This window comes from Cupressus sempervirens, chromosome 5 (genome assembly GCF_028749045.1).
Source record: "Cupressus sempervirens isolate cs-2001-9-10 chromosome 5, ASM2874904v1, whole genome shotgun sequence".
NCBI lineage: Eukaryota > Viridiplantae > Streptophyta > Pinopsida > Cupressales > Cupressaceae > Cupressus > Cupressus sempervirens.
In genome coordinates, this window is record NC_143122.1 from 815,093,713 (window position 1) to 815,382,070 (window position 288,358).

Consider the following 288,358-nt stretch of genomic DNA (forward strand, 5'->3'; position numbering starts at 1 on the left):
CATTGCATGTTGTGGTCCCCTAGCATCGAGCTTTGTCTTCTTGTGTAGAAATTTTTTACTTTGTTTTTGCCTGTGTGAGGGACTTTTCTATTTCAAATGGAAGCTTCTATGCCATGCGTTTCCTACTTGGCATGAATCTCTCTTGCCTCTAACCATGCCATATCCTTTGCCTGCGGCTCTTCTTTCCTTGTCATTGGTACTTGCCTTTTTAAACTTGCATTAACATTTAAGCTTTCTTCTAAGCTGCGAGAGCCCCTTTTTTAATCACTTTAACAAGGCTCTAAACCAAAATTTTTGATCTTTTCCAACATTCTCCAAAATCCCTCTATTATGGCGCATTCATCCTTTCAATGCGTGGGTAGGTTGCTTCCTTTTAATGCTCCCCTATAGTAATTGAGGCTTCTCAGTTATTGGTAGCATGGACATCCATTTTCATTAGCGGCTTTGAGCTTCTTTGCTATGTGGGGCTTCCTTTTCTTAGTGCATTGACTGTCTCCAAGCTGTGGGCTATGGAATTCATTCCAACAACTCCTCCTTAAAAAAATCCTTCTTAGTGATGCGTGTGGATTTCTCCCTTGAAACTAGCTCCCTCCACATGCCATGGCTTGCTCTTTGCTAGTGCATTCCTTTATATTTAGTGTGGGGTTTTTACTATTTCAAACATCTTTCTCCATCATGGTCAGCTACTCTCTTCACATACCGTGGGTTGCCTTCTTTTATGGCATAGAGTTGCTTGCTTTGCATTTTCCTTTCACACTCCAGCTTTGATGCTATCCCTCTTTTATTTTTTACAAGCTTTTGACCAATTGGGCCCTTTCTAATTCAACATAAATCAAGATTGACCATCGTTGATGTCTAACATGACAACTTTCTTTACATTTATTAGGGGAAACATCTAGCACTTTCCCTCTTAGATAATCATAAAAAATTCTTCTTAGCTTGGATTATAACAACCTCTGACTATTATATATAAAACCTTTTAGCATATTCGTGGGCTGCCCCTGAAATTGCTTTGTTTCTTTGATGGCATCTACCTCTGCCTTTAACCACTGCCCTCTCCTTGCAAGACAACTCTCTTCCAAATCAATCAATGTTGCTCTCAATCTTCAAACATATTCATTGAATAAAGCACCTCGATCTTCTCAATTCACTACTTTGTCATTCAAAAAGTTGCTAGTTGGGTTGAGCAATAAATGAATATTTTTGATGGTGATAGAGAACTATGTGTGTAGTAAAATATGTGTTGAATTAAGATTAACTCTCCCCTTCAATAGCGAACAAAGAGCTTTTGTTAAGCATATAGAAGACATGATCTTGATATATTTTTTAATCTATCCCCTATTATCATGTTGACTCCACCCTGGCTGATTTAAACTTCTAAGGAGGAAAAAAAATATGTTGAATAGGCAATGAATCTCAAGAAGTTGTCATCAATTTCACTTGTGGCATCTAGGGTGAAATACACCATTTCAATCTAATAGAATTAGTCGAGCCGCAAAGTGGGTCCAGCTAAAAAAAAAATCATTTTCAAACAAGTGATATTTGATAGTGATTTGATGAATATCTGATATGAACTAGGATCAAAATCAAGAACTAAACAATCCTTAAAAACTCATTTATGCTCTTTAAATCCAACTATCATTTTAGTGCTAGAAGGTCCTTTGACTAGCCTTAAAAACTGATCCAAACCTCCAATTGGGCTTTGAAATCTACAACACTAAATTTCTATTCCACACACTTTTACCCCATCAAATCTCATCTCATGATGAATTTGGAGCCAAAAGATATTGACCATCAAATTTGACCTCTTAGAACTACCTACATGAAAACATGTTAGAAAATAATAAATTGAGTTCGGATTTGGCTTTGAAAACTGGGTAAGCAGACACTTGGGAGGATGAAAATTAGGATGTTTGTTCTCTATCATGAGAACAATATATATTTGGTATTTGGGCTCATGATGAATAATTGGACTCAAATGGAAAGTGGTAAAAATGGGCTACACAAAATTTGCAAACTAGAAGCACTGACATAAAATAGTTTTTGCAAATGGAATTGACCTGGGAAAGTGTGCAGATGGATTTGTCAAGATTTGAAAATTGGCACACTTGAAGTATTTTTGAAGTGCAAAATAGTGGTACAATCCATTGAATCTCACCTATCACAGATTTAAGAATATGACATCATGAATAGGGGTTCCAAAAAATCTACAAATGCTGACACCAGTAAAAAGCTAGAAACTGCATTTAGAATCACGTTTGAAAACTAATCAAATAGATTCATCATAAGCTCAAACTTGAAACATAACAAGTCTCTAACCTCTACAATGAAATGCAAAGGAATTTTATCATTTTGGTCAATTGGGTCAGAGTTATAACTCATCAAATAGGGCTTCTCAGAATTCTAAACATTTCATATCAGCATGACATTAATAACTGACCAACTTTGAGGGATTCAAAACCTAGGCACAAAAACTTGAAATGACTCAAAATATAAAACATAGGCTCTTAGGAATGGAATCTAGAGATTCCAAAAGTGTAAAGTTATGAATTATTATAGGGTGCAAGATATTCACTTGCAAACAAGGCCTCTTGTCGATGTTTGACATAGGTGAAAATGTAGATTTGACAAATGCTCAAAACGAGACTTCATGAAATGGCTCAAAATGTCAATTTAACTTCATGAAACACATAGAGGAACTAAATGAAAGGTGCTAGAAGCATTAAACACCTCATAGGGTTCAAAGGTATAGCTGGGTACACATGCATTTAAAAGCGCTTATAGGCATTGAAATCTTAATGGAAATCAAAATAAGGGCTGCAATTTTGAGCGCCAACATAATCTTTAATTGCTAAATTTAGGCACTTGATCTTCTCTCTCTAATCTTGATCCTCTAAGATCTAATATCTTTTTTGATGCTCTGGTACTTTGTTCTTGATCAACTAGATGTTGTAATGCTACTCTATACCTCCAAGTTTTTTCACACTTCCACTACAGTTTTTCCATACATTTCAGTCATCCATACATACCATAGAGTTTCATCTTCCCTTTAAAAGAGTTCAAAGGCTTAGGGTTAGGTATGAATCTATGATCCATATTCATTCATCTTTTCCTACTCAATACTTGTACTTTTCTTATTGGTTACATGCCTTCTCCATTTTCTTATTGGTTGCATGCATATTGCATAGGTAATACTAAAGGTTCAATCTTATCTCTTGGATACTTCAAGATTCATCTATGTCAGCTGCAAAAATGGTTTACATCTAAGTTATTAAAGTTACAAACTCATATGTTGATTCTGTGTTACTTGGCACTTGTTAATTCCTAATGCTCGGCACATGTATGATTCTGGATTGCTCAGCTTCTATAATGACTCGACACTTGATCTTCACTCAGCACCTGAAGATCACTTAGCATCTGTATTATGCTTGGCATACATTGTAGCTCAACATCAACTATGACTTGGCACCTATATATCACTTGGCTCATATGGTTCACTCCGTGCCTGAAGTCACTCGACATCTATATGAAAGTTAGTTAAGTGTGTTGACACTCGATTTGTCAAAACCAAGATGAAACCAACAACAAACACTCTAGATATCTCTTCTAGGTTTGTAATTTCCTTTATACTTTTTCTCTCTTTTATGACACTTAGATGCATAATGGCCATATTCATTACAAGTCCAACATTTAAAGATCTTCTTACCATCTTTTTCTCTTTTACTAGAAGGGCTACTCCTTCTTCAATTTTCCTATCTTCCTCAAATTTTTTGTTGCTAGCAAAATCTCTCAAATGTTCAAGGCATTGAAAGCTATTTCAGTTTTGGTCAATTCTCCAAACTTTCTAAGCTCATTCTCAACTACTTCAAGTCTTCCAAGCAATGTCTCCTTTGTGAAATATTTGGTACAAGATATCAATAATTGTATCATTTGAACTAGGGACTTAAATGGTGGTGTTAAACTCTTCAATATCATCTATATAACCTCATCTTCTTCTTTGGTTCATCCTTGAGATCTAATACCTGTAGTAATTTTTGATATTCTACCTACATATGTTCTTATAGATTCATCTTCTATCATCTTAGCATATTGAAATGCACAAATCCAACTTTGTAACCTCAACTTCTTAGAATGTGCATCACCTTCAAAACTAGTTTCCAAAGCTTTCCAAATCAAATGTGAAGTAGAAAGTGATTTTACCTAATTGTATTCAATTTATGAAAGTGTAGTTAATAGTGCTTCTCTAGCTCTCATGTCAAACATAAAAATATCTCTTTCATCTTCAATACAATTTTCCAAATCCTTTTCAGTAATGATTGTCCTCGCTGATTTAGTCAAGATCCAATATCCTGAACCCATACACAACAGATATGTCTTCAAAGTTTCCTTCCAACTATCATAATTTGTTCCATCAAACTTCAAACTATATTTCCTAAACATTCTTTCCATGGATCTCCCAAAGTTGTTAAAAATTTTCTTCAAGGACCTGATGCTCTAATACCAATTGTTAGAAACAATAGTCCACCAAGATAACTGAGAGGGGGGTGGGGGGGAGGTGGGGGGTTGAATCAGTTATCTAACAATTAAAACATATATCTTATTTAAATAAACTTAAACATTCAACCAAAGTAAAAAAAAAAAACTATAATAAGATGCACATAGACAATTACACTAGATATGTTAACTAGGGAAACCCTTGATCAGAGGGAAAACCCCAGTGGGAATGATGCCCACAAGATGATGTACTAATATAAATGTTTCTTGGTAGAGGATGGATCCTATTAGGATTCTATTACAAAATTTAATACAATGAGTCCCTATTAGGAGACTTTGAATCCCTATTAGGAGATTCCAACCCTATTAAGAGTTGTAGTACAATGTATGAAAGAAGAGCCCACTTCCCAAACATGCAATTTCAACTACAAGAAGAGCTCACTACTCAATCATAAAATTTAATATTATGTTCTCCTTTCCTTTTTTATATTAGTTGAACCAATCATTTTCAAACCTTGTAGACCAGGTCACAAACCTTAGATCCAAATATCAAACCTTGGATCATTTAGCAAAACCTTAGCAGTGAAGTTTCCTTCACTTCCGCACTGCTCTTCTCAACTTCGCATTCCACTCTCTCTACTTCTTAAGATTACTTCTCCATATAATCCATACACATCATGATAAAGGAAAATTTCCTTCCTTTATACTGAGTCCATAAAATAATTCCTTAATTCAGCTATTAGACCTTCTCAATTAATCATTATAGGACCACATTAAGAACACATTACACTTAGCGATAACATTAATCTTCCACCTTGTAACTTGAATAAATTTTTGTACATGCGGTATCATGATGAGAAATCTTACCCATGTCATCATTAGCATGTATTCTACACATCCTTAACCTTGATTCTTAGAATAGCAATTCTGCTAAGAGATATAACAAGTTTACCAGAACATTCCTATGTAAACTCTATCTCAGAATAGACATCACAAAAACTTACATAACCTCTTCTAGGCTTATCATTTCTTTGTCTAACATTAACTACATATACTAGATACCTAGAAGTATCTCCCATAACTTGGGATAGTTAGAATAATCAACTAGCTATCTGTATCAACTTGATCTTTCCACTATTCTTCTGTCAAATACCACAGAAAATTGACATCAATGAAAAACTCAGTCATGAATGTAACATATCATCATAGTAACATCTCAAAAATACTCCCCCAAAGGAATATCATCAACATTCATGCTTCCAAACAATATTTCAACAGTCTTGTCTAACTTGGGTTCTCACACATGCCAATTGTTTCATCTAACCTTACATTCCCTCTTAAAGAGAATTTAGATTTTTTTTTCGCTCAACCACTTCCATCCGTTTCATGGCTAGGTAGGATTTATTGAATCTACCCATCTTTTTATTTTTCTCCTTCTAGAAGATTTCTTAAGAATCCTCTTTGAATTCATCTCAAAATGGTTTACCTTGAATTCTATGCCACTAGATCATCAAGCTTATCTTCCACACAATTCACAGAATTCAAGAAATCAAGCTTGTCAGCTTAGATTCATTGAATTCATAATAAAACTCATAATGTTGTCACTCAGCATCAAATGGCATCCTAGTGCTTGACACATACTATCTTGCTCAACATCCTCTAGCAAATCACTTGGCACATACTGAAGTTTATTGGTGCTCAGAATCAACTAAACTTCACTTGACTTCCACTAAGTTTCACTTAGCTCGGCACTATCTATAGTTCAGTTGGCATACACTACAAATCTTTTATGCTCAGCTCCAACTAGTTTTTTTCTTGGCTTGCAATAACATTACTCAGTACCTACTATGTAGTTTGTCAAGCGTAGCAGACTTAATGCTTTCAACTTGTTCTTCTGTACTTAATCCATGTATCCATCTTTCGCAACCTTAAGTAGATAGTCAATCCACTATATCATCATTTTCTTTACTAATCTTTATACTTATTATACATATCATAGCTCAACCTTTCCTCTAGGTGCTATTGTTACCTCATTTGATCAAATCCTCTTCATCAATCAAACAACTGATAGTACTTTGATCATCTAAGAAATTATCTCTCCAACAAGTAGCGAGTTTGACATCAGTGACAAACTAATGATTGAAACATATTCCCATACTTTTATTAATCTTTGATCAACAATCTCCCTATTTGGAATTGATGAAAAACCATTACCATTGACAATACCAAAAAGAAAATTAATTCTTTGTATTGATTCTTTGACCTTATCAACAACTTTCAATCTTTTGTACATGTTACAAAATATCTACAACTGTCATTTTGCAAAGCTCTTTTTCTTTTTGATTTTCTTTGATCACTCCCTCTATCTCTCTTTTGGTTTACTCCCTCTTAGAGTATTTCTCCTTTTGTTTCTCCTTCTTAGTTGATATTGTTATTTCAATACAATCTTGTTTGGTACACTTCATTTCTCCCTCTTGTACATTCACTCTTTGTTGGTTGGTACCTTCAATATAATCTCCCTTTTTCCAATCTTCCTCTTACATCTTCATTCTTCACATTGTTGATTGGTAATACTTCAATATCTCCCTCTTTGACAATAATTCCAATGACTTAATCATCTTACATATGTAGATGTTTAATTCAATTTCAGGTTCTCCCTCTGTCACCTTACTTGTGACTAATTATTTGTTCCAACTCCTAATTACTTTAGGCAGCCCCTAAAGTAAAATTCCTCTACATCAATGTATTTCATGTGTATGTTCATTCTAGTTGATGCAGGGCACATCTCCTAGATTCTTAAATAGCTTTGGATAGGGGTATCACCCCTAGTTTACCTCTTAGTTAATCATGAGAATCCTTAGGTAAAGCTTTTGTGAAGATGAACAAAATATGTTCTTTTGTATTCACATATTCCATCTTCACTTCTTTGTCTTGAACCAATTCCCTCAAGTAATGATACTTGATAGCTATATGTTTTGTCTTTGTGTGCATCACATATTTCTTAGATATATTTATTGCACTCATGTTTTCATAGTAGAGTATAATAGGTTCTATAATCTCTTCCTTTATTCCTTTTAGGAACTATTTGATCCATACAATATTTGTACAATTTACTCAAGTAACAACATATTCAACTTCAACAATAGATTGAGATATGCAATTTTGCTTCTTACTAGTCCAAGTAACTAGTCTCCTTCCCAAGACAAATGCTCCACCACTTGTGCTTTTTCTGCCATCAATATTTCCATCCCAATCAACATCCATATAAGCTCTCAATTCAAATTTCTCATTTTTCTTGTATTATAGACCAAATTCCTTTGTTCCTTTCAGATATCTCATTATTCTCTTCATAGCCATTAGATGATTCTCTTTAGGATTTGTCTAAAATCTTGCAAAATTCCCAATTACCAATGCAATGTCAGCTTTTCTATGAACAACATATTGTAATTTTCCAATCATAGACCTGTACAAAGTCTGGTTCACCTCTGCAAAATCATCATTCTTGGATAATTTTTATCCTTTCACCATAGGTTTACTAACATGTTTTGAATCTTCTAATCCAAAAGTTTTCAATATCTCCTTCACATACTTAGATTGTGTGATGTAAATATCGTATTGCATTTGATACATTTGCAAGCCAACAAAGAATTTAATTTCTCCAAACATGGATATCTCAAATTCTTGTCTCATTTTGTCAGCAAATTTCTTACAAAGTACCTTTTATCCTCCAAATATGATATCATCAACAAAAATTTCAGCTAGTAAAATACCTTTACCACCTTTGGTCTTCAAGTATAAATTGTTGTTGTCATTAGTCCTCTCAAATCCAATCTTCACAAGATATGTATGAAGTCTTTCATACCATGCTCTGGGTGCTTGCTTTGATCCATATAAAGCTTTATGGAATCTACATATCATGTTTTGTTGTTAGCATGAACAAATCCTTTAGGCTATTCAATGTAAACTTCCTCCTCTAATATACCATTCAAAAATGCAGACTTCACATCCATTTGGTAAACTTTGAAACCTTTGTATGCAAAATAAGGAAGTAGAGTTCTTACTCCTTCCAGTCTTGTAACAAAGGAAAATGTTTCTCCTTAGGCTATGCCTTCTTCTTATGCATACCCTTTGCAAACTAGTCTTGCCTTATTTCTTGTGAATTCACTATTTTCATCAAATTTTTTCCTAAATACCCACTTAGTGCCAATAACATATTTATCCTCTAGTCTAGGTACTAGTAACCAAGTGTTATTCTTCTATATCTACTCAATTTCTTCTTTCATGGCTTGAGTCTAGTCATCATTTTCCAATGCATATTTGACTTATTTAGGTTCATGCATGCTTAGAAGACATGTGTCATTTCTCAATTTATTTCTTGTCATTGGTTTGGTCTCTTTATCTACAATAATCTGTGTAGTAGGGTGATGTCTTCTAACATACTTTGACAATCTAGTTCTACTATATTTTCTTCAATAGTTATTTCAAGTTTTGAATCACTGTGATTTTCTCTGTCATGTAGATTATCATTTCTTTCTTTTGTACTAATCTCATCATCAGAATGTATCTCTATCTCATTTTGCAATTTGGCTCTTGATTGCAACTTGGTTCATGAATGCAGCTCAAAATTCATATTTTGTGACTTGAAAGTCACTGAGACTTGCTATTGTTGATTTTCAACTTGGTTCATAGCAACATCATCAATCATGTCATCATAGAAGTATACAAAAGATTTGTAATCTTTAGATTCTTTTGTAGGTCCAACTTCATGTACCTCTGTATATTCATCAAATTTCACATTTGCACTTCCCACAACCCTTTTAGTGTTAGTATTTAAACACTTATAATTTTTTCTCATTATGGAATAGCCTAGGAATATACCTTCTTCACTTTTAGCATCAAGTTTTCCATTTCTATGATCTTTGAGTATATAAAATTTGCTTCCAAATACCTTAAAATATTTTACATTAGGTGAGTATCCATACCATAATTCAAAAGGTGTAGCATGAGTACCTTTCTTGACTTTTACACGGTTCAAGGTATATATAGCTATACTTAAAACATCTCTCCAGTATTTCAAAGAAATATTCTTCTCCATTAAGAGTGTTCTAGCCCAATCCATTACAAACCTATTTCTTCTCTTAGCAATCCCATTTTGTGGAGGGGTTCTAGGTTTTGATGTATGTCTTTTGATTCCTCTATCATTATAGAAAATCTCAAACTCATTTGATGTAAATTCTCCACCTCTATCTAATCTTAGACATTTCAAGCTTTTACCTATTTCCTTTTCCACTCTAGCTAAATACCACTTGAAAATTTGAAATGCATCAGATTTTTGCTTTAAGAACATAACTGTCATCATCCTAAAGTAGTCATCAAAAAATAGGATAATGTAATTGACATCTTTAGAGATTTGCACATTGATTGGTTCAAATAAATTAGTATGAACTAATTCAAGTATCCCTTTTGAAGTATAAGTCTTACTTTTAAAACTTGACTTAGTCATCTTGCCTAACTAACATTGTTTGCATATTGTATTCTTAGGCTTCTTCAATTTTGGCAAAACTCTTACTCTTTTCATCTTACTAATACTAACTAGATTTTCAAAATTAACATGACATAACCTTTTGTGCCATAGCCATACATCATCAAATTGAACAACTAGACAAGTAGAATCATTCATATCAAAATAGAATACATTACCTCTAGTCTAATCACCATTGCCAGTTAAATCTCCATTAGCATCATAGATGTTGGATTTTATATTTTCAAATTCAACCTTACATCCAATACCATTCAATTGTGACACACTCAAAAAATTGTAATTCAATCCTTCAACATAATAAGCAATATCACAAATGATCTTATCTGTCAACTTAATTGAACCTTTACCTTTGATAAGATATGGTGCATCATTCCCAAATCTAACATTATTTCCTTCATAATACACTAGGGAATTGAACTTACTTTTATCTCCTATCATGTGATTTGAACATCCACTATCAATGATCCATCTATCACTCTTGTTCACATAAGAAAAATGTGTAGTTGTCTCATCTTTATCAAATTCATCTTTCATAGAAACATAGACAACTTCATCCTCATGATTATCAGATTCTTCATTTGATTCTTCCTCAAAAACATAATAGACTCTTCTTCCTTTGTCCTTATAGTCTTTGATGTTCTCATCTCTTCTTTTGTATTTTTCATACTTGTCTCCACTCTTGTGGTTCTTCTTCTCTGGACATATAACAATCATATGACCAGTTTCATTACAATTAAAACATATGATTGGCATCTTACCTTTGTATTTTCCTTTGCCTTTATAAGATTTCCTAGCCAACAATGCTTCAAGCTGATCTATATCTTCCTCATCTATGCCACTATCTCTGGATACATACTTTACATTTTTCTTCTTTTTTACACCAAATTCTTTCAGTAATACCTTAGCTTTAAAAGAAGATTCAATACTTTTAGGTTTGAAGTTATCAAAATTAGATAGTTCAAAAGTAGTAAGCCTACCTACCAATCCTTTGAGAGTTAGATTATTTCTAGGTGTACATCTCAGCTCTTCTATACAAGAAAGTCTAATACCATAGATAGATAGAAAAGTCCTTAATACTTTACTCAATACAATATCATCATCAATCTGACCAGTAGGTCCTTTTATGGCATTGACAACTTATTTTATTTTGTTAACATATTGTGCAATATTTTCACCTCCTTGCGTTCTCATATCATAAAACTTACCTCTGAGACTTTCAGATTTAGCTCTCAAAACATTTGTGTCTCCTCCATAGATGGTCTAAAGTGCATCCCACATATTCTTTGCAGTGTTATAGCTTTTTATGTCATCAAACTTGGAATAACTTAGGGAAGATGCAATCTCCAACATTGCTTGGTTGTGCTCTTTCTTCTTTTCAAGACCTTTAGTAGTGAGGGCTCCAACTAGATCAATATGTTCCATAGTAATAGTATTTTGTGCATGATCACCAAGTCCTCCTAGCTGTAGCTTCATCAAACTTTTCCATGTAGGAAAGTTATCCTTTTTAAGGTTGGGTACCTCTCTCTTAGGCATCTTGATCTTTGACTTATAGTACCTTGAAACTATCTCTCACAAGCAACCAATACTCTAATACCAATTGTTGGAATAGTTTAGAATAACTGAGGGTTTGGGGGGTGGGGGGGTGTTGAATCAATTATTCAAGGTCCAAAAATACTCCTAATAAAACTAATCAATTCTTTAAAAAAATTATGCAGATATCATCATCTCTTAATCCTTGCATGCATCAATTAGATCATTCAAAATATAAACTTACAATTTACTGTCCTATGTCAAAATCATTTTTTAAAAATGTAAACATGAAACATAATAGAATCATTCACACATATGACACTAGGATTTTACATGGAAACCCAATTTGAAAAAAACCACCAGTAACATTCTACTAATTCTCATTGTTCTAAAGTGATGCCCTCTGAAAGGCCAACCCTATTAAAGGTTACAAAACACACTATTAAATGTGACCCGATTAAATAATTTCGTACACCCTATTAGGAGTCATCCTTGTTAGAGGACTTTAGGCCATTCCATTAGAATGCCACCAAGTTAAAATATTTACAAATGATTGTTAGGTCAACCTTAATCCAAAGGATTTTACCTAGACTGATACAATTGTAGGAGAGTAATAGTAAGGCTTGATCTAATAACAAAATAAAACTCACTTTACAAATTATAGATCACTATTCAATCCTCCATTTTGCTTGGCTTCATTCACCTCAGCTTTGATATCTTGTTCACCCTTAAAGAATTCATCCCCTTAGGCCTTCTTTCTTTGTATGCCAATTGCAAACTCTTTCCTTAGGCCACCATATGAAACAACACCCTAGACCTCTTGTTTAACTTGGGTTCTCACACATGCTAGCTATTTCATGTAGCCTTACATTCCCTCTTAAAGAGAATTTAGATATTTTGCCACTCAACCACTTACGTCTATTTCATGGTTTGGTAGGATTCATTGAATCTACCCATTTTTTTTCACCCTCTAGAACCTTCCTCAAGAATCCTCTTTGAATTCATCTCAAAATGGTTTACCTTGAATTCTATGCCACCAACTCATATTACTTATCTTCCACATAGTTCACATAATTCAAGAAATCAACCTTGTTGGCTTAGAATCATCGAATTCATGATAAAACTCATAATGTTGTCACTCAACATCAACTGCCATCCTGGTGCTCAACACACACTTTCTTGCTCGACATCCTCTAGTAAATCACTTGGCACATACTGAAGTTTACTAGTGCTCAATATCAACTAAACTTCACTTGGCTTCCACTAAGTTCCACTTAGTGCAACACTATCTATAGTTCACTTGACATACACTAAAAATCTTCTTTTCTTGACTCCAACTAGTTTTTTGCTCAGCTTGCACTAACATTACTTGACACCTACTTTGTAGTTTGTCAAGCTTAGTAGACTTAATGATTTCAACTTGTTCTTCTAAACTTAATCAATGTATCCATCTTTTGCAAAATTAAGTAGATAGTCAATCCACTATATCATCACTATCTTAGCTAATCTTTATACTTCTTTTACATATCATAACTCAACCTTTCCTCTAGGTGTTATTGTTACCTCATTTGATCAAATCCTCTTCATCAATTAGAGAAATGATAGTACTCTGACTATCTAAGCAATTGTCTCTCCAGTTAGTAGTAGGTTTGACATCAATGAAAAAAAAATGATTGAAACACATTCTCATACTTGTATCAATATTTGATGAACAAAGAATAGAGATCTAAACCCAGAGAAGAGATAAGAGTTGAGATGTCAACTCTTACCTCCAACAAAAATATGAAAAAGCATCACCCTCTAGAGAAGATAATTGGGAGCAAGGATAAATGTGTGATGACAAGGAACAAATTGATTAAGGAATTATGTCTAATTTCTCAAGTAGAACCTTAGAGCACAGATGAAGAATGCAAGGATGATCACTAAATGCAAGCAATGAAAGAAGAATTAGATTAGATTGTGAAGAATGAAACATGGGAATTAGTTCCTAGCCCTAAAGACAAGAATGTGATAGGAACCAAGTGGGTATTTAGAAACAAGATGAATGAGCAAGGAGAAATTGTGAGAAACAAGGCCAAACTTGTTTGCAAAGGTTATTCACAATAGGAAGGCATAGATTATGAAGAAACATATGCACCTATGTTAAGAATGGAAGTAGTAAGGATATTCTTGCCTTATGCAACAAGCAAAAATTTTAAGGTTTATAAAATGGATGCCAAATCAGCTTTTCTAAATGGAGATTTTGAAGAAGAAGTCTACATTGAGCAACCTGATGGTTTCCCTCTAACAAATAAAAAAGTGTTTGTATGAGGACTGAAGAAAGCACTATATTGTCTAAAGCAAGCACCTAGAACTTGGTATGCAAGATTGGACAGGTTTTTGTCTAAACTTGGATTTACTAAAGGTACAACAGATGGCAATCAATATTTAAGAAAAATTGATGATGGTTTATTCATCATTGCAATATTTTGGATGACATAGTATTTGGAGGAAATGATAAAGAAAGTGATAAGTTTTCTAAAGAAATGAAAAATGAATTTGAAATGAGCATGATAGGAGAAATGAAGTTTTTCCTAGGATTGTAGATTGTGCAGAGGAAAGATGGAATATTTATTTCACAAACCAAGTATCTGAAAGACTTGTTGAAAAGATTTGGTTTAGAAATTTGCAAACCTATTGGTACACCCATGATAACTTGTCACAAGTTATCTAATAAAGATGAGACACCTACAATTGAGCAGAAGAATTATAGATCTATGATTGGAGGACTACACTATCTAACCCACACCAGACTAGATATAGAAAATGTAGTTGGGATTATGGGAAGATTCCAAGCTAATCCAAAGGAGTATCATTATGCAATAGTAAAGAGGATTTTTAGATACTTGAAGGGAACATTTGATTATGGAATTTGGTATGACAAATTAAGTGATTTTACCTTATGCACATATACTAATGCAGATTGGGTAGGCAATATGGATGACAGAAAAAGCACTAGTGGTAGAGCATTCTTCCTTGGAGAAAGGTTGGTTTCTTGGTTGAGCAAGAAGCAAGATTTCATTTCATAGAGTAAAGCTAAGGCTGAGTATGTTGCAGTAACAAATAACTGTAATCAAGTTATGTGGATGAAATAGATGCTAAAGTATATTGGGATTGAGTTTATAGAACCTATTATCATTGACTATGATAACACAAGTATGATGAGTATGTCTAAGAATCTAGTATTGCATTCTAAGAAAAAGAACATATCCATAAAGTATCATGTTTTGAGAGAGAAGAAAACATAAAAGGATATAATGTTGGATTATGTAAGCACTAAAGATAATATTGAAGATATATTTACGAAGGCTTTGACTAAAGATACTTTTGGGTACCTAAGAGGTATGCTAGGGGTTATGCCCCTACCTACTTCAGAAGAGATGGTGCAAGGTGTGCATCAGTTCAATGGTAAAGAGAACTATGGTTGGACTAGACTAAATGATGATACTTTTAGTATGGGGGAGTATCTAAAATGTACTAAGTCATTGAGGACTCTTGGTACTTGGTATTCTATGAATAGTGTCTTTGGACACTTGAGCTAGTTAAAGAATTGGAAGAAGTATATTCTTGGTATTTTATACTTGTATTTACACCTTTGAAATTGATGTAAATGGGGGAGAGATATACATGAAAAATAGTCTCCTAAGAAATGGGGAGAGATAATGTAAGAGAAACACCTATTGAGATGTCAATGGGATTTAGAAAGATTCATGTGAGTGCATAGACAAAAGTGCAAGTGCATAGAAGGAAAAGTAAGTGGACGGACATAAATGCAAGTACGCAAAAGGATATCTCTATGGGGGAGATATACAACCAAAAAATATTGTAAGTTATTCAGTGTGAATAACAACTATCTATCCTAAGAAAAGATATGTAGCTAGAAGGGATTGAGATTTTGTCAACAAAGTATTTTGGAATGATGAAAAGGATATGATAATATATACAAAATTACGGTATAGTTGGTTGTTTATTGTGAACAATTCATGATGTCAATATTAAAGATCTTAATAGCAATAGAAGCATAGTATAATTTGATATTCTTGGAACTTAGATGTTTTTCATCTATGTTTCCATCAATGCCAAAGGGGGAGATTGTTAACATGAATACTGATGATATTATATTGGGGGAGTATCCTAAGCATTGGAGAATATTGATATGTTGTATTCATGATTGTATTTGTCATTGATGTCAACACAACAATAATTCTATAAGCATAGAAGGTGAGGAAGAGTTAGATGATGCATAGTAGAGGACATGTTCCTAAGGTTGTCCTGATGATGTGGCTCAGAGGAATAAGTTTGATTCGATGGTGTATGGAAGTTGCACTTGATTTACTAGAAGCAGTAAAAAAATAAAGAATTAAAAAACAAAGGTTAGATGATCTATTGCTATCTTTCATCTGAGATGTGATGAAGAGGATGCACAGTTACATGTGATAGATGATAGTTGTGTGGTTATGCTAGCATGTGCGCAAGATGTGATTTTAGACATGTGAAGCTTTGTATAGACTATGAGTTGACAATGCTAATGTAATTGTGAATTAATTAATTTTAATTAATTGGGAAAGCCTCAAGGCTGACTCAAGGAATTATTATGAAGATACAATATAAAGTAAAGATGTTTTATTTATTTTTAAGGTATCTTGGTGGAGAGGACCAAGTGGAATGCAAAGTATTTGTGTGCAGAGCAAGAAGGAGAAGAATGCTTACTGAATGCGTATAAGGGATCCAAGGGATCATTGGATGCACAGTACAAGATCTAGTTATAAGATCTGAAGGAGTAGAAGTCTATTTGATATGACAAAGATAGAGGAAGAAAGTACATTTTAGTTCTATTATTCTACAAGGAATAACATAGAGATCATTTGGATAGTGGGTTCATTGGACTTAAAATTAAAGTTGTTTGGGCAGTGGGTCTAGCTATCTTCCACAACTCCTAACAGGGTTGGCACAACTCCTAACAAGGTTGGAATCTCCTAATAGGGATTCAAAGTCTCATAATAGGGACTCAAATGTACTAAATGTTGTAATAGACTCCTAATAGGGTCTATCCTCTGACAAGTAATATTTATTTTAGTACATCACCTTGTGGGTACCATCCCCACCAGGGCTTTCCCTCTAATCAAGGATTTCCCTAGTTAACATATCTTGTCTTAATTGTGTATGAGTGTCTTCTTGTGGTTTTAGTTTATATTATTCACATTGTTAAAGTTTATTAAGGTTGATGATTGTGATAATAATTGGATAACTAATTCATACCCCCCTCTTAGTTATATCAGTGGACTATATATTCTAATAGATCTTGTTAAGGATATTGACCCTGTTAAGAGTCTACGAAATACATATAGTGGCTTGAGTCCTTGATAGAAGCATAAGAATTGTTAGGAGTTTCTTCAACCCTCTTATGAGTTGGTAGATAGATTAAAATGTATGCAAGAAGAGCCCACTGCCATAACATGCAATTATACAATTCAGTTCTCCATAAGAATAAATATACATACAATACTTTCTATCTTTTGTATTTCATACTTGCTCTAATCATACATTAGATGTATTTTTCATATCATCTCATCAAATTCATATCAATCATGAATATCACATAGATCATAAATATATCACACACTTATCTTTGCAAGATACGATCTTTACTTATACATTGCACATTCATAATTCACTACTCAGTTGACCTTCATGCTTTTACATTCTTGTCATGATATAAAATAACTTATGGAATAATATCCACATAGTCAGCTCATCATGACTTAGTAATTATTTAGTCACCAAAATAATTCCTCAATTCATAAAAATTAATTCTCTATTATGCTCTATTCTATACTATTGATACCTGTACTAGATTATCAAACATAATTTGTGTTGTACTATATGTACACACTTGCACATGGGTACACATCATCACAACATTATCATGGATATTTCCTCAAATATGTATAAGCTAACTCTCAATGAGTCATTCGTACCCATCACATCTTCTCTTTGTGCTACTATAAACTGTCTAACACTTAGACAATTTTCTATCTCTAAATGCATAAATGAAATGTTGAATACATGTTTCCATAAATGACAACTCTGAATAAATCTATATGCCCATATTTCTAACAATATCCCCCTTTGGCATTGATGGAAATATTTCAAAAAATTAACTAAGTCCCAAAATGATGTCATACAAAAAATAAAAGTAACTATACAAAATTTCCTTCAAAACATAACAATTTTATTCATGTTTTGATGGATCATTACATTCCTTATCACTCCTTTACATTGATACATAAGTACATAAGTGTACTCCCCCGTACATATACAATACATACAATTTTCCTTCTACATATTACTCCCCCTTGACATCAATGGAAAAGGTGTCAAAAACTATATCCAAAATTGGGTGATCTAGTGTTGATCAACTTGATATCCTAGAAAAACAATGGGCATAAAAAAGTTTTATCCTATTCACTTCCTTCTTCCAGTTCTCCTTTACAAAATTAGAAATACTAATTAGTGTACATAGTGCATAGGATTCCACTTCAACTACACTCAAATCAGTATATGCTAACTTGTTATAGAAAGTCTTTGATGCAAGACATTCCTCCAACTACCTTTGCAAAGTACTTATCTTTGGTGAATTTTTTTCTCTAAGACTAGATAATCTCTTTTCTACCTTCTCCTTCTTAGATTCCAAGCCTTTAATCACACTATGGATCTTCTCCACTTCTATTCCACACTCTTCAATGGTGGTCTTTAGGAGTTATAATTTTGTAGTGAGTGGGTCAAGTTCACTCATCTTACCCATAATTTGACTCTCAAAGTTAGTTAGGCATTTTTATGGTAGTGCACACTATCCATAAAATATCTTCACTTCATCAATGTGTTTTTTGAGTTCCTTGATGCTTCAATCAAGTGGTTACAAGTCATTTCTCACATTAGTGCATATTGTATCAAATAGTGATGCATCATGCTTTGCCTATGCTTGCGCTGAAGCTACTTCTACTAAAGTTGTGAAATATTCATCAAAGATCTTCACCAACTCCTTGGCCTTTACTTGGAAGTTTGGATTATCTATAGTTTTGTTGACTTTCTTCTGCATTCTATCCAGGACTTCATTAAGAGTCTTCTCCAAAGACTTTACAGATTTGTTCTTCTCAAACAATTTGTTCAGTGAGCTCATTAATCCTTTCTAATCAACATAATCATCTGATGGCACTGATACTACTATTGTTGCTAATTCTATGATTGGAGTCACTATAGGTATAGGTGTAACTATTTTTAATTCAGCCTTCTTCTTCTCTTCCTCAACTTTCTTCTTCTCTTCCTCATCTTTCTTCTTCTCTTCTTCCAATCTTTCTACTTCTTTCCTTTCATCTTCTTTAGCTTTATTCCTTTCCTCTTCTTCTTTATTTTTCTTTTCTTCCTCTTCTTTCTTTCTCTTCTCCTCTTCTTCTAGCATCTTTATCTCTGCTATCCTCTCTATTTCTTTCTTCTTCTTTTCTTCTTCATCTTCATTAGAGCTAGAGTATGTTGTTATATTGCTGATATTGCCAACAATATTTATCCTACAAAAGGATTCTTCTTTGAATCTATAGTTATGTGTGTACTATCCACTTGCATAGATTCCATACCCATAACAATATGTGGTGGTGAGAGTGCTTGTCGTTGCTCTTCTACTTCTCCCTCATCACTAGATGGTGTATTTTCTTCCACATAAACTAGGCTATTAGGCTTTCACTGCACACTCACCTTAGGTATTGTAATCATGAAATTAACAATTTCTTCTTCTATCTCCTTCCTGACATCCTCATAATTGCCTCCCATTAGAAGAATTTCTCTTCTTTTTTTCCTTAGCAAGGGCTCAATACCCTTCAAAATTATGTCTGAGTCCTTAAAGTCAACTTCACATAGTTTATTTATAATTGCAATCCTTAAATTCAAATCTTCTTCCAATACTCTCTTCTTCCTATTTATTAGCCTTTGGTTTCCATGCTCTCTTTCCAACTACTATTTTTCCTTCCTATGCATCTTGCACTACTAGTCTATCTCCAACTTCATCCTCAGAACATTCAGATTCACTTACTTGCATCATTTCCCTACTCTTTCCTAGTCTACTAGTGGTTTTCTTGACCCTTTTCTTGGGTGAAGGTGCATGTTCTTGCCTTACCTTTACCATTCTTTCTAATTTCCTCTACTTTTTAGTTGCTTCCACCTTTGGCTACTTCCTTGTTTGATCATTTCTTGTTCTTATAGGTTGCACCTATGCAACTACTACATATGGTGCAATAGGGGCCTGCACACATGGTTGTGCAATTGTCACATGTTTTGAAGGTCTTGCAACATTAATAGGATTTGCTACTATCACTTTAGACTATCTTCTTTCTTTCATTTCTAGCACAATACCTTTGACTTCATTAAATTCCTCTCTAGTCATGCCTAATTCCTTGAGGATGGAATGTATCACCTTTTCCACATTCTTCTTTCTTTCCTTACTGTGTAGTTCAGATTGAACTAATCTCACTTTCTCCTCATAGGTTCCCTATCTAGGGCATTCTGTGTCCTCTGATTGGAGTATGATTTGCACATACCCTTCTATGAGCTCTGTGCTCATCTCATATCCCATGGGTTCAATGAACTTAACCCTTAGTACTGCAACTTCCATGCAAGTGTTATCTATCTCAACCATGAAGCATATCTCATCCTTATATTTTTCTACCATTGAGGGAGGTATTCTATACCTCTGTTTCATTTTTGACTGGAAACTCTTCATCATCTCTGACATTCTCCAACTTAGATCTATATCACTAACTCACCATCTTCATTAAACACTTATTTCTATCCCAATTTTTTACTCTAGGAAACTTTCTTGTAGCATAGGAAAATAACCGAGTTAGTAGAGACTCAAATCTAAAAACTGTGCTCTTTGATTTCTTCACTTTGGTAATGTTATCCAATAATTGTAGTCTGATAATCTCACATAGATTAAATTTTCTCCCTTGAACTACCATTATGTTTAAGCCGCATGTAAAAATCCATCTAGTACTAAGTTAACCCTTGATCCACAGTTGAACTTGTACCCTAATATCTTTCTTAAAAGCTTTACTCCTTTGTCTTGAATGGAGTCTACCTTCATGTTTCTTCCATCAAACCTTGTATTTAGGTTTCTATCAACCATTTTTCTTACATTCTTCTTATTTACAGGATTGCATCCCTCATTACTTAGATGTGTGACCTTATGAATTAGGTCATTGTCAATAGCTATTTGCACATCACCTAGCCATAACACATCATCATGTACCCTACTTACTAAATTTAACTCACTCAGGTGTGTATACTCAGATTTCAAGGATAAATCACTATTACACATGGTTCCTAAAATCTTTGTGAATATCTTCATCTCCTATGCTTTCAATCTTATAGTGGATATAACTTCTAATATCCTTAACATGAAGCACATTCTTGAGAACTTACAAAAATGCACCCAACGAGTGATCCAGAAGAGAAATAAATGGATGTTTCTTGGACACATACCATGGACTATTACTCACATCATAGATGATCTAACTAGCCATTGAAAAACTTAGCTTCATCTCTGTAAAATTGCATAAAATCATGTTTTAGGACTTCTGCAACTTTGCGGCTTCACAAAATTCTCTTTGCACTTTACTTCGCTATCAAATCACTCTTGAATTTGCTCAAGACACTTCACATGAAAAAATGGTACACACAATCTTGTTTATGATCCTTAAATCAATTCAAATTAGACTGTGCATTAAATGTCTATCAACTACAAATTCAAATAGTGTCTCTATTTACCAGTAAGATTGTTTTCTAAATTCCTTCTCACTAAGATCATATCTAGACTTGCACACTTGACTATAAATTTCTCTTTATGTCCTTTACATTCTGTTAACTATGCAACCTCCAACTCTCTCTCTAAATTTAGATCTAACCAACTGATGTACTGCCTCTTCTAAAATAGCTTAATTTAGTTAGGATGGGTCACAAACAATCTGTGACTTTAATTTCTCATTAGGTGCATCTAAATACTGTACCTCCAAAACTATATAAGAGCTTTCTAGATCCTTAGCTATCACAAATGCTTCTTTGAATTCATCAACATGTTCTTTAATTGCTCCATTCTGACTGTTGTCACTGCCATTATCATTCCTTCTATTATTTTTGTTGTTGTTCCTCCTATAATTAGGATTCTTGTTAAAGTTCCTTTTATCCATTCTACAATATCTTGTTGTGTGTCTGAAGTTATTACATAATTGACATACAGGTGCATTTCTTCTCTGACAAGTTCCATTTTGATTCTCAGGTGCTCTACAATTCCTTGTAATATGTCTAGGATTGTTACACTTGTAACATCTAATTTTCTTCCTTTCACCATTAGGTTTCTCAACATCATTGGATCTTCTCTGTGATCTACCTCTTTATTACCTACAGGGTTAGTGTTCCTAAACATTCTACTATTTTCATTATTACCATCAAACTTAGGTTTCTTGCATTCAACTACTTTATGTCCATAACCATGACAATTATAACAATAAAAATTAGTAATAGGTTTGAAAAACTTACCTGTGCAACCTCTTTTTATATGTCCAACTTCATTACATATGAAACATCTACCTCTAAACTAACGTCTTACTTCCTTGGGTGGTTCATCTTGCTTTGGTTTATCAACTTTCTTTGTTTTCTTAGGTTCACCATGTTTTGCTAACAAATCAATTAATTCAACTTCCTTTGATACTTGAATAGATGTTCTCGATTCTACTTACTTAGATCAGATTCCTTAGGGGCCTGTTTTGTTGCTGGCATAGAAATTGAAAATTAGAATAGAAAAATGGAATAGGAATGGAAATGGGGAATGAGAATAGAAAAGAAAAATTCCAATCCTATTTGCTTCACCAGGAATTCGATTGGGAATATATCAATCCATTTTTTGGTTGTACAAAAATGGAATAACAATAAGGTTAAGTTTTGTATTTAAAAAAATATTTCCCTTAATATTTTTTGTTTAATTTTTTAATTTTTTGATTTTTTTTAATAATGGTAAAAATGTTAATTTATTTTCAGTTTCATTTTATTCATTGAAGTTAATGAGAAATATAATTTATTTCATTTTTTTAAACAATTACATATAATAAAAAAAGTTATCAAAAAAATGTTTAAAAAATATTTAATTAAAAATAAATAAAAATCATTAAACTAGTAAAATATGTTCATTTATATATGAAAAAATTTGCACATTCACAACAGATTTGAAAGAGTAATGTAATTTGACAAAATTAGATTGGGAATAGGAATGGCCTATTCCAATAACATATTTTTTTCGGCATAGTCATGTGCTCATTTTAGGGACAAAATTGGAATATGTCTTCCTATTCCTAATTTTGATTGAGTGTACCAAACAACAAATATAAAACATATTCTAAATTTCTCTTCCTATTCCATTCCTATTCGAGCAACCAAATGGGCCCTAGGGGATTCAATAACTGGATCTAGTTCTCTTCTAATTTCAACTTTCTTTGCTGATTTCTCTCCAAAAAGATATCTAGGTCATGTCTTGTCATAAGAAGGTCTCTGATGAAATATCTATTCATCTATCTTCTCACTACTAGAATAAAGTTTCTCTAACTATTGCTTAGCTTGTGCCAATTCTCCTTTCACAATGATATTGTACTTTCCTAATTCAACATGCTCAATCTTAATAGTATCTAGTTTAGATGTAACTTGACTTAACTGAGATCTAAGGTCCACAATATCAATTTTTAGTTCAGGTTCTCAACTTAAGTTCAACAATTTTCAATTAATGTTTCAAAATCACATTTTCTTTTTGGAGATTTCCTACCTCATCATTGTCACAAGTCTATGCAATTGATTCCATGTCATATTTCAGATCATCAATCTTTTCTTTCAGTTTACCAATGAAATTTTTTGGATCTTCATATCTATCTTTTAGGTTATCTCTTTCTTTAGTAAGAAGGTCAATCTTTTCAAGAACTTCTTCAAGGCTTTTCTTCAACTATTCCATATCTATAGGGATCTTACTCAAGTAGTTAAACTTCTTCACAGTGACTAGACTTTGATACCAATTGTTAAATAATACTGAGAGGGGGGATGGGGTGAATCAATATTCTACAAACTTTTGCACACAACTAAATAGTGTTCATTACTTTATAACTTTCATATGAAAATAAACCAAAAATGTTGAATAGTAAATATAACCATACATGTAGAGAACTCATAACACCATTATTTTTTAACTAGGAAAATCCCGGCCAAGGGAAAATCCTGGTGGAGATGATACCCACTAGATGATTCACTAAATAATAGGATCTTGGTAAGGATATTGACCCTATTAGGAGTCTATGAAATACATATAGTGTCTTGAGTGATTTTTATACGAATAGGCCTTGTTAGAAGCCACAACCCTATTAGGAGTTGGTAGATCAATTACAATGTATGCAAGAAGAGCCCACTGCCCTAACATGAAATTATATAATTCAGTTCTCCACAAGAGTAGATATACATACAATACTTTCTATCTATTGTATTTCACACTTTCTCTTATTGTACATTAGATGTAGTTCACATTTCATCTCATCGACTTCATATCAATCATGAATATCGCATAGATCATACATTGGTCGCACACTTATCTTCGCAAGATAAGATCTTTACTTATACCTCACACATTCATAATTCACTTCTCAGTCAACCTTCATTCTTTCACACACTTCTCATAATACAAAATAACTTATGGAATAATATCCACATAGTCAGCTCATCATGACTTAGTAATTATTTTGTCTCTAAAATATTTCTCAAGTTGTACAATCCAATGCTCTTTTATGCTCTATTTTGTACTATTTAATACTTGTACTAGTATTTCAAATATAACATATGTTGTATTGTTCGTACACACCTACACACTAGTACAAATCATCATGACACTTTTATAGAGCTTTTCTCAACTATGCATAAGCTAACTCTCAATGAGTCATCCATACATATCACATCTTCTCTTTGTGTTGCTGCAAACTATCTAATACTTAGACAATTTTCTATCTCTAAATGCATAAATTAAATATTGAATACATATTGCCATAAATAACAACTTTTAATACATCTATCTCGCCATACATACAACAATTCTTTCATATTTTATTTCTTTTCATATCTTTATCCTAGATCTATATATTGATTGGGCTAATTGTATACACATAGCATCTAGATTTACATTATTTAAGAAATTAATTCAATTTCACATTCACATTACCTAATCAAAGGCCAAAGTGTACATTTCCTTGTATTATATTTTTTGAGATAATGGGTGTTGCACACATTGCATAATATTGTTATTTTATTATTTTATTTTATCATGTAATGTTCCACCTAGATAGACATGCACCATGTAAAGATTCCCATGGAATATTCTTGATGAGTTGTATTGTAACATTGTGATAATATTTCATGTAATTATTTAATATTGAGGAAAAGAATTAAATGCCCAATATTAAATGTGGGGTCAGTGAGTTAGGTAGCACATGGTTTATGTAATACCACTTGGTGGTTTTGTGGGACTTGCTACTATATAAGCAGCCACAAGGGTAGTTGTTGTAGAGAGAGAAAGAGTGACAAGGAGAAGACAAAAGGCAAGGGTCGAGTAGGGCAAGGCTTGACAGGTTAGCCAAGGGAGCATTTGTGAAGGTTGGAAGCATGGCATGGGATGTGTGGATTCATGCTTGTTCACATAGTTTGCTCGACTGTGGCTATGGTCATGAAAGCTTCCATGGTTGTATGGAAATGGTGGTTTTTGCTGAATAATACATGGTGACAGATGCTTTTGGAGGCTGGGTTTTTCCCTTAATGAGGGTTTCCCAGGGTATATCTTGTGTCACAATTTTGTGGGTATGTTGTCTATTCTCTTCCATGTGGATTTTAATTTTGTATTTATTTTAGATCTATTATGGGTTATGTGGAAATGGCTATATTCTTTGTTGCCAAGTTTTCTTACAATATTCCCCTTTATAATTTGAACTTAGTATCAATACCCTTATTCATTTGGGTTCTATCTAATCTTATTTGGATCATTAGTGGAATTATATTAAAAAAAATTCCCTCTTTCCCTTTCATACATATTTGAATGGCTTAGTGGCCTAGAAATAGGGAGACCTATATTTCTATTTAAGAACCTTCCTTTTCCCCCTAAATATTTTGGTGAACCTAACTCCCCCACCCTTTCTTTTGGTTTTATATTGTTAACATTGGGTGTTTACTTTATTTTGGCAAACCCGACATTATACCTCTTTCTTTTGGAGTTAGACTTTTTTTTTAGGTGTTTACCTTTCATTTGGTGAACCCCTTTCTTTCTTTATCATACACTTAGATTTGTCTATCATGTGTGATGTGGTTAGATCTCTCTTTTATACTCTTTATTATGTTTTCATGGTTATATTAGGTTTTCCTTTTGCACTCTCCTCTTTTATGAGCTTAATTACACAAAGTCCAACCTATAGCATTTTTTAACTCAAAGACATAGACTCATGAGGTCCTTTGATCATGATTTCTCTTTTCTTCCTTGGACTCATGATGATATTCACATTTTTCTCATTATCTCAATCCTATAATGGAGCATAACTATTCTCACTTGTCCCATGATGAAGAGGATGGTTAAAGAGTTCCTCCTTGGAAAGTTGATAATCTCTCTAATGTAATTGATAAATCAGACACTTAGCTTTCTCAAGAAAATTAGGTCCCCATTAGTTTTGTTACTATCGAATCTCTTAAGAATATTTTTAACAATGATGATAATAATAATTCTATCTTGCATGGTATATCTAACCTTATTAATTCTCATGCAAAGTCTTTAATGTAATGTGCTCAAGTGTTAGGATGCCCTCCTCCTTCCATAACCATTGTACCTTTTATTCCAATTTGTATGTGTCTTTCTAGAATACCTACATATGTTCCTCCTCTTATAACTACTTCTAAAAAAGTGTCCACTCATTCAAGTGTTGTTCTTTCTAGACTTTCACTTCTCATGAGTGTTTCTCCTACTTCCATTTCTTCTTAATTAAATTCATATAATGTGGTTCCTTTTACTTATTCAAACCCTCTATGTATTCCTTCCAATACTCCCCCAAAACCCTTACATATTCCTTCCACTTTTTATAAATTTCCCAATCCATCCAGCATACCTATGCCTACTAGCCTTTCTTCTCATCCTACCATTTTTACATTGGTTCAAATCATCACTACTTTACAACAACAACTTTCTCAATTAACTCAATCCAAGTAAAATATTTCTACATGCGATGTTGCTAATTCCCTTTCCTTATATATCCTTCATGTTATTATTCTACAATATGTTGAGGTACCCCATCTTGAGACTTATAATTGTAAGGGAGATCCCATAATTCATGTAAAAACTTTGTAGACTATATGTAGTGATTTTTCTCACAACTTGAGGCTTATGGCTAAGTTTTTCCCATTTACTTTTAGGGATAGAGCCTTGCAATGACATTTATCTCTACCTCCTTATTCTATTGATTCTTTTAAAACTCTTTCTAAGATTTTCATTCAATAGTTTTAGAATAATATTAGTCCACAAATATCTTTAAGGAATTTAATGCATTGTAAGTAGAATGATAAAGAGAAATTACTAATTTTATTGGGAAATTTAAATATTTGTATGCTCAAATTTATTATCCTATGCCTAATCATTATATTTGACATATTTTAATTTCTAATTTACATAAAGATATTTGGGATAAAATTCTCCTTACTGAGTATACTTCCTTTTCACATATATGTGCAATACTTCACCATTACTAGTTACAAGTGAGTCAACTCAAGAGCTCTACTCTGATGGATCCTATTTCTAGTTATAAGAGTGGGACCATTAAAAATTAAAATAGGTTCTCTAAACCTAAAAATTTCATCTAAATCAAGTCTACAAATATAGTTGATGATCAAGTGGCTAGTACATCTAGAGGTACAACTACTTTTTCCTTTATATATCATCGTAATCACCAGTATACTCAATTATCTGAACTTTTATCTAAGGTGATAACTAAATTGCTTCATGCTCAAATTTTTAACCTTCCTCCTCTTTCTTCTATTGATCCTAATAATTTTTTTCCTAAATCTTTTGATTCAAATACTTTCTATCAATATCACTACCAACTAGGTCATGATACTCAAAAAATTTATGGTTTGAAGCATGCTATTTAGTACCTTATTGATTATAACGCTATATATATTGATGCTCAAGTTAATAACACAAATAAATTTATTGCACCACCTACTCAAAATTTACAATTTTACACTAATCCTTTACCATCACACTCAAAAAATGTTATTAATCAACCTTCTTCTTCCTATCACCATATTAATTATGATGATAATAAACAAGAATAAAAATAAGTGGTTAATCTTATTGAGTTAGCACTTCAACCTCCAATTTATTCTCCACCTAAACCTAAATAGACACCTATTATTAGCTTTATTTAGTATGATATGTTTAAAGCACCTAATGGTCCTCTTTACATCACTGCTAGAGTTGCTCATATTTCTTCTTATGGTACTTTGGTTGATCCTTCCTCTTCTATGAGTGTTATCATTTAAGAAAACTTGTTTAACAAAAGGTTTCATAGAAATACTTATGATTGAACCCTTGTATGGATTAAAACTTGTAATGGTTTCTTTATCATCCTCATTGTTCTATCACTTTACTTGTTACTCTTTTAGGAAAAGTTTTTAATACTAATTTTTTTTGTCATTCCTACTTTTGATCAATTTCAAGTTAGGCTTGGTATTTCATGGCTTTCTTGCATGTAAGATGTATCCTATCCTATTAATAAATGCCTTTAGTTTCCTTGCAATGGAAAACAATATTACTATTAAGTACTCTCTTTATAAAACCATTGCATCCTAGAGATCATGCTGAGAGTAATTTTTATTGGCCATCTAGTCCTAAAAAACTATTTACTCATCCTAATTATCTCTATAGAAACTGTTATAAACATAATTTAGCCAAGATCATGGAGCTTAGTCTTCATAAGGGTTATTTAATTGCACCTGTCTTGCCTACTTTATTTTCTTCTTCTATTTATGAACCTATATACTTTCTACATATATTCCCTCAACTACTATATTTGAACTCATTGGTGTTCCTTCTTTGAAACCTATAGTAATTGATCCTAATAGTCCTACCTCAAAAGACTATTTATAATGAACATACTCATCAATGCCACAAGAAGTGTCAAGGTAAAGATAAGGCTAAATCTCATTCTCTTCCTTCCTAGCCTACGTCTTCATCTCAACCTTCACCTTCCTTTGATCAAACCATGTGTGAGTCTTTGGAGGAAGCTAAACAAGGTAACAATATGCATATCGATAAACATGATGATTATGTTTGTATTTTAGATTCTATTAATCTAGATATAGAGGATACTTTAGATTATCAACATGTTAGTAGTGATGAATAATTAACTGATATCGATATTGATTTTCCTAACATGCTTTCTACATATCTTACAATCACTTCTAGGAATGAGCATAGTGACTTGCAAAGTCCTTGCTTAGAACTTGTTGTCATTAATATTGTGATGGATGTCATTACTCTCATGAATCACCATCCTTCCTCTATCATTTCAGTTTGAGATGGGGGACCACTTGATGCGCACATCATTTATCATTGTAGTCTTTGTGTTTCCATGTTTAATTTTCTCCTATATTTTTTTATATGACTTGATTTGATTTCTTTATATGATCCTACTTTCTTCATTGAGCTCAATAGAATAAATTAATCACCTTTTCATATACATTCTTCTATTTGTATCTCTTTATTCTATATATTATTACATGTTATGTTGTACTTGTGCTATTGTTTGTACCAGTGATCATGTATAGTCTTCTTGGTTGTTTATGATATGGTATACTGATTATTTTTGCTCTCTGTGTTATTGGCCCCAAAAGACTCCTCTCCATAACCTTTACATTTCATTTTCTCCATTTTGTCATAGTTATATCTCCTTCAGGGAATGATGATATTTTCATACTTGATATACTATTATATGTTATCATATGATCTTATTGATCCCAAAGTTAGTAGACCCATTCGTGCTCTATCTTTTTTTATTTTATCATTTCCCTTGATATATTTCTTTTCTAGGGGGAATGTCATAGTGAAAAATTTATTTAGCAGATGCATTTTTGCTTATGTTAAAGTTATTACTCTCATTAAGGTGTTTGAAATCTCTTTAACATGGAGGAATACATGTCACTCATCATTTGACCATAGAATAAAAATAAGAATTCTATGTATAAATTGAAGTACTCTAACCTTTAGTGATTGGTATGATTTCTAAGGTTATCCAAATCTATACATTTTTATTTTATGTTTACCCACTCTCGCTCTTTCCTTCTAGTTTCAAGGAACTATTGACAATTATTGAGGGCTTGGTCTCATTTTGGATCTCTCTCTTAACTATTGATAGTTTGGGATGCCTTATCCTTGTTTTAATGCTTCTTTGGACTACTAACTATTTGGGAAACTCACTCTTGTTTTCATCCCTTGAGGAAACACATCCTTATACCTAGGTCTCTTTTAATTATTCCTTTTGGGAAATGGGGTTTTCTTGGAGTTAAATCCCTTGATAGACTAAATAGGATGAAAAACACTCTTTCTAGACCATTTGGTTCATCTTCTATAGGTTGACTAGCATGCCACACACACTTACTAGACTATTCAACAAAATCCCCTTTTGTAGAGACCTTCCCCTTTTTCCTTTTTCTTGTGTTATTCACAATAAGTCACACAAACCTTATTGAGAAAGTAACTACAACCCTTTGTTTATAGTGCTTATCTCTCTTAATATGATTTTGGATGTAATAAAGACTCAAGTATCTTGGGGACTTGATGATTTCTTTTCCTCCTAATAATGATAAGATTTTCTCTTTTACTCGTGATCTACTTTATTATGAGATTGAGGAAACTCATACTCCCACTAAAGTAGGGGGTGAATGTACCATCTCAAAATATATGAACTTTTGTTTTTAATACCTTTTAGTTTCCTACCCATAATGCCTTCTTTGAACGATGGAAGCTCATGTCCTCAATATCCTTTTCTCTTCTCTTCTTCCTCTTTCCACCCCATTTCTCCTAGTATCTGCATCTTTTTTCTATGGCACTCCAAACCTGATCTCTAGGACTAGGTCAACTCAGGTGAACCTATTTTAGGCTAGGTTGACCTAGATTTACCTATTCCCCTATGATTTTGGGTCTTGAAGCCTAAATTGTCTTAGGGGCTTAAATAATTTTCTTTTGCACTCCTATCAGCTTGTATATAAGAGGACTTGGAGGCTTCATTTTCATATATAATTCATTCACATACTCAAGTAATCCAATATCCTACTATTAAGAGAATATTTATGCCTTTTTCATTCAAGGATTTCAACTATTCAATATTTTCAAACATTTAAGAAAAGGATTTTTCTATTGAAGGATCCTTTATGATCATTTCATCTTAAAGATCTAGCTTATTGTTGGCCATCATGGGAGGAGATCAACATTGAGGGATACATATTCTTCATTAATGCACATATTCATCTATGGTAGCATGATAGGATTTGTTGGAATTATAATAGGAAAGGTAGACTTCTGAGGGGGCGGGTGAATCAATGCTTCAAACTCTGTAAAGTGATTTAACTAATTCACCTGTTAGAATGTCTCAACATTGATCATGTGGTTAGAACTTTATTTCTTGATGAAAGATCACCTCTAAAATAATGTATACTTGATCCTTCTTGATCATATGTCTCTATGTTGCTCACTATTTCCTTCCTCTATTCTCCTTTAACCGATTTTGCAATTAAATTTTAGATTATAATACCTTTTTCACCATGAATGTCCTAGTTTTCTCATGCAAAACTCTCCCTAAGAATTCATTCCTTCCCTTTCATGCTCATAGAAAGTTTAGGGTTTGTCCTCATTAAGAAGATCTAGGTGACTAAGGGTTAGGTATGAATCAATGGTTGTGATTCATCCATATTACTACTTAAATCTTTTCTTTACTTGATTGGATGCATGTAATGAATAGGGATTCCAACTTAAGATTCATCCTTATCACAAAGATATCGTAATTCAATCTATAAGTCAACTCAAAGATGGTTTATATAGTAGTTTGTGCCAATAGAAATAACTATGACAAAACTATGTTACTCTGCACTTGAAAGACTTGGCATGCATTGCTTGCTCAGCTCTTGAATCACTCAGTATATACTACTTTCTTGGCTCCTAAATCACTTAGCATATACTACTTTCTCATCACTTGAGTGATTTGGCACATGAGTGACTTGGCACACACTATTGACTCGACATGCTCTAACTTATATGTTGTGCTCGACATATGTTACTTGTTCGGCATGAACTAAGTAAATGACTTAAGTATATAGACACTCACTTGTCAAAACCAATCTAAGATCAAAAATCTCCCCCTTTGACATGAGTTGAAAAAAAACTTGGTCATGCATTAATATTTTTATTCTTATGAGCATAACATAACATAACTATTCGGCTTCTGTACAAAATTTCAAAATATCAAAATTTTGCAAAACTTATACCTCAAAAATCTTATAACTCCCCTTGAGTTGTTTTATCTATTCTATTCTATATTCAGCAATCAAGATGTCTCCTATTGAGTAGATTTACCTCAACTAATACTCTTTGCTAGCTCTGTGTGCTCTCTCCCCCTTTGTTCTTGCATGCTTGCTCCCCCATGCTCTTACTCTTCTTATGCTCTTACTCCCCCTTTTTTGACACTGATGTTAATGGGTTATACACTGATAGTGTGTTTGTCCAAAAAATATTTATGGACCTCAAGAATAATCTTAAGAGTGGCATCCCAATTGTCACAAGATACCTACAAAGACTTAATTTGGATGGCTAGCTCAGCTGCAAGGTAGACTAGGCCATCTAATGTAGAAATATTGGGGTCTTTCTTCATTAGAGTTTCTACATTGCCTAACTCCTTATGAAAAATCTCCATGTGAGGAGTCAATGTAGTCTGGATACTTATCAGTTTGGCCTTTATGTTGGCTTCATATGTAGATAGTGTTGCTAACTGACTTTGGGTTTGCAATAGGGTATTGACGTGTTTCTCACTTTGAGCTAGAGTCATGGAAAATTTGGCTTTGGATGACTGCATTTGACTTTCCAAGCCTAGGATATGATTCCTTGTCTCTTGTGTGAAGAGTGTAGGATTACATAGGTTGGTGTATAAAGAGAAAATATTCTCAAGTACCTTCTTCACACTATCTATCTTAGTTGTCAATGCAACTTGTGTAAGTTATATATCGCTAGATATCTTCTCATTCACTTTATGTTGAAACTTCTTCTCAGACCATTCTAATAACTTGGCATTAGTATCAAGGTCTACATCACTTACCTTTTCTACTATATCAGTCAATTGTTCAATAAGTGGCTTTATTTCATTTGGAGTAGGAAGCATGAATGCATCCAAGAAGATGTCTTTAATATCAAGAAAAGCATGCTTCTATCTATGCTCCCTTCTAAGTAGCTCTTGATGTTTCTTTCTAGCTAGGGTTTGTTGGAGTATACCCATCCACTCAATTGTGATTGCTGCAAGATCAAACTTGGTCAATATAGTTTATTCATCTAGGCTAACATCTTCATAGGTTATTACCTCTTCTTCCTTATATGAACTTGGACTTGGCACTAAGAATTGCAAGGGTGTTGCATCTGTGCTCAACCTTTGAAGAGTGTGACTAGAAGGAGTGCTAGATACTAGTAGAGTTACTCATGTATGAATTGTTTCTTGCTCCTTCAGCTTGGGTGTCAACTCAGTCTCTTCAGGCTTGTCATTCTCTATCTCATTGCTTTGGATTGCACCTTGAACTTGTGCTAGAGGTGCAAATGAATCTATCTATCATGTTTGACTATGTGGTTCATTAGAGATTTGTGTTTCCATTGTATCCTTTCTAATTGTCTCAACCTTATCTAGTGCAACTTTGGGTACTTTTTCTGAAGGTTATTCAGTAGTGACTTGAGGAGTAATTATGGGGGATTCTTGTGTTTTCAACTCCTCCCTTGTAGCTTTAGTCACTGATTTATGAATTTCATCTACACTCACCAATATAGGATATCACATAATTTGGCCTATAGTGTAGATTGATCAAGTATCTTTTTCAAGTTTTCTTCTATTAAGGGATTGATGTTCTGAATAGTGAGATCAGAAACATCCTTTACTATGATAGTTTTAGTACTTACACTTATTATTTGTGGAGGGCTGACATTAGGTATTTGTGTATCTTGTACACTCTGTTCTGGTTTTTGCCCTTTCTTAGCTATTGTCTTATCATCTACATTCATTTCAGTACCTCCCTCAATTATGCCTTCATTATTATCATCATCTTCATCATCTTTAACCTCAATAGGCTCTTGTTCTCCTACTTTGACTATGGCTAGCCAATATGTAATTTTTCTCATTTGTGTGGTCTTCTTTACAACATCTTCTATATTGTGTTGTAATATGTTGAATGATCTATATTTAGGAACAAATCTAACAACATATTTCTTTATGGCTTTAGCTATCTGTGCCTTACTAAGTTTAGGCATAACTTGAGCTAGTGCAGTTTCTCTAATTCGCCTTTCTATTTCTAAACAATAGTGCCACTTTTGCTCAACTCTTTCATATAAAATTTTAGGCATGGAGTTGTCAATCTCTAGAGGAGCTTTCTTAAAAGTAGCCATCATGGCATATATTGCCTCCTCTACTTGTTTCTTTTCAACTTTTCTAATATTTTCAAAATCAATGTGAGAAAAACTAGATAAATCTACATTATTTCTAATATTCTCACATAAGTTGTCTAGATCTGAGGATGTATCATGACTCACCACTTGGAATTGGCTATTGTCATCAAATTCAGTTCTTTCCTCATTAGTTTTAGTATGTGAAATACATTTTCTCCTTGATCTTTTCTATGCTCCACCTTCTTGCTCTATAGGCTTAGCTTTCTCTTTAGCCTTTTGTGCAATGACACATGTGCTAGCTCTTGTGGTAGGTGTCATAGGTTTTGGCTAGCTAGGTTTAGCAACTTTCTTAGGCCTTGTTGCTTCTTGTGCCTTAGCCTTTCTTTCCTTGTGATTAGTAGGAATAGGTGCTTCCTTAGCTTCTTCTTCCTTGAAACTTTTTGTAGTCTCTATTTCTTCCTCTTGCTGATCCTCACCTTGACCTTGTGTTAATGCAAGTGGAGGTTGAATCTGAGTGTCTTCTTCCTCTTCATCATGTTCCTCTTCATCTCCTTCCTTGGCACCTTCACCAAATTTAGCTTTTAATTTATTTACCAATTTCTCCTTTTTATTGATAATAAAGGAAATCTTCAATTCCATAGTAATCTTTGACTTGGCCATCTCATAGTTACCAAAAGCTTTGGCATCTTTGTCTACTTCTTCTACAAGTAATGTTCTTATTGTTGTAGAGGCCTCATCAACATTAATTTCATAACCTAATGGCCTTAGCCATCTTACTCTTGGAATTGCTTCTTGAACAAATGTGTAATCAACATCAACTAGGAAACAAACATCATCATAATGTTTTTCCACTAATGACACTAGAATCCTTAATCTCTTCTTCATGGATTGATTGAAATCCTCAAAATAACTAGTCATTATTGACTCAAAATTTTCACCTAATTGTTCAATATACTCTCCTATTTGAACTACAATAGACCTATTTGTCTTCCATGTAGTAGTATCAAATGTAGAAAATGTGTTCTAAACATAAAAGAAGATACATACTAAAATAGATCTGAATTTACACTAAGCACTTTTTATTTTCTTTATTTCTCCTAGGTTTTCAATCAACTGTTATAACTGAAGCTCAGAAAATTCATATGTATGATCCTTCTTCATAGTCTTGTATCCCATATCTATTGCAATGTAGGGTACACTGTTCAATCTGCTTGATTGATAAAATTTCTGTGCAATTACCCTTACTACAAAATCTATTAGACGATATGTGATGGTGTCTTTGGTCATCCCTCTCTTGTTCCACACAACTCTCGTGTTCTTTTCAATGACTTCTTTGCACTCACTTCTCATGGTCTTTGGATTATCTAGGGTTGGATACCCTATTTCCCTATTGATTATTATTTTTATGATTTTGATTGACCCATTATCTAACCACACTACACTATCATGAATTCTACTCAAAACAATCTCGATCCATTTAGTTTTGAAAATGTTCGAGAAATCTAGGGCACAAGTTAATCATTTCCTTTCTACTATCTTGAATTCTTCCCTTAACAAATTATTTTCACATAGTTTACCATATTCTTCTTTGATTTCCATGTCACCAATACTACCAATCTTACAGTTATAAAATTTTTTGACATCCTAAATCATTAAAACTTGTGGTGGTATCATAGATAACACACCAAAGGGATCTTTTTTGTACACACTGTCTCGAATGGCCTTGAAAATAGGTTATTTAACCTCATGTCTAACCAACTAAAAAATTAAAACCTCTTTTCCCTCTACACCTTTTTCTTTTGAAGAACTAGATGCCATTATACAAAACTAGGGTTTACAAAATTTGAAACAACGTATCTCGGCACATGATAAATACCTTGTAAAATCTGATGAAATGGTGTCGGATAGCTGCTCAAATCTCTTGTAAATGATTCTGATGAAATTTCTAGTTCACCTCTAGCTCTTCATGCTCATTTAAAAATTTGAATGATGTCAAATGAATAGAAATTGATCAAATACCCATTTAAAATGCTACAATTAATGTCGAGTGCTTACATAGCTATAAGCTCAACATCAACTAATTTTTGGCTCACTCGACATCCACTTGTTTATCTATTCATTCAAAAACCATTACGAGCTTGGCTAAAACTAAACATGTTGTTAGCTTGACATCCACAGGTATTTCACTTAGTAATTATAGGAAACTTTTCATGCTCGGTAGTAACAAGAAAAACTAACAAAACTTAAATATTTTTCTTTGATTCCTAATAACACCTTGCATCTTTTTTCATGCTTATGTAATCTTTTCAAAACTAAATCTTTTGGAACTAATGTATGATATAACTTTTAAATATCAATCCCACATACCTCTTGATTGCTTAGTTTGATGAGGTGTGATCACCTAACCCATTGGGTGAAGTGATCTCTTCTCCACTTGATGTGTTGGAATCCTCCTTTCTCTTCCATGTCTTGTTCATCTCACCTCTAACATTTTCAATATTTACCTTGCCTTTTCCTTTATTAAACTCACAACTTGGTGCCTTGGACCTAGTTGGACAATATTTGCTGATGTGACCAATCTTTAAACAACTAAAACATGTGGTTTGGATCAACCACCTTTTGTAATCACTCTTGTAGTGTGTTCTAATATAGTTTGTAGGAATATGTCCATACTCTTGATAGTAGTGACAACTATACCTTGTATTATAATCCCAATTATAAGAGTTGTCATTATTCCTTACCTTTGTTTTCTTGTTTGATGACCACATTGGTTTGGATCTACACTCAAAGGCTCTATTTCCATACTTATGATAGCCATAACAATATCCTTCAAATATTTTAGTGTGTATGGTCTTGGTTCTACATTCATGTGCCTGATGACCTTGTTTGTTGCACTTATGGTGGTGACCCATGCCTTTTTGCTTAACATTATGATTTACAGTCTTGCTCCTACAAACATTAGTAGTATGTCCTTTCTTACCGCAATTATGACATGTAGGTTTGGAACTCTTACCTTTATTACTTCTTTCTTCAGCACTTTTGGATGATTCTCCTTCTTCAATACTTGTGTATCCCAATCTAGATGTATCATTGTTAGATCTAGGGGATCTTATCGATTGTTCAAGTACTTTACAACTTCACTAGGTTTATTGAAACTTTCAGCAAACTCCTTTTCCCTTTTTAGATCATTGTTCAACTGTTCATTTTGCAACTTCAGTGTTGTTATCTCAATATCCTTGGCATTCATTAGTTGACCCAAATTTTCTAAGTACATGTTAGCAATCTTGGTTACCTCTAATGATCTCTCTTCTAGTCTACTTATCAAAACTCTATTGTCTTCTTCAATCATGGCTTTGTCTTCCACTACTTTCTTTTTCTATTTGGTCACCTTACATAGTAATATGGCTTGAGATTTCAAATTTCTTCTACTTAGGCTCTATTCTTTTCCATTAGATCTACAATTGCTACATCAAATTCATTGGATTCTCCATTTGCAAATAGCTTGGTAGTGTCCATATCTCTCTATTGTATTTCATTATCCTTAATGGTGATTTCCTTCCTTCTCTTCAGTGATTTCTTTAGTTCATCTATTCCTTCATTTGGCTGATGTAGAATGAGTTATATTTCAATTCCCTAATTCTCAATGATCTTTCCCAACCTTTAAACTTCCATTTCTAAGATCTTTCCTCAAAGTTGCAAAGCTTCTCTTTTAGAGAACCACTAGCTCTAATACCAACTATTGGAATTACAATAGGAAAGGTAGACTTTTGGGGGGGTGAATCAGTGCTTCAAACTTTTAACCCATAAAATATTCACCACACATCCATCTCGCATATTCAAAAAGTAAACTGAAACACCATGTAAAGTATGTAAACAAATAAGCATTCACCCATATATGACACCAGATATAATTACCTAGGAAAACTCCAATGAGAAGGTAAAATTGGGCTGGGGATGACACCCGCAAATCTTAACTACTATAATAATAAAGTGTATCCATTGAAGGCTACAATGTTTGATCATGAACCATGATCTACCCTATAAAAGGTCTGCCCTGTTAAAGGCTTACAAAGACTATTAGGTCTTACCCTATTAAAGAATTTCAACACCCTATTAAAAGTGTGCCTTGTTAAAGGACTTCAACTCACAATTAAGTAAGCACCTTGTTAGAGGATTTCAATACAACTTGTTAGGACTACTCTATTAAGAGATTTAACTAATTCACCTATTTGAATGTCTCAGCATTGATCCTGTAGTTAGCACTTTGTTGTTTGATGATAGATCACCTCTAAACTAATGTATACTTGATCCTTCTTGATTAGGTGTCTCTATGTTGTTCATTATTTCCTTCCTCTATTCTCCTTTAACTGATTCTGCAATGCAATTTCAGATCACAATACCTTTGTCAGCATGAATGTCTTGGTTCTCTCATGCAAAACTCTCCTTAAACATTCATTCATTCCATTTCATGCTCATAAAAATTTTAGGGTTTTTCCTCATTAAGAAGGCCTAGGTGACTAAGGGTTAGGTATGAATCAGTGGCTGTGATCCATCCATATTGCTTCTCAAATCTTCCCTTTACCTAATTGGATGCATGTAATGCATAGGGATTCCAACTTAAGATTTTTCCTTATCACCAATATATTGTAATTCAATTTGTAATTTGGCTCAAAAATGGTTTACATGGTAGTTTATGCCAATACAAACAACTATGACAAAACTTTGTTACTCGACACTTGAATGACTTGGCATGCATTTCTTGCTTGGCTCCTGAATCACTCAGCATATACTACTTTCTTGACACTTGAGTGACTTGACACATAAGTGACTCAACACACACTATTGACTCGACATGCTCTAACTTATATGCTGTGCTTGACATATGTTACTTGTTCAGCATGAACTAAGTAAATGACTTAAGTGTACATAGACACTCACCTATCAAAACCAATCTAATATAAAAAAGGATTATAGTAGATCTATTGTAAAGTGTATAAATACCCTACATTCATAGTTAAATATCTACAATATATTTACATACAAAATCTTTATTGAAAAGGGTTTCATGCAAGGTGAATCCTAAAATTTATCTTGTCTTTCAATGATTTACATTTAAATCTCTCAATTATGGTTAATTCCTTAACCTAGGGCTTGACCAAGACAAGCTCTCATCAAACCCCAAAAAAAAAGCCTTCTTTTCTGTGTTAATTTGTAGGATACCATGCACTTCTATGGGTTGAGTAGCATGCTACACATACTTTCCAAATTATTCAACACCATCCCCTTTTGGAGAGACTTTCCCCCTTTTTATTTTCTTGTGTGGTTCACAATAAGGCACAAAAACCTTATTGTAAAAGTTACTACACCCCTTTATTTATAGTTCTTATCTCTCATAATATGATTTTGGATGTGATAAAAACTCAAGTCTCTTGGGGTCTTGATGATTTATTTTCCTCCTAAATCATGATAATAGTTTCTCTTGTTCTCTTGATCTACTTTACCATGAGATTGAGAAAACTCATACTCTCACTAAAGTGGGGGATCAATGTACCATTTGAAAATGGACACACTTTCCTTTCTAAGACCTTTTAGCTCCATCTCCCTAATGGCTTATTTGAACCATGGATGTACTTTTACTCAATCTCTTTTTCTCCTCTCTTCTTCCTCTTTCCACCCTATTTCCCCTACTATATGATTGTTCTTTCTGTGGTACTATAGATTTGATCTCTAGGACTAGGTAAACTTAGGTCAACTAGTTCTAGACTAGGTTGACCTAGGTTGACCTAGTCCCTAGTGATTTTGAGTCTCGAGGCTTAAATAGCCTTGGGGGCATAATTTCTTTTCTTTTCCTCTCTTGTCGACTTTTATTGTTTTCCCTCCCAAAAATTCATATATAAGAAGACTTGGAGGCTCCAGTTTCATACATCATTCATTCATGCACCTAGTAATCCAATATCCTACTCTCAAGTGAATATGTCTTCCTTTTTCATTTAAGGAGTTCAAGTATTCAATACTTTCAAGCTTTTTAGCAAGGATATTTCTATTGTAAGATCCTTTGTGAATATTTCCTCTTCAAGGTCTAGCTTATTATGTTAGAAATAGAGATTATTGTGTGTGTGTTAGGCGGGGGGGGGATATTCTAACTTACTTTAAACCATGCATAAAAAATCAATAAAGTAATGTTGAATAGTAATAATAGAAATTCACAAAGATAACTCATAACACCATATTTTGTTAACCAGGAAAACCCTGGCCAAGGGAAAACCCCAGTGGGGATGATACCCACTAGATAATATACTGATATATAAGTTCCTTGTTAGAGGATGGACCTTGTTAGGATTCAATGAGAAAATTTAGTATAAGTAGTTAATGCTAGGAGACTTTGGATCCTTGTTAGAAGATTCCAACCCTATTAGGAGTTGTAGTATAATGTATGCAAGAAGAGCCCACTACCCAAACGTGCAATTTCAACAACAAGAAGAGCTCACTGCTCAAACAAGTAATTTACTATTAGTTTCCTTGCTTTTCTAATCTCTGATCTTTAGCTTGATCTTGGATCACTAGGTAGCTCATATAAAACTTCACATATATCACTTTCACAAAAGTTTGCTCATCATAATTTGCAATTCACAATTGCATAATCTTACAAGATAGCACACTTCTTATTGCAAGAAGTCCTTTGCATAAATACCATTCCTTTACACAAATTATTACTAGGTTAGCTAAGACCACAATTCAATTTCCCAAGTTAGAGTAAACATCTAGGATGTCGGCCCTAATTGGACAAGTAATTGTTTGATAAACAAAACAATTCTTTCCTTCAATTCTGTTGTCTTGCTTCATCAAAACGCAATTATCTCTATTCTGTACATTCTATACAAAATTTTGAGGTTATACACATCATCACCAAAATGTATACTATCTCCATGTAACTTTTCTTGTCATAATATGACGTCTGCAACATGTTATAAAAAAACAATACACTATTGTAAACCAAATTCTATACTTAGACAATTTTCTGATTACCAAACACTAAGTATCTTTATTTTTGAGGTTTCTTGTGAACATGTACATCATGTGTTTCCATAAATTATAACCATTGCATATCACTATTAGCCAATTGTAAATAATCTCTCCCTTTGGCATTGATGGCAACAAAATAGGGAAAAATGGCTAAGTGACAAAAACAAACATAAATAACATATAAACATTACATCTATTACAACTTGTTCAACTTTACATATATACTCCCCCTTACAATATACTCTACACTTTTGAAATCTTCACATGAATTTGTTCCCATTGTATCTCTCCCAACAATCTCACCTTTTGTCATGTATATAATTTTCACATCTCTCCCCCTTTGACATCAATGAAAAAGGTCAAAATGTCAAGATTCTATCCAAAAACTACCAAAACTATTGTCTTTCCTTATGCTGAAATGATCTTCATGCAATCATCAAAAATAGTCTTCAAACTATCCATACCTTTCTTCCATGTCTCTTTGGTAGACTCAGTTGATGTGAGAATTTCACATAAAGCATATGATGCAATCTCAACTGCATTGATATCTAAATACAAAAAGTTTGTATATGTGTCCTTGGCCTTGAAACATTCCTCTAGCTACTTTTCAACAAAAGATAGTTTTAGAGCAATGGATTCTCTAAAATTAGATGTTCTCTTCAAAATCTACTCTTTACGAAGTTCCAATTTCCTGATGTCACTATGAATACTGGCAACATGACTCTCAAAATTATCAACTTAGTTAGATGGATGTTGGATCTAGTTGGACAAAGCCTCTAGCTCACTCATCTTCATCTCTATCTGAATATCCAAGTCTTCAATCAAATTGTATGATAAGGTACACTTAACATACAAAATTTTCCCTTCCTACTAACATTTATGAAGTTCTTTTATGCATGTATCAAGATTGACTAAGTCATTCTTGATATTCTGAAAAATGGTGCTAAACAAAGTAGCATTGATGGAAATTTGAGCCTTCACCTTTGCAACATTCAACAAGGTTTTGAACTCTTCATTGAATGACTTTAGCACTACTTGTGGTCTCTATTCAAGATCTAACTCAGTATGTTGTACTGTCAAAGTACTGTGCAATCTATTTATCACTTTCATTAATGATCTTTGTAAACTCTTCACTATTTTATTCTTTTTTATAAGTTTAGATAAAGATGAAATCAGATAAGTTTGATCATCATCATCAGTAGCTAAACTAGCAAGAGAGAGCGGAGTAGATAAACTAGATGGTTTAGTCTCATCCTCAATATGATGGAAATAGTGTTAGATTTAGTAATTATACCCCATGTCAAATCAAAGGAAAAGGCTCTATCAAACTTATAGAAAAAATTCCATGTGATAATGCATACTATGTTGAAGGGTTGAACTACAACTTGTTGAGTGTATCACAGTTAGGCAATGTAGGTTGCAAAGTTGAATTTGGAAACAAAACTACCAAGATCTATGATACTAATGGAAATGTGATAGGAAAGGGTGAACAAACTAGGAGTAATATGTTTTACCTAGATATGGAAGATGTAACATGTCTTGTTGTTGGACTTGATGATGTGTGGTTGTGGCATAAAAGGTTGTGTCATGTTAACTTTGATAATCTGATTAGCATAAGCAAGAAAAAGAAAGTTAGAGGGTTTCCCAAATTGAAGAAACCTGAAAACACAATGTGCAAACAATGTCAACTAGAGAAGATGACTAAGTCTAGTTTCAAAAGAAAAACATACACTTCCAAAGAAGTACTCGAGTTAGTTCATACAAACTTATGTGGCCCAATAGAAGTGCAAAGCTACCTAGGAGACATATACATAATGCTATTTGTAGATGACTATTACAAGATGATGACTGCTATGTTCTTAAAGGAAAAATTTGATACATTCCAAATTTTTAAGTGGTATTTGGCTAGAGATGAGAATGAAATAGGAAATAACCTAAAATTCCTAAGGTTAGATAGAGGAGGTGAGTTCACATCAAGAGAGTTTGAAATATTTTGCAATGAAAAAGGTATCAAAAGGTAAACATCAGCACCAAGAACTCCACCATAGAATGGTATTGCTGAAAGAAGGAATAGGCCAGTGATTGACTGTGCTAGAACCTTGATGATGGAGAAAAATTTTGCACTAACATACTAGAGAGAAGTTGTAAGTACTCCAGTTTACACACTAAATAGAGTTCAAGTCAAGAAAGGTACAAATGCAACACCTTTTGAATTATGGTATGGTCATTCACCTAATGTTAAATATATTAAAGTATTTGGTTATAAATGCTATATTTTGAAAGATATTAGAAATGGAAACTTTGATGCAAAAAGTGATGCAAGCATATTCCTTGGATACTCCACTAGAAGTAAGGCATACAAGTGTTTGAATACTAATGTTAACAAAGTTGTGGAGAATGCAAATGTAAATTTTGATGAGCATGCAGAAGTTCAAGTTGATGAGTCAAAGCAAACAAAGGATTATAGATCCTTTTTATATTTCTATGAAGGAATGATAGTTGAAGACAATGTTGCAAATCAAGTTGGGAATCAGCAAAAAACTTTAGTATCTACCGAGTCTCAACCAGTGAATGTCAAGCTACATTTAGAAGCTAAGCTACAGAATGTAGAAAATGAACATTCTAATTTTGAAAATAGTATGCAAGAAAGGAATGATGAAATTCTAGATAAAGAAGAACAAAATGACTTTGATGCTGAAGGATCAAACATGGAAAGAAAGGCTAAACCCACATTAGCGAAGTATGTAAGAAGAAATCACCCTGCAGATCAAATCATTGGTGACAAGGATGCCAGACCAATGACAAGGAATAGGCTTAGGAATGAATCATGTCTGCTGAACAAAGTTGAACCCAAAATAGTAAATGATGCACTACAAGATGATGACTAGTATAAAGCCATGAAAGAAGAAATAGATCAGATTGAGAAAAAAAACATGGTCTCTAGTTCCTAGACCAACTAATAAGAATGTGATTGGTACAAAATAGGTGTTTAGAAAAAAAACTTGATGAGAATGGTGAGATAACAAGAAACAAAGCTAGACTAGTTTGCAAAGGCTATGCACAAGAAGAAGGACTGGATTATGGAGAGACATTTTCCCCTATTGCAAGAATAGAAGGAGTAAGAACATTAGTTGTATATGCTACATACAAAGGTTTCAAAGTCTACCAGATGGATGTGAAGTCAAATTTTCTAAATGATATACTAGAAGATGAAGTCTACATAGAACAACTAGAGGGATTTGTTGATGAAAAGAATGAGGACATGATCTACAAGCTACACAAAGCACTTTATGGATTGAAGCAAGCACCAAGAGCATAGTTTGAGAGGTTGCACAAGTATCTTGTCAAGATAGGATTTTAAAGAATAGATGACAACAACAACTTGTACATTAAGGCTGAAGAAGGTAAACACATTTTGATATCAGAAATCTTTGTTGATGACATAATATTTGGAGGAAAAGATGTTTTATGCAAAAATTTTGTTGATCAAATGAAGCATGAATTTGAGATGTCAATGTTTTGAGAAATCAAATTCTTTCTTGTATTACAAGTACATCAGTTGAAGCATGGCATATTTGTGACCCAATCCAAATACATCAAGGAAGTACTCAAAACATTTGGGTTAGAAGACTCAAAACTAGTCAGCACACCAATGGCAATAGGCCATAAACTATCTAAGAATGATGAGTCTGTTGAAGTAAATTAGACATTGCATAGGTCAGTGATTGGAAAGCTACAATATGTTGTACATAGTTGACAAGAAATTGCATTAGTTATTGGGATAGTATAAATATTTTGTGCAAATCCAAGAAAGAATCACTTAATGGTAGTGAAGAGAATATTGAGATACCTGAAAGGAACTAATAACTTTGGTTTATACTACAAGAGAAATGAGAAGTTTGAATTGAAAGCCTAAATTGATGCAGATTGGGGAGGTAACATTGATGATAGAAAAAGTACCATTGGAGGATAACTTTTCTTAGGAAAAAGGTTGGTTACATGAACAAGCAAAAAGAAAAGTTGCACTTCACAATCTACTGTTGAAGCCGAATATGTGGCAGCTGCTATAAACTGCACCAATATTGTAAGGATCAAATATTTGCTACAAGGTATGAAGGAAGAAGTAAATGGGCCTATGATACTCTATTGTGATAACACAAGTTCTATCAACATATCAAATAATCCAATAATGCATGCTAAAACTAAGCATATTGCAATCAAGTATCACTATGTAAGAGAGTTGGTGGAAGAAAAACAAGTAAAGATGGAATATGTTAGCTCAAAGGAATAGATTTTTGATATCTTCACAAAAGAACTACCAAAAGATGCTTTTGAGTATCTTAGAGGTAAGTTAGGGGTGATACCCCTAGCTAAGGCTACTTGAATCAAAAGGTAAGTATGCCCTACATCAAATAAGATAAATGTTGAAGATTTTATACATTGATGTAGAGGATGTTTACTTTGGGATCCATGCCTAAAGTAGTAGAAGTGCTAAAATTCCAAATCAGTCACAAGCAAGGTGATAGTGGGATACATTAAATGAACTCATAAGAGCTACATATGAATATTAAGATGATAATATGTCTTTGGCATTGTTGTCAAAGAGGGAGAAGTAAAAAACTAATCAACAACTGTTGAAGATAAAGGATCAAAAAAGAAGGAGAGAAGTAGACAATTGAAATAAAGATAGAGCGAGATTTTAGAGGTTGATCAGAACAGAAAAAGATGAGCACTAGAGAGGGAGAATGATACAAATAACAAGGGGACAACAACAAAGAGGGAGAAGCTGAAATGAAGAAATCAAAATAGTAGAAGGAGATGTGATGTTACAATTTACTTTTTTGGCATTTGACTTACTATTCTAACCTAGTAAGCTTGTGGTTGAATAGTTTAGTTTGATGGTTGATCAGTTTGGTTTTCCATCAATGCCAAAGAGGGAGATTATCATAAATGAATATTTTCAATCATTATTTTATCATTGATGACAAACCTGCTATTTGTAGGGATGATATTTGCTTATAAGATCCAAGTACTATCACTTAGTTGATTGATAAAGAGGATTTGATCAACAAGATGTAACAAGAGCACCTAAGGGAAATGTTGGGTTATGATGTTGTAATGAAGTGCAAGGATCAGTTAAGACAATGGTCAAGTAATGTATTGATCACATACATAAGGATATAGAGATTGGTCACACTAAAAAGAATTGGAGGAAGTAGTTTTAACAAGGTTAATTGCAAAGCTTAAACTAAAATCATAAGTGGATGCCAAGTAATTTAGTTGAAGTTGAGAAAATTCTTAGTAGAAGCTGAGTAACAGACATTTTTAGTGTGTGTTGAGTGATCTTCATGTGCTGAGTGAAGATCAGGTGCCGAGCATCATAAAAAATTTAGTTGGTGCCAAGTGATCTTCAGGTGCTAAGCATCAAGAAAAACACAGTTGATGTTGAGTAATACAGTATGTGCCAAGCACTAGTATTTCAATAGTGCTAAGCTAGTGCACTATTTCAAAAGATGAAGATTCACCTAATCTAAGCTGACATAGTTGTTGCATTGAATTTTTTGAATGAGTTGGAAGATAAGGATGATGAGTTGTTGGCACAGAATCCTATGTAAACCATTTTTGGCCAAATTCTAAAGGATTATTCAAGAAGTTTCTAGAGGAAATAGAATATGGGTTAAATGCAATGAATCCTACCTAATCCATGCAAATTAAAATTAAAATATGGAAGAATCGAGTGGGAAAAGGTACTCCAAGACTTCTATTTAAGAAGCCATAGACCAAGAAGCAGAGAGTTGCTAATATTGTTGCTGTTGAAGTGCCAAATCTGTGAAGTAGTTAGAAGGGTTTCAAGAAGGAGACATCTAGGAGAAGGAAGAGCGCAGAGGCTCTACTTCTAGGAGTGGTCATGAAGAGATGATTGCACTAGTACATTGAGTATGAAGACTCAAGGGGACAAAGCTTTAAAGGAGGGCAAGCTATTAAGAGTTGCAGAGATTGAAGGCCAAGAAAGGGTATGAGCTGAGAAGTGATCTGAGATTTGCAAGATAAGTTGTATGTTGTTGTCAGGTCAAGATTTTCTAATCCTCTCCAGCAATTGTATTAGATCTAAAAATCCTATGGACTTAGGTTGGCCTAATAGCCATTTGTAAATCCTTTAACAGGGTGATGTTCTAAGTGAATGTTCTAAAGTCCTTTAACCAAGCCCACTTCTAATAGGGTGGTTAAATCCTCTAACAAGGTCACATTTAACAGTGTGTTGTAAGACTTTAACAGGGTAGGCCTTTCATAGGGCATCACTTTAGAAGGGTGAGAATTGAGTAGCATGTTACTGGTGGTTTTTCCCAAATTGGGTTTCCACATAAATCCTTATGTCATGTGTTGATTTCTTGTGTGTTATATTTGAATGTTGATTTACAATAACTTGCTGACTAGATAAGTTAACTCTTGGATGAATGAATGGCTGAATTGGTTCACTACATTTGGTGAAAGGTTTGAATAGGACATTTGGACCTTGAATAACTAATTCACCCCCCATCCCCCTCTCAGTTATTCTAAATTAATTCTAACATTACATCCTTAGTATTTCACTTGGATTCACTTGCTCTTTCACTATACACATTTTATATGCTGCATAAATCAACCCTGCTTAGAGTTCATCAATATTAGAACTTACAAAAACTGAATAAGCAATAATTATAATTAGAAATATCATGTCATCTTTTTTGATGGGGCTGATTACCATAGCCTTTCCATTGTATACTACCTTAGTATAGCTTTCCACTTTCTTCTTTACCAATTTCTCTCCTATAGGTACACTGCCTTGTTTTCTAAGACAAGTTACTTCATGAATAAGGTTAGCAGAAATGTCAACTACATTATCTTGCATCCATAACTTACCATCATGTATCCTACTCAATATTATTTGAGTCCATTCATCTATGTCTAACTCATGGTAGAAGTGATACTTAAACAAGTCTAATTCCCTTAGATGTTCAAATCTAGGCTTCACTATCATGTCGTGGCTGAAAACTAGTTCCATATCTTTGTTCATGAATTCACTACCAATTAACGCAAACTTGCAATTCAAATAATTTTCTACATCTTCAAGGTAAACTACATTGTTCGGAGTGATAGACATTGCTAAGTTGGGGTTTCCTTTAGTAGATTTAATGGAAACTATCTTAAACTTCGATCTGTCTTCATTCTCACCACTGTGTACTACTGACATGTCCATGATCTTTATCAAATAATATCTTTTACCAAATAAATTTGTAGAAAAATGATAAAATACCTCTTTTTCAAAAATATGGTTTGCTTCAAAATTTCTCTTACAAGTCACTTCAAATGCTCTTCTCTTTGGATGTGTTCACAATGAAGTGAAAAATCAATTATGTACTCCATTTATTCATCAACTTAAACTTGCATTAATTGTGTACTTCACAAATATGAAAAAGCTATCAATTACATTCTGTAATCAGATAACTACTCAAAATCATCTATTCAAACTTCAAATGTCACTTGAGGTTTACTCTTGCCTCCTTCTATCATGAAAAACATCCTGAAGACTTTGCATCAAAAAATTCTCTTCAAAAACATACTTTTCATCTTCTATTATAGAGTGAACCTTTACTGTAATACCAGTAACTCTAAATTTCAACATAACTTGTTTAGATGAGCTCCAAATTACAAGCAGGCTTAGGTACCATCTAAACAAAACTAGATAAGCCTTTTCCCAACTTTGCTACCTCTGATTTGGTCTCTAGTTGAAGTTCTCAAATTCTGATGTTGTGAACTAGATTAATTCAACATAATTGAATCAAATTCAACAACTGACTTCGATCTTCCTGTGTTATCATCATCTAACTTGTCTTTTGAGATATCTATTCCTTTCACAAATGCTTCATTAAGTTCTTCTCAAAGTTCACTCATAATTTTTCTTTGTTCTTCATTGTTTTTGGAGTTCCTTTCCTCATTCCTTCTATCATTTCTGACATTTCTTTCATCATTCCTTCTATTCCTAAAGCTTCTTCCATTGTTCCTTCTATCTCCAAAGTTTCTATTCATATCGGGTTGCCTTAGGAGTTTCCAATTGCTTTGTTTCATCCAAGATTTCAACTTCCTTATTTTGCTCAACTTCTTTAGGTTTCTCAAAAGATTGACTGGATTCAATCTTATCATCAGATTTGTCTTTTTCTTTTAGATCTGATCAAATATCAGGTTTCTTTGTAGACATGTTAATTAGATAACCAAGACCAGTCTTATCATACGTAGGTCTCTGTATTGACATTGAATCATCAATCTTTTCTCTGCTAGAGTAAAGTTTCTCAAGCTACTATTTGCATTTTGTAAATTCACCTTTCACAGTAGTATTGTAATTATGGAGTTCTTCATGATCTTCTTTCAATGTTTCAAACTCAAATGTTCTCTTTGCTAGACTTGCTCTCAAATCTACATTTTCAATCTTCAAATCAGATTCAACTTTGCCAGGATCATTTCTCAAATTCAACTTTAGATTTTTAATCTTCAACTCATGCTTCAACATCTTGTACTCTATCTTCAACTTTGAATAGTCATCATCACTATTGGAAAATGAAGATGGGGTAACTGAGAGGGGAGGGGTGAATCAGTTAGCACAAAAACAAATTCAATAGTCCCAAACATTCCTTAAACTTAGTTGCTGCTGCTACTCGGTAAACACATAAATTACTGCTTAAAACTTGATAGATGTTTAGTTAATTTATTAAGTATTTACTAAAATAAGCGACCATGCAAAAGAAAGTAATCATGAACACAGTAGACACCAAATTTACGTGGAAACCCAATATGAGAAAAACCACCAGCAACTAGTCACCAATTTTCACTCTTCTGAAGTAAGCCCTGTTAGGAGCCAACCCTGTTAAAGGTTACAAAACACACTGTTAGGTCTGACCCTGTTATAGGATTTAATCACCCTGTTAGGAGTGGCCTTGTAAGAGGTCTTTAGAATAATTCAACTGAATTGCCACCCTGTTAAAGGATTTATGGAATGGCTGTTAAAGCAACTCTGTTAGGAGATTTTGGAATCACTGTTACAATGGTTAGAAAGTAACAATGAATGATCTGAAAATACATGCAACTTATCTTGCTGAATACAGATCTTAGTTTAGCTCCACAAGATCCTTACTAATTAAATATATCTTTGTAGCTCCAAGATTTCCCTCTGCTCAACTCTGCTTAGGCACACACAAGTCTCTTCCTTGCACTTCCTTGCACTATTTGTATACACTCTATATTCCACACTTTTCCACATCTTGAGCACCTCTTTATATACTATACATAATACCAGGTCGACCCAACCAACTTGACAAAACATATTCCAAAGTCAGCTTGAACTAACAATCAAAACAAAATTCTTCACTGGCCGACGCTACTCAGAACAAAAAAAAACTACTTCCTGTGTTAACTGGCAGAACTCGGTAAAAACTACAATTACCGAAGAATTCGATAAACCTACCGCTTCCTTTGGAAACTGACTAGACTCGGTAAAAGTTGTTTTTGACTACTGAGTGAGCTCAGTGAAAACTAAGCTTTCCTTAGCTTACCGTGCGAACTCGGTTAACACTAACCGTTCGCTACAAAATCCTTTGATACCCGAGTGATCTCAGTAAGAACTAAACATTCCTTAGCTTACCGTGCGAACTCGGTTAACTCACCGTGTGACATACAGGAATGCTCGGTATACACTACAAAAAGCTTTACTGACCGACTGAGCTCGGTAGACTCTATCTGATAACTGATATGGCATTTGTGTAACATCAAAGACAATACACAATTACTTAATTGTATCCAACAATCTCCCTCTTTGGCATTGATGGCAACACAACATGTCATAGCAGAAATGAAATTTGAAAGCAAGTCTACAACAACACAACACAATTAACAATTCTCCCTCTAAGATAGAGAACTCTCCCTCTTACAGTAATCTCCCTCTATGAAGGAATTACATAATCAAATTTCGGAAAGATATGACAGTAAAACTCTCCCTCTTTAACAACACATGCCAAAGACAATCCAATTTCAATGAATTTCATTGTACCTTTAGTACTGATTCATATGCAATATTTCTTTGATTTGCTGCATCAACTGATGATTGTTCAATTTTGTAAGAGCTGATGCATCACTAAAACTTATTTTTAGTGAACTTTAGATAGGGGAATGACCCCTAACTTACCTCTGAGATACAAAAATGCATCCTTAGGTAAAGGCTTTGTGAATATGTCAGCAATCTGTTCCTTTGTATGGACATATTCCAATCTGATTTCCTTGTCTTGCACCAATTCTCTGACAAAGTGATACTTGATTGCAATGTGCTTAGTCTTAGAATGCATTACTGGATTCTTAGATATGTTGATTGCACTTGTATTATCACAAAACATGACAACTGGTTCCTTGATTTCCATCTTCATGCCTTGTAGCAATTGCTTGAACCAAACAATATTAGAACAGTTTACTGCTGCAGCAACATACTCTGCCTCTGCTGTTGATTGAGATGTACAATTTTTCTTTTTGCTTGTCCAAGAAACCAACCTCTTTCCAAGAAAGAATGCACCTCCACTTGTGCTTTTTCTGTCGTCAAGGTTTCCTGCCCAATCAGCATCAGTAAACACTTTTAAGTCTAGGTTTCCTCCAAATTTATACCATAATCCATAATCTTCAGTTCCTTTCAGATATCTCATTATCCTCTTGATTGCCATCATGTGATTTTCTCTTGGTTTGGCTGAAAATCTTGCCACAATTCCAACTGCAAGAGCAATATCTAGCCTAGTATGAACTACATATTGCAACTATCCAATCATAGATCTGTACAATGTCTGATCTATTTCCTTTGAATCATCTTCTTTGGTAAGTTTTAGTCCAGTACACATGGGAGTTCCAACTGGTTTACAGTCTTCCATACCAAATTTTTTCAATATCTCTTTGATGTATTTTGCTTGAGTGATGTAGATTCCATTCTTGTTCTGCTGAATTTGAAGTCCAACAAAGAATTTGATTTCACTGAACATTGACATTTCAAATTTCTTGCTCATTTGTTCTGAAAATTCTTTGCAAAGATCATCATTCCCTGTGAAAACAGTATCATCTACAAATATTTCTACCAGGACAATCTTATTTTCTAGTCCTTCCATGATATACAAACTACTGTTATCATTTTTTCTTTGAAATCCAATTTGAATAAGATAGCTATGCAATCTTTCATACCATGCTCTAGGGGCTTGTTTCAGACCATACAGTGCCTTGTGCAATTTGCAAACCATGTTCTTTTTATCTAGATCTATAAAACCTTCAGGTTGTTCAATGTAGACCTCTTCATCCAGTATACCATTTAGAAATGCTGACTTGAACATCCATATGATAAACTTTAAATCCTTTGTAAGCAGCATATGCTAATAAGGTTCTAACACCTTCCAATCTAGCAACAGGAGCAAAAGTTTCACCATAATCTATGCCTTCCTCTTGAGAATATCCTTTGCACACTAATCTAGCTTTGTTTCTTGATACTTTACCATTTTCATCTAACTTATTTCTGAAAACCCACTTTGTACCGATTACATTTTTGTCTTTAGGCCTGGGTACAAGAGTCCATGTCTTGTTTTTCTCTATCTCCTCTATTTCTTCATTCATTGCTTCAATCCAATTATCATTTTCTAATGCATCTTTGACAGTTCTAGGTTCAAAATCAGAAAGTAAACAAGTACCTTTCAACTTACTTCTTGTGATGGTTCCTTTAGATTTATTTCCAATGATCTGATCTGCTGAATGATGTCTCCTGACATACTTGGCTAGAACAGGTTCTTTTCCTTTTGGATGAATCTTGTCATTATCTTCTTGCATTTCACCTTCATGCTCGGTTTGGTCTGGCTCCGTATCAACTGGCTCGGTATGCACATGCTCGGTTACCTCTGGCTCGATAATCTCTAACTCGGTATTCTCTGACTCAGTAGACGTTGGCTCGGTAGATGTTGGCTCGGTAGATGTTTCCTGCAACTCGGTTAGTGATGACTCGGTAGAAGAAGGTTTCTGATTCTCAGATGCAGTTGATATTATATCCGGTTCACTGAAGACAAATCTTTTGTAATCTTCTGGTTCTCTTTTGCTTTCTTCTTCAGTCTTTTCTACAAACTCATCAACTTTCACATGTATACTTTCTATGACTTTGTGAGTAGATAAGTTCAAGCATCTATATGCTTTACTCTTGCATGAGTATCCAAGAAATATACCTTCATCACCTTTTACATCAAATTTACCTTTTCTAGATTCTTTCAAGATATAACATTTGCTTCCAAATACTTTCAGATAACTTACATTGGGTTTATAGCCATACCATAATTCATAGGGAGTTTTGAATGAGTCTTTTTTCAACTGTACTCGGTTTAAGGTATGAACTGCTGTACTGATAGCCTCCTTCCAGTATTTGATAGCAACATTCTTTTCTATCATCAAGGTTCTTGCACAATCCATGATGGATCTGTTCCTTCTTTTAGCTATGCCATTTTGTTCAGGAGTACTTGGTGCTGAAACCTGTCCTTTGATTCCTCTTTCAATACAAAAGTTATTGAATTCATGTGAAATAAATTCACCACCTCTGTCAGACCTTAGGCATTTCAATCTTTTCCCTGTTTCTTTTTCTACTCTTTCCAAATACCATTTGAACTTTTCAAATGCTTCTGATTTGTTCCTTAGGTACATGACGGTCATCATTCTTGAATAATCATCAACAAAAAGAATAAAATATTTTTCACTAGTATAGCTTTCAGTTCCAATAGGTCCACATAAGTCAGTATGCACAATTTCTAATAAATCTTCAGACTGATAATTTTTTCTTTTGAAACTAGACTTACCCATCTTTCCAATTTGACAATTCTTGCATAAACTAACCTCCGGTTTCTTTAAATCAGGAATGCCTCTCACTTTCTTGAATTTGCTTATCTTTACTAAATTGTCAAAATTCACATGACATAACCTTTTATGCAATAACCAACTCTCTTCTACTTGAGCAATAAAACATGAATGTTCATCAAGTTCAAGATAGAACAAGTTACCTTTAGTTTGAGTACCAGATCCAATCAGCTTTCCTTTACCGTTCAGCAGTCTTGCTTTGCCTTGGATAAATTCTACTTTGAGTCCATTGTTGAGTAACTGTGCCACACTCAACAAATTGTGCTTTAGGCCTTCTACCCAATAAGCATTATCACATACAAGTTCCTGGGTTAGAGTGATTCTTCCTTTTCCTTTGATGCAACAAGGTTCATTGTTTCCAAATCTTACACTGCCACCATCATACTCTTCAAATTGATCAAACTTTGTTTTATCTCTAGTCATATGATGTGAGCAACCACTATCAATGATCCATGTATCATTCTTACTTATGTGAGAGATGAGTGCCATTTCTTCATTGTCAGATTCATCTTTTACAACAATGTAAACAATCTCATCCTCTTCTTCATCATTAGAATCATTAGAATCTTTAGCCATAAAACATGATTTCTTACTTTTATCCTTAAATGATTTGAGATCTTTCTTACTGTTCCATTTATTATCTTTCTTTTCATCTTTATCTTTCTTGTTTGGACACCTTGCAACAATATGACTGACTTCTTCACATGAAAAGCAGATTAGGGGTACTTTATCTTTGTATTTACCTCTTCCTCTTGAATATTTCCTTGCAAGTAGAGCTTCAATTACTTCAAGGTCTCTGTCAGAACTCTGATCTGATTGATCTTCACTCTTTGACTGAGATTCCTTCTTCTTCTTGCCTTTGTCCTTGAGTGAAAGCTTGGCTTCAAATGCAGACTCAATGTTCTTTGCAACTGGAACATAATTATCAAAATTATCTAATTCAAATGCTGTCAATCTTCCAACTATTGCCTCTAGGTTTATCTTGTGATTGGACTCACACCTTCTTTCTTGAATGGCTGATACCCTAATGGCATAAACTAGAAGTAGAGTTCTAAGAAATTTACTTATGACTGTCTCTTCACTGATACTTCCTCCAGAAGCTTTGATAGCACTGACACATGCTTTAATTCTTTCAACATATTTGGCAATGTTTTCATCTTCTTTCATTTTCATCTGATCGAACTGTCCTCTTAGACTTTCAGCTTTGGCTCTTCTGACATTGTCATCTCCACCATAGATCTCTTTCAGTATTTCCCACATTTCATAGGCAGTAGTGCAGTCCTTGACATCATCAAACTCTTCATAACTCAAGGCAGATGCAATATCAATCATCATAATGTTATGAGTCTTCTTTATAGCAATGTCATTGACTGATAATGTACCTGATGGTTCTACATATTTCTCATCAAGATATTTCAGACCAGTGTCACCAATGGAAGCTAGATGAAGTCTCATTAATCCCTGCCATGCTGAGAAGTTGTTTCGGTTAAGCCTTGGGATTTCCCTCTTGTAAGACATCTTGATCTTTGGCTTAGATCTTTGAAATCTCCTCCTGCAAGCACCAAAAGCTCTGATACCAATTGTTGGAAAATGAAGATGGGGTAACTGAGAGGGGAGGGGTGAATCAGTTACCACAAGAACAAATTCAACAGTCCCAAAGATGCCTTAAACTTAGTTGTTGCTGCTACTCGGTAAACACATAAATTACTGCTTAAAACTTGATAGATGTTTAGTTAATTTATTAAGCATTTACTGAAATAAATGACCATGCAAAAGAAAGCAATCATGAACACAATAGACACCAGATTTACGGGGAAACCCAATATGAGAAAAACCACCAGCAACTAGTCACCAATTTTCACTCTTCTGAAGTGAGCCCTGTTAGGAGCCAACCATGTTAAATGTTACAAAACACACTGTTAGGTGTGACCCTATTATAGGATTTAATCACCCTGTTAGGAGTGGCCTTGTAAGAGGTCTTTAGAACAATTCAACTGAATTGCCACCCTGTTAAAGGATTTATGGAATGGCTGTTAAACCAACTCTGTTAGGAGATTTTGGAATCACTGTTACAATGGTTAGAAAGCAACAATGAATGATCTAAAAATACATGCAACTTATCTTGCTGAATACAGATCTCAGTTTAGCTCCAGAAGATCCTTATTGATTAAATATATCTTTGCAACTCCAAGATTTCTCTCTGCTCAACTCTGCTTAGGCACACACAAGTCTCTTCCTTGCACTTCCTTGCACTATCCGTATACACTCTATATTCCACACTTTTCTGCATCTTGAGCACCTCTTTATATACTATACATAATACCAGGTTGGCCCAACCAACTTGACAAAACATATTCCAAAGTCGGCTTGAACTAACAATCAAAACAAAATTCTTCACTGGCCGACACTACTCAGAACAAAAAAAAACTGCTTCCTGTGTTAACCGGCAGAACTCGGTAAAAACTACAATTACCAAGGAATTCGGTAAACCTGCCACTTCCTTTGGAAACTGACTAGACTCGGTAAAAGCTTTCTTCGACTACCAAGTGAGCTCGGTGAAAACTAAGCTTTCCTTAGCTTACCGTGCGAACTCGGTTAACACTAACCATCCGCTACAAAATCCTTTAATACCCGAGTGATCTCGGTAAGAACTAAATTTTCTTTAGCTTACCATGCAAACTCTGTTAACTCACCGTGTGACATACAGGAACGCTCGGTATACACTGCAAAAGGCTTTACTGACTGACTGAGCTCGATAGACTCTGTCTGATAACTGATATGGCATTTGCGTAACATCAAAGACAATACACAATTACTTAATTGTATCCAACAATCACTAGTTCTAGATTTAGTAGATTTAAGCTTTGATTTCAAATGATCAATCTTTTCCTTCAACTAACCAATGTATACTTTAGAGTTTTCATATACGTCCTTAAGCTTATCTCTTTCTTCAGCAAGGAGATCAATTTGTTCAAGAGATTCTTCAAGGTTCTTCATCAACTATTCCATATCAATAGGGATCTTACTTAAGATGTTAAGCCTCTTCAAAGTAGCTGTGCTCTGATACTAATTGTTAGAAATAGGGATTATTGAGAGGGGAGGGGGGGGGGGGGGGGTGTGAATCAGTAATCTACAAACTTTATTCGCCAACTGGATATTATTACTTACTTTAAACCATGCATAACAAAGTAATAAAGTAATGTTGAATAGTAACAATATAGAAATGCACAAAGATAACTCATAACACCATATTTTGTTAACTAGGGAAACCTTGGCCAAGGGAAAACCCCAGTAGGGATGATACCCACTAGATAATATATTGATATATAAGTTCCTTATTAGAGGATGGACCCTATTAGGAGTCAATGAGAAAATTAAATATAAGTAGTCCTTGTTAGGAGACTTTGGATCGCTATTAGGAGATTCCAACCCTATTAGGAGTTGTAGTATAATATATGCAAGAAGAGCCCACTGCCCAAACATGTAATTTCAACTACAAGAAGAGCTCACTACTCAAAAAAGTAATTTACTCCTATTTTTCTTCATTGTTTAACCTATAATCTTCAACTCGATCTTAGATCACCAGATGGCTCATATAAAACTTCACATATATCACTTTCACAAAAAAATTCTCATCACAATTCGTAATTCACAATTACATAATCTTACAAGATAGCACACTTCTTATCACAAGAAGTCCTTTGCATAAATAACATGCCTTCACACAAATTATTGCTAGGTTGGCTAAGATGACAATTCACTTTTCCAAGTTAGAGTAAACATCTAGGATGTTGGCCCTAATTGGACAAGTAATTGTTCTGTAAACAATTTTTTTTTCCTTTAATTCCACTATCTTTCTTCATCAAAACATGATTATCTCTATTCCATATAGTCTATACAAACTTTCAAGGTTATAGATATCATCACCAACATGTATACTATCTCCATGTAACTTCACTTATCATAATATGATGTCTGCAACATGTTATAAACAAAAAAATACACTGTTGTAAACCAAATTTTATAATTAGACAATTTTTTGATTACCAAAAACTAAGTATCTTTATTTATGAGGTTTCCTATGGACATGTACATCATGTGTTTCCATAAATGATAGCCATTACATATCACTATTATCTAATTGTCAACATATTATTGGTCATTAAGGGATGAGATCTATATTGAGACATTTATCTTTTTCATTGATGTATATTTTTATCTATGACACCATGATAGAATTATCATAGATCTATTGAAAAGTGTGGAGATATATTATATTCCTAGTTCAAGATCTACAAAGTATTTGCATACAAAATTCTTATTGACAAGGGTTTAAATAAAGGTGAATCCTAAAAATTATCTTTTCTTTCATTCATTTACATTTGTAATTCTCAATTATGGTTAATTACTTAACCTAGGGCTTGATGAAGGAAATCCCTCATCAAACCCAGCCCACAAAACCCTTATTTTCTATGTTTATTTGCAAGATACTAGTTAGAGCTTACAAATGTGGAACCTAGTTTTTAGGAGATGGTGAAGTTAGTTATAGAATCATTGGACTACATTAACCCAATTGTAGGATGTCCTTCCAAGTCAAACTATTCTTTCAATGTCCTTTTCTAACATTCATGGAAGGATATTAAAAAATAGTTCAGATCAATGAGCTTTAGAGCTAAAATACTATTAGAATAATTGAATTAGTTATCATCAAGTCCATATTTACTAATTAAAATTTTCAATATTTAAAAAAACTTATATATAATCATTAATCCACTCAGTATCTATAAAAATATATCACTAACATAAACTTATAGTCCACTATCCTGATAATAACTAACTTGCAGATTCTAAAATAACAAACATGTAAAAAGTACTAGATAACATTCACACAAGACACTAGGATTTAACATGGAAACCCAATTTGAAAAAAATCAACAATAACATGTCACTAATTTTTCACACTTCTAAAGTGACCTCTATTAGGAGTCAAATCTTTCGAAGATTACAATACACACTCTTAGGTGTGAGTTTGCTAAAGGATTTAATCACCCTATTAGGAGTGGCATTTTTAGAGGACTAAAGAAAATTCAATTTGAATGTCATCTTGATTAAAGGATTTACAAATAACTATTAGGTCAACCTTGATTAAAGGATTTTAACTGATACAATAGTTAGAAAGTAACAATAGGCTGATCTAATAAATACAACTCACTTTGCTAATACAGATCACAATGTAGCTTATTTTCTAATTACTGACTTAACTCCATTCACATCTCCATAATTGTCTCTAATCTACTTGGAAATCCTTCAAATAATCACTCTTCAAATTAGCTCTTCTCCTTCTTCATAGCCTTCTACTCAAGTTCAAAAGTCAAAAAAATTAGCAACTTTTAACCTCTCTTAGGTTAAATATTATACCCCCCTAAATATGTATGTTTGATCTTTTTCTGCTTAAACACCACCATTGATCTTAGGTTTAGGTAAGATTCATCAAATCCTTCCATCATTTTGTTTGCTCCTTCTCCTTCTAGAAAATTTTCAAAACTTCTCTTTGTATCCATGTGTAGAAATTATCAAACACTTCTCTTGGGTTAAATAATCCATCTCATCAATCCTTATCTTCAACTCGCTTTACATATTTCAAGAATTAAACTATGTTGGCCTAGAATTTCAATTCCTTCACAAAGTACTAAATCTTGACACTCATCCAAAACTATGGTCCTCAGCCTTGATCATCACTAGATAACTCAGTCAATACTATATGGCTTACTCATCTTACACTGACTTTTCTTGGTCCAACTTTTTTGATATTATATCTTTGCTAGTGCTCAGTTGAAACTATATTTTCTTAGCTTCTACTCTTTACTCATTTGACACTAGCACAACTTGACTTCAACTATAAGTTCCTTATTCTTCTTCTTTGAATCTTGTTTAAGCCTATGCATTTTATCCTTCATTGTTCGTCTCTTATAGGTTTCAACTCAACTATCTTCTCCACTTAGTGTTGTGATTAAATGACATAATATCACATCAAAGTCCAACTGATCAAGTGCCCATTGTAATTCCACATAACTCAACCTTTTCACTAGGTGCTCTTGTTATCCCATCTTCTCAAGTCATCTTCATCGATAATCTTGATATGAAAATCTATGCAGATAACAATTGTCTCACCAATAAGGTTTGACATCAATGAAAACATAACAATTGTTGCAACTGTAGTTTCCAACAATCTCCCTCTTTAGCATTAATGAAAATACCTTTAGTCACCATACAATCCAAAAAATCATTTGAGTATCCCCTTGATTTGTGTCTATCAACTCCTTGTATATTTAGTAACATAACCTTATTAATATCCTTAGTTTCATTATCATTCTCATCTTAGGCTTATGATATGCAATACATCTAGTAACAATTCCAATAACGCTCTTTGATATCCATCTTCTTAACTACTTCCAAATCTCTTTTGATAACAACATCTCACTCTTATATATTATTAAATTATCCATCTTTCTTCTTTACTTTTCATATAGCAACTATATAATCTATCTATCATGCCCAAAAGTCAGGGCAAAAATATACCAACAAATTTTAATTTTTACTAGTTTAAAACTAATTACAAAGTCATATTATGTGTTGACCACCTTGAATATAAGGTTATGTATCCAAGCTTGACAAGTTTGAATGTCCAATTCTAACACATGTTAATATTTATATTTCCCCTAAGTTTACTAGGACTTGTTATCGAATCTAGATTAGTTGGGAACCCTATACAAATCACTTGCCTAATTTTGACTTTACTTCACATATGCTAGGGTAAAAATCTCACATTCATTGCTCTACTTAAATTTTTATAATTCATCATAAGGCTAGGTTGTCTAATTAGCATGATTAGTTATCTTAATAATAGATAATTTAAATAAAATCAATATCTAGAACAAAATATACTTCATTATATAATTCATAAAATTAAACTTCAATGAATAAGGTCTAAATTAAATAGGTTTCAATAAATTCATATTTAAAGTCATTTAATCTCTAACAAGCTAAGTTAAATATACATAAAATACTTTACCTTCCATAAAATTCAATTTAAAGTACTAAATGCCAAATAAATTGAAAGCTAACTAGAACTAGAATAAGATTTAAATGAAACAACTTTAACTAACTTAAATATCAAATCAAATAGATTGAAGTAAGGTAACTTTAATTTTAATTTAACTATTAAATAATTCTTATTAACTAACTCTATTTACTATTGAAACCTATATATATTAACACACTCCCTTCCTTTAGAAATTAAACCTCTAATTTCTTTTAATGTTTAAAAACCAACTTAACGTAAAGTGACCTTTAATGAAATGACATGTATTTATCCCATTACTCTTAATGTAAAATAACTAACTCTAAAAAATTTCATAAAACTAAATATTATTTTTTTTAGAAGCTAAATTTAGAATAAAAGATTACAAGATTCTTTGTTTTGATGTGCACTTGTAGGAAAGAACAGAGTAAGAAAACCTCTAGTCTAGCTCGGGACCTATGTCCTTTATTATACATGAAATAAAACGGGCATACCCCAGTGAGATATAAGATCAAATAATTCTTGTTAAGTTTTGGATAAAAGTTATGCAACAAATAATATTTGAGGAAAAAGTCCATGAGCACTCAGAAAAATGCTACCTTTGGGTAGGAGGAGGAGACCTGCTAAAGAGTGAAAGAAACAACAACAAAGGCTAACCACAAAATAGGGTTAAGAATTAATCAAATAAAAGGATAAGAGCATAGACCAGATTAGATTCATCTTTAATGGGTAGATGTTTCCTAAATACTCAGTCTAATGAGTGAGAAGATCCAAATATTAGTGGGTTAGAGCAAAACAAAATTAAGTGATAGTAGTCCTTACACAAAAATTAAGTTTCATTTTGTGTATAGTTTATATTGAAGTTAATGAGTCTTTTATGTTCTTTATTGGTTTTGAGTAGTATTCTTATTAATGTTTTTATTGCTAATAACTATTTTGATATAATGTTTATAGAGATTCCATAAAAGCCTCTAAAATCTTTGAATATTACAAAATGATTCTCTATGATAGTACCGATTTCATCCTTGTCATCTGTAATTTTAGGATTCTTAGTGTTTGAATTACCAATGTGATAAGAAAAAATTGATATACCTATAACAGATGAGGAAAGGGCACAAATTGATTTTTAAATAATATAGATTTAAAGACTAAGAATAGGCAAAAAAGTCAAAACCAACCAAGAACCAATCCAAAGCCTGTTGAATTATGAAACGAGATTATCTAAATAATGATTATATATCAATATGAATAGAATTTACATAATAATGCTTGCCATACTATTTCAAGTACTAAGAGGGCCCTAGACTATATATAATCTATTGGCTGCATTAGTTAAATGCAACAAGACAACACCTACCATAATCCTTAACTTTATATATTCTATAAGCTACCTAGGGAAAATGTAACAGTACCAAAGCTAAAACATCTTAAACATAAAACAATAATACCAGCCCATAACTATAAAGGGGTCGGGAGAAAAACTAGAGTAGAACAAAAATGAGAGGTTATCCCAAGATCCTGACTATACTTCTTGAAGACCATAATGATATTTGAGGCTTCTTGGAATTCTTTAGCCCTAGAGCCAGGTGGGAATTCATAGGCATTCCTCATTCTGCTTGATTTTTCATAGTTGGGGAGACAAAACTCAACTGCTTCTAGGTTAGAAAGATCCACATTTGGGTGAATATACATGTCAAAATCCTGCAAATAATTTGTGAGCCATTCTCTTGCTAGGTCCTCTTTAATGCCTCTCCATTGCAACAAGAATTGCACACTAGCCTCCATCCTTGGCCATTCTTGAAAGAAGATAATGTTGTCTCTGATTACCAAGTAGGGGTGTTTAGAGCTTTTGGCAAGTTTAGGGCTACCTAATTGATGCTCCATGTAAGCTTCAAGCAATGGGATTTTATGGTTTTCGTCAATGTTAAAAACCACTTCCTCTAAACCTATCAGCCAGCTTGGGTCAAAAAGATTATAACTTAGTCTAATAATGTCCCATTTTTCTACTCCAACCCTAGCTAGGCATATGATCCATAACCCCAAGATGTCATTGTTAGTGCACCATGAGTAGTCATAGTTAAAAACCCCTTCCCCCAAAACCTTACTAACTACAACTCTACTTATGTTGTCTATGGGTCAAAATAGTGAATTTCATCTTTCAGGTTTAACTGAACCACAAAAGGCCATGGTTCTATTTTCATAGGCATGATACAAGAAGATGTTGGTATCCATTGTAGGGGGGCAACACAGAGCCAAGTTTAGGTGAAAAGGGGTGAATATGAGAAAATAGAAAACCAGCATGAATTAATATAATGGCAAAAGGGAAGGGTCTAGAATGATGGGTGGTGAGGCCATCTTCATGCATTTGAATGATTATCCTCCTCCTGAGATCATAATTAAATTCATACTTTTAGTCATGATATCCCTAAGGAGCAGATTCTAAGTTTACGGAGATATGTGAGCCAACATTTGCGTCAATATGGAAAATCATGAAGCCAAGTGTCAAAGGGGATGAAAATAGTGGATATAAACTTAGTATAATAATCTTTAGCTAGCTTTTATTAAATGTTGATATGTTTTCTCCATTTGTACCTTTGTTTTCCAAACTGTCTTCTTCGATATTGCCTTCTCTAAATATATGAGAAAATCTAACTTCTTCAAATCCTTCTAGTAGTTTTAAGGTTACTTCTAGTCAGGAATTTAATATCCAATTTGAATTTTTCCCTTTCTTGAGTGCATTTAGAACTATTTTTGAGTCTCTTTCGATTATAATTTTCTTGATTCTTAGATTGATAGAAATTTTTAGTTTGTCTACTACTTCTAGTTCTACCATGTTATTAGAGGTTACTCCCAGAGGCTTTGCTCTTTTTGCTAGCCAGTTCCTCATTTCTTGCCTGACTATGAACCCTATTCCTGCCTTTCTAGGATTACCTCTAGAGGCCCCATCAAAATTCAGTTTCTTCCAGCCTTTTGGTGGTAGTTCTCATTTTCATTCTTTTCTGGTTGCACTGTTATTCCTCTTATCTGTAAGGGGTGGATTGATTAGATGTTTCCAATGTTTTTTAATTTTAGCATCCCACTCTATGAATGATACTTCTTCTTTCAAATTTTTCCTAAGATCACAATTTATGACCTCCACAATGTTAGCCTCAATTTTTTTGTAGAGAGATAGTGTGTTTAGTTCTTCATCTTGAAAGATTCATCTATTTATATCTTTCCATATGTCCCAAACTAGAATTGTTGGAGTAATACTCTAGAGTTTTCCATAAACTTTCTTGTCTACATTCTTTGCTTGCCATTTTTCCGGTAGAGGGGCTGTCCAATTTAGTTTCAATTTGAGCTATAACCAATATTCCTTCACAAATTTGTATTGATATAGAAGATGCTTTATTGTTTCTGATTCTTCTTTACAGAGAGTACATCTATATGGGCCTTCAAATCCCAATTTTCTAATTCTGTCCACTATTAGGATTCTTTTCTGGATGGCTGCCCATAGGAAGATGCCTACTTTGGGAAGCCTTGTTGGATCCTAGCAGAGGTTCATCGAGATGTTTATTGCTTCCCATCTCTGTGAATTAATATTTTAATGTTTATATCCTTCTTTTACTTTATAACTTCTATCTTTAGATGTTGCCCAGATAAGTCTATCCTCCCTATTATTGACTTTGATTGGATGATCTTTAAGTATATTTTCTAGGATTTCCTAATTTTCCTGATTAAGACCACATTCAGCTAAGGATTTCCATTCCCAAGAATTTTCTTTGTTGGATTGGATTACTTGGATATAATCTTCAACTTTAGTACCCCACATTGTCTATAAATGTATTTAAGCATTACGGGTCACATCAGAGTGTTCAAGGGGGGGATACCCATACCAAGAGTCTTCCTAGAATAATGCTTTATCACCTTTCTCGATATACCATGTCGTATATTTGGTTATGAAAAAATGACACTTCATTAAGAAATTCCTTGATGCCAAACCTCTGGGAGGGTTCCTAGTTCTAAAAAGTGAAGTGTTGTTAGATGCATTAAGATATTTATTATATAGAATTTTGGCCCATTTGTTGTCTCTTTCTTGATCCACTCTCCATACTTTTTTTTTCCTAAAGCTTCAGTCTATCAATCTAGGTTTTTAATTCCTAGTCCTCCTGCTTCTTTAGGCCTATATATATTTTCCCATTTAATCAATACTGCTTTCTTTTTGTCTTCTAAGCCATTCCAAAAGAAATCTCTTAATTTCTTTTTAGTTTTTTGATTTATGTTCTTAGGTAGTTGTAAACATGAGAGTTGATAAGTGGGTATAGGAAATGGTATGACTTTGATTTTTGTTGCTCTCCCAACCTTAGTCAACCATTTCCCTTTCCAAGCTTCTGTCTGGTTGTCTAGTTTTTCCCAAAGTTTGTTCCCATCCTTGATTATTTTTATTTCCTTTTTCCAAATATATTCCTAGATATTTAAATGGAAAGGTGCCCTTTTTAAATCCCCATTTGTTGTATATATCTTCTTCTCTATCTATTGTTGTGTTTCAAAAAAAGATTTCAGATTTTTCTGTGTTGATTTTTTGACTAAAGGCTTTCATATAATTATTCAGACTTGTTTTGAAGTGGTTTGTCTCTTTCTTAGTACTTGCTCTGGCTAATATTGTATCGTCAATGAATTGTTGGTGTGTGGTGTTTTCCACAGTTTTGGTGACCTTTACTCCTTTAATTTTATTTTGAAGTTTTGCTATTTAATTTCTCTTCCAAAGGATTTTGCCATGATGATGAAAAGAAAAGAGGAAATTGGGTCACCTTGTCAAAGCCCCCTAGATATACTAAAGAGTCCTTCTAGGGTTCCATTGATAAGGAGTAAGATTTTTGGGGTGGATATGCATTGAAAAATGATTCCATTGTTTCGAGAATTTGAAAGCTTTAAGTGTTTTACATAGGAATCTCCAGTCTAATTTATCATAAGCTTTTTGCATATCTAATTTTAATAACATGCATGCTTCATTATTTTTGTTTTCTAAATGAATCATTTCTTGAATGATAGAAATACCATCTAGGATAGAACTCCCAGGTAAAAATCATGTTTGTTCTTCTGATATTAATTTGGGGAGGAGTTTTTTGCGATGGTTAGCTAAATCTTTCAAAAGAACTTTATAGATAGTGTTGTTGATGGGGTCAAGACAAGTAACAGAATGGAAATAACAGGAAAGGGGAAAATTTTATTAACTATGTAAATATGCTAATACATTTAGTACAGAGAAAATAGACTTCAAAACATGCCCTAAGGGCTTACAACAGTATAAGTTTGGAGATAATTTCTCCTTTTAGTACCTCCTCTCAAAACTCCACTCTGAACTGCCTTTTACAATGCCAAAAATGTTCTTAAATAGACCCTGAAGGGTTAAGGATTAAGAATACATTCTAGAAAATGCTAGTTGGCATCCACTAACCAAACAGAAGGCTCCAAAAGTTGCATTAGATGTTGGCACAAAATTAGAAGAATCCATAAACAGTAATCGAACTTTCGGGAGGCATAACTTTTGAACCGTAGCTTCAATTGACAAACCGTTTACATTTCTGGAAAGCTCTCAAAGTGCTATATAGCCCTATGGACCAGCTTTTCTCATCCCCCATTTTTTGGCCCTATTTAAGGTCATTTAATGCCCCTAACCTAACTTTGAAACATTCTTAGGATGTCTCTAGAAACTAAAAAACTACAATAACTTTCAAACCATGTGGCCTTTTGACCTGATTCTTTTTCTAGAATGCTCTAAATTATAATGACAATCATCTGACCAATTTACACCTTCTAGTTCACCAAAATGATGGCTCAATTACATACTCCTATTTTTCTAGCATTTACACTTATCTCAAGGTGATTAAAAACTCTAACCCAGAACATTAATAGTGGAACTGTGAGAATTGGAACCTTTATTTGACCCAAATGGGTATCCAAAAATGAAAACACATGAAATAGAAACTATGTCTAAGTAAATTTTTTTGAGTGACATAGGATTGCCCTTATACCTCTGGATGCTTTTGCATCAATGAGGCATCTACAACCATCACTGCTTTACTGGCAAAGGAAGTAGATAAGAATGCTACTGCATTTGGAAGTTATGATGTAACCAAGTCTAAAATCACAATGGACTTTAAGATAGCTTCTATGATGAGAAAGAAGAATAAAATTGTGAAAATGCTCAAGGAACAATTTAGTGGAGAGGAAGAAGGAGATGAAGAAGAATAAGATAATGAAGATGATGAAGAAGAAACACCTAGCCAAGCACCACTTTCTCTCACACATGGTAAAGGTGAGGACCAAGGACAAGAAGAAGAAGAATTTGATAAAGGTGTCAAGGGAGGAGAAGCCAATGAAGCACCTATTCCTACATAAAAGAAGAAGAAAAAAGAAGAGAAGCCAGAAGCAAGCAAACCCAAGAAAGTTGTGAGACCTTCACAACAAAAGCTTACAGTTCCTATCACCAAGGCTAGCACAAGAGATACTGCTAAGAAGACTCAGGAAGTTTAGAATCTTAAAGGCAAGAGAGATAGTACAACTACTAAGGAAGATGAAGCTAAGAAAAGAAAAAGGAGGAAATATGTAGCTCCAGCTGAATCATATGTGGAGAGGACTAAATTAGATGACAACAACCAATTCAAAGTGGTAAGTCATAGTCCTTCTTCTGATTTGGATAAGTTGTGTGATAATATCAAGAAGAATGTTGATTTATCAAGGTTCATAGATGTTGAATTTGATAAACTTGGGAAGATAGAAATGAATAAAGTAGAAGAAAACTCCAATTTAGGTTGCCAACTCTTTACCCAAAAGTCTATCTAACAGAGTTGAGCAATGGTAGCAATACATTCTCTTAACTGAAAGGAATATTAGAGATACTACTCTAGAAAGCGTGATGCCAGACTTGGACAAGTGTACCATGACAAAGGAAATTCATAAGTATAAGGGGAGATTTTCTCCAAAATATAGAGCCTTTAACATTTTACAGAACAATATTGAAAATTTTGTCCAAAATACCACCTAGCTATGGAAAGTGATATATGGGTTAACAACAAATGAGTCAAACAAACATACACCTGTGGAAGTATGTGAAGACAAAGTCAAACAAGAGAAACTTGAGGTAAAAAAAGATCAATCTATAAGGGAAGGACAAGAAAAAGGCACTATAAAAGAAGCAAATATAGAAGCTATAACTAAGGAAGAGCACCAACAAGATTAGAATGTACTAGAGGTCAGTAAAAGTACAAAGTTGTGTCACCTTTTAGGTTGACTTATCAAAATGACTGAATTTGAGTATTTCTATCTAAAAATCAATTTTTTTAAACATAGATAAATTCATTCTAGCTAATTTATATATGGTCTCACACTTTTCCAATTGGAAATGTCCATTAAATGCATGTTTTGTACTAGTTTGTATCCAGTTACTAAAGAAATAAAATTATTTCAGAAAAGTGGCATTTCAATAACTCTTACTATTTTTTATGATTTTTTTTTTATAACATATGAACACCATTTTAGAGAACTTAGAGTCAAGAATATTCTCATATAGATTTTATAGTGTTTTAATTAGATATAGTATATTGTAATTAAAAAATTTGACAAGCATGTATTTTAACACTCGAAAAGATGTCAGTTTTGAGAAAAAAAAAATATTAAATCATATCAAAAAATCCTAAAAATTATATGACGTTCTAGAGGAGAGAGTCCTCTTCTAAAATATATAATTTTTCTCTTAGTTTGAATAGATTTGTTTTGAAAAATGTGGTGGGAGATGAAAACTATTAATTTTAGGTGAGTTGAAATTTTAATCATTATAAAAGAAAAAATATAGGTCTAAAGCAAATTTTTATTTTTTATTATTCTAGATATATATGTTATCTATAACATAGTCTAAGATCAAAGAAAAATAAGTTTATTTCCATATAGTTTTGTGCTGGGAAATAGACGCCTATTTTTTAGCATTTTCTAGAAGGTAAAAAATTATCTATAAAAAATAGGAAAATATATTTATTCTTATTACAAATAATTATTAAAAATTATAATCGTAAACTTCATCCATTTCTATACATTTCATTATTTTACTTCATTTTCAAATTCAAAATAATAAAACCAATTTTATGTCATTGAAGGTGAACAATTATACTTTTGTTGGTCTTTTCCTTTACAAAAGGGTGACACAAGTTTGTGCTTTTACCTAGATACATATGTTGAGTGCTAGTCCACCTCATGTGGACAAAGAGGATCAAAAAATAGAAATAGTAAAGATCAAGGATGTCTATGACAACTCCACTCAGAACATCAATCCCTTAATAGAGGATGATATGAAGAAGATATTGGTTGATTCTACCACCAAGGCAAAACTATGTAGCCATCCTATATTGATGAGTGTGGATGAGATTGAGAAGGTAGAATTGGCATCTGCAGGGGAGAAAACTCAAGAATTATCTAGTGCACCCCACACCCCCCCCTCAACCTACAATAGTGCAACCTACCATGCCTATGGTAGTATATTAGAGGAAGGACACACTATCCTCACATGTTAGCACATTGGTGTAATTTTTTTTGGTACATGCAGTTTCAATAGATGAGAAAGATAGGACACCAATGCAAATAGGTTAGGAAGTTAGTGCTACACCTACAACACAACCATAGGGTGATGAAGAGGTCATAGAAGAGGAGAAGGATAGGACTAAAGATTCAATCTTGACTACAAAACCAGAGGAAGTGATAGAAATTCAGACACTGGTTACCCTACCAGATACTACCACTCCTATTCCTAGTCAAGCACTTCATAGGCCAAGTGTAGAAGCTACACCCCTGCATTCATCAAGGCCTAGTCCTTGAAAATATAAGGTTGATGAGGTCACATCTTATGGTGATATCAACTTAGATGAGGTGGTTGAACTGCCAATGTTTGATCTTGCATTAATCACCATAGAGGAAATAGGTATATTGTAGGATGCTCTAGCTAGAAAGAAACACCAAGAACTACTTAGAAGGGAGCACAGGAAGAAACAAGCACTTCATGACATCAAGGACATATTTCTTGATGCATTTAGCCTACTTACAGTCGATGAAGCCAAGAAAATCATTGAGCAGTTGGAAAATATTGTGGACAAGATCAATGATGAAGACCTAGACACAAATGTTAAATTGTTAGAATTGTCAGAGAAGAAATTTCATACCAAGGTAATGAAAAAGATAACAAGTGCCATTACACCTAGTCATGTTGAGTTTGCAACCAAAATTGTTGGTGTAAAGAAAGTGTTGGAGACCATTTTATCTCTTTACACCAAGTTGTGTGATGTACCTTTGTTCACACAAGAAGTGCAAAGAAACATTGACCACTTGGAGGGAGACTTGAAGTCAACAGGTAAAATCCTACAAAAATCTCCTAGTCAAAGTCAATCTAATTTTAGACATTGATGTTGGCACAAGGTTAGTTAACAACATTAAAAGCTCAAAATGCCAACATTTAGGCTACACTGATCAACATCCAATTCATGTTGATCCCTCACATGGAGGTGTTACACAAGAAACTAGCCTATGTAGAAACATTGATGAAGAAAGATCCCCATCTTTCTACTCATGAAGGCCTAGTTAACCTTGCTACTAAGATAGCTATTCAAATCAAATCTCTAGAGGTAGTGTGTGACAACTAGGATGCAACATTCAAGCTAACAATAAAGGTCCATAAATAATTCTTTGAAAAACACACTATTTGTGTACCACCCATGACATAAGTGTCAAAAAGGGGGAGAATGCATAAGTTTTTGGGGAGATTAAACTAAGGGAAAGTAAGTATAGAAATAGAGCACAATAGTATATTGGATCTACTCAATAGGTGTATTCAGATTCAGAAAAGAACAATCAACTCTAGAGGAGTTATAAAAATTTTGAGGTATGAATCACAAGTCACAAGTTTTGAAAAATTTCAAAGTTTTGAGATTTAGTATGTAAGCCAAATACTAAATTGAGATTATCTAAGTTATGCTCATAAGTTAAGGATATTCATACATAACCAAGTGTTTTTTCACTCATGTCAAAGAGGGAGATTATTAATCTCAAATTGGTTTTGACATATGAGTGACAATAGACATAAGTCTTTTATAAGATAGAAGTTAGTTCATGCCAAAAAAGTAATGTATGTTGAGCATAAGTTGTCAAATAGCATTTTTTGAGTGAGATATACAGTATGCATTGAGTAACTAGTAAGTACCAGGACACTCAAGTGTCAAGCAGATAGTTGATGCTAAGTGATTCAACTGCCAAGTGATCAATGGATGCTGAGTCATTTAGAGGTTGAGTTACTGCATTGAAGATATAGTGGATGTCGAGAATTATAGACTTCAAGAGTTTAGTAAAATATTTTTGGACATAGTTGTTTGTAATGGCACAAAATTTTATGTAAACCAGTTTTGAGCCAGCTTAAGGATTGGTTTGTGATTCTAAATGATAAGAATGAATCTATATTGAGGATCCCTATGTACATTTAACCAATCAGTTAAATGAATGGTTTAAGTGGAAAAATAAGTGAATCACAATTGTTGATTCATACCTAACCCTAAGTCACCTAGCTCTTCTTAAGGAAGGCAAACCCTAAACATTGTATGTGCAAAGAGAGAAGTTTGCATGCATAGACAAAGCATTCATGGTGTCTAAGGAGTTGTAAATTGAGTAATACATTATAGAATCAAGTAGAGGAGCACATATGAAAGCAGTTAGAGGATAGAAGTGACACATCTAATTTTAGAAGATCAAGTACACATCAGGAAAGAGGTGATCTATTATCTAGCAGTAGAGTTCTAACCTTAATATCATTATTGAGACATTCTAACAGGTGAATAAGTTAAATCTCTTAATGGAGTAGTCCTAATAGGCCATTGTAAATCCTTTAACAAGGTTCTTACTTTATTGTAAGTTTAATTCCTTTAACCAGGCACATTCCTAATAGGGTGTGGAAATCCTTTATCTTGTAAGCCTTTAACAGGGCAAACCTTTTACAGGGTAGATCATAGCTTATGCTCAAACATTATAACCTACATTAGATATACTTTACAATTGCAATAGTGGAGATTTGTGTGTGTCATCCCCATCTCAATTCTACCTGCTCATTGGAGGGTTTCTAGGTAACGAAATATCTTATGTTATATATGTGTGGAATGTCATTTTCTTTTATGCTATGGATGAATATGTTTAGCTAGCTATTTCAGTTTACATGCAAATTATGAGATGGATGTGTGGTGAATAATTTTATGGTTAAATTTTTGAAGGACTAATTTACCCCCCAACACCCTCCCCCCCCCTTCTTAGAGTTTACTTTGCCTATTGTATTTTGAACAAAAACATCTGATTATACTACTCACAAACTATGCTTATTTAATCCTTATTCTACAATTCATAAATACAATTTTGAATAAAATTCTTTCTTATTAGTAAGATAAATAGATTAAATTACCCTATATTGACTAATGATAGAAGCTAGATAGATTTTATTTTTAACTAGAGATTTTTCCCTCTATAATTACAAAATCTAAATGGAAACATGCAAAAAATTGTAAGAAAGATTCCTTTATAAAATTTGAAATAAAAAATCATAAAAGAAAAGTAAATATGTAAAGGTCTTAGTAAAGTTCATAAGGTAACAAAAAAGAAAAACTCCCTAAGATGAGATAGAACCTGTATAATATGCCTTCAACAACTCCACAAAAACAATTGATATTGTGTCATTTCCAACTTCTTGATCTTGTAATTATGCAAGTTCCACTAAAACCTATAGATAGATGAAAATTCCAAACTTGTCAATATATTAATTGTGTGCACTGAAAAAATTTATGGACTAAAATTGATAAGTATAAAAATATATTGAATTATAGTATTCAAATAATTTTAAAAAATTCTTCCAATACCATTGACAATATGTAATAACATAGATATTAAGAATAACAAAGGGATGATAAGAAACAACAAGAGAACAAAGGACCCAACCTCTTTGCAATTGGATCTTCCACCTCCATCATCTTCAAAATAATTTCTCTATAATTAGTCATTGTAACATCTCTAATATCATCAACTAACATTTATCATATGGAAGCCATGTTAAAGCATAAAAAATATATCATGGTCAAACCTTCTTCTTACTAAAATCATATATTATTCTACTCAAGATTTTATAGATATAAGAACTTTGAGTATAGTATAGAATAAATGATAAAATGAATGTTTGGAAGAATGGTTGTTATATTTTCCTTTTTCCTTTTTCATTTAAGGGTATTTTTTTCACCCATTAACAATTAGAATATAGTGGAACGTATGGAAGAGGTTCAAACTTTCCTAATAAATAAGTTCATCCCTATTGCAATGGTTATATATTGCTACATTCTACCCAAATCATATTATTCCCTCCACTTAGCTCATAATTTCCTTATTACAACCCCACCCCATCAATTATGTGTCAATCCCCAAACTAGCAAGGATCAAACCATTGGGATAGAGTAGGTATGTTTGAGACCTCCTGAAGTTAGTACCAATAAACGTTGTTTTCATTGATTCAAAATTAGAAAAGTGTAAGAAATAGAGTACATAATTCATAATAACATTTCCAAATAGTTTAGAGAGAAATAATGGCTACTAGTGTGGAAGAAAATTATTTGTGTTAGGATATGAAAAAGAGATTGAACAAGCTAAAAGAATAGATAATACAAAGGATGCAACAAAATAAAATAGAAGACAAGAAAAGCATACTATAAAAAATATAATTTGAATAGTAGGAATTATGGATTATATTGGAATAGTTTGGTGAAAGCAATAATAAGAAAGAAAAGAAAAAGAAAATATTTGAAGGGACAATGGAGGAGTGAGAAGATGGAAATAATAGACACAATTAATAGACACCCTATGATCAAGGGTTGTTTTCAAAGAGGAAAACCATAGAATATAAGATAAGTCAATGAATATAACTATTGATGAAAGGAAAAACTATATTACTTGATGAGCTAGTAGAATTACCAATGGATGGAAGGCCTTTAATTATGAGTTTTAAATAATTTATGTTAAAGGAAATAGATAAGTGGGATAAAGATGTTAAAGAATGTTACTTTGAAGAAGAATAAATTATTTGTAGTTATCAGAATGTAGAAAAGTTCAAAGACTGCAATGTAGAGGAATGCTCACTAAACCTTAGTGTTAGTGGGAGATGGGGAGACTTTGAGGTATCTGGTACTAGTACTGGTACTATTACTATTACTAGTATGACTATTTTTTAAATAGGAAACCAAGGTACTTTTATAGACATCATTTTTTTTTTTTTGAGAATATATTTTAAAAATTCCTAATAATTACCATATATTCAACAATAACATGGTTCTTTGAAAATAAGAATAATGAAAATTTATAAATATGAAAATACAACATAAAATGAAGAAGTTATAAATATGAACATTCAACATTAGAAGTAATAATTTTGTTAGTGTGAAGGTAATATTAAAAAATGCAAAAGAGTAAAGCCATTCAAAATTATGTTTTTTTGTTGTATATCATGTACGAGATTCATGGGAGACTTTGGATTTTAAGATTGGAGATGGGGAGACTGCACCAAAGTCTATCATGAAGTCTCCACCTATTTTTAGAGTGTTCAAAGACTCTAAAAGTCCCAGAGACATGTCTCCAACTCTGAGACATGTCTTGGACGGGGAGACACATCTCCTAGTAATAGTGTGTAAAGGTGGTTTAAAATGATGAAGTGTTAGAGAAGAAATTTACATTAGTAAATAATGTTAAGATCTTTGGGTGAGCTCAAATTTGATAAGTTCATTGTAGTTTTAGAAACATAGTAGAGAAGATGCAAGTGAAAGAATGTCTTAACAACCCTATAAGTTATGAAACAAGCTGAGAAGATGACCATCTCTTTCTTGGTGAATAAATAAGAATGATCGAGGAAAGATTTGTTTCTAATACTTTTTAGTATACTACTATTGAAAGTGTAAAGGATGTACAATAAAGGAAGTTAGTACAAAGGAAAATTTCCCTTGCAAAAAACTAAAACCTTATGAAAATTATGGAAAACTAGAAATAATTTTTTTCTAAAAGTCATGTTGGCAGTAAAGGAGTAGCCAATTGTTTTGTATGAAAATAAAAAGAAATAAATGAGAAAAAGAGAATAACATATAGATGTGGTTTAGAAGAACACATTAGCAATGGATAATGATCTATAAATTGCCAAGTAGCTAGAAATGAAAGAAGGAAAAATGTAATAAATTGCAATGCTATCTAATTTGGTGGAAGAGAGCACTATGTTTTGTATTATCACCTAACCCAATATTTTTTATAACTATAGATACAAATTCTTATATAGATAGATGATGCATTAACATTCAAAGAAAAGATGAATCCTATATCACCCAGAGACATTTTTAAAAATGTAAAAACAAAACCTTCAGGTTCTTTTCTTTCTAAAAGGTTCAGTTTAGATATTACTTACAACAATAAAAGTTATCTATGTCAAATAATTAAACTGACCTTAAAATATTGGCTCTTGCAAGTTGATAGATACACATGCTGGTCTATACAAAAATACACTTAATTTCCTCATTTAACCTTTGCTTCTACTCTGGAATTCACTTATTCCATTGATGAATTCACTTCTCAAGATTGAGAATCCTCCTTTAGACTTCAAGGCACTCACTCTTGTCACCCATATTATTATATCTCTCCAATTCAAATCCCATAAATAAATTTTTATTCCTACTTTAGGAATTTTTGTAGCATGTCTAAGCACTTCTATACAAACTTTATCAATCTCTTCAATTGCACCATCCAAGGAATTTTTGTGTGGAGAAAAAATCAAAGAAGATATAAGGTATGAAAATCAACATCCATATTACATTATTTGTTTCTCAAATGTTTAGTGTGAGAACTATTCAATAAATTGTAATTGGCTAAAGCTAAATCAGAATGGAAAGTTTATCCTTACAAGGTGCTTTCCAATGCATGTATCCAACATCTCTAATATCTTTTAGTCATAATGGATATAAAAAACTACCACTAAATTGATCCTCCATCAATCTTCTCTACTACTTGTTAGGAAACAACATATTTATACTCGGTATAGCCTAAAATTGTTTTGTTAGTAACAAAAATATATTCTAAAAATGTAGAATTGCAAACAATTCTATTATGGAAGACTATATTTTTAACAATATAAAACCTGGCTTTAGTTAATATATAATTTTTTTAATTTTTTAAAAAGATGTTTTAACTAAAAAAATGTAGAAAATTATTGAAAATCAAAAACCTTACATTAGAAAGTTTATAAAATAATGGAAAGCCTTATCAAAATAAAAATTGAGAGGTGAATTATTTAATCAGATTCTTCTAGAGCTATATACTCAAGTTTTTAATTTTTTTTTATAGTCCAAACAAGTATAATTATTTCATGAAGTTTTTCAAGAAACAAATATTTCGATTTGAATGTCTTTCAATGGTCATAGTTTGAGTTTAGGTCCCAAGGTGACAAAAATAAAAAAAACGTTGCAATTGTGTCACTCAGTAAAATTTGCAATATTACAAATGTTGGTCCTTATGGGTTGTAATTGGTCTAAGGATAGAATATGGAGGGTGAACCATTTGGTAATTGTCCATAGTATTCTAAAAAAAATTAATGATCAAATGGAAGATGGGGGCTACAATTTCAAGGGTGCATTAATAGTATGTTTACTTGCACCTTTGACTGTCACAAAATAGGTCTGAATGAATGATAGACAAGAGCTAGAAGAACAAGTCTAATAGTAGGCTCTACAATAGGAGGAAGAAATGAGTAATGGAGGTCAAAACTCATTTGTAAGAATTGCATTGTACTTTGAAATTAAAGTCAAGTAAGTGTATTTTGTTGATTTATTTAGACTATGTAGCAATTATTCATGGATTTATTGTATGCACTATTGATTGAATAGATGGATTGGTTCAAGTTTAGTTTTTATTTAAAGCATAATGTGTTAAGATCTTGAAAAAAAAAAACTCTAGATCTGGCCATGAAATTTTTACTAGATTTAAGTAGATGTGATAAAAGTTGCTTGGAGACTCTCATGAACATACTTGCATTCAAGGGTTTTACTATGTCTTCTATTTTAGCCAACTAAAATGTATGAAACCATGGTGTTTTATAGGATACTCAAGGAATCTTATAATGGTGTAAGTTTCTATTTGAAATATAATAGGAGTAACTAAGTGGTGGAAAGGCAGGGGGGGTGGGAGGGTTGAATCAGTTACTGTAAAAATAAATCTTAGATCCCTTAGATGTCAATGCAAAATAATTCTATCAAAATTTTATTTTGTTGAAGCTCGGCAAACCAAGAAATGTTGTAACTCAATAAATATTGAATATGCTTGGTAAACACTTATCATAAAAATCTTAAGATTTTATCTATGATTACTTATTACTTTAACTTATTTACAAACACATAAAATAAATAGCATGAACACATTTGACACCAATATTTAACGTGGAAACCCAATTTGGGAAAAACCACCAATTGTAACTAGTTACTATTTTTCACTCTTCTGAAGTGATCCCTATTAGGAGCCAAACCTGTTAGAGGTTACAAAACACAATGTTAGGTGTGACCCTATTAGAGGATTTAATCACCCTATTAGGAGTGGCCTTGTTAGAGGTCTTTAAACAATTCAATAGAATTGCCACCTTGTTAGAGGATTTGCAAATAGTTGTTAATCCAACTCTATTATGAGATTTAGATCACCACTACAATGGTTAGAGAGTAACAATGATATGACTTGATTTGGATGCAACTGAATTGCTTATTATAGATCTCAATTTTGGCTTGTATACTTGATCCTTCTTGATTGAATATATCTTTTCAGCTTCTCAAGGATATTTTGTTTTTCCTTCTAATTTTCTTCCTCTCAGTATCATTAGATCTTCAAAAATCTTCCATGCATTTACACATATTTCACACTTTCTCATTCTAAATTTGACCTTTTATTTATATCTTTCATATTGTGAATTTGGCTCAAATACAACTGGAATAACTAATATGCATCTTCTCATTCGATTAGAACCAAAAACTAAATCAATTAAACTCAATATACCAAAATAAGAAAATCCTTTGTTAGATGACCATGCTCAGTAGCCACTAACTCATAAATGATTTTCTTGTGTTAACTAAGTGAACTTAGTTAACACTACATACTTACACAGATCCTTTGGTAATTGAGTGAGCTCAGTTGGCACTGGTTCCATCAACATTTCCTTCATTAACTGAGTGAGCTCAGTTGGCACTAGTTCCATCAACATTTCCTTCATTAACTGAGTGAGCTCGGTTAACACTCAACCTCTACAATCTTTCCTTTGATGCTTGAGTGAAATCAGTAAACATTGCCTTCTAAACTAAATAAACTCTAGAATACTTGGTAGCCTTATAAAATTGTCCTCAATGCCTGAGTGAGCTCGACATGCACTGACTAATAATGATATGAAATTTTTTATAACATCAAAGACAATACACAATTAATCAATTGTTCCAACTATCTCCCTCTTTGGCATTGATGGCAACACAACATGTCATAACACAATGAAATTTTGGAGCAATAATAAAGTAAGGAACATATCCTTAGTTTCATTATGATTCTCATCCATGAGAACTATTGGAAATAATCAAGACTAACTAGGTTACTAAGAGGGGAGGGGTGAATCAGTAACCTTAAAAAATTTTAAAACAATTCAGCACTTAACCATATAAATTATTCACCACTAATTCATCTAATCTATTGCATGTATGAAAGATAAAACATTCATAACACATGAATATAGTGATTTGGTGACCCAAAAACCTTCCAAATATAAAGTAAAACTAGGGTGGGGATGATAGCTAGAAAAATTCACTACTGCAGTATAAAGTTGGCCTATTAGGGCTTACATTGATCACTTCTGATGATATGCCATGTTAAGAGAAATTTGGACTCCTCGATCCACCTTGTTAGAGGTTTTATAAACATACAATGAAGTATGCACTCTATTAGGAGATTTATAAAAAGACTGTTAAGTCTACCATGTTAAAGGATTTAGAAAACTAATTTTCCTATCAAAATGAAATAGTGGATCTACTTACAACTTGATTGATGATTAGATCCTTGAAGTATAGATCACCTCTTGTGATTGATATGTCTTTGTTGCTCCTTAATGATCTTGTCGTATATTCTATTCTATTTCTGATTCACATTCACTCTTCTAAAAATATTACAAGTCCATGAAATTCACATTCTCATCATACATTGAAAATGATACAATACATTACATGTATACCATTCCAATCATTACAATTGCAAGGTCAGCTAAAACACAAGTAAACAAAATATTACTGAGTTGGCCAAACAATAGAAAACTCAGGTTCTTCAAGCTAACTTGGTAACCTTCTGATACTCAACATCCACTGTATTACTCAACATCCTCATGCACTCGATAGAAGTAGAAGCTTGGTCCATACTAATCACACAATGTAGCTTGGAACTTGGTAACCATTGGAGACTCAGTAGATATAGTGTCACTTGGTAGATACTGACTCCTTCATTTAGCTTTCTTTCACTCGATAATCCATCACTCGGTAAACACTACACATCCATCACACAAACTGATGACTTGGTAGGCACTAGGAAGCTTAGTGACCACTATCTTCTTGGTAAATACTATAGGCTTAGTAGACACTACTAGATTGCACACTCACTTAGTAGCTTCAGGAATGCTTGGTGTAAACTGCTTAAGTGATGAAGTTACAAGGTAACCACTGAATGCTTGGTAAAGACTATAGACTGAGTGATGAGCTCAATAACCATTCAGAATCGAATAAGTGTTGTCACTAATGACAAATATAATATAATGCCAACAATCTCCCCCTTTGGCATTAGCGAGAAAAACACTTATGAATCAAAACTTATGTACATTGTCATACTGGATTTGATTTTTCAAAATTGATCTTTGTAAACCTACTATATATACATCTTCACATATCTCTCAAATACATATGGAATGGTATATACATAGCTTATCACTCTACATATATCAATCTATTATATTCTTCCTTATATTTTATTCCCCTTGACTTTTACTATCTCTTACTCCCATATCTCTTACTATCCTCTTACTCCCCCTTTTTGACAATAATGCCAAAGAGATATGCAAAATAGTTAAATAGAGACACCAAAATGTGAGAGAAATTTAGAGTGTACCTTGAGAATAAGAGCCAATGTCTTATCCCAATTTTATTACAAAATTTTGCATGTGGAGAGTGCCACTTGAACTTTTGCAGAAAGTTCAATCAAATGATCTGCTATGGAAAAATTGTTGTCTTGGACCAATGTTTTTGAATAGGCAACATGTTTCTATATTTGCTCCATAAATAGAAGGATCATATTCTGAATGTCAATCAATGTAGACCTGATCCTAGCTTCCTCTCTGAGTAGCTCTGCCTACTTTTTTGACAAAAATTTCACCTTCATGTGATGAAATGACCTTGAACTAGGGTCAAGCTATAGCTTTTGGGCACTGACCTTCAAATCCTTATAAATTTTATTCAATTTTACCTTTATTTCTTTTGTGTACTCAGTAACATCACTTAGCTTGGAAAAAAGTGATGTTACATTGGTGAAAGATTGTTCAAGACTACTCAAAATTGTGGATAATTCTACCTACTTTATTGCAATGTGCTAAGCAATGTGCTCAAGCACCTTATTATCAAAATTTTTCTCTGCTCTTTCTATTAGCTTCTCTTGGCCAGAAGTGTCCTCATTGAACTTATTCGCAACCTCTTCTAATTGCAACAAAATGTGTTCAGATGAGTCAATATCAACACCTATAGCCTTAGTAATTATTTTTTTAGCATTTTCAATTATAGTGAACTCTCTATCTCTCTCATCTCTAAGTTGTTTCTACCTTTCCTTTTGCTCCAAAAGTTGACTAACTAGTCTCATTTCCTCAACTGTAGTAGTATCCAGATCTATCTTAGGAATAACAATTTCTTTATCCAAGTCTATATCTTCATCAATTGTCTTACCAATAAGTAGAAGTTGTAGAGAAGTCTTTGGTTTTACTTCAGTGCTTACTTCCTTGGATTTAGAAATAGAAACAATAGTTGATGAATTTGGACTAGCAGAAAAAAACTTGAATTGGTCCAACTAGAGAAAAACTAGGAGAAGTACCAACTATATCCAAAATTGATGTGCTTCCCAAAAATGAAGTACTAATATGTAATGTACCAATCAGAATACTTACAATTGAAGAACTAAATGGAAAAAAAATTGGTGTAGTTAAAGCTATAGTTAACAAAATTGTAGACCAAACTGGCAAACTTACTGAACAAGATGATATAGGGGCAGTGGGAGCTAACTTGGTAGCTTAAGAAATTACTTGCAGCTTGGTAGATGAAGTGCTTGACACTTCCATTGAAGATACCTATAGCTGGGAGGTGACAGGTGAAGATTGATCTATTGATTTGGCTATTGTGCTCACAACCTCACTTGTAGAAGCTATCTCCATAGTATATTTGTGCTCACAATCTTACTTGCAGAAGTTATCTCCATAGTAGATGTAATAGTCTTTGGTGGAGAGTGAGGAAGGGATGCAATAACTACTGCTGCAATCTTTACTAGATTATCTTCTTCATCTCCTCCATCATTATCTTCCTCATTAGCTTCTTCCACTTTCTCTTCATCATCATCCTTTAGTGCTTGATAGTCCTCATCATCAAAAGTGACACATGGAGTGTTATCTTCTTCATCATTGTCACTATCATCATCATCATCCTTGATCTCTATAAATTCATCACTGGGCTTATGCAGATGATAGATGTTCCTCCACATGTCTATAGCATCCTTAACTATATGCTTAATATCTTTTACAAAATTAAACAAGTATGGAATCTAATTGTCATCTTGTCTTCATTCTTCTTCATTGCTTCCTTAACTTCTACATTGATAAGGTTTAGTAGCAATTGTCTCAAAGATTGTTCATATATGTCCTTAGAAGTTTGCATAGCTGATTCCCATCTAGGCTACAATCTTGCTAATAACTCATTAGAAATTTCAGAGGCAATTTGATCAGGGGAATATTTCCATTTTTCCATCTTAGAGAGTACCAATTTATCAAGTTGCATCTTTTCTACATCTATTCTGATTTAAAATTTTAATGCTCTAAAATTTACAATAGTAGCACCTTGTTCCATTTGCTTCATTCTTTCTTGGAAGGTAAGTGGGGGCTTGCTGAGCACAACTTCACCTTTGCCTTTTCCTTTTGATCTCCTAGTGAAAAAAACTATGGAGGCTTTGGGTGGCTTGGTAATGATTACCTTGCCCTTTTTCTTGACTGGTTCTACCTTCTTTTCTAATTCTTGATCTTCTCCTTCTTCACCTTCTTCTTCTTCTTCTACTTCATCCTCTTCGTTACCTTCAGTAATCATTAGAGGGCAAGTTGTAGTTTTCAATTTGGCTATCTTCCTCTTGCCTTTGGTATTTTCCTAGGGTAGCTTGATACTTAGTTCTATGCTTTTCTTTGCTTCTTCATAGGTACCAAAGGTAGGAAGCTTAGGATTAGTTTGTTCATTGACTAGTGCCTCAATGATATCTCTTGCCTTGTCAATGTTAATCTCATAAGGTAGTGGAGGGACCATGAAGCATATGTCATCCTTGTAGTCTTCTAAAAGCTTAGGAGGGATCCTAAACCTATTGTTCATTTTCTCCTTAAATGCCTCAAAATAGTTATCCATAACCTTCTCAAAGTTTTCACCCATCTTAGCAATAAACTCATTAATCTGATATAGAATTGGAGTGTCTTTTCTCCATACAACAATACCTTTAGATGGAAAGAATTTCTGAACATAGAAGAAAAAACAAGTTATCAGTGATCCAAACTTGCAAGGATTGTTTTTGGAAGTCTTTAAACTATCCATGTTTTTTTTCAGCTACTTCAGTAACAAATCTGAGAGGTTGAATTCAAGATTTTTCTTCACAATTTTGTATGCTAGATCTACTACCTCACATGGGACACTATTTAACTAACTCAAGCTATAGATTTTGTGAGCAATAATGTGGATACCAAATCTGAGCTCTACATCAGTGACATTGTTAATATTTAAACATCTACCATCCCACTCAACTAGGGTTTTGATTTATAGCTCCTCCCGTCCTAGGGTTTTGGGTTTTTTTGCTTTGCTCAATAATGGGAGACCCGTAATCTTATGTATCATTTTCTTTGTGATCAATATGGGTTGCTCCAACCACAATTTTCTATTATGAAACTGACTGAGAATATATCTAATCCATTTCACTTGAAAGTTTCATGGAAAATGAGGAATGTGTGTTAACCATTTTGTCTCTAGAGGTTTATGCTCGGGTTTCAAAGATCCATTCACACACATTTGTGCCAGGGTGTTGTCCATTCGTAGTGTTCCTATTTCTTGAATAGTGCATTTGAAATGAGTCCTAATATCATTTATCGAGAGTACCTTGGGCAAAATTTGGAATTGAGCTCCATGCAAATCAAGTGACTCTGCAATGGCCGGACAATCTTGAAATTGGGCGCTTTCCATTCCACACCCTTTACCAACATCTCCAAACCCTTCTTTGTCTTATTTTTGCTACTACTCATGGATGCCATCACTACTTGGTAGATGATAGATTCTGTGAATATTTCACTACAAAATTGCTCGAAAACACTATGAAGCTCTTTAAATCACTCTGCTCAAAGATTGTTGTTGACACAGTGAGAAATGAAATTGGAATTTTTCCCTTTTTAATGAAATTCTACCATTAATTCTTAGTACAAAAGTAGATGTGATGACATAGTGCTTGACAGGCTACTATCTACTCATTCTTTCTTGGTGAAAGCTTACAACTTGGTGATCAAACAAAAGTTTTATTTCTCCCAACCTAGCTCAGTTAAGTCTATGACCAACCTTGCTCGGTATGACCTGATTACTTGTGACCCTTTGTAACTGAAATACTGATTGGATATTTATTTTTCTTTCATTTGGAACTACTTGAGATATTACTAGAAGATATAGTTCTAGTTCTCTTCCATAAATCTAATTGGAAATGATGGAGTCACCCATTTCTTGAGTGACATGGCCATCATTTGAACTTATCTACTTGGTAGATTTAGGAATCCACTACTATCTCATCTACTTCTTGATATTACTAGCTTTAGCTTTCTTTTCATCTTCAATTCTTCCTAAATTCATTAAATTCTTGGCAATGTGACCAAGTTTAGAGCATGTATAACATCTTACTATTGTATCATTCTTTCTTAGATGATGCCTTGCACAGTGTATGCCAATGTGTCCATATTCTCCACAATAGTGACATCTACACCAAGTATTGTAGTCCTAACCAAATATTGCTTTGACAATTTGTTTAGTTTGATTGAGTGATTTAGATCTACATTCAGATGCCTTGTGACCTTGTTTCTTTCATTTGTGACATTTACCTTCAAATTTTGGTTTCTCCTTGCATTCATTTTCTTTATGACCATGCTGACTACAGTTGTAACATTTACCATTGAATTTTGCCTTTCCATCACTCCAACATTTTTTTGATGTATGACCTGTCTTGCCATAGTAATTGTAAGTAAGTCTTTGATTCCTTTGAGTTCCTTGTTTGGAGGATTCACCTTCTTCCTTGTATCCAAGACCAGCTTTACCTTTTTGCCTATGAAGATTCTACTCACTTTGTTGATTGAATTGATCCATGCCTACTTGAGATTTCATCATCCTTTCATTGACTTTCTTTTCAGTGATTAGATCATTTTCCAGAATTTCATTGATTTTTCTTTCAAATCTCAAGTCACTTTGTAATCTTTCATTGATTTGTCTTTCAGAAATTAGACTGTTTCTTATTCTTTCATTTTCAGACCTCAGACTCATGATTTCTTCATTTTCATTGGAAAGTTGATCTATAAGATCTTCATGTTGAAGGGATTGATTTTCAATTTCATTGTTCCTTCCATCTATCTCATTTTTCATTTTGTTTCTTTGCTCCAAGATTTCACATAACCTTGCTGACTAAATTTCTTGTTCTCTTCTTAGCATTCTTACTTCTTCTTGTAGGGAACCATTCTTTTTTAGGAGTTCTTTGATTGCCTCATTTTCTTCATTTGAACTACTTGAAGGGAAAAAATCTTTAATCCTTTCTTCAACATACTTAAAGTCATTCATCTAATTTACAAGTTGCTTCCTTCTTTTTAGGGATTGACAAAGATGCTCTTTTGCTTCCCTGAGTTGAGCTATGGCCATTTCTAGATCTAGATTTTCATTATCAATGGCTTTGTCAAGTCTAAATGTCTCCATTTTCCTTGATCTTTTCTCACGCTATCAAACTTTATCCTAAGAAGCAAAATGCTCTAATACCAATTGTTGGAAATAATCAAGACTAACTAGGTTACTGAGAGGGGAGGGGTGAATCAATAACCTTACAAAATTTAGAAACAATTCAGCACTTAACCATATAAATTATTCACCACTCATTCCTCTAATCTATTACATGTGTGAAAGAAAAAAACATTCATAACACATGAACATAGTGATTTGGTGACCCAGAAACCTTCCAAATAGAAAGTAAAATTGGGGTGGGGATGATACCCACAAAACTTCACTACTCCAGTATAAAGTTGGTCTGTTAGGGCTTACATTGATCACTTCTAATGATCTACCCTATTAAGAGCAATTTGGACTACTAGATCCACCTTGTTAGAGGTTTTATAAACATACAATGAAGTATGCACTTTGTTAGGAGATTTATACAAAGATTGTTAAGTCTACCCTATTAAAGGATTTTGAAAACTGATTCACCTATCAAGATGAAATAATGAATCTACTTACAACTTGATGGATGATTAGATCCTTGAAGTATAGATCACCTCTTGTGACTGATATGTCTTTGCTGCTCCTTAATGACCTTGCTGTGTATTTTGTTCTACTGCTGATTAGCATTCACTCTTCTCAAAATATTACAAGTCCATGCAATTCACATTCTCATCATACATTGCAAATGATAAAATACATTACATATATACCAGTCCAATAATTACAATTGTAAGGTCAGCTAAAACACAAGTAAACAAAATATTACTGAGTTAGCCAAATAGTAGAAAATTGAGGTTCTTTAAGCTGACTTGGTGACCTTCTAATACTCGGCATCCACTGCATTACTTGACATCATCATTCACTTGGTAGAAGTAGAAGCTTGATACATACTAATCACACAACATAGCTTGGAACTCAGTAACCATTAGAGACTAGGTAGATATAGTGTCACTCAGTAGATACTGACTCCTTCATTTACCTTGGTTTCACTCGATAAACACTACACATCCATCGCTTGATAAAAACTACACATCCATCACTCGGTAAACACTACACATCCATCACACAAACTAATGACTCACTAGACACTATGAAGCTCAGTGACCACTATCTACTTGGTGAACACTGTAGGCTTGGTAGACACTACTGGACTGGACACTCACTCGATAGCTTTAGGAATGCTTGGTGTAAACTGCTTAAGTGATGAACTTACAAGGTAACCACTGAATGCTCAATAAAGATTGTAGACTGAGTGATGAGCTTGGTAACCATTTAGAATCAAATAAGTGTTTTCACTAATAAAAAATACAATATAATGCCAACAGAGAACTCCCTTTGTCAGTGTGAAATCTATCTCTAGTTTGTCCCTCTGTTAGAAAGCTTTTGTCTATTATAATTTTTGCCAAGTTCATTCTCCCTCTTTGATAATTCTTTCTATGATAGAAAATTTCTCCCTCTTTTTAAGAAAAATTTCTTTGAGATATGATAGTAAACTTCTCCCTCTTTGAAATGTCATGCCAAAGACAATATTCAGTGAATATCAATGTACATTAAGTGTTGGTTCATTTTCAATATGCCCTTGTCAATTTTGCATCAACTGATTGATCTTCAATAATGCTTTGGTTGGTGCATCACTAAAATTCATTTAGTTAGCTTCAAATAGGGGAATGACCCCTAGCTTACCTCTTATATACATAAATGCATCCTTATGTAATGTCTTGGTGAATATGTCTACAATTTATTCTTTTGTATTTATATATTCCAATCTGACTTCTTTATGTTGCACCAACTCTCTTAAGTAGTGATATTTTATAGCAATGTGCTTTTTTTTGGTATGCATAACTAGATTCTTTGATATATTGATTAAACTGGTGTTATCACAATATATCACTGCTGGATCCTTGATCTCTATCTTCATACCTATCATCAGTTGTTTGAACCAAACAATGTTAGAACAATTAACTATTGCTGCAACATATTCTGCCTCTGCTATGGACTGAGAGATATAATTTTGTTTCTTTCTTGTCCAAGGTACTAGTCTTTTACCAAGAAATAATGCTTCACCACTAGTGCTCTTTCAATCATCGATACTTCCTACCCAATCAACATCTATAAATACTTTTAAGTGCAAATTGCCTCCTATTTTGTACCATAAATGATATTCTTAAGTACCTTTCAGATATCTCATGATTCTTTTAACTACCATCATGTGATTTTCTTTAGGATTTTCTAAGAATCTTGCCACCATACTAACTACTAATGCAATATGAGGCCTTGTGTGTACTACATACTAAAATTTTCCAATCATTGATCTGTAAGTGGTCTGATCTACCTCTTTGGAATCATCATTTTTGGAAAGCTTATGTCCAGTAGACATAGGGGTTCCAACTAATCTTGAATCTTCCATTCCAAAGTTTTTTAGAATTTCCTTGATATATTTAGATTGAGTAATGTAGATACCATCTTTCTTCTATTGAATCTGCAATCCAACAAATAATTTTATCTCACCAAACATAGACATTTCAAATTCTTTACTCATTTCTTCTAAAAATGTCTTGCATAAGTCATCATTTCCTATGAATAAAGTATCATCAACAAATATTTTTTCCAACACAATCTTCTTATCTAGTCTGTATTTGATATATAGACTACTGTTATCATTTGTTCTTTGAAAAGCAATCTGTATCAAGTAGTTATGAAGTCTTTCATAACAAGATTTGGGAGCTTTCTTGAGACCATATAATGCCTTGTGTAATTTGTAGACCATGTCCTTTTGGATAGGATCTACAAAACCTTTAGGCTATTCAATGTAGACTTCCTCATCAAGAATTCCATTCAAGAATGCAAATTTTACATCCATTTGATAAAATTTAAATTCTCTATAAGATGCATATGCTAGTAAAGTTCTAACACCTTCTAATCTTGCAATAGGAGAAATTTTTTTACCATAATCAATACATTCTTCTTGAGAATAACCTTTACATACCAACCTTGCTTTGTTTTTGGAAACTTTTCCATCTTCATTCAGCTTTTTTCTGAACACCCAGTTTGTGCCAATTACATTTTTATCCTTGCATCTAGGAACAAGAGTCAAAGTTTTGTTCTTCTCTATTTTTTCTATTTCTTCATTCATTTCTTCAATCCAACTTTCATTTTTCAAAGCATCTTTAACATTTCTAGGTTCAAATTCAACAAGTAAACATGTACCTTTCAATTTGCTTCTTGTCATTGATCCATTTGATTTGTCTCTAATGATCTAATCAGGTGCATAATGCCTTCTAACATATCTTGCTAACATAGGTTCTTTGGATTTGGAATGAGTTTCACTAATCTCATCATGAATTTATGTATTAGGATCAGGTCCCATTGTCTATGACTCAGGTCCATCAGACTCAATTTTCTCTAGCTCGGTAGCCTCTAACTCAAATCCTTCAGACTGTGACTGGGGTTGCACTATCTACAACTCGGTAGCTATTGGATATTTTGGGGCTCAAGAGGTAAAGCCTCATTTATCTTAGATAGATTTGGCAGGGTATCAGGTTCATGGAAAATAAATCTTCTGTAATCCTTAGGCTCTTTTCTACTTTCTTCTTCACTCTTTTCTGCAAACTCATCAATTCTCACATGTGAACTTTCTATGATTTTATGAGTAGACAAATTCAAACATTTGTATGCTTTACTTCTGTAGGAGTATCCTAAAAATATGGCTTTATCACCTTTGACATCAAATTTTCCTTTTCTAGATTCTTTCAAGATATAACATTTGCTACCAAATATTTTCAAGTAACTTCCATTAGGTTTGTAGCCATACCATAGTTCATAAGGAGTTTGATTTGACTCTCTCTTCAACTATACTCTATCCAAGGTATGAACTACAGTGTTGATTGCAACCTTCTAGTATTGGATTGCAACATTTTTTTCTATAGGGTGTTTTATAGTGGTGAATATTCATAATTTTGTGTATTTTAGAAATTTTTTGCTAGTAATTTGGCTAATAACTTAAGATTTAATGCAACTTAAATTGCCACATTTTTATTAAATTTAGTTCTAAAATATTTAAAATTTCTCAATAATTTATTTTATTAAAAAAATTAAACTCAAAGATTTGCCACAACATTCGTTGCATGATTTGATTTGATCCACCTAAATATTACATATTATCGAAGAAATCAAAATTAATTCGCCAATAATTATAGTTATTATCACTTACTTTAGGGATATATTACCAATATATAGTTTTCACTATTGATTTACAATATGATGTAATTATCCTCATAATTTCCATGAGATAAAACGTGTTCAGTTTTGAATTGTAATATCCCATGATGATTAGCAAACTTCCTATTATCATTGAGATTCACCAATATTTTTTACTTAAAAATTATAACTCCAAAATAATCGCCAATGTACATAATATTTAAAATAAAATAAAATCGAGAGATTCGTCAATAAAAATAATTTGGTTTTTCAAAATAATGAAATATTCGCCAATAGTTTATATCCTTTTCTCGAGGGGGGTTTCTTAAAGTTTACCCTACTTTTTTGTCATCAATGTTCTTGCACAATCCATGATGGATCTATTCCTTCTTTCAACTATACCATTTTGCTGAGGTGTACCAAGGGCTGATACTTGTCTTTTGATTCCCTTTTCAAAGGTGAATTCATTGAATTCATTAGAGATGAATTCACCACCTTTGTCTAATCTCAAACATTTTAACTTCTTTCTAGTTTCTTTTTCTACTCTTGCCAAGTACCACTTGAATTTTTGAAAAGTTTCTAATTTTTCTTTTAGATACAATATAGTCATCAACAAAATGAATGAAAAACTTTTCTCCACTATAACTCTCTATTCCAATAGATCCACATAAGTCTATATGCACAAGCTCTAATACTTCTTTAGAATGATAGTTTTTCCTTTTGAAACTAGTCTTTCCCATCTTACCAATTTGACATTTTTTGCATAGATCCATATTAGGTTTCTTCAAACTAGGAATGCCTCTTAGTCTATTATGTTTTCTTATCTTAACCAAATTATCAAATTCTACATGACATAGTCTTTTGTGCCACAACCAACTTTCTTCTACTTCAGCAATAAAACATGAAATTTCACTGAGATCAAGATAAAATAGATTACCTTTTGTTTGTTTGATAGATCCAACTAGATTTCCTTTTCCATCCATCAGTTTGGTCTTTCCATCCATTAATTCTACCTTGAACCCAATGTTATTCAACTATGCCACACTTAGTATATTATGCTTTAGTTCTTCAACCCAATAAGCATTATCACATACAAGTTCATTAGTCAAAGAGATACATCCTCTTCCTTTTATGTTACAAGGTTCATTGTTTCCAAATCTCACACTACCACCATCATAATATTGCATGTGCTCAAATTTTCTTTTGTCTTCAGTCATATGATGTGAGTAGCCATTATCACTAATCCAAGTATCATTTTTCCTGACATGAGAGATAAGTGCCATCTTATCTCCATCATCAAATTCATCTTTTACAGCAATGTATAACATTTCATCTTCATTGTTATCAAAATCTTTAGAGATAAAACAATATTTCTTACCTTTTTCCTTGTAGTTCTTGAATTCCTTCTTACCTTTGTACTTTTTTCTTTTCTTCTCATCCTTGTTTTCTTTGCTCGGACACCTAGCAGCAATGTGACCAAATTATTCATAAGAAAAGAAGATTAGAATAATCTTGCCTTTGTACTTTCCTCGACCTTTGGAGTATTTCTTTGCAAGTAGGGCTTCAACAACTTCAAGATCATTGTCAGAACTTTGTTATGATTCTTCTTCAATCCCTAATTGATTGGCCTTTGATTTCTTACTCTTTTTCTTGAGTGAGAGTTTCTCTTCAAATGCAAAATCAATACCTTTGGAACTAGGAACATAGTTATCATAGTTATCCAATTCAAAAGTTGTCAATCTTCCAACTAGAGCATCCATAGTTATATTGCTATTTTGATCACATCTCATTTCTTGAATAGTAGACACTCTAATTGCATAAATATGAAAAAGAGTTTTGAGTACCTTGCTTATAACTATTTTTTCATCAATTTCTCCTCTAGATGCTTTGATTGCACTCATGCTTTCTTTGATTCTTTCCACATATTTTGCAATGTTTTCATCTTCTCTCATTTTCATCTAGTCAAATGAACCTCTAATACTTTTTGCTTTGGCTCTTCTTACATTGTCATCTCCTCCATAGATCTTTTTAGTTTTGTTCACATTGCATGAGTTGTTTTGTAGTCTTTTACTTCATCAAATTTAGCATAACTGAGAGCATATGCAATATCAATCATCATGATATTATGATTCTTCTTTTCAACAATGTCTTCCATTGATAATCTTCCAGTAGGAGTCTTGTATTCAGAATCAATATATTTACAACCTGAACCACTGATAGTCACCATATGTAATCTCATAAGTCCTTGCCATGCTGCAAAATTGTCTCTATCCAACTTGTGAATCTCTCTTTTGTAAGACATCCTGATCTTTATCTTAAGTCTTTAAAACCTTCTCTACAAGCACCAAAAGCTCTAATACCAAATGTTAGAAATATAAAAGGAGTAACCAAGAGGGTAGGGGTGAATCAATTACTAAAAAAATAAATCCCAGATCCCTTAGATGTCAGTACAAAATAATTCTATCAAAACTTAATTATATTGAAGCTCGACAAACCAAGAAATGTTGCAACTCAGTATATAATGAATATGGTCAATAAACACTTATCATGACAATCTTAAGATGTTATCTGTGATTACTTATTACTTTAACCTAGTTGAAAACACATAAAAGAAATAGCATGAACACATTTGACACCAAGATTTAACGTGGAAACCCAATTTGGGAAAAACCACCGATTACAACTACTTACTATCTTTCACTCTTCTAAAGTTAGCCTTGTTAAAGGTTACAAAACACACTATTAGGTGTGAACCTTTTGGAGGATTTAACCACTCTATTAGAAATGGCCTTATTAGAGGTCTTTAGACAATTCAATAGAACTACCACCTTGTTAGAAGATTTACAAATAATTGTTAAGCCAACTCTATTAAGAGATTTTGATCACTACTACAATGGTTAGAGAGTAACAATGACATGACATGATTTGGATGCAACTAAATTGCTGATTATAGATCTCAATTATGTCTTGTATACTTGATCCTTCTTCATTGAATATATATTTTTGGTTTCTCAAGGATATTATGCTTATCCTTCTGACTCACATCCTTTCAACATCATTATATCTTCAAAAATCTTCATGCATTCACACATAGTTCGCACTTTCTCATTCTTAACTTCAACTTTCATTTATATCTTTCATATTGTCAAGTCATCTTTTTAGTCAGCTAGAACTGACAGATAAATAAATTAAACTCAATATGCAAAAATAAGAAAATTGTTTGTTATCCAAGCCTACTTGGTATACACTAACTTAGAAACAATTTTCCTATGTTAACCAAGTGAACTTGGTTAACACTGCATACTTACACAGATCCTTTGGTAACCGGGTGAGCTTGGTTAGCACTAGTTCCATCAACATTTCCTTCATTAACCAAGTGAGCTAGGTTAACACTCAACCCCTGTAATCTTTCCTTTAATGCTTGAGTGAATTCGGTAGATACTGCCTTCTAAACTAAACAAACTCTAGAACTCTTAGTAGCCATAGAAAACTATCTTCAATACCTGAGTGAGCTCGACATGCACTAACTGATAATGATATGACATTTTGTTTAACATCAAAGACAATACAAAATTAATCAATTGTTCCAACAAGTTTTATCATCAGAGATGGTGGCATGTATGAGAAACATGATGTCTTAGTCAAGTTTAACAAAATGGATTTCTTGAGTTTTTGTTTATTTCAAAAAAAAAATTGTCCTAATATGAGAGGTGTATAATATTATTGGACTATTGGATTTCATTAATGTTTGGATATCTTGTGACCACCCTAATTTCCCAAAACCATGCTCAAGCAATTAGAAAATTTCAATATATTTTGGAAGATATTGATGTCTTACTACAACCTATCACAACAAATAATTATGGAATTTTCTTTAATTTTTATAGTGTATAGAGTCTAAGATTGACCATAGTGTTTTTTTTAATGTAAATGTTTTTTGTTTTGATGTGAATAACTACTTTGTTAGGGTTGATAAAACCCTCTTATATCCTTGTGGTTATTGCAAATAAATTGAATGCGTGAGTTCTAATCAAAGGTTGGGTAACATTTGAAACTATCAATAAAAGGCAATCAACAGCCAAATATTTTAATATAGTATTTATATTAAATGGGATATTGATATTCTTATTTGATGTGAAATAAAATGAAATGGTTCATTATTTTTAATTTGAATTACAATAGGTTTATGGAACTATTAGAAGGAACATCTTGTGGACAACAAATATAATTTATATGGAAAATGTCTTCATGATGAAAAATGCTTATAAAGATAGTGACCTTATGTATTCAGTACACACTAATTCTTCTTGAAGGATAAGATGTGTAAGTGTAGATGGAATGATAGGTTTATGTGTGTTCAACATTGAGGGAATGTGTCATCTTAAATGCATGGGATATTGAGATGATAACTAGTTGTAATGGTTAATAAAGAATGTGACTTATTGCAAGGTTTAGGATTTGGAGATAATTGATACACATCTGATATGTGTTGAGTTCTGAGAAAATATATTGAGAACTAAATATCCCATCATGATTCCTTGTTATTATTGATCACATTGATAGAGAAATTGTTTTGAAATGTCTCAACGGGATTGAATCATGATTCTTGTTGAATGGACCCAAATTTTTTTAATGAAGATTGATGGTTGCTGAATGCTCCTCTACATGAATAGCATGTCAAGTGTATCTCCTCCATCTCTAGGATCTCTCAAGCTTAATGCATAGTTTTTAACCTAGAATATCATGATATTTAGTTTTCCAAATATTTTAGCTGACTAAAGTCTGAAGGCTACTCTGGTAATCTAGAACAACCTATCAAATCTAACTCTTTTAAATTTTTTACCTTGCCAAAAAATGAAGGTAGTGTACTTAATCTAGAACATTCCCATATTTGTAAATTTGTCAAATTTATAAGTTGTCCAAAGTTTAAGGCAATGCTCTTGAAGTAGAACATTCTCATTGTTGGAATTCTTTAGAATAACTAAGATGGGGGCTGAATCAATTATCCAAGGTCCATATGTAAAATATAAAACTTTTCAATTCTTAGTAGACTAATATCCATAAAGCTTATTATGCATGCATCCATTAGATCATACAATACTTAAAATTTGTAGGTTACATTGCTAGGTCAAAACAACTTTACAAAAATGTAAACATGAAACATAATAGATTCAATAACACATTTGGCACAAGGATTTTATGTGAAAACACAATTTTTGAAAAACCACTAGTAACATGCTACTAATTCTCTCTCTTTTGAAGTGATGACCTATAAAAGGATAACCCTGTTAAAAGTTACAATACACATTGTTAAACATGACCTGGTTAAAGGATTTCAATCACCCTATTAGGAGTTAGCCTTGTTAGAGGAGTTTAGATCATTCACTTGGAATGTCATCTGATCAAAGGATTTACAAATGAATCTTAGTCAACCTTAATCCAAAGGATTTACCCTAGACTGATACAATGGTTAGAAAGTAGTAGTAAGCCATGATCTGATAACAAATTTCAACTCACTTGAAGATTGTAAATCTAAGTTTCAGTCCTCCATTCTACTTGGCTTTCACACACTTTAGCTCTAATTGCTTGTTCACCCTTTAAGCATTAACACTCTTGAGCCTTCTTTCTTTGCATGCCAATTACAGTCTCTTGTATTTGACCACTAAATGAATCAATACCCTAGACTCCTTGTCTCCTTTAGTTTATTGCACATGAAAACCTTTTCTTCTAACCAACTCTCTCTATAAATAGAGATTTAAGATCTTTTGTCGCTTACCCACAATCATCCATTTTAGGGTTAGGTAGGATTAGGTAGGATACAATGAATCTACCCACTTTTCCATTTGGGTCATCTATAAAAAAATTCTTCAATCCTCTTTTAATTCATCAAAAAATAGTTTACCTTGAATTTTGTGCCACCCACTCATTGTAGTTATCTTCCACACACTTCACACAATTCAAGAAAACAAAATAGTCGGCTCAAATTCATCAAATCTACAGTTTAACATGAATAGTGACACTCAACATAATATGTTGTTACTCAGCTTCCATACTATATTTCTACTCGCCTTCCATACTATTTACTCGATGAACACTAAATTTTACTCTTCTTACACTATGTTCACTCAGCATACATTGAATCTTCACTTTGTTTGTCTTCATCTGAGTTTCTGTTTGGCTTGCACTAAATTTTCTTAGCACCTACTGTGCTCTCGGTCAAGCTTGGAAAACACAATTCTTCTTACTTTTTCTTCTAGACTTAATCAGTGTATCAAACATTTGCAACCTTAAGTTGATAAATAACACAATATATCATCACTGTCTTAACTAATCTTTGTACTCCTTTTTGAAACCATAACTCAACTTTTCCTCTAGGTGCTCTTGTTATCTCACTTGATGAAGTCCTCTTCATCAATCAAACAAATGATAGTATTCAAATCAACTAAGTAGTTATCTTACCAACAACTTAGTAGGTTTGACATCGGTGACAAAACAATGATTGCTCCATTATAGGTTCTTCACTTCAAAACAATCTCATATCAACAATCTCCCTCTTTAGCATTGATGGAAAGCCAATACCAACAATCAATACCAAAAGGAAAATAATTCCTTGTATTAAAATCTCTCCCTCTATTTGTATCTTTCAACTTCAGTATAGGCTACAAAATTCTGTTCTGATCAATAGACAATCAGCTCTTCCTTCTTACTCCCTTGATCTATCATCTTGTAGGGCTTCTCCTTCTAACTTTTAATGATCAATTCCTCTTTTTGATATTTAAGTATCTATCTCTGTGTCTACTCTTTTCTTATATCTCCCTTTGAGTAGATATTCATATTTCTTTATTCTTATAAAGTATTTCTCCCTCTTTCTCACATTGTTTGGTATTCATTATTTCTCCATCTTTGACAACAATGCCAAAGACTTGCCATCTCAGCATATAGATATAATCAATTTTAGATTCTCCCTCTATCACCTTTCATTTTTATTCTAAATCTTCTAATTATATCCTTCATTACTTTAGGTAGTTCCTAAAGTAATATCTACTACATCAAGTTGTAGGATACATAATTCAGCTTGCTTGAAGCAGGAAACTACCCATGCTTAGTAAGTAGCTTTGGATAAGGTTATTACCCCTAGTTTACCTCTTATATACTTATGAGAATCCTTAGGTAGAGCTTTTGTAAAGATATCAACTATCTACTCTTTTGTATTCACATATTCCATTTTCTCTTGTTTGTCTTGAACTAACTCTCTCAAGTAATGATACTTGATTGCAATGTGCTTCATCTTTGTGTGCATCAGAGGGTTATTTAATATATTTATAGCACTTGTATTATCACAATAAAGTACAATAGGCTCAATGATTTCTTCCTTCATACCATTGAGTAGCTATTTGATCCATACAATGTTTGTACAATTTTCTATAGACGCCACATATTCAGCTTCAGTAGTAGATTGAGCTATGTGATTTTGTTTCTTTTTGGTCCAAGTGACCAACCTCTTTCAAAGAAAAATGCTTCTCCTATAGTTTTTTTCTATCATCAATGTTTCCAGCCCAATCAACATCAATGTAGGCTCTCAACTCAAACTTCTCATTTTTCTTATAGTATAGACCATAGTCTTATGTTCCTTTCAGATATCTCATAATTCTCTTAACATCAATCAAATGATTCTCCTTGGGATTAGAAAAAAAATCTTGCAAAAATCCCAATAGATAATGTAATGTCAAATCTACTATGTACTACATATTGTAATTTTCCAATCATAGACCTACACAATATTTGATTCACATCAACTGAATCATCAATCTTTGACAACTTGTGTCATGTCACCATAGGTGTCCTAACTAGTTTGGAATCTTCCATTCCAAAGGTTTTCAATATTTTCTTCACATACTTAGACTGAGTGATGTATATACCATATTTCATTTGATATACTTGCAAACAAATAAAGAACTTGATCTCTCCAAATATAGACATCTCAATTTCTTTCTTCATTTCATTTGCAAATGCCTTACATAATCCATCATGAACTCCAAATATGATATCATCAAAAAAAAATTATGCTAGTAAAATACCTTTACCTCCTTCTGTCTTCAAGTATAGATTGTTGTTATCATCAGTCTTCTCAAATCCAATCTTCACAAGATAATTGTGAATCCTTTCATACCATGCTCTTGGGGATTTCTTTAAACCATATAAAGCATTGTATAGTCAACATATCATGTTCTTTTTGTTAGCATCAACAAATCCTTTTGGCTATTCTATATAGACCACATCTTCTAATATGCCATTCATAAATAATGACTTCACATCTATCTAATAAACACTCAAACTTTTGTATGCATAGTAAGAAAGCAGAGTTCTTACTGCTTCCAATCTTGCAACAAGGGAAAATATTTCTCAATAGTCTATCCTTTCTTCTTTTTCATACATCTTGCAAACTCATCTTACCTTATTTCTTGTGACTTCACAATTTTCATCTAACATGTTTCTATACACCCACTTGGTTCCTATCCCATTTTTGTCCTCTGGTCTGGGAACTAGAGTTCATGTCTAGTTCTTCTCAATCTATTCAATCTCTTCTTTTATGGCTTTAATCAAGTCCACATTTTCCAAGGCATCTTTAACTAACTCAGGCTCATGAATTCTCAAACGACACATGTATCACTTCTTAGCCTATTTCTTTTTGTTAGTATAGCATCTTTGTCTCCAATAATTTGGTCAGTAGGGTGATGTCTTTTGACATACTTTGACAATCTTGGTTCTACTCTACTTTCCTCATTAGGTCTATCAAATTTTGAATCACTATGTACTTCTCTATTAGGCAATTCAACATCACTTTTATGTATGCTAATCTCAGAATTAGAATCAGTCTCAACTTCTATCTACAACTTGTCTACTAGCTACAACTCAGTTGCTGAATGCAACTCCATATTCATTATATGTGACTTGGTAGTCACTAAATCTTTCTATTGATTTGCATCTTTGTTTACAACATCTTCATCAGTAGGGATACCTTCATAAAAGTATATAAAAGATTTTTATTCCTCTAGTTCCTTCATAGGATCAACCTCATGTACCTCTATATATTCATCAAACTTCACATTTGCACTTTCCACAACTTTGTTAGTATTAGTATTTAAACACTTATAATCTTTACTTCTTGTGGAATAGTAAAGGAATATACCTCCTTCACTTTTAGCATCTAATTTACCACTGCTAAAATCTTTAAGAATGTAGCACTTGCTTCCAAATACCTTATAATATTTTACATTGGGAGAGTATCCATACCATAATTCAAAAGGTGTTGAATGAGTAAATTTCTTAACTTGCACATGGTTCAAAGTATAGATGGCTATACTTAAAATCTCTCTGCATTATTTCAAAGAAACATTCTTCTCCATCATGAGTGTCCTAGGAAAATCCATTACAAATTTGTTCCTCCTTTCAGCAATTCCATTTTGTGGAGGGGTCCTAGGTGTAGACATCTATCTTTTGATTCCTTTGTCATTATGGAACATCTCAAATTCATTTGATGTAAATTCTCCACATCTATCAGATCTCAGTGATTCCTTTGTCATTATAGAACATATCAAATTCATTTGATGTAAATTCTCCACCTCTATCAGATCTCGGACATTTTAGGATTTTTTCTATCTCCTTCTCAACTCTTTCTAAGTACCACTTAAACATTTAGAATATTTTTCAGAAACATAATTGTCATCATCCTAGAATAATCATCAACAAATAAGATAAAGTACTTATGACCCTTCTAACTTTTCATATTAATTAGTCCACACAAGTTAGTACGAACAATCTCAAGAATTTATTTAGAGGTGTGTGTCTTACTTTTAAAACTAGATTTTGTCATCTTGCCTAACTGACATTGTTTGCAAATTATATTATCAGGTTTCTATAATTTAGGCAGACCTCTAACTTTCCTCATGTTAGTGATACTCACTAAGTTATCAAAGTTAACATGACATAATATGTTGTGCCATAACCACATATCATCAAATTCTATAACAAGACAAGTAGCATCATTCATATCAATATAAAATAGGTTACCTCTAGTTTGATCACCTTTTCCAATTAGTTTCCCACCAATGTCATATATCTTAGCTATCTTTTTCTCAAACTCAACCTTGCAACCTGAACTATTTAGTTGTGACATACTCAAAAAATTATATTTAAGTCCTTCAACATAATAAGCATTGTCACACAAAATATTTTCTATGAGTTTGATAGAACCTCTTCCTTTTATCAGACAAGGTGTATCATTACCAAACCTTACACTATTTCCATCATAATAATTCAGAGTCATAAAATTACTTTTATCTCCACTCATGCGATGTGAACATCCATTATCAATGATCCATTTATCACTCTTGTTCACATAAGATACTAGTACAATTTCCTTATCCTCATCAAATTCAACCTTCATTACAACATGCACAACTTCATCATCATGGTCATTAGATCCATCTCTGGTTTCCTCTTCTATAATGTAGCAAGACTTTTTGCCTTTGTCTTTGTAATCTTTGTTGTCCTCATCTCTTTTACTTTTGTATTTATCTCCACTTCTATTGTTCTTCTTCTCTAGATATCTAGAATCTATATGACCAACCTCATTGCAATTAAAACACATGAAAGGTAACTTACCTTTAAATTTACATTTGGCTCTATGAAATCTCCTTGTTAGCAGTGCTTAAAGATGTTCTACATCTTCCTCATTCGTATCACTATCACTAGAAACATATTTTACCTTTTTCATCTTCTCTTTAGGTTCTTTTAATGACAATTTATCTTTGAAATTAGATTCAACATTATCAAATTTAAAGTTAACAAAATTAGAGAGCTGAACGGTAGTGTGTCTACCTACCAAACCTTCTAGAGTCAAATTAGAACCTAGTATACATCTTAATTCTTGTATGGTAGAAACTCTAATAGCATAGATGGGAAAACATGTTCTCAATAATTTTATCAATACAATATCATCATCTATCTTACCAGTAGCTCCTCTTATAGCATTAACAACACCTTTTTATTCTAGAGCAATATTGAGCAACATTCTCACCTTCTTGCATCTTGATATCATCAAAATTACCTCTAATAATTTCAAATTTGGCTCTTGGAATAATTGTGTCTCCTCTATATATGGTGTGAAGAGAATCCCACATCCTCTTTGCAGAATCACAACTCTTTATTTTCATGAGCTCAGAATAACTTAGGGCAAAGGAAATCTCCAACATTGTTTGATTGTGTTCTTTCTTCTTTTTTAGATCATGAGTAGTTAGGGCTCCAACATGATTGACATGCTCAATGATAATGGTAGATTGTGCATGATCTCCAAGACCTCTTAAGTGTATCTTAATTAGGCTTTTCCATGAAGGGATGTTTTCCTTGTTAAGCTTGGGTACCTCTCTTTTTGACATATTGATCTTTTTCTTCTAGTACTTTAAAACTAGTCCTCTTAATAACTATGGCTCTGATAACAACTATTGGAATTCTTTAGAATAAATGAGATGGGAGTTAACCATTTATCCAAGGTCTACATGTACAAATAAAACTTTTCAATTTTTAGTAGACCCATATCCATAAAACCTTATTATACATGCATGCATCCATTATATCATACAATACTTAAACTTTGTAGGTTACTATCCTAGGCCAAAACAACTTTGCAAAAATGTAAACATGAAACATAACAAATTAAATAAGAAATTTGATACAAGAATTTTACATGGAAACCCAATTTGGGAAAAACCACTAGTAACATGCTACTAATTCTCAATCTTTTGAAGTGATTCCCTCTGAAAGGAAAACCCTGTTAAAAGTTACAATAGTAACTGTTAAATGTGACCTAGTTAAAGGATTTCAGTCACCATACTAGGAGTGAGCCTTGTTAGAGAACTTTATATCATTCACTTGGAATGTCACCCTATTAAAGTATTTACAAATTACTATTAGGTCAATTTTAATCCAAAGGATTTACCCTACATTAATACAATGATTAGAAAGTAGCAGCAGGGCTTGATCTGATAACAAATTACAACTCACTTGTAGATTATAGATCTTTGTTTCAATCCTCTATTCTTCATGGATTTCATACACTTTAGTTATGATAGCTTTTTCACCCTTCAAGAATTCATACTCTTAAGCCTTCTTGCTTTGAATTCCAATTGCAATCTCTTCTATTTGGGCATTGAATGAAGCAATACCCTATACTCCTTGTCTCCCTTACGTTCTTGCACAAGAAAAAATTTCCTTCTAACCAACTCTCTCTATAAATAAATATTTAAGATCTTTTGTCACTTAACCATAAGAATCCATTTTAGGCTTAGGTAGGATTAGGTAGGATACAATGAATCTAAACAATTTTTCATTTGGTTCCTCTAGAAACTTCCTCTTCAATCATCCTTGAATTTATCACAAAATGGTTTACTTTCAATTATGTGTTACCATCTCAACATAGTTATCTTCTACACACTTCACACAATTCAAGAAAACAAAATAGTCATCTCAGATTCATCAAGTCTATGATTTAACATGAATACTAACACTTAACATCAATATGTTTTTACTCGACTTCCATAATGTTCTTCCACTTGGCTTCCATATTGTTTACTCAGAGAACACTAAAGTTTACTGATGCTCGACATCAACTAAAATTTACTAAGCTTACACTATGTTCACTTGGCATACACTAAATCTTCACTTTGCTCAACTCCAACTAAGTTTCTACTTGACTTGCACTTACTTCTCTCAGCACATACTACACACTTGGTTAATCTTGATAGACACAATTCTTCTTACTTGTTCTTCTAGACTTAATCAGTGTATCCAACCTTTACAACCTTAAGTAGATAAATAATATGCTATATCATCATTGAATTAACTGATATTTGTACTCCTTTTTCATACCATAAATCAACCTTTCCTCTAGGTTCTCTTGTTATCTCATTTGATCAAATCCTCTTCATCAATAAAAAAATGGATAGTACTCAAATCAGCTACAAAGTTGTTTTAACAGTAAGTAGCAGGTTTGACATCAATGACAAAACAATGATTGCTCCATTATAGGTTCTTCACATTAAAACAATCTCATATGAACTTTCATTTACATAATGTTTTCAAGTTTCTAAGTTGCCAAAAGTTTGAAGGCATCTCTCTAATTCAATTCAATTTATTACTATCAAATATTTTAGATTTCTAAGACCTCTTTGTTGGATATTATAGAAGTAAGATAGATCTTACTTAATAATAATTTACTCATTCAACTTATGGAGGTTTTGTCCATGCCTTAAACTCTTTGACTTTGAAATTATTTGTGCAACCTCTTGTTGAGCTGCTAGAACTAAGAGCTTTGTTTATATTCTATGTTCAAATGAATTCTTAGGTCATGTTATAAAATTTTTAATCCCTAGATGGAAGGGAATATTCTTGAAGCCTAGACTGGATGTATCTCGAGACCTTCTAGCTATCACTTTGATAGAATCAACCAGACCATTTTTGTTGCATACAATTGGACCATTCCCCTTGTAGCCAAAGAATTTCATGAGTTTAAGGCCTGGACCATGCTTTTCAGGAGTAATTTCATGAGACTATTCTATGAGGTCAACTAGAGTTTCGTCTTTGTATATCCATACAATAATGACACTATTTTTGTCTTTCTCCTCTAGAGGTATAGTAGCTTTGACAAAGGTACCATTGTATTTAGTTTGAGGTGTCAACACAGAAGGTCTCTTCGCTTTAGATGGTTTCCCATAATGAGGAGGAGATTTAGGAAGAGATGTCAAAGATAGAACTAGTTCTATGTGGTATTCACCCATTCCAATTTCATGATTCTTCATAATCCCCTTCTATTAGTTTGATGATTAATATTTTATTTGTATTATAGTTTTGGTTTTTTACAAATTTGTGGCATTGTATGTGTATGTGACACTTTTTAAGTCTTCCCTTAAAGGTGTCAGTTTCCATTTTTAGGTTCAATGGTACTACTTATAATGATTAGTTTTTATCTCATGGTAGTGACTCTTATGTTGAATGACCCTACTTATAATGATCAGTTTTATCCTATGGTGGTGACTATTTTCTATATTTATTGATTCATATTATCATGTGCGACATTGAATTTTGAAACGAATTGCAATAATCTTTGTAAGTGGAAGTTTTTCAATTTTCTTTGTATGGCCTTCTCATTGTCCCATCCTTATGATTGATTCCTTCTTTTGACCTTGTATACTTCTTCATCTATAGTGATTTTGGGAAAGATAGCTCTACAAATATATAGTTCTTTGTGAAAAACTATGTGCACTTTGTGCTATATATAAGATATGATGGTTGAAGACTAGATTGATCTATGGTATTTAGTGTTTGACTTGTCACTTATGTGCATGGATCCTACTGACTCATTATTTACTATTCACTCTCTCTTTTTATTGAGAGACATTCTATGTTTTTATTGACAATGTCATATAATGGGAGGATGAGCATTTCTAGAAGTTAGCATACCATCTAGCTTGAAGGTTGCTTCTGCATGTTTATATATTTCTCAATCCATGAGCAAAGATAGAGTGAATTCTTTTGATTATGTTCACTATTTGATTATATTTCTTATATCATATTGTTATTTTTCTCATTATATATATCCTATTATTATATGATTAGTTAATGATCTTAGAATAGTTTTTGTGATGCTTGGTTGAGATATGATTAGGATCCTTGTAACACTTTTCAGCAGAAAATGTTGGAATTATATGATCTTTGTCTATTACTAGGATAGATCAAGATGATACATATTGAAATCTATATGATAAACTTATTTTGACTATTACTTAACGGATAAGAGTTAAGAGTTATAAGCTTGACATCATTGTATAGATTTGAAGAATACGATAAAGGAATCAACTTTTTTGGGGCTAGAATTTTTGCCCTCAAGTGGAGGCTTCTTCCAAAGATAAAGATTTATGTCTCTGTTCCTTGTGTACTTTGATTTTATTATTTATGATATGTTTTTTTATATTTATCTATTTTGGTTCAAAAAATCAACACTCTCAAATTTTAAGGAAGTTCCTTTAACCAATGGAAATTCTCTAAAATTAACTCCTATAACTTTGTTAGCTTTTCCACTCCATTTGGTAACCTTCACATATTTTTAAAAACATCTAACAAAAATTTAATAAGAGAAGAAGTTGAGTAGCTTTTAGAGGAATTTTCAAATATGCAATTCTCTTCTCCGAAGAATCCTCAATGGATATAATGTGCAAGCTAGGAGAAAACTACATATTTGTATAATAATTTTGAAAAAAAGTCCTCAAATGTAGGTTTTTGAAATAATAAATATGATTTAAAAAAAATAGATCTTACCCCATACAAAATTATTCCTTGTATCAATGGATCCTCATAGTAAGTGAGATACTCAAGTTTCTCGAAGTCCATTGGTAAATTAGAAATATCACCAATAATTTAAGACATATGAGTTCTTCTAACAGTTAATGTTATTTCTTCCTAAATGTTTTTTCTTTTTGAAGTAGTTGATAGCAGCAAAAAAGATGGGGGGTTGACCCCAGAGTACAAATAAGGCTGAGAACCAGCCAAATGTTACGTCCTAGAAGTCTATCCTATACCATATTTAAACATCAAAAACCATAAAACTTTAAGAGTCAAATTGTCATTAACCATAGTCCTTAAAGTACTATGCATAAGAAACTGAATAATAAACAAGAAACATTTAAAAATATCACTACTATTGGTCCACTTAATTGACATAGTCCAAAATTCCCTATGGGGTGTAAATTTTAGAGACATAATCATAAAAATAGAAATAAAACACAATAGAACTTGGGCTAGTGCCCTCTTACTTCTTTTGGTTACCATTCTTCTTCTTCTAAGAACCTTCCCCTACTGAATCCTCCTCCTCTACTTTCATTGGATTGTCCAGGATGGTTTTCACCCAATCCTCCTCCAAGAACCCATAAATGGATTGTTTTATCTCAATTCTCTTTCCCAGGTCATGTTCCTCTTTGTTAGCTTATAAGAAGTAGAGGGTTGTGGTCACAAAGTACACAACCTTGGTGTGACTATGTTTTCCTTTCTTCCCAGTAACCTTAGGGTTAGCCTTGGACTAGGAGAAGTGATTTCTTCCCCCCCACTATGAGTTGAGGTAGCATCTAGGGCATCAGAGACATGGGAAGGGCTGACAGAGTTGAGGCTAGGTTTGATGTCTTGGTGGTGTCTTTTCTTTCAAGTAGGTTTCTCCTCACTACCAAAGGAGCCAGAGCTGGATTCGTACTTCAGTGGGTCTTGAATTTCTCCATCTAGAGATGCTTGGTTTTCCTCCTAGCAAACTGCTCACCATTCTTGGAATCCATGTCCGACTCAATAATGGTAACTTTAACCTCGAAGTTAATTTTTACCTTAGTGGCATGACCTTTCTTGGGCCTCTTAAGAGTAGAGCTAGGGTTGGGATCTAGGGAGGTCTAAGGGGTGATGGAGGATAGGGGGTTGAGTAGGAGAGGGGGATTTTGAGCTAGGTGTTGGATGAAAATTTTGTTCATTAGCCCCTAGTGAATAAGGTAGAAGGGTTTTGCCTCCTCATGTTTCCTTCTAGCCTTAAAGATACTATCCTCGAGTGAATGCAGCAATAGAAATGGAAAGGAGATAAATTCAAGATTTTTGAAATGATTTAAGATAGGAAAATGATAATAATATAGTACCTAACAAAGGTCCTCCAAGGTAATCTATCTGATAATCGTGTAGCAAACAATATCCTAAGGCTTAGAGAAGGTAGGCCGCACAAACTCGCTATGCAATCTCTTTGCTTCCTCCTTTGATATGAAGAATTTATGAAAACCCACCTCCTCATTGACCTTATCTTTCCTCCATTTCTTTCCATCTAGCAAAAAATCTGTAGCCCTCACAATGTTTTCTTCAAAAATCTCAAAACTAGTGCCATTAACTGTAACTTTTCTATGTTTCTAAGTTTGATAGAACTACATCATGATGACCTCATTGTGTTTAACCATGCCCTCCATATAAGATAAAAGGCCCCCCTCCTGCAAGTAGACCAATAATGCTTCATTGCTACTAATACATTCCTCCACACCCACTAGTTCAATATGGTCGTTAGTGTCCATATTGTCACCCAGGTCCACACCCAACTCCTCTAACAACATAGCCTTGCACTAGGTTTCGGAGTTACAAAATATAAAATTCCAATGCACAATGGAGAAAATGAAAAGACATTGCATAGTTGTCATGAATCTACAATGTTTCCCAAAAAAAAATATCTCTCAAAATAGTACATGTGGGTAGATTGTTTCCATTCATAAATGGTCGTCACTAGCTATACCAATTGTGGGAATCAACCAACCTATCTTTATGATAATTATAAAATCAGTCTTTAAATCTCACCAAATACCCCCGTTATGTCCTTTTACTACATTCATCACTATTTACGATAGTTAGAGAATAAATGATAATCAATATCCAAACATGCCAAAAAATCCCTTTACTAAGCGCTAGATTCTTGTGACCAAGTGTAGAAAAGGAGACCTACCACCTAATTTGATATTTCATGTGTCATTATTGAAGGTAAACTCACTTTCCATCACCATTTAAGTTGATGATGGAAATAAATTGGTGTCATCCCATTCCACTATTTGCATGACACAATGTCTAGCTTTGGCAAGGTCATCTGCCACATTGTTTCCTTCCTATCAATATATATGTGCCACATGAATATTTTGATAATCTTCCATCATCCTTTGTATTTCATTGATAATAATTTTAATTGACCAATTGCATTTTCCCTCTCCCTTAGTGACTTTGATGATTAGCATAGAGTCCCCCTCTATGACTAGCTTAGTGACCCAAGTTCTAGCCATTCTTAGGCCCTAGAGAAGTGCAATCACCTCAGCTTTATTATTAGAACCTTGGGCTTCTTACTTATAGGCGTTCAGCAATTATTCGCTCCGCACTTGGCTACCCAGCGTCTACCGAGGGCACGATAACTAGTACACCAGAGGTGCGTCCTTCTCGGTCCTCTCGTACTAAGGAAAAGTCCTCTCAATGCTCTAACGCCTGCACCGGATATGGACCGAACTGTCTCACGATGTTCTGAACCCAGCTCACGTGGTGCTGGGTTCAGAACTGTCCTAAACTGAACTGTCCTCACCAAAGTTAGCTAAATAACCCCCATAGTGGTGCTGCCCATCTTGTCTGACCCATCAAAATTTCACTTTATACAAGATTTGAGGGGGGTGCCAAACCATCTCCTTTCTTGCTTGGATTTTGGAATTGTCAAATTGTGATAGCATCGGTCCAATGTCCCAAGCCAATGCCTAATTCCTATCAATTTCACTTGGGTGATGAGGGTGAGGGGAAGGTTTCCAACACCATATCCCACTACATTCCTTTAGGAGCCTAATAACTTGTTGAGCCACCCCCAAGCTAGTTGTGGCTTGCTCCCTAAAAATCCTACTGTTCCTCTCCTTCCATATTTTTCATGAGACATAAGGTGGTAGAATCGAGCAAAGGTTTCTGAGATAGGGGTGGGTAGTTGGGCCCTTCTAGTAGCCAAATTGCTTCAACTCATTATCCATAAACCAAATGACTCCCCATAAAGCACGAACCTCCCTCCAGACATCCATGGTAAAGGGATAGTGGATGAGTAGGTGTGGAATAGATTCGACATCTTCAAGGCATAAAATGCAATAGTTGGCAAGTTAGCAACCATGCCACTAGAAGTTTACTTTAGGTACTTTCCAAGGGTGCCAAGATTTTCTCTAATTGGCCTATGCCCCTTCCCCTACCAACCCACTAAGATAAGAAAACTTAATAGTAAACTCCCTCGACGATGTGAGTTTCCACCCCAAGGGGTCCTAAATTGGGATGAGGGGAATCCTATAGGCGTGCAAGAGATCCTATAGTTCCTAAGATAAATTCAACTCCCTTGGCTAGAGATTTTGAAAAGTGATCCATTAATTTTTAGGGGTGATGAAGTCTCAAGTTCAAGGGTCATACATTTTAGTACACATCTCACACAAAGGGAAAACTTAGTTTGCTTGAGGGGGTCCTCATGAATCCACTGATCTTCTAAGAAGTCTATTGAATTATCATTCCCCATGATCCAATACCCCTTTCTTAGGATCTTCTAGGTGTTAACAATATTATTTCAAACCTTAGAGCCATGGGGAAGAGCCTGTGCACTTATAAATTGGTGGGAAGACAATCTGCCAAAGTATTGTCCATTATGATGTTACTTTGGCTACCCTGGGAATTCAGCAACTTCTAGCCAATTTTTTTTAATAGAGCCTTATTCAATTGTCCTATTCTTCTTAGATTCAGTCCTCCTTAAGCTTTAGGTTTGAAAACTTTCTCCCAGCTAACCAGGCTCATTCTTATCATTTCTTCAATTCCAGATCATAGGAAATTACGGTGAATTTTTTTGATGATATCTTTGAATCTACCTAGGAGTTTGAAAATAGATAGGAAATAAGCTAGGATTCCTTGTAGGGAGGCTAAAATGAGTTGAATTTTCCTAGCATTACTCAATATATTCCCTTTCTAACCCATCAACTTTCTTTGCAGATGTTCCAAAAGACTATTCCATAAATGGTTTGGAATCTCCTTAATAGTGAGTGATAGACCAAGATAGGTGTCAAGGAGGACCACCTCCTAGCACCCAGGGATACCAATACACTTTTTTTGCAAACTGGCACAAGTGTTGAAAAAAAAAATGTTACTTTTTTGGTAGTTTATGCATTGGCTAGAGACTAGAGCATACATATTTAGGGTGTCTTTCCACTATCTAGCTTCATGGATGGAGGAGATTCCAAAGAGAAAAGTATCATCCAAAAACTACTAGAACACTTGGGGGAGGCATAGAGAAGTAGGCTTGATGCCCTTAATTTTGCTAGAGTTAGATAAAGAAATAAGATTTCTTCTTTAAACTTCTGCTAGAACAATAAAGAGATAAGGGGATAGGGGGTCACCTTGACATAGACCTTAAGAGGAAGAGAAGAATTTACCCGGGCCATGATTAAAAATCACTAAGAAGGTAATAGAAGTCACAAAATTCTTAATAATTCTTAGGACTCTCTCATTAAAGACAAGCTTAGTGAGAATGACAAACAAAAAGTCACGTCTAACCTTATCATAGGCTTAATAAATATCATGTTTAAGGGCCATACTTGGGATTTTTAATTTGTCGATCGAGTGTGTCACCTCATGGATAGTTATGACCATGTCAATAATCTATCTTCTAGGCACAAAGCTATTCTAATGGGGACTAATGAATTTGTCCAAAAGGGGCTCGAGAAAATTCACCATAACTTTAGCAAAGATCTTGTAGATAGTATTACAAAGGCTGATGGGTCTAAAGTTTTCCATCCTTTAGGGCTCCTCAATCTTTGGAATGAGAACAATGAAGGTTTTATTGAGTTCCTTCAATATTTTCCCCATTCAAAAAAAGTCTCCAACAGCATGAACAATGTCATACTTAACAATGTCCCAGAAAACATGAAAAAAGGTAGGGGGGACCTCGTTAGGGCCAGGGACTTTGTACTAATTCATACTAAAAACAACCACTCTAACTTCTTCCTCTTTGACCTTACATGTGATCCCTTCATTCATCTAGTCATTAATCATAGGTTGGAAAGTTTGTAGGATATCACTCTGTAAGTTACTATCTCTCTGGGTGTGTGGGGGATTATACATTTCCCTGAAATAGGTGTCAACTCTTTCTTCTATTTGATCCAAATTAGTTACCTCCTCATTATTATTATCCTCTAACAAGTTTATAGTGCTTCTCTTTTTTCTTCTTGAGGCTGATTTATGGAATAATGACATGTTTTTGTATCCCTCTTCCAACCATTGGACCCTACATCTCTATTTCCAAAAGAATTCCTCCTTATTAAGGAGCGAGTTCCATTTGTGTTAGCACTCCCTCTCTTCCTATTGCTGCAACACCTAGGCTCTACTTTGTGCAATTTGATTTTGGAGGTCAACCAGTTTCTTCTCTATATCCTTCTTTTCTTTGGCTAAACTCCCAAATGATGATTTGCACCATACCTTAACTTCCTTACAAATTCACTCTAGTTTTCAAGCAATTCAGAACATGGTTGTACCTTCCACTAGGCCCTTTAACCAGTGAGTAATACCATCTCTAAAATTATTAGGAAAGTGCCACATAATCTCAAATCTAAAGGTCATCATCTAGTTAAAATTTTTGTCTAGGAGGATAGAAGCATAGAATGATCCAAGATGATCCTAGGATAAGCCTTCAAGTTAGTATATTGACGAATGTTCCATACAACAAAGATGAAGGCCCTATCAAGCCTAACCTAGATTAGGTTTTTCCCTAGTATATTGTTACACCAGGTGAAGGTCAAGCTCTGGAGATTTATTTCAATCAAATCATTTCTTCTTAGGAAATCCTCTAGATCCTACATACTATCTGAGAAGTCCTCTAGTCCCCCCATCTTTTCCAAGGGGTACAAAGTGGTGTTGAAGTCCCCCATGCATAAGATATTTCCTGGTCTTATGGAATTAGCCATGGAGGTGGCCTCATTCCAAATAGGAAGCCTACCATTATGAGTATTAGGGGCATACAAATTGAAAATAGACCAACTATCAGACTGGTTGGTGAATTTGGTGGTAACAAAATGGGTGCTAGAAAAGATATCCACTCCCAAAAGCTTATCAAGATTTCAAATCATGGAAATCCCTCTAGAAGCACCATTAGCCTCACAATAAGTGTAGCTAGCACTTGGCCAAACATAACTAGCCACTCTCAAGAAGATCTACATAGTCATTTTAACTTCCTACAAAAGATCTTTTGTTTGATTTCATAATGTTTGCTGGGGCTATTCATCCCTCTCATATTCTAGGATAGGACCTTCATCTTTTATGACTCAATGTTTCCTTTAGGGTTCTCTATTTTCCCTGAGCATTCTCCTTTTCTATTTCCTTTTGATGAATGATCTTGGTTAGAGGTTGACCAACCCTCTCATCATATCTGACATTCACTTTCTCTCCTCCTCTATTCTTCCTCTTCTAGACCTTCCATTCAAAATCCTTGTTAAAGAGATTTGGTTCCCCTAATGTGGGTGAAAGAACTTCAATAATGCTAGGTAGGGAAACCAAAAGGGTTCAATTTTCAAATAGTGACCTAGCTCCCACATTAGGGAGTGGGCTGCAAGAATTCCCATTTCCTATCAAAGCTATATCATTTTGCAACAACTCCTCATCTAGATGTATTATCTCCAGGGTCTGGATATCCAAAATTTCCTCGCCTTCATGCATAATTATCTCCAAATCCTCAAAAAAATTACCTATTTTCTCCTCCCCTTGCCTCTCAACCTAGGCTTTTATAGGGGTACTAGTTTTCTCCACAATTTTGGGGGTTTCATTTATCTAGGCATCTCCTAAACTAAGTGGTTTTGTACTTTTTGGGGTTTCTTGGATAGCTTCCATCTCAGTAGTTTTTTAGCTTTCCACCACCTCAACACCTGGGTTCTTGAGTTTCTCACTTGTTCGATAGTCAACAAAAACATGTCCAAAGTTGTTACAGTTTAGGCATGAGGGGGTAACATTCTCATAAGCTAGCAGTTGTAACTAGGTACCCCATTTAGATCTCAGTCCCACCATGGTGGGAAGAAGTTTATTCATTCCCACATTAACATAGATCCTAGCAAATCCAAGCTTAATCTTTGAGGAAGCCATCAAGTCTACTTTTATGAACTGCCCATGGGAGTTACCAATCCACCTAAAAACACACAGATTCCAATACTCTAAGGGAAGCCTAGGGAGGCATATCCAGATTGAGGCAGATCTAAATAGATCTCATTCTAGACTGAATCCTAGTTTCGACTTAGCCATCATCAGATGGTGTTTACCAAAGCTCTAAGACCTAGCCAAGATCAAATCCTAATTCAACTAAATCATGACCCTAAATAGGAAAAGGGCACCAACCATCACAAAGATGGAAATAGAACCTGTTAGTTTCCATTTACTAGAGCACCATTTTCAAACCATGTCCACCATGGGTTAGAAAGAGACAAAATTTCCAATAAGGCTAAGGGAAAACCCAAGGAGATCGAATCCACCACTAAATCAAAGAGTGAAATCTAGGGTCCAGTGGGACTTGAGGAGAATGTGGGTTTTGTATTAGATTCCACATGCATCGTTGAACCAAAAATAGCCCTAAGCCAATTTGGTTTAGGGAACACCAATGAAGTGTCCTCATTTGAGGGGATAGTTAGGTCTTGGGACCCAAGTAGGTGTTTTTGTCAGGGATGGAGCCAAAATCTACCAGGATAGAAATATCTTCCTATAGAGGATAATGACTATTAAGGTATTTTTCCACCAGTTCCAAATTAGGTCAGTCATGGGCTAGAATTAGAGTGGGCGGGGTGGGGGGGTGGGGCGGAGGGGGGATCCAACCCTCCCAATATTTAGAGGGCATGGAAGAAAAATGAGACATGGTGACATAGTTGCAGGCGACATAGTGGGGAACATGTAGAGCGGGAAAGTTGAGTGAATTTTTAAATTTAAAAAATTTAAATCTTATTTTTTATCCTCCATAATGTATCAATTTTAACAAATTTCTCATACAATTAAGATGACGACAATTAATTTGATTAGAACCTTTTCATTCTTCATGAAAAAGAAATTTCTTTTGAAGTTTTGAGTTTCTATACAAAATAACTATAATACACCATTATGATTGTGCATTACATGTATATTTTTAAAATATTTATAAAAAACACTATACATATGGCATGCATGTTCATATTTCAAGCATTCCAATAAAGTATCAAGATCTTGGATTATGTTTCCCTCTTGCTCTAATATGTTTTTTCCATCTTGCGTGTATAATGTCATGAACAATAAGCTTGTTGTACTAATAGAAAAAATATATACAATTCAAACATAACATGTTTTTCTACTGAATGAAGAGATTATAGGAGCTTCTTGATCAAATGATCAAACTATCAAGCATCAAATTAACTGATGATGAATGAATTGAATTATCTCATTACATAAATTTCTTAACTACATCCAAAGACTTCTCTAAACTTCATTTGAAAAAATTAAATTATCAGAAAAAAAATAATTTTAATTATATACTCAAGATAAATAAAATTTAAAATATAAAATATGTAAAGATATGAAATGGGAGGAATTACTAAATAAAATTCTAATATTGACAAATAAGGCAGCTTCTAGAGCTCTGAATTCCTCCTCCAACTATCATAGCCACTTTTTTACTCTTCCAATCATAAAAATAAGATGTAGGAAGTGTGAGAAACTATTTACCAATCCCTTCAAAACCATAGCCAACCAGAATATTAGGTATGGTGTCTTGTGCATTCAAATCAAGAAGTTGAAATAGACTTTCATGTGCGTTCTCAATTCCAACTATAAATTTTGTGGAAAACTCAATCAATGTTTATGGGAAACACAATATATAATAAGAAAATATCATTGAACTTAGAAAATTTGGTACTTATCAATTGCAAAACATAGATATTTTGTCATTGTGAAGCAATTGTTGGCACTCTTTCCCCTATGTCAATTACAACTGTCAACTAGATGTCTATATGCAAGTGGTCTATTTTGAGTTGGAAAGATGAATTGACATTCAGTGTAGTGGAAAGAAAGCTTCACACAATACTTACATTAGATTAACATTAAATATGTTAATTGTATATATCTTCAATTCTAGAAAGGTTCTAACTAAAATCCAAAGTGGTTTTAAAACACCTTTATAGTAACTTCAAAGTTTTTACCACTCTGATGTCGAAATCTTTAATCTTAGTTTATCTAGTTTCTACTCAACCTATCAAATCAAACACAATTGAATTTATAGATTTAATTAAATTTGCATAGCATAGTTAAAATAAAACTATTCAATTGGTGATATAGAAAGAATTTACCATTGAATTATAGTGTATTAGCAAAGGAGAACTTAGAAGAAGTTTCATGAGTACACCTATATATATACATCATATTAGTTTGGAGGGAAAGGGATGGATTGGAGACTTTTTAGTTGCAAGTGTGACATGCTCACTTATTTTTTATAACCATATATTTTTCTACATCATATTTATATATATTGAAAGTTTGAACATAGTCGAAGATAAAATGAATTTTTGTATAAATATTTATGTTTTTTATTCTTCATTTATTGGCTAGGTTTTCAACTATTAAAAATTATAATATAATATAGCTTGTAGCAGAAAATATTGTTATCATCAATTTGATATTAGAAAAATTTAAGATATAAGGAGTAGAAAATCCATAACATGGGCTACAAATAGTTTAGAGGTTAATAGCGGGCATGGTTGTGGATGCAAAGGATGTGTGTTAGGATATGACAAAGTATAAAAAAGGTTTTAAAAATAGATAAGAAAAGAAGAGGCATAAGGAAAAAGAAGACTAGCAAAGGACACTATTTAAATTTGAATTTGAATAGTAGTAATGGTTGATATTTAAATAGTACAAAGGAATTAAAAGAAGGAGAGAATGGTTACATTGAGTACATACCTTGTGAGTAGTAGTTGATTTCAAAGATGAAAGCAATATAATCTCAACCAAAAAATAGAATTGTTGAAATAGGGAAAAACTAACTTCCTTGATGAGCTAACATACCTATCCATGGAAGGAAGGCCTAGAAATGTAATTGGAAAATAATTTGAGAGAGAGGCAGTGGATCATGATTTGAATAAAGATGTCGAGGAATTATACTTTAAAGAAGAGTAAAATATTGGCAGTTGTAATGGAAGAAAATAAAAGTTTAAAGGTCACAAAGAAGGGGAATGTAAAATATCACCAAAGATGGTTAAAGATGATGTTATGATGGAGAAGAAATATACATTAAGGAATAAGAACATGGAAAAAATTGAGATTTGGTAGTGCCTAGATTTGATGAGTACACATTAGTTTTAGAAAACATAGTAGACAAGACACAACTGAAAGAAAATTTTGATAATCCATGAGAGATGAAAGGAGAGAAGATGGCCATCTCTTCCTTGGAGAAAAAAGAAGAATGATCAAGGGAAGGTTTGTTTCTCATATTCTTAATCTAATGTTATTGCATATTTTTAATTTACTATTATTATAAGTGTAAAGTGATGTGAGACAAATGAAATTACTTTAAAGGAGAATCTTCATTGCAAGCAACTAAAGGTTTATAACTATCATGGAAAACTAAGAAGGGAAGAAATCACTAAAATAATGGTAGTACTCATGGAGTAGCTAATATTTTTCTATTAAAGAAGAAAAACAATGAGCAATGGAGGGGGAAAAAAAGAAGCGGTTTAGAAGAATACATTGGCAACCAACAAGTAGTTGGAAGTAAAGGAAGAATCAATGTAACAATATGCAATTCTATCAAACTTGGTGTTGGTGTGATTTTTCACAGTATAGAAAAACTTCTGATATTTGGGTAAAAAATCAATTAAATCTTTGATTCTTGCAGATTAGGGTTTTATCTTATGAAATCCTAAAAATTGTTAGATTACCCTAATTATGCCTTGTTCTATGGGTTGTATTTTCCATTTAAATTCTCCGGGTTTGTCTCTCAAATTATCCATGAAAAGGCCCTAAGTATGTGAAAAACCCTTATACCTTTGTTTTGTGTTGCCCTAGTTTTCAAATTTTTAAAAGGTATTATTTCAAATATTTTAGTGGGGCATTTTATCCTAAAGATTTATTTGCATCAGAATACCTTTTTATCCTTATGATAAACCTTTTATGTGCTTTAATTTTGATATATATATTTTTTTAAAAGGACCCCAAGTTGAAATGTTTTTCAACACTATTGATTTTCTCAAGATCAAGGGTTCCCACATTCTCACATTATCAAGTTGTGAGGTCTTTAAATAATGTAGGGAAACACATTTGTGACATGTAGCCCCTGATGGTTTTTGAGATTTAGTGCGTCGCAAAAGGACTTGTATGTCAGAATGCATTAGGACACTTTTTTCAGATTTGTCAGTACCTTGTGCACATTCCTGCGCTGTCATTGGTTGTTCAAATTAATGAAAACTTTACTTTATGATCAATATTCATCAACCGTGGATCTTGTTTAGATCTACAGTTACTGCATTCCCTCATTATGAAGTTGTGAGGTCTTTAAATAATGCGGGGAAATAGGCACATGACACGTGGCAATGGTGACATCATGGGCCTGCCTTTTGCAGAAAGGTAATAGTAGTGTGTCCTCTATGGTAGTTGTCAGATGGAAAAACTGCCGTAAGGAATGAATAAAGAAACATTACAAGGAAAATCCTTAGATGTAATCAACACTCAAGAAATATGAGGCAGCGATGTGATTAAAAACAGAGGTTGATGTTTAGTCCCATATTTCTTTTGTGGGAGGATCTCTTATTCTTTAAATACAAATCCATGCTAGAAGCTACATGTCACAAAGAAAGAGGCTTTTTGGAAGCCATGATGCACGCGGGTCCCAGGGAGTTTGTAAGATGACATCAGTGTGGGGTCTACACAAAATTTTGAATGAAAATGGAGAGATGATGATGTGGTGATGAGGATCAAGATTTTGACAAGTGGCAAGATCCAGCGGTGCTCACTTCCCCGCAAAAACAAAGTGCGCATGGGATAAATAAATTGGGAAAGTGGGTTGTCGTCATGTGGCGATGGGTCCCAGTGGGTGATGAGTTGGCAAAGATCAGGAGCAACTTGAGAAGATGCACCAGATCATGACACATGTCACAATCTGACAGACGACGCAATCCTGCATTATGAAGATGTGAGGGATTTAAAAAATGCAGGAAAGCAAGAAAGCGGCCACATGCCACTGGGTCCCAATAGAGATGATGTGGCATCTAATTATGTGGCAATACAAATTCTAGGGCCAATCAAACACTGCCATGTAGCAGTTGGTCAACTGAAGGTTGACCCCAGATTCAAAGGACAAGGGAATTTTAGAATGTTTAAAATATTAAAATTTTTAATTTTGAATGTCCCATGAATATTTTTAAATTGAAAAGGGGATAATTTCTAAAGTTTTAACTGTAGAAATTGTTTAATTTTTCAAAAATTTAAAAAACAATGAATTGCAAACTTGAACATTTATAACAAGGGAGTCATTTTAAAATTGACCTTCTAAGAATTTTTCGGAGGCTAGATATGCACTCCAATATACTGCCAGAATCAAAAAGATCTAATTTTTTTTGAATATGAGGTCAATTTTTGCACAAAATGCCACTAGTTTGAGCTACAGGGGGGTTTGTCCCAGGTTTCCAACTTGCAATCGATTTCAGGTATCAGAATTTAGTTTTGATTTTTAGCATGGGAATAACTTAAATGTGGTTAAAAGATAGTTAAAATGTAGTTTGGGTCAAATTCTAATAGTGTTCACTTAGTAAAATCTCAAATTTTACTGGCATTTCATGTGGCAAATCAGATATTTTAGTGAAGTAAAGGGATTTCATCATTAGCCAGAGATATTTTCAAGTTTGTTGCAAGGTAATGATGAAATCAAATCAAATCAGATGGAAGACAGAGGAAAGAGGTTTTGCAATTGAACAAGATGGAATTTTAAGTGGACAAATGGTAGTTGCATATCAAATGCGGGAATTCAATTCTTTCTATATCTTTCTATCTTTCATTCTTTGTGGGGTTTCCAATTTTTTGTTACTAAGAAACCAGTTGGTTCTAGTTCTTTGGAGAAAATTGGCACATTACTGTGATACCAAGGTTTTGGATCTAGTTCTTGATGCATTCCCATGACTGTGACCACATTTTTTAGCAAATTTCTCTCATGTGAATAGTAGTAATGCAGATAATATAGATAGTTCTTATATGTTAGCTTGTTTCATGTTTTAATTTCATGCATTTGATTTTATTTTTTCAAGGAAATGAATACATATGAGCAAGCATTTCATTAGTTTCATTCTGATTCTCATCTCCTGTCTCAGTAATCTGTAGTCTTATGTGGTCTTGGAACAAAGAGCTGAGATCCATTTGCTTCCACTTTAGGTCGTATGTTTGATATATTTTGTTGTTGGAACAAAGTGCTAAGTAAATGCTTGATGTGTTTGATAGCCTAGTTGTTGGTTATCTTGAGAAGGATATTTCATAAGAATGAGGTCTTGATGAACACCGATGTCTAAATCACAAGGTGATTAGATAGATCTGATGTCTGGGTATACAAAATATGTCTTGATGTCACATATGTATGTTTTGAATTCATGGAATTTCTTAATGGATTAGGCACTTATCAATTATAGGATCTCCTGTTATAGTAATACATTTTTCAAGATTTTTTGAAAATCAACATCAATAATCAAATTCTTTTCCCTTTCATGTTGAAGAGCTATAATATAATGCCCTCACTCAGCTTATGAGATTCCTAGATCTGCATTTAGCTACTATAGATTGATGTTATTTCATGAGTTATCAGGAGAAATAAGGGTTTTATCTGCTTCATATTAGATTCAGTGTATGCTTTGATAACTGGTACCATATAAGGAATCTATAGGCCCACTTGCCTAAGTTTTGTAGAGCCTGAAGAAGAAGAAGGGTCTAGCCTTATAGTTGGCCTAGTGTTTGAATGGGCATGTTGAAAATGGGAGTTAGGTGCTCCTAGATGTGTTTTGTTCTCATTAGGGTAATTGGAAATTGGTAACATTTTCAAACACCAACACTTGGCAAAAAGGATCACTATGGTTTATTCTATCATCTAACTCAAATTTTTGAGAACTATACTAAAATCTTATATAGATAGTTGATACACTATAATTCCAAGAAAAAATGAATCCTAAACCACCTATAGCTTGGAAAAAAATGTAAAATGAGATTCTTCAGGTTCTTTTCTTTTGTAAAAAATTCAATAGAAATATTACATGCAGCAACAAAAGTAGTCTTCTACAATAATTTAATAACCTTAATATATTGGCTCTTGCAAGTTAGGAGATGCAATGGTAATGCAGATATGCGTCCAACCACTTTTTGTCTAATGTGTTAGAGATAGAGATGCATCAGGGACTTGGGAACTTCATGCCCCCATTCCCATTTGTGCGACAAGGTTTTACCATCTCCACTAAAGATGGAGGATGTCCCAATGTTGACTATTTTGTAATTTGATTATTTATGTACAATATTTGATTTTCCAATTCAATGTAGTGTTCAAGTATTTACTCTTTTACTTCTTTATATCTTAAGACTTATATTGCAATACATCTTTTCATAACTAGGATTTTAAATACCATATGTATATTATATAGTATATACCATGGCCCACCCCACCCCTCCCTCACCCTATCCTTCTATCCTCCCTATGATGCTATCCCTAAATTAAGGCCCCTCTCTCCCCCCCCCCCTAAAAAATTGTCCCCATATTTCCTCATCCCCCCATCCCCTAGGGTAGTGTAATTATGGGAGATTTACATGCTGATTTCTATGATAATGCACTAAATTTCCTCATTTAAATTTTCCTTCTACTCTGGAATTTGCTAATTTGACCACAAAATTTTCTTCACAAGATTTTGCATCCTCCTCAAGACCTCAAGGCACTCATTCTTGTTGTCACAAATTTTCCAAAATCTTTCCATTATAGATCCTAACAAACGAAATGGCATTCCTACTTACAAGAATTTTCTCAGATCCTTTGAGCACTTCTATATGGACTTTTTCAATCTTTGAAAGTGCACCATCCCAAGAAGTTTTCATTAAATAAATAACCCATAAATATATAAGGTATGACAACCAACATGTATTAAATATATTTATTTCTATAATATCAAAGGCTAAATCCATCCAAGAATTTATAATTGGCTAGAGGTAGTTAACTTTATAGTTTTGAAATAGATGTTTTACCATTACAGGGCACTTGCTAATGCATGCATCTAGAATCTCCAAGATATTTTGGCCATAATGTATATAAGAATCTAGCGCTAAATCTAATTCAAAATCACTCTTCTCTCCTAGTTGTTAGGAAAAAACATATCTATACTTAGTATAGCTTAAATTTATTATTATCTAGCAAAATATATTCTAGAACATAGAATTCCAAAAAACTCTTATTATGAAAGACTATTTCTTAAAATATAAAACCTACTATAGATAAATTACTATGATCTTCAATATCTCTTCTTAGGCTTGAATCAAACCCTCAATATAGTTTACATCATTGATTTTCAGTAGAAAAATATTAAAATTAGTCATGCTGGTAGTGGGCTCTTGTTCAAAAGGTGGTGAAGATAAAGTAGTGAAGGTCTATTGGTGAGGAGATGGTAGGGGTGAAGAGATAGTGATGGTTTATTGTTGTGATTGAAAAAATTTTGTAGGTGAAGAGGAGAGGAATCCATATTAACAATAGAAGCATAAAGAACAACAAAAATTCATTCCAATAAGAGATAGACAAGAATGAAAACAAAGTGTTTCTTTCTTCAGTGTTAGAGAGGATCAAACTAGCTAAATAAGAAGCACTTGTCTATTTTTCATTACCCTCCATCAAATATTCTTTTGATAGGAAATTAGCCATGGAAAATTTATGCACAATAGATGGTTCCACAAGGGAGGATGAGCATGGAGGTTTCTTAGAAAGTTTGTGTGGGTCTCTTTCAAAAAGCAAGAGAGGATGATAAAAATAGGCTTTACATCAAGTTCATGGGTCCATATTCTCTCAATAATTTGTATGTAAGATGAAATCAAATAGGTTCCATGTCCTATTGGTTTTCTAACAATGTTCCATTTCCTACATATTTTTGTAGTTCATTGATAGGGGTTTTTGGTAAGCTTACTTATAAAGAAATGTTCACAACTTCTCTTTACTTGGGAGATATCAGTAATAAAAATGGAAGGACAGATCTAAGAGAAGATAAAAGACATGGTTTGTCGAGATCTTTTGGATATGTTTAGAGGATAATTAGGATTAGAGAATCTAAACATATGATTTCAAAAGGAAACAATTATGGATGTGGAGATAGTGGACTTTCCAGAAAATTGTCAGATTCTTTGGTGGATATTTGTTTGGTTCAAGAGGCAAACTAAAGGTTATAATTAGGTAAGACTCATATTCAAGCTTCTAACCAGGATCTGGATATTGAAATATCTTCTTTCAAGGAATCTTTCATAAAGGTTAAGTATATTAACCATGAATATAAACTTCAATTCCTACACAATTAAGAGGAAATACATGGTGAAAATAATCGTTCAATATTTTGTGCACCATAAAAAATGATGCAATTTTTGAAGAAAGACATTTTTTGATACCAAAAAAATATGTTTTCTTGCATCAGTGATAATAATAAGTTGGAGAAAGTTCCAAAAATTAAAGAAACTAGTGAGATTTTTATACCAATAGAATCTAGATCAAGACATATTTTCCTCTATGATATGAACTTTTGTATAGAATTAATAGATGCTAGAGATCAAGGAAATAAAGACATTGGACTAGACACGATTTCATGATATGTGGAGGGGATAGATGTGAATGAATTTTATATTGACACTGATCATGACATGGAGGATGTGCTACTTGATTCAGTTGGAAGTATTTGAATACTTCTTGATAGAGGTAATTTTTCTTAAAGTTAAGGGCACAAAGGATTCATAATTTGGGTTTGGACATTATAACAATAATCCTAAGATACTTAAAAGGTGTGCTATATTAAAAGGTAAAGCTCTTGTAATCACTAGACAATATAAAAAATTTCATTATAGAGGCAACCTGTGGAGATTTATATTTTCACAAGCCACTATCCTTGCATATCTAATAAGATTTGTAACATAGAGATAAACCAACCACAATTATATATCTTTTTATTTATATTTTACTATGCCTATATCAACTCCAAGCTCATAAAGTTTCCCTCGAAGGCTCTAATAAATCACCATTATAAGAAAAAATCTTGCTAATTACATAGTTTCAAACTAATGATTAAGCTTCTTTTCAAGCACAAATTTCACAAATGAAGTTCTAGTTTTAGTAAGTGGAATGTAGATTTAAGGAATAAAGAAATTTAAAAATTATAGTGTACTTGGAATGGCATTGATATTGAAAAGCTTCATTCAAATTCCCAACAAAATGTCTCAAAAAACCCAAATCCTATGAAATTTATGAGAAGAGAGGAGGTTGATGATCACAGGAAGAGCCTTAGGTGTTCAAAGAATGAAAAATGATAGAATGAAGTGGAGCCATAGAACCCTATCATCGATGGACTTCAAAGTTAATGAACCATAATTGAATCAGTGCTATGATATATATTTGTCACTTCATATTTTACGATAAATTCTATTTATAATATCCATGCATTATTAGTTTTGATAATATATACCATCTTTTATTTTTGTAATTTCTATTTAATAGATAATTTTTTTATCTAATGAATATAAAATATAAGTATAGTATAATATATATTATTAAATTTAATATTAATTTTATTTTTTGTATTTAATATTTAGTAAATTTTATAAATTTTATATTAAATTATTAAATTAAATTATTGACATTATATTTGATTGGTTTAATATTTAAGTAAATTCAAACATTTGAAATATAATAGAGATATTTTAAACAATTTTCAAATCTCACATTTTAAAATTGTTTTTTGATTATTCCTCCATCAAGAATTCACTCATAAGGCATCTATAATTTCCATGAAAAAAACTACCCCTTTTTTTAATAGAACTCATTGTTCAAGCATAGATTGCAACATAAAATGAAATGTCTAACATAAGAAAATAGAGCTTCTCTATTGTTGTATAATGTATTGACCAGGGTTTGCTTTCACCCTGAGAAATGAAAGTTCTTTTTTGGTTCAAAGGAATATAACCATAAAAATATCTATTTATTTGCACTATCTCATTTTTAAACTTATATCACAACCTTTGTATTACATTGTCTAAATAATTAAGAATTGAAATTACCTTACTAGCATAAATATAAAGAAAGCTCGAGAATCAACTCTTACACATTAACTTCCTTGGTTAATTAGATTTGAAGATAAAACTTTAATTATAATATTAAAATTTAGTATGATTTTTATTTTATTATTTTATTTAAAAAAATAAACATTAATGGTTGATAAATAAAAACTTAATATTTTAAAGATTTGATCTATTATGAATTTATTAAATTTGGTAAATTTAAATATTTGAATTATATTTTGAATTTGTTGATGAGGATGTCCTAGAGTTTCGCTTTGTTGTAGAGGACCCTTATGACTTCAAATTCATTGTAGAATAATTTGAATTCCTTTCCCACCATTTTACAAATTGTTAAGTCCTTGAACAAACCAATTTATTTAAAGTGGCACTACTTTGAAAAACTCCTGATATACATGATATACTTTGAAGGATGTTTTCGAACATCATCATCGCAAACTCTTACTCGATCATAACTTCACCTAGGATAAAAGCTTGGAAAATAATTGTTAACCCCTTCATTTGATGAAAGATATTTTAAAGGAGTAATAAATAACCATTTAGTCATTTTTATTTGGGTGACTAACTATTTAGTCAGTCATTTAGTTATTTTTTGTTCAAGTGGCTAATTAGTAGTGACTAATTGTTCTATCACTTATTTAGTTATTTATTTGGTAGTTTATTTAGTCAATTTTATTTTCTTTATCTTGTAATTTTATCTTATGACTAAATTAGTAATCTATTATTCACCTATGATTATAAATTAGACAGAAATGATAGAATGTGATCAATATTAGTCACGTGACTGAAATTTTTAGTGGCGTGACTAAAATTTGTAGTCACATAGTCACATATTTGCCAAAATATACTAGTGATATAGAAACCATTTTCTAGAGTTTTAAATACTTTAACATAGCCCCAATATTTATCACACCAACTTTTGACCTTTTCAATAGTAGACCATTCTCCACCCTATTTCATAAAAAAGGCATGACTTTTTCAAAAACTAATCGAATCATCCCATACCTTATTGTTTAAGTCTAAACCTACCACTGAGTCCCATACATTTTACTTTTATGTAATTTGTGTGATTATCAATATTTGAGAGCTTACAACATTGGAAATATGTAGATGATAAAACATGCATTGAATTAATTTAAGGGAATCTTAGAAGCATATTATATCAAAGGTCAAAGTCCAATACTAGCGACAATGAATTTGACATTACAAGACTACTTTAAATGGGTAGCATAATGATTATCTCAAAAGGAAACTCCACATAATTAAAAGATTTTATTTTAATCTTTCTAAATGTATTCATGTAATTTTCATATAATCCAAAAGCTTAGACAAAATTTAAGTTAGAAATATAAAATATTGATTTACTATTTATTACAAATTTGTTTCACAACTCACTTGAGAATGAAAACCTCAAGATATAAATGATCATTATGAGTTGACTCATGTTACGAAAATCAACCAAAAAAAGTGTTATTAGTTTTAGGTAGCTTGGACAATTGTTCATCCATATGTGATTAATTAGAAAATATTTGTTAATTAATTGACTTCTTCTAGGAGCAACTAGTAACCTATTCGTTAGGTTGTTTTAATCAAGAATAAACTAGAAACTTCGTGGTTAGGTTGTTATCAAGAAACAACTAGAAACTTCTTGGTTAGGTTGTCTTGATCAAGAAGCAACTAGAAACCTCTTTGTTAGGTAGTATAAAAGGGGAGTCAAGGGAGGCATTTGAGGAACATAATAGAGGAATACAAGGAGTTGTAGAAGCATTTGTAGTGTTAGTAAATCAGTTTTATAGTGATAGAAAATAGTCTTGCAATATTAGCAAGAGCATAGTGATAGCATTGGGGATAGTAGTTAGGAATATCAACAAGAGAAATTAGGATATTGCTTGAATTCTACTAGTGAGAGGCAAGGAATTTTGTATCTACTGATTTGTTGTAGTTAATTTATATTTTCCATCTGTAGAATTGGTGTTCCCTTAGGTTTTTATAGGGACAATTTGTCCAAAAATATTGTGTTCTTTGTGTTGTGAATTTATTTCCATATTTTATTGGTGAAGTTATAGTTGTGTTATTTTTTGGTATTATTTATGAATTTGTTTTCAATAGTTTAATAATTGTTTACGATAGGAGATTAATAATCAGTGACTACAATAGTGTTAATTTTCACATGGGATCAGAGCATTGTTGAGGGTAGAAGTGTTTTTCCCTAGGAAAGAAATTAAGGATTTATATAACCTAGTGTGATCTGTTCAAAATTATTGTTGCTTTAATCTCTTGATATGGCTTCTATTGGTTTGAGAGATCAAGATAGATTGGATGGTGTCTCAAATTTTGGTGTCTGTAAGGCCAAAATTTCTTTATTGTTCAAAGAGAATGGCATCAAGGATTATGTTACCAATGTTATACTTGTACAATTGGATGTGACAAAACTTACAACATATAACAAAGATGATGCCAAGACAAGTAGGATTATCCTTGATCATGTAAAGGATCATATTATTCCACATATCTTAGAGCTAGATATAGTAACGATGATGTGGGATGTCATTTTGAATCTGTAACAGAATGCTACAACCAATAGGAAGATGATTCTTAGAGAGAAGCTAAAGAACACCTAGATGAACCAAGGAGAAGATGTTAAAATTTACCTCACTAGGATTAGACTTGTCAAGGATGAGTTAGTAGCTATTGGAGATAGTCCAAGTGATGATGAGCTAGTGAGAATAGCACTAAATGGGTTTTCTAAACAGTGGAGTTTCTTTGTACAAGTTGTCAGTGGATGAGATACCTTATCAAGTTGGGATTGACTATGGATTAATTTCACTTAGGAGGACTTTAGACTAAGTCTTTTCAATGGGGCCAACAAGAGTAAAAAAAGTGAAGTGGAATAGGAGAACATTTCCCTAGTAGGGAAAGGGAAAGAAAATAAGGAATCTAGCAAAGAATCAAATTTAGAAAGTGATAGGAAGAAGAAGAACCTTTCTAAGGTCAAGTTCTTTAGATGTCACAAGTATGGTCACTATGTCAGTGATTTCCTAGAAAGGAAGAAGGTAAAGAAGTAGGTGGCAGCTTCAACAAGTGCAGAAGAACTCTCCAAAAGACAGGAAGATGAGTTTGCACTTAGCGCTTGTATGGTGAGCTCAACCTTATAGAATATCTAGTCTATAGATAGTGGGGCATCATTTCACATGATAGGAGTTGGAGAGTACTTCTCTAGTTATTACAAGGAGAACTCTAATATCCAGATTTCTATGGAAAACTTGTCCAAACTCAACCCAGTTGGGAAAGGGACTGTTTAGTTTTAGAGGGAGAATGGAATGATAATTCTAGTTCATGATGCATTCCATGTTCTAGGCTTAGGTATGAATTTTATTTATGTATCTATTCTTCAAGATATGGGGTATAATGTACTCTTTAAGGGGGAACATGTGTTGATTAAGCACAAGTATTAGAAATCACCCATAACTATTGGAGTTAGGAGTTATTTCCTTTATAGGTTGCAGTTTGATACTCCTAAGGCACTCATGAGTAGTTATAATCCTAAAGATCTTGGAGAGCTATGGCATTGGAGGATGATCCATATTCATCATGGAGTGCTTAAATTACTCCATGAGATGGTGGTAGGTGTTCTAGAGGTGAACAAAAAACATGGTGATGTATGTAAGGGATGCATGTTGGGGAAGTTTGTGAAAGCATCTTTTCCAAGGAGTGACACTAGATCTAAAGGTGATCTTGATCTAGTACATTTAGATGTATGTGAACTGATGTCAACAAAGTCTATCAAAGGATATGAGTTCTATGTTACTTTTAGTGATGATTTCTCTAGGAAGACCTGGATATACTTCTTGAAAACCAAGGATGAGGTTTTTAGTCAATTCCAATAGTTCAAGGCTTTAGTAAAGAACTCGACCAAAAAGAAGATAAGGGTTCTTCGGTTAGATAATGGAGGTGAGTAAAAAGGAAATAACTTCCAAGATTTCTATACCAAGGAAGGAATCAAGAGAGAGTGGATTGTTCCTTACAATCCATAGTAGAATGGAGTTGTTGAGAAGAAGAACCATTCTACATTGGAGATGGCAAGATCTATGCTACATGACAAGGATATACCCTGCTACTTATGGGTAGAAGTATGTAGTACAATAGTCTACACTCAGAATAGTATTCCACACAAGTTACTAGAGAGGATGACAAAAGAGGAAGCTTTCATAGGAAAGAAGCCTAAAGTTAGTCATTTTAGAATATTTGGGAGTTTGGGATATTGTTATATTCTAGGTGATACACATACCAAGTTAGATCAAACTACAAAGAGGGGGTACCTTGTTGGGTACAGTGAAACCTGAAAGGCATATAGGATTTTTATCCTCGGGATGAGAAGAATTATTGTTAGAAATGATGTTAAGTTCATGGAGGACAAGGAATTTAGAAGGTCTAGAGATTTGCCAATAGATGATTAGAGTGAGAAACCAATAGGAGCTCTAAGGCCTAGTCAAGGGAAACAAATAACAAGTACAATTACTAATACAAGTGTAGGCTCATTCATAGAGCATGGAGCAATAGGTGTAACAAGAAATGCATCTAAAAGACTTAGAGGTTGATATCTCATCCTCTACAATTTGTAGTAGGAACTGTGAGGTTCAAGAGACACTAAGGGATACTCAAGAGTTTGTGGGAGCTCCTTAACCATGTGCACAATGGGAAATTATGATTATATCAGCCTATTACCATAAAAAAGAAAATGATTCATCGAATCATAGGGCTCGTGATGTTGAATAATGCAAAAACTACCAAAACCCTAAGTTGGGTAGAACTGGAAAATAAAAATCTTGTTGAATGGGATGGAAGAGGTATGAAGATTAGTTGTATAGCTAACATGGAGCTGAAATTTTGAATTCACACAATAGCACATAAAATATATAGCTCTAGTCATCTCAAGAAAATACCATGTGAGGTAGTTGATTTGAATCTCAAAGTGGTGAAGAATAACATGTCCTTTGACCTTGCCGAGTTGATGTTGAACCAATTCAACAAAAGCATGGAAAGCATTAGAACTTCAAAGAATAACCCATGTAAGTTTGGTTCACTTTTAACATATTTATTCTTCTTTGTGAAAATTTTTTTCCCTTCCAAAGGTATAGTTGTATGGAGAAAAGATGTACCTATACTATATCAAATCAATGAGTATATAGTAGAGATGGTTGAAAATTATGTCAGTATCATGGACAATTATTTTGATTCATTCAAAGATAAGATGAATAAAAGATTCAGAATTCCAAAGAAACTTGTAGAAGATTACAACAATGATGTTTGTCTAATGGTAGATTGTGACAAAATGTACATACAAGCAGTCAAACCTAGACTGGTATGGGTTAAGCCTCTAGGATATGAGGTTAATATTGATGACACCAGGGATATCATTGAGACATTGTTGAATGAACCTATAGATCCCAAGGTGACATATTTTTGTACATATGATGAAGCCAAAACTAGAAAAGAATTAGAGATAAAGCTTCCTCAAGCTGTTAGCAAAGGAAAGAAAAGGATAGCAAAACTTAGACAAACTAGTTATACTCTCTTATTGATAGAAGGTAAAGGAGATGATGTAATTGAAGATGATGCAAAAGATGAGAAAGATGAAACAAAATTAGAAGAAGAAGAGCTAGTCAAGAAGAAAGGTAAGGTTATCATAACCAAACCTACAAGGTCATCTACTGTAGTATTTACAAGAATAACAACTAGAAAGAAATTGAAATTAGGTGAAGAAGAAGAGGATGTGATTTTCAAATGACCTCCACCTAAATTTCAAGAGAAATTGAAGGAGATCAACTCTAGAGCTATAATGGAAAATTTTAAAGCATTAAGATATTAAACCAAAAATGTAGAAGAGAAGAAGCAAGTTGAAGACATGAGAATGTCTAAGTTAGGAAAATGGAAATATTCACTTGATCAACTTGCACAATAGATTCCCAAGGAACTGATGGAAAGAATCAAGCCAAGATTGGAACATGCCAAGAAAAATATAAAGGACATATATGAGTAGACTCGAGGAAACTCATATCAAATCTTAATGACAAAGAAGTAAAAGAGTACATGAAGTAGAATGAATAAAAACTCACTTTGAAATTTAACACTTGTTTGATATTGATTAATAAAATTGAACATATGGTGAGGAATACCACTAATGCTTGGAAGAATATCTTCAATCTTCATTAGTAGATTGGTTTTGTTGTTCATGTCAAAGATGATAGTGAAGATGAAAAAGAAGAAGATGACAATGATAATGAAGAAGAAACAAATGATGATAATAAAGATGATGAGGAGAAATAATAGGAAGCCACTGAGGAGAATCTCCCTAAGATTTAGAGAATTGACAAAATAGACCTAGAAAAGATTGCAACAACAGTTATGGCCTCACTTCCTCACTCTCTAAGAAAAGCTTTAAATCCATCAAGCTTAAAGAAAGCTATGGCCAAGTTCATTGTGACAAACACTACAAATCCAAGCACTCAACCAATCTCTTCACTTGTTCAGCTCAATATTGTTGGAAATAGAGATGGAGTAACTGAGAGGGGAGGGGTGAATCAGTTACTACAAAAATAAATCCACAAATCCTTAGATGTCTTAAAATATAGCTATTTTTGACACTCGGTAATGACACAAATAAATGATGAAACTTGATATATGTTCTGATAACTTATTAAGCATTTAAAGTGATTAACATGCATGCATAAAGAAATAACATGAATACAAGAGACACCAAATTTAACATGGAAATCCAATTTGAGAAAAACAACCAAGCAACTAGTTACCAATTTTCACTCTTCTGAAGTGAGCCCTGTTAGGAGCCAACCCTATTAAAGGTTACATAAAACACTATTAGTTGTGACCCTATTAGAGGATTTGATCACCTTGTTAGAAGTGGCCTTGTCAGAGGTCTTTAAAACAATTCAACCGAATTGTCACCTTGTTAGAGGATTTACAAAATGGCTATCAAACCAACTCTGTTAAGAGATTTTGAGTCACTATTGCAATGATTAGAAAGCAATAATGAAGTGATCTAAAATATATGCAACTTATCTTTGCTTAATACAAATCTCCATTCTGCTTCATTAGATCCTCATTGATCGAATGCAACTTTGCAGCTTCATAGGGATATCTAATCCTTCCTCAACATTTGCTTATATATTTGCTTATTCATACATTTGCACTTTTATGCATCCACACTCTTTCTCTCCTTTTGAATTCGCAACTTGACCTTTCATATATACCTTAAAAATTGTCAAGTTGGCTCAATTACAAGTTACAACAACTGAAAAACATAAATTAGTCGGCTACACAAAATAATTAAACTTAATTTTTTAGAACAATAAAATTCTTCGTTGCCCGACCCAGCTCGGTGACCACTACTCAGAATGGTTTCCCCAATGTTAACCTAATGAATCTTGGTATATAGTGCAAACCTTGCAACTTCTTTCGAAGATCAAGTTAACTTGGTAATCATTGACCTTCCTTCCTTTACCAAGTGAGCTCAGTAAAAGCTAACCTTCCTTTGCTTGTCGAGTGAGCTCGGTAAAAGCTAACTTTCCTTCACTTACCAAGTGAGCTCGGTAAAAGCTAATTTTCCTTTGCTTACCGAGTGAGCTTGATAAAAGCTAACTTTCCTTCGCTTATGGAGTGAGCTCGATAAAAGCTAATTTTCCTTTGCTTACCAAGTGAGCTCGATAAAAGATGACTTTCTCTTCTTTTTTTAAACCTTGGGAGCTCGGTTAATGTTAACTTTCTGCTACAAAATCCTTTGATGCCTGAGTGAGCTTGGTAAGAGCTATCTTATTTTGTAATGTTCAGGAATGCTTGGTAGTCACTATAAATTGCTATGCTAACCATTTGAGCTCGGTAGACTCTGTCTGATGGATGATATGACATTTGTGTAACATCAAAGACAATACACAATTAACAATTGTATCCAACAATCTCCCTCCTTGGCATTGATGGCAACACAACATATCATAGTAGAAATGAAATTTGAAAACAAGTCTTTCACTTATATGGCAACACAACATGTCAATATAACAATTCTCCCTCTAATATAGAAAACTCTCCCTCTTATAGTAATCTCTTTTTGTGAAGAAATTGCATAGAAAAACTCTTTTGAAATTTTTTTAGAGAGATATGACAGTAATAAACTCTCCCTCATTGACAACACATGCCAAAGACAACTCAAACTCAAATGAATTTTAGTGTACCTTTAGTACTGATTCATATGCAATGTTTCCTAGTTATGCTACATCAACTGGTAGATCTTCAATCTGGTATGAGCTGATGCATCACTAAAACTTTATTTTAGTGAACTTCAGATAGGGGAGTGACCCCTAACTTACCTCTTAGATATAAGAATGCATCCTTAGGTAATGGTTTTGTGAATATGTCAGCAATTTTGTCCTTCGTATGAACATATACCAATCTAATCTCTTTATCTTGCACCAATTCTCTGACAAAATGATATTTTATTGCAATGTGCTTGGTTTTGGAATGCATCCCTAGATTCTTAGATATGTTGATTGCACTTGTATTATCACAGAACATAACAATTAGTTCTTTCATTTCCGTCTTCATGCCTTCCAACAACTATTTAAACCAAACAATGTTAGAACAGTTTACTGTTGCAGCAACATACTCTGCCTCTGTTGTTGATTGAGATGTACAATTCTACTTTTTGCTTGTCCAAGAAACCAACCTTTTTTCAAGAAAGAATGCACCTCCACTTGTACTTTTTTTGTCATCAAGGTTTCCTACCCAATCAGCATCAGTAAACACTTTCAAATCCAAATTTCCTCCAAACTTATACCATAAACCATACTCTTTAGTTCCTTTCAAATATCTCATTATTCTTTTGATTTTTATCATGTGATTTTCTCTTTGTTTTGCTGAAAATCTTCCTGCAATACCAACTGGAAGGGCAATATCTGATCTAGTATGAACTATATACTGCAACTTTCCAATTATAGATCTATACAATGTTTGATCTACTTCTTTTGATTCATCTTCCTTGGTAAGTTTTAATCCGATACACATAGGATTCCCAACTAGTTTACAATCTTCCATTCCAAACTTTTTCAATATCTCCTTGATGTACTTTGATTGAGTGATGTAGGTACCATTTTTATTCTATTGAATTTGAAGACCAACAAAGAATTTGATCTCACCAAACATAGACATTTCAAATTCTTTTTTCATTTATTCTGAGAATTCTTTGCACAGATCATCATTCCCTGTGAAAACAGTATCATCTACAAATATTTCTGCTAAGACAATCTTATTATCTGGTCCTTCCTTAATATACAAGCTACTATTATCATTAGTTCTTTGAAAACCAATCTAAATAAGATAGTTATGCAATCTTTCATACCATGCTCTAGGGGCTTATTTCAGATCGTACAATACCTTGTGTAATTTGCAGACCATGTTCTTCTTTTCTGGATCAACAAAACCTTCAGGTTGTTCAATGAAAACCTCTTCATCTAGTATACCATTGAGGAATGCTGATTTGACATCCATCTGATAAAATTTGAATCCCTTGTGAGTAGCATATGCTAGTAAGGTTCTGACTCCTTCCAATCTTGCAACAGGAGCAAAAGTTTGTTCATAGTCTATTCCTTCTTCTTGAGCATATCCTTTGCATACTAGTCTATCTTTGTTTCTTGATACCTTACCATCTTCATCCAACTTGTTTCTAAATACCCACTTGGTTTCAATCACATTTTTGTCTTTAGGTCTGGGTACAAGAGTCCATGTCTTGTTTTTCTCTATTTTCTCTATTTCTTCATTCATAGCTTCAATCCAACTATCATTTTCCAATGCATCTTTGATATTTCTAGGTTCAAAATTAGCAAGTAAACAAGTTCCTTTTAGCTTATTTCTTGTCATGGTTCCTTCAAATTTATCTCCAACGATCTGATTTGCTGAATGATGTCTCCTGACATACTTAGCTAATATGGGTTCTTTTCTTTTTGAATGGATTTCATTATTATCTTCTTGCATTTCAACTTCAGGCTTTGTCTGTTCTAGCTCAGTAGATATTTTCTCGGTAGATGTTTGCTCCGTAGATACTGAGTTTAACTTAGTTTACTGTGGCTTGGTTTAAACTTCCTATAACTCGATTACAAATGACTCGAGAGTAGAAGTTTCCTGATTCTTTGATGTAACTAGTACTGTATCAGGTTCACTAAAGACAAACCTTTTATTATCTTCTGATTCCCTTTTGCTTTCTTCTTCAGTGCTTTATGAAAACTCATCAACTTTCACATGTGCACTTTCTATGACTTTGTGAGCAGACAAGTTCAAACATCTATATGCCTTACTTTTGCATGAGTATCCAAAGAATATACCTTCATCACCTTTTACATCAAATTTTCCTTTTCTAGATTCTTTCAAAATGTAACATTTACTTTCCAATACTTTAAGGTAACTTACATTAGGTTTATAACCATACCATAACTCATAGGGGGTTTTGAATGAGTCTTTCTTCAGTTGTACTCGGTTCAAGGTATAGACTACAATGTTGATTGCTTCCTTCAAGTATTTGATAGCAATGCTCTTTTTAATCATTAAAGTTCTTACACAATCCATGAAGGATCTGTTTCTTCTTTCAACTATTTCATTTTGTTGGGGTGTTCCAGGGGCTGATACCTATCTTTTGATTCCTCTTTCAATGCAAAAGTTATTGAATTCATGTGAGATGAATTCTCTAGCTTTGTCTGACCCCAAGCATTTTAATCTTTTCCCTGTTTCCTTTTCTACTCTGGCCAAATACCATTTAAACTTTTCAAATGCTTCTGATTTATTTCTTAGATACATGATTGTCATCATTCTTGAGTAATCATCAACAAAAAGAATGAATAATTTTTTTCAGTATAGCTTTCAATTCCAATGGGTCCACATAAATCAGTATGCACAATTTCTAATATATCTTTAGATTGATAGTTTTTACTTTTAAAACTAGTCTTTCCCATCTTTCCAATCTGACAATTTTTGCATAGATGGACCTCAGGTTTTTTTATGTTGGGAATGCCTCTTAATTTCTTGAATTTTCTTATCTTTACCAGATTATCAAAGTTTACATGAAACAGTCTTTTATGCCATAACCAGATTTCTTCAACTTGAGCAATGAAACATGAACATTCACCTAGTTAAAGATAGAACAAGTTACCTTTAGTTTGAGTACCTGATCCAATCAGCTTTCCTTTCCCATCCAACAGTCTTGCTTTACCATGCATGAATTTTACTTTGATTCCATTTCTGAGTAGCTATGCCACACCTAAAAAATTATGCTTTAGTCCTTCTACCCAATAGGCATTATCACATATAAGTTCCTTGGTTAGAGAGATTCTTCCTCTTCCTTTTATACAACAAGGTTCATTGTTACCAAATCTTACACTGCCACCATCATAGTCTTCAAAGTATTCAAACTTAGTTTTGTCGCCAGTCATGTGATGAGAGCAACCACTATCTATGATCCATGTATCCTTTTTGTTCGAATAAGAAATGAGTGCCATTTCCTCATCCTTATCAAATTCATCTTTCACAGCTATGTAGATAATCTCATCTTCTTCTTCATCATTAGAATCATTAGAATCTTTAGCCATAAAACATGTTTTCTTACCTTTGTCCTTGAATGATTTGAAATCTTTCTTGCCATTCTATTTGTGATCTTTCTTTTCATCTTTATTCTACTTGTTTGGACATCTAGCAGCAATATGACCAACTTCTTCACATAAAAAATAGATTAGGGGTACTTTACCTTTGTATTTTCCTTTGCCTCTAGAATATTTCCTTGCTAGAAGGGCTTAACTTACTTCAAGGTCACTGTCTGAACTTTGGTTTGATTCATCTTCACTTTCTGACTGAGATTTCTTTTTGCCTTTCTCCTTGAGTGAAAGTTTGGCTTCAAATGCTGATTCAATGTTCTTGGAAGCTGGAACATAATTATCAAAGTTGTCCAGTTCAAATGCAGTCAATCTTCCAACTATAACCTCTAGATTTATATTATGATTTTCTTCACATCTTCTTTCTTGAATTGCAGAAACTCTGATTGCATAAATTGGTAGTAATGTTCTGAGAACTTTACTTATGACTGTCTCTTCACTGATATCTCCTCTAGAAGCTTTGATTGCACTGACACATGCTTTAACTCTTTCAACATATTTGGCAATGTTTTCATCCTCTCTCATTCTCATTTGATCAAATTGTCCTCTTAGACTTTCTGCTTTGGCTCTTCTAACATTATCATCTCCTCCATAGATCTCTTTCAAATTTTCCCACATTTCAAAAGAAAATTTGTAGTCCTTGATATCATCAAATTTTTCATAACTTAGAGCAGATGCTATATCTATCATCATAATGTTGTGAGTCTTCTTTTCAACAATATCATTGACAGATAGTGTACCAGTTGGTTCTGCATATTTTTCATCAAGGTACTTCAGTCCTGTATCACCAATGGATGCTAGGTGATTTCTCATCAGTCCTTGCCATGCTAAGAAGTTATTTCTATTAAGTCTTGGTATTTCTCTTTTGTAAGACATCCCGATATTTGGCTTAGATCCTTGAAATCTTATCCTGCAAGCACCAAAAGCTCTGATACCAATTGTTGGAAATAGAGATGGAGTAACTAAGAGGGAGGGGTGAATCAGTTACTACAAAAATAAATTCACAAATCCTTAGATGTCTTAAAATATAGCTGTTGCTGACGCTTGGTAATCACATAAATAAATGTTGAAACTTGATAGATGTTCTAATAACTTATTAAGCATTTAAAGTGATTAACATGCATGCATAAAAAAATAACATGAACACAAGAGACACTAGATTTAACATGGAAACCCAATTTGGTAAAAACCACCAAGTAACTAGTTACCAATTTTTACTCTTCTAAAGTGAGCCCTATCAGGAGCCAACCCTGTTAAAGGCTACATAACACACTGTTAGGTGTAACCCTATTAGAGGATTTAATTACCTTGTTAGAAGTGGCCTTGTCAGAGGTCTTTAAAACAATTTAGCTGAATTGTCACCTTGTTAGAGGATTTACAAAATGGCTGTCAAACCAACTCTGTTAAGAGATTTTGAATCACTATTACAATGATTAGAAAGCAACAATGAAGTGATTTGAAATATATGCAACTTATCTTTTCTGAATACAGATCTCTATTCTGCTTCACTAGATCCTCATTAATCGAATGCAACTTTGCGGCTTCATAGGGATATCTAATTCTTCCTCAACATTCGCTCATATATTTTCTTATTCATACATTTGCACTTTTATGCATCCACACTTTTTCTCTCCTTTTGAATTCACAACTTGACCTTTCATATATACCTTACAAATTGTCAATTTAGCTCAATTACAAGTTACAAAAACTAAAAAACATAAATCAGTTGGCTGCACAAAATAATTAAAGTTAATTCTTTAGAAAAATAAAATTCTTCGCTTCCTGACCTAGCTTGGTGACCACTACTTAGAATGGTTTCCCCAGTGTTAACATAATGAAGCTTGATAAACACTAAAAACCTTGCAACTTCTTTTGAAGATTGAGTTAACTCAGTAATCACTAACCTTCCTTCATTTACTGAGTGAGCTCAGTAAAAGCTAACCTTCATTCACTTGCTGAGTGAGCTTGGTAAAAGCTAACTTTCCTTCGCTTACCAAGTGAGCTCGGTAAAAGCTAATTTTCCTTTGCTTACCGAGTGAGCTCAATAAAATCTAACTTTCCTTCGCTTATCGAGTGAGCTCGATAAAAGCTAATTTTTCTTTTCTTACCGAGTGAGCTCGATAAAAGATGACTTTCTCTTTTTTTTTAAACCTTGGGAGCTCGGTTAACATTAACTTTCTGCTACAAAATCCTTTGATGCCTAAGTGAGCTTGGTAAGAGCTATCTTATTGTGTAATGTTCAGGAATGCTCAGTAGTCACTATAAATTACTTTTCTAACCATCTGAGCTCAGTAGACTCTGTTTGATGGCTGATATGACATTTGTGTAACATGAAAGACATTAGACAATTAACAATTGTATCCAACAAATACTTCATTGACTGAAGTGATCAGCACTTCATCTACTGAGTAGTTAGTTCTTTCTCTTCATCAATATTAGCTACTCAACAACAAGGTATTTCTTCAATTAGTACAATATCTACTTTATTTGCTAGTCCTTTCATTTCCACCATTGTTACTATTCAAAGTATCCAAATAATTAGTACTAAGATAGTTGAGAGCAAGCATCAACCGAGTACTAAAGTTTCTAACAAAGGAAAAGATAAGGAAGAAGACATTGATCTTGATGAGGATGTAGTTATCCCAAATTGGGATATCTCTTCATTAAATCCTGATCAAATGCATATAGTAGGTGAGCTTTTTCAAAAGAAATCTAAGCAACATAGGCTTAGAGAGGAGAGAAATAGAGAAAATCAAGTGCTAGAAGATGCAAAGAACATTCTTGCAGATGCACCACCAAGGTTGATATCTCTCAACCTATTTTGGATCAACTAGTAGAAGTGGTTCATAAATTTAATGAAGATTTGAATGGGTAGGAAAAATTGTTGCAAAGAGTAGAGAAGAAATTTGAAAACAATGTATTGGAGCTAGTTGCACAGAAGATTGTAATATATCAAGTAGATTTGTATAGTATTATAAGCTCATTGGAAACCTCTGCCAACAATGTCACTTCTCTATTTAGTAGACAATGTGATACATCTAACTTTACATAGGAAATCAAATATAAACTCTCCAAGATAGATGAAGATCAAAAGGCAAGTGCACACCAGTTGTCACTTTACCCAAGCTACAGTTCTACTTATTACACAAAGATCAAAATTTTGACTGATATGTAAGCATAATTACTAAGGAAAAAATCCATGATAAGGGCTACACTTGTAGATATACAAGGCATAAATCTTCCAAACATGGATGCATTACAAAAACACATTGCACATGCCAAAAATATCATCCATAATGACAACTTCTCCATAGCTGATCACATGATGGAGTTATCAATAGAAGTTTAGATTGCATTGCACACAAGAAAGTTGTTGCAATAAAATTGGGACAAGACAATGTCACTAATTTTAAAGGTAAATTTTGAATTCTTGTCAAATTTTGGAATAACCGTATACCATACACCTTTGGAATTCATGTATAAAAGGGGGAGAATATGTAAAAAGGGGAGAATATGTGACATTGCAATAAAAGTGGGAGAAGACGAGAAGATGTATATAATGTGTAAAGTATATTGAATATATATGTATGGGGAAGTATCATAATATTATACATATACATAAACATCTCTTACAAAAGAAATTTTGAAAAATTTCAAAAACAAAGTATGTTGCCGAGTTGAAGACAGAGGATGGAGACTAAAGATTGTTTTGAACTTTTTGAGAATTCAATTTTGATTGATAAGTGTTTTTCCCACTAATTCCAAAGGGGGGGATTGTTGAAATTACAATCAAGTTTGTTTATTAGTGACACACACACTTAATCAGATGGTTAGTAGCTACCAAGCTTATAGTATAGTTAATAGTGTTAACCAAGTAATTCAGGCTCTACTAAATTCTATAGTTGCTACCGAGTTCTAGGAACAATATTCAATTTTCACCAAGTAGTATCTACCAAGTTAGTGATTATTAGTGTAAATTGAGCTTCATAGTGTTTACCAAATTTCTCAGTGCAAACTAAGTTCTCCAATTTTTACCAAGTTTGTAACTTCACTATATGTGAATCTAGTATTGATTTAACTATATAGTGTCAACCAAGTGATTTAGTTTACACTGAGCTCACAATAATAGTTTTGACTAAGCTATGTAGTATCAACCAAGTAATCCACTTTATATGTTGAGTTTCATAGTGTTCACCGAGTCACTAGTTCAAACTGAGTTCAAACTACTTGGAAGTGATTAGTATGAACTAAACTTCTATGTCTACCGAGTGCATGTAGATGTTGAGCATTGACAATGGTTTTCGAGTGTCAGAACATCACCAAGTTTATCTTCAAAACCTGAGTACAAGGAGTTGGGCTGACTTTGTTTATTATGGTAAAATTTGTATTGTAGCCAACTTTGATGAATTGTAAATTGGATTGGTATATATGTAATGTATTGTATCACATCTAAAGAGAGAATATCTAATGGTATGAAGATAGAAAGATATATATAAGAGAAAAAGTGTGACGGCTACAAGTAGTATAAGGAGAAACAAAGATTTATCTATCAAAAAAAGGTGATCATTACACTCTAGAGAAATCTCATTCAACAAATAAAGGTTGCAGATTAGAGATCAGCCACTGGTTCATCCTAGCAGGTGGAATAGTTAAATCCTTTAACGAGGTAGACTTAACATTCTTTTGTAAATCTCTTTACCTAGTGCATACTTCACTATATGTGAATTATGTTTATAAATCCTTTTACAAGGTGCACCTAGCAGTCCTTATTGCTCCTAACATGGTAGATCATTAAAAGTGATCATTGCAAGCCTTAATAGGCCAACTTTATACTATAGTACTAAAGCTTGTGCGTATCATCTTCACCCCAGGTTTACTTTATCTTTGGAAGGTTTCTAGGTTACCATATTGTGTGTCAAAGTGTTATGAATGTTTTAATGATTTTAGTTTTTCATGCATGCAATTAGATCATAATACATATGAAGGATTAATTGGTAAATTAAGATTAAGTTTGATTAGTTACTAATTCACCCCTCCCCTCTTAGTAACCTGCCTATCTTATATTTCCAAAAATACTCATGTGGTTCATTGAGTAACCTAGTATGATAATTAGGAAGAACATGGATTTCATTTGTAAAAGTATTGCATGTTCCATTATGCATTTAGAAATGTGTGATTATCAAGATAATTTGGATGTGATGCATCTAAAGTTTGGTTATGTTCTTAGTGGTCCTTGGATGCAAGGTGTCATTAAACATCTACTCCCTCTTGGTGACTAATAAGAGTCATTTTCCTTTATGTGAATTGGGTCTTCATTTGATTATGTTAATTTTTCATGAACTTTGATCTAATGAGACACTAGGTTGAATTTTTTTTCTTGTGACCACCTAGCCATCAATTTCTTATGGGACATATCTACTATGAATCTTGTTCTTTTTTAATTTTTTTTGTGCCTCCTTCTTAGACTTTGATTTGAGAATTGTGAATCTTGATTTCAAGAGTTCCTTGATCTTGAGGTCGCTAGGGTGTGTACTTTTATGATGCAAGTCTTGTATTTTGAAGTGATGTCATCTATCATGGTCAGTGTGGAGAATTGATAAGATGTATAAGGGAGTAGCTTGCGAAGAAATTATCATTATTTCTATTGCATTTTTATTTTATTTTGTCCTATTTTGGAAATCTTTCCTTTTGGTGTGACTGTCAAGTGTGGATAGAGAGGGAGGGGTAGAAGTGATGCTTTCATTTTTCAATATATCTTCCAGTGTAACAATGGTACTAAAAAAAAATGCTTTGGCCAAACCTATGTGGATATGTTTATTTGATATGCTTACCCATGTTTCATCTCCTTGCCACATCCATGATTAGGGAAAATTAGACATATGTGGGAAGTATGTTTCATGATTGCACTAGATACCTCCTTTTTGCAGTATTGGGCATTGTTAGGTTGGGAATTCTACATGTTAGGTAGCATCTGAAAGAAAGTACCTATTGTATTGTGTGGGCATTGCCAAATTGGGAATTCCGCATGTTAGGTAGTATCCCAAGGAAGTGCATTTTGTATTATTTGGGCATTGCAGGGTTGGGTATTCTATGTGTTACGAAGAATCCCAAGGAAGTGTAAGGCTTCACGGTTAGGCATGAAAGTGCCTTAACCATATTTTATGTGATGATTGAATGGTGTGAAGGCCATACATCATAGCTTTTTCTTATATGTTGGTTAAGAAAACTATGGTGATGAGATGGGCTTAAGGGCCTAGGACACCAAAATTATAAAAATTGGGCTTACTAATCCTTGCAGGTGATTAGAGAGCATACCTAGATTATTTACTTAATCATGTAGATCATATGGTAGATCGTATTTTACTTGAATGATGTACTTATTGTTCCATGCCCAATGTATAGGTATACATTTTCTATGATTCTCATAGAGGTATTATTTTGTAGATTATACTTGATGTATTTATTAAATCATGATTTTTTATGGATGGATGTTGCGTAGGTCAAAAACCTTAGATAATTTCATGTGTTACATTCTTAAATAGATAATTATTTGCTAACCTTTTATTATAGTGAATGAAATAGTTTTTGACTATTCAACTAAAGTTTTGATTACTTGTTTCTATATTCTTGCAATTGATGATGTGGCAATTGCTTAGTAGGACATGGTTCTTACATACAAAGAAATAAAGTTTGACATGTTGGTCAACTTCTTGAGTATATTCATTTATGGCATATTCATGTGATGATATGTTAAGTTCAACAATTTGGTCAATAATGGCTTATGAAATGTAATTATTAATGTATCTATCATTTCAACATGTAAGATGGAAACTAGAATGAAGTTACATAACTAATTGGAAGATATTTTATCTACTTTTTGATTCAACTATGTGTAGTCAACTTTTAACTGACCTGATTAGAGTTCTGGCCTATGTGGTAAGTGTATGGAAATGCGGTCTTCTAATGAGAATACATAAGGGTATGTATTGATCCTTCTTTCATCTATTTTTAAAATATATTATATTGGGTTTATGCATATGTAATGATCCACCATGCATGTGACTTCTACTTTGTAGAAATCTGTTCACTCATTTTATTTAGTCAACTTGATCGGTACGATAATTGATGATTTTGTCATCTTGAGTTTTCTATTTTGGACTCCTAGTCAATATGTTGTTTGACATAGACTTGGTCATTATGCATTCAACTTAGACCTTTGGTCGATATGTGTGGGTGGGATTTAGTTCTATTTCCTATTGATGCAGAACTTTTGGTCAATGTTGCTTGATACATTTGAATGTGTGGCCTTGATATTGTTCATTTACTTATCATATTGATTAGATGTATATCATTAATTCTAAGCTATATGATGCATTATGATGTAATTACATTGTATGTCAACTTGTACAAGCATATTTATGGATAATGATGACCAAATTTTGATGAGTACATTGATGATTTTATATGTGGATGTCTTTATATATTTCATGATGACTTAAATGATAACAAATTATATGTAATATGATTACATTACATGATTTTGTTTCATGAATACTAACCTATTGATGCTAACACTTACTCCCTTAGCGAGCACCACATATAGATGGTACGTATGGTGGATTATTTTTTCTACCCATTTTCAAGGAGTGACTAAAGATGAGTTAAAGGAAAATATTGATTCTTAATATTTATAATTGAATACCATCTTCTTGAGCTAATGATATCAGGAATGAGCTAAAGGTACTATGAGGGTATATGTATGAGTATGGAAATAAGTGGATATGAAGTACCTAATGGCAAGGTCAAATACATGTGATGCCAAGGAATGATAAGTAAGAACATGTATGTGTGTGTGATATCATGTGATTTTAAGGTAATATAGTACTTAATTGTGAGAATCATTAAGATAAGAAAGTACTAGATTTGATATTTCATTGGATGATTGATTTGATTTATGACATATGATGGACTAATATTTGGTGTTGTTCCTATGGATGAAAAGAGGGAACAACATATCATAAGAAAGGGGGAATATTGTAGGAGAGAGGTAGTCCAACCTTGTAAATCTATAGATTTGTAATGGAATCCACACACTCACATAGAAAGTATTCTCAAAATGAGTATTTATTACATATAATTAGTTCAAGTGTGTATATATCTTTCCTTAAATATGTTTTGCATAATTCTATGCTAATACTATCCTTGAAAAGTTGTGTGTTAATCTTATTAGAATACATTTTAAATGAAACATTAGTTTCATTTAAGAAAATAAATTTTAAATCTCTTTGATCATATGATAGTATTTGAATGTAAATACATTCATTATCTTGAATATTGAATAATATTTCAACATTGTGTGATGTTATGGATATGACTATAATCTTTAACATATCTGCATCAAGATGAAGCATTTTCTAAAGGGGGGAGGATGCCACAACCCTTTTCCACTCATGGCGAATAAATAGTAGTTTTTTACCACATGGAATTTTAGTAAGGTTTTTTTTTTTTAATTAATGATTTTGATGGCAATGAAAATATATATGTATATATATATATAAACTTGATTAAATAGAGGATATCAGTTACAATTATAAAGGGAGAAGTAGACAATTAAAAAGACTAGTAACAAATCTAGTTAATAACTAACCACCATTATCAAATCATTTTGCAACACCATTTATGTTATGGTGTTATTTTGTAGAGGGAGTGGGAGGAAAAAAGGAAACCACAAATCAAAAAATGAGTCTAGAGAAGATAATAGAAGATGATGACTTAACAAGATTTCTACGTCCTAAAACTATGAAAGAAACCATGGAGTTTCTCGCTAAGTCATGGAGTATTTCCACTCTACAAGTCTCCAAAGCATTGGAAAAATAGCATCAATAGCAAGAGGTGTTAGGATTAAACCACATACAAAAATAACAATTCATGGAAATATAAACAATATCAGAAAATATTGAATCACATAGAAGAGAACATGAAACACCAAGATTTAATGTGGTTCACTAAATCCCTGGGGTATGTCCACCAAACATCAAGTCCAATATTATTAAGATATAGTGATTACAACCTGATTACAATCCTTAATTCCTTACATCTCAATACCCCCGCAAGAAATAATTTTTGCATCACACACCTTATGAAAATCCCTAACCCTAAGCACTTTTATACAAGTATTTTTGTTGCTTTAGGCTTATAATTAATTACAACATGTTAGCCAAAAATTATGAAGTATATACAGTACTTCCCTAATCAGTCACCACAAACAAACAATCTCCCACTTGGGGACTAATCGGGCTCCACACTAAACAACAATCTCCCACTTAGATATTGATCCTATAGCAATATCACTACCACTGGATCAAACCACTTTGGACTCTACTATTCTTTTATTATGTTTAGTCTAGAAGACCAACCAAAGCTGAAGAGGAGTTCAACTTCTCCCTTGTCACTACCTTAGTAAACATATCTTCTAGAATGTCATTTGTATGTATCTTGTCTAGCTTTAACTATCCATCATCCAAAACTGATGGAATGAAATTGTACTACAATTGAATGTGTTTTGTCTTTGAATACAGAGAAGAATTTTTTGCAAGATGAATGCAACTCTGGCTATCTGTAAACAAATAATTATCACTCTATGGGTGTCACAATTCTTCCATGAAGAACTGGAGCCATATTATCTCCTTGGTTGCCTTTGTAGTAGAAACATACTCTACCTCTATAGTGGATAAATCATTAAGCTTTTGCAATCAAGAAACCTAGCTCACTACTGCCCCACCAATAGTAAATGCATAACTTGTAGTACTCCACCTGGTATCAATATCCCCTGCCAAACCTGAGTTAGCATATACCTATAAATTTGTAGTAGAACCCCCAAAATGTAGACATTGATTGGATGTTCCTCTCAAATATCTAAGAATCCATTTTACTACATCCCAATGCTCACTTTCTAGATGACTCATATACCTGCTAATGACTCCCATTGCATGTGCAATATCTTCTTGTATCTTTGGACACATCTCCTTAGTCAACATCAAATGACCAAGTAAACATATGCTAACATCTTTAGCATTCTCCATAGAGAAATATTGCAACACGTTCAAAATATAATCAGCATAAGATAATGTCAATTTTCTATTTTTCCTATCTCTGCAAATCTTCATACGAAGGTTTTTTCCTATTTTCTGTGCCCATATCCTTCATAGAAAATGAATGTGCTAACTATTCTTTTAACCCCTTAATGTGATCCATGTTAGACCCACCTACAAGCACATCATAATCATATAAACATAAAATAATATAGTTGTCATCATGCAACATCTTAAAATAAACACAATGATCTGAATGGCACCTATTATATTCATGCTCATGTAGAAAAGTATTAAATTTTAGATACCATTATTGAGGTGCTTGCTTCAAACCATATAAAATTTTCTTCAATCTGCACACTAAGTTCTCCTTACCTTTGACCTTAAATCCTTGTGGTTTTTCCATATATATATATATATATATATCTTCATCCAAATTACCTTAAAGGAAGGTTGTTTTAACATAAGGCTTCTCCAAATGCAAATCTTCAATAGCCACAATACTTAAAATAGTACGAATAGAAGTCATTTTAACAATAGGAGAGAACATCTCATCAAAATCAATGCCTTTTTTTTGTGCAATTCCTTTTACAACTAACATGGCCTTAAATATTTTCTTACCTCCATCCTCTTCTTTCAACCTGTAAACCCATTTATTCTGTAAAGCCCATTTACCTGCAAGAAACTTGCATAAATTCAAAGTCTTAATTTTCAGCAAGGAGTCCATTTCATCTTCCATGGCAGACTCCCATAGAATCTTAGTATCCATCTACATAGCTTCATCATAACATTCAGGTTCACCAACATCTGTTAGTAAAATAGAGTACAAAGAAGGAGAAAATCTTTTTTGAGATCTACTTAGCCTTTTTTACTGTCTAACATTCATTGGGGTGTGTGATATTTGTTGTTGCGGTTGTTGTGGATCATGAGAAATTACCAGAACATCATATTTTGGAGTATCATCTAGCACTGCATAATCATCTTCTTTCTTCTCATGTTGCTACAATAGATCCTTGTACAACACTTTCTCATTGAATATGGCATCCCTACCTCTTACGATTTTATGATTTTCAAAATCTCAAAGCCTATAACCAAATTCATCAATACCATATCCAACAAATACACATTTCTTTGACTTAGCTTCCAGCTTGGTTCTATTTTTAGAATCTATATTAGCAAATGCTTCACAACCAAAGGTTTTGAGAAAAGAATAGCTCACCTTCTTACCAATCCATGCTTCCTTTGGAATACCACAGCCTCTACCCACATTTTTAAGGGCAACCTCATGCTCCTTTCATGTTCTATTATAGTCATGTTCATGCGTTCGACCACTCCATTTTCCTGTTGAGTCCTTGGAACATTTTTCTGTCTACGAATACCATTAGTGGAGCAATAATCTTCAAATTCATGACTACAATACTCACCACCATTATTAGATCTAAGACATTTTAATTTCTTACTAGTCTCATTTTCAACCAAACATTTTCATTTCTTAAAAGTTTGAAATACATTAGATTTTTGTCTAAGGAAATAAACCCATACTTTTTTAGTTGCATCATCAATAAATATAACATAATAATGGTAGCCACCAAGGGAAGATACCTAAGTTGATCCCTATAAATATGTATGCACAAGCTCTAATCTCTCACTTTTCTTTTCCTTCGCACTCTTCACGTAACTCATTCTCTTTTGTTTTCCATACACACAACTTTCATAGAAATAAATATTAACACATTTTAGACCTAATAATTGTGCCATAGCAATATATTAGAATCTACAACAACTATTTGTTCTCCCTATTCAATTGCAATAATTGTTCTTGAACATTCATCTTTCTCTGAAATAGTCAAAGTAGAAGGAATAGTATGACCTGTACAAAGATATAAGGTGCCTACTTTCACACCTTTTTGTACTACAAGGGAACCTTTTGAAACCTCTAATTTTTATCATTAAAAGTAACCACACAACCCTCATCACCGAGTTTCTCTACTAAAATTAAATTCCTTGTCAGCCTTCAAACATGTCTTACCTCATGTAGTAGCCAATGATTCCCTTTCTACAACTTAATCTCAACTTTTTCCTTTCCAAAAATCTAACAAGGTTCATTATCCCCCAAATAAACATGCCCAAAATCCCTTTGGACATAATCCATAAAATAACCTCTATGAGGTGTAACATGAAATGAAGCACCAGAATCTAAACCCATGAATCATTAACACTTTCTAAAGAAAGAAGCAAACCATCCTCTTTGGATTTGTTACCACATTTTCCTCCTTGTTCCCTTCTAGTTTATCTCCTTCATTGTTCTTTTGAATCCAATAATCTTTCTTCTTATGCCCTAGTTTACCATAGTACCGGCAATCTCTTGGTCCTTTAGATTTAGACATCTTTCCCTTTTTACTTTCCTCTTGATTTCCCATGGTTTCTAGAAATTTTTCCACTCTCAATTGTTCTGCCTCTTCTTTGTGTGTTTAAAGCACTTCCTAATGTAGATCAAGAGAGCCCTAATTTCTTCATTAAAATTAATACCTACAGAAGATAACTAACTAGTAACATTATTAAACTCTTTTAAATGATCCACAACAAATCCACCTTCTACCATCTTCATATTAAAAATAAGCTTCATGAGGAATACCTTATTTGAAGTGAAGGGCTTTTCATTCAATATCACTAGGGTTTCCATCAACTCTTCCATCGTCTTCAATTTTATAATGTTAAATTTCACTGATGATGTTGGGTATAACTAAATGCTTCCAAGTTCCTTTCTGTCTAAAATCTCTTAGTCCTCATCTGTCATAGTTCCTTGTTTCTTTGTTTTTCCTTCCAACAGCTTCCATAAGTCCTTCTGATAAAGATAGTCCTCCATTTGCATTTTCCATAATAGAAAGTTTTGCTCATTAAACTTCTCCACCTTGAGCTTACCCTCATTTTCTATTCCTCCCTCTCAACCATGAGACTCTCCTATAGAGGATAGCTAAAAAAAAACCTCGCTCTGATAGCACTAGTTAGGACTAAACCATAGACAAAATTAATAATTCATGCAAATTGTAAGAAATGAATAATGTTGAGCAAGGAACGAGAAACAATCCAAGTAAGTTAACTGTGAAACAATGTTACCATGAGATAAGCAACTCCAAGAGCATACACCAAGATGGTTCAACAATGGAGACAAGGATTTTATAAGGGGAAAGCAAAGAAAACCCCTTGTGAGTTATTATGAATGAAGGCAAATGCCTAAAGAAGAGAGAGAGAGAGTGTTGGAGCAAAGGTAGCTCAATACAATAACATCAAGTGCTTAGAGTGGTGTGTAGTTATGAAGAAAGAAGGAGGAGCATCTCTTATATAGAGATGAGAGAGGAGTTGCATTTGTAACTCCCATTTCTATGAATGCCACATTCATAATAGGTGTGTGCAAAGTGTCACAATCCTCTTAAGGAGGATAAACTAAATAAAGAAATAAACAAGAGTTGTCCTTACATGTGGAATAATGGACAAATAATGACATGTCCTCCACATGTGTACAAGTGGACAAATTACATGTAGGGACCCTTGGAATATCCTAATTAAAATATATCCAAGGAAAGATTAACCTTTCTAACACCCCCCCTTAAGCTTTACTTGGGGAGTGTACTTCAACGGGTTGCAAACCCAAATTTTTACAATGAAACTGAAATCTCTCTTTAGAAAGTGGTTTGGTTAAGATATCAGCCACTTGATCTTCTCCTTTACAATAAAGAAGAATAATTTGATTGTCTTCAACTTGTTCTCGAATGAAGTGATGTTGAAGTGAAATATGTTTAGTGCGAGCATGATATACTGGATTCTTTGCCAAGGCAATAGCACTTTGATTGTCACAATGTATAGGTGTAGGTGATTGTTGAAGTAGACCAAAATCATCAAGAAGTCGTTGAATCCACAAAGCTTCTTTAGCTGCATTGGTACAACCTTTGTATTCAGCTTCCGTTGAGCATAGGGAAATAGAGTGTTCCTTTTTGCTTTTCCAAGAAATTGGACCTGAACCAACAAAGAAAACATAACCACAAGTGGATTTCCCATCATTGGGATCTCCACCTAGATTGGAATCAGTATAGCCATGTAAAATGAATTTAGAGTTTGGATCATAAAATAAGCCTATATTAATAGTTCCTTTAATATACCTTAAGATGCGTTTTAGCAACTTTAAAATGAGTTTGTTGAGGTTTAGACATAAAACGAGACACTAAACCAACACTATAAGCAATATCAGGTCTAGTAAGAGTTAAATAATTTAAACTTCCTACTAATTGTCTATACAAAGTTCCATCAACAAAAGGAGTATTCATATCATTTATTAATTTAGTTCCTAATTCACATGGAATTGAAACATGGTTAGAGTCATTCATATTAAATTTTTCTAAAAGATCATAAGCATATTTGCTTTGAGAAACAAAGATACCATTAGGAGTTTGAAAAATTTGCATACCTAAGAAGTAATGTAAGATACCTAAGTCAGTCATTTGAAATTTTTGTTTAAGTTGGAATTTAATATCTGAAATCAAAATGTCTAAACTAGAAGTGAGAATTAAATCATCTACATAAACAATAATAATGATAATATCATCGGTAGTATGTTTAATAAACAAATTAGGATCATTTTTGCTTTTAGTAAAACCTTGAGAAATGAAGAAAGAATTAATTTGAGAATACCATTCTCTAGGTGATTGTTTAAGACCATAAATAGATTTGTTCAATTTGCAAACTAGATTTTCAGTACCTTTCTTAACAAATCCAGGAGGTTGAGCCATATAGATTTCTTCATGTAACTCACCATTTAAAAAGGCACTTTTAACATCCATTTGATGAATGGGCCAATTCAGTTTAGATGCTAAAGCAAGAACTAATTTGATAGTAGGCATTTTAGCAATAGGTGCAAAGGTTTCATTATAGTCTAAGCCTTCAATTTGGGAAAAGCCTCTAGCAACTAGTCTAGCTTTAAATTTACTAATTTCATTATTAGTATTCAATTTTGTTTTATATAACCATTTACATGAAACTAGATTTTTGCCAGGAGGTAATGTGACTAAGTCCCAAGTGTAATTAGCAAGTAACGAATCATATTCCTCTTGCATGGCTTTTTGCCAATGAGGTTGAGAGTTAGCTTGATCAAAAGACTTAGGATCGTTAGAATTCATAATAGTAGTCATCAAAGCATAATTACAATAATTAATCCTTCTATGTTTAATTCCACCAGATTTAGAAATATAATCATCAGCTTCATTGATGAGATTTTGAGCCCATTTAGGTTTACGTTTAGTTGTAATGGAATTATCACTAGAGGAAGAATCATGAGTAAGAATGGTATCATTAGTATCTATTGGAGTATCATGAGATGTAGGAGTAGAAATAACCTGTGGTACTTGATTAAAAGAAAGAGTAGGGTTAAGAGAGGGAGGTTGGTCCTCCACAAGCACAAGTTTAGTGCCACTGAATTCTTCATCCGTTGTAGTAGAGCAGTCATGAACTCCAGTTTCTGCAATACAGACATCTCTAGCAACTTGAACTTTGTTAGTAGTGGAATCATAAACACGATAACCCTTAGTGTGTTCATCATAGCCAACAAACATATAAGGAGATGACTTAGCATCTAATTTATGCCTTTTCTGTTTAGGCGTATGGACATAAGAAATGGAACCAAATATCCATAAATGATGTAAATTTGGTTTCCTACCAGACCAAGCCTCTTCTGGAGTGATAGCTTTGAGAGCTTTGGTAGGAGTCCGATTAAGAATATAAGTTGCACAAAACATGGCTTCAGCCCAAAATTTATAATGCAAATTCTTAGCATGTAACATGCTTCGAGCCATTTCAACAATGGTCCGATGCTTTCTTTCTGCTACACCATTTTGTTGTGGTGTATAAGGAATAGTAAGCTCGTGCTTAATTCCACATGATTTCAAATAAGAATGAAAAGCATTATTCACATATTCTTTCCCATTATCAGTTCTAAGAATTGTAAGTTTATACCTAGATTGCCTTTCAACATATAACTGAAATTCAATAAATATATCAAGAACTTGATCCTTGCTATGCAAAAAATAGATCCAAGTTCGTCTAGAAAAATCATCAACAAAGGTAAGTGCATACCGAGAACCTTGGATGGAGGTATTCTCCATGGGACCCAAAAGATCACTATGGACAAGATGCAACTTATGAGTTGCTCGCCATGATTTTCCATTTGGAAAGGGCTCCCTATGCATCTTACCACTCATACAACCTGTACAGGTAATCTTGGAAGGAATAATTTTAGGCAAGCCATCAACCATATTATGCTTTTGCATGAAAGTAATATAATCAGAATTTAAATGACCAAGTCTTTCATGCCATATATTGAAATCAATAGAAGTATGTAAAGAATATCATGAACTAGCAAATTCATGGGATTTAAACAAATTGTCATTATCCATTTTAGCATAAGCAATTACTTTAAGAGTTTGAGGATCTATAATATAACATGTATCTTTGTAGAATTCAACTTTATAGTTCTGACATAGCTGTGAAACAGAAATTAGATTAGTTTTCAAGTCAGGGACATATAGAACATTATGCAATTTACCATTAGGAATAGTAACATCACCTAGTCCTTCAACTTTACAAGTCTTATTATTAGCTAACTGAATAGGAATGTTAGCAATATTAGGTTGTAAGGAATCAAAAATTTCTTTATGAGAGGTGACATGTTGGGATGCACCACTATCAACAATCCACTCTAGAGGTTTACAAAGATTAAAGCTACAAGTAAAAGCTTGACGAGAATTAGAACTAGTTGAATTACCTTTTCTATGGTTTGAGGTTTGATGATTGGTACTATGATTCATAGGTTTTCTATCATTTTTTTTTTTAAAACAATTATTAACAAGGTGACCATCTTTGCCACAATAAGAACAATGAGGTTTGGGATTGGAATGGCTCCTCTGATTAGGATTACGAGTATTATTAGGGTGATGGGTATTATTATATTTGGGATGAAATTTATTGTTAGTGTTATTTGAATTAGATGGCTTGTAATTATGATTATTGGAACGAGAATTATTAGTTGAATTTCTAGAGACAAATGCATGTTCAGTTGATTTGAGAGTACCAAACTGGATTAGCTTAGCTTCTTCCTGTCTCAATAAAGTTTGGAAAATAACATAAGTTAACTGAGAAGATAAAGTAGGAATAGCAAGTTGTGCATGAATATTGGTTATAAACTGTTGAAACTATCTTGGAAGACATTTTTTAAGAATAAGATGGATTAAACGAATATCCTCTAATTGAATACCTAAAGCCATAATTTGACTTTTAAGAGAATCAAATTTTAAGAGGAATTCATCCATACCTTTAAAATCTGCATACCTGAGATCTTCGAGTTGATCTTGCAATTGTATTTTGCGATATTCATCGCTACTGTCATACTTGGTCTTCAAGATGGACCACGCATCATGAGCTTTAGAACAGTGAGCAATTAAGACATATAAATCTGGAATAATAGAAATACCAACTAACCCAAAAGCTTCTTCATTTTTAGCTTTCCAGGTATCTTTCTCATCTTGAGTAGCCGCTGAACCGGGCTCAAGAGAAGGGTCAGTGGCTATTTCAAAGAGATGTTTAAAACGAAAAATAAATGAGATATGAGTTTTCCAAGAATGATAATTTGAATAATTAAGTTTGATTTCTGGAATTAATGTTGACATGATTAAAAAAATTCTTCGCTTCTTTTTTTGAAAAAAAATGCCCTTAATTTTAGAATCAAATGATTTGGAGAAAAAAAAATTAAAATTTTTATGAATTGAACAAAATTGTTTTTATTTTATTTTATATTTTATGTTATTATTATTTTTTTAAGAATATTTGATTTTTTTTAAATTATTTAAATTATAATTAATAGTGATAGTGGAATTTAAAAAATAATTAAAGTTTAATTAAAATGAAAAAAGAAGGAGGGGGAAACGGTTTGTTTAAATCAAAAAATGGAGGGAAGCGAGCGGTGGCTGCCGCGTGGCAAGAGAAAGGCGGCGGTCGGTGGTTGCCGCGTGTGTGGAGCGGCAAGCCACGGGCGGTGGTTGCCGCGTGGCGGGAGCGGCCAACGTCGGTGGTCGCCACGTGGTGGGAGCGGAGGAAGCGGTTGTGGGGGGTTTTAAAAACACAGAGTGCGCGGCAAGGGTGCAGAGATGGCGGCGGCAGAATGTAACCGGCGGCGAGGATGTTGGCGCGGCAGCGCAAATGTTTGCACGGCGGTGGGATTTGTTTGCGCGGCCGAAAATGCTTCGGCGGGTCCGGGCCAAAATGTGTAACAGTGCCTTCGGCGGTGGGTGGCTGACGCACGGGGTGGTGCGCGGGTGGCGCGGCCGCCTTAAAAAAGAAGTTTTTTTTTTATTATTATTTGTTTTTATATATATAAAAACTTTGTACTATATTTTTTTTTTTTTTTTTTAAATAGTAAAATATATTATTTTTCCTAAAAAAATTTTTTTTGATAAATAAAGTAAGAGGAAAAATAAAGAGATAAAAAGCTTCACTATTATAATATGTTTTGTTTTGGCGGCATGCCGTCCAAAACAAACCAAAAAAATTACTAAGAAAACCCTTTGGCGGCAAGCCGTCCAAAGAGGGTTAGAGAAGAATATGAAGCTTTACAAGAAAACCCTTTGGCGGCAAGCCGTCCAAAGAGGGTTAGTAAAAAAAATGAAGCTTTGCAAGAAAACCCTTTGGCGGCAAGCCTTCCAAAGAGGGTTAGTAAAAAAAACTTGCATACACAAGATTAGTTAAAACGAGCTAAGATCACAACACAATCTTCTTCTCTCAATAACGTCTCCAAGTAAGGTGTGCTCCAATGAATGGCAACCTTCACCAGAAAACTTAAAACAAGGATTAGATAATCAAGCTCTGATACCATGTAAGAAATGAATAATGTTGAGCAAGGAACGAGAAACAATCCAAGTAAGTTAAGTGTGAAACAATGTTACCATGAGATAAGCAACTCCAAGAGCATACACCAAGATGGTTCAACAATGGAGACAAGGATTTTATAAGGGAAAAGCAAAGAAAACCGCTTGTGAGTTATTATGAATGAAGGCAAATGCCTAAAGAAGAGAGAGAGAGAGTGTTGGAGCAAAGGTAGCTCAATACAATAACATCAAGTGCTTAGAGTGGTGTGTAGTTATGAAGAAAGAAGGAGGAGCATCTCTTATATAGAGATGAGAGAGGAGTTGCATTTGTAACTCCCATTTCTATGAATGCCACATTCATAATAGGTGTGTGCAAAGTGTCACAATCCTCTTAAGGAGGATAAACTAAATAAAGAAATAAACAAGAGTTGTCCTTACATGTGGAATAATGGACAAATAATGACATGTCCTCCACATGTGTACAAGTGGACAAATTACATGTAGGGACCCTTGGAATATCCTAATTAAAATATATCCAAGGAAAGATTAACCTTTCTAACACAAATATAAACAATCTTAAAAAATATTGAATCATATAGAAGAGAACACAAGACACCAATGGATTGTTCTATGTTTCAACTTTATATACAAATGTTTTTGAGGAATATCAGGTACCTTGCTGGGCTAAAGCTTTGTATATAGGAATGACCCCTAAAGTTAACATTTTTTTTCTAGACTCTTTTTGAGGATAAAATTCTAGCCATTGATAATTTGATGAAGAGAGGTATGAATTTTGTTAAAATTTGCTATCTTTGCAAGGAAGTGAAAGAGTTAGTTAATCATTTGAATATTCACTTCTCTTATACTAGAAGCTTATGGGAAATGATATATAGCTCGTTGATTTTGATTTGGGTCTCCCCCCTTACTATTCAAGACTTCTTTAAAGGATGGAAGTCTCCTACTTGTAATACACTGATTATGAAGCTTTGGGATTTCATCCTCCCTTTTCTTTGTTGGGGAGTGTAGAAGGAAAGAAGTGATAGGGTGTTTGGCGGTAAGGAAACTAACTTTTTCTAGTTGTTCTATAAGATCAAACATCTGGTGATTGAGAATATTAGGACTATTGGGAAAGGGAATCAACCCCAAATATATTGGGAAGAAAAAGTAATTTAGAAATGGAATTTGGAAGGGTTAAGTGTTTCCCAAAATGCGAATAACCTTAGGAATATGGCTAGGTGGGATTGCCCTCCTCAGGGCTGGTGTAAGATTAATTTTGATGGGGCCTCAAAGGGCAACCCAGGGATGGCGGGTTGTGGTGTCATCATTAGAAACATGAATGGGGATAGTTTGGGTGTGATGGCCATCCCTATTAGGGAATTAATAAATTATGTAACAGAAGCCAACACTACTCTCTATGGTCTTTATTATGCCAAGAGTATGAATTTGGACAAGATTTTGCTAGAGAGAGACTCTCTCAATATTATTAATTCTCTTGATAAAGCTAACAATCCTTCTTGGACTATAATTCATAATATTATTTTTAGGGCCATTTTTTTATTAAGTCTTTTCAAACTTGTATCATCACTCATAACTATAGAGAAACTTATCATGTTGTCAATTGGGCTATGAATGTGGCTTGCAAAAGTGATGATAAGCTGATTTGGAATCAAGTTGATAATATCCCTTTCGAGGGAGTATCCTTGATTGAGTATGATAAGGTGAGAAGTAGTCAAAGAAGGTTTATTGATGATGAATAAGACTATAAGTATTAATTATTACTTGGGAAGATTTGAAGAGGTGCATATTATGATTAGACGAGCAAAGACCTTTTATTCATTGCCACACAGATTGGGGCCACATTTGTGTATCAATTCCCAATGCTTTAATATCGACATCAGGCTTTTCTTTCTGAATGTGTACCCTAAGATTGTGAAAATTTGCAATAAATTGAAGAAAATGAGAGGAAGGAGAAAGAGGGTCGAACCAACTAGTTGTAAACACTAGAAATAGAAGAACGATATTTGGGATATTCTAGAATAGGCGAAGTTTATGGGTTTTACAAAGAAGCTTAAAGGTAGTAACCCTTCTATTTCTTGCCAATTCATTAAAACATGGAAGGATGGGAGCATTTTGGTGGGTAATTAGAGAATGGAGGTTACTAAGGACATCATAGAGGAAGCTATGGGCCTTGACATAGATGGGATCAACCTTTATAGAGACAAGAAGATTTCAGATTAGGTAGTGAAGGAATTTGCGAAAATGACAAAGGAATGTAATAGATTGGTTAAAGTTGGTAATTCTTATTTTAGCCCTAGTTCTATATCTCACCCCTAGAGGTTTTTCATGTTTGTTGTTATTGAATATTTAACTTTGGATGGCTTCTTTACAAAGATATTTGGGTACCACTTTATTCTAGTGAACCATTTTAGGCATAGGGTTAGGCTTAATCTTCCCTTCTATCTCAGGAAATCATTGGGAACTAAAATTTTAGCTATTCAAAATGATCCTAAGGGTGACCATGCCTATCACAAGGGTTTAATGGTGCTATTTATGAACCTCCTTAAATAAAAAGAAGTGGATAGACCTCAATTTAGTAAGAAAACTATGGAATGTGAGAAGAAGGGGAGTGAATAGGATGTGGGATTTGATGAAGATATAGAGGATGAGATTTGGGAGATTGAGGTTAAGAAGAGAATAAAGTTGAAGCCTAGTAGCTCATCTAGAAAGAAAAGGAAGATTAAGGAGATTGATTCTGATGTGGATATAGATTCTGAAGAGGATTTGGAAGATGGGAATGGGAAAAGTGGTATTGCTGGTAAGGTCTCTAAAAACAAGGGGAAGAAAATGGATAGGTCCCCAAGCATACCATCTGATGATGAGCCTTTGATTAAGAGGATGGATTGAAAAGGGAAAAATGCACTTCACCAAGGGAAGATGGATACTAAACGGCATGAGGAGACTAATTATGAAAGAGATAATGTTGGTGGGGATGAGGATGACCTTACTCATAACAAGGGCAATGATGACTAAGGGTTTTTGAAAGGGATTTTTGGAAATCTGGGGTTGATGAAGAAGGATATTACTAGTTTGTAGTAGCAGATGTAGGACATTATTAGAGAATTTGACCACCTCAACAAAAATACTAGAGGGGAGAGAACTCTGGGACAACATATTGATAAACTTTCTAAGGTGATTGGTAATGCTAAAGTGGTTAAGAATTTAATAAAATGTGTTCCACCCCTTGAAGCCAAAAATAGAGCTTTGGATTAGTTGATAAAATATTTCTAGAAAAAGTTGGATGGTCTAGATAATAGAGTTGTTAACATGGAGAAGATGGTTAAGAAACTGGCAAATCAGAATTGCTCTATTCTAAAGACAGTGGCTAACAACATTAACACTCTCTTGAAAAAATTTGAACAAGGGAAAGGTCAAGGATCCAAGAAAGTGAAAGATGATCAAGGACCTAGCAAGTGCATCAAGGCTAACTCAAAGAAGATAGAGGGTGTTGAAACCAAAGAAATGGATGATCTAAAGGCCTCTACAAAAAATATGAATATCCTTGTAGATTAGGCAGCGGATCTATTGAAGACCCTATAGCTGGTTTTGTGTTGTCTTTTTTCTTTCTTTTTGCTATCTTTTCTAGCTCATTGTTTTTAGCTACTTGTTTTAGCTTGTTCTGCTCTTGGTGTTGATGCACAGTTCTTTTGGTTTCCTCAATTTTTATTTTTATGCTACTCTATAAAGTTTTTCGATCCTTTCAAACCTATTTTTACTTAATCAAAACACAAGATACCAAGATTTAATGTGGTTCACCCAATCCCTAGGCTACAAACACCAAACAAAAAGTCCAATATTATTCTGACCTAGTGATTACAACCTGATTACAATTCGTAATCCCTTACAGCTCAACACCACTGCAAGAAACAATTATCGCATCACACACCTTATGAAAATCCCTAAACCTATGAACTTTTATACAAGTATTTTTGCCTCTTTAAGGTTATACTTAATTACAACATGTCAACCCAAAATTATCAAGTATGTACATTACCTCCCTGATTAGTCACCACAAACTAACAAGAGGGAGAAACAAAATGCCAACATGGTGTTCAAGGAGAAGATCAAGCCATGCAATGACCTCATTTCACATGTGGCTCATCTCAAATAGTTGGTGATAGCATTCTTGCTATCTTTTGTGGAAAGTATGTGTTGGAGAGGAGGACGAGATTAACTAGGCTTCCTTCTTCAATCAAACCACTGACCCTTCATCTAAATCATTAGATTAAATGAAAATAAAATATCATATTCCATGATAGATCTTATTTATTGATTGGACTGCATATTACATTGGCTATGTAATATTCTTTGGACCTGTGTGTGCATTTTTTCCTTAAGTTGTGAAGAGTCTCCCTATATTATTAAAATTTGTTGCACCCTTCTTTTATCGTTAATTCTTTTATTGCACCCTCCTTTGATTTTATGCTACCAATCATTGTTCTTTTGCTAGGCACAGACCAAGATTCTTTAGCTTTTAGAAACTTTTCTACAATTTAACTCCAAAATTACAAATCGGATCATTGTCTCTCAATCTAGGCTAAGAAATTACTTGAACAAACTTCAGCTAAATAATGCTTTTTAATAAACTTTCATTGTCATGGGAAAAATAATATTATCTAGGAATGAGATGAGAAGGTAAGTTCTACCATAGTAGCCATATAGAGCTTCTATCTTCTCAATATTCAAATCACTTCCAAACTTCTATCCATGATTTCATGTTGTGTCTTATGAGCAAGAAAGGAAACCTTTCTTTGAGCACTAACCCTTTTAATTGTCTATTTAGGCTCAGATTCAGAATGTGCTCTAGAGAAAATTAATTTCGTATTCATGTATTTTAGGAATTATCAATATTTAGAATTGGCATTTATAGAAAAAAAATAGAGTATAAGTCTAGCCCAATTGATTCACAATTAACATTGTTTATCATTTGATAAATAACCAATTTCTATTATCAACAAAGGAAGATGTGATTCTTGATTGATGCATATGAATTGGTAGATTCAGCTAAGCAGGAAAGTTTAACCACCATTCCCAAGAAGACAATTTTGTCATTTAATCTTATTAGATTCTATTCAAACTAAACATGCATTCTTCTTATCCCTCTATAAAGATAAATATGGAGTACATACCTAAGATGGTTGTACACCACAACCCAAATTAATTAACTCAGAGAAATTAGGTGTAGAAACTTATATGATGTTTGTTTAAAATGCATGTAGAAGATGCTAGATCTATAATTTAATGAATTATAGCTCACTAATAGTTAGCTGACTTAATTATTCTTCTTTTCTATCTTGTAAATTGAGATCTAAGTGTAACCTTTTGAATTGGCACTATGACTTAATTGGAAGTCAATATGTGATGGTGTGTCCCTATCTTAGCTGGGGAGTAGGAATTTGAACGAACCATGATGTTTTATTTTGAAGTTTTATCTATAATATGATTTTATTATCTTGTGGAATCATAATGGAATTTCTAAAGTTTTGTACTTTTCATGTGAAATTTATGGAATTTTTGAATACATTGGTTATAGTATTGGATTCATAGTATTGTGGATTTTTCTATGTGTAGGAAGTCCATGTGTATGACATATATTTTGATTATAAAAATTAAGTTGTATCAAATAATTTATGGTCATTTTGTGACATGGTAGTCCATATTTTTATCAATTTTTTTAATTCTAAAATAGTCGAGGCAATTGATCATATGTGGATTTGAGTGACTATGTACATGTTATGAATGTGTGGATTACTTGTGATCCAATATGTACTCAATTTTCTTATGATATATATTTTGTTACACAATGGGATATTTGGTTATTTGTACAAAATAAAATGTTCAACTCTTATATATGTATATTTTTATTGAATTCATGTGTATGAGATAGCTTAGATAATGCATGGTTATTGGAACCATACTCTTTTGTTATTAACATTCTTACCTGATTAAGAAGAGTAAATGAGATTACTTCATGGTACGTTCAAAATTTAAATCTCACAACTAAAATTACTTCCTTAAACTCTTGTCATCTTAGTGACATCATATCTAATTAGATGTAGACTTTTTAGTCAATAATATTTTCATATATTCATTTATATAGTCATTTTATCCTTCATTCTACAAGTTTATCATATAAGTTAGATATATGCTTTATAGATGATATATTTTAAAGGAGTAATTTGACAAGTCTTATATTAATTGAGTTATGGTTCTATATGATATGTTCAATGATGTGACATTTTGAATTACTTATGATTCTTATCTTCCATGTTTCACTAGCATATATGATGGTTACGATGCAAATTTGAACTAAGGTTGATAAAGTTATTTAATTTTACTAAGCTTGAGACTAAATGGTTGAGAATGGTTTTAGAATATGACTTCTTTGACCACACAATTCCATTACCATTCTTGGTTTTACCTATTTAGATTTTCTCGTTGTTGGGTTGGGTATATTTCATGTCAAGAAAGATTTTGGGGAAGCTTAACAACTTTGTGGTAGGGTGGTAAAGTACTCCTACAATATTATCACCCTAATTTTCTTGAGTAGGTTCTAGAGCTTATTTCAACTTGGTCATTGTGTCTAAACCATCTCGATATTCTAAAATCTGGTCTCTAGTATCTAGTAAATGTATTTCTTTTAAATTTAACGATAATTGAGAATTAATGTTGACTGGTCAATATTCAAAGGACATTGACTCTCTTTGACCTTCCGCATTTTATAGAGAATGCTGACATGACATTGGTTTTACAGGGATAGTCTTTACAAATTTACTTTTCTTCAGGATGTGCCAAATCTCCAAGGAATTAATAAATACATTCTTGATCTGAATCACTTGAATTCATTAACACATAAAGTGAATTGTTTGACTCAAGCCACAGAGATACAAACACAAAACTCATGAGGAGATTTACAAGATGTCTTTGTGCTCATATTAATGTGGACATCTCCATGATTAAAGTGAGAGGTCACATTGTTCAATAAGAAGAGTTGTATCTTACAAGCTACACAGTATTTATGAGGTAGTTGTGTCTAAATATTGGGAGCTATTTCATAAAAATTCCTTGAATTCCACACTTTTAGAATAAATCTAATGTTGTCAAACTCATTTTTTCATTAAAATTTATTGTTTTATTATGCACCTAATGTCCCATATTTATACAACCTGCACTTTTCCCCTAGATTTAGTCCTAATTTGTTTTAGAAGAGAATTGTTGTGGTATAACTGTAATAAAACTTAATTCTGAAAAAATTCTTTACAGACTTTTAAAAATCAACAATAGACTAAGAACTAATTTAAAGAAAAACTAGTTTATAGGGTTCCTTCAGCCAGCTGTTTGGATAAAGAAGTCTACATGTAGTGTGTTTATGTGTTGAATTTATTATTAAAGACAAAAGTCTGAAGCCCACGTATCTTGAAAATATAAAAATTCAACCAGTCATTTAAATAATGCTTAATCAAACTCTTACACTTTGTTTTATAAAATACACTTCCTTTGTTGGCCTATGCCAAGTCCACGGGCAACCAATTTTTATTGAGTAAATAAATAATCCTTAAAATCTCTTATAAAAGGATATCAGAGCTAAAGGCATATCACACATTAAACATGATGGGGAGCTTTAGAAGGAAGGCATTCAAGTTATTGGGCTCTCTTAAAATGGGTGCATGAAGCAACAAATATGCCTTGCTAGGTAGTACTGAAAGTGAGCAAGATATTGAAGAAAAGAATATGATATCTAAAGACTATTTTTTAGTGTATGTTGGGAAAGAGAAAGAACATTTTTTATGCACCGACACATTATTTGAAGCATCCAATGATATTCTTTCTATTGGCCATGTCTGCAAAAGAATATATGTTTGAGCAAATGGGAGTTCTTAACATTCCCTATGACGTTGACAAATTTTAGCTTGTGCTATATGTCCTTTAGTCTTCTTAGCCCTCATTTTCACTTTGCCTAATTTCTAAAAATTTCAATGTGAAAATGTCTTTAATTATGATGTGTAATTAGGGTTTTTTAAAGATGTGTTATTAATCTTCTATTGAAAACCCTAAACCTATTAGAAATTTCCTATTCCTAGCACCTGTGATTTCCCTAAGTGCTTCATAAAAGATGTTTTTCCCTAGCAGACCCTTGTTTTAAGTCCATGATCTTTTTTTGAGATTTTCAAAATTTAATCTCTTCAAAGGATCATATCTTTCTTTAAGATTTTGGTATCTTGATGCTAGCTCATAAGATTTTCAAGTGTGTGACCAGGTGACCAAGTTAATCACATGGTTTAAACACTTCATTTGACTATAGCATCAAATGGTGTGACTCAAGGAAGAAATTTTTTTAATTTTTTGATCATTGAGTCATGAAGGTTAAGTTATTAAGCTCATTTTACATTGCAATGGAGTAAAACAGTGACTAAAACCTCAGTTGTGCAGTCACTTAAATGTGAAAGATAAGATGAAACTTCATAGGGACTTGGTGAAATGCAATGTTCGCACAGTTATGGCCTCAAAAGATAAAGATTGAAATATGTCCATGACTTCAAAAAATTGATTAAGAGTACCTCAAAAGTATTTATTTTCATATTCACAAGGGTGACCAAGTAGTTAGGAGATTTGACTATGAAGAAGCGACCAAGTTAAAACATTGGAAATCATTTTTTATCACGTGATCATGGTAGGAAAGTCATGATATGTAAGATGAACTACAACCTAGCAAAAGTAGTCATAAAATGTTTAATCACTTGGTGCCCTAATTAAGAGAAGTATTTAGTTTTCAGACCATGACTAGGCAATTGAAGGAAAAATATGTTAAATCGCAGCATAGTCACGATGTTAGCTAAGTAGTAAGAAGGATAATTTGTGTTTAGGAAAATGTAACTGCAAAGTGCACAATGTTATTTGGTCACACTGTTAACGAGGATAAGAATTATAAACTTAGTGACTTGATGAAATAGTCAATTTGAAGGAAAATTATATTTGATCACACTATTGCAGTAATAAGAGGAAAGTGGTCAAAGCTACCTGTGATATGGAAAAACTAGTTAAAGATGCTCATTTGCATGGTCGCATGGTTAAAAATTGAAAGAAGTGTCTAAACCATGACTAGGAGAACAAGTCAGAATAAAAGTAGAATATAAGAGGTCATTTAGTCATGATGTTAAGAAGATGCCAATAAGGATAAGTCATGAATAAGGAAATGGATTAAAAGAGCATAAAGAGCCTTTGCCCATACAATCGTGATGCAAATTTATTATCAATTAAGTTGAGTTCTGACCCTATAAGGTCTTAAACTAAACCCTATATGATTCCTTGATTGAATTGTTGAAGAAATAAAAATGTAGAATTAGAAAGGTGTGTGAAGCTAAGACTTCATGACTAATCAAGGCATTTGCACAGTCGTAAGCAGTAAGTGCAAATGTTAATGAGATGGAACAACTGCGTGAATGAAGTTATATAAGGGGTCAAAATACTTAAGGAAATCAATCACATGATTAATGGAAAACAACATTAGATATACCTTGAAGTGGAAAAAAGGGTATGAAGCTATGATCATCTAGTCGTTGGTGTTTAAGTGCTAAGGCAGAAAATGACTGCAAAATGATAAACAAAGGGAGTCGCTAGATCATCGGGATGAGTTGTAAAGTAGAAAACTAACTATTAAAAGCCTCATTATGATTTAAAAGTGATGTCCTATCAAAAATTACATAGAAAGATTTGAAAGGCTAGCAATACAAATAGATTTTGGCACTTTTATAGAAATTGAGATTTTTCACACATGTTGACATAAAGAAACATGAATGTTTTTTTGCTACCATTTTGTTCTATTAATAAGTTGATATAATGGTATTTCAAGCTATAATATTTTGCACAATCTAGAGATAGAAGCTTGAGAATTAAGAGATTCCTAGAGCTTGTAGAGATTTTTAGAGCTTTCAAAAATTGATATTGATAGAGTCTATTCAAAGGAATCTGGTTGCATAAATCATGGCACATGAAGAAGGCAAGATGATAGACCAGATTGATGTAGAGGAGTCTTCACAAGCTACTAAATAGGAAAAACTGAAGTTGGCAACTCTCTTTGTAGAGGAATGGGTATATTTACTTGCAGGGCCTTCTCATGTTCAAACCTTGAATGCACATGTTTTTAGAGATGCATACCCTTTCTGCAGAGATTCTATTGTACCTAATATGAATGGAAATGAGATTTTTTGGCATTTCTATCAAAATAGATTTGTAAAGTCACCAATTTACAACTCGTGGGCTAGGAACATGGAAAATTTGATAATGCCAGAAGTAATAATAGATGTTGCTCAAATGAAGGCATTGATCAAATCCTACAATCCAACAACTAAATCTTGCCATAGGAAAGATATGAGTATCCTACGTAGACTAGATAGGGACACTTCCATTGAGGTCTTTTACCAAAGAGGACCTATGAAAAAGACAATTTAAAAGGAGAAGATGAATGAAACTTTCAAAAATTCTAAGAGTTTCTTTACTGGAAGAGTCATGAAGAGGCACATTCCCAAATCAAAGCTAGAGAAGGGTGTGATGCCTAAGAAGGTAGGAGACCTAATGCCACTTGAATTCTTCTAAAAATATTTTAGGGATGCCATTTTTGGGATAAATAAGGTGATAGTAATTGATGAAACAAATAATGCTAAAATACATATATATCATTTCTTTGGATATTCAGGATGTAAATCATAATGTTCGATATGATTTTGTGGAGTATATCATCAATTGGATGCATGATGAAATTGTGGTGGCTTAGAATGGAGAACTTGCGAACTTTAAATTCTTCAATTAATCATTGCTGATACACATCATTCTATATAATAAAATATGGCATATCAGTCTAGAATTTATTGAGGCTACTGAAGAGAATGGAGAGAACTTGTCTGTGCAAATGTGGACTCACTTTTGGAAAATGTTTTATCCATATTCTAGTATTATTTCTTTTTACAGTGATTTAGTTTATCCTATTACAAACATGTTAGTGGATATAACTAAAAGAGTACTTAGAGGGGTAAGGATGCTAGTAAGACCATCTTCTTACCCAAATGTAGATAGGGTACTCAGTCATGATTGGGCTAGTTTGTGTCTCTTTAAAAGCACTTCAATTGTAATGGTTTTTGGGTGTCCACATCCCCCTCATCTATTACAAAAATATATCCCTTAAAGGCTAGGTCAATTAGAATTCTTTTGGTAAATTATTATGATGAATAAATAATATTTAGGCCCTACTATTAAGAGAGAATCTTTTATAGAAAGGCATACAAAGATAGGTGATTTTGTAATAGGAAAAGATGCTATAGAGGAAATAGATCAGTGCATGGGAGAATTCAAGCTTCCCTCACCCCATGCTAGGATCTATGATCAAAATTATTTTGTGAGGCATTCTCTAAAAAAAATAAGAAAGTATACCCTACCTAGAAACACACTGAATTGGGAAGAGGACTACATAATGAAATGTTTAAGATAGGGGTTTTTAGGGATAGAACCCAAAAATGGAGTAAGATAATGAAAATTGAAGAAGACATGAAGGCAACTAATCCATCACTTTAGGGTTTCTACCATGAGGTAGTATACCTAGATAGATATAATTGGTGCCTGGAAAATTTTGGTTAGATAATGGCACAAGTACTTACTGAAATCAGAGATAGGGCAGCACCTTAATCCTCTCAACAAGAGGATGTCATAACCATTGAGGTTGATGATGACTAGCTAGAAAGTTCCTCATGGGCACAAGGGAGGAAGAAATAGAAAATGATTGAGATCCCTAATAAGGTTAGAGGAAAGACACTACAAATTTTTCCTAAGGGATCCAAATATTTTAACACAATAAGACACAACTTCTTACTAATGCAAGCAAGAGAGAATGAGAAAATCCCTAATAAAATTGAATTGAAAATTTAGATGCTAGATGAATGAATTATTCAAGCTTAGGAGTTCATGAAGGAAGATGAATTCATCAAGTCATTCCTATACAAGGTAAAGAAAAATAAGCTTACCCTACAACTGTAACTAGGAGATTCCCTTAAGAAGAATGCAAAGTTGGTACAAAGGTTGTAGGAATATGATCCTAGTAGTGAGATCCTCACATTAGAAGAATCTAGAGAGCTTAAACAAGAAGTGGGATGCTTCTCTTCCCAAGATGGGAGCTCATCTCATCCTTAATGCTTGATCATGTCAAAAGATAGGACAAGTCATTCTCTTTTGAAGAGACTAATATTACTGGTGAGCTATAGGGATCTAGTTTTAACATTGATAGCAAGACAATGGTTTTATGGAGCATGGATCCTAAGGGAAATAAGCCAACCATAATGAAAATAAAAGAATCCCACTAGGGAAATGTAATATTTTGGAATTTCACTACTATGTTTAGTGACCAAATACATAATCTAATGAACAAATCATCATTGATGGGGATGAGAAAAAATGATATGTTAGAAGAAAAGATGCATCAAACATACAACATATCCATTGATGCTAGGAAAAAGTATGAAGAAGAAATAAAAAGGACATATGTCTCAGAATAGAGGGTGGTTGCCTTAGAATAAGAGACAAGAAGCCTTAGGAATGTTTCAAGGCCCATCACGCAGGTGAGAGACCAAAAAGCCCAAACAAAAGCTAATATAAAAAATGTGGGAGAGAGTAAGAAGATGGATATATATATATATATATATATATATATGAATGAGATGGTGCCAAGGAGGTAGAGATCAAGAAAATTCAGAGCTTGATGATGCACAAGATAGGTTCCTTATAGATTATTTCACAAAATGTGCACAGTAGCTACTTTTCTGTGCAAGGAGCTAAATCACAATGCTTAGAAGCATTTTCGTTGCTATCTCCTCTTTTTACAACTTGGGGTCTATATACACAATTTTTTGATATTCTGGTTCCTGTGTTGTCCCAAAAGAAAGGATTACCCAAGGTAGTAATTATCAATGCGAGAAAGATGATTAATAGAGCAAAGTAATTACATCAGTTTTTCTCAGGAAAAATGCAATTAATCTAGGCTAAAATGAAGACAATTGCCATGGGAATTCCAAATTTTATTCCTACTATTCTAGATGCCAATGGAGTTATAAAAGAATGGAAGGAATGGTCTTCCTCTTATGAGGATATTTTGAGGCATCCATGGTTTTTTTTCTATTGCAATAATGATACATATGTAACAACTGTCTATGCTATTATTGACTTTTTGTTTAGAACTGAGTCAGATATGAGAAAGGTCACTAGAGAATTAAAGTCCATAACTAAGACTAAATGGAATAAATGCATAGATGAATTAGATACCATCCAGTATGCCACATGTCTTGATGTGGATACTGATATTTCCATTTGTGAAGTCATTGCTGATATAAAAGCCATACCATCTATTGACAGTGACTAGGCAATTCAAGAATGTAATTAAAGGAATAAGAGACAAGAGAAAAGCAAGGAAAGTGACATGAGCTTGAAAACCAATAGAAAGATGCTCAAGATACCCAATGAAAGTAACATCTACCAATTTTTCAATTGCATCCAAAGTTTTGATTCAAATAAAACTTTAATTCATATTCATTCAAATCTCCTATAAAGGTTTTAATACAAATATTTTATATTTAAACAAGTACTTACAAGGAGGTGTCTTACATCCTCCTCCACTAGCCTTTGACTTCCTCCAAGAAGTCACACAACTAAAATGTCCATCCTATACTAGACCTTGTCTAGATTTATTCAAATATTCTCTCCTATAAAAGGAATGATTAATAATTGACATACATACTCAATGACGATAACCCATTTTCCTAATTACCATTACTAAAAGCAAATTTCAATCCATAAATTTAACATGGGTACATTTTCTAGGATCAAAACTTCTTAAAACATATAAGTCACATATAAATAACATTCTAATCTAGTATAAATATACTTATAGAGTCTCTAATAATAATAATATCATAAGGTGTTCCAAATTACACATACTCACTCATTGGGGTAACAGTATTATGAGAATCCCTCAAATGAGATCTATTATTAAGCAACTTGGCTCTTTATTCAAGGTTAATAACTTTTACTTTAGAGTTTCCATGACATATTAATTCTTTGATAGGATACTAAACAAGTCCATCACTACACATGCACCATTTTCATCTAGACATCCATTAGGTTAACTTGTAACCTTAACTAGTTTTATGTTGGGTGCAATCAATTACTCATCATAGTCCATGAATATCACTAGTCCTATTCTTGAAGTCCTAGGATAGAGTGGGGCATGAATACTCTCACTAATAACCCCATACCCTAATGTTGTACATCCACTTCATTGTTAGGCCCATCATATGTCACTTTGCCAACAAAATTTAGAACAAAGTGTCTCAAAATTTAAATACAACATCAAGAATGAAACATCCAACATAAAAGTTAAAAAAAAAGAAATAAAGAGTGGTCACAATAGTAAAATTTTAATGAATAAATAAAGACATGGCCTAGAGGAGAAATAGAATCATTAATAATAAATTCGGGTAAACAAACCCACATCACATTGTTGGCAAAAGGAAAGAACATTAAAATACCAAAATATGAAATCAAACAAATAAGGAAATAAATCCAATTACTTACAAAATTTACATTACTAACATAATGCTATCATACTAGGGTCATTAAGGGAATGGAGGAATCTTAGGCCTTCTAAATACATTGCAAGGATTTTGAACTGAAATTAGATGGTGGTCTAAAGACCATATCACTCAAAATATGATTGATCCCACATACTAACTACATAGCTCACTTTATCCACATCACCCTATGGTTAGGGTTTACTATACTAAGGGGTTTGGCCTGATTAGAACTCACTCAAAAGTGCAAATGTGAGGATACTAATATAAGTCCCCTTCCATCCTCTTGTTTTTACATTGGTTTCTTATTGAAGAATTTAAACATGTGGGGATATTAGTGTTAGTAGAGTTGTACTTTGAGTTGTAGTTACAATACCAAATCTCTTATCCTCAATTCACTATAATTACATATTAGGGCATCTACCCATAATCTTTCATAGGTCAAATTCAACACAATAGACTAGTTGATGTTGTGTTATTAATCTCACCAAGTTGGTATGATCCTCTATACATTTATATATACATCATCATCAATGAAGGTATAGGTCATCATCACTTTTCTTATCATGCCTCATGGTTTGTAATTCCCTTATTACTTAACTCTAAAACTTGAACCTTTATTTCATACAAGGTTGATAATCTCATCTCAAATTTTCTTTCTCTATATTGTAGGGTTATAATTGATCCAATAATTTAAATACTAGAGTCTATGAGTATTCACTTGATAGTTAAAATTTGGTATTACTCATGTTTTATACAATAATCCTATTAACATAAATAGAATCACATAACCCTAACTCAGAAGTTTGTATTTTCTTACATTACTAGTTTAATACTATATGCTACATACTTCTCACCATTTAAATTTTGTTCTTACCACCATATTTAGATAAATATATTTCTTGATTAGGGTTATATTCCTCATAGTAGATTGAGATGCTCTTATTTTAGTGTGTTCCTAACCAACTTTCTTGTTGAATTAGCTTCTTGCATTTATAATTCTATCGTTCAAGGTTTCCAAAGGTTACTTGAAAATTTCAATTGAGCCCTTGTTTACTTCTCAAGGATTATTGGAATAATACATTTTAACACTGTAATAGGTTAGAGGTACCCCAACAGCTTGATAACCTGGTATATCTTTTAAGTGTTACTTTCCTATTTACTCACCATTCATTTATATGTTCAATATTTCAACTCGAAGGTAAAAAATTAGATTATGAAGATTGTAGGATTCATTAACTTATGTTGTAATGTCTAAATCAATACCAATCTACTTGATCAATTCCATACTTGATATGAACTACAACTCTTCCACGAGTGATCACGTTAGACAAAATTAGACTTTTACTAAAGATGATGTGAAACAATTTGTCTCTAATCACTAGGTTATTTACTTGTTTCTACTCACATGATTGAAGGATGTTATAGGATCCTGAACTTAGTTTTCTCTCAACACTACTACATCTGAGGCCATTTTTTGACCATTATTGGTTGAAATTTTGACCCATTTTTTGACCAAAATTTCTACCAACTTTGACCAACTCATTGGTCAAAATTTTTCTAATAAAAATTTTGACCAACCTGTTGGTTGGTCAAAATTTCAACCAGTACTTTGGTCCAAAAACTTCCATAGCCATTGTGCAAGTTTTGTCAGGAATTGGTTGAAATTTTGACCAAATAAGGAAATAAAATTTGACCAATAAAGGTAGAAAATTTGACTAATGTAGGTAGAAAATATTGGCCAAGAAAGGTGGACATTTTGACCAATAAAAGTAGAAATTTTGACCAAAGAAGGTAGAAAATCTTGACCAAGAAAGGTAGAAATTTTGACCAATGAAGGTAAAAAATTTTGACCATCGAAGGTATAAATTTTGACCAATGAAGGTCAAAAATTTTGACCATTGAAGGTAGAAATTTTGACCAATGAAGGTCAAAAATTTTGACCATTAAAGGTAGAAATTTTGACCAATGAAGGTAGAAATTTCTACAATATCAGATTTCCACAATCCATTTGTAATGCAAGTTCATTTTGGATTTGATTGTGTATTTTTTAGCGTCATTGTTTCAGATCACTCTCTGTAATCCATCATCAGCCAGATGAGAGAGTGTAGGATGCATGCAAAATCTCATATCATATGCAAGGCATGTGAACTATTTTACAGAATGCCTAAAAAATATCGACAGTAACTAATATGTGTTAGAGTAAATAATTAATATCTAATTATTTATTCTATTGCTTAAGCTTACTTAGGTCATGCATTTATTTAATATTTTATATTTAATGCATGTAGTGGTTAGTTGTTGACAACACGGGAGTTTGTTCCCTTCTTGTTGTCATCCTTATCTTCTACCTCCTTCCAGCTTGTTCTACAAGCTTCCATGAGCTCTTTATATTCGGGCTCTCTCTCATTGTAATAACATCATAACAACATCATTTCTTATTGTAAATACATTTCTTATTGTGTTTGCATTCATGGTGTCTCTCATGTCCGTTTAGGGCTTTGCCCGTGCTCCATGCTCCTCCCCTTCTATGGCTTCTCTTTGACAGGTTTTGCATGCAGGTGATCTTGGCGTCTTCGGAGTTGGCTTTCCTCAACTCCAACATGGTATCAGAGCCTTCCTGCTGCAGCTTCGTTGAAGAAATTTTGAAGCTGTGATTTGAAGTCACAAACCCTAGTTTGTTTGTGCAATTTTTCTTTAAATCAGGGGATCAGCAATTTTTTGAAGCATTTTGGGACCAAACGGACATCACCATTGGATCCGGAAGGCCGTTTGCAGTTAGGATTCATATAAAACTTGTCATTTTTGGGGACAGGGCATTTTTGGCAATTTTTTGAGGCCTCCAGGAGTCTGCCGTACGGTCGTACGAACGCAGCGACGGATTTTTTTTAAAAAATATATATTTTTGATAGCGCCGCCGCCATGCAACCGTGGGGCCACCATCGTGCCACCTGCGCGTAGCCCGTAGCGGCCGTAGCAGGCAGCGCCACCCACGCTCCACCGCGGCCCGGTCGCCTCCCGGCCGCCGCCCTCCACCGGCGGCTCCTCCGTCTTCACCGCCACCTCCTCCCGGCTCTGCCGCCCTACGGTTGCCTCCGCCCGCCAGTGCCGCTCAGACAACTCTACGCCACATCTGCAGCCGAGTCAGCCACTGCGGGGGTGACACGTGGCCTGGGCGCCACGTGGCACCTTGCCACGTGGACCCACCACGTCACCCCTGCCACGTCAGTACTGCCACATGGCAATGCCATGTGGCACTCTTTTTTTGCTGCGATGGCTGACGGGCCATCAATTTAAATCTCAGGGTCTGCTGACGTCAGCATGACATCATCCCTATGTCATCATCCTTGCTTGCACTCTCCTTCAAGTTCTCTTTTGGACCTACTTGTGGTTTTTTGGCCATAACTCTTGCATACGGAGGTATTTTTCTGATCCGAAAGAAGCACTAGAAAGCTGGTTTTGAGACGGGGATTTTGGTGCAGGTATTTTTAGGTTTTGATTTTTTTATTGCTCGTTTTTTCTGTTGAAGTCTGAAGTCCTATTTTTGACTCCGGCATGCATATCTTTTACATCCCATGTCAGTTTTTTGAAAACTTTATATTTCTGGAAAGCTGGTTCTGTGTTCTTTTCAAAAAATTAGTCTTTTTTCTTTTTTTTTGGCCTCTTCTCTTTTTATCATAGTTTTGGCATTTTTGCTCTATGGTGGATATTTTGAGTATTTTAGGCCCGAGGATCATTTTCCTGGCATGGTTTGCTTTCTTTTTGGCTGTACTTTCTTTTGGTTCAGCTCTTTTTCAGTTTTGATCATTGTAGCTATCTTTTTGAAGCACTTTTTATTCTCACACTGAGATAAACTGTCACTTTTGTATTTCGGGAGTCATGAACGTTGTTTTGAGTCAGCTGTGCATGCACTATTTCATAAAGCACCATGGGGGGGATTATTTGTTTGTTATTTTAGGCATTCTCCCTTTGTCAAGTGAGTGTCCCTTCCACGACATTAGCCCCATGCAGAGTGAGTTAGACCGTGTCTTTATTGGTGTCTGTACCTCTTTCCCTCTCTCCTCGTTCTTGGTTCGTTTGCAGGAGATTTTGGCTCACCTTCTCAGTTGCCTGTCATCACACCCCATCTGCATTAAGGGGGGGTTATGTTGTGTTCTAATGCATCCATGGTTTGATGGTTCGATAGTGTGAACTATGTATTCAGTGGTTGATCCTACATACAAGGCGATTGCAGTGGCTGGCTACCTATGCATTTCAGTGAGATGGATCATCTACCATATAGACATGCTCAGTTCGTGCCTTCTTCTTCCATGGAGGTTTCTTAAGATTAGCAGTTTGACAGATTTCCGGCTCTTCATGCTTCAGTGATGTTGCTTCTTCATGATCATTCCTTGTTCCTATTTTAGGGGACAATTTCCCTAGTTGGAGACTTCTTCATCTCTTCACTGGGTTCTTACCTCTTTTTAGGGGAGGGTTTTTCCCATGTGGTTTTCTCTCTTTCCCTGCTTACAGAGGTTGCATTTTCTTGCATTGTACTTGGGTACCTAAAATGGCCTCGTTGCCGGGACCCATTATGCATTCATCTTTGTTTTGTGAGCTTAAGGCATTTCTCTAAGTTGCACTTAAGGGGGGGTGTTAGAGTAAATAATTAATATCTAATTATTTATTCTATTGCTTAAGCTTACTTAGGTCATGCATTTATTTAATATTTTATATTTAATGCATGTAGTGGTTAGTTGTTGACAACACGGGAGTTTGTTCCCTTCTTGTTGTCATCCTTATCTTCTACCCCCTTCCAGCTTGTTCTACAAGCTTCCATGAGCTCTTTATATTCAGGCTCTCTCTCATTGTAATAACATCATAACAACATCATTTCTTATTGTAAATACATTTCTTATTGTGTTTGCATTCATGGTGTCTCTCATGTCCATTTAGGGCTTTGCCCATGCTCCATGCTCCTCCCCTTCTATGGCTTCTCTTTGATAGGTTTTGCATGCAGGTGATCTTGGCGTCTTCGAAGTTGGCTTTCCTCAACTCCAACAATATGCTCCTTCATTAATATGCTTGATACAATAAGAAAACTTGGTAAATATGCACAACAAGTTATAGGCTAAAAGGAAATCATTTAGGCGATACAGAATTCGAACAATCATATGTTAAGATTCTATAATTTGTATCACTTGCCTGAGTTTGATAGTTGAGAATAAGTTCACCATCCTCCCTACAATATGTTCCAATGGCCTACACATCCACAAAAGTTCTAGCATCTTGAATTTGTAGAATATGAATTTTTTGGTAGCGAATGGACATGATTGACGATAAATCATCATATAAAAAGACTCCCATGTGAAGCATGAATAGCAAAGCAAATGAATATGGGTGATAGGGAAGAGAATTCAATAATAGAGGCTCTTAACTTTAGTTACAGTCATGATATGGGTGATGCACGAATACCTCTTGGATTAACATTCCATCCCACTGATGAAGAGCTCATAACACATTATCTCATTAGAAAGGTTTCAGACAACACTTTCATAGGAAGGGCCATTCCTGAAGTGGACCTCAACAAGTGTGAGCCTCAAGGAGGGTTCAATTCCCTCATTTATTATTCACTATGCATTCTAAATGTAACAAAAATTAGTCTAGATTAAATCACTTAAGTTCCATAGCAATGGGAATCACACTCCCTTGCTTGAAAATGGTGTTGTTCCAGCTGCTACAATCTCAGATGGCATAGGCACATCAGGGCCTGAAGGAGCCTGCAAAGTGATGTGCTCCATCTTTTCCACAACTTGACCAACTCCAGCTTCAATAATAGGTTCAGCCCCACTACCATATTCAACCAGCAAAAGGAATTGTGGAGTAAAGGACTGTACTGGTGCTGTTATAGCCTATTCCTATTGATAAGGCTATTGAGCAGCTTGGGGAAGATTGGGAAATGACCCAAAACCCCCTGTGGGAGGAAGGGGGCCACTGCCATAAGGGTCAGGGCCACCTAAACTAAACTAGGATTAACAAATTGACCGCTTATAAGCCTCCTAGGTACATTTTGACCTTATAGTGCCTTAACCTCTATTATATTGCCTTTATAATTTAGGCTTGTTACATCAAACTTGTTTGACACAGAGTGAATGCTTACCATCATGACAAGTGCTTACACACATGTGACTGCATTGGAGAAGAGCACTGCAAGGCCATGTACAAAATAGAGGATTGAAAGAAGATGCATCTTTATTGCATAGAACAAAATGAGGGTCACAAGGATGTCTTGGATAATGAAGATATATTTCAACTTAGTTGACAGAATTACAAAAAATTGGTCTAAATTAGGTTTCTTATATGTGATGATGGTTAAGAAAAATTCCCTAGCCATAACCAATCAAATTTTCTCAATCTTGACAAATAATTTTTATAGCACAACCTCGGGAAGATGTTTTGGAAGTCCCCCATATTTCCACTTGGTTTTGGAAAACATGAGCCATCTTGTAATGATGTTTATATTGTTAAAAATAGTTTGTAGGTCATAAAATCCATTAGAATCTATAATATCATGCTATGAACAAAATTTAGAGTTTTTAATGCAAGCCTAAACAATGTTTAAGTATGCATCGCACCAGGACAACTATTGTGTTCAACGGGCATGGTTAAGGCATAATAGTTTTAATATACAAGTAGTTAATATTGGGAAGTACTTACAATGTTTGGAATCATTAGAGTTATCCAAAGGGATGAACATAATAATTGAGCACTTGTTTAGATAAGTGCAAATAATGAATAACTAGCTAAGAAGTTTGGAGAAATTAGTAGATGATGTAGCTGCTTGCACTACCTTCTCAAGGCTAAGGATCTCTATAGCATACTAGTATTTTGACAATGTTTCTGTCTGCTACAGTAAATTTGTGGGTTCTTTATTAAACCAACTGCCATAAGTCCATCACTAAAAGACTTCTAGAGTGGGTTGAATATTAGTTGTCTACTATCTTTAGCTTTGCAAAAAAAATTCAATGCAGATATATTAAGATATAGTACTGGGATTATTAGTTTTTATATGGGGTATTATCCCTATTTCAATTCTGTAGTTTTCTTCTAGATTTTATACTATTAAAATATGTAAAACTTGTTATTTTTTATCTAATACCTTGATCATTAAGAGCAATGGGTTCTCTTTGTCCCATATGCATTTCAAGATTTAAGCATGGTATTATAATGTACTCATTTTTTTATTAAAAAAAATCTTCTTCTAAACCAAAATAACTTTGCTAGTATCTCAATGTTATATGATTTCCACAATCCATTTAAATTAAATTGAGAAACTTCTGGTTTAGATCATGTATGTGTTTTTAGCATTAATTATTTGGATATAGCAAAATCTAATTATGCCAAAACAATTAGCATAAGAGCTTATTTGAATGGAAGACAAAATATTGGAAGATGGATGAAACTATCTTGACATATCACAACTTAGCCATATCTAATTAGTGAAATGAAAACAAAAAGTTTACTTATCCAAGATGATATAGGTTGGAGTTCAAGAATATTCTACATAGAAAGTGTTTTCTATACGTAAAATATTGAGGTTAAAAAAATAGACCATAACCTTTTGGTAGATGCCTAATAAAGCACAAAACATACTCTATATCCCTATCTAGATTGATATTTAAGTCTTGAAATATAGGGAATCATTTGTATATTTGAGCAGAGAAGGTTTTCATAAGGTAAAATAAACACATTAAGATCCATCAAAATAGATCTACACAGTGTCACTGTGAACAACTAACAACCAATGAGACATAATCTAAACCAAAAAAGGTGACTATACAAAAGATAAGTACTTCATATCAGATGTTTTTTGGATATCATAGCCACCTTTTATCTCGATTGTGAAACCTAGGTCTATTAAATACATTTCCTAGTTAAAACACATCATTTTTTACAAATAAACAAATATCATTAATTAAACTTTTCAGGAGATAATAATTAACTTAACCTCCATACTTTCCATGAGATCACTGATTTTGTCAATTGAACATCCAAGATATTCTCTACAAGATAGAATACTAGATATTAAAACTCAAAACATCTGCTAACAAATGCAAGCTGACTCATATTTACTAATAATAATTATAATGTATGAAAAATGATAATTGCCATAGTTCAGCTTCCATTGTAATGTTCTTTGCATGGGCCATGGTTGTTATGTATTTAGTATATGAAATATTGTCACTAAAAGATAGATGTGAACCATCCACCATTATAGAGTCAACACCCTAATAAAAGATCACATACACAACAACATGCCTATGAATTTTTTTTGACATATAGAGATAATCATTCAATGTACTGTGAGGATTTATTTTTGATACCTCCAAAAGGCTTCATAAGTTATGATGGACATAATTACATTGTAAGAAAAAAATGCGGCAACTATAATGATCTCACCATGGAATAGGTGACAGCACAAGCATGATGCTATATGATTCATTTCTTTCTATAAGGTCACTGAATCATTTATTCAAATATTGAGAGATGTTTTAAATCTAAAAAAAATTGTGATACCATTGCATATAACATATCATCTCCAAAGTCTCAATCAAGTTATGCTTTTCAGTTCCATGATCAATATGTGCTGTGGAAGGGACCTATCAAAGTAACTTTTATGTTAAGCATTGTTCAGAAATGAGCCAAATTTAACTATCAAAGAATAAAATTGGGACAATTCATTATGTAATTCTATTGAAAAGACTTCACTTCACATTTAAATAGGGCAGAGAATGATCAATTTCAGTTTATGGATGCCATCCTACATAAGATCATTCATTTTTCATGAACTTCAAGCTTCAACAGTGATAAGAGATCAAACATTAGAGATACAATCCTAGAATTAATAAATTGCCTCCTAATGGAATTTAACATAATTGTGCTTCACACAGGCCCCAAAGTCTTTGATAGCTTCCAAAGAAAGCCACTAGATCTCTTTTGAAAATTCTGAGTATCAGTACAAAGCACCAAAAAATATAAAGAGTGTAACCTACAACAAATATAGCTCCTTGACAAACAAGTATATAGTAAGCAGTTTACCTCAAACATAAGCATCACTAAAATCGCAAATTAAAAGTAATGCTTAGTGGATGTTGTAAATTTCCTTAAAATTTTGCTTGCTATAAACTTTTAGATGCATTGTTTTTCAAATATTCGATATGAGAGCATTTTATCTTCCCAGTATATTGATCTTTGTCCTTGAATATTAGCCACTCTCAGAATTGAAGATGTTAGATATTAAGTTTTTAACTCTAAGTATCTAGGATTGTATCATGGTCCTTGAGTGCTGTGGAAATCTTTGTACACACATCTCATCAAGTCTCTATTACCTATATCCAGTAAAACTACACTTAAAGTGATTCAAAAATCATGATCTCAAACTTCTCATTTTTGGAAAGAAAAAATGAATTCTAGAATTTTGTAATAATGTACAAGGAAACTCACTTTGATTGACCAAAGATTTGAAGCTTTAAAAATAATTGAACAAACACTTCCATATGTACAAGGGAAAATGCGAAGCAATAATGTAAACATAATCAAATAGATGAATCAAAAGGTGTGAATTATTTTACAAATAACAAAGCATACAATGATTCATAAGGAAATAAAACACCTCGTGTTCACTTGCTTGTATTCATCAAATGAGCTACAATATATAATTAGAACAACATGCAAATATTATACCCTAGCTAAGTTCTTTTAATTAGGAGAATGGCATTGAGAAATACTAGTGACCAACACAATTAATGCCTTACACTAAACAATTCTATATATGTGGTAAACAACACTAAATTAGTAGCCAATGATATCATGATAAGAAAATAGCTTCCCACAATGGGGAGACTGATTCTCTTGAATTAAAGGGTGACTTGTATTCTTCAAGCTACAGGGAGTTCTTACATTCAATTACACCAATCATCTCATACAGTCCTATATAATTGTAAGACATGACTCTAAAACATGAGATTTATTAGTAATTATATAGAATAAATATATAGTACATGCTTCAATCTCCAAAATTAGTTTAGTGTCCTTTCTTAATCCTTTGTTTCTACAAATTGAAAAAGTACAAGCATCCATACTGCTGAAAGTAGCTGACAAAACTTTTCAACAAGGTAATTAAAGAAATGGACAATGCTACTCTTGCACCCCATACAAACTTTGAAGGCAGAAATAAACTGTTTTCTATTACTGAGAAGTGATTGGTAAAAAAATTTAATGCATCAATAGATGATCAAAACAATATCATTATAAAGAATCCAATAAGTGGGATGGATGTATTACATCTCTTTCCAATTTAATTATGAAAACCTTTGAGTGCCATAAAGACCCATTAATAATATGCCAAGATTTTATGTCAAAGTAGGGTATAGGATGGAATAGGGTGACCCTTTTTTGATAGGCTTATTTAACACAGTATTAAAAATATAAAGCAAATGTGTAAACACAAGATTATATAGAGAAAGAACTATTTCACCTTCTAAAGCACAAAATAATAATAGGTTAGACACGATACGTAGCTTAGATAATAGAAGAAAGAGTTATTTAAACTTATAGAGGACAAAATGATAATAGTTGATACATAATGCCTAAATTATAAAAAGAACTTGTCTAGAGTCATGAGATATACTTGATTGGTCACTACAAGTTTTCACTATCAAACACTTTAACCATGAACCAAGAATATTGAATATCATTGTGCATTGGAACTGTAAATCAAAACAAAGAACATTTTTAAATAGAAGAGAGACACGGGATGGAAAACTAAAATTTTACCAAATTATGGTTCGCTAACATTTACAACCATTTTCTTTCACCATTACTATGTCTCTATTGTACAGAGTTGTGAGAAAAACCAGTTGAGTCATTGTCTTTACCTTCGAACTTCCTCTCACCCATGGACTTACTTGGAGTAATGTGCACGTTTGTCAGGCTAGAAATCCTACTTCCAATGCAAGAGGACTTCTCTGAAGGTAAGTTCAACATTTTGGACATGGGCATTAGAGCTGAGATACTATGTTCCTAGCTTGACTTTTGACTATATGAAATGATTCCTAAGACAATTTGGCCCAGAATCAAAGAGAAAATTGGGACTTGAATTAGAGTTGATAGTCTTGTTTCTGGCATGCGCATCCTTGAACCTGAGGAGAAACATCTTGGCTATCTCTTTTCCCCTCAAAAGGTAGGTTTCTTCATCCTCTATAGTGTCAAAGGTGCCCAACCATAGACTGATCTTTTGAATGTTGTCTTCTATCTCTACAACCCATCTCCCTAACGGCCTTTGTCTAATACCCATTAGTTCTGGTAGAAGAACCATTTCTTGTAAGAAATATGCGTTGACACCAATAATATCATATCTGATTCTCATCGTGCTAAATATACATGGTTTAATCTTCAAAACATTTGCGAAGTTCAAGGATTGCTTCTTCTATCAGTTTAATGTTTCCTTGTTTAGCTTCTTCTTAATCAGAATACCAACAATCTATTGAAGTCAGTTTCTCAGTGGGATATTAGATGATACACATTTTATTATTCTTGTCTTTTTGGCTCCACTACCAAGAAATCTCTCTTCTAATTGTGGTAAAACTTTGTACATCCTAGGAAAGATTGACAAAGAAAGGTTTCATAGCTGTGTAGCCAGTAGATGCATTGCTCCCCTCTAGATATGTTTACAACCCTAACAACCTTGCCTGAGACATCTTTGGTCAGAGGAGCTCATATCAGTTGCATCTGCAGAAAGCTCCTAGCATATATCATGCAAAAGATGTTGCCTCCCACACAATAGTCCTTGCTAATGTTTGGCACTCACTTGGTAATTTCTTCCTTTAGATTAATCAAACTTTGCTTTGTTTACTCATAAAACCTCAAAGGCTGGTAGGATAACCTGTCTCACTTGGATATTAAGAGAAATTCTCTTCTTTTCTGTCAATTCGTTATGGTAGTTAATGGAGTTAACCTTGACTATTTATGAAACAAGCTCACAGTCAAATGAAAAAAAAAATTCATGTAATAATATATAGAGAGTCATTGAAATAAAATAACTTTTGTGTTTTTAAGTAAAAAAATCTTCATACATATTGAATCTTTAATAGTCATAGCTAAACACTTGCCTGCTAGTTCCTTTTAACACATAGTAAATAATACCAAAGACATTAATCGTAGGCCTGGATAAGGAAAAAAGAGAAGGACAAGTTCTGATGATGGAGCATGGAGTGTGATTCAAAAAGTTAATGCAAAAATCCAAACACAATCAATCCTCAAAATTCTTATAGATAATTATCATAAATTGTGGAAATCCTTTCTCATTAACATACCTTTATCTTTAGGAAGGTCGCCAGGCTGCATGTCTGTCATTACCATAGTGACAGCTTTAGTCTTTCCATTTAGGGGAAGATTCTCACTTCTACACTAAATATTTTCCTTGGGGAGACTATGAAACCTTAGGAAGGAGGGCTTCTTCTCAGGGTTATATGCCGAAAAGAAACTCTTAACAGGAGATCTAGTGACATTCCAACCTTGACAACATTACTACTCAATGAACAACCACTAGTCCCCAAATTCAGAGATACTTGATCGACATCTTCAATGGTACAAATCTTAGCCTTGCCTGATAAGGAAAGTTGAAGCCCACTTCCATGGCTATTGTTGTAAGCTTTCCATGGCTATTTTTGTAAGCTTCCTAAATATGACTAAGGCTCAAGCTTTTATCACTTTCATTTTCTGGGCCTTGTTTATTCCACTTCCTCTCCATCCCACTACTGCTACTAGCGCCACCTAATCTTGTGAAGTCCATCTCCATTCTAGGCCCAAAAGCTCTACAACCCAAAAGGCTCTGCCAAAAAAACCTCTAAACTAGTTCCAAACTCCTAAGCAAGGTATTGGGCAGGCAGCAGAAAGGTAACCGCCCTCCTTTTGCTAAAAGAGGGATTCAGCATGAGGATGCTATAGGAAAGTAGAAAAATTGAAAACACAAGCCAATCTAGCCTAAATACTGCCACTTAATCCCATGAAGCCCATCTCCATCCCAGTTTAGCTATTGGCAAATGCTAAGCACTCCCTTCAAAATTTGTGACAAAGACTTAACTACCTTTGTATATTGTCAGTAGAAAAATGAGTATTACTACCATTTTTTTCCTCTTTCACCCATAGATTTCTATCACTTTCTTGTTTGAGGTTTCATGACAATGGGTATTCGCACATCACAACACTTCCATTTGGGAAAGTAATCATTTTTTTACCCAATCCATGTGGTTAATGATTTACTCATCTTACAAGAGTTTTAATAGTCGGCACATTTTCGTTTTACTTTTATCAAAATAGAGTAGATGATGATTTAGCCCAAGAAGGCATAGGGTATCTACTATTAGAAACCCAATAGGTCTGATCATTAGACAAGAATTTAAACCCTAGTTACCAGGTCCAAGTCAAAAAGAGATGTTGCTACTATTTATACAAAGTACCTAAACCTAAAACTCCTTAAACTATCCACTTATTTTTTCTAAGATTAGCTTCAAATTATTCGAGATGGTTAGAATGGATTGCTCTCTGGCCAAGATAACTGCAACACCCTCACAAATACTAGCAGTGTACACTATAGTTTGAACTACAATTCTTTATGAACATTCAAATAGTTTTATATAGGTGTTCATTCATACGAGTAGTTAGTTCAATTATGAATGTTAAACAAAATCGAGATGTATAATATTAAGTTTTTATCATCAAGATTCAAATCTTTAAAGATTTTAATGACATCTACAAGACCAAACAGTCAATGGGGCCAAATTTGAGAGCACAATGACCTAAGAACCAACTGACCAATCCCAGAAGAAAACCAAGAGCAACAACAAGATCCTTACAAGATAGATAAGACAGAAATATTATGTGAACAATTTTTATATAACTCAGTATTGCTAGGTTCTTGACTCTCAAATAACAAGATATTTATATAAACTGATGCTTCATATCAAATAACAAAACAAATTCATAAGTAATCTAAATCCTCCATCAAAAACTATAAAACAAATTCATAAGTAATCTAAATCCTCCATCAAAAAACTATATGATTGTGAAAACAATTAATATAATATATAAACGTAACAGATGGGACAATAATCATTTCTAAGGTTGATCCCCATTTTCAGGTCTCTTTCACACATTGTTAGCACTGCCCTTTCTTACGTCACTAGCAGTTCATTTTTCCATGCCACAAGAAACAAAGGATTAAAAAAAAAATTGTTTTAAAAGCATTTTAAATGTCAAAGGTTGTAAATTTATAGCCACTGAGATCATAGAAGTCTACAAAGAATATATCCCACTGATTGCAAACTTGTGAGCCACTAAGATCTTAGAAGCTTGGCGATAAAAAAACCTAAGCTAGGTGAAACTTGTTGCTAAGTCAATGGCCTAACTTTAGCATATAAATTTTATGCCTCTCTTATGTGTGTTTCTCTCATAGTCCTTGTTGTACGAGGTGAGCATAGTTTGGTGGGCCATTTTCTACAAGGTCTCTCATCTAAGGGTATAAATAAATATAGAGGTTTCCTGTAGAGGGAGTCTGAGCATTTCTAGGCTATGAGGAAGATGATTGGATGATATGTTGCTAGTAGGAATGCTTGTTATTCTGCCTACTTATGTTTCTCACTAGAATTTATTCCAAAAAAGGGGCAAATCATTATTAATAGCTGGATATAATTAAGCATATAGAGTGCTCAGGGCACATGACCCTCATTAATATTTGGCACTTGTACTACTTTAATAATACTGCTTAAGAGTAACTAGAGTATTTTTTGTAGGTTCTCTGCTGCTTTGAGCTTATTGGTTTGCTCTGAAAGGCCTAAGGGAGTGTGGATTTTGAAAGAGGGATTAATGGGACACCATTCTTGCTGCAGCAAATAGAAGGTGAGAAGGAGATTGTGGTCTCCTAAAGAAGATGAAAAATTGGTTAAATATGTTACCACCCTTGGTCATGGCCGTTGGAGCTGAGTTCCCAAGCAAGCAGGTTTTATGTTTTCCACAACATAAATTTTTGGACCTTTTCTCATAACTTTTGAAAATATATGGTGCCCACCTTGAGTAATGGCCACCATGTAGTAATATTTTTGCTAACAAGGATGGTGTCACTAAATAGATAGTATTGGGTAAATTGGAGAAGTTTGAGGAGTATGGAATGCTTTGCTAAAATAAAGACTTTTTAATTTTTTTAAGTCTGGTTATGCTAGAACATGACAATTGTTTCTTATGTATTTTTCATATACACACACCAAATACATCACAAGTTATCATGTCAAAGGAAACATGCTATAGGCATAAGAGCATGTTAAGATGATTGTATCATGTCCAATTTTATTTTTGAATTCCTTAAAGATCCTTAGGTAATTTTAGGTCAGTTTATAGGTTTTTAGAAAAAACTTCATTCTTGATGATAGAGTAATTCATTTTGAAAAAATTAAAGGCATGAGTTGCTACATGGTAGATCAATTGAATGATTGGTCTTTTGTGGCCACTTTGCTATTGATCTTGCTAGGTGTATGCCTAAGCCTTGTGAGCACTTCCCTAGGATAGTATGCCTAATGAGGCATCAAGGGGAAATAAGGGAATGTGTGATAGGTTAAAAATGTGCTCGACTTTAATGTCTCATGATCCCCTTCATATGCAAGACAACCTATCATCCTTAATGTGGTGAGACGTCCTATAAAATCTACCATGGGGAGAGTAGGTTGGTACATGAGTGAATGCCTAGGAAGGCTTAAGTCAATGTATGGCTGAGCTGGGAAAGCCAAGGAGATTTAAAAAGGTAAGTTGGAATTTATTGCTTTTGTTTATGTTTTGCTCCTAAACAATAACTTTAGTACCGTGCAGCCTTTGCCAAAATGAGATATGCACTAGTAGTGTGGGGGAAAATTGTTTGTATTTAATATAATCTCCCTTCTTTTTTTGACCTTGCAGGCCTGCGTGAGGTATTTGGAAGAATTAAAGAGGTGTGTAGTGTGTAATATCTTCCCTCTCATGAGTCACATCTATACATCCCACTTGCGCTATGTTTAAGTGGTGATGACGATATTGGATGGGTCTATTCCCTTTTAGAATTAGTCTTACACATTTTATTATTTATGACTTTAACTATTTCATTCACATATATATATATATATATATATATATATATATATATATATATATTTGTCATGGGAAAATTTGAATTAATTCCATTTTTCATGTATTAGGTAGAACATTGTAGGTGCCTATTTTGTGCAATTTCTTTTGAAACCCCTTTTTTTAATAAGACTTTGCAAGGTGACTTTGTTCCTTTAAGTTGGTTCATGCATTGGAATATAAATTAAGGTAATACTATTACCTAGGAACTATGTTCCTAATGTTTTATATAGGCTTACAAAACTAATAGAATATTCATTAAATCTATAAAATCATTAAGGCATGACATTATGCAATTATCATATCCAATGTAGGTTAATCCAAGGACTACATTCCTGATCTAATTTTCTCTTAAACCCATATTGAGAATTAACACAAAACATACTTAATATCAAATCCTTTCTTTGTTCCATCTTTATACAAATTACAAGGGAATACAATATTTTTTTCCATAATGTAAATCAACATTTTATAACCATGTCTTTTATTTTCATTTAAAGACAAGAATTACAGTGGAAGATCTATTGAAACATTATAATAACCCAATGAAACTTTTCTCATATAAGGAACTATCATTTTATTAATAACCTAATTCAAAGACTTAATTGGGAGAGAATTAGGGAAGAAAACCTAATATCATCATCGTTATAATATAAGTTAATAATGAATTATATATCAGGATCATTTTTCATGAGGAGAAGTCTCCATGACAATGGATTCAAAAACAACAAAACTCTGAATCTAGTTTTTCTCCATATCAAGGTGTCAACTAAGCCATCTGCAAATTTACATAAAGACAACCATGGAGTACTGAAACTAATTGGCTAACAATTAGGTTTTGACACATAGGCACATTCAACAAGCTAATCCCATCTTGGGTTTGTACAATAGGTTCCATATCGAACGAAGACTAGGGAGAAGGTAGATTTTTCCAAGGTAGGAGATGTCAATCACACCACCAAAACATATACCTTTTTTGAGGCTAATAATCACAAAGAACTTCATTTCTTTCACTCCTTATCTCCCCAAACACAAAAATTTTTTATTGATAAGTAGGGGACCATAACACCCTACTTTCTCCCTCTCCTCATCATGAAAGGAGACTCTACACTAACCCAAAGTCCAACTAAGGCCCTCATCCCATACATGGCCACTTCTTCCCTATCTGAGGGTGAGTAATGCCAACACAACCCTTATAGTTTTCCCCACAAAAAAATGTAAAACATGAAAGGAAAACAAATAAGAAATCCACAATAAACCATCCCTCACATGTTTCACCACACATAAAAAATACACATACATGCAATAGATCTACTTAAGGAAATAAAAACACAACATGAAGAACAAGACCATGAAAGATCCTACCTTCACAAATGGTTATGGAAAATTGAGATTTTGAGAAGAGCCAATTCTTCTTTCTGTTTCAATCCTAGCTTGACTCTCTCTAAATTGAGAGAATGGGTGAACACCCTTCAACCCTTAAAATGTCAACTAAATATTCTTCTAAACTCACCCACCTAAAATGGCAATAACTCCAGACTTGACGCAAGCCTTCTAGTGACTTCCAACTTGATCCTACCATTAAGACAACCTTTATGGTGAAGTGTAAACTTGGTAAACTCAAAGAGATGTTCAATTTTCGTACTAAAGAGAAAATGAGATATTTAGGAGGTCATAAAAGTTTAAAAAAAGGATCTAGAAAGGTGGAAAATGTCCACAACCCATACACATACCCCCTAGGCACTTGGATTACATTAATTTTGGCCTCAAGGATCATTTTAGGACCTATTAATTGGGCTTGAAATATTTGAACTTTTAAAAAATTAAGAGTGACACTTTCCACTAAACCTTAATTAGGGTAATTAATCTAGGTTACCAACTAATTAGTCCTAGATTACTAACTTAATCAATCTTCAAGTAATGGATTTCTCTGCTAAACCTAATTAATATGTTGATACATATATACAAAATATGAGTATCAAGTAACACCATAAGATTCCCTATTACGTAACATTAAACACATTTCAATTACAAAATGGTACACACCTTTAGATTATGATACAAATAAAATATGAAACAATGAGGTTTGTGCCTCTTCATTAGACTAAACCCTTGCTTTCATAGATTGTACATAGGTTCAATTACCAATTCTCTATTAAATTCCATGGTCAATAATCCTACACACTCAATTCGCACATCAGTAGTTTAAACCAAATTGCATAATCAAAATGATCAAAATATCAAACTTTCATTTAGTAATCCTTTTTCATTTTTGCACACATTTAATCATCATTAACTGCATAATCAATATAACATAACCTATTCATCAATTTGAATTAAAATACTAGAATAATCATCATTAGGCATGCATGTACCTAAACATCATAAACATCATCAACATGGCATATTGAACTATATTAATGCATATAACCTAATCATCAAGGTGCCATAATCAACATCATCATCATAAGGTAAAACACCTCATATCATCATTAGTGCAAATCAATGTTTAAATAGTCGAGATAGTGTAGTAGTTCTCAAATCATGGAGTATTTAAAACATGAACGTATCAACTAATCTCAATTTCCATTAGGATATATAAACCATAAAATGTTAATTCATATCCATTCAAATCTCCTATAAATGTTTTAAAAAAATAATTTATATTTAAACAAGTACTTATGAGGAGGGGTCTTACAGAAATGTTTGTGAAAAACTTAGACTGCATTCTGCCTAAGTTCAAGCTTTATCCCATGATTGTCGAGGAGAAGAATCCACAAGAGGCACACTCATTTATTCTTCCCAAGGTATCTCTTATTCATGATGTAAGGTCATTTTATCATTGGTATATTCAATAATTGGCTAAATTCAAGTTGGATCAGGCATATGGTGCATTGTGTGAAAATGATGTGTTGAGACTAGAACATGAACATATGGAAGTTAAAGATTTGACCTACATCATTCATATGCCGACAAAATTTTGAATTTAGTGGATTCAATTTATATTGTCCCGAGTCCATGAAATGACATTATGGCTCGAGCAATCATTTCCCATCACTAAGAAGATGATCCATTAAATAAATGGGTACCCAATATTGGAGAAGTCCAAGGCTACGAAAACCCTAGGATGGGAAGAACTGGCAAAGCTTACCCTAGCTGAATTGGATGGCACAAGCATGAAATTGAATAATGTGATTAACATAGAAATCATGTTTTTCATCCATGTCATAGCTCACAAAATTTATTGTTCAAGCTAACCAAACAACGTGCCTTGTGAAGCAATTGACCTGGCATATAAGGTTGTGAAGAGGGTGACCGCAAGAAGTTGGGTCACAATTCCACGAAAGTCAAGTCTGTGAAATTGTACTTCTCAGAAATAGGTACCCAATTTTTCTAAAATCGGGTACCCATCTATAAATTCATGCTTTAGGCACCCGAGCCAAGATTAAAAAATTAAGTACCTAATTTTTAAAACTCGGATCGACTATCGGAGGCACTTAAAAATTGGGAACTCAATTGCATTAAAAATTGGGTACCCGATTTTAAAGACTAATATAACCCCAATTTTGGGATTTCTGGAGTCATTTTCATGACTTCAAAAATGGGAGCTCGATTAAAGACAAATATGGGAGCCCAATTTTCAGCTTTACTAACTACCCCCTATTGCTAGCTTTTGATATACCAGGTATTTTAATATGTTTTGTACTATTTTAGTTTATTTTTTTCAATTTTACATTTTATATGTACCTTAATTTATTGTTTTTTTCAGTTTTAATATATGTAAATGTCATATCCTCTTTTCAAATAATTAAAAAATAATAATATTTTCTAAGGTAGGCAGGCCCAAAAAGGTGAAGTTTCAGAAAAAGGGGATAATATTTGGAAGCTAATGGATTAATCAATGAAAATTATTATTAAAATATGTTTTATTAACCCCTCTTAGACGTGAGTTAGGGTTATGCCCTCTTTTAAGGGGTTTGGAGGCATTTTGAGCTAATTCCAAAACTTGATTTTTGAGCATTACTTTGTTGTTCTTTAGAGGCTGCCAAACTTGTGAATAAGGAGACCCAAGAATGGGAGTTTGTAGGTTTCTAGTAAGGCTAAGGATGAGAGTTTGAAGCCATTCCATGTGCATGCTCATGCAGAGTTTGCCTTTGTGCTGAACAGTGCAGATTTGTGGATTTTCGGGTGTATTTTTTTGTAAGAGTTTGGTGTTTCCAGTTGAGTATTTCATATCAATTTGGGTTGCTTCTGTATACCAGAATTTTAAATGTTAAAATAGAGCTGAATATATGTATTTGGATATGATTATACTTCTATGATAGATTATTAAGTTTTTGTGGTGATTCTGAGCTATTTTGTGCTATTTTCAAGAGCCTAATGAGCATTATTTTTGTCCTCCATTTGGGAGCTATTGTGTGCATGTTATAAAGATCTGAAAATGTCATTTTATATGCTGTTATGCTGCTCAAATTTTTGTAAAAATTTCCACTTTCAAATTTATTAATAATAGGTGAAGCTGTGAAGCTTTTGGCACTATTTCTGGCATACCCGATTTGGGGTTTATTGAGAAATTGGTGGATCTTTGAAATATTGGTTGTTTGATTTTAAAGATCTGATTTGAGGCTTGAAATATCATATAAAATTAGTAAAGGGACATTTCAGTGGTATTATATCTATGATCTTGCCAGCCTGAGGGTTTGTAGAAGTTTGCATGTTAGTTTTGAGAACTACCCAAATCTTGCATGTCTTAATTTATGGTTGCATGTTGCTTCTAATTAGCTACATGTCAAAATTTATGGTTGCATGCTACTTCTAATCATTTGCATGTTAGTTTTGGGTGAATTTGGTTTTTGCATGTTGCTTCTAATCAGTTGCATGTCAAAATCTATGGTTGCATGCTACTTCTAATAATTTGCATGTTATTTCTTGGTGTTTGAAGAAGTTATAACCTATTGGGGTTACACTCTACTTTATCCAGAATGGATAGGTATAGTATAGAGTCTTAGAGGACATGATCTTTGACAATTGATATCCAGAGTCTGAAAAATAGAAAGGATGGTTATTTAGACATTCGAGATAAACTTAGGAAAATAAGCCATGACATGTCTGAACAGTTGGTTGAGCACCACCATATGATGAATGACATGTTGTCCAACCTAGCTAAGGTGGATAAGTTGACTAGATTTCTATTTGGTAGATTTTCTCAAAGGGAAGATGACACAATTACCAAGAATTTGCATGAGGAGTTTGAGAAACTAGCTTATAGCTAGGCAGAGGTCTCAGATTCTACTCTACCATAGGAGGTAGTGGGTTTAGATGATGATTATGAGGATGTTGTTGTGCATGATGGTGCGATACCTGATAGAGATGAGCAGACATTGAGCATTCCTGACTTTGCTGAGAAAGAGTACCAGGCACAGTTAGATGCTAAGTCACATGAGGTTGAGGCTAGTAGTACTTCACATGATTTGTCCAGCTAGTCGAAAGTGAACAAAGATAGTATTGTGACTTCATTATCTCATCATGATAGGTATGTGGAGTTCGTTGGTATTGGTCATATTACTTAGGTGAGGAATTTGTTTGAGTTACTAGCTGATTCTAGTTTATGGATATGGACTCAAGATTGTTATATTGGCATTTGGGATTTAGTTGATTGGAGATATTTAACACTTTTTGGTAGCAGTGTTTGTTTGGGTGCTATCATGGTTTTGATTAGCAGATTGCACGGTGTTGTCTTTTCTTGTGCTAGAAGCTTGTCTAATGTTGGTATTAGTTTTTATACACTGATGTTGGGCTTTGTTCATATATCCAGTCGACCATACTTGCTGGAATGTGTTGATGATCTTTCATATTTGGCAGTGTTCATAGATGAATCCCAGGATCATATTGGCATTGATGACATCCAAGAGGATGCAGTGGGCAGTTTTGAAGACTTAGTTTCCTTGGTAGTTTCTTTTAGTACAAAGGAGTTAGACATCAATGCTATAGTTTTTGATACTCCATATGTTGATATGAGCTTTGGAGTTGATTCATAGGATATGGATGGTAATACTCTAGAGACTAGTAACTTTGAGGATACTCCTTTAGACAGTGCATCAAAGGAGGTTTGTAGGAGACAGTCTAGCTAGTGCCATCATGTGTCTAATCAGTTGAGAGTTAGTGAGTGAGACATTGCTATTGCTTGCTAGCATTTTGATGCTACTCGTCAGTTGTTAGTAGTTTATGGATGGGGTTCTCCTACTAGTGATGAGCAGGGAGGTAGTTATCTTTCCTTGATAGAGTTCCACTCTTTATGGGAGGCTATCCAAATTTTGAGATAGGATTATATATAGTTGGTCGTCGATAGAGATTATCTTATGGAGTGGGGCAGTACAGCATATGATGCATTGTTGACCAAGGAAGATGAGGTGAGTGAGATTACTCATCAGCTTGAGGTGACTTCTGAGATTCTTGAGAGTACACAGTTGGCTTTTAAGGAGTAACAGTTTTATTTGGCTAAGGTGACCATGGAGTTAGAGCAACTACAGTCTTTACCAGATTCTATACAGTCACAAGCTATGCTGTCTAGTGATCTAAGGATGTCCATGGTCAAGATTTTCAAAGACAGTGGAGATGCGGTTGCATCCATCCTTGATACTAACATTGGCATATCGGGTTTGTCCCCACTAGATTCAGGTTCAATTGATTTTGGTGCTACAACATATTGTTGTGATATGCCTGACATGGTGGTGACCTCTAGTACTAATGGTACAAAGACTAGAGATGATGTATCAAAGGCCATTTGTGATGTTGGTGAGCCGATAGTTGGCATGGTTCCTGCTAGTAATACTACTCCCTTGGCGATGTCTTCAGAGGTAGTAGTCAGTTCCAAATTGGTTAGTGATCAATTGTAGTTAGTTACATCTAGATTGTAGTCTAAGACACTGACTGAGATTGGTGCATTCTATCGACATTACATTGTGAGGTATGCTCATCAATTCACCTTTGATGACCATGTTGATGAGATGATGATACAAAGATGTACTTTGGTTCCTAGTGCTTATCATCAGTTATGGGATAGTTTGATGCCTCAAGATGAGAGTTGTGATGGGCACGACATGGTGATAGGTCCTGTAGTTGACAGCTTGATAATACAAGACTTAGAGTAGGATTTTTGGAGTGATGCTTTAGTGGGTGTTGTTATTGATTCTACTCCTTTGGCTATGACATCTCTTGACTTAGCTAGTGATCAGTCATAGTGGGTTGTATCACTTGTTCATGGGGTGCATGGGAGTTATGGTTATGAGACAGTGGCTGGTGATCTATAGAGTTGTGTTGACTACAGGAGTTGTACAGTGTGTGGATTCTCCATACTTGGTACAGTTTCATTCGAGAGCATTCACCATTGTTGTAGAGTTGGATTGTACATTTTGTATAGGCTAGTGGGATGCGTTGATGGTATTTACTATGTTGGTAGTTTGATTTGTCCACTTTACTTGGGTTTGGATGTTCTAAGAGTTTGTGTCTCATGGGTTTCTAATTGTTGAAGTTGTGAATTTGGAGTTTGGTTGAGCTGTAATTGTCAGTTGGATTATGGATTCCTCTTTGCTATATTGCAGAGGATATTGTAGGAGCCTATGTTAATTGACAATAGTATAGTTCATGACTACATTTGGGATCTAGGTGGATTGATTGGTTTATTGTTCAGCCATTTCTTGAGGACAAGCAATATTTGGAAGGGGAGGACCTGTCATGTCCCCTTTTCAAATAATTAAATAATAATAATATTTTCTAAGGTAGGCAAGCCCAAAAAGGTGAAGTTTCGGAAAAAGGGGATAATCTTTGGAAGCTAATGGACTAATAAATGAAAATTATTATTAAAATATGCTTTATTAACCCCTCTTGGACGTGAGTTAGGGTTATGCCCTCTTTTAAGGGGTTTGGAGGCATTTTGGGCTAATTCCATAACTTGATTTTTGCGCATTGCTTTGTTGTTCTTCAGAGGCTGCCAAACCTATGAAGAAGGAGACCAAAGAATGGGAGTTTGTAGGTTTCTAGGAAGGCTAAGGATGGGATTTTGAAGCCATTCCATGTGCATGCTCATGCAGAGTTTACCTTTATGCTGAACAATGCAGATTTGTGAGTTTTCAGGTGTATTTTTTGTAAGAGTTTGGTGTTTCCGGTTGAGTATTTCATATCAGTTTGGGTTGCTGCTATATACCATATTTTTAAATGTTAAAATAGAGCTGAATATATGTGTTTGGATATGATTATAATTTTGTGATAGATTATTAAGTTTTTGTGGTGATTCTGAGCTATTTTGTGCTAGCCTGATGAGCATTGTTTTTGTCCTCCATTTGGGAGCTATTGTGTGCATGTTATACAGATCTAAAAATGTCATTTTATAGGCTTTTATGCTGCTCAAATTTTTGTAAAAATTTCCACTTTGAGATTTATTAATAATAGGTGAAGATGTGAAGCTTTTGGCACTATTTCTGGCATACTCGATTTGGAGTTTATTGAGAAATTGTTGGATCTTTGAAATATTGGTTTTTTGATTTTAAACATCTAATTTCAGGCTTGAAATATCATATAAAATTAGTAAAGGGAAATTTCAGTAAAGTTGTAAATTTACATTGTTAATGAGTATATGTTTAGATTATTGTATCTATTAAAATAAATATATTTTCATAAATGTTCATTTAAAAAATTATTATTTTAGATGTGTTGAAATGCATTTAATTTATGTATTTATTACAATGTTGAATGATTAGATTAGATGTAAATTCATTGTTTAAACATGTAATTACAAATAAATATAACCTCGACCTAGAACCACATCACCTCGACCTAAATTCATTTTTTAAACTATAACCTTGACCTAACCATATATTGTTATGTACAATAAAACCCTAAACATATATAACTAAGTATTTAATCATGTAACACCCTGCCAAGGGATCCAAACACAAAACTTAGTATTTAATGATTTTACTTAAATTGTATTGTACTTTGTTTCATGGATCAAAAATGGATGTTGTAAACTATTTTATAATTGTATATTCTTTTAGCCTTTCATACCCTATGACATGTACAATGGATGATTGTGCATTCCGAATTAATTTTCCAAGTGGCATTCAGAACAGATGTATACTATTTAAATGGATTGAATTCAAGTAGTTATTCTTTCGTGTGGATGTGTTATTTATTTTACTTTTAGTACTTATAATTATTTAAAAATGAAATGTAAATGTGCTCATTAAGGAATGTAATCGCTTATAGTTTTATAAATGTAAATTATTGTATGTATGTTATTGCTTGCTTAGTAAAACTTTTGATTAGTTGTTTGCATCCCTTGGTTGGGCATCATTTAGGATTAAGTATAATCCCAATTTTAACCAAAACTCTAGATCATAACCCTTACTATTATCCTAATCATAATCTTAATTTGCTAAAACCTAGACCAGATAATATATATAAACAATTAAATAACTAGATCCTAAGAACAAAGTACTAATTTTATAAATGTCAAACCATAATCATAACCTTATTTATGATTAACTAAATTATCCTAGAGGAGCATCATATCTACATCTATATGTCATACATGTGAATCTAAAAACATTTATGTATCTAATTACATCATTTATTGCATAGGAAGGATTTAAAAATTTCATTATATTATCCATGCATATCTTATCAAAAGAATCATATAGAGATATGTCATTTACTACATCCATCATAGATAATCAAGAAGGGTTTTTAGGTAAATTTATATATAACACTATACATATCATAAGAAAAGAAACACACCATATAGGAGCATCTCATATATAAACTAAAAAATTTACCATGACACATGTAATGAGATCAAATAATATTTGTAAGATTCATCACATATACTATCAATGTATGGGGGTGATATAATCAAAATATCAAAAAATGAGTGATATTGAAGCATTATATCTTAATATAACACTAAAATAAACTAACCCTTGGGTAACCCTAAACTAAATTGAATATCAAACTAGATTGAAAGCTAACCCTAGCCCTTAACTAATTAATATTATACTTATAAACCAAATTAAATTAAACCATGATCATAAACCTAATTATATATCCAAACTTAATAGTAGAAACCAAATTTAACCTTGAATCCTTTCCCCAACCACTAACCAAATTGAACCCTTACCCTAAGATTGAACCAAGTTAAACATTGACCTTAAGACTAAACCAAATCACTCTAAACTTAAACCTAACTCAATAATAAATTCAACACTCTAAAAAAAAATTTAAACCTAATATTTTTAAATTAATGTTGGTTTTTAATCTAAAAGCTCTAACTATAATTCTATATCTAAAACCAAATTTAGCACTTGAAAACTTAATTCAATTTATTAACTCATGTCCTAATTAAAACCTAAGAATAAACCTAATCAAATAGTAAAACAAATTGAACCCTAATCCCAAAACTAATTAAACATTGATATAAAGGTATCAAAATGATACATCACAAAAAATTAGAAGAGAAGAATGAATCAAGCATCTAATTAAATAACCCTCCCTCACCATCAAGAGGTGGAGGTGGAACATCAATGTGAGTAGGAGGGATTACACCCTTGGATGCCTAAGAATATATCTAGAGAAGTGAATAACTTGTCTTTCCACTAGATGCCTAAACCTATTGATCAAATAAATAAGATTGACAAATAAGTGTCAACACACTTAACCATTTTTACTATACATGTTGAGTACACAATGGAAGCCGAGCTATAATTTCTTTCCATGTCGATTCACAGGTAGTGTCGAGAAAACTACAGTTGATGCCAAGTACAACACATTATAGTATATGCCAAGCTATATAGAATTCAACATGTACTGAGTAGATCAGAAGATAGTGTGTGCTGAGCATTGCGAAGTTAATAGGAGTCGAGTGATTTAGGAATCAATAGAAGCTGAGCAATGTAGGAAAACTAATAGGAGCCAAGTAACATAGGAAATATAGTGGATGTCGAGCAATCCAGAATACATGGTGCCAAGCATCAGTATTACTTCATGTGTCGAGCAACGCAGGATTAGCATAAGAGTTTGTGCCAATACAAATCAAGATGTAAAATAGTTATGCATGACTCATGATAGGATAAGGAGATAAGATCAAATCCTCCCATTTACCTATGTGATCCATATGCAACCAATTAGAAAATTGGAATTACATGTAGCCAATGGGTGAATTTCAAGGGTTTGAGCAGGAACATTTTATCTAAGGATGCATAATGAACCACTAATATTTATAAGGGAGTCTTGACACCCTTAAATGATAGTTGGAGAAAAGAAGGAACAACAGAGCCTTTTATTCAGGTTGTTGGAGAGAACTAGTGTGAAAGATTTAGTGGAAAGAACAACATATACACATGTAGTTGATTAGAATAGAACAAGGAACACAATCAGCAGATCAGATCTAGCAGAGATCAAGGATAGACAAGCAGATCAAGAGCCTGAAAGTAGCATTAGAGATTGCATTAGTTCAGCTGTATTATTATAATACTCTCTCGCGATTGTATTAGGAATTTGGAAATCCTATTGAGTTAGGTAGGTTTAACAACCTTATGTAAATCCTTTAACAGGGTGGCATTCCAAGTTGAATGTTCTTAAGTCCTCTAACAAGGCACACTCCTAACAGGGTGTAGAAATCCTTTAACAGGGTCACATTTAATAGTGTGTTGTAGCCTTTAATAGGGCAGGTCTTTAATAGGGCAAACCATCAGAAGTGGTTGAAATCAATTGCTGCAGTAATTTTGTGGGTATTATCCCCACCCTAGTTTTACCTTCTTATTCCTAGAGGGTTTCTGGGTCACCAAAATCTCAAGTGTTATGTGGTGATGCATGTATGTCTCTTATGTTTGTTTAATGTTTATATGCATGCATGATAATTTTAGTTATATGTTATTAAGGGTTTAAATGTGGATAAAAAGCTAGTACTTTTGATTCCCTTGCCCCCCCCCCCCCCCCCCCCCTCAGAAGATCTATTATCATTAAGACATTCCAACAATTGGTATTAGAGCTAAGTTCTCTCAAGAAGAAGCTTAACACCTTGGAGGAAAAGATCTGAAGATGGAAGTCTTCAAACTTGGAAAGATCATTGAGAACTAGGTGATAGATGTGCATCTTGCTCTACACAAGGTAGAGGAAGCTAGAGAGGAATTAAGAAAATCCTTAAAAAGAAGGAAGGAAATGGTTATAGTCGAAAATAAAATTCACTACAAGGAGATTGACACCACACAAGTATTTGCAAAAGGAGATTCCAAATAATTTAATCCAGTAATAGAAAAACTAATGGAGAAAAATAGAGCTCAAGTAGAAGAGATAAGAACTCTTAAAATAGAGCATGAATCATAGGCCACGATGCTTTGTGAAATCACTGAACAAAAGAAAAGAGTAGTTGAGGATAGAATCATGATGGAAGATGACAAAAGAAATTTTGCAAACAAACTTGAAGAAAAATGTATTGAATTAGCAAGGATCTCAAACATGCAAATGGATACACTTGCCCAAATGATGAACCTTCATCATGAACTCAATATGAAAGATATTGAGATTTCTACTTTGAGGATGCAAAATGAACAACTACAGAATGAATTGAACAAAGAAAAAGAAATAGCAAAAAATCTCAACAAGTCAAGTGAAGCTATTTAGTACTTTGAACAGTTGCTGAAATCTCCAAGATCAGCCCATGATACATCAGGACTTGGATACTCTAGCACTGAAGTTGGTGAATCATCAAAGAGTGCTGAGAAAAGGAGTGACAAAGGTAAGGATTCTAAACCCACTTGTCATTACTGTAATAAAAAGGGGCATATTGCTAATGTTTTTAGGAGTAGAAGGATCAATCAGCCAAACACACCCAAAAGCAAGGGTTACTGTCACAACTGCAACATGCAAGGACATATGACACAAGGTTGCAGGTCTAAAGTCACAAGGACACAAAGATTTGATGGACATTTCCATAATTGCAAGAAGTATGGACATAGAGCCTTTGAATGCAGATCAAAGCCTATGTAGACACCAAATCAGCATGTACGAAGGGACAACTATGAACACCATTACAATTGGGACTACAATACAAGGAAAAGTTGTCACTATTCTCAAGAGTATGGAGATATACCCCAGAACTGCATAAGAACACATTTCAAGGGAAACTATAAAAGATGGTTGAACCAAACTACTTGCTTTAGTTGCTTGAAAATTGGACACATTAGCAGGAATTATCTAACAAAGGCCAAGGCACCCAAGACTAAAGTAAATAAGGGCAAAGAAAAGATTGATGTGGAACACATCAAAACAGACATGAAGAAGACATGTCAAAAGAATGATGAATCAAGTACATACAATGGAAGGGTCACTTCACCCACGAGGTCAAGTGATCATTTCTCATCTAATTAATCACAAGATGAGTCTATGGGGCTGATACATATAAGGAAGTATCATACATCAGCCCTAAACCATGAAGAAGCACTACAAAATATAAATTTGCATGGGACAAGATGCCAAGATTTTTTTTTTTTTTTTGAAAGATGAGGCTGAGCTGTCTTTGGATGTCAAGTGAAACTGCAGTGGTGGCCGAGTTATTAACAAAATTAGTAGATGTCGAGTGTGAATAGCTAGCAAGTGGATGCCAAGTTGAAAAACCTTTGGAAGCTAAGTGACAAGTAAAGGTACAAAAATGCATTAAATGCAAGGTTTTTGAGTAGCTTAAAGGTGAAAATTGATTCATTTTTGAGCCATTCAAATGAAGAGCAATTACCAGGAGCATGACTCAAAAATTTTCAAGCCTTCATCTAGCGATTTATAGTGATTCAAAATCTACCCAAGTTATCTAAGAATTTAACCAGGTATTTCATTCAGGTGCCAAGTTTTACAGTTTGTGAAAGTTTGCATTAATTGTCAAACCCTGGTTCAGTTAAAAATGACATCAAGTTCAAAGAGGACCCAAGGGAAAGAAAGCCATGAGATTGAAATTTTTGACAATGAGGTTAAGAAACCTGAGTTTAGGCCCATACTAGAAGTTTCATATAAAAATGATCTCGTTGATGCCCTATCTGCCATCCCTAAAAAGGTTGTTATGGTTTAGGATGTGCGAAAGTGTTATAACTACAAAATAGGAGCCATAGGAGACTTGAAAATCTTTAATGCCTTTGACAAACTCTGTGACAATGGTATATTGAAAGATGAGTTTTCTATCATAGAGAAGAAGGGTTTTAACCAAAGCCATAATTTTTCCAATCGTATTCAAAACTGAGTGGATATGCATAATACTTAGCAAAATCCATGATGGATCATTCTACCTAGAACAAGGAGCAGTCAAGATTACCAAGAAGATGGTTCATAGGGTTATAGGATTTCCAACCCTAGATCCACCCAAGATACTGAGAAGTGAAAAGAATGAAACAATAGAGAAAAACATAGGTACAAAATGGAATAATAGGGGAATGAAAATTGACACAGTAAAAGATCATCTTCTAGACTTTGTCGTGAGGATCATACCACATAAATTTTATCAGTCTAACAAGTTGAATAGTGTACCTTGCATAGCAATGGATGTGGCATACAAGCTTGTAAAGAAAGACCACACCTATGACCTTGCAAAGCTCATGTTGCAACAGATTAATGAAAATCTTGGAGCTATTAGAAAGTCTAAGGGAACACAATGTAAATTTGGGTCAGTGCTAGTTTGTATGTTCTTCTATGTGATGAAGGAATTCCCTTCATTTGGTAAAGTCAACTGGAGTCAAAATAAAACTATTTTTGATCAAATAAATGATTTCATTGCACAAATGGGAGATAGCTTTGATGATCAAATGTCTATCTATTTTGATGATTTCAAGATTACAATGAAGAAAAGAATGAGGATACCAGTCTCACTGGTGGAAAAGCATGTAAATGACATATGCTTTCTGGTCGACATTAATTATACTTACATTCAAGCAGTCCTTCCAAGAGTAAGATGGCTTAGACCATTGGGATATGAGCTTGATGTTGACCAAGATTCTGCAGCCATCACAACATTACTTGTAGAAGAAATGGAAAAATCTGCAAAGGCATTTGGAACATATGATATTGTCAAATCAAGGGTTGTTATAGAACTCAAGACAGCCACAACAATAAAGAAAAAGGAAAAGTTAGTAAAGAAAATAAAGAAGAAGTTTGGTGTCAGAGAAAAAAGTGCAGTAGGCAAAGCAGAGGAGATTAGTGAAGGAGAAGAAGAAGGTGATGATGAGAATAATGAGGATGAACCAAAACAAGGGCCACTTGAATTGTGACAAGGACAACGTGAAAATAAAGATGAGAGTGCCAAGGAAGCAAAAACCAAGGAAACACCCATCAAAGGAAAAGTCATCAAAAGGAAGGCAAAGACACCTCCTACTTCTCAATGCTCACCAAACAAATTTTTCATGCAAACACCCAAAAAGCCAACAACCAGAGCTACAATAAGGGCCTCTACACAAAAGACCAAAGAGGAAGCTACAAAGAAGAAGAAGATAGTCAAGAAGACTCAAGAAGAGCCAAGGAAAAGAAAAAGATATGTGGCTCAACCTGATACTGATGAGGAAGATCAAACTAAAAAGGTAAGTCATCCTCCTAAGTCTTCAATTGATATATTATGTGAAAAGATTAGGAATGGAGACTTAAGTGAAATGAAAAAGATTGATTTCAATAAGTTAAGTAAAGAGGAATAGAATAGCATAGAAGAATCAATCTATGCATTAATGGCACAGTTCAAGTACACACCTCTTGAACTAGATGGACAATTGCCAAAGGAATTGTCTAAAATTGTAGAAGAAAGATCACATTTTTGTCTAATGATGGAAAAGGAGATGAGGGAATCAACCCTAGCAAGCATATTGATTGATTTGATAAAGGAACAGGTAATTCAAGTAGTCAAAAGGCATAACACTAGGTTTACACCTAAGTATAGGGCATTCTCCATTTTCAAAAACAAAATTGAAGAAGTTGTATAGAGAACCACAAGAGCGTGGAAGAACTTGTATAAGAAAACTGAAGATTTCCTTGAAGAGGAATACAAAGAAGAAGCTGTTGCTAAACTAGAGCAAAGAAGGAAGAAGAGAGAAGAGAAGACAAAAGTAGAGAAAAAGGTTGAAGAAGAGGAAAACAAGGAAGAAAGAGAGGAGGAAGGAAAAGATGAAGATATGGGTACTAATGAGCAAAAAAGTGTGCAAGACACAACTTCCATCTCCTAGTCCTCCTCACACTACTACCACACCTGTAGAAATCATAAAGATTAAGGATGTTGTTGACACCTCTTGTCAAAACATCAACCCATTAACTGTAGAGGATCTCACTAAGATCCTTGACCAAACAACTTTTTAAGCACAATTGTGTACAAGTCCCATATTGGTCAGTGTAGATGATCTCCAAAAGTCAGTAGATAAACTCAAAGAAGTCAAGATGTCACCACAAGAACCACCTCAAATTACTCAAACTACTAGACTTTCATCACCACCAAGAATAGCCATACAAGCTCATCAGGAGCCGAGTGCAATAGTAGAGGAAGTCACAAGCATAATAGTACATACATCAAGTACACCTCCAGCAAAAGTGATACAAGAAGAAGATAGGGAAGAAACACAAGATAAGGAGGAGTCTACAATACAAACCTTGGTTGAATTGCCCAAAATAGGTACTCCCACCAAACCCATTTAGAAGTTGAGTACTGAAACGATGACCTTACATGTCAGTACACCAAGCTCAAGTTCCACCAAGGTAGCTAGGACCATTCATTATGGCATTCCTGAGCTTTATGAAGAAATTAAAATACACTATTATGATTCAAGCACTTTAATTGAAGAAAAGATGAATGAGATACAAAGTGCATTGGATAAGAGAAGGAGGCAAGAGGCAATGAGGAAAGACCACAAATACAAGCAGGAAATGAATGAGATCAATGATATATTTATGGATGCCTTCAGCCTACAACCTCCAGATTCAAGCAAGCCAATCCTTGAGCAACTATCTGATATAGTTGATCAAGTGAATAATGAAGACCATGATACAAATGCAAAATTTTTGGAATGGTCAGAAAAAATGTTTGAAGGCAAGGTCAACCAGAAGATAGCTAATAACATAATTTTGGGATAGATTGACCTAGCTAAGAAATTGGATGATGTAAAGATTGTATTAGGGAATATATTTTCCCTTTATAGAAAATTGTGTGATTTTTCCAAGTTCACACAAGAAATACATCCGAAAGTTTTGAGCCTTGAGAGAAAACTTAAGCTCTCTAGCATGTAACTACCCTCAAATTTTGCATAGAGTGAAAAGCAATTTGCTCAAACACTTCACATTCAAAGGGAATTAGCTGCATGATCAGTAGAAGAGGCTACTATTAAAGAAAAGCTTATGCAAATTCAAGCCTCTATCACTCCTCACTTAGAGATATTACATAAGGAGTAAATGTATGTAGAAATAGTCCTGAAGAAAGATCCAAATATTTCTACTCATGAAGGACTTGTTGATCTAGCAGTAGAGCTTGCAATCCAAAACAACTCATTGGATATTGCATTGAATAACTAGGATGTAGCTCTCAAGATACTAGTTGAGGTAAATAAAACATTTTTGGCCAAGCATGAAATTACCATTTAGGACCCTTTGACATCAGTATCAAGAAGGGGGGGATAATATTCTAAGGGGGAGATAATATTGTAATGGATTCATAACGTATATTTTTGTTCACAATATTTTTTTGAAATTTTGAAAGTGAAGAATGTACAAATAAGATTTAGATCATGAATGATCAATTAAGTATTTTTGACACTCATGTCAAAGGGGGAGATTGTTGATCAAATAAATAAGATTAACAAATGAGTGTCAACACACTTAACCATTTTTACCATACATGCCAAGTACACAATGGAAGCCGAGCTAGAATTTCTTTACATGTCGAGTCATAGATAGTGCTGAGCAAACTACAGTTAGTGCCAAGAAAACTACAATTTATGCTGAGTAGAACACATTATAGTATATGCTGAGCTATATAGAATTCAAGATGTACTGAGTAGATTGGATGACAGTGTGTGCCAAGCATTGCAAAGTTAATAGGAGCTGAGTGATTCAGGAATCAATAGAGGTCGAGTAATGCAGGAAAACTAAAAGGAGCTGATTAATGCAAGAAACACAGTGGATGCCGAACAATCCATAATAGATGGTGTCGAGCATCAATATTACTTCATGTGCCAAGCAACGTAGGATTAGCATAAGAATTTGTGCCAATACAAGTCAAGATGTAAATGGTTATGCACGACTCATGATAGGATAAGGAGATAAGATCAAATCCTCTCATTTACCTATGTGATCCATATGCAGCCAATCAGAAAATTGGAATTGCATGAAGCCAATGGGTGAATTTCAAGGGTTTGAGTGGGAACATTTTATCCAAGGATGAATAATGAACCACTACTCTTTATAAGGGAGTCCTGACGGCATTGAATGATAGTTGGAGAAAAGAAAGAATAGCAGAGCCTTTTATTGAGGTTGTTGGAGAGCATTGGTGTCAAAGATTTAATGGAAAGGACAACATATACACATCTAGTTGATTAGAATAGAACAAAGAACATAAATAGGATCTAAACTATTATAATTTAGATTTTATAAGTATATTTAGATTTATGATTAAGGTTTATAATTAAGATTTATGATTAAGGTTTATGATTAAGGTTTATAATTAAGGTTTATATCTAGCAACTCATTAAAACACCTTAAGAAAAATGATAATTTATGAAATTTAAGTATTTATGATTAGAATTAGGATTATTATATGGTTAGGGATAGGGTTCATGTATTAGTTCAGTATTTAATGTTCAATTTGACTTAACTGTTTAACTTTATTTATTTAATTGATATGATTTTGATAAAGATTTGTGCATTTATATCTAGTTGATATTTTAGATTTAAATTTTATTAAATAGTAATTTTGTCATTTTTTATGTTGTTTAAACATATATGCAGATTATATTTGATGGACCCGCCGCCACCCCCTCCCCCTCCCAAACCCCCACCTCCACTCCCTTGATCTCCACATCCACCTCCACCTCCACCTCCACCCCCACCTCCACCACCCACCACAGATGAGCTCCATGAGAGCAGGAGGTGTAACCTTAATGACCTCATGCATGATATAGAGGTTATTCGACATGAGACCCACCCCCTCCTCACCTACTATGTATTGCAGATAGCATGCAAGGCATGATTCACTCCATACATCATTTAGATTCTAACATAGATTCATTTAGATCATGGAGGGAAAGAATGCATGTGATGCAAGAGCATCTTGCATGGGAAAATTAAATTATTAGAAAAAAAAAAAAAATATGGAGGAGAGAGAAAGTGACGGAAATGGAAGGAAAATAATAAAAAATAGGAAAAAAAAAAGGAGAAAAGAGGAATTTCTATTTTCAAGGTGCATGAGTGGCATAAATAGAAAATAATAAAAATAGTTGTCATTCCATTAATCAAGGTGTGTAGGTGGCATTTTAGAAGTTTGTGGAAAGTTCATGCATTTAATATTTGTTGGGTGCTTAGTTGTATTTGGGTGGGAATTTAATATTTATTTAAAGGTAGTTGTATTTACCTTTTATCCCACATTGCTTGTGTTTGTAATGTCTTGGGTTAGAAGTGCCTATTTAAGCAAGGATTATAATCGTTTGTAATCAAGTTCAAGAAATGGAAGCTCTTCTAATGGAAGTTGGAGAAATAGAAGCTTTTCAAGACAAGCTCTTCAAGTAGAAGCTCTTTGGATGTAATTTCTTGTAGAAGCTCTTAGCAATCTCTCTTATATTGTAAGAATTTGGAGTTTTTCTATTTGGAGAATATTCTAATGAATTTCAAGTATTAATGGAAGTTTTATGAAGCATTTTGTCATCTCTCTTATCTCCATATTATTGCATTTTTGGTTGTGAGTTGGTATGGGTGGTGTGGCCCGTCATTAGTGGTATCAGAGCAGGAGTTCCTGAGAGTGCAGACAGATCGCCGAACGTGAGGCAGTTTGCACCAGGACCTTGAGTTGGTTGAAGTTTGTCAAGAAGTTCTTGATTGTGTAGATAGATCGCCGACTGTGAGGCAGTTTGCACAAGGTTCTTGTGTTGCATGATATTTGTCTTCTAAAGACTTGATTATGGAGAAGAGAAAGAAGAAGTTGACTTTTGTGATTGGATGGATTCTAAGGATTCCTCGACTTGAGAAATTTAGAGCAAGAAATCAACAATCATTGCTAGTTGATTTGCAGAAGCAAGTGAATGAATTAGAAGTTGAGTTGCAGAAACAAAGAGCATGTCACCAGAAAAGAGATGTTGATAATTCCTTGGATGTGGAAAAGAAAGATGATTCAGTGGAAGAGCAAGCGGATGAAGAGGAAATCATTTGCGAACCTAAAGTTGATGAAGATGAATGAGAAGAGGAAGAGCATAAAGATGACAAGACTTATGAACCTGAAGTAGATCAAGATGATTTGAAGATTGTAGCAATGGAGGAGAAGTATAGTGCCTTAGTTGGAAATCAAACAAGTGGAGTAGTCACGTGCATTGTTGATGACATAAAAGAGGCAAGCAAAGATGAAGATGTCATATAAGTAAATTCTTATGAATCATGGGATTTTGTCTTTGATTTGAGTTTAAAAGATATTGATGATTTTTTGCATGAGGATCTTGTTAGTCATGTGTGGTATGCAAAGGAAGATTGGTATGGTGTTGTTGGATTTATTACAGGTGTGATTAATTCAATAATATTGAATGAGGATGAGATTTACGCTTGGATAGAGTTTGTTGCAAAGGAGAAATTTCAGCATCGGATACTTGTTCCAGCTATGTGTTGGAGGAAGAGGAAAAAAAATTATGTCAACAATGGCTACTTCATTTTGTGACTCCATACTCACAAAATTTTTCCTACCATGGGAGTCGGATGCAGAAGCATCATGCATCAGCAGAAAAAAAAAATGGGAAGATTTGCATGTTGGTTTTCTTGTCCCTATTGAGGTGGAAGCTTGTGGTGAAGATGAAGATGGTTCTATATCTCTCTTTTGACATCAAAGTGTGGGACACACTTTTCTATCTATCAAGGGAGTCTGATGCAGGAGCATCTTGCATGGGAAAATTAAATTATTAGGAAAAAAAAAAATTATGGAGGAGAGAGAAAGTGACGAAAATGGAAGGGAAATAATAAAAAATAGGAAAAAAAAAAAAAGGAGAAAAGAGGAATTTCTATTTTCAAGGTGCATGAGTGGCATAAATAGAAAATAATAAAAATAGTTGTCATTCCATTAATCGAGGTGTGTAGGTGGCATCTTAGAAGTTTGTGGAAAGTTCATGCATTTAATATTTGTTGGGTGCTTAGTTGTATTTGGGTGGGAATTTAATATTTATTTAAAGGTAGTTGTATTTACCTTTTATCCCACATTGCTTGTGTTTGTAATGTCTTGGGTTAGAAGTGCCTATAAAAGCAAGGCTTATAATCGTTTTGTAATCAAGTTCAAGAAATGGAAGCTCTTCTAATGGAAGTTGGAGAAATAGAAGCTCTTCAAGACAAGCTCTTCAAGTAGAATCTCTTCAGATGTAATTTCTTGTAGAAGCTCTTAGCAATCTCTCTTATATTGTAAGAATTTGGAGTTTTTCCATTTGGAGAATATTCTAATGAATTTCAAGTATTAATGGAAGTTTTATGAAGCATTTTGTCATCTCTCTTGTCTCCATATTATTGCATTTTTGGTTGTGAGTTGGTATGGGTGGTGTGGCCCATCATCAACAGCATGCCTTCTATTCTAACATCTTATCATACACATAGGTTCATAACCTGAATCTAGGTAGAGGGAATTTTAAAAGTTATTTTGTAAACCCTAATATGGGTGAGGAAATTAATGAGAAGAAGCCTCGTATTTCCATTAGGTGGTGTACACATCCGCATATAGCAACACATTTTTGGGAGCAGTGGTGGATGGTATTTGACCATCCACCACACACTAACCATGAGGTGCCCATGTACTTCCTTAGGAAGCTATGAGCTGAGTTTGAATTGGGTTTGAAACCCAATTATTTTGATATGAAAGCATTTTAGGGGGTTGGTGGAGGGATGCCTTAGGATAGGCCTGGGGAAAACTTGAGTGATAGAACAAGAAACTGTAAGTTAGCTTAGCCCCTTGTACCTCTTCCTACACCTATTGTGCCTACTTCTCACCATCATTGAGTAGTTTCATCTACTCTTACCCATTTGAGTGCCCTTTTGGGCAATTTAGTATAGCAGTGGATGTAGGTAACACATGCTCCTCCACTTGGACATATTTGTACTAGTTGTGAAGGCATATGCATAGGCCCCTAGAGTGATGCTAGTGCAACACATGATGACTATTATCCTAAGGGTGCTGATTTTGATGGCGATGTATACGTTGCCCATGGTGATGGCAGTGATGAGATAGATGTGTCATCATTTGTTGACCTCATGCAGCACGAAGAGCCTAGAGAGAGTCAAGAGCAGTAGGTAAAATTTTAATTTTAATATAAAGTACAAATAATTATTTACTTTCTACATACATGTGTAATTGTATTAACCATATTAATTTGTACTTTTGAAATAACAGAGGATGGATGATATTGTTCCTCCTAGGAGGCAGTATACTCTTTTTCTGAGACCTACAGACTTTGGCATCCCTTATACGGTATGCACTTTGAGTTACACTGTAAAAATGTACATTTAAACTTAAATTTAATAACATGTTCTCATATGTTCTTTTTATCTGATTTTGTAGAGATTTTTTGCAGCTACACAATTTGATGTTAGTACAAATCCTGCTCCAGTTACCACTAAGGCACAACCTCAAATACATATGGTATGAACTTTTGACTGAAAACAAATAATTTTTACTATTTTTGTGTATGTATATTGTTATTAACTTATAATCTGAACAATTTTGACTCACATGTGCATATATATTTTATGTATTTTGATTTTATGAATAGGAGCCATATCATACTCATCCATATAGGCCTTGATGTAGTCTATTTTTGACTCCATCTTATGATCATCATGCTAGCATACCTATAGACACATCTGTGACATTGGCTACTACTCATGTATCATATATATACATGTTAAATTTATAGTGTATAAAAAATGTAGTGTACAAATTATGTACTTTTTAGTTTGCATACTTTGTAATTATTCATGTATATATAATTTTTACTAAACATTTATGTAGCCATAATTTTAGGACTATGTCACCATGAGTGTTGCTGAGAGCACATGACTTAGCCAGATGGAGGTACCTACATCATCCTTTGAGGTTAGTATTGTGATTTATGTACATAATGTATAGTTCATTATGCTCTTTAAAATCAAATTTTATAAATGTATGTATTGTAAATTATAGGACCTCACCACTATTGCATTTGGTAGTTTTCACAGTGCACCTCCTCCCATTACTGAGGGATACCCATCTCATGTTGTATTTATTTTATTATTTAGTGAATATTTATTTTATTTGCAAGCTAGATTTTGAAACCCATTTCAATTAAGCATGTACATGATGAAACATGCCTCATGTTACACAGGGTGATCCATCTACCACACAGGGTGTCCCACATGATGAGATGGCTCATATTACACATGATAATCCATCTGAGTCCTCTTTGTGTAAAATTATACATTCATATACATGAAAATGAAATAATGGAAATGCCTAACAGATATGAACTATCTGTATTAACCTTCCTAATGCTCTTCGTACAAGAGAGAATCTGCTGAAAGAACGTGGGTTCACAGTAAAACACTAGAACCCTACTGTTATTACCCAGAGAAAACTGCCAACCTACTGGTTTCTTAGTGACAAACACTAGAGTCTCTACAATGAGAAAGAGAGGTAAAGATATAGTAGGAAGGAATTCTCAAATCTGCTCTAAAGACGACAAGTGTACACTCATAATTCCTTCCCAAGAAGATGAAAAAACCTCTTTCTACCCTCTCTCTTCAACTAAATATCAAATCTTTTCTTTTTGGCTCTCAAAGGCATAAAATATCTCAAAAATCTAATGATGAAAGGATGTAACTGATTTTTATGTAAAAATGAATTCACTGGTACAAGCAAAAAACCAGTTATAATAACCTCAAGAAGCCAAGAAAACATCTCAGAATTGATTTTCTTCATTTTCACATTTCACCAAGCCTTCATATTTGTCCTTTAACTAATTCTAATGACCAATGCTGAAATTTTCATATTCTGCTACCAATACCCCAGATTTCACAAAATGACCTATAGCATGAACTAATGAGTACCTGTGCACAATCTGACTTCATATTTGGAAAAGTCATCTTGTTCTAGTTCCAACGGTATATTGGAATGCCTATTTTGGTTTAAAAATGCTTCTGGTATGGCCTTCTAAAGTTCAAGGCTCTGCTCATGGCTTTCAAAGCAATAAAATTGCAAAACATTATCCCTTCTCAAAAGTCAAACTATAGAATAAATCCTGAGTTGGATTAAAAAAAAATTTCTTGACTTGCATGTAATTCTAAGAAGGAAAAATAAACTTTTAATTTAAATTCTTAAAAATTTCTTGCTTTTTTAATTTGGGTCAAACTTGGTTGATCGACCTTGCCATGTGTCACATTTTGATTGGCTCCTTCCATGTACAGTTGTTAGACACCTCCAACTAGGCACCATGTGTCATCGCCAGATTCATCCATCTCACTACCATGTTAGCACGCCACCTCATACTCACTGTGTCACTATACTAATGAGTGAGCAACTTCCTCTTAGCGACATAGCAATGACCCTCTGATCTAGCACATGGCACGATCTAGTGCATCTCTAAGATTTTCTTGCCATGTCACAACTTGCCTCAAATTCTATCCCACATGGCACCTTGTGATTTGTTAGGAACTCCATGTCATCACTAACTCACCCTATACACCCTACAAGGTGCCACTTGGTGCTACCCCATTCACCGTCAGACCTATTAGTTAGGATCAACACTAACTTCTTGCTAGATTTGAAATATTTCGGCTAGTCACTATGTCGCTAAGTAGAATTTCTACCATTTTCTGGTGGCGACATAGCGACCACCAAAAATCTTCACTTTTTTGGGACTCCATTTTCCTAGCATTTTTAGTGATGATGTCAGCATGTTTGTTTAAAACTTATCTTTAATTTCCTCCAACTGGCCAACCACGGGCCCCATCTGTGAGTGCATAGCTTCCAAAAGCCTTATCTTTGAGACATTGAACTTAACGCGTTGAATTTTATTTAAACAAAAATAGAAACCCATGCCCACTAAATGTGGGATTAAACATCTAACCTCCTCCTTGTGCACAAGTCTTCCTTTTTATCCTTTGGTGCTTTTCCATGTGCAAGAGGCTTCCTTGGGGATTTTTGTTTCTTGTGACTGATTGCACGGGTTTCCCTTCACTTGTTTCAAATGACTTCCATGATACTTCTATGCAGTGGCTACCCTTTTTGACTGGCATGGGATGGCTTTGAATAAATTTCCATTTGTGTGGGGTTTAGCAAGCTTCCCTACTCTCTTTTTAATGTGTGTGATCCCCGATATTCAATGCAACTATTCTTCCATGCATGTGTTGCTTTTGTAAAAAACATGGCTTTGATGGCGTTAATTTCCTCTCTTTAATGCATGGATATCCTTCTATAGCTACCTTTTGCAGGTTACTCTCCATACTATGGATGGCCTTGATGTTGCCACTGATTTTCCTCCTTTCTAATTCATAGGTTTCCTCTATATCCAATGACTTTGGACGTCACTTTTTCTTCATTAGCAGCTTCCTCTTTTCTATTTGGTGGCTTTCATTTGATGTCATGGCTGCTTGTAACTACATCTTTTTCTTCCTATTTTATTTGATGTCCCTTGAAGCTTCATCTAACGCCTTTCCTTCTTGCACTTGCTCTTGCAGGACGGTGAAATGGGCACCGTTGAGGGGGAAGATGAACATATACACTCAAAAAAAAACATCCCAATGAGTAATGCAGTTAAGGCTGCCTCCCTCATTAACTCTGGCAGTGGCCTCCATGTTTTAAAAATGGCACTGTTTCTCAAACACAAACTTCTTATCTAATGTGGGGCTGCTTTCTTAAACTTGAGTCTTCTTTTGTGACAGGGGAATTTCTACAGATTTGTTGCCCACTCCCCTACAATTCCTGAGCCTCTACAACATGCCAATGGAGACTTCCTTGAATGTGAGGACTCCTCTATTCACATTCCCTCATGCCATGTCCACCATGGACCCCATTTCTTGGCATACGACTTTCACATAACTGGCACCATCTTCTCTCTATTGTGGATGCCTATCACTAACTAAGTTATGTGCCATCAAATTCTTATCCCTAGCAAAACATTTGAAGCCTTTATGTCTCTATGCATGATACTTCACTGGCAATATTTGTGTAGATAATGCAAGGCTCTTGCTGTTCCAATTTGCTACCTCGAATGCTTCATCCAACATAAGCCATGAATTCGACGAATAACCAAGAAATTGATGTGCAATAAAGATGAGCCATGGTTATTTTTTTTTTATCTACTAATGCTAAGCACTTATCAATAGATGCATATTGGTTGGTTCCCCTTTGCCAGTCAAGCTCTAAATCCACAATGCAGAAATGAAACATGACATAGTCAGTGGAGTACCATATCTTAGCATCATTGTTTGTTGGCACATAAAATGTGGTTTTAGCCGACACTCCACAATCACCTCCCAAGTTTTTATTCCTTTGCATTGCAACATTTACATAGATCAAAATCATTCTAACCCATTTTAATCATTCTGAGAACTATGTGATGTCTTATCAATCAGATGGAATTAGTCAGGCCCCACAGTGGGTCCAGCTAAAAAAATTTTTATTTTCAAACACCTGAACTAGCAAACTGATCCACCAACCTTCTTAGACTGATTGGAATCCAATTCGAGCACTAACTAATCCTTTAAAATCATATTTCATTAATTTGCAACTTGTCAATTTTGTGCCAAGAGGTCCGTTGATTGGCCTTGAAAACTGACCCAAACACCTAACCAAGCTTTGAAATTTGGCACATTAAATCTCTATTCCACACACTTGTACCCTGTCAAATCTTGTCTCATGACAAATTTAGGGTCAAAAGATATTCACTATTAAAGTTTCCTTCTCAGAATCACCTATAGATAAACATGTCAGAAAGCAATAAATTGGGCTCGAATTTGGTCTTGAAAATTCGGCAATTGGACACTTGGGAAGACGAAAATTGGGACATTAGTTCTCTATCATGAGGACATTATAAATCTACAATTTGGGCTCATGACAAATAAAGGGATGTAAATGGCGAGCTGTCAAAGTAGGCTACTTGGATTTCTAGATTGGAAATAATGTTAGAAAAGTGTTTTTTTGCAAATGGAATTGACCTAGAAAAGTGTGCAAATGGATTCTTCAAAGCTTAAAAACTGACACACTTAAAGTAATTTTAGAGGAAAACATAGGGGTACAATCCGTTTGATCTTACCAATCACAAATCTCAAGTTATGACATCCCGAATAGGGGTTCTAACAGATCTACAAATGTTGACACCAGTAAAAAGTTACAAATTACGTTTGGAATCGCATTTGAAAACTAATCAAACAGATTCATCATAAGCTGAAACTTGAAACATAACAAGTCTCTGATGTCTAAAATGTAACGCAAAAGGAATTTTAGCATTTTGGTCAACTGGTCAAAAGTTATTACTTGTCAAACAAGGGTTCCCATAATTGAGAATTAATTGCAAAAGGATGAAAATAGTAACTGACCAACTTTGAGGGATTCAAAACCTAGTCAAACGGACTCAAATCGATTCAAAATCTGAGACATAGGCTCTTAGGTATGGATACTAAACACTCCCAAAGTGGTGAGTCCTAAAACATTTCTAGGTGCAAGTTATTCGATAAAAAATATGGCCTCCTATCACTATTTGACTCTTAGGGAAAAATGTAGATTTGAAACTAGCTCAAAACTAGACTTTACAAAATGGCTCAAAATCTCATTTTTTCTTCATGAAATTCTTAGACAAGTTGAATGCAGGGTGTTAGAAACATTAAACACCTTACGGGGCTCAAAGGCACAACCAGGTACATAGGCATTTAAAAGTGCTCATAGGGCTTAATTTTCTCAAAAGTGCTCAAAATTTGGGCTACAATTTTGAGTGCCAACACAAGTGAAGCACCTAAAAAACATCTTGAAGTCAGTAATAGTTACCAACCAATCACAATCAAATTGAGTAGTTCATTTCATCTATTTATGTAACAGAATTAGCATCAGAATAGTGTATAAACTCTTAGAAACGTATTTAAGATTTGCGCCATTAATATGAGGTAGAAAGAGATGTAAGGAAGCTATGGTTGAGAGCACATGAGATTTAGAGTTTATATGTGAGTGCATAGAGCAAAGAAGTTCACTGGTAAAAAAATAGCTTTTTGTTCCCTACGTACATAAACAATTAGTGCATAAATTAATTGAAAGAGATTTTTTGAAATCAAAATTTGTAGTGTCTTTTGATTGTGCAAGAAGTTGAAGTGTTTTGATGATAATTTGAAAGCAAATTCAACAAGCCCTATTTTCACAAATTTGAGATATTTATCACTTGTGTAGTCATAATTTGAAGTTCAATTTAAAAATAATGGGAGCTCCAATTGTATTTGATGTGAGTGAGAGACCTATATATAAATATAGGAGGCATCTATATATTTCACTAGGAGATGACCCATCAAGAGAAGTTTCACAAGTACCTAGTAGGGTTTTGCATGTAGAAGACATCTGTGCTTACATACACTACTAGCTTCAGTCAATTAGAGATAATTACTTTCATGAAGACATAAACCTAGTATACAATAATGACCTAAGAATGAAACAAGGGTTTAAAAATTTGGGAGACCTTATCATCACTAAGCATATGTTCTATTCATAATTTGATAACCATGAGTGGAAAATGATAGTTCATTGAACTTATGGGATATAAAATTACAAAGAAAGTAATTGAAGGATATGTGAAGATAATCCTAGAATTAAAGAATGATAAGGAGTGTCGTAGATGGGGCACCTATGAAGAGAAAATCAACGAAGTAGATAGTCAAGTGTATAGAAAGGATATTAAGAGGAAATTTGACAAGAAAATAGATAGCATCTTGAAGGAATCGAGTATGAATAGGGAAGAATTAAGAGAAGCCATGGGAATAGAAATGGAAATGAATGCAAGTGGGCAATCTAATATTCCTATTACCACGCCATTGGCCATTGGCAATGAATCTAAGGAAGTAACAGTAGAAGTCCCATCTATGCAGACACCAATTACAATATATGTAATAGTTGCACTAGTGCAACCATAGCTTGTTCCACTATTTTAGATCAATGAGGAAGAAGAAGCTAGTATTGTAAAAGTTTAGATAGCTACTTCACCAAGCACCAAAAGGTTTTCAAGATTTGTAGAAGTGAAACAAGAATCAATTGAGCCACCTAAACAAAAGGAGTTGAAGAAATTTCCACTAGTACTAGAAAGAAGAGAAAAACACTAGTGACTTATATGGGAAAGAAAAAGAAGAGCATTGAACAAGAGACAGAGAAATCAAATTTAGAAAAAGAAAGTGTAGAAGAAGAATCCAAGAAAGAAATAGAGAAAATAAAATCAAAAATTTCTACTAGAGAGAAAGAAAAATGGAAACCAAAGGTTGAAAGATTAAACTATATGATAATTGATAATGAAAACTTTACACAAAATTAAACAAATATTACCACCTATATAACAATCTTGAAATTTTTTAGTTGGAGAACATAGTTATTAGACATATGATCTTGTCCAATAAGAAATTTCAAGACATTCAAGGTCAAATTCCCAAAGATATGTGTGAGAAATTAGTAAATAGGAAGAAGAAAGTTGTTGAAGAGGATAAGGGTATAAGGGAAAGATTGATAAGGAAATTATGTTAAGTGGAAGATGATGAGCACTTTAAAAGAATAATGAAGTATATTGAGTCTTTACTCAGAAACAAGAGAAGAGCCATATTGATAATGGGAGGAAATTATGAAGAAGACAATAAAGAAATTGAAGAAGCTATTGTAAAGGTCATGACTATTAATGAAGCAAGAAGAAGAACAAGAAAGGTAAGAAAAGTGATAGGGGGAGAAATCTCCACTCAATCTTCAAAAGAGGTACAACAAAAAGAAAAAAGATAAATTACTATCTACACTAATAACAACATAGACCATAAACAACACAAAGATGGAAGAGGTGACAACTAATAAACCTTAAAAAGCATCAAAAATGCCACAAGTAACAATTGACACAAATGCAATGCATGTTGACTGCACAAGCATCACTTGGAAAATATAGAAGATCCATTTAAGGATTATGGCCCTATGATTGTTGACATTTTTTTAGGGTACATGATGTAGTGCAAGGCAAGAGAATCCCCAAAGGAGATGTCCAAATCCCTAGCAAACAACCATAGAAGAAACTCAACAACAAAGCAACACAAATGTAAGATCTAATACCAAATCACAACTGTTATTCATATAATAACTGATTACATGCAATATACTTGGTTGTAAGGCCTTCTAGGTTAGGGCCAAATAAAATAGAAATTAAAATAACATCAATTTTGCAAGATCCCTCAAGATCCAACCCAAACACTAATCCTAGCTAGTCTAGATCTGAAACATAATAGTAATCTAGAAGAAACCACCAAGGAAAATCTAAAATTGTGCTTGCAAGCACACCAAGCAATCTCCTTGTTTTCTAGCTATAGCCCTAGCTCTACTCCAACTAATCCAAGATCCAAGTGTACAATGCCTCACATTAGGCGCTCTATCCACACATTCACAACTCCATTACAATCCTATTGTAAACTACCTTACATTCGATGCTCTGTCCATAGACTCAGGAAAAACTTTCCATTCAGCTGCTCCCACATGAATCATTCTATGAATGAATGAATAAAATATTCCATAGGAACACCTACTTATACCCAACTAAGACACAAGTTGGCCAAGAAATTAAAAATTAAATTAAATCCCTTACATTTAATATAGGTTGAGCCACAAGTTGGCTATAACACTAATTAAATAACGCATGCATAAATTAACTACCAAAGTCAGCTCACAAACAACTCGGTACCAACAATAACCAAGACCAAGCCAAGCTTTAGAAAAACCAAGCCAAGTTCCAATAAATTTCCAAGCATTGTCAAGCACAATAGACCATGCCAAGCTATCCAAGACCATGCTGAGCTACCCACGTGCCAAAATAACACAAACCATGCCAAGTAACACAAACCATGTCAAGCTCCATAGACGATGCCAAGCTCCATAGACCATATCGAGCTCCTAGAGCATGCTGAGCACCACTCCTTCTCTTATTGAGTACCAATCCAAGCTCCCTCCAAAGAAACTACTGAGCCTCCTCCCATGAGCTCCAAAGTAGTCACCAAGAAAACCCAAAATGCTACTGCATCAGACTCCTCAGGTAAATTAAAAAAGTTTGTCCCGCACTTTGATGCTCAAAGAAAGACCAACAACCATCTTCATCTTCACCAAAGGCTTCCACTCCAACAGGGACAAACAAACTAATTTGCACATCATCCACATCTACATTATTCTATCAAACACCAAGATCTCAACCATCCAATTAGCATGCTCACTCCCAAGAACAAACTGAACATAATACTTCATCAGAAAACACTCATCCACATCAGTAGAAACAAACTCCACATCAACAAAAGTGAACTCCACATCAATAGCAATACGTAGACCCCCATCAAAACATGCCAAACTCACAACACTAGCAACCTCATTGCTCACAATAAGATGCTCTATAACACACAAGTCATCACCAACAACAACTAATCATCCATGACAAAGTTCTCTATAATTTTCATGTCAGACTCAGCCAACTGATCATGAAAACCAACCTCTATCCCAACATTGACAAGGTTAGGAATATATTTAGCAACAACCTCCAGCTGCTCTATAGGCTCTATATCAGGCTCAACAAACTGATCAACAAAACCAACCTCTTCCACCTTGACCTTGCTATGCCATTTTCTCTCATGAACAAGTCTCTTAACTGGCCAGACAACTCAAATCTGGCTTAGTATAATCTAACTCCACAAACATCCACAAAATTCCTTCCTCACCCTATCTCTAACTTGATTAGCCAAACTAGCTTCAAACCGAGTAGACATCTCAGAAAACCTCCTCTCCACCACATCACAAAGATTCACAATCATTTCAAGGTCCAATCCTGTCAGAGCCATCTCCCAAGATCTTAGAAAACCCTCTGCAATAAATCCTTCCCATGCTCCTTGTGACAAACCAAATTATTTGCAAGTCAGATCACAACCCGCCACCTCACATAAACAATAAGGAACCACATCATAAATCTAGGACCATAGATGTACAATCGAAAAACTCTTTACGATCATGCCTCGATAAGATCAGTCTTCCATCTTCACATCCATCGATCCATTTACAAGCCCTCTACAATTGCAAGTTAGAACCAAGATCTGCCACCTCACAACCAAGAGATCTAGGACCCTAAAAAGAAAATACACCAATAGATCAAGATATTCTGAGATCAACATCTCCAAAAAAGTCCTAGTGTAAACTGCCACAACTTCAGCGATCTGTCTACACAGTTAGGAATAACCTTCACTCTGATACCACCTGATGCAGTGCAAGGTAAGAGAATCCCCAAAAGAGATGTCCAAACCCCAACCAAATAACTACAATGGAAACACAACAACAAAGCAACACAAATGCAAGATCTGATACCAAATCACAACTCTTATTCATATAATAATTGATTATATGCAATATGCCTAACTGTAATGCCTTCTGAGTTAGGGCCAAATACAATAGCAATTACAATAACATCAATTCTACAGGATCCCTCAAGATCCAACCCAAACACTAATCCTAGCTAGTCCAAATCTAAAACATAACAAAAATCTAGAAGAAACCACCAAGGAAAATGTAAACTTGTGCTCACAAACCCACCAAGCAATATCCTTCTTTTCCTGCTATAGCCCTAGCTCTACTCCAACTAATCTAAGATCCAAGTGTACACTACCTCACATTTGGTCCTCTATCCACACATTCACAACTCCATCATAATCCTCTTGTAAACTGCCTCACATTTAGTGCTCTGTCCATAGACTTAGGAAAAATTGCCATTCAACTGCTCCCACATAAATTATTCCATGAATGACTAAATAAAAGACTCAACAAGACCCCCTACTTATACCCAACTTAGCCACAAGTTGGCCTTGCAATTAAAAATTAAATTAAATCCCTTACATTTAATATAGGTTGAGCCACAAGTCAGCTACAACACTAATTAAATAACCCATACATAAATTAAATACCAAAGTCATCTCACAAACAACTTGGTACCAATAGCAACCAAAACCAAGCCGAGTGTCAGAAAAACCAAGCTGAGCACTAGTAAATTCCCAAGCATTTTCAAGCACAATAGACCATGCCGAGCTACCCAAGACCATGCTGAATAACATAGACCATGTTGAGCTCCACAGACCATGCCGAGATCCATAGACCATACTGAGCTCCCAGAGCATGCCAAACACCACTCCTTCTTTGATTGAGTACTAGTCCAAGCACCTTGCAAAGAGACTACTGAGCCTCCTCCCATGATCTCCAAAGTAGTCACCGAACAAACCCAAAATGCTCCTACATTAGTACACAAGTTAAGAAAATAAAGAACAAAAAAACTAAGAAAAAGGAGAAGAAAAAGAACAAAGAAAGGATGAGGAAGGAGAAAATAAATATGAAGTAGTAGAAGAAAAGAAAAATGGGGAGGAGAACAACAAGAACTAATTAGAGGTAGAGAAAAATAGTCAAACCAAAGAACAAGAAGTAAGTCAAAGTAAGAGATTTAGTTAGTCACACTATTTAGACACCCAACATTGAAATTGCAAGCACTACTACACCTAAGACTCCAATGGAGTTACTAATAGCAAGCATAAAAACAAGTACACCATTGAAATCTATTGGTGATCCAGAGATTTATAAATTCAATTAGATTACTGTACTAACCACCAAGAAAATAGTGGAGAAAGACAAAGAGCATTAAGAGGACACAAGAAGTCCTTGGCAGAGTGACTAGTAAACTACAAGATATTACACAAATAAAATTCACTTTAAAAGAACAAGAGAAAAGAGAAGAAAATGTAATAAAAGTCTTTGATAATCATTTCAATACATTAGATGAAGTTGTAGTTACAAAAACACAAGTAAAGCATGATGCACAATTATTTGATACTATGTGCAAGAACATCAAGAATGACATAAAAAGTCTCAACTCTTTCACTAAGGAGTTAAGAAGATGTTTAGTTGAAGGAATCAATTTGTATGGACAATGAACCTTGTCATACAATTTTATCAAGAATGTTAATGAGGAGCTGAAAGAGAAATAAGAAGAGCTAGAAAGAATTACAAATGAATTGAAACTACCTAACATGCATATTAAAGACTTAGAGAGTAGAATTTGAAAGATATATGATGATATAAGTCTGACTGAGATGAACAGGGAAAGAGTAATAAGAATATTTTCACTATTAAGAGAGTATCTAACCTTGAAAATTAGTAATGTTAAGAAGTAACTGGATGAATGCCTTAGGGCTAAGGTGTCATATCAAAATTTTGGGTATTTAGATTTGAATGCAGTAGAAGTTGCATCATATGGACTATGGGCTAATATCAATATATCTGAAGCAATCCAACGCACTTGGGAAAAAAATTTCAAGAATTGGAAGAAATTTTTTATTGATTGTATCACATGAATATCAAACTCAACATCATGAAGAAAGGAGGTAACAATAAAATTTTGATTTGTATATGGCCTTTGACTCACCTTTGTCATTGATGTCAAAGAGGGAGTGAGTGAGGAAAATTATATGTGTATATTAAGGGAAGTAAATTATGTACAATGTAAAGGAGATGGAATATAGTAAAAGGAACAATGATACATGATATTTACAAGGAGATGATATAGTAAAAGGATGCCCTGTGTGAGGTTTCCAAGGAGATGATTTAGCATTCCTTTTAAATCAAATAAATTAGAAGATAGTCTAAGAGAAAAAGAAGAATAGGAATGAATAGGTATCCTTGTGGAAGTACTATCTTACATATCTAATAGCAAGGAAGAGGCTAATTGGAAGAAAAAACTTCTAAGAAGAGATAGAAAAAAAAAAAGAAAAAAAAACTAGAACTAAAGAATACTGGGACGAATTTGGAGTGAAAGAAAATTTGACCCATAATAAAAAAACTTCACCTCAACATAATATTCAAACATTAGGAATAACTAAGGAAATAATAATCTAAGCAGTAAGATATTTAGAGAATTAATAGAAGAAGAGGAAGAAAAGGTATAGTTTAATAAATTAAACACAACATAGGTAATGCCAAAGATAGCATTGAATCTCTTTAACTAGCTTGTAACATGGAAGGTATAAAAGATCAATATTGTGGTAAATTAAAAAAAAAGAGGTAGAGAAACTCTTGTAGAATTAAGAACAAAATTTGAGAAAGAAGAAAATTTAGAAAAGATCCATAAATTCTTAAATTTGTGAGGGGAAAGGACCTTCCCATAGGAAGATGAAGTTAGTAACTTGGAATGTTAGGGGCTTAAATGCCCTTAACAAAAAATGCTTGTTATAGCATAATCTAACCTTATCTGAATCTAAATTAAGTAGGATAGATGGAGATATCCTAGGTAATAAACTATGGATTTGAAATACTGACTTGATTCAATTTGAGGGAGCCTCCAAAGGAATTGGCATCATATAATATCCATGGAGAATTCAATATACAAGATGGTCACATGATACATTGTACTAAGAAAAAAATATTTATTTAAGATATCGAAAAGAACCTAATACAACACAAAAGGCTTACTCATGACATTTTATTAATAAAAAATAGTATTAGTGATCAAATTACCCCATGAGAGGAATGACACAAGAATAATAATCTCACTATCACACCTGATTTGATTTTCTTGGAAGCAACGACTATTGAATCTGTAGGAACAGAATCTTAGGATTTTGATCTAGTGTTGGTTAATAGTTTGTTCTCCTATTAGATTTTAAAATCTTGACTCTTTTATACCCAAATATTGGAGAGACAAAAGTATGTTTACTAACAAATGGGTCAATGTATGTATTCTATCTCTACCCTCTGAATTGACTACGTACAACTCCCTATTATTTGCAATGATATGCACTAAATATGTTTTTACAAGATCAGAAGTCTTGACAATATAAGCTCTTAACCTGAGAGTAGTAAAGAATAACCAAATTTTTTGTAGGCATAGACAATTCAAGAAAAAAAAGATTTGGGCAACCTATCACACCCAATGGAATGACTATAATAGACTATCTTGAGATTCCTGACTCTTACTTCTATTCTAAATGCAGTGTTAATTATCTAAATGCAAAGAGGGATGGAAAAAGAGATGCACATGAGGGAAAATGGAATTTCTTTGACTACCAGGCTTGAATGAAATTGAATTCAGCAAGTTACCAGTAGATTCATACACATCTATTCTTCAATTACCAATGAAACTATCTAACATGATATGAAGTGAACAAGAGAGGAAGTAGAATCATATATGAAGAAAGTAAATGGAATCACTCCTACTAAAAATATCAAAATGAAATGGAATCCACATGATTATCATAGGATCACATATAATTTTCCTTCAACTTTTAATGTAGAACTAATCTAAGAATGGGCAAAAAAATATGACAAGAAAATAGGGTAAATGGAATTACAGACTAATTCACCATCAACTTTGGCAACCTTTGTATTGTCAAATGAGGTTAAATTTATAGTTTGTTGTTATCCTTTATTAATTTAGGATAAAATATGAAACTTTCCAATCTGCATTGTGATATGAGCTCATGGTATCTCCTGTATTAATGATTCTGAATCCATAGTGTTTCTGAATACACATGATGAATATTCAACTTTATGTAATCTCATAAAATCATGTAGAAACTCATTTATTCTTCATCTTCTATTTTTTTGCACCAAACTCATGTATTTCATATTCCAACGGTCACTACATTTTTAAATTTTGACCTTCCTTTATAACTTCCTCCATGGGTCCCTTAGTGTATACTTGTCTTTCCATTATTTTTCTTCTATGATTATTTTCCTTGCAACTTTACATAGCAAGATGGTGACAAATGCAGATATTTTTCTAATCTGACAGTTGTAATAAAATGACATTAAGTCTCTTTGTTTCATGACGTGGGTCCAATTTCCAACTAGGCACATCATGGTAGATAGATGGCCATAATTCATTGCTTGGAGATTCTGACAATGGTAGAATGTAATGGGGCCATCGAGATACATGACTTCATGTCACTTTGTCAAATAGATTATCAAACAGTCATCTTTTTATGATGACAGAACAACCTTTGTATATCTTGTTTGATCTAATGGTGATAGAAAAGGTCTTAACCCTTTGTTTTGTTCTACACGGTAGGTCCATTTTCTAGCGATACACACCGTGGAAAATAGTTGGCACTTTTTCATTTCTTGGAGAATTATATGTTGACCTTCCTTTCTTCATGGTACCTTGTGACTAGATTCTAACTACACTTTGTCAAATGTGATGGCCCACATGACATATGTCATTCTGTCATTATGTCGCTATGAATAACGATCAAACAAATTTTAATAGAAACATAACAACAATAATGGATTTTATAAGATCTAACAGCTAAAGGAATTTAATTTTTATTTAATATTTGAATGGGACCTAATATGACAGATAAGCATTTGGACTTTTCAACTGTCCAATAGCATGCATTCTTTTGTTTAATTGACTTTTCAACTCTGCAACGTATACACATAGATTAAATATTAACCATTGATTTCATTTCAAAAAGAGTCATATCAACTTTGACTTGGTTCCTTCACCATTTTTGTATTTTTGAGCATTCACTCTATATCGAATTCAACTAATCTTGCTTCCGACTTGTTCTCATGATCTGCATATCAATCTTTTAGCCTCAGTCTTTGATGTTCTCTATTGCATTTTCTCTATATATGTCTATGATCTCTTTATATGTATCATTCTTTTAGATATAAACTTTTGACCATGAATTTAGAAACCTCAAAGATTTAGAAATTCTTTCATGATGAAATGCTTCACAACATGAATCTTTGTCTTCGACATGATCAGGAACAAGAAAATATGAATTAGCAAAATATCAAGACCTTCTTCTCATCAGGATAATGCATTAAAAACCCTCCAAACCCTAATCACCTAGCTTTGGACTAATGAATTCCTCATATGATTCATGCATTAGGTTAACTCAAAGGAATGATGAGAAGGAAGGTCATCCTATAGGAAATCTAGACTTAGACTCAAGACTTTGACACTTTTCTTGACTCAAAACCCTAGAGAAAAAGATATGAACTAAAACTTGGGGGACATCTAGAAAGAGGAAATATGAATTTAAATTACTCAAATCAAGCAAAAAACAAAAATTCTTATAAATATCAATAGACCGAGGAAGGGGAGATATTAGATATTAAATATTCTAAAGAGAGTAGACAGAATATTAATAACTATAATACAACCTCAAATAAGGAAGGAATTTAAGCTATTCCTTGTTCTATTACATTGGCTAATATAACATGGCATATAGAGAAACTCACTCAAACAAGGAACATAACTTGTAGAAAAGTGACAAAGAAAGAAATAACAAATCATACAAGTTTTGACAAACTTCTCAAAATCAGAAAGAACCTTTTGAATCTAGTAAATTCAAAGAGAGGCTTAGAGAGAAAGAAGAACACAATTTGAAAATTATCCAGTGGAAGTAGTATCTTACATATCTGATAATAGAATGGAAGCTTATTCAAATAAAAATCATCTAAGTAGAGAGAAAATCATCTAAGTAGAGAGAAAAATAAATAAAACACTAAATAATGTTGGGAGGAATTTGGAGTTCAAGAAAATTTGAACCATAATCAAAATTTGTCACCACAACATAATATACAAAAACTAAGAATAGCTAAGGAAATGAATCAATAAGGAAATAACAATCTAAGTAGTAAGATATTTAGAGAATTAACAAAATAAGAGTATGAAAAAGTAGAGGAAAAAATTGAACATGACATAAGTAATGCCAAGGATAACATTGACTCTCTTGGACTAGCTTGTAACATAAAAGATATAAAAGCTCCACATTGTCCTAAATTAAATAAAAAGAGAGGTAGAAAAGCTCTTCAACAATTAAGAACAAAATCTAGAAGAGAAAAAAACTAGAAAAAGATTCATCAAATTCTTAAAGTTGGCAAGGGGGAGGTCCTTCCCATAGGGAAATGAAATTAATAACTTGGAATGTTAGGGGCTTAAATGGCCTTAACAAAAAATGCTTGTTAAAGAAGACTTAAACCTTATTTGAATTAGAATTAATATTAATTTAGAAAAAAAAATTAAGTAGGATAGATGGAGATATGATAAGTAAGAAACTATGGATTGGGAAAATTGACTTGATTCAATCTGAGGGAGCCTTTGATGGAATTGGCATCATAAATGATCTAAGTACAATTGAATATACCATATGGTTATCTGATAATAATTGGGTGAGTGGGAGAGTTAAAAACTTATAAACAAAACCTACATTTTAACATTATCAATGTCTATGGACCCACTCCAACAACTAGTAAGCGAGCTCTCTGGCATGATATCAGTACCTTTATAAATAGATACCCTTTATAAGAGTTCTAAATTGGAGGGGATTTTAATGCTATTTTAAGTTTATAAGAAAAATAGGGAGGATCTCAATTCACCTCCCAAGTTGTGATAGATTTTAGTAATTGAATCATGAAAGATAATCTGATAGATTTGGTATGTACAAATGGTATATATATACTTGGCATTATAGAAGAAAATAATTTTTTGAAATAGAAAAAAAGACTTGATATATTCTTATTTAAAGTAGAACATAGGTGATTTTGATCATGTTGTGCAAGCCTTGATCCTCCCAAATGTGGTCTCCAATCACTTTCCTATTAGACTTGCAATTTATGAGCACTGGAAATCATCCAAAAACCACTTCAAAGAAAAAATGTGATTCCAAGATGAGAATTCTATGACACTAATAAAAAATTTTTCGTAAGAAGGGCATTATGAAGGATCTAAAATATTATGTTTTATATTGATTTTTTTTTTTTAAAAGTGAAACATAATAAGATGGAATGAAACACACTTGAACAACAAATTCAAAGAAAACTTAGATACATAAGAACAACAACAAAAATTAAATACAAAAATCGTAATAGAAGGATTAGATAAGATCAATTATGAAAAAGAAAAGGATCTTTTACTAAAACAAGAATCTATTTTAGCAAAAGAAGAAATCTATTAAGAACATAAATTGAGAGAAAATTGGTCAACAAATGGGGATCCAAAAAGTAAATTCTTTCATAACAATACTATCCATGACCAAAAAAGATACCAAGAAATAGCAATGAAAAATAGGTGGCACACAAAATGATAGGATGTGAAATTTTCTCAAAAAACAACATTGTTAATAACTAATTAAATTTAAACGCATTTTACCAAAGAGGGTCAGGCACCCAAAAATCAATTTCTATGTTTGTATTAAAAAATGACCAACAATTATCTATGAAATCGACTTCTCCCTGTGATTTGTCTTCAACAATTTGGCTTCACCGATTTATCTCTAGCATTTCTTCTCTGTTAGATTTGTCATTGGATTCATAATTTGGTACTTTTTTCAAGCCCTTCCAAGTCTCAATGACCATTCCATTTATCTCACATTGTGAATAGTTTGTTCCCTTAGGGTTATGTGCAGGATTATGGTCAACCAAACTATGCTCTTAAGTGGCAATTAAAAATTACCGAATCAGGGTTATGTCAACTTCACGTGCAATTTTCAACTTGTTCTAAAATTTATATCAAAAAGTTGTGAGAAAATGATCTATAGTAAATTGAATTTAGTTTCTAAACTACTAGGCCTTATTTGATAAAAAATAAAATTTGATTGCTCAAAATTTTTAATTATAATGCAATAGTACAAAAATTGCAAGACAAAAATAAGAAGTAGACGTATGTCTGACCACCTTAATCAAAACCAAATGATAATATTTTTAAATAATATTCTAGATAGAAGAAGTAGACTTGTGCCTAGATGTGACACATTTTTTTTTTATTTTTTTTATTTTTTTTAAAAATCGGTAAACAGCCAAAGCCTAGATTAACTATTGCTATTTATTTTAATTAATTATTTGTGTGTTAAGTGAATTCAAACCCAAGACCTCTCACATAAGAGGCTCACAAGTTACCATTGTGTTGTAGGCTCTTGCATATATTTTTGGGTATTTTTATTCTAAATAAATAAATTATTATTAATTTTTTAATTTTGTATTTTTGGAATAAAAAACTCTCATGTCTAACCACCTTAACTAATTCAAAACTCAGCAAAATTTAATATTTCATTTTTTTGGCTTATTGTAGAAGAAGCATAGAATTTGATTCATCTTTTGGATTTTCAAAATGTTGTATCATTTGAAAGTTATAGTTGTTTTTCAAGTAGTGTGTCAATCAATCTTTATATGTAACTCCATTAGAAACTAAGTAATAATTAATTACTGAACTCATAATTTGACAAACCTTACATTTATTGAAAGCTAAGAACATTTTTAAGAAACCCTTTTCATTTCATCAAATTTTGGTGAAAATATAGTCGTTGACTACATGTTTGAAGTAAAAAACACACAAGAATTGACCAAAAATACATTTTCGAGATGTTTTTAAAGTTGAGCATATAGGGTTGGTATAAAAAGATATAGTAGACCTTATAAAGGTATTAATTGTGTTCGTTTAGTATTAGGATGGGTGGGAAAAAGGTTTGAATAGATTTTGAAATTCTTTGAGGCATTTTAGAACTACATATTTTTTAGATCACAACTTTTTGGTACACCATAATCCTGCACATTCCCTTAGATTTGCATTGATATTCATAGTTGCATTCAGTTCCCTAGTCTGATTAAGCAGATTTGTATTATTTTTCCATTTCTAAGAAGCGACAAACAAGAAAGGGGAACATGATAATATATTTATTCAAAAAAGAATCTAAATTAGTAAATAGAGTATGGATAATGATAGTGACAAATGAGTATACATTGCGTAGGTAAAAATTATGAACTTTGTGAATCTTTCCTACTTGCGAACTCCAGAAGACTGCAAACTTTCTCCTGAGGTGAAGTATTTTTGGCCTATCAAAAATGCCCAACAAACCACATAAAAATTGGAAATCATCTAACGCAAATACCATCAGGAGAAGAGTTATTTAGCATAAAAGATAACGAAGAATTGGTAGGAGATTTTTTTCTAGCAAATTCAAACCTCCAGAAGTAGCGGTTTAATAATTAGACAACAACATAGTGTTAATGAATTTGGATTTTATAATGGAAAGCTCTACTTTTCATGAAAAAAGGTGAAATTCACTAATTCAAACATTTATATGAATAAAATATAAAAAAATATGCTCAAAACACTAACACAAGACCAGACATCACAGAAGCCCTATTATTCAAAAACTAAATATACAAGGAAAGCTACTCTAGAAACCTCAAACAAATTTTATCTTAAACATAATATAGACAAGGGTGGCCAAATTTTAAAAGGGGGAGCTAGATATGTAATGCAAACTATTCTAGAGTCAAATCTATCCATTAAACTGATACAGTATAAATATCTTTTTTCAAAACCAAAATACACATAACCTAATCAGAACGGCTAAGTTAGAGCAAGTGGAAAGAAAAGGGATACATCTAGTAACCCTAAACACCTTCATATGAATAAATATAAATCCCCTAAAAAGAATTTTGTCCCTCAATCCCACTTCAGAGATCAACCTAATCCTAAACCCTATATCCCTCCCCATCATTGATCAAGACCATTTTATATTTTGACTACTTACTTTTTCATTAGGTTAGTATTGCCTCATTTATCTCATCCAATCTATTAAATCCATCGATCTCGCTTCCCTACGAATCCTAGATGGAAACATTTGAATCAAAAATATGAAGAGATACTCATTATTAGTAATCAAGAAACTGAAGATTGTTTGTTCGATTGTGAAATTTTGGTGTATATTCTTATTTGAATGGTACCATTTCAAAAAACTTCATGGAAGGAACATTTCCGTGGTCCATAGGTAAGCATTTTCTTTATCTCTAATAGATTATTTTATATCCATTGTGAAAAAGAATTCACAATTTTAGTGAATCAGAAACTTATAAAAAATTAGCTACTATTTGGGTAAAAACAAAGTCATTTTTTTTCCAGAAACATACCACATATAAATTATCAAGAATGTTGGATGATCAATGGGAGAACTAATAGGATTATTAACAACATTTAGCAGTCGCACTAACATTAGAATTCTCCTCAGTTTAAATTTGAAAATATCTAATATGAAGCCTCTTAAAATAATTACTAATAGATTCATTTCTAACCTTAAAATTTAAAGATATAAAGATCATATAACAAATATTATTCAAGAAAATAATCTCCATAACCAAAAGCCTTAATACATTTTTAAATATTCACACTTGAGAGAAACTTTGTCAATGATATTTATTGGGAATAAAAATTATAACAACAATAATAACTCATAATATATGTGGACCAATTAGAGATAGAGTTGAATAAGATAAATGCTTTTAAATAGAGAGAACAAGTAGATATTAATCTAGAAATCAAAGAAGGGGGCACTTTGGGACAATGTTTCAACTACAAAACTTTTTTTCCTGTTAACATTGAAATCAAGTCACTTAAAGGTTTTAAAAATATGGAAGAAAATCAACCAATATTTCTAACTTAAAAGTAAATAAGAAGCCTTACAATAGTGTGAACATTGTACTAAGAAAAAAATATTTATTGAAGATATAAAAAAGAACCTGATATGACAGAAAAGGCTTACTCATGACATTTTATTAATAGAAAATAACATTTTCGATAAAATTACCTGATGGGAGGAAGGACACAAAAATCATAATCTCACAGCTAATTTGAATAGCTTGGAAGCAGAGACTGTTGAATCGGCAGGAAAGGAATCTCAAGATTTAGATATAGAAAGAGGAAATATGAATTTAAATTAGTCAAATCAAGTAGAAAAAGAAAATGCCTATAAAGAAAAATAGACTAAGGAAGGGGAGATATTAGATAATAAATATTATAAAAAGAGTTAGTAGAATACAAACAACTATAATACAACATCAAATAAGGAAGGAAATTAATGTTGAGATAATGGGTGTTGCACACATTGCATAATATTGTTTTATTTTATTTTATTTTATTATGTAATGTTGTACCTAGATGGACGTGCAACATGTAAAGATTCCCATAGAATATTCTTGATGAGTTGTATTGTAACATTGTGATAATATTTGATGTAATTATTTAATATTGGGAAAAAGAATTAAATGCCTAATATTTAATGTGGGGTCAGTGGGTTAGTTAGCACATGGTTTATGTAATACCACTTAGTGGTTTTGTGGGACTTGCTACTATATAAGCAACCACAAGGGTAATTTTTGTAGAGAAAGAGTGAGAAAGGCAAGAGTCGAGTGAGACAAGGCTCGATAGGTTAGCCAAGGGAGCATTTGTGAAGGTTGGAAGCACGACATGGGATGTGTGGATTCATGCTTGTTCAAATGGATTGCACAGTGGTGGCTATGGCTATGAAGGCTTCCATGGTTGTATTGCAATGGTGTTTTTTGCTTAATAATACATGGTGATGGATGCTTTTTGAGGGTGGGTTTTTTCCCTCAATGAGGGTTTCCCAGGGTATATCTTGTGTCACAATTTTTTGGGTATGTTGTCTATTCTCTTGCATGTGGATTTTAATTCCATATTTATTTTAAATCTATGAGATGGGTTATGTGGAAACTGTTATATTCTGTGTTGTCAAGTTTCCTTACAAGTGGTATCAGAGCTATGGTTGTGTTGTTGTAACCCTAGATTGAATCTATGGGAATGCATGAGACGATAAAAGAAAGGGCAAGATATATGAATGATTTATTGTAGATCTAAGAGTTTTGGGTTTACTATTATGATGGGATGTTAAGAGATTTGGGCATGTGAAATTTTTTGGAAAAATTTTTTTTTTGGATATTTCATTTAAATGAGGGTTTTGGGGAGAGCTTGTAAAAATGACCTCCTGGGTAAAAACAGACCTCATTGTTGGATCCAAGTCGACATTTCCATAAATTTTGATATATAATATGCCTTAGTTTGGCCATGTTTAGAGGAAATGAAAGAGTTTTTTGATTTTAGCCCATGATGACCATCAAATTTAATCCCATTAGAATTTTTGTCACAAAAAAAATAAAAAATGAAAAATCGCAGTGAAAATGGTAAAAAGACTGTCTTAGTAAAATGACCATAACTTTCTCTCAGAATATCAGATTTTAGAGTTCTTATAGGCGTTGGAAAGCTAATTCAGAGCAGTACAATTTGGTATAGGTTTGGTTCTATGATTTTGACATTTTTTCAAGTTTTAAGAGCCCTAAAGTCAGATGTTATTTATTTTGAGCATATATTAGGGCATAACTTGGGCATACAGAGTCAAATTTTGGATTTTGAGTAGTCAATAGAAAGCTCTTGGAGAGCTCTACACATTGGTTCAGATTTGGTGTAGGTTTGGTATGGTTTATTTGGTGATATATTGATCTAAACAGTTTATAGATATATTTTGACTATGGTAACATTGTGAGTTTATGGCATTGGAGATTTAACATTTGATGTCGTTGTATACTCAATTCATATTTCAGATTGGTCTGATGATGATGTAGTTAGTAGTGTTTGGTTTGGATATGTATGATGACTTGTTGGATCTATAAGTTGTGTAGTGTTGTAAGTGGTCTATACTTATAGGTTGCATTTATAGCTTGATTATGGGTCGTCTTTGCCCATTGATCTTTCATTATTGATGCATATTGAGATTGGTTACTTGAATTTGGATTGTCTATGCCCTAGGTCACATGATTTTCTAATTTTTTTTCTTGTAGAAGGGATGAGATGTTGTTACCAAGTACAGTCATGGTGGAGGATTGTGGTTGACTATTTTATGTTGATAGGTTGGACACATTGAGAGCCAGATGCTTGGTTCATGGATGTGATCATGGTGTCATGGTTTTGGCATGAAATGATTGGATATATAGGTACATCCTTGATGATCGTTAGTTTGGATTTCTAATTCAGTTATGGTGGTATATCTTCTTGGTTGAGGATCATGGTTATTTGATTTGTTTTAAGAAGCTCATGATGTGAATTTTGAGTTCTTTGATGGTTTGATGCTTTGGTTGATTCTCATGGTTAGAGGATGGTTTTTCATCATGATGTCATGGATAGCTTGGATACATAGTTTAGTGGGAGCTTGTGATAATGATGAAGTGATAGTGCAGGACTAGTTCCTGGTTTGGTTTTGATTTTCATGTAGGAGATGGATTTTATGATACCATAGGTGACTTGGTACCACAATTGAGTAGGAGTTGTTGGCATTGATATATTTATTCAGTGCTTGTAGATGTTGGAGGTTTGTCTTAGATCCTATTGTTGCAAAAGCATCTTTGACATTTTCATGGTGCACTTGTTATCTTCATGGTGTGTGGAGATGGTTCTTCATGGTGTGTGGATATGGTTTTCTTCATGGTGTATGGAGATGGTTGCATCTTGAGGACTTATGGGGTTCTTGGTAAAGGTATGGTTTATGATTTTATTTAGCATCTTATCCTTGGTGTGAGGATGGTTTCATTATTATGTCATGGTATACTCTTGATACACATTTAGAGTTGTGACATGTTATGGTATGTTCATGTGGAGCATGTTATCTCTTTGTTGAGATGGTTTAGATCATGTTGTAATGTTTATGTTCCTGAGGCCATGGTTGGAACTTTGACATTGATCTTGGTTTAGTTTCTTGGTATTGAGTACACTGATCATAAGCTAGATACTTCATGATATTGCTATGTTTCATTTGGAGTTGGCATGGATTGATTGGTTATAGGCACTCATGGACACTTAGAGATGGTGTTGATGTTGATTTCTCTTGGATTAGAGAATTATTTGTTGGGACGGTTGATGGTTTCAGCAAGAAGTCTGAGGGACAGTCACCTGATATGGACTTGAGAGGAGATTGTTCTTAGATGAGTCTTGGTTGGAGACTTGGATATCTTGATGAGCATTCTCATTCCCCACTCTTGGTCTACTCGGTGGTCTACTTGAGAGGTATAGCCCATTGTTTTTTTCTTAGGTGCATTTTATTTATGCTTGTCTTTTATAGATATGGATCTTGAGCTATGGTACATGAGTTAGTTCTAGAGGGTTCATTTGAGAGATGGTTTAGCATTGGTTATCTCCATGTGCAGATGTTGTTATGTTGGTTAAGTTTGGGAGATGGTTTTATATTGGGCATTTTCTTGGATTAGGAATGGTTATTCTTTGATTTAGGAATAGTTTATGAGTTTGATCTTCTTGTGAGTGGCTTACATCCATGATTAGTTATATGGAATGGTTTGGGTGTTGTTGAGGCTTCTTGTTGGGGTTTTATGGAGTAGATCATTCTTGCATAGTTTACATCTAGAGGTGTGTGTAGAAGGACATGATACAGATTATGATTTGCATGTTTTCTCTGGTCTTGGTTATCTTCTTGGATGTTCGATTTTTCTTACATTGGATTTGAGATTGGTTGGAGATTGTGATCACTGGTTTGTGCTCATGTATGTCATGTGAGAGATGGCATGGTTATTTCTTTCTCTTTCCTCTCTTGGTTGTGGAGAATTTGGGAGACTATTGGAGACTTGTTATGAGAGTTGTTCTTGCAGGATATCAATTTATGTATTGTGGATGTCCTTAATGCTCTATGGATTTACTTCTTTGAGATGTTCTGAGTGGAATGATTATAGATTTGACATTATCTTTTCTAGTGGGAGCTTCTTGGTATATATGTGGCAGGTAGTGCTCTTGAGGCTTGTGATTGCAGGTTACAGATTGGATATGTTGATGATGTGAGATTCACTTGGCATACCTTTGGAAGTATGGATAGTTGGATGGGTTTGACACTTTGTTGTGGGTGCTATTTCAGCTATGGATATTTTGACAACTATGGATACATGTGATTACCTTTGGATCAGGTTATTTTTGTTTGGAATTTTAGTTAGTATAGGATTTTATGATCTTCGAATGCGACAAGTTGGGTGACTTTATCTTTGGATAGCTTATATGTATGTCTAGTGGCAGTGACATAATAGGAGATGAGATCATTCATGTTTGAGATGTTGGATACTTTGATTTTTTTGTAGGTACTAAGATGGAGCACTTGGTGTACTTTGATCCATGATGGTGGATGTGCTAGGAGGGATTGTTCCCTTGTTCATTTATGTGGCTACAGATTGACCCTATGCAATGTATACAACAAGTGCCCGAGATTGTTGAGATAATGGGTGTTGCACACATTGCATAATATTTTTTTATTTTTTTATGTAATTTTTTACCTAGATGGATCTGCAACATGTAAAGATTCCCATAGAATATTCTTGATGAGTTTTATTGTAACATTGTGATAATATTTGATATAATTATTTAATATTGGGAAAAAGAATTAAATGTCCAATATTAAATGTGAGGTCAATGGGTTAGGTAGCACATGGTTTTAGCACATGGTTTATGTAATACCACTTAGTGGTTTTGTGGGACTTGCTACTATATAAGCAGCCACAAGGGTAGTTGTTGTAGAGAAAGAGTGAGAAAGGCAAGAGTTGAGTGGGACAAGGCTTGACAGGTTAGCCAAGGGAGAATTTGTGAAAGTTGGAAGCATGGCATGGGATGTGTGGATTCATGCTTGTTCACATGGATTTCTTGGTGGTAGCTATGGCTATGAAGGCTTCCATGGTTGTATTGCAATGGTGTTTTTTTCTGAATAATACATGGCGATGGATGCTTTTTGAGGGTTGGTTTTTTCCCTCAATGAGGGTTTCCCAGGGTATATTTTGTGTCACAATTTTGTGGATATGTTGTCTATTCTCTGGTATTTGGATTTTAATTTCATATTTATTTTAAATCTATGAGATGGGTTATGTGGAAATTGTTATATGGCTAATATAACATTGCATACATAAAAGCTCACTCCAACAAGGAACACAATTTGGAAAAAAAGATCCATAGAAAGAATAATAATTCATAAAAGTTTTGGAAAACTTTTCAAAATGGGAAAGATTCTTTTGGATCTAGTAAATGAGAAGATAGTCTAAGAGAGAAAGAAGAACATGAATGGACAATTATCTAGTTGAAATAGTATCTTACATATCTGATAATAGGGTAGAGGCTTATTCAAATAAAAATCTTCTAAGTAGAGAGAAAAATAAGTAAAACACTAAATAATGTTGGGAGGAATTTTGAGTTCAAGAAAATTTGAGCCATAATCAAAATTTGTCACCACAACATAATATCCAAACTTTAGGAATAGCGAAGGAAATGACTCAACAAGGAAATAACAATCTAAGATATTTAGAGAATTAACAAAATAAGAGTAAGAAAAAGTAGAGGAATAAATTGAACACAACATAAGTAATGCCAAAGATAACATTGACTGATTTGGACTAGCTTGTAAAATGAAAGGTATCAAAGCTCCACATTTTTCTAAATTAAATAAAAAGAGAGGTAGAAAAGCTCTTGCACAATTAAGAACAAAATCTAGAAAAGAAAAAAACTAGAAAAAGATTCATGAAATTCTTAAAGTTGCAAAGGGAAAGGTCCTTCCCATAGGGAAATGAAGTTAATAACTTGGAATATTAGGGGCTTAAATGGTCTTAAGAAAAAATGCTTGTTAAAGAAGACTCAACCCTTATTTGAATTAGAATTAATATTAATTCAAGAAAAAAATTTAAGTAGAATAGATGGAAATATGATAAGTAATAAACTAGAGATTGAGAAAAAAAACTTGATTCAATTTGAGGGATCCTTCTATGGGATTGGCATCATATCGCATCTAAGCACAATTGAATATACCAGAAGGTTAGCTGATAATAATTGGGTGAGTGGGAGAATAAAAAACTTATAAACAAAACCTGCATTTTAAAATTATCAATGTTTATGGACCTACTCAAACAGCTAGTAAGAGAGCTCTTTGGCATGATAATAGTACCTTAATAAATAGATTCCATTTACAAAATTAATTGATAGGAGGAGATTTTAATGTTTTTTAAGTTTAGAAGAAAAATAGGGAGGATCTCAATTCACCTCCCAAGTCATGAAAGATTTTAATAATTGAATCACGAAAGATAATTTGTTGGATTGGGCATGTACAAATGGTATATTTACTTGGAATAATAGAAGAAAATACCTTTCTCAAATAGATAAAAGACTTGATAGATTCTTGTTTAAAGGAAAACTTAGAGACTTAGATCATTTTGTGCAAGTCTTGATCCTCCCAAATGTGGGCTCAAATAACTTTCCTATTAGACTATAAATTTTTAAACAATAGAAATCATCCAAAAGCCACTTCAAATGTGAAAAAATGTTGATCCAAGATGAGCATTTTATGACACTAATAAAACAATTTTGGTAAGAAGAGCACTATAAAGGATCTAAAATGTTATGTTTTATATCAAAATTAATTTTTTGTAAATGAAACACACTAAGATGGAACGAAACACTCTTCAACAAAATATTCAAAGAAAAGTTAGATATAGAAGAAGAACAAAAAAAAATTAAATACAAAAAATGTAATAGAAGGATTAGATAATATCAATTATGAAAAAGAAAACGATCTATTGCTAAAACAAGAATCTATATTAGCAAAAGAAGAAATATTTTGGAAACATAAATATAGAGAAAATTGTTCAAAAAATGGGTATCCAAAAACTAAAGTCTTTTATAACAATACTATCCATGACCAAAACTACTACCAAGACATAGCAATGAAAAATAGGTGGCACACAAAATGAGGCAATGAAAAAATTGTTCAAAAACAAAAATTGTTAAAAAATGATGAAATTAAAACACATTTTCCCAAAGGTGGTCAAGCACCCAAAAATCAAATAAAAATCAATTTCTAAATTTGTATGCAAAAATGAGCAACAATTATCTATGAAATGGTCTGCTCCATGTGATTTCTCTTCAACAATTTGGCTTCAGCGATTTATCTCCAACAATTTTTCTCCATGTTATTTTTCATTGGCTTCAATGTTTGGTATTTATTTCAAGTCTCAGTGACCATTCCATTTATCTCACATTGTGAATAGTTTGTTCCCTTAGATCTGCATTGACATTCAGAGTTGCATTCAGGTTCACATTCTGACTGGGCAGATTTGGATTATTTTTCCACTTCTAGGAAGTGATAACCAAGAAAGGGGAACACATATTATATTTATTCAAAAAGAATCTAAATTAGTAAATAGATGAGGGATAATAAAAGTAACAGACAAGTATATATTTCCTAGGTGCTTATTGCAAACTTTGTGAATCTTTCCTACTTGTGAACTCCAGGAGACTACAAACTTTCTCTAGAGGTGAAGTATATTTGGCTTGTCAAAAATGGCCAACAAAACACATCAAAATTGGAAATCATCTAATAGAAATACCATCAGGAGAACAATTATTCAACATACAAGATAACCAAGAAATGATAGGAAATTTTGTGGTAGTGAATTCAACCCTTTGGAAGTAGCGATTTAATAATTAGACAACAACATAGTGTTAATGATTTTGGATTTTATAATGGAAAGATCTACTTTTCATACAAAAAGGTGAAATTCATGAATTCAAACATTTATACGAATAAAATATCAAAAAAAGGTGCTCAAAACACCAATGGAAGTTCAGACATCATAGAATCCCTATTATTCAAAAACTTAATATACAAGGAAAGCTACTCTAAAAACCTCAAAAAAAATTGATCTTCAACACGCTATAGATGAGAATGGCCAAATTTCAAAAGGGGTACCTAGATCTGCAATGCAAATTATTTGAGGAACAGATCTATCCATTAAACTGAAGTAGTAGAAATATCTTTGTCCAAAACCAAAAACACATAACCTACTCAGAATGACTAAATTACAACAAGTGGAAGGAACAAACATACGTCTGCTAACCCTAAACCTCTTCATATCAATAAACATAAATCCCCTAATAAGAACTACTTCCTCTCTCATTAGGTCAATATCGCCTCATTTATCTCATCCAAACTATTGAATCCATCCATCCCACTTCCCTGCTGCTCCTAGATGGAAATGTGAGGCCTCGCCCTGACCCATTGTAGCATAGTGATGCATTACTTATTATTTTGATATTCACAACTTGAGATGTTGAGACATTATCTGATGCTTAGAACATACTTTTTTATTTCATGATGTGTGATGTTATTTTTTGATATATTTGATGATTGTCATTTAATGTTTCATGTATATGTATGTTGATAAAATCAATAAATGTAGGATTGAGACTTTGATTTAAGAAATTTTAAATGGTTAAGAGTTAAGTAGAATGAAGAAACCCTTATTGATGTATGTTTTAATTTATGTGAATTGCTGAAACGTATACAATTATGTACATATGATTTTTTGGGACTACTGATGTGTGCAATGAGTGTGCAGATATTTTAGCCGAGAAACCCTATGGAGGAACAAAATTGATCTCCTTGTGTTAATTTTGGAGACCTTATTGTTCGTAATTCACGTATTGTCTTGTGAGATATATGTATGTGTCTTCTTTTTTCAATGAATGTTAATGTTCATAATTATATTCTTTCAGTGTCGCTTGACAAGTTCATAAAATGTTTATGTGCTTCAGTGTGCTGTTTAAGGTTAATTCTTTAACCTTTGGACCAAGTTAGTTTAAGTTAGTGTTAGTTTTCTATTAGGTTCTTAATTGAGGTTAGTCATCCCTAATCCAGATTAGTGCTTAATTTGCATGTCAGAGTAGTTAGAAGGTCTTATTTTATTCCTAGATTTTACTTGCCTCTAAGCCTCTTTCCTAAGGCTTAAAAATTGATATTATTATACCCAAAGGGTATGGGTATGGGTTAGGGGTCTTTTCCAACCCCTAAGCCCCTTTTATTGACTTTTGAGGTCACTTAAAAAGTCTCTTTTTGCCTTTGTGCGAAAATTGACCATGGTTATCTTGAGTTACTTCACCTCATCTCCACTTAGGGTTTAATCATAGTGTAGGTTGAGTTAGGAGTTTCTAGAATTGCAAGTGGGTGGGGGTAGTTATTGAGCACTTGGGTGGTTGAGTTGGAGGCCTATTTAGAGGCCCTTCTTGGACTTGTGGAGGTGATTACCCAATCTCTACATTTAGAGAGGAGTTTTGAAGATTGAATGAAGGAAGTGGAAAATCTACTCAAACTTGTTCTTTGCCATTACCTCTTTGTGAAGGTAGGAAATTCTCATCTCCCTTATTCAGTTTTCATGTTTTGTTTCATGCTCATGCTACTTTGTGGTTGTTTCAATGTTTGTATGTTTGTGGGTATGTTGGGAAGATTTGAAAACCAGGTTATTTTGGTTGTTTTCCTTTCATGTTTATATTGCAATTTTGAGATTTTTCTTGCATGGGTGTTTTGGTATTACTCACCCTTGGAGAGGGTAGAAGTGAAATTTTTTGGGAAAGGTCTATTTAGTTGGAATCCAACCAGTGTAGAGTCTCTTCTTAGGATGAGAAGAAGGAGAAAGGGTACGGTGTTATGGGCCCCTACACGTCAGCACAAACTTGGTATGAGCATGGCATGTTTTAATGACAGAACAAAAGAACTTGGTTCATAGCCCCGATTGGGCATCTGATTGGTGTTGTGCTCGACTTCTCCTGGTTGGAAGAATCCACCTTTCCCTAGTGTTGATTCATTGTGAATCATATTGTGAAAACCATGTATGAATATGCATGTTCGATTGTCTCTTGGTTATCTTTTGTTGTCACCTGATCATAATTTTATTTCCACCATGGTTCTTGAATGTGTTACAAAAATTTTTATGAATCACTTGATGAGGGTCACAAAGAACATTCATTTAAATTGCTATAATTGGGATTGAGATCCTATGTAAATTGATATTTCAAACTTTGTTGGTTTGGCAACGAAGCCAGGTTTTCTTCCTAATTCTTTCCTGGCTGAGCCTTTGAATCAGGTTTCCCAATAAAATTGGTGTTGAGTATGTTTGCTTGTCATGTGATTCAATCTTAAATTTTAAATTGGATGGATGCACATCAAAACAGGATGGAAATGGTGTTGTTTTAATTAGGAAAATTTTAAGTTTACTTCGATGTTGGAACGAAAATTATATCATGGATGTAGATTCAATTTGATTGAGCAAACTATTAAGTTTTTCCTTATATGATAAATATGAAAATTCATGTTAAGAAAAGAAAAATGATTATAGTTAATAGTTCCATTCGGGATGTTTAGGAGATAAAATTTAATCATGTATTTATAAGACATAAATTATTGTAGCAATGTTTAAAGCTATTCAAAAAAATATTTATACCTTAAAAAAAATGATATTCATGGCTTTGAAATCTATGCTTAGAAATTTTTGGAAAAAAAAAAATGAATGCTCCAAGAGAGTAAAAACTCTCTGGTTTTTGTATGTGCACAATTTTTATTTTCCTTTGGTGACAGAAAATCTTTTGAGATTCTTTATATTTTAAAGATTATGAAAAGGAAATTAATATCATTCAAAATTTATATTTTTATAAATTAATCATTATATAAAATACTATATAGCCTAAAATTCTAAATATCCAACTTACCTATAAAACTTTTTAGTTCAATGCTTCACCTCCTCTTGGGACGTCAGTTTGGAAAAAGGCAGTTTTAAAAGTGTTTAACTTTTGGCAAAGTCAAATCGCCATCATGCAAGATGATGTCACCCTCTGTCACCTCCCTTTTATTGTTGCTAAGTATCAAAGATTAAAGTTTGTTTTAAAACCTTTGCTTTTGGTCACCCTCCATTTCATGTTTCGGTCTGTGCATGTATGAAGGCCTTAGCCTACGCTAGACCCCACCCTTGGGTAGAGCATTGTACTTGTTGCAGTGCTTGGTTTTGTGCAGGGGTTTGGTGTTTGGGAGACTGAAGTGACCGATGGGAAGAGGGGAGATGGAGTGGGAGTTTAGAGTTAGAGTAGGGTTAAATATTAGTATAGGTTAGTTTGTTATTAATTTTTATGTATGTATCGTTTAATTGTTTTATATTAGTTAGATTTGTTTAGATTAAGATTTAGTTTAGTTAGTATTAAGTTTTGGTATTTTGTTAGTTATGTTGTTTAAATATTAGATTAGTGTAAACAAATGTTTTAGTAAGTATTTACTTTATTATGGTCTTTTCATATAGTTTTTTTTAAATTAAGTAAATTTTAAATGTAAATTAAATGTGTTATTTGATATTAGTAGATAGTTAACTAATCAAAGTTTAAATTAGTTGTTCGTTTTGTTAATTTTAAATGTTTTGGTTTAATAATAGTTTTTTGTTAGTAGCATATATTCAATTTTATAGTTACTTTATTTATGTTTTAGATCATTATTATTAATTTTAATTAGTTAAGTTGTAAACATAAATTAAGTAAGTTTTAGTTAGTTATTACTTGTGTTATTGGTGTAACCCATTGTCCAAAATTTTAATATATAATTTTCTTAGTAATGCTAGTTTTTATATTGATGATATATTAGTTAAATATATTTAGTTTTAGTATTGAAGTAAGTCTAAATTTTTAGTACTATTTGGTTTTAGATTTATGGTTTTTGTCCACCTAAAAGAAGTTTTAATGTCAACGTTATTTTCTTAGTTGTTTAATTAAACTAATTTTGTAGTCATCTACATCATTATTTAATTAACTCTTACTATGATGTTGTATAAGAAACGTAGGAACGTAAGTTTAACAATATCAATCTTATAACAAAATTTTTAAACCAAGGATGATGTAGAGAAAACTTTTCTTAAACTGTAATCAATCATTTCCAAACTTAGAGCAATTTATTATATATCAAAAAAAAAATTTGTGTGTTTTTGCCCTCGTAGTTTGGGCATGACATTTTAGTATCAGAGCCTGTGTTTCAACACTAGGAACCTTAAACCATTGTGCTTCCTAAACTTAACTCAGCTTTTAATTGTGTAGATGCCGCCTATTACTCATAGCTGGCGAGGCAGAGGTCATAGGACTAGGGGTGGTAGAGCAGGATAGGAGGATGGACCACCTCCACCACCATCAAACCCATACTAGGATATTATAGATGCAGTTCAAAATGTGATCGGTGTAGTTCAGCAGAGAGTAGTACCTATAATTCAACCAGTTCAGCAGATTCCAGTAGTGGAAGCAGAGGGACCTAGAGGAGGTGAGCCTAGAGTTAGAGAGAAGACTAGGAGTCCTCCATCGAGGCAGTTAGAGGGTCAAGGGGAATAGGAGGAAGATTCCATACACCAGAGAGGACCCCCATTTGACAAACCTCCTAGACATGTAGGAGATGATATCAGGGAATTGATTCGACTTGGGCCACCACTATTTACCGGTTCCACTGAGGGTTTAGTAGTGGAGGCATGGTTGCAGAGCCTACAACAGTGCTTTGGGTTATGCCCTTATGGGAGTAATCTAAAAGAATTCTTAGTAGTTCATCAGTTGAGAGGGGATGCCTCTAGCTAGTGGCATCAGGAGGAGATCATAGGTGGAGTGAGGATGGACACCCTCACATGGGAATCTTTCTTAGAAAGATTTTGAGAGAGGTACTTGTTAGAGCATTTCTAGTAGAAATAGATAGAGGAGTTCCATTATCTTTATCAGAGAGGCCTTTTAGTGGCACAGTATGAGAGTAAATTTCTTGAGCTCCTTCCTTATGTGGAATACATGAAGGACGAGAAACTACAGGTGCATCTCTTTATTATGGGGCTGAATTTCTCTCTTTAGGGACTAGTTCGGATGGCATTCCCTACCACCTTTAGATAGGCAGTGGAGATAGCACTAGTTGCTGAGGATACTCGAGGTAGGCAGAAGTCACAGGAATGGTCTCAAAATCGAAACTCTTCCCAGCAAAAACCTACTTGGAAAGGGAATCAGAACTATATAGCAGGGTCCTTTAAGGGCTAGCAGTCTCAGCAGCCAAAACCCCAGCAGTAGTAGCAGAAACCTTCTCAAGGTTATAAGGGCTCCAGGCCGAAGCAGTGACAGTCACAAGGTCCTAGGCAGGATCAGAAAGTATAGGCCCCATAGTCACAGTCAGTAAAGACTTAGCAATCTTCTAGGGGTGGATACAACAGATCTAGCAGGTCAGGAGGCCCACAGCAGTTTGGGTCATAGGGTGCACGATCTTATACTTGTGGACCATGCTACACTTGTGGTCGCATGGGTCATATAGCTAGGGAGTTTCCGCAGGGACAAGCATCCAGTGGTTAGAGCAGGGCTTTTTCAGAGCTGGGCCATAGAGTTTTTGCAGCGGTTGACAATCGCCAAGCTGAGCATCAGGCCATAGTTATTGAGGCTACAAGTATTATACAAGGCCATATGGTTGTAATTTTATTTGATTCTGGGGCTACTGAATCTTTTATATCTCCATTTGTGGTGGAGCATTGTAGGCTAGTAGCAATTAGACAGGATGTTAGTTGGGAGGTAGAGTTAGCCTCAGGAGCCAGAGTGTTAGTTAGTTCCTTGGTGCAGAGTTGTCAGATGTGGATTGGAGACATGTCCACTAGGACTGATCTACACATTACCCCTCTAGGTTCTTATGATGTTTTTCTTGGCATGGATTGGCTTTATGCCCACAATGCCAAGATGGATTGTCGATAGAAGAGGGTGGAAGGTGTGGATGATGATGGTATCTCTAGGGAGATCTTCGGAGTGAAGAGGCAGTGTCCCTTTGTATGATTTCTGCTATGTAGCTTAGACGGTGCATGTGAAAGGGTTGTCATTTGTTTGCTATCACTATTAGTGACAGAGAGGAAGATGCTGAGAGGGAGCCATCCCTTGATGATTTTCCAATCCTTCAGGAGTTTGCAGATGTGTTTCCTTCAGAGCTTCCTTGTATGCCTCCACCTCGAGCAGTGGATTTTCACATAGACCTAGTGCCAGGAGCCGAGCCAATTTTGAGAGCACCATACAGGATGACTAGTCATGAGCTTAGTGAGCTAAAGGCTCAATTGGAGGAACTCTTAGAGAAGGGGCATATTTGACCTAGTGTGTCACCTTGGGGTGCACCAGTGATCTTCATCAAGAAGAAGGATGGATCACTTAGGTTGTGCATTGATTATCAACAATTGAACAAAGTGACCATCAAGAACCGATATCCTCTTCCCAGAATCAATGACCTCTTTGATCAGTTGCAGGGTGTCCAAGTATTTTCAAAGATTGATCTAAAGTCGGGTTACCATCAATTGAGGATTGTGGATAGTGATATCCCCAAGATAGCTTTTTGTACTAGGTATGGCCACTACGAGTTCACCGTGGTACCTTTTGGCCTTACAAATGCTCCAGCTATATTCATGAGCCTCATGAATGGAGTATTCCATACATTTTTGGATAAGTTTGTGGTTGTGTTTCTTGATGACATTCTGATTTATTCTCATGATGAGAGAGAGCATGAAGAGCACCTAAGACAGGTATTGCAGAAGCTAAAAGAGAATCGGTTGTTTGGTAGCTTGTCGAAGTGTGCATTCTTCAGACCTGAGATACATTATTTGGGTCATGTCATATCAAGTGATGGAGTCTCGATAGACCCATCAAAGATTAGGGCCATCATGGATTGGCCAGCACCCACCAATGTTATTGAAGTGAGGAGTTTTATGGGTCTAGCAAAATATTATCGACGCTTCATTTTAGGATTTTCTAGATTGGCACACCCCATCACTTCTCTTCAAAAAAAGGGGAAGAAGTACAAGTGGACAGAGAAGTGTGGTAGAGCTTTTGAAGAGCTTAAGAGAGCCCTCACGAGTGCACCGATTCTTGCAGTTCTAGATCCTATTGCAAATTTTGTGGTGTGCACCGATGCATCTTTAGATGGTTTAGGGGCAGTCCTTATGCAGGAAGGATGACCTATTTCCTTTGAGTCTAGGAAGTTGAAGACTCATGAACTCAATTATCCTACTCACGACCTAGAACTAGTAGTAGTGGTTCATGCCTTGGTGAGATGGAAACATTTCCTTCTAGGTCATAGATTTGAGCTTCATTCTAATCACCAGAGCTTGCAGTACATATTTTCTCAACCAAACCTTAATGCTAGGCAAAGAAGGTGGATGGAGTTCCTATGTGAGTATGATTTTGATGTTCATTACATCAAGGGAAAGGAGAATGTGGTTATAGATGCCCTAAGTAAAAGGCACCATGAGCTTTCATCTGTGACTAATTGCACTGACTTGAGAGAGCAAATCTTGTAGCACTTACCAGCTTATGAGCTTTATGCAAAAGTTAGTCAGTTAGTACATTCTCAGAGACCCTTGGAAGGGAAGTTTGCAGAGTATTCCTTGGAGTCCGATGGACTTTTGCATCATAGGGGATGTATTTATGTACCTTCCATTGGGGGATTGTGCGAGCTCATTGTACTTGAGGCTCACAGAGCACCTTATGCAATGCACCCCGGTGTTAAGAAGTTACATGCAGATTTGAGGTAGTTGTATCATTGGCTAGGCATGAGAGTGTAGATGGCTAGCATAGTTGCGAGATGCCTTGAGTGCCAGAGGGTGAAGGCGGAGCATCGTCATCCTAGCGGGCTTCTCCAGCCACATGAGATTGCAGTGTAGAAATGGGACACTATATCTATGGATTTTATTGTTGGTTTTCCTATGTCATCTCGTCATAATGATGCCATTTTGGTGATAGTTGACACATTGACCAAGGTTTCCCATTTCTCACCCGTGTGTACTACATTCACAACACGAGACATAGCTCAAGTGTTCTTGCGAGACATTGTTAGACTTCATGGTGTTCCTCCTAAGACCATCTCTAATAGAGACTCTTTGTTCACTTCTTCATTTTGGAGAGAGTTGCAGTTAGCTTTGGGCACTAGGCTCAATTTTAGTACAGTGTACCATCCTCAAACTGATGGCCAGACCAAGTGAGTGAATCAGGTTCTAGAGGACATTCTATGTATGTATGTGATGGATCATCAGGTCAAATGGGAGGAATACCTACATCTTGTCGAGTTTGCCTATAACAATGGGCATCATTCTTCCATAGGTATGCCACCTTATGAGGCTTTGTACAAGAGACCTTGTAGGACACCCTTGAGTTGGGATAGGATTGAGGATCGAGTATCTATTGGTCCCCAGTTAGTAAAGGAGATGGAGCAGCAGGTGACCCTGATTAGACAGTGCTTGAGAGAGGCACAGGATAGGCAGAAGAAGTATGTTGATGTGAAGAGGACAAATCAAGAGTATCAGGTTGGTGATAGAGTTTTCTTGAGGGTGCAACCACACAAGAGTCTGATTCATTTTAAAAAGGGCTCTAAGTTGGCACCCCATTTTTTTGGGCCATTCAAGATCCTAGAGAGGATAAGACCTATTGCATATTGTTTAGCTTTGCCACCTAGCCTGTCATGCATCCACGATGTGTTTCATATTTCAGTACTTAGATGATACATTTATGATGAGTCTCATATTATAGATTGGGATGCTTTATAGGTGGATTCAGATGGATAGCTAGCACTGGAGCCTATCTGTATTATTGCTCGATGGACCCTAGCACTTCAAGGCTGAGAGCTGGACTAGGTTAGGGTCCAATGGGATTGTTACGATGAGGTCACAACTTCTTGGGAGGATGCAGTGCAGATGCGATCTTACTATCCGTATCTTTTTGATGAACTCCAGGAGGAAGTTCATGCCTAGTGGGGGAGGATGTGAGGCCTCGCCCTGACCCATCGTAGCATAGTGATACCTTACTTATTATTTTGATATTCACGACTCGAGATGTAGAGACATTATCTGATGCTTAGAACATACTTTGTTATTTCATGATGTGTGATGTTATTTTCTGATATATTTGATGATTGTCATTTAATGTTTCATGTATATGTATGTTGATGAAATTAATAAATGTAGGATTGAGACTTTGATTTAAGAAATTTTAAATGGTTAAGAGTTAAGCAGAATGAAGAAACCCTTATTGATGTATGTTTTAATTTATGTGAATTGCTGAAACGTATACATTTATGTACATATGATTTTTCGGGACTACTGATGTGTGCAATGAGTGTACAAATATTTTAGCTGAGAAGGCCTACAGAGGAATAGAAGTGATCTCCTTGTGTTAATTTTGGAGACTTTATTGTTCGTAATTCACGTATTGTCTTGTGAGATGTATGTATATATCTTCTTTGTTCAGTGAATGTTAATGTTCGTAATTATGTTCTTTCAATGTCGCTTGACACTCGTAAAATGTTTATGTGCTTTAGTGTGCTATTTAGGATTAATTGTTTAACTTTTGGACCAAATTGGTTTAAGTTAGTGTCAGTTTTCTATTAGGTTCTTAATTGAGGTTAGTCATCTCTAATCTGGATTAGTGCTTAATTTGCATTTCAGAGTAGTTAGAAGGTCCTATTTTATTCCTAGATTTTATTTGGCTCTAAACCTCTTTCCTAAGGCTTAAAACTTGATATTATTATACCCAAAGGGTATGGGTATGGGTTAGGGGTATTTTCCAACCTCTAAGCCCCTTTTATTGACTTTTGAGGTCACTCAAAAAGTCTCTTTTTGCCTTTGTGCGAAAATTGACCATGGTTATCTTGAGTTACTTCACCTCATCTTCACTTAGGGTTTAATCATAGTGTAGGTTGAGTTAGGAGTTTCTAGAATTGCAAGTGGGTGGGGGTAGTTATTGAGCCCTTGGGTGGTTGAGTTGGAGGCCTATTTAGAGGCCCTTCTTGGACTTGTGGAGGTGGTTACCCAATCTCTACATTTAGAGAGGAGTTTTGAAGATTGAAGGAAGGAAGTGGAAACTCTACTCAAACTTGTTCTTTGCCATTACCTCTTTGTGAAGGCAGGAAATTCTCATCTCTCTTATTCAGTTTTCATATTTTGTTTCATGCTCATGCTACTTTGTGGTTGTTTTAATGTTTGTATGTTTGTGGGTACGTTGGGAAGATTTGAAAACCAGGTTATTTTGGTTGTTTTCTTTTCATGTTTATGTTGCAATTTTGAGATTTTTCTTGCATGGGTGTTTTGGTATTACTCACCCTTGGAGAGAGTAGAAGTGACCAATTTTGGGAAAGGTCTATTTAGTTGGACTCCAACCAATGTAGAGTCTCTTCTCAGGATGAGAAGAGGGAGAAAGGGTAGGGTGTTATGGGCCCCTACCCGTTAGCACAAACCTGGTATGAGCATGGCATGTTTTAATGATAGAAGGGCATCTGATTGGTGTTGTGCTCGACTTCTCCTTGTTGGAAGAATCCACCTTTCCCTTGTGTTGATTCATTGTGAATCATATTGTGAAAACCATGTATGAATATGCATGTTCGATTGTCTCTTGGTTATGTTTTGTTGTCACTTGATCAGAATTTTGTTTCCTCCATGGTTCTTGAATGTGTTGCAGAAATTGTTATGAATCACTTGATGAGGGTCACGAAGAAAATTCATTTAAATTGTTGTAATTGGGATTGAGATCCTATGTAAATTGATATTTCAAACTTTGTTGGTTTGGCAACGAAGTCGGGTTTTCTTCCTAATTCTTTCCCGGTTGAGCCTTTGAATCAGGTTTCCCAATAAAATTGGTGTTTAGTATGTTTTCTTGTCATGTGATTCAATCGTAAATTTTAAATTGGATGGATGCACATCAAAACAGGATGGAAATGGTGTTGTTTTAATTAGGAAAATTTTAAGTTTACTTCGATGTTGGAATGAAAATTATATCATGGATGTAGATTCAATTTGATTGAGCAAACTATTAAGTTTTTCCTTATATGATAAATATGAAAATTCATGTTAAGAAAAGAAAAATGATTATAGTTAATAGTTCCATTCGGGATGTTTAGGAGATAAAATTTAATCATGTATTTATAAGACATAAATTATTGTAGCAATGTTTAAAGCTATTCAAAAAAATATTTATACCTTAAAAAAAATGATATTCATGGCTTTGAAATCTATGCTTAGAAATTTTTGAAAAAAAAAAATGAATGCTCCAAGAGAGTAAAAACTCTTTGGTTTTTGTATGTGCACAATTTTTATTTTCCTTTGGTGATAGAGAATCTTTTGAGATTCCTTTAGATTTTAAAGATTATCAAAAAGAAATTAATATCATTCAAAATTTATATTTTTATAAATTAATCATTATATAAAATACTATATAGCCTAAAATTCTAAATATCCAACTTACCTATAAAACTTTTTACTTCAATGCTTCACCTCCTCTTGGAATGTCAGTTTGGAAAAAGGCAGTTTTAAAAGTGTTTAACTTTTACCAAAGTCAAATCGCCATCATGGAAGATGACATCACCCTCTATCACCTCCCTTTTATTGTTGCTAACTATGAAAGATTAAAGTTTTTTTAAAAACCTTTGCTTTTGGTCACCCTCCATTTCATGTTTTGGTCTGTGCATGTATGAAGGCCTTAGCCTGCGCTAGACCCCACCCTTGGGCAGAGCGTTGTACTTGTTGCAGTGCTTGGTTTTGCACAGGGGTTTGGGGTTTGGGAGACTGAAGTGACCGGTGGGAAGAGGGGAGATGGAGTGGGCGTTTAGAGTTAGAGTAGGGTTAGATATTAGTATAGGTTAGTTTGTTATTAATTTTTATGTATGGCTAGTTTAATTGTTTTATATTAGTTAGATTTGTTTAGATTAAGATTTAGTTTAGTTAGTATTAAGTTTTGGTATTTTGTTAGTTATGTTGTTTAAATATTAGATTAGTGTAAAAAAATGTTTTAGTAAGTATTTCCTTTATTATGGTCTTTTCATATAGTTTTTTTTTTTAATTAAGCAAATTTTAAATGTAAATTAAATGTGTTAGTTGTTATTAGTAGATAGTTAACTAATTAAAGTTTAAATTAGTTTTTTGTTTTGTTAATTTCAAATATTTTTGTTTAATAATAGTTTTTAGTTAGTAGCATATATTCAATTTTATAGTTACTTTACTTATGTTTTTTCTCATTATTATTAATTTTAATTATTTAAGTTGTAAACGTAAATTAAGTAAGTTTTAGTTAGTTATTACTTGTGTTATTGGTGTAACCCATTGTCCAAAATTTTAATATATAATTTTCTTAGTAATGCTAGTTTTTATATTGATGATATATTAGTTAAATATATTTAGTTTTAGTATTGAAGTAAGTCTGAATTTTTTAGTACTATTTGGTTTTAGATTTATGGTTTTTGTCCACCTAAAATAAGTTTTAATGTCAACGTTATTTGCCTAGTTGTTTAATTAAACTAATTTTGTAGTCATCTACATCATTATTTAATTAACTCTTACTATGATGTTGTATAAGAAACATAAGAACATAAGTTTAACAATATCAATCTTATAACAAAAGTTTTAAACCAAGGATGATGTAGAGAAAACTTTTCTTAAACTGTAATCAATCATTTCCAAACTTAGAGCAATATATTATATATCAAAAAAAAAATTGTGTGTTTTTGCCCTTGTAGTTTTGGCATGACAAGAAACATTTGAATCAAAAAGATTAATCGATATTCATTATTAGTAATCAAGGAACTAAAGATTGTTTGTTAGATTGTGAAAATTTTGCATATATGCCTATTGGAATGGTACCATTTCAAAAAACATCAAGATGAAAATTTTTGTGGTCCATAGGTAAGCATTTCTTTTATTTCTAATAGATTATTTTATATTCATTGTAAAAAAGAATCTATCAAGACAAACTTTCTTTCAATTTTAGTTTTTTTTTTCAAAGGACATTCAATTAAACTCATAAATTGGGAACACAATTTTAGTGAATCAGAAACTCATAAATACTTAGCTCCTATTTGGGTAGAAATAAAGCCATTTTTTTCTAAGAACATACCACACAGAAATTATCAAGAATATTGGACCATTAGTGGGAGACTTAAGACTTAATAGGATTAGAAACAAGATCTAGCAAGCACATTGAATTCTCACCAATTTAAACTTGAAAATATCTAATATAAAGCCTATTAAACTAATGATTAATAGATCCATTGATAACCATAAAATATAAAGTTATGAAGATCATATAACAAATATTATTAAAGAAAATAATCTCCAGAACCAAAAGCCTAAATACGTTTCTAAATATTCATACCTAAGAGAAACTTTTTCAATGATATTTATTGGGAATAAAAATCACAACAAAAATAAAAACTCATAATATATGTGGAACAATTAGAGATAGAGTTGAATGAGATAAGTGCTTTGAAATAGAGAAGAAGTATATTTTAATCTATGAATCAAAGAAGGGGAACTTTGGGACAATGTTACAACTAACAAAAATTATCATATTAACATAGAAATCAAGTCACAAAGGTTTTTAAAATATGGAAGAAAATAAACCAATATTTCTAACTTAGAACTAATTATGGAAGCCTTGCAATAGTGTGAACATTGTACTAAGAATTTTTTTTTAATTGAAGATATCAACAAAGAACCTGATACAATACAAAATAATACAAAATAATACAAAATAATATTAGTAATCAAATTAGCACATGGGAGGAAGGACACAAGAATCATAATCTAACACCCAATTTGAATATCTTGAAAGCAAAGAGTATTGAATCGGCAGGAAATGAATCTCAAGATTTAGATCTAGAAAGAGGAAATATGAATTTAAATTACTCAATTCAAGGAGAAAAAGAAAATTCTTATAAAGATCAACAAACTAAGGAATGGGAGATGTTAGATAATAAATATTCTATATCCAATTAGTAGAACAAGTGCCACATAATGGCTTAGTACTTGCCTTTAGTTTTTATATAAATATAGTTTTGATTTAATAAATTTATTATAGTTTTAAAAATAATTTAATTAATAAAAATATTATATATTTATATTTTTCTATAATGATATTCATTATAATTATAATTTAAATTAGATTTATTAATATAATTATTGATATATATGTTTTACTGTATATATCATGTGATACTATTATGTTATAAATAAATTATAATATCTTTATAATAATAATATTTCTTAAACGGTTATATAATATAAGAAATATTTGTTTTAGTACATGACAAAAATTATATTATAGAAAAATGTAATTTTAAAATATAAAAATATAAACCAACCCACTTACATTATAAAAATATATAAAAAATGAATCACATTAACCTTAATAAAAATCAACTATACAATCCATGAAATCAGGCCAATATAAGAGCTAAATGAATTCACCCAATCAAATCTTAGAAAAATATTCTCTAAGAATTGTAAAGTTAAAAATCTTGCATCTATGTTATGCAACATATTAGTTTGATAACAAAGGTTAAAATTCCGAGTCGTACAAACCAAAAAAATTAATCACTAGTTAAAGCATAAAATTCAAAATGTATCATAATAGTACTTAGCCTACTAGCAAGTACTAATAAGATAGCCTATAATACAACCTCAAATAAGGAAGGAAATTAAGCTATTCCTCCTTCCAATTCAATGGCTAATATAGCATGGCATACAGAGAAGCTCATGAAACAAGCAACATAACCTGTAGAAAATGAGTCAAATAAAGAAATAATAAATCATACAAGTTTTGGAAAACTTCTCAAAATGGGAAATACCCTTTTGAATCTAGTAAATGAGAAGATATTTTAAGAGAGAAAGAATAACATGAATGGACAATTATGAGGTGGAAGTAGTATCTTACATATCTGATAATAGGGCAGATGCTAATTCAAAGAAAAATATTCAAAGTAGAGAGACAATATATAAAGCACTAAATAATGTTGGGAGGAATTTGGAGTTCAAGAAAATTTGAACCATAATCGAAATATGTCATTACAAGATAATATCCAAACATTAGGAATAGCTAAGGAAATGACTCAACAAGGAAATAACAATCTAAGTTGTAAGATATTTAGAGAATTAAAAAAATAAGAGTAAGTAAAAGTAGAGGAACAAATTAAATACAACATAAGTAATGCCAAAGATAACATTCTTTCCCTTGGACTAGCTTGTAACATGAAAGGTATAAAAGCTCCACATTGTGCTAAATTAAATAAAAGAGAGGTAGATAAACTCTTGCACAATAAATAACAAAAATTGGAAAAGAAAAATACTAGAGAATAATTCATGAAATTCTTAAAGTTGGGAAGGGGAAGGTCCTTCCCATAGGGAAATGAAGTTAATAACTTTGAATGGTAGGAGCTTAAATGTCCCTAAGAAGTAATGCTTGTTAAAGGAGAATCTAACATTATTTGAATAACAATTAATGTTAATTTAGGAAACAAAATTAAGCAGGATAGATGGAGATATGATAAATAAGAAACTAGGGCCTTGGAAAATTCACTTGATTCAATTTGAGCGAGCCTCAGATGGAATTGGCATCATATGTGATCTAAGCACAATTGAATACACTAGATAATTAGTTGATAATAATTAGGTGAGTGGGAGAATAAAAAACTTATAAACAAAACCTACATTTTAACATTATCAATGTATATGGACCTACTTCGACAACTAGTAAGAGAGCTCTTTGGCATGATATCAGTACCTTTATAAATAGATACCCTTTGCAAAATTTCTTGATAGGAGGGGATTTTCATGCTATTTTAAGTTTATAAGAAAAATAGGGAGGATCCAGATTCACCTCCCAAGACGTGAGAATTTTTAATAGTTGGATCACTAAAGATAATTTGATTCATTGTGTACCTATGAATGGTATATATACATGGCATAATAGAAGAAATTTATTTTTTAAAATAGTATAAAGACATGTAATAGATTATTATTTGAAGGATGACTTATTGATTTTGATCATGTTATGAAAGCCTTGATCCTCTCAAATGTGAGCTTGGGTCACTTAGCTATCAAACTAGAAAATTATGAATAACAAAAACTATCAAGAAACTGTTGGTATCTCTAACCATTATTTTCTATTATTCTCAATCACTGAGTCATTTATAAGGAAGAGTCAGACAATCATCACTATGATTGAGCTACTCTATATAGGTTGAGTCATGTACATAAGAGTGAATGTACCAAGCTCTATAGGAGTTGAGTAAGTTTATGGTCACAAAGTATTTTCTATATGAAGAGGTTGTTACAAAGCATTTAATACTTATAGAGGTTGTTATAGAACATTTACACGATGTGGATCACATAGGTTGTTATATAACATTTACAAGAAGGATTGATTTAAGATCATAAGTTAGTAAAGGGTTCTGTTATAATCTAATAGAGAAAGTGACCTAGTCATGGCAATGAAGTGAAACGGAAAGAAAAGATTATCATATCAGAGTAGAGGATTAGTTAGCAAGTAGAAGACTTCAAATTAGCTTGTCAAGAAAACTAAGAGGTAGGTACTGAATCAGTTTTGACCAAATTGAATAGGAGTAAATCTCTTAACAAAGTGGTCTTCAAAGATATTTGTAAATCTTCTAATAGAGTCCTTACTTTTTTGTAAGTGTTAAATCCTTAAACAAGGTGAGACCTAATAGTCTCTTAAGCCTTTAACATGATATACTCCTCATAGGGGAGATCATATCTTATGATCAAACATTGTAACCTTAACTGGTTACCTTTATTACTGCAGTAGTGAAGATTTGTGGCTGTAAACCCCACCCCAGTTTTACTTTCACCTTGGAGGGTTTCTCGATAAAAGCTATTTTGTTATGTATTTTATTTTTATGCATGTAATTGATCAGATTTATATGTTACAACAAATTTACATTACAAGTTTTACATGCACAAGTTATTGATAGATATGAATGAATTGGTGAAAAGTATAAAGTGTTAAAGTTTTTGACTCACACCCACGTGCCCACCCCCCCTGCCCACTCTTAATATCTTTTTTATCCTATTTATTACTCCATCAATCAAAAATTGGTTGTAGAGAATTGATTCTCTAAGAGGAGCTTAATAGCTTCAAGATTAGATATTGGAGATGGGGGTATTCAAACTAGATAAGGTTGTTGACAATCAAGCAATTGACATCCAATGCATACTGCAAAAACTTGAGGAGGCAAGAAAATATCTAAAGGATTCCTTTAAAAAGAGAAAGGAAATTTCCATATAGATAAAATAGTTTTCATATGAAGAAGTTGAGAGCAAAGGACTATTTGAATAAATCAATCCTAATGAAAAAGCATCTATTGGTATTCTTGACAAGAATAAACTCCTGAATGAAGAAATAAAAGGACTGAAAAGAGAATATGAAATTCAATCAGTAAGACTATGTGAAGTAACTAAACAAAGAAAGAAAGCTAAGGAAGATAGGAGTATGGCTGAAGAAGACAAAAGGGTAATGGCTACCAGACTTGAAGAAAGGATATCAAATGTGTAAAAGCTCACTAATACTCAACTAGACATGATGAATAAACTAATGCTTGGAAATCAACAATTGAATCACAAGGATGTTGAAATTGGAAATCTCAAATCACAGAAAGACATACTCAAGAATGAATTGAAAATCATAGTAGGACATACTAAAGAATGAATTGAAAAATGAGAAGGAATCTATGAAGAGATTCAACAAACCAAAGGGGGCAATGAAATACTTTGAAGAACTTATGAAGTCATCAAGCTATTATAAGGGGTTGGGATATTCATGCACTTAGAAAGGAGAATCATCCAAGAATGGAGAACTAATGAATGCAAAATCAAAGGAAAAACCAACATGCTATCACTATGGAAAACTTGGTCATACTGCAAATATATACTAAAGAAAACATGGTATACAAAATTCTAAACCTAAGTTTACCAGTCACTATTTTTAGTGCAAGAAATAAGGACATCAAATACATGAGTGTAGGTCAAGACCAAGGAACACATCTTCTACACCTAGATTTGAAGGATATTGCTATATCTATCAGATATTCAGGTATAGAACATATGAATCCACATCATAGACAAAACTCTATTGGAAAAATCAAAGAAAGAATTATGAACCTAATAATGCATGTTCAAAATGTCAAAAGTTTGATCATCAAAGCAAGAATTACAAGACTTAAGTACATTCAAAAAATAAGGCAAAGGATAAAGGAAAAAGCAGAAAGCATATTGGGAAAACTAGGAATGAAATGAACCAAAAATGAAAAAGAAAAAAAAATGGAAATAGTGGAGCTAATGGAGAAGAGGTCACCCAATCCAATGGAGAAGGTGATCCTGTAATTTCAAACTAAGCAAGAGAAGTATGTATGGAATTGTATATTTAATTGATATATCATACATTAGCTCCTTACATGTAAATGTGCCAAAAGTTCATATCTACATATGTGAAGATGCATAAGAAAAAAATTGTAAACAGGTTTCCAAGTATCAGTAAAATTGTATATGTTGACTGGGAATTTTAGAAATGATATGATAGAGATCATGTGACATGGAAGAGACCAAGCCATAATTCAAAGACCTAGTTGAAAACAATCAATATCGATCGATACTACTGGCTTTCACTCACCGAAGTACACAACATTAATGGAGACCATAAATCAATCAAAATATGGTATATAATAAATTTTAAAGACATTATGTCATACCTAGCATTCATATTTTTGAGAGAATAGAGTGATTTGGTGATTTTACCAACAACTAGTGATATCAAGAGAAATTTGATCAAGAAGCTTGAACAAGTGGAGAATTTGAATTGTGCTGAGTATCCAAACAAGGAAGATCTTCAAAACCATAGCTACTAACATGGTACTTCATCAACCACTAGAATAATCCAAGAGGTTAGTAGAATCCAACTAGTGAAGATTGATGCCTATCTACCACCTAAGTTTCATGCTATTCCAGAGATTGCTATGAAAAGAGATTCAATGGTTGCATTATCTTCAATACCACCTAAAGTCATTATGATACATGATGTTAGAAGTTATTATATGTGCAAATTTGGAGAAGTAGCATACCATGAAATCAGGGAAGCTTATGACAAACTATGTAATGAAGGTATTTTGAAGGAAAATTTTCAAATTATTGAGAGAAAAGGGTTAACTCATGACCTACAATTCCTAAGAAATTTCAAAATTGAGTGGAATAAAGTTGTTTTAAGTAGAGTTTATGACATGAAGTATTGGCTACATAATGGACTAGTAGAGATCACAAAGAAAATAATACATAGAGTTACATGCTATCCAACCCTAGAAAAAAAGAAAACCATGTGATGTTTAAACCATGAAGTAATTAAGACAAACATAGGAGTTGAGTGGAATGGATGTGGTCTATCCATTGAAAACATTTCTAATCCCCTACTTGAATTTTCAATGAGAGTCATTTCTCACAAATTCTATCAATCAAGCTAATTGAAACATGTTCCTTTTATGGCCATGGATGAAGTGTGGAAGATTGTGATGAAAGATCATGAGTATGATCTTGTGAGCTATAGAGGTTACAACTTGCAGAGAATCTGTCATCAATAAGAAAAGCAAAGAATCAGTGTGTAAGTTTGGATCTCTCATTGTTTGCATTTTATTATATATATAGAAGTATTTCCCTAGTATTAGTAATGTTGTATGGGAGAAAGAGAAACCAGTGACAAGACATTTCAATGAGTATATTGCTCAATTGGAAGAGAATTTAGATGAATTATGAAGAATTTGTCACAAAATATTATAGTGACATATGTTTTCTTGTTGATACAGACAAAACTTTTTTATAGGTAGTTAAGTTGAGGAAGGTTTGGTTAAATATTTTTGAATATGAGATAGATAGTGATGTTGTGGGTATAAACATTCATGCACTCCTAAAGGAAGAGATAGATGTTGAGGTTGAACCTTTTGGTAAGTATGAGGAAGCTAAAGAAAGAATAAATGTGGACATCGAGATAGCTTCTAGGGAGAATAAAAGGAAGAAAATTATTGAAGACCTAGAAGCTAAATTGGGTACCCTAGGAAAAGGAAAGGAATCCTCACAATTGACACAAGGTCTTGGTGAGGATGAAGAAAAAGATAGTGGTGACAAGGAAGAAGATAGAGAAGAAGAAGGAGAAGAAGAAGGTGACAAGGGAAAATCCCTAGTTATTGTCATCCCACCAAGAAAGAAAGCTCAAGAAACAAAGAAGAAGCCAAAACTAACACCTCCACCACCAAACAAGCCAAGGACTAGGGCAACTGCTAGGAATGAGTAGTCTACAAAGCATAAAGTAGTAGAGTCTACCAAGCCCAATGCCCTTAGAACCAAAAAAAGGAAATTGATCAAAGGACCGCCTATGAGACAATAAAGGACTATTGAAGAGGTATTCGCAAGATTGAGAAGATCTATAGGTTTATCTAGCTTCAAATTTGTCAAGTATGATACACTATATAATGATAATAGAAATAATGTTGAGGGGGCCATAGTAAAAATGATTGCAAATAAAAAACTAGATCCTAGTGCAATAGAAAAGAATATATCAAAGAATCTATATGATATACTTGAGATAAGATGCCAGCAGGTTGAAGTAGTAGAAAAAAAGATAAGAACTAAAACATTAGTTAGAGTAATGCCTGATCTATCCCTAGAGTAACATGACACATTTTTGGAGAAGTATAGGAGTAGATTTGTTCAAAAATATAGAACATTTTTTATATTAAAAAATAAAGAGGAAGTTGTACACAAACAAAGTGAGTTGCTATGGAAGAGCATTTTTGGATCTCTTCATGCTACATAAAGTTAATGAGGATAAATCTATTTTTTTTTTCTTAAATGCTAATCTGATCCTAGAAATAAAAATATGCCAACTCATGGGATAAAAGCAAGGCTCAATCCTATGTAAGTACCCACAAATTCAGTTGGAAAAGAGGTACTTCAGTACTCCAAGTATTGGAATCTTATAATAGAAATTTGGAAAGGAAAATGGTTAACTAAGGCTGAAAGATAAAATAAAATAAAATCTATGTTCTCAGCTATCCCTACCTACCAAATTTTGTGCCTTCCCATATCAAAAAGGGTGAAAATAAACCTATATAAGAAAATGAGAGATTCTTTTGGAATGGCATAGAAGAAAAGAACAAGAATGCTCTCATATGTTGAGATATCATTCACCAACCTAAAAAAGGAGGGCTAGGTATTAAAAATTCAAGTTGGAAAAATAAGGCATTGGGGTTCAAATTAGTTTGGAGGATGTTCTATGAAAAAGATAGAAAATTGACTAAAATTCTTCATCATAAATATCTATTCGCTTCAAATTTGAGCTATCTATTTCCTAAACCTCTAATCCCCCTAGGGGTTCTAGAATCTAGAATGTTATGATGCAATATCATCCCCTCATTAGAAAGAATCCAAGTTGGCATATAGGAGATGGAAAAAATGCCATATTTTGGGAAGACTCATGGGATGGGTTCCCAACTCTAGAAAAGATGGATCTTCCCCTAAATATCAAAACTAAATTATAAATTCTATGGGGTAATTCAATAAAATATTATCAAAATATTTTTTATTTCATTGTTGTGATGTAGGGCCTAATCAAACTCAGAGGTTTATTCAGCGTGGTTATTTTCCCATATTATTTCTATGGGAGATTGGTGACAGTGCCCCTGAGATGGGGTCAAGGGGCAACACCCCTGTGGGGTCCTAGGATAGTGCTCCAGGTGCACTCCCTATCACAATACAAGGTGGGGTTGAGGATCAATGCCCCCATAGGGGTTTTCAGGGGTAGCACCCCTAAAGCCAAAAATGCCCTTATAATGTAAAAGACATCAGAGGCTCTACTATTTTTCTATTATTGTAGCCCTAATTTTCTAAGTGGCAAAAAACTTGTATAAAAAGGCTTAGGGTTAGGGATTTCATAATGTAATGGTGATATTGTAGCTTCTTGTGGTGGTATTGAGATGTAAGGGATTATAGATTGTAATCAGGATTGTAATCACTGGATAATAATAATATTGGACTTGTTGTTGGTGGACATAGCCCATGGATTGGGTGAACCACATTAAATCTTGGTGTCTTGTGTTCTCTTTTATGCAATCTACTATTTTTTGGTATTGGTTATATTTGCATGTAATTGTTATTTTTATCAATGATTAATCCTAAAAAGTGGTATTAGAGCTAGACGTTCATCTTTTTTTTTTAAGCCATACCTTTGTCATTTTTCTATTTTTTTGAAAAATATTTAGCGATCCTTTGCAAGGTCTCATGGTTGAGTGGGAGTCTCATGGTTCAGTGAGAGCGATGGTAGGTGAGGGTAAGCAAAGGGTTGACAAGTTTAATGGGCAAAACTTTTAGTTATGGAAGATGCAAATGGAGGACTATCCTTATTAGAAGGATTTATAGAAGTTGTTGGAAGGAAATGCCAAGAATCAGGGATCTATGAAAAATGATGACTGGGATATTTTAGATAGAAAGGCTCTTGAAAGCATTCAATTATGCTTGGCACCACCAGTGGCATTTAATATTACAAAAGTGAAGACGACCTAAGAGTTGGTGGAAACCCTAAAGAAATTGTATGAAAAGCCCTCCGCTTCAAATAAGGTATTTCTCATGAAGCATTTGTTTAATATGAAAATGGAAGAAGGTGGATCTGTTGCAAATCATTTAAATAAGTTTAATATTGTTACTAGTCCATTATCTTCTATGGGTATTAATTTTGATGAAGAAATTAGGGATCTCTTGATTTTGTTTTCTTTGCCTGAAAGCTGGAATGTCTTGGTAATGGTTGTGAGTAATTATGTTCCTAAATCTAATACTCTAAAATATGATGATGTGATTAGTGTTATTTTGAGTGAGGAAAATCGTAGGAAATCCTCAGGCAGATCTACATCTAGAAGCACTTTGATTGAACAAAGTCGAGGCAGAATGACTGAGAGAGGAAATAATTTTGGAAATCATGGGAAATCAAGAGAAAAGTCAAAGGGGAAGAAGCCTCAATCCAGAGGACCGAGAGATTGCTGGTGCTGTGGGAAATTGGGGCATAAGAAGAAAGATTATTGGACTCAAAAGAAGAATTAAGGAAATAAACTAGAAGGGAACAATGAGGAAAATGTGGTCGGTAACAAATTTGAAGAGGATGTTTTGCTTATGTCTTTAGAAAGTGTTGATGATTCATGGGTTTTAGATTCTAGTGCTTCATTTCATGTTGTAGCTCATAGAGGTTATTTCATTGATTATGTCAAAGGGGATTTTGGACTTGTTTATTTGAGGGATAATGAAGCCTGTCAAATTGTTGGAAAGGGAAAAGTTAAGATTAAGTTGCATAATGAGAATCATTGGTTACTACATTGAGGTAAGACATGTTCCAAGGCTGAGTTAGAATTGAATTTCAGTTGGGAAAGTCAGTGATGAGTGTTGTGTAGTTACGTTTAATGATAAAAATTGGAAGGTTTCAAAACGTTCCCTTGTAGTAGCAAAAGGTGTGAAAGTAGGCAACTTATATCTTTTTACAAGTCATATTGTTCCTTCTAGTTTAATTATTTTAGATAAAAATGAATGTTCAAGAACAGTTGCTACAGTTGAGCAAGGAGAACAAATAGCTACTATAGATTTTGATATAGCACTATGGCACAACAAACTTGGGCACATGAGTGAGAAATTTATGAAAGTACTTCATTCAAAGAAAGCTTTACCAGGTCTGATATGTGTTAATATATATTTATGTGAAAGTTGTGTGTATAGAAAACAATAGAGAGTGAGCTTTGTGAAGACTGGGAAGGAAAATAAAAGGGAGAAATTAGAGCTTGTGCATACATATGTATGGGAACTAGCTCAAGTATCTTCCCTCCATGGCTCTCATTATTATGTTAAAACTACATTTATTGATGATCCAACTAGAAAAGTATGGGTTTATTTCTTAGATAGAAATCTGATGTATTTCAAACTTTTAGGAAATGGAAATGCTTGGTTGAGAATGAGATTGGCAAGAAATTAAAATGTCTGAGATCTGATAATGGTGGTGAGTATTGCAGTCATGAATTTGAAGATTATTTCTCCAACAATGGTATTCATAGAGAAAAAATTGTTCCAAAGCCTCCACAAGAAAATGGAGTGGCTGAACACATGAACAAGACTATAATGGAGTATGCAAAGAGCCTGAGGTTGCATGCAAGGTTTCCCTTAAACATGTGGGAAAATGCTATTAATATTATTATATATTTGATTAATAGAGGTCTCTCTACTTCTTTGGGTTGTGGTATTCTAGAGGAAGCATGGACTGGTAAGAAGGTGAGTTATTATTTTCTCAGTTGTGAAGCATTTTCTCTTATAGATTCTTAAAATAGAACCAAGATGGAAGCTAAGTCAAAGAAATGTGCATTTTTTGGCTATGGCATTCATGAATTTGGTTATAGGCCTTGGGATTTTGAAAATAAAAAAATATTAAGAAGTAGGGATGTCATATTCAATGAGAAAGTGTTGTATAAAGATCTATTGTAGCAACATGAGAAGAAAGAAGATGATTATGTAGTACTAGATGATACTCCAAAAGATGATGTTCCAGCAATTCCTCATGATGTGCAAAAACCGCAACAAAAAATACCACACACACCAATGAATGTTAGACAATCAACAAGGATAATTAGACCTCCAGAAAGATTTTCTCCCTCTTTGTATTCTATTTTACTAATTGATGCTACTAAACCTGAATGTTATGATGAAGTTGTGCAGGTAGATACTAAGATTCAGTGGGAGTCTACAATGAAAGATGAAATGGTCTCTTTGCTAAAAAATAAGACATGAGATTTATACAAGTTTCCTACAGGTAAAAGGGCTTTATAGAATAAGTGGGTTTACAGGTTAAAATAAGAGGATGGAGGTAAGAGAATATTGAAAGCCAAGTTAGTTGTAAAAGGATTTGTATAGAAAAAGGGCATTGGTTTTGATGGGATATTTTCTCCTATTATTAAAATGACTTCTATTCGCACTATTTTAAGTATTGTGGCTACTAAAGATTTGTATTTGGAGCAGCTTGATGTTAAAACAACCTTTCTTCATGGTGATTTGGATGAAGAGATATAAATGACACAGCCATAGGGATTTGAGGTCAAAGTTAAGGAGAACTTAGGGTGCAGATTGAAGAAAAGTTTATATGGCTTGAAGAAAGCACCTCAGCAATGGTATCTAAAATTTGATAGTTTTATGCATGAGCATGGATATAGTACATTTCATTCAGATCATTGTGTTTATTTTAAGAGGTTGGACTATGATAGCTACATTATTTTATGTTTATATGTTGATGATATGCTTGTAGTTGGGTCTAACATGGATCACATTAAGGGGCCAAAATGCCAATTAGCACATGTATTTGCCATGAAGGATTTGGGGGCAGAAAAACAAATACTTGGTATGAAGATTTGTAGAGATAAGAAGAACAAGACATTGACATTATCTCAAGCTAATTATATTGAGGTGTTGCAATGTTTCTCTATGAAGAATACTAAAGTTGTCAGCACACCTTTACTTGGTAATTTGAAGTTGACTAAGGAGATGTGTCCAAAGACACAAGAAGAGGAGGATAAGATGTCCAAGGTACCTTATGCATCAGCTATAGGAAGCTTGATGTATACTATGGTATGTACTAGGCTAGATATTGCACATGTAGTGGGAGTTGTTAGTAGGTATATGAGTCATCCAAGAACTAAGCATGGGAATGCAATAAAATAGATTCTTAGATATTTTAGAAGAACATCTAGTAAGTGTTTACACTTTGGGGTCTCTACTACTAATTTATAGGGATGTGTTGACTTGGATTTGGCCAGAGATATTGATACAAGGTAGAGAACTATAGGTTATGTATTTACTGTTGGTGGGGTAGCCATGAGATGGGTTTATCGATTATAAAAGGTTAATGCTTTACCCACTATAGAGGTAGAGTATGTTTCTACTACATAGGCAACCAAGGAGATGATATGGATCTAGTTCTTCTTGGAAGAATTGGGAAACCCTCAGAGGGATAATTATTTGTTTACAAATCGTTAGAGTGTCATTCATCTTGCCAAGAATTCAACTCTGCATTCAAAGACAAAACACATACAGTTGTGCTACCATTTCATTCGATCAGTTTTAGATGATGGATAGTTAAAATTGGATAGGATACATATAGATGACAATCTAGTGGATATGTTTACAATGATAGTGACAAGGGAGAAGCTAAATTCCTCTTCAGCATCGATTGGTCTTCTAGACTGAACAGGAATATAAGAACAACAAAGTCTAGGGTGGTTTGATATTCTAGTGGAAGCTATAGGTTTAGTAGTACTATGATCAGTCTCCAAGTGGGAAGTTATTGTTGTGGATCCTGATTAGTCTCCAAGTGGGAGATTTTTGTGATGTGGAGCCTAATTAGACTTGAAGGTTTATTCGACATGGTTTTTCTCCATATATTATTTCTATGGGGTCAAGGGGATGTGCCCCAAGTGTGCTCCCTATTATAGTATAGGGTGGGGTAGAGGGGCAACATTTGCACGAGGGTTTTTGGTGGCAGTGCCCCCAAAGCCAAAAATGGTCTTATATTGTAAAAGGTGCTGGCTACTATCTTTCTATTATTCTAGCCCTAATTTTGTAAGTGAAAAAAAGCTTGTATAAAAGGGCTTAGGGTTAGGGTTTTCATAATGTAATGGTGATATTTTAGCTTCTTGTAGTGGTATTGAGCTATAAGGGATTATAGATTGTAATTAAGATTATAATCATTGGGTATTAATAATATTGGACTTGTTGTTGGTGGACGTAGCCCAAGGATTGGGTGAACCACATTAAATCTTGGTATCTTTTGTTCTCTTTTATGTGATCTACTATTTTTTGGTATTATTTATATTTGCATGTAACTGTTATTTTTGTCTGAGGTTAATCCTAACACTCATTTTGGTTTTGACAAGGAAGTTACAAAACACTTAGTGATTACTTAGAAAAGCGCATAGTGCATGCCGAGTGATTAGAGTAAGATGAGAAATCGGTGCAAGCCTAGTGATCAAACCATGTCGACCATAAGTTTCTAGACAGTACTTGCCAAGTAATATGACTAGTTAGTGTCAAGCACTAGTACGTGCCAAGAACATAGTATGTGCCAAGTCATTCCAATGTCGAGTAGTCTCTACATGCCGAGTGACTCATGTGTCGAATATCAATAAGCACCAAGTTCTACAGAACCCAAGTTACAACATTCAAAGTAGAGTAAAGGATGAACATCAGAGCCTTTGGATGTCAAGTGAATAGTTTTTGGCATACTGGTTTATTATAGCACAAACTCCTATGTAAATCATTCTTGTACGACATAACCATGAATTTATGATTATAAGAGATAAGCATGGATTCATATTGTGCATCCCTATGTAGTGCATGCAACCAATCAAAATCATATTGTCCAATAAGAATTAACCTCAACTTTTGATTTTGACCTAGCCCTTCTCTACCAATGAAGTTTAGAAAATGCAGGAGGATATGAATGCTAAGAATTCAAAGAGTATTCATGGTGGCTATGATGGCTATGAAAGATTTATGAGGATTAGAATAAGTCTAGGGAGGAACAAAGGCAAGTAGTGAAAGGTTTAGAAAGCATAGATTTGATCAGGAGGATTGAGGATTTAATAGTAAAGAGGAGGTCTAACATCAAGAAGAAGGTGCTAACCAAAGATTAGTTGTTGAATCATTCTAACATGTGATACATAGTAAATCTCTTAATAGAGTAGTTCTAACATTTTGTTGTAAATCTCTTAACTGAGTTCTTACTTAATTATGAGCTTGAAATCCTTTAGTCAAGGTGAGAACTAATATATTTGTAAGCCTTGAATAGGGTAGATCATAACTTATGATCAAAATTAGGTAGCCATAATTGGCCACACTTTAGAATTGCAACAATGAAGATTTGTGGGTGTCATACCACCCTATTTTTATCTTCTCCTTAGAGGATTTTTAGGTAAGAAAAATTTATTGTGTTATGTGTTATTTACTTTATGCTATGGATGTGATGAATGGTTAGTTATTTCATTTTACATGGAAAGTTATGACATGGATGTATGGTGAATTATTTTTAAGGTTAAAGTTATAAATATTGATTCACCCACCTCTCAGAACTTACTTTCACATTGTTATTTCAAACAATTGCTATAAGAGCTTGCTTCTCTTGAAGGAAAGTTTGACAACTTTGGAGGAAAGATCTTGGAGATGGAAAGCTACAAATTGGGAAAGACTATTGAATTCAAGAAGATTTAAATACAACTTTCCCTACACTAATTCAAGGCAAGAGATGAACTTCAACACTCATTGAAGAGAAGGAAAGAGGTAGCTATTCAACAAGATGACACTCAATATCAAGAAGTAGACACTGCTAGATTATTTGAGGATAAAAACCCATACTTGAGTTTGATGCAACAATTGAATATTTGATGGAAAAGAATGGTGCCCATAATGAATAGGTTAGGAATCTCAAAAGGGAACAAGAAGAAAAAAGATTTCCAACTGACAAACTTGAAGAGAAGACATCATATGTATAAAAGCTTACAAACATGCAATTGGATACAATGAATAAACTGATGATTGCAAATTAACAACTAAATAGGAAAGACTTTGAGATTATAACTTTGGAAACATAGAATACCCTACTACAAAATGAATTGAAGATTAAGAAAGAAAATATCAACAAGCCTAGTGAAGAAATCAAGTACTTTGAGAAAGTTGTGGAATCACTAAGATCAAGCAATGCCACTATTGGCTTAGGCTACTCCAAAACTAAAAAAGGAGAATCATCTAAAAGTGGTGAAAAAAAGGAATAATAAGAGAAAGAACATCAAGTCCACATGTTTTCACTATGGAAAATTGGGTCACACAACAAATGTTTGTAAGAACAACAATGGAAATTAAAACCCTAAGAATAAATTCATGGGACACTATCAGAACTACAAGAAGAAAGGACATCAGGCACATGAATGTAGGGACAAGACCACCAACATTCAAAGATTTTAAGGCCGTTGTAAGAATTGTCAAAAGTATGGACACAAGGCATATCAATGTATATCCAAATCCATGTGGACATTAAACAAGAAAACAAAGGTAAACCAAAATGGGAATTCTTATGATTGGGATTATAATACAAGGTACAATTGTCACTATTTTTGAGAGTATGGTCTCATTTGTAGTGCCTCTCATGTTTGCAATTTGTACCTTGTCTATTTTGATTTGAGAGATACTTGATACTCTTATTATTATTTTTACTTTGAGATGACCTAAGGGTCAAATGTTATACTTTGATTTACTATAATAGATACTATACTGCTATGTTGTTCAGTTTATCATATTTGCATGTTGACGCTATTTTGAGATGACAATAGATCCATGATGATATTTGATTATCTGGTTATATGGCTTATTGGACATATTTGTGGATTATGTGATGTGATGGATTTTATGCTATGGTTAATTACTTCATTCTCATCTCTTTATGCTTTATGTGAATGTGAATGATGTAAATAGATTAAATAGTTAATTAATTCTTTAATTGCTTTGGCTATTATATTATATGCAATTACACTTGATTGTGTGTTTTAGTGTGCAGGAGTTATGTTCCTGGCAGTGGCCTATAGAGTTAGTGATTCAACTATTCATATTTAACTAATGTCTTCCCTATATGGTCAATGTATCCTTATTAAGTTGTTTAAATATAAACCTTTTGGTGATTAGTAAATCTAAACTCATTTGCATTATGTGATTATACCAGTGAGTGTGTTTGTGCATTTAGAGGTTCACTCTGTCATGAAAGTGCTAAGTGATTTTTTTTGATTTTGGGTTTTCAAGCTTTAAATCTTTTCAAATTTAATTTCTACCAACTTTTCCTTAGGTGAATTTCTATTACAGATAATAACATATTTTTGTTTGGGTCAATTCAGAGTCTAGCTAGTCTAACTGGCTATTTACCCTAATTGATTATTCACTTAAAAAGTGAATAAGTGTTGAAAGAGGAATTTAATTCCTCATTTTTTCTATTTTGGATTTCAGAATTTGGAGAGCATTTTGGAAATCTTCTTTCGAAGGATTCAAATTCTATTCATTTTGGGAGCTGTGAGCATGGGTTTTGCACGAGATTAATCTCGTTGGATCCAGCTAGGGGAGACCCTACTTTGCTGCCACTTTCAGAAAATTTAGTGGGGTCATTATTTTATTAGGTTGGAATTTGACCCTTTTATTGTCAAGTAGGGTCTTTCTATTTTATGTTCTTTGCTCCATTTTAGCTTATGTTTTTGGTAGTTGTTTGTTAGGAGGCTGAGAACTAGTGTTCCCCTCCATTTTTTGTTGTTGGTTCTACCTAGTTGGTCGGGTATGAACATTTTCCCTATTTTTGGGATGGGGGTTTGCGGTTTTGAATTGCTATGATGGTTGTTTTTGCATACGGTGTATAAACCCAAATTTTATTGGACTTTTAGGGGTTTTTGTACCCATGGACCAATTTGATTTTAATTTCAAAAGTTTTCTAGATTTTGGGGTTTTTAGCTCATTTTTCATGTTCCCCTACTTTCTTAGGTTTTCTTGGCATGAATTAGGTCATGGACTCAGATTATTTGTTTGGATATCGGTCAGACCTTTATTACACTTTTATGTTGCATTGGGATGCATGTTGCATCTGTCCTCCTGAGATTATTTTCAATTGAGTGATATTCCTACATTGTGTTCTCATCCAATCCTTATGTTATGATCTTTGTGATGGTGGTATGCACACAAAAGTATGTGCACATACACTTGTCACTTGACTTGTGGGTCTTGATCCTCCATGGTACTTCCAAAAGTTGTGATCATTGGGGTTGGGTTGGGAATTTGCATGCCTACGGGCACTCATTGTTGGATGAGGATGGGTAGGGTAGGGTAGCATATGGAGGGGGCTTCTATCGTGTATCCTAGTATCCATTTCCCAGTTGACTAAAGAAGTTTTTTAATCAAGTCATAACTAAAGAAAATGTTGGGCGGTAATAAAACTAAAGATAATAAAATGCATGTATGAGAGCCTTACCATTAAGGGAGTTGTATCTGCATGATCTAAGCTTGGGCTTTTTGATGCCAAGAAACTATCCATGATGTCAGCCCCTATGTAGTTGCCCATTGAGATGTCTGGCCAAGACCTATAGTTATGCATTGTCTATGTCTTGGATTCAGTCATCATATTTCCTGGCATGAGTGTTAGCCATGGATGTTTGTTTTGCATGTGTTTGTGGTTGGATCATTATCTCCATCAGCATGGTGGGTGTGGACCTATGAGTTCCATGTGGTTGAGAGGTGTAGCTACCTTTACCAATGCTAGGGACCGGTGTACAAAGATGGTCTTGATCCTAGTATGACCACTGCTATATGTTTTCAATTGGTACTTTAGGTTCCAAAGTATGCCTCCTTGTGATTTATACTTTCATTGGAATGCTTGTATATCATGTTTAGATGATGTGAGTTTTGACACATTTCTTTATGATGTTGATTAGCATATGATAGATGACATTATCTACTTGTAGGATTATCTTATGCTTTATTACTAGAATGTTAGATTTCCTTATGCTTGTTGTAGTATGTTAGTAGTGACGTTCCTATTATGATAGCATTGATGATCTGATCAGTAGCTTGGGAATGTTACACACAGGGGATGGCTAGGGCCCACGATGGTCTGATGATGCTATTATGGTTGGGAGGAACTATGTACTTAGTTTGTTTGTACTACTCACTGCGATGTTTCTTTCAATACACTACGATATTTCCTTTTTGTTCCTTATTTCATTGTATGATTAGATGTTTAGCCTTTGTTTCTAGTTTTCCATCTTTTGAATATTGTTCAAGTGATCTTGCCTCTAAGTGTGGATCTCATACTTGTTGATGTGGAGGAACTTCATTACTTTGTTTCCTTAGCTTTTTCTTGTGTTTCATGTTTTTGTGCTGATTTAAGATCTCATGCGAGATTGCACTTTCTTACATGAGGATGCAAGTCTTCGCATGACATGTTGGATTTCCTCACATAGCTTGGCACTTTCTCACATGAAACTTGATACCAGTCTAGAGGTGTCTTGGTGATATGGCCAGGCACTTCCTCGCATGAAAATGCACTTTCTCATGTAGAAATGCATTTCTTCATGCGTTGTGATGCACTTCTTCGTGCAAAATTCTATCTGAGGTAACTTCTCATGCAAGAAACATGAGGTGTCTCCAATTTTTAAAGTTCATTTTTTGGTGAGTCAATTACCCTTGGGGTAGGCCTTAATTACCTTGGTTAGGTAGTTTTCATGTTGGTTGTTTTGTTGTCATTTTTGGAGTTTTTTTCTCATAGTGTTGCATCAATTTTGGTAGTGGTGTTAGGAGATTCATTGGGTGCTAGGATGGTGGTTAAGTCTTCCATTGTGATCTACATGATCAGTGAATGGTGTTAACATGTGCATTCATACTTGTAAAAATAAATATTTTGGCTTGTATTTCATCCTTGTTCCAAGGATCTCCAGGTGGAGCATTACATCTAGTATCAGAGTCCATGTTGAAACATTGGGATCTCTACGTTATGCTTAAACTATGGTTTTGTTTCCATTGTATATTGATATATTGTGTTTGATTATTTTGATATCTTGTCAATTCTTGGTTCTAACTCTTATGCTTGTGATCTAACTTTTCTGACATTATCTTGTTGTTCCCATAGTGATGCCTCCTGCATGTAGACCTGGTGGCCATGGTGGTACTCATAGTGGTAACCATAGAAATGAACACCATGATGAGGAACATTAGGAAGGATAGGGAGAATAGGGTAACAATGCTAATCAAAATCTATTGGGGGCATTGATACCAGTACTCTAGGAAATTCTTACTTGAATGGGCCATCATGTTGAGGAGAACCAACATGATTAGGAGCAGGGAAAGGGATCTCATCATGGAGAGTCCCATCATTCAGAGCATAGGAAGGAAGAAAAAGAGCATGAATGTGAATTTTCTCATACACCACCCAGTGGAAGAAGGCACTGATGGAGGGGCCATGGCTGAGATGATGTTGATATCACTCAAATTGAGATGATGTGAGAACTTTAGAGGTCCAAACCACTAGAGTTTGATGGTCATGGAAGAGGACTCAAGGCTAAGACCTAGTTGCTCAATATGGGTCATTCTTTCTCCCTACTACCTTATGGGAGTAATGTGAAGGCCTGTTGTGTGGTTAGGCAGCTAAGGGAACATGGTTCCATTTGGTGGGATGGAGAGAGCGAAAGGCTTGGCACTAGTGTCGCATATCTCACTTGCGAGATCTTTGAGGAAAGGTTTAGAAAGAAGTTTCTATCACCACAATATCATGAAGCTCGCATTGATGAATTCCATGAGCTTAAATAGGGCTTTATTATGGTTGATTAGTATCAGAATAAGTTCCTTGGTCTGAAATAGTATTCAAGCTATAGGCATGATGATGCACTCATCACCCAACATTTTGTTAGGGGCTTCAGAGACTCCATCATTGGAGATGTCCATGCTCATCAACTAAGGACACTTTCTCTTGCCATGGAGAAGGCAAGGATCATTAAGAGGAATGTGGCTAGGGGTTATAGTGGAAAATCTAGTTCTGAGAACCAAAGTGCACGACCTTTGGGGTAGGATGCCTAGTATTTGTAGCTGTTAGGGAAGGGCCAAGCCCAATCATCACCCTCTCAAGATGGTTATGGTGGCCACAATCATAATAGGGGTAAAGGAAAATGGCCTAGAGGTGGATTAAATTTTGATACCTTAGGTAAGAAAGGAGGTAACCAAAAATGAGGACAAAAATCTCAGTAGGATCATCCTTCGTAGAGTGTGTAGCAGAATTGTAGTAGAGGTAGTGCACCATATCCTAGCGCTACTCAAGGAGGCCATGGGAAAAGTCCCAACTTTATTGGGAACTATTATTCTTGTGGTCAACCTAGCCATAAATCTTGTGATCATTCGATCAAACCATCCACAGGAGTTGGTAAGGGTGCAGTGAGATCTGAGCCTACTATGGAATATGTGGGTCAGAACCATAGAGTCTTTGTGGTGGTTGAAAACTATCATGTTGAGCATCAAGGTATGGTATTTAAGGCTATAAGTACATTGCATGATATTTCAACTTCAGTTTTGTTTGACTCTAGTGCTTTAGATTCTTTTATTTCACCATCTCTTGTTCAGCAATGTGGGCTAGTGGTAGTGCATCAAGTCGATAGGTGGCAAGTTGAGTTAGCCATAGGTTCTAAGGTGGTTGTTGACTCATTGGTAAAAGGTTGTAGTTTGAATTTGGGAAACTTCACCACCACAATGGATCTACAGATTCTACCTCTGGGATCATATGGCATTGTGTTGGGAATGGATTGGCTAGCCACCCATCAGACAAATATTGATTTCTATCGTAAGGTGGTATAGTGTGTTGATGACATGGGTGGGTAGGTGGAACTTTAGGGAGTTCAAAGACTAGTCTCACTTTGTATGATCTCATCTAATCAGCTAAAGTGGAGTGTGCAAAAGGGCTGTCAATTGTTTCTTGTGTCTGTTAGAGATCTTGAGGAATTTGAGAGCCATATGGTGACCCTTGATGATCACCTACTCCTTCGTGAGTATGTTGATGTGTTTAGTGATGGGATTCTAGGTATGCCACCACAACATGACATCAATTTTTGGATTGATCTTGTTGTTAGAGTAAATAATTAATTTACTAATTATTTACTCTATTACTTAAGCTTACCTAGGTAAATGCATCTATTTATTAGTTTTAGTCTAAGAGTTTGTTATAAGTTGTTGACAATACGAGAGTGTATTCTCTCTTAAGTCATACTTATCCTCTCACATTGTTCGAGGACTTTCCACCTTATGTGGATGTATGCTTAGTTGTCACACTTATCTCCTAGCATCTTCTAGCTTATTCTAGAAGATTCTTGGAGCTCTTTATATTCAGGCTCCCTCATTATATCACTTATTACATATTGTAAATACATATTCTCTTGTGTTGCAATATCATTGTCTCTCATGTCCATTTAGGGTTTTTCCCTTGCTCCACACTCTTCTCTCCTTGGCTTCCCTTTGATAGGTTTTCACATGTAGGTGATCTTGGGCATCTTCAGAGTTGGATTTCATCAACTCCAACATGGTATCAGAGCTTCCCTACTCTTGCTTCACTTAAGAATTTTTGAAGCCATGATTTGGAGTCACAAACCGTAGTTTGTTTGTGCATTTTTTTTTTTAAATCAGGAGATCAGCAATTTTTTGGAGCACTTTCAGCCCAAACAGACACTGCCATTGGATTTGAAAGGCCGTTTGCAGTTAGGATTCATATAAAACTTGCTAATTTTGGAGACAAGGCTTCGAGAGGCAAAATTTTTTAGTTGTATGGTCATACGAAGCCCTACAGACGATTTTGCGCATTAAAAAATAAAAAATGAGTTTTTAGGGCATGCCACCCAGTGACCACCATTGCACCACCACCAGGTGGCCACCTGAGCATGGCTTACAGTGGCGACCGCAGGCAGTGCCACTCGTCTGCCCCCCATGGTGGAGCACCGCCAGCAGACTCCTCTCCACTAGTGGATCAACATAGTTCTGCCACTCCTGTCATCATATGGCCGCTCTGCTACCTATTTTTGCCCCCCTGAGCTCTGTCCCCTATCTATCGTAGCTCCCACACCACTCCACCAGTAGGGACTACACCTCAGTAGGTTTCAGCCCAGTCAGCAATGTTGATTGCTTGACATGTGGTAGGTTTGCCACATGGCACATTGCCATGTGGCCCCTGCCACATCATCTGCTCTACCACGTGGCATCCACATAGCACTGCCACGTGGCCTCTTTTTTCATTAATAGCTAGCAAGATGTCAAATTTAATGGAATAGAATGCTGACATTAGCATGACATCAACACTTCATCATCATCCTTGCTTGCACTTCTCCTCCTAGGTCATTTTGGACCTACCTTCTATTTTTTGGCCATAACTTGAGCATACGGAGGTATTGTTTCGATCTAAAAGAAGTGCCAAAAAGCTAGTTCTGAGATGAAGACATTGGTGTAGGTATTTTTAGGTTTTGATCCATTTTTATTGCTTATTTTTTTAGTTGAAATCCAAAGTTTTGTTTTTAACTCTGCCAAGCATATCTTTTGCATCCCATGTTAGTTTTTTGAAAACTTTATATTTTTGGAAAGCTAGTTTTGTCACATTTTCATAAATGTGGTCCTTTTTCTTAGTTTTTGGCCCATGTTCTTTCTATCATATTTTTGGCATTTTTTCTATATGGTGGATATCTTGAGTGTTTTAGGCCTAAAGATCATTTTCCTAGCATGGTTTCCTTTGTTTTAGGCTGTACTTTGTTTTGTATCAGCTTATTTTTAGTTTTGATCATTGTAGCTATCATTTTGAAGCATTTTTATGTATTTCATTGAGATAAAGTGTCACTCTTGCATTTTGGGGGTCATGAACATTGTTTTGAGTTAGTTGTACATGCACTATTTTTATAAAGCACCATGGGGAGGATAGTTGTTTTCTATTTTAGGCATTCTCTCTTTGTCAAGTGAGCGTCCCTTCCATGACATTAGCCCCATGTAGAGTCAGTTTGACCATGTCTTTATGGGTGTTTTATACCTCTTTCCCTCTCTCGTTGTTCTTGTTTCATCTACAGGAGACTTTGGCCCACCTTCTTAGTTGCCTTTCATCACACCCCATCTACATTAAGGGGCTTTTATGCTGTTGTTCTAATGCATCTATGATTCAATGGTTCAATAGTGTGAACTATGTATTTAGTGGTTGATTCTATACATAAGGCAATTGCAGTGGTTGGCTACCTATGCATTTCGATGAAGATGGATCATCTACCATATAGACACGCTCAGTTCATGCCTTCTTGTTCCATGGAGGTTCTTCAAATCAGCAATTTTCTTTCTGATGGTAGATTTGTGACTTCTTTATGCTTCACTGATGCTCTTTATGATCACTTGTTGTTCCTGTTTTAGGAGAAATTCCCCTAGTTGGAGGCTTCTTTAGTTCTTCACTAGGTTCTTACCTCTTTTTGGGGGAGGGTTTTTCCCATGTGGTTTTCTCTCTTTCCCCATTTACAGAGGTTGCATCTCTTTGCATTGTACATGGGTACCTAACATGGCCTCATTGCTGGGACCCATTCTGCATTTCTTTTTTTCGTGAGCTTAATGCATTTCCCTAAGTTTCACTTAAGGGGGGGTGTGAAAGTAAATAATTAATTTACTAATTATTTTCTCTATTACTTAAGCTTACCTAGGTAAATGCATTTATTTATTAGTTTTAGTCTAAGAGTTTGTTATAAGTTGTTGATAATATGAGATTTTGTTCTCTCCTAAGTCATACTTATCCTCTCACATTTTTCAAGGACTTTCCACCTTATGTGGATGTATGCTTAGTTGTCACACTTATCTCCTAGCATATTCTTGCTTGTTCTAGAAGATTCTTGGAGCTCTTTATATTTAGGCTCCCTCATTGTATCACTTATTGCATATTGTAAATACATATTCTCTTGTGTTGCAATATCATTGTCTCTCATGTCCATTTAGGGTTTTTCCCTTGCTCAACGCTCTTCTCTCCTTGGCTTCCCTTTGATAGGTTTTCGCATGCAGGTGATCTTGGGCATCTTCACAGTTGGATTTCATCAACTTCAACACTTGTACTAGGAGCAAAACCAACTTCACGAGCTCCTTATTATATGACTTCAAAAGTTGAGTGAGCTTAGATTGTAGTTGGAGGAATTGTTGGCCAAGGGTCATATTCATCTTAGTGTATCCCCATGAGGTGCACCAGTCATCTTCGTAAAGAAGAAGGATGGTTCATTGTGTTTTTGCATCAACTACTGGTAGTTGAATAAGGTGATGATGAAGAATTGTTATCCTTTGCCAATGATAGATGACTTGTTCGATCAGATGAAGGGAGCATGAGTGTTCTCAAAGATTGATCTAAAGTCAGGATACCATCAACTTCATATCCAAGAGGCTGATATTCATCGAACAACTTTTTGTATATGATATGGGTATTATGAGTTCATGGTTGTACCCTTTGGGTTAACCAATGTGCCATCAATATTTATGAGTTTGATGAATGGAGTATTTCACACTTACCTTGATCAGTGTGTCATTGTATTCTTGGATGACATATTGATCTATTCAGAGACTATGGAGGAGCATGAAGTCCATTTACGTTAGGTATTGCAATGCTTGAGAGACCATTAGTTGTATGGTAACTTGAGTAAATGTAGGTTCTTCCAATCAGAGGTGAAGTATTTGGGACACATCATCACTGATGATGGAATTGCAGTGGATCCAAAGAAAATTCATGGTATCATGGATTGGCCGGTACCCACTAATGTCTTAGAAGTTTGTAGTTTCATGGGATTGGTGGGTTACTATTGTGGCTTCATAAAAGATTTCTCATGAGTATCTCATCCCATCACTTCTCTTTAGTGTGAAGGGAAGAAGTTTGTTTGGTCAGACCAGTGTGAGGCAACATTTAATACTCTTAAGGAGTGTTTGACTAGTGCACTAGTCCTTGTAGTGCCTAATCCTATAGGTGATTTCATGATTTTCATAGATGCTTCATTAGAAGGCATGGCTGCGATGTTGATGCAAGATGGTTGCATAATTACATATGAGTCTAGAAAACTGAAGGACTATGAGATTAACTACCCGACTCATGATTTGGAACTCATGGCCATAGTGCATGCCCTTGTCCATTGGAGACATTTTCTTTTGGGATAAAGGTTTGAGTTGCATAGAGATCATAGAAGCTTACAATATATCTTCACTCAACCAAACCTAAATGCATGATAGCATCATTGGATGGAGGTCCTATGTGAATATGACTTTGATGTTTATTGCATCAAAGGGAAGGAGAATGTCACCATAGGTGCTTTGAGTAGGAGGTGACATGAGGTATCAATTATGTCAATGGGAGTGGATTTGTGAAGCCGTATCTTGGAGGCTTTTCCTAGTGACACTTGGTATCAAGAGGTGAGGGCAGAGATCAAGTCTGGATGTACCCTTGAGGAGAGATTTTTAGGTTATATGCTTCATTTTGATGGAATACTATGAAACATGGGGTGTATCTATGTACCTGTGTTGGGTTACCTTCATACCTTAGTTTTGTTAGAAGCCCATCGTGCACCATATTTTGCACATCTTGGAGTCAAGAAGATGCATGTTGATCTCAAATAGTTATACTTCTAGGTAAGGATGAGATGTAATCTTATTGATTTTTTTACTAGATGTCTTGAGTGCTAGAGAATGAAGGTGGAGCATTAGCATCCGGTAGGTCTTTTGCAACCACATATCATTCCAGAGTGGAAATGACATACGATATCTATTGATTTTATCATAGGGTTTCCTATGTTATCATGGAGACATGGTTCTATCATGGTGATAGTGGACAAGTTTTCCAAGGTAGCACAATTTTCACCCATGAGAACATCCTACACAACTTCTTCTGTAGCACATGTTTTCTTGGTGGATATTGGTCATTTGCATGGGATTCCTTGTCGAATCATTTTGGATAGAGATCCAGTGTTTACTTATGCACTGTGTATGTCTCTCTAGCATGCATTAGGCACACAACTCAATTTCAATTTGGCTTATCACCCATCGACTGATGGTTAGATTGAGAGACTGAATCAATTTCTAGAGGATATGCTTGACATGTATGTTATGGATAGGTAGGTGAAGTGGGAAGACTATTTGTACCTTGTTGAGTTTGCATACAATAATGGGTATCATAGTTCTCTTAGCATGTCACCTTTTCAAGCCTTGTATAGTAGACCATGCCATACACCTTTTAGTTGGGATCATTTAGAAGACCAAGTTCTTTTGGGTACAGAGATGCTTTAAGACATGGAGTAGCAGATTATTCATATTAGAAAGAATTTGGTTACTACTCGGGACATGCAAAAGAAGTATGCAGATGCTCATAGGTTGGATCGTCACTTTTCTATTGGTGACAGGGTGTTTTTGTGAGTGCGCCTGAGGAAGAGTCCCATCCATTATGGGAAAGGCTCTAAGTTGGTGCCACATTTTTTTAGACCTTCTGAGATCATTGAGAGGATTGGTCCCATGCTTATCAATTAGCATTGCCACCTAGCTTATTGCGTATCCATGATATTTTTCATTTTTTTTTTTTTGTGGTAGTATATTCCAGATGTGATCCATGTTCTTGACTGGGATGCTTTGTAGGTAGCAGATAGACAACTTACTTTGGAGCCCATTTGTATCCTACATTAGTGGAGGTTGACCTTATGAGACCAATACATCGAGTAGGTAAGGGTCCAATGGGACTCGAGCGATGAGACCTCTGCAACTTAGGAAGATGCTACACGACTGTGGGGATTGTACCCCTACCTTTTTACTAGCTTCGAAGAGTAAGCCTATATTAGTGGGGAAGGATGTAGTGCCTCTCGTGTTTGTAGTCTGTACCTTGTCTATTTTGATTTGAGAGATACTTGATACTCTTATTATTATTTGTACTTTGAGATGACTTAAGGGTCAGATTTTATACTTGATTCAATATCATAGATGTTATACTACTATGTTGTTCAGTTTATCATATTTGCATGTTGATGCTATTTTGAGATGATAGTAAATATATGATGATATCTTATTATCTAGTTATATGGCTTATTGGACATATTTGTTGATTATGTGATGTCATAGATCTTATGCTATGGTTATTTACTTCATTCTTGTCTATTTGCGCTCTATTATGGATAATAACCTATTTTTGTTTGGGTCAATTTAGAGTCTAGCTAGTCTAGCTGGCTATTTACCCTAATTGACTATTCACTCAAACAGTGAATAAGTGTTGAAAGAGGAATTGAATTCCTCACTTTCTCTATTTTTGGATTTTAGAATTTGGAGAGCATTTTTGAAATCTTCTTTTGAAGGATTCAAATTCTATTTGTTCTGGGAGCTATGAGTGTGGGTTTTGCGTGAGATCAGTCTCATTGGATCCGGCTCAGGAAGACCTTGCTTTGTCACCACTTTTGGAAGTTTCAGTAGGCTCTTTATTTTATTCGGCTATTTTTAGAATCTGCCCCTTTTGCTATCAGGTAGGGCCTTTCTATTTTTGGTAGTTGTTTGTTACGAGGCTAAGAACTAGTGTTCCAATCTATTTTTGTTTGCTAAATTTGCCCAGTTGGTTGGGTATGAACATTTTCCCTACTTTTCAGATGGGGGTTTGGGGTTTCAAAGCATTATGCTGGCCATTTTTGCATATAGTGTCTAAATTCAAATTTTATTAGATTTTTAGGGTTTTGTACCTATGGACCAATTGGGTTTTAATATCAATTTTTTTCTAGATTTTGGGATTTTTACCTCATTTTGCATGTCACCCTATTTTCTCAAGTTTTCTTGGCATGAGTTAGGATCTTGACCCAGATTATCTATTTAGATATTGGTCAAACCTTTATTACATTTTTATGTTGCATTGAGATACGTGCTAGATCTATCCTCTTGAGACTATTTTTGATTGAGTTACATTCTGTCACTATGTTCTCATCTAGTCCTTGTGTTATGATATTCATAATGGTGGTGCGCCACACATGAGTACATGCACATACAATTTTTAGGTGACTTGTGGGTCCTAATCTTCCATGGTACTTTCAAAAGTTGTGATCATTGGGGTTGGGTTAGGAATTTGCATGCCTATGGCCACTCATCATTGGATGAGCATGGATAGGGCAGGGTAGCATATGGAGGGGGCTTCTATAGTGCATCCTGGTGTCCATTTCCCGATTGATTGAAGAAGTTTCTTAATCAAGTGATAACTAAAAAATATACTAGGTGGTAATAAAACTAAATATAATAAAATGCATGTGTGAGAGCCTTACTGTTGAGGGAGTTGTATCTGCATGATCCAAGCTTGGGCTTTCCAATGCCAAGTAACTCTCCATGATGTTAGCCCCTACTTAGTAGCCCACTGGGATGTTTGACCAAGACCTGTAGTTATGCATTGTCTATGTCTTGGATTTAGTCATCATATTGCCTAGCATGAGTATTAGCCATTGATGTTTTTTTTACATGTGTTTGTGGTTTGATCATTATCTCCATTAGCATGACAAGTGTCGACCTACAAGTGCCATGTGGTTGGGAGGCATAGCTACCTTCACGATATCTAGGGACTAGTGTATAGAGATGGTCTTGATCCTAGTACAATAGCTACTGGATGTTTTCACCTGGTACTTCGGGTTCCAGAGTATACTTCTTTGTGATTTATGCTTTCATTTGAATGCTTTTATATCATGTTTAGATGATGTTAGTTTTGACACATTTCCTTATGATGTTGATTACTATATGATAGATGATGTTATCTACTTGTAGGATTATCTTATGCTTTACTACTAGCATGTTAGTAGTGATATTCTTGTTATGATAGTACCAATGATCTGATTAGTAGCTTGGGAATGTTATGTGTGGGGGATGACTAGGGCCCACAGTGGTCTGATGATGCTATTATGGTTGGGAGGAATCGAGTACTTAGTTTTTTTGTATTGCTCCTTGCAATGCTTCCTTTTTTTTTTCCATATTTATTTGTATGAATAGATAGTTAGACTTTGTTTCTAGTATTCCATCTTTCAGATACTTTTTAAGTGATCTTGCTTCCAAATGTGGATCTAGTACTCCTCAGTGTGGAGGAACTTTGTCACTTTATTTCCTTAGCTTTTTGCTATGTTTCATGTTTGCATGCTGATTTAAGATCTCACGTGAGATTGCACTTTCTCGTGTGATGATGCAAGTCTTCACACGACATGTTGGGTTTCTTCGTGTGGCTCAGAACTTTCTCATGAAAAACCCCATGCTAGTCTTAAGGTATCTTGGTGGTATGGCTAGGCACTTCCTCACATGAAAATCTAGTTTCTTACATAGAAATGCATTTCTTTGTGCGTCGTGTTGCACTTCTTCACGTGAAATTCTGTGTGAGGTAAGTTATCACATACGAAATAGAAGGTGTCTCCTTCTATTTTTAGAGTTCATTTTTTTTTGAATCCAGTACCCTTGGGGTAGACCTTAATTACCTTGGTTGGGCATTTTTTTTGTTACTTATTTTGTTGTCATTTTTGGAGTTTTGTTTCCTATAGTGTTATGTCAGTTTAGGTAGTGGCATTAGGACATTCCTTGGGTATTGGGATGGTGGTTAAGTCTTCCATTGTGATCTATGTGATTAGTGTATGGTGTTAACATGTGCATTCATACTTGTAAAAAAAATAAAATCTGGTGTGTATTTCATCCTTGTTCCAAGGATCTTCCGGCAGGGCATTACAACATTCCTTAAAATTGCATTAGGATTCATTTAGGAGGTAACTACAACAAATGGTTGAATGATATTATATGTTCTAGTTGTCTTAAGATTGGTCATGACTCAGTCACCTATATCGAGAAATGAGTCCAATAGAGGCAAAGGAAAGCTTTATGCTAAAAAGGTGACGATGTAGATTAGCAAGACATAGAAAAAGAAGGACGATTGCAGTACAACAAAAGTAGATGAGGTCACTTCATCCAATGGATTAGGTGATCACATCACCTCCACCCAGGAAATGAAAGGTATGTGTGGAACTTACATTTGAAAAGTTATATTACGCATCAGTTCCAAATATCTAAGATCTAAATGGATTATATATGCATGAATTAAGATGTAATGAAGTGATTAGAACAAAGAGAAAATATATCATTTTTTTGTTTTCTATGTTTTTTTTGAGTATGGAAAGAATTATAGTTTCTACCAAGTATAAAAGGAATTATAGTTATAACCAAGTGATGGAGACATGATAGTATGAGAAAAGCTTGGTATGTTAGCCGAGCATGTTGAAAATCATATAATAGTTGAGTTTACAACTATGTAAGCACTAAGCCATTAATTTAAAATTTGAAGGGTTATATATAGTTGAATTTCAACTCATTTGCACTTACTAGAGTTTGAAGAGAACGAAGGTGAATTGTGAAAAGAGATTCAAGTGTTTCCAAATTGGGTTCAACTAATAGTTGACATCATTCATTAGATTTGAGAGGTATTTAGCTTGTTCCGAGTTACACTATTTCATTTTTAGAAATCCTACAAAGTCAAAATGGTAGCTAGGTCATGTGAAATAGTTAGGAAAGAGAGGATGGAAGTTTTTAATGTTCAATTAATTAGCAATTATGTAAGACAACCCCCTTTTTGTACAGTTCCCTAGATTTCATACAAGGGAGTTCCTTCTAGTGTGTTATCAATGATACCACCAAAGGTTTTAATGGTTTAGGATATGACATGTTGTTATACTTGTAAGGTTGGAGAAGTAGGTGACATGGAGATTAGAGACAACTACAGTAAGTTATGTGACAAGGGAGTTTTGAAGGAGGAAAACAAGATTTTGGAGCGAAAAGGGTTAACTCATTTCGTAGACTTGCCTCAAGTCTTTAAAATTGAATGGATCAAAAAAAATTTGAGCCATACACATGAAAAACAAATTTGGTTAGAGAATGGACCAATTAGAATTTCAAAAAAGGATTTTGAATAGATTATCATGGAACCCTACCCTAGATATACCAAAGAGCATGAAGAGTGATGCAAAGGAGGTTATTGAGAAGAACATAGCTATCATGTGGAACAAGCAAGGGATGTCAATTCAAACTATTTCAGATCCCTATGTAGCCTTTGCAGTTAAAGTTATAGCTCATAAACTCTTTCAGTCAAGCCGAATGAATAGTGTTTCTTGTATGGCAGTTTATTTAGGTTATAAAATTGTAAAGAGAGACCATTCTTATCACCTAGCTGAGTTGCAACTTAAATAATTATTAGAAAATGTTGAAACCATCAAGAAGGCCAAAAGTGTATCTTGTAAGTTTGGTTCTTTAATTGTTTGCATATTTTTCTATTTGCAAAAAATATTCCCCAGTTTTGGTAAAGTAGTGTGGAACAAAAAAGTTCATTGAGAAATTTAGAGACACACACTTGTCACACACCTAACAATAGCGTTCATTGACCAACTTAGAGACAATTTTGAATCTTTCATGTCAAGCTATTTTGAGGATTTCAAGAAATCCATGGAGGATTCTTATATCATTAGTGGAACAACATTACAATGATGTGTGTTTCCTAGTTGATGAAGAATACCGATATGTGCAAGCTTCAATGCCCAGAGTTAGATGGTTAAAACCCTTGCCATATTAAAATAATGTGGATGAAACTTTAGCAAAAATCATAGCTCTGCTGGCCAAGAAATTTGACAAGGATGCTACATCCTTTTGAAACTATGATGAGGCTAAATCAAGAATAAAAATAAATTTACAAACTGCCTTAGTAATAAGAAATAAAAACAAGATAGTGAAGAAACTTAAAGAGAAGTTTGGTGAAGGTGGTGAGGTAGAAGAAGAAGATGATGAAGAAGTAGTAGAAGGCCAAGCACCATTGGAACTTACATAAGGCCTAGGAGAAGATAAAGATGATGATGCTAAAGCTATCGAGGAAGAACCTAAGAAAACCAAGAAGAAGAGGACATAAAAGGAATAGGTAGTGGAGAAACTAAAGAAGACTATCAAGAAATCACAAAAAAAGCCAATTGTACCTTTAACTAGGTCAAACACAAGGGAAACCACTACATAGTCTAAAGAAGTTGCAAAGCCTAACAGCCAAAGAGAAAGTGTCACAGCAGAGCAAAAAACCTACTAAGAATACTTACAAGAGATTGATGAAGAAATACAAGTCACAAGAGGATTCAAATGAGGAGAAGATGGAGTATAACGACTTGAGTCAATTCAAAGTGGTAAGCCACAATCCCTCTTTTGATATATATAATTTGCATGAAGATATTAGGATCAATGTAGATTTTTAAGGTTTCACATGTATAGATTTTGATGAATTGGAAAGTGTAGATAAGAATTATATAGAGGAGACCATATGTGATGTGATGGTAAATTTTAAGACTATTCCTCTAGAGATTTCAAACTCCATACCTAAGATTCTATATGATAGAGTTGACAAAAAATAGAAATTTAGTTTAACTACAAAAAATAAAATAAGAGAGGATACATTAGCCCAAGTTGTGCTTGCATTGGATAAGAAGATGATTGTAGAAGAAATGGAGAAATACAAAGGTAAGTTTTCTCAAAAATATAGAGCATTTCAATTTCTAAAGAAGAAAGTAGAGAATGTGGTAACCAAAAGAACATTATTTTGGAAATCAATTTATGGCTTATCCACATAGGATATAGTTAATAAAGGATAATAAGAGGAGCACAAACCTGGAAAAGATGAGGAAGAGAAAGATGAACAAGGAAAAGAGAACACAATCAAGAAAGGTAGTGTTTAGGGAATGGAAGGAATATCAGAGGAAGTCACAACTAGAGAAGAGCAGCACAATGCATAGGTAGAACAAGTGTTGAGTACCAAACCCCCCCCATGGTGACCAAGAGAGTCAACAAGATTTAGTGAGCATCAAGGATGTTCCTCATACTAAATTATAGAATGTAAATCCTTTGACTGAGGATGATTTGAAGAAAATACTATAAGACTTTATCAATGTAGCAATTCTATGCAGTAATCTAATATTGGTGAGAGTGGATGAGATACAAAAGGTGGAAATTTTGTCTACAGGGGAGAAGGGACAAGATACATAAAATTTGCTACCACAAACTATAGAGGTAAAGTAAAAGGAGTCACAAGATCTACATACAAATCAAAGTGTAAACCTTGAACAGAAAGATGTTACACTAATGACACCATCTATAATGCAAATAGTTGTCATTTAGATGAAAAAGGTAGAAGCACAATGTATAGGTATATCAGTGCCAAGCCTAAATAGTTTAGGTTTACCAGCTCTAGTAATTGTTGACAAGGATGGACCAGAAGTGAACAAGGGTAAGGAGGAAAGTCTTGTACCTATTCAACCATCAAAGGGTGAAGTTCAAGATGAAGGTGAAAAGACTAAAGAGCCCATGTTGACAGTTGTAGCTAAGGAGAAAATTTCCATACAAGCAGTGGTTACTTTTCTAGATTCTACATATCCTCTCAATAGTCCAACGCTTCAAAGGCCAAGCACATAGGACATTCCTTTGCAAATATCAAGGTCAAGTTCCAACACACCCAAAAGTTTTGATGCTACATCAGTAGAGGATGTCATCTGAAATGAGGTGTTTGAGCTAACAACATTTGATTTGAATACAATGGCTATTGAAGAAATGAGCATTCTTCAAGATGCTCTACAAAGGAAGAAAAGGAAAGAAATCTTAAGGAGGTAGTATAGAAAAGATAAAGTTTTGCATGAAATCAAGGACATATTCATTGATGATTTCAGCCTCCCAAAAATAAATGAATATAAGTCTATTATAGAGCAATTTGTCACCATTGTGGACAAGATAAAGGATCAGGACCTAGACTCTAATGTCAAATTATTAGAATGTTCTGAAAGGAAGTTTCATACCAAGGTTTTGGAGAAGATATCTAGTGCTATTGCACTCAGATAGGTTGCTCTAGCAACCAAAATGGAAGCTGTTAAGAAGGTGTTAGAGATCATTCTCTCTCTATAGACAAAACTACACAATGTTGAAACATTTACTAAGGAGACACAATGGGATATTGACCAATTGTAGGGAAATTTACAACTCACAGGTACTACATTGAAACAATCTCTAGGTAATAGTCAATTAAATTTTTAGAGGATATTGTCGACTTAGAGTAGGCTTGCCAAACTACAAGCACTGGATGAGCATATTAGATCTACTTTGATCAATATCTAGTCCATGTTGATACCTCACATGGAAGTACTACACAAGGAACTACCCTATGCTGAAAGTTTGATGAAGAAAAATTTCCAACTTTCTACACATGAATGCTTAGTTGACCCTACTGCCCAGCTAGAAATACAAGTTCAATCTCTAGATGCAACAATAGATAACTAGGATATAGCATTGAAGATAATAATGGAGCTACAGAAACCATTTTTGGACAAAAGAACTATAAGTGTCTAATCTAAATGACATAAGTGTCAAAAAAGGGGGATTATGCAATTTTGGATATTTTGGAGGAAAGTGATTTCAAAGAAGATATCCACTCAACAGGATTAATAGAAGTAGAAATAGAAAAAAAGTATTTACTTAGGGGGAGTATTAAGTTATGGAATATAGACAACAATTTTTCAAATTTTAAGATTTTGAAAGTTTTGAATAGAAGCCAAGAAACAAAGATATATCTTTTGACTTATGCATAAAATACAGATGCATATGCTATGAAAAATTATTTTTTCCACTCATGTCAAAGGGGGAAATTGTTGATCTTATTTTTGTTTTGATAAGGTAGTGACAAAAAAGTTAGTCATTATTTAGCAAAGTGCATAGTGCATGCCGAGTGATCAGAGTGAGCCGAACAATTAGTGTGAGCCGAGCAATCAAAGACTATCTAGTAAAAGTTTCTAGATAGTACTTGCTAAGTAATATGACTAGTTAGTGTCGATCACTAGTAGGTTCCAAGTAGATAGTATGTGTTGAGTCACTCCAATGCTGAGAAGTCTATACATGCCAAGTGATTCAGGTGCTAAGTATCACTAAGTGTCAAGTTCTACAAAAGTCAAGTTACAACATTCAGAGCATAGTGAAGGCTAAGTGAACAATTTTAAGCATACTTGTTTGTTATGGCACAAAATACTATGTAAATCATTTTTGGTTGACATAATCATGAATTAATAATTATAAGAGATAAGTATGGAGGCATATTACAAATCCTTATATAGTGCATGCAACCAAATAAATTAAGGGAAGTTTAGGGAAACAATAAGAGTCAACATCAGCCATTGATTTTGACCTAGCCCATCTCTGCCAATGCTTATTTAAGGAGGAAAACCCAATAAAGTTTAGAGAATGTATGAGGAGATGAATGCTTAGAGTTTAGAGAGTATTCATGGTGGCTATGATGGCTATGAAAAATTTGTGCAAAGAAGAATAAGTCTAGGAGAAATAAAGATAAGCAGTGAAAGGTTTAGAAAGGATAGATATTATTAGAAGGATCAAGGATTTAATAGTAAAGAGGAGGTGTAACATCAAGAATGAAAGTGCTAACCAAAGATCAAGTGTTGAATCATTCTAATAGGTGATATAGAGTAAATCTCTTAAAAGACTAGTCCTAATAGGATGTTGTAAATCTCTTAACCTAGTGCTTACTTAAATGAGAGTTCCAAATTATTTAGTCAAGGTGAGACCTAACAATCTTGAAAGCTTTTAATAGGGTAGATAAAATCTTATGATCAAAACTTTGTAGCCGTAATTGGCCACACTTTACAACTACAGTAGTGAAGATTTGCAGGTGTCATCCCCACCCCAGTTTTACCTTTTCCTTGGAGGGTTATTAGGTAACAAAAATTTATTGTGTTATGTGTTATTTAATTCATGCTATGGATGTGATGAATGGTTAGTTATTTCAGTTTACATGAATAGATATGAGATGGATGTATGGAAAATTATTTTTAAGGTTAAAGTTTCAAGTTCTGATTCAACCCCTTCTTAGATTCCAAAAATTGGTACCAAAGTTTTGTTCTCTTAAAGGAAGGTTTTACAACTTTAGAGGCAAGATCTTGAACATTGAAGTCTCAAAATTGGGAAAGACTATTGAGAAATAGAAGGTTGAAATATAGTGTGCTATACATCAGCTCAAGGAGGAAATATATGAACTACAACACTCATTGAAGAGAAGGAAATAGATAGTGATTCAACAAGATGACACTCAATATCAAGAAGTAGACACTACTCAATTATTTGAGGATAAAAATTCAAAAGATTTTGCTACAATAGTTGCAGATCTGATGGAAAAGAATGGTGCCCTAAATGAAGAGGTTAGGAATCTCAAAAGGGAACAACGAGAGAAATCAATATTGGTGTGTGAGACAATTGAAGTGAAAAATAAAGTTGAAGAAGATAGAGCCATGATTGAAGAAGAAAAAAAACTTCTAGCTAACATACTTGAAAAGAAGACATCAGATGTGCAGCTTGCAAATATGCAATTGGGTAAAATGTACGAGCTGATGACTACAAATCAAGAACTAAATAGTAAAGAAATTGAGATTAAAACTTTGGAAACATGCAATACCCTACTAAAAAATGAATTGAAGACTAAGAAAGAAAACATCAACAAGCCTAGTGAAGCAATCAAGTACTTTGAGTAATTGATGGAATCACCAAGATCATGCAATGACACTATGGGCTTAGGCTATTACACAATCGAAAAAGGAGAATCATCTAAAAGTGGTGAAAAAAGGAATAATAAGGGAAATAACATCAAACTCTCTTGTCATCACTATAGAAAATTGTGTCACACAACAAATGTTTGTAGGAGAAATAATGGAAATAAAAAACCTAAGAAAAAATTCAAGGGACAATATCACAATTGAAAGAAGAATGCACATGAGAGACATGAGTCTAGGACCAAGACCAAAAAAATTTAGGGATTTCAAGGCTATTTCTACAAGTGTCAAAAGTATGGACACAAGGTATATGAATGCAGATCCAAATCCAAGTGGACATCAAACAAGAAGAAAAAGGTAAACCATAATGGAATTTTTTATGATTGGGATTATAACACAAGGTACAGTTGTCAATATTTTCAAGATTATGGTCACATTCCTTAAAATTGCATTAGGACACATTTCAGAGGTAACTACAATAGATGGTTGAATGAGATTGTATGTTTTAGTTGTGTTAAGACTAGTCATGTTAGCAAAAATTCTCCAACTCAGTCACCTACACCAAGCAATTAATTCAATAGAGGCAAAGAAATAGTTGATGCTTAAAAGGTGAAGATGTAGATGAGAAAGACATGGCAAAATAAGAAAGATTGCAGTACAACAAATGAAAATTAGGTCACTTCATGCAATGGATCAGGTGATCACATCACCCCCAACTAGGAAATCAAA